At 40.2% G+C, this 222782-nt stretch overlaps 9 protein-coding genes and 1 long non-coding RNA gene across 35 annotated transcripts; 3 read left to right on the top strand and 7 right to left on the bottom strand.

Moving 5' to 3' along the window:
- Positions 1-5470: 5470 nt before the first annotated feature.
- Positions 5471-19837, bottom strand: LOC109625353 (leucine-rich repeat-containing protein 24-like). Of its 2 annotated transcripts, none has more exons than XM_069522586.1 (8): positions 18439-19837; positions 14166-14350; positions 13884-13970; positions 13593-13784; positions 13259-13427; positions 11686-11948; positions 10878-11444; positions 5471-8489 (listed from the first exon to the last, which is right to left on the bottom strand). In XM_069522586.1, the coding sequence occupies exons 2-8, from the start codon at positions 14331-14333 to the stop codon at positions 8070-8072; spliced, it is 1866 nt and encodes a 621-aa protein (XP_069378687.1). In that variant the 5' UTR covers positions 14334-14350; positions 18439-19837; the 3' UTR covers positions 5471-8069. The 2 variants fall into 2 exon arrangements, with proteins under 2 accessions (XP_069378687.1, XP_069378688.1); XM_069522587.1 differs by having other exon boundaries at positions 14166-14346; positions 18440-19837.
- Positions 19838-19947: 110 nt separating this feature from the next.
- On the bottom strand, positions 19948-38281 carry lonp1 (lon peptidase 1, mitochondrial). Its single transcript, XM_069522585.1, has 21 exons — positions 35817-38281; positions 34858-34946; positions 34515-34634; positions 33579-33744; positions 32104-32217; positions 31897-31958; positions 30588-30717; positions 29771-29854; positions 29610-29678; positions 28540-28691; positions 27892-28030; positions 27623-27801; positions 26598-26685; positions 25077-25199; positions 24865-24981; positions 24486-24626; positions 23889-24054; positions 23388-23474; positions 23145-23272; positions 21808-21972; positions 19948-20653 (listed from the first exon to the last, which is right to left on the bottom strand). The coding sequence occupies exons 1-21, from the start codon at positions 36342-36344 to the stop codon at positions 20498-20500; spliced, it is 3003 nt and encodes a 1000-aa protein (XP_069378686.1). The 5' UTR covers positions 36345-38281; the 3' UTR covers positions 19948-20497.
- A 420-nt stretch (positions 38282-38701) lies between these two features.
- Positions 38702-44631, bottom strand: rsph4a (radial spoke head component 4A). Its single transcript, XM_020080796.2, has 7 exons — positions 44410-44631; positions 43066-43288; positions 41451-41741; positions 40647-41096; positions 40409-40550; positions 39437-39554; positions 38702-39329 (listed from the first exon to the last, which is right to left on the bottom strand). The coding sequence occupies exons 1-7, from the start codon at positions 44511-44513 to the stop codon at positions 39101-39103; spliced, it is 1557 nt and encodes a 518-aa protein (XP_019936355.1). The 5' UTR covers positions 44514-44631; the 3' UTR covers positions 38702-39100.
- A 3312-nt stretch (positions 44632-47943) lies between these two features.
- On the bottom strand, positions 47944-53434 carry dohh (deoxyhypusine hydroxylase/monooxygenase). 2 transcript variants are annotated; one of them, XM_020081440.2, is made up of 6 exons: positions 53276-53434; positions 52697-52806; positions 51760-51927; positions 50955-51031; positions 49544-49799; positions 47944-48590 (listed from the first exon to the last, which is right to left on the bottom strand). In XM_020081440.2, exons 2-6 carry the CDS (start codon positions 52800-52802, stop codon positions 48280-48282), a joined length of 918 nt encoding a protein of 305 aa, XP_019936999.2. In that variant the 5' UTR covers positions 52803-52806; positions 53276-53434; the 3' UTR covers positions 47944-48279. The 2 variants fall into 2 exon arrangements, with proteins under 2 accessions (XP_019936999.2, XP_019937000.2); XM_020081441.2 differs by having other exon boundaries at positions 52697-52848; positions 53276-53420.
- Positions 53435-58203: 4769 nt separating this feature from the next.
- Positions 58204-67727, top strand: LOC138407262 (dual specificity tyrosine-phosphorylation-regulated kinase mbk-1-like). 9 transcript variants are annotated; one of them, XM_069522584.1, is made up of 10 exons: positions 58204-59452; positions 60429-60470; positions 60681-60715; positions 60898-62415; positions 62864-63055; positions 63167-64112; positions 64262-64366; positions 64516-64599; positions 64764-64894; positions 65063-67727. In XM_069522584.1, the coding sequence occupies exons 6-10, from the start codon at positions 64035-64037 to the stop codon at positions 66279-66281; spliced, it is 1617 nt and encodes a 538-aa protein (XP_069378685.1). In that variant the 5' UTR covers positions 58204-59452; positions 60429-60470; positions 60681-60715; positions 60898-62415; positions 62864-63055; positions 63167-64034; the 3' UTR covers positions 66282-67727. The 9 variants fall into 9 exon arrangements, with proteins under 9 accessions (XP_069378685.1, XP_069378684.1, XP_069378682.1 ...); XM_069522583.1 differs by having other exon boundaries at positions 60808-62415; XM_069522581.1 differs by having other exon boundaries at positions 60681-62415.
- A 4965-nt stretch (positions 67728-72692) lies between these two features.
- slc5a9 (solute carrier family 5 member 9) lies at positions 72693-83516 on the top strand. Its single transcript, XM_020080720.2, has 14 exons — positions 72693-72848; positions 73839-73957; positions 74374-74445; positions 75661-75765; positions 76190-76354; positions 76462-76567; positions 76811-76891; positions 77003-77208; positions 77534-77669; positions 78755-78862; positions 79720-79870; positions 80921-81089; positions 81331-81546; positions 82197-83516. The coding sequence occupies exons 1-14, from the start codon at positions 72827-72829 to the stop codon at positions 82497-82499; spliced, it is 1959 nt and encodes a 652-aa protein (XP_019936279.2). The 5' UTR covers positions 72693-72826; the 3' UTR covers positions 82500-83516.
- rfc4 (replication factor C (activator 1) 4) lies at positions 83396-90743 on the bottom strand. Its single transcript, XM_020080479.2, has 11 exons — positions 90557-90743; positions 89522-89649; positions 88652-88730; positions 88200-88279; positions 87935-88054; positions 87616-87759; positions 87413-87533; positions 86620-86745; positions 86422-86502; positions 85339-85452; positions 83396-83834 (listed from the first exon to the last, which is right to left on the bottom strand). The coding sequence occupies exons 2-11, from the start codon at positions 89635-89637 to the stop codon at positions 83739-83741; spliced, it is 1077 nt and encodes a 358-aa protein (XP_019936038.2). The 5' UTR covers positions 89638-89649; positions 90557-90743; the 3' UTR covers positions 83396-83738.
- A 1890-nt stretch (positions 90744-92633) lies between these two features.
- mcf2l2 (MCF.2 cell line derived transforming sequence-like 2) lies at positions 92634-215151 on the top strand. Of its 15 annotated transcripts, none has more exons than XM_020081330.2 (35): positions 92634-92850; positions 127337-127420; positions 133024-133138; positions 133656-133746; positions 134559-134672; positions 135898-136014; positions 136145-136294; positions 137853-137977; positions 138168-138282; positions 138811-138930; positions 139615-139806; positions 140607-140798; positions 140894-141080; positions 141336-141439; positions 146884-146972; positions 162394-162460; positions 163939-164054; positions 167299-167368; positions 170127-170219; positions 170640-170732; positions 173824-173946; positions 176291-176371; positions 176829-176969; positions 180174-180266; positions 181529-181607; positions 186710-186746; positions 186960-187057; positions 192490-192585; positions 195442-195540; positions 199020-199091; positions 199698-199808; positions 203907-204016; positions 205915-206030; positions 211423-211496; positions 214010-214238. In XM_020081330.2, exons 1-35 carry the CDS (start codon positions 92772-92774, stop codon positions 214099-214101), a joined length of 3735 nt encoding a protein of 1244 aa, XP_019936889.2. In that variant the 5' UTR covers positions 92634-92771; the 3' UTR covers positions 214102-214238. The 15 variants fall into 15 exon arrangements, with proteins under 15 accessions (XP_019936889.2, XP_069378664.1, XP_069378675.1 ...); XM_069522563.1 differs by having other exon boundaries at positions 186957-187057; XM_069522565.1 differs by lacking the exon at positions 92634-92850 and adding an exon at positions 104899-105130 and having other exon boundaries at positions 186957-187057.
- Positions 149381-157579, bottom strand: b3gnt5a (UDP-GlcNAc:betaGal beta-1,3-N-acetylglucosaminyltransferase 5a). 2 transcript variants are annotated; one of them, XM_020081327.2, is made up of 2 exons: positions 157215-157579; positions 149381-151259 (listed from the first exon to the last, which is right to left on the bottom strand). In XM_020081327.2, the coding sequence occupies exon 2, from the start codon at positions 150718-150720 to the stop codon at positions 149536-149538; it is 1185 nt and encodes a 394-aa protein (XP_019936886.1). In that variant the 5' UTR covers positions 150721-151259; positions 157215-157579; the 3' UTR covers positions 149381-149535. The 2 variants fall into 2 exon arrangements, with proteins under 2 accessions (XP_019936886.1, XP_019936887.1); XM_020081328.2 differs by lacking the exon at positions 157215-157579 and adding an exon at positions 155781-156033.
- LOC138407261 (uncharacterized) lies at positions 162928-163238 on the bottom strand. Its single transcript, XR_011240693.1, has 2 exons — positions 163097-163238; positions 162928-162960 (listed from the first exon to the last, which is right to left on the bottom strand). It is a non-coding gene; the product is annotated as an uncharacterized lncRNA (long non-coding RNA).
- Positions 215152-222782: the final 7631 nt, after the last annotated feature.

Below are 222782 nucleotides of genomic sequence, written 5' to 3'. Positions count from 1 at the left end.
AAGACAAGCCTGGACCAGTTCTAACTATAAGCTTTATCAGAAAGGAAGGTTTTAAGCCTACTTTTAAGCCCCCTAAATGTAGGGAGGGTGTCTGCCTCTTGAACTGAAACTGGGAGATGATTCCACAGGAGAGGAACTTGATATCTGAAAGCTCTGGCTCCTACTCTACTTTTAGGGACGACATGTAAGCCTGAATTCTAGGAGCACAGTGCTCTAGTAGGGTGATAGGGTACTATGAGCTCTTTAAAGTATGATGATGCCATATTATTAAGGGCCTATATAGAATTTAGAATTTGATGATCAATAGTGTTGAATGCTGCACTAAGATCTAACAGGACAAGGACAGATACAAACCCTTCATCTGAAGCTAATAGAAGGTCATTAATGACTTTTGCCAAGGCTGTCTCTGTGCTGTGATGAGCTCCTAATCCTGACTGAAAGTATTCATATACATTACTTTCCTGGAGAAACTCACACAGCTGATTGGCTACAACCTTCTTGAGGATTTTAGAGAGGAAAGGGAAGTTGAATATTTCTCTGTAATTGGCTAAAACCTCCGGGTCCAGGGTGGGTTTTTTGAGAAGGGGTTTGATCTTAAAGGACTTTGGTAAATACCTTGAAGATAATGATAGATTGATTATATTCAGTAAAGTAATATTAATTAGGGGAAGATACAAGTTGTGGGTTTAGAGGATGAAATTGTTGTGGTCAGCTGGGTAATCAGAGAGAAGCTTGTAGATTGTAGATTTTATTTCTAATAGTTAGAATTGTATCATCAAAGAAGATCATAAAGACATTGCTATTCGGGGAAGGAGGGATACTGGGTTGAATGGAGGTGTGACTCTCTGTCAGCCTGGCTACAGTGCTGAAGAGAAACCTGGGGTTGTTTTTATTTTCCTCTATCAATGTGGAGTAGTAAGCAGCTCTTGCTTTGTGGAGGGACTTATTACACTATCTTTCCAGGCTAGATGATTTTCAACGCACTTGTTGGAGCGCCACTTCTTTTATAGTTTTCTTGATGCTTGTTTTAATTCATGTGTGTTGGAATTACGACAGGGAGCTAATTTACTTTGTTTTACACGCTTCTTTTTTAAAGGCATTATGGAGTCTCATGTTAGTCGTAATGAGTTTACAGAGCTATCGACAAAATGGTCAATTTCAGTGGAGCTTGGGTTTTTAAAGAATTTGTTGGTTACATCGCCGGATAATACGGGGTTAAATGTAATTGGAATTATTTCCTTAAATTTAGCTACAGCACTATCACGCAGACATCTAGAAAATTTGGGTTTTATTAATGGCATGTAGCCTGATAATGAAAAATCAAAGCTTATTAAGTTATGGTCTGATAGAATCGGATTATTTATTAACTGACCTGGCTACAAATAATTTTAAAGCCAGTATGAAAAACACTGAAGATTGCACAGAATACGTGTTAGTCATTACAACATAATGTCAAGGTTAGGAGTTGTACCAGGGGACTGATAAATAAATATGCACAGTGAGTCAGCAATATGGTGATATAAGAGTCAGGCTCCCACATTTAATAATTATCCAGGAATCGACCAGACGTCAGGACTGGACAGACATGATTCAGTCTTGGCTTACAAATATCCTCATCTACAGAATGTTCACACTGTATGTATACCTGAGCAGTACAAATATCACAAAAGACACAAACTATTGCTTTTGTACAATCAAATGAATACAGACAAACCCGTCAGGCAGATATTTTTGGCTTCATGTAAATCATCTATTCATTCATTCCTCTGTAAATGAGAAGCAGCTGTCCCCATATATATTCCCTCTGCCTGCTCCTTCTAACTTCTTATGATTCTTCCTCAGTCTGCATTTTTAGATCTGTGCCTGCCTTTGACCCTTTGGTATTTTGCCTCGTCTGCCTGTTAACAAACCTTGCTCCAGTCATTGACCCAGAAACATTTGCTTTTTCACTTACCTGCCAAGCCAGAGTTGTGCCAGAGTCTAAATCAACAGGCAAGCCAAGTGATAGATTGATTTAATTTCTGTTGGGAGGGAAGCTCAAAACAGAGCTGGAAAAAAAATGGGACCTTTTAAAGTTGTAAATGCAAGAATGTTACAAAAAACCATACAAATGTCCTTGAACATGCATGGAAGAAGCAAGTTCCATCCTTTACCGAGAGTAATAACCCACTAATTCAAAGGAATTCAAAGTACTTTCCAGAGACATGGAAATACATGAAATATAAGGCTCTAGGAAGACAATCCAACTGCATGTAAAAGACAATAAAAACAAGGCGGTTCAAATGTCGTAGAATAATTAATGAGTAGAATAATTAAAAACATGAAGAAAAATATCAACTAAAACAAACAAAAGCAAACACATGCCAATAAATAGTTAAAGATTAACATGTGATACGATTATAAGTATGATATGTACCTCAATCGAAGGCACACAATAGTGTGTTTAAGCCCTGATGTAAATGAACTGATCAGACCTCAGGTGTTCTGGAAACTTGTTCCACAGATGAGGAGCAAAGAAACTAAAAGCTGCCTCACTTTGATTGGTTTTGATTTTGTGACTAAATCTGTCCCAGATGGTCTGAAGGGTCTGGATTGTTCGTAACATACAAGTAGATCAGAGATGGATTTGCTTTGTCACACAGGAAGCCAGTGCAGTTGAGGAACTTAAAGGATGAGTTATTGTGTTTTACTGAAACCTGTAAAGACGCATTACCATTTACCTGCTGAAAATATCCACATTTACCAATTTCTGTGGGCATTTGTTTGGTGTAGCTATTAATGGTGTAGAAGAACAAACTGCAACACACAGGTTCTCACCATTTTGCACTCAACAGAGGGAAGCAACTCAATCAATATAAATGAAATCAGTGAGCAGCAATGAGCAAAATTGTGTACAAAGACCAGTCACACACACTTGAGTTGCTGAAGTAAGTACTTCATCATAGTGTTGTGCGTAGCATTTCATTCATCGTGCGCGCAGAGTTCCGTCATTTGTCTTCGCTTCATTAGATGTGAAGGAAAGTCTGTGTATGTGTTCAGGAGGGAACACAAGATGTCGTTGGTGAGTTCTATCACAGTTGCTCAAAAGCGTCTGAGTTATGATCAAATATGTGATAGGTCCTATGTGATAGCATGCCCAACTTGATATTGATCACTGGCTTTTCTAGAAAACATATTTGTGTCAGTCCGTCTCATTCCTGTGAATGCCACATCTCAAGAATACCATGAGTTAGTGTCTTCAAATTTGATTAAAAACAGTCACTCAGATTCAAACATGAACAAATTATATTTTGGTGGTCAAAGGTCAAAAGGTCAAGGTCATATGACCGTGTGTTGTTTTGAACACAATATATAAGGGATAGCCAAAGAGATTATCATTACATGTTGCATAAATATTCACTTAGACTCAATGATGACCTGAAAAGAATTTGGAGGTCAAAGAACAAGGTCACTGTGACCTCACAAAGCATGTTTTGGGGTATTTGTTGAACCCCCTGCAGCTTTAAAGTGCTTTCAAAAGTCTATTCCCCACTGAGATTTGTATCTCCGACCCACAAGAGTGCTTTCCAAGGTTGGTCATATACTCTGAAGTCATGTTCCAAGCACAAATGATCTTGCATTTTACACTCAATTAAGACACGTCCTGCAAAGGCTCACCAGAGAATTGGGTCTGGACTTTCTCTACAATTTTCCTTTCACACATTCACTACGCAGCTCATGGTTCTCTGCTCAGACGTGTTCACGACAGCAACAAATTCTCCACAGGATTCAGGTGAGGGGCTCTTATCACCAAAAACTCTTTTGACATCTTTGTGGGTGTATGGCTTCGCTTTTTTACCCAGAGATATTTACGTTTCCTTCAGTTTTCATTTTTGTTTCTGTCACGTGTTGGAAGTGGCATTTCAAAGATGAGAGGTTACAATATGTCCTCTGAGCAGCGCTGAGTCTTCATGACAGACTGGACTTGTGATGAGGTGGTAATCATGGACTATGATTAGACTGCTTAATATACAATACGCCTACTCACATAGTCTACCATTACTGATAATAACTCCTCCATTTCAATTGTCATTGCTTCTCCCTTCATCTCTATCAGACATTTTCTTATGTATAAAAACTTTAAACATTGACACACTCTCCATTATGTTTAAATAGATGTACTAAAATGTTGTGGATATAGTAATTTTGTTGATGTGTTCAGTTATGCGTGGTTTTTTACCCTGTTTATAAAAGTTTTTGGGTAAATTTTCTTCACTCTTGCAATTGTGATTTGTGAATATAGGCTATTTAAATAAAATATGATTGATTGCTTGACTCTACTGTGATGCGCTGTTGTAAAATGAGAAGATGGGCTGGAGGCTGCTGGTTGGCAGATCAAGAAGAATAGAACAAGAAGCAGTTACAGTTGCTTCCCATTACTGGAGACAGCTCTCTCCTACAGGTACTAATGCTAGCGTTGGCTAAATAGCAACAAAAGTTGAGATGGTGACATCTCACAAATATCTGGGTGTTCACTTGAACAATAAAATGGACTGGACTCATGACACACACACACTCTACAAGAAGGGTCAGAGCAGGCTGTACCTGCTGAGGAGGCTGAGGTCTTTTAGAGTACAGGGGCCACTCCTCATGACCTTCTACAACACAGTGGTGGCATCAGTCATTTTCCAGGGACTGGTCTGCTGGAACAGCAGCATTTCAGCTGCGGACAGGAAGAGACTGAATAAACTGATCAGAAGGGTCAGTTCTGTCCTGGGGAGCTCTCTGGAACCAGTGGAGGTGGTGGGAGACTGGGGGATGTTGGTCAAACTGTCCTCCATGATGGAGATGGTCTCCCACCCCATGCACAACTTTTTAACAACACCGAGCAGCTCCTTCAGTGACAGAGTCCTTCACCCAGACTCAGATTCAGGAAGTCCTTCCCTCCTGCTGCTGTCAGACTGTACAACAAGCACTGCACCCAGTAGACCACCATACACACTCTCTCTCTCTCTCTCTCACTTACACACACGCACACACACACACACAGAACCTCGTCATGTTCAACCAATGTCAGAAGTCTAAGTACAATTTTTATATAGTAATTTATCTTGTTTAACTTATCTTTACTTTATATTCTTCATTTTTCATGCTTGTTGATTATCTTGCTGTTGCGATGCTGTTAATTTCCAAATCTTGGGACAATAAAGGAATTCTGATTCTGATTCTGATAGCAAAACACATTTAGCGCTTTTAAGAGAGGGAAATATTTTCAAGGAGAAATGGTAAAATAATTCTAACAGTATCCTACAGGAGGAGCCTTTCTCACAGGAATATAGTTTTGGGCCACTGTATTAGGTGATAACACAATATAAAAAGAGAGGTGTACAATCTTGTGCATGGATCATCTCTAATTTCATTGTTGACACAAAAACATTGTGACAACAACCAAACAAGAGAAGGACTGAACATAGGGCTGATGGGAAGAAAAAAACCACAAAACCCTCTTTAATTATTTTGAAGACATTTAGATGGACAAAGAGTTTATTTGTGAGGCTGAAAAGAAATGGACTGACTCCAACCAGACTTTAGACAGTTTGTTTGTGCTGTCTGTTCAATTTCCCCTAAATGTGATTTGGGAAAAACAAATGAGCTCCTTGGCTTTAGTGATTCATGCTGGCGAGTGATTTGCTGAACCTGGTTAAACAGTAACTGCTCATAGGGACGCTGACAGAAGAAAAGCAAATGCACCCACGGTGTGGACAGTGATGATACCGGATCACTGGACAACATTGTGGTATTCTTTTAGTTGGGGGATTTTTAATGCGATAATTTCCCCAAAACTCAAGAGCGAGAGCAGAAATCTGAGAGCAGATGTTTCGTGAGTGCACAGAAGCAGCCTGAGACTGAGGGTGAAGCACAGGACATTTATGCAAACAACAGTGTATCTGAGTACAAATGGTTCTGAGCAGAAGCAGAGCTAATTTGCGTATGAGCTTGGGCTGTTTGAGAGAGAGGCGTTATGAAGGAAAACTTTACAGAAACTGAATGTGAAACGAAGTGATTCTCTCAAAATGAAAGACCACACCATTGAATAAAGATCAGAGATGATTTCATATTCATATAAAACCCTATATACATCAACATAGAAAGAACTGTGTGAGAGATACACCCCTTTAAACACATAGCGCCCAAAGTTTGGTGGATAAAAGTAATTGGACAGACACACTGAGTGTCCTTCAGCTCTTCACCTTGTTGTGAGGTCCCTCTGTCTTTGGTTGCTTTGGCTGTATGTTCCAGATTGTTGCTGCTGGATGATGACACACTTGATACTGAGAAAGCTCCTGTAAACCTCTGCATTCATCCTGTTGTTTGTGTCAGCAGTAAAACCATCAATACAAACCACTTTGCCGGTTCCGTTGGAGTCGTACACACGAGCAGAACCACATTGGACAGACGAGGTTGTGGTTTTGTGGTCACTCGTTTATTCATTCATTTTGATAGAAGTAGATTTTAGTGTCATCAGTCCATAAAACTTCTTTCCACAACTCTTTAAGTATGAGTCTTTGGACTGCAGCCGGATCTGTTTGTTGAAAGATCAGGTTGATGTAGCAGTGGTTCACGACCATCATCTTTGTCCTTTTCTAGCTTTCATGTTCACTCTTGTCTTTTAAGAGTGCACCCAACTGTTAAATTAACTTTAATATCTCTATCTTAGTTGTTTTCTTCCCTCTTTGAGCCTCGTTATTGTCTTCTTTACAAAAACGTTCACCTCTTTACTCCTAGTTGACAGATGACACAATCTAAACTCTGTTTTTCATACAGGAACGTATGTTAAAGTGTCTATGCAATAAAAAGGTTATATCGCACACAGTTCTTTCAATATCAACATCTAAACCTACTCAAATTAAAGCTGAGGTTTGGCACTTTATTCTAAAATCAAGGATTTTAGCTCTGAAGAGAATATGAACATTTTACCTTTTAGTCTTTTGCATAAAACATAAGGCTTTTAATTGGAAAAACACATCCACAAACCTTTTAAGAACAGATTTTCTGTTCCTCGAGCCTGTATTCATGCAGACCACCTGTGGATTGTTTGTCTGACTCTTTTGAAGTGAATTTCTTACTAGTTTGTTAAACCTGTGAAACTAGAATACATATCATGTTGCTGACCATTTATTAATCTAATTCTATTGGACACATTTTTAACATTAAAATGCTATTTTGTTTTATAGCATCTTACTCTACTGTATTTTTGTTGTTTGATTACTGGATATTCTGTATTGGTTACATAGCTGAAAAGCCTTATTTCCCCACTGTATGAACAGATTCATGTTATCTCATATTAAATACTCAGATGTTGAACTGTTGATGTTGCACACGATTGGCTTAGTAACCTGCTTCATGACACAAATACCCAGAATTACCAATGTTGGGATCAGGACCAGCTAACCCGCTGAGAGACAGAGTAGCATGGATGGAGGGATGAAGTCACTTTGTGATACAGACGATTAAAAAGTGATATGATATTTAGAAATAAATAGTAACAAAATTCAGCTGTTACAGTCCCACTATCACTATAATGTTTTCAAAATAAATTAAGACATTAATAACAGTTACAAAATAAATAAGGGTTCCCACATGCTCATGTACTGAAAGATTTCATGGCTTCCCCCTTTATCACCCTGCAAATAACTAATGAGCTTTGTGTGATGTCTTGAGGGGACAAAGGTCAACTCCTGAACAACAATGACGGTGAAGGTTTCTGCGATGAAAGGAGCTCTGATATATGCTTCCAGATGTTCATGTACAGGACAGTTCAGTTCAGTGATGTGCAGCTCAGTATATACCTGGGTCCACTTCACTTTGTCTACAGCACAGGGCCTTTGACTGGCCATTACCACTGATGTTTTGGCATGCAAGTTCACACAAAGTCCACTGGAAAGCCTCAGTACTATTGATTTAAACCAGATTGTGAGCTCTGCCGTGTCTGTAAACCTTCTCCAATGAGAGTCCATAACTGTGAATGAGTCTTGAAGAAGGTAAATCCTTCCAGAAACCTCTGTGTTGCAGTGGGTTCTGTCCCCCCTTCAGCAGTGAATCTCGTACGCGATCTGAGAGTCCATGAACAGGCCTGTGTGGTTAAGAAACATCCCTTCAGCCTCTGATGTAATCACAGGCTCAGCCTCCCCTCCCTCCCCCGCCATTCTCCTCATGGTCCGTATGTCACCCTCTGGCTGCAGCTGCTGCTGCTGCTGCTGTTTGTTGGGGGCAAGAGTTGGAGTCACGGTCTGGCCAGGCCCTGAGGAGAGGGTGTGGCTGGAGGTGTCCGATGGAGCGGGGCAACCCAGGTTAGTGGTGGAGACAGCAGTGGGTGGAGCAGGAGGCAGCACTGGTTTGGCCCGGTTGAGGACGTACATCTCATGGCCGCGCTCATCACGGTACTCCTCCAGCTGGGCGAAGGTGGTGGGCCCGTCAGAGTAGTCGTTCACATACAGGATGCTCTCCTCCTGCAGGGTAAAATTCACTTTTGTTACTTTTGGGGTATAAGAATATATATGGTTACACATGCGACAAAGTGTGTGAGTGCACATTTCATGTTTTTGCATTCATGAAAGAAAATGTTTGTGCCGCTCCAGCACAAGTAGGCAACTTTTCTTTTTCTCAAAAAGTCGCCCTCTGCCTCCACTACCATCATCAGTGCCCTTGAAAAATATGCATCTTTCAACCACTTGACCCGCAAACCCCCTATAGCATTAGAGACTTGAACAGCAATATAAAGTGGAGACCAAACTCCCAACACATAATAATAAGTAAAATCATAGAGTAATCTATAGTTTCTATGCTTTGCTTTGATTTGGTAACATTTTAGTTTTCTCATTGCGATATGTTAGAAGTTGACGTACAGTATTGTAGTATTTTGTCAGCCACTGCTCCTGGCACAGAAACTCAATAGTCTGATTTAAATATTACAGACATATAAAACTAGGGTATGCATATTATAAGATATAAACTATGAATATCAGGATGTACAAAAAGAAAAAAAGACCAAACCATAGAAAAGTCTGGAGGTTTTCATATCTTACAGCTGTACTGAATGAGTGAGGGTATGATGTTGCAAAAAATATTGTCAAGACAGATAAGAAAATGCTAATCCATGAAGAGTGTTGTATGTAATAAGTTTAATAGGTACTTTAAGCGACATATCTTGTCTACCCATGACTTATTCCTTATTTTTGTAACCCTTGACACAGTTTACAAAAACAAACTGACCTGGATTTAGACATCTATCTTGTTGTATTGGACCATTTATCTAAATCACCACTTATTTAATAATAGATGTTTACTCATCTTTGCTGAGGTTTGTTTAAGCATTTGAAAAGTTGTCTTCCTCTTTATCAAATGGTAACTTTAGATGCATTGAGAGAAGAGAAAGAAATTGGATTGGCTCTGGTCATTTATATGCTGAAGATGCGCAGCATGTGTTTGTGTTACACTTTCAAATTTGGCTATTAAGAGCACAACGAGTGGCTTTCTCATGTTTCCTTCACGATGAGATTTTTTATGATTTTCTGTATCAGCACCAACACTTATTTTTGTCACAGTTTGGCTGTGAGCTGCTGATCCTGTATAAGTCCATCAGACCTCTCAGGCCTTTAAAGCAGGGGCTCCTAGTGTTGCCTCACTCAAAGTCTTGTGGTTCTTGTTGCCTGTTTTTATAACAGATGCATTTGTACCTCTGGTTTTGGTAGTGCTGAATAAAGCTCTACTTACTGCATACGCATCTTTCAGACCCCATTTTGTGCGGACGCTACTTCTAACGCAAACATTGGGATCTAGAAAAGCAAACTTGAAGGGAGAATGTGCCCACTTTTACGCAAACTCAAACCCATGTGTATGATCATTTTGGAGACAGGAAAGTAGTGATGCTGACGTGAGGAGGTGATTTGAAGCCAGATTATAGATCCACGTCATAATTAACAGCGTTATTTATGCCCGCACAACATAACTGTTCCATAACAACATTCAATTGTAAAAGAACAATGAAAGCAAATGATGGTGAAATAGCAAAAAAGAACAGTTACATAACCCAGTGATTAATAGTTTTTAATAATATTGTCTGATAACACTGCGCCTGTATCACCAAGTACAATTTAAGTTTTTATAAAGTGAGTGTGTGTGTAAAATCGCTGCAGAGTGACTGTGCTGTCAGGCGCACACAGAGTGCACACAGAGCAGACTGGAGACTAATAACAAGAAATAAAAAAACCGTGTTCACCTTTAAACTTTAATTTCCGAATGATCCCAGAGTAGAGGTTAGGATCCCACTGATGTGTTCTGACACTGTCCTCTTTGTCGTATTCACTCTCGCTCGCTGCATTAACACCATCAGCAACACGTTATCACTCAGTGCATTTTCTTTTCATGAGGGATAGCACTGCTGTGGCCACCACACAATCTGTCTTTCCTCACCTCCACCTCACTAACAAAAACCTTGATGACCATTCATGGTTCAATGTGGGTGTGTAGAGGTTTTGAGGTAGATCCACGTACCCATGTTTACAGAGGGAGTGTGATTTAGGAAGGGAACATGGCCTTCAGGTGTGGGTGTGCACGGTTTTATAAATCTGAATCTTTTTGGCCTTTGTGCACATGTACACTTTTAGTATGAATCCTACTCACTGTTTTATAAATGAGGCCCCTGGTCTGTAAGGTAGACATTTGAATCCAGTCATACTTTCTTTTGATCTTAGTCTATTGTCAGAGATAAATATTACATGAAATGTTAACAAGACTTTGCAGACTGAGCTTCCTCAAAGTAATGTGTCAGCAGTACAACATATTTTTGTCAAGCCAAAATCAGTTCCTCTAATTTATCAGTTTGGACGAACACACACCTTCTCAGCTCCATCAGCCTCCTTATCGCGTTGGTGATGTCGGCTGTAGATCATGGCGACCAGCAGCAGAGCGGTCAGAGCCAGCAGGGAGATGCCCACAGCGATGGCAGTCTGAGTGGCAGCTCCCAGAGCACTGAAGGCCATGCTGCCCAGAGCGTAAAGGGGTTCCCGACTCACATCTGAGCCCAAAGCCGAGCCGTGGTTCCTCAGCCGGGGCCAGACAGGGGAGTATGGCGAGGACACTTGGGACCAAGACGCCCAGATGGAGGAGGAGGAGGAAGTGGATGAGTTAATGGCGAGCTGAAAGGTCACCCTGGCCACGCCCCCTGCATTCCAGGCTTCACATTCGTAGAAACCTGCGTGAGCCACAGTCACATTACTGAGAAACAGCATGCCACTGCCGGTGTCAGGGTCAAAGCGCTCGCCTTCAGTCTTCTGCAGACTGACCCTGCCTTCCTCTGAGGGCTCCTCTGCCCCGCCTACTCCCCCTCCTCCAGCACCCAGCTCCTGAACCAGGCCTCGGGGAGAGAGCACAACTTTACCCTGGGATGCTTTCCTCCAGGTCACCTGCAAGAACATTCAGAGTTTACTGATCAGTCATGTCTTCTTTCACCTGTTTTCGAAAGCATTACACTTTAAAAAAAGATTTGGAAACAATGAGACCATTCACACACTACATCCTAAAATTCAGAGAGAGTCATCTTAAGGTGATGACATGCAAACTGCTGATGGAGTACTTTGAATGCTGAAACAAACCAGCACTGTGCTGTGCTGCTGGAAGTTACTTATTTACTTGATGTGTCCCTACCTGTGGCCGAGGATAACCAGAGGCATGGCAGGACACCCTAAGGCTCTCCCCCAGGCGCACAGCTAGCCTCCTGGGCTCCAGCTGCACCAGTGGAGGGATGCATACCAGGCTGTTGAGCGGAACCTCCACCAGACTGAGGTGGGAGAGACGTGGCGGTTCGATGCAGACCAGCCGACGCTCTGCAGAGCTGAGCAGCCGCTGCCCTGCCTCATCAATCCAGCTCCTCAACCAGTGGAGAGCACAGTCACAACGCCATGGGTTATCTACAGCAAAGCAGAGGATGAGAGGTTAGGTTGGAATGTCTCTATGGTGAAACAGAGGTCCTAGTTACTGGCTGTGGTTGAAGGACAACAGACAGATGTTTAGCGATGAGGGTTTATAGTGATTTGTATTCAACAGAAAATGTATGAATGGTTTTAAACTGACCCAAGGTAAACAATGAACTTGCATTGAATGGATTGGAAATTTAGAAATAAGAATAGAAAGAAAAAAATGCATTGACTGAACAAGGAGTATCTGCAGGACGAGTGTCACATAAACTAATCTGTGTCTAACCTTTACCAAGTGGACTAAACAGGAGGATTAGTTAGGTTTTAGTTGTTCACAGCAAATAATTAAGGAAAATGAGCCAAAGAAAAAGTGTAGTGAGTGAGTCTAAAGCTCAGTAGAAGTTAGGTGATGCAGCAGGACAGTCATGGCCTCTGCCCCTTCCCTCTGTGTCTGAAATCACTCACTAATCACCATATACTCCACTGTTTGATGAGTTTGCCCTTTTAGTAGCGCGGTCCGAATATTTAGTGACATTTTTTATACCCTATATAGTGCACCCATTGTGTACTGATGGTCACTAACCGCGCAATAATTATGCAGTGGAGAGTGCAGCAGCAACAGCCAGACCTGTTGTACAAATGTAAATAAGAGCGGATCACCGCACGAAGTGAAACATCATCATTCAACATGTTTTGTTTTTTCACCTAAATGCATTAATACTAAGTGGACAATAAACATTTACAATTTACTGTGGGATTTTCCACCAGCCAACTTCAAAATCCTGCCACAATCACCCTTATTATCAAGTACAATGACCAAAAACACTGAAGTATACATAATTACAAAATTAAAAGCATTAGAGGCCAATGACATCCCTGCATATGCACTTAAATAAACCTCAACCAGGCCTTTTTAAAAATGCCAGTTAGTAATGTTATTCCATTCGCTGAAGCACATTGTGATGAGGATGAGATCACATTGCAGTTAATGCATAAAACCAGGTTATTCCAAAGATGTTACACTGTATACTGTTCCCAAAAGTCAAAAACTAACTTCAATGCTTTAAAGAAACTTGTTTATGTTCTGGAATAACCACTGTTCTGTCTTTATGAAAAACCTGGCTTTAGTTTAACACCTAAATTGTGATGGCATGGTGCTTAGCGTAGTTAAAGAAGTAGCTCTATTAACTCTATTAATGATACTGTGCAAAAACATCAATTTGCAATTTTAAGAAAAGTAAAAAGACCAACACGTTTCCTGCGGACCATCCTTCATCTTTGTACAATAACATGTCCGGTCTCACCTGTGATGCGCAGCACCTGCAGGCTGACAAGAGGTCGCAGGGATGCAGGGCCGATGGTATGAAGATTGTTTCTGCTCAGATCCAGCAGAGCCAGAGAAGTCAAGCCAGCAAGAGCCTGGTCTGCTAACATGTCTATACTGTTGTGCTGCAAATGGAGCTCCTGCAGACGCTGCAACAGGGACAGAATGCTACATGATTTTCAGAACTTCGTATACAGTATGCTGAGCAGGACACTGAGAATACATCTTGCATAGCTATGCATTGAGTTTGTCATTTCAATTCATGGAAGTGAAACACAACAGCCATTATAGACATCTGCTTAAATGTGTCCTACCTGTAATCCACGGAAGGTGTAGTCCAGTAGGCGTGTGATGTCATTTCCTGCCAGGTACAGAATGCGGAGATGCTCCAGTCCCTTAAACATGTCAGCCGTCACCAGGTGGATCCTGTTCCCATTCAGAGCTAGCTCCAACAACTGACCCTGGTTCCGGAAAGAGCCAGGCTCCACTGCTGAGATGGTGTTGTTCTGGAGCAGGAGGAACGATAGAGGGTGACCACACAAAAACCTTGGCTGCTGGTTATTACTCAGGAACTACTGCTGATGCTGCTTTTGTAAGCGTGTTACCTGCAGATACAAGTAGTGCAGGTGCCTTAACGGAAGCAGGTCCTGTCGACGGATCTGACCAATCACATTGTCCTGGAGGAAGATGGTCTGGATGAAGAAAAGATGAGATGAAGAGAGATGATGGGAGATTTCTGTTCAGCTGTAGTGAATGTAACAAAGAGCTACAACATATGATATGGATGTCACGATTCCAAATGCATGACTTCTGATTGGGTATGAAAATATCTCAAATGATTTAATACTAATGTCACTGAATGTCCTCTTTCAGTGCAGTGAACCCACCTGTGTGGATGGGGGGACGTGTTTGGGGATGTCTCTGAGGCCGGTGGAGCCACACTCCACCGTGAGGCTGTAGCAGCGACAGCTCACAGGGCAGGAAGGAGAGGCATTAATCGGAGTGTGGGTGGACAGGAGCAGTGTGGAGAGTAGAAGCATCAACATCACAGCCATCACACCGACAGACAGGACTAGAGATTTGGAGAGAACAGTCAACACAAGGGTCATGATCAATGCTCTGCATTAACAAATGAACAGATTGACCAAGGAGAAAAGGCATGTAAACAAGTTCTGGTGCAGCGCTAGGGGAATTGTTTGGATAAGCACTTGAAGATTCATTTAAGATCTCACATATTGAATTAGTCATGGTTGTATTAGGTTGGAACCCTCAGGCATGTGTTAAAAAACAGGATATTCAGTATTACCCTCACCTGAGGGCAGCAGGTAGCTAATGTTTATAAGAAGAGAGATGCTGCTCCGTGTCTCCAAGGCTCACTAAGGCTCGGGGTATATGAAAAAGATGCTCCTTTATGTTTTGAGGTGATTAAGAATTTGACTTTATTCTACTTATACATTCAAACAATATTAGTTTTCAACAATTCTAGTTGTTAAATGTTGGTAAAAGTTGGTTACTACTGAATGAAGTGCTGTCCAGAGTTTAAATAAACTGTACTTTTACTTTTCTGTCGTGTCCCCAACCCAACTACAATTATTCATGTAAGCTTATGAAGATTTGACTAATACATGTAAAATAAGGATCTGCAGGATCTCAGGACAAAAACTGTACATGTGTGATTTTAGAATAAATGGGATAGAGCAACTGCACAGGAAATCCCAGAGCAGTACACTCATTGCTACATCCTGGGCATTTTCCCAACTCTTTGAGATATGCATCACAGTCTGTGAATCACTGTCACCGTCAGAAACATCCACTTCTTGAAGAACAGGAGCCATTTTCAGGCTTTTTCTGTCTTTCTTTAGGAGCTGGACGCTGGCAAAGCATCATTCACTGACGGCTACTGCTGCTGTTTGCCCAGAAAACCTTTCTCTGGGGATAGTTGTTTTGATTACTTGATCAAAGTACGTACTTAAACCAACAGCATCATTTAGGCATGCCAGTGAGGTTTTATTCATTTGGTAATTCAAAATTCCAAAACAACATGAAACTGGTTAAGTAAATAGGATGTGACATAAAGTCCCATCATAACTGCCAGCAGTAAAACATCCCTTATTCACAACAATGGCAGAGGAATGGTATCAAGTAAAAACATATATGAGTAAGAACAGTTAGAGGACGATGTAGTTTGTAATCCTCAAGAAAATACAATACAAGAATTACAATACAAAACTTGTCTTGCAGTGAATACACCTTCACCAACCAGTCGAGTTGCGGTTTATGTGTGTGTCCAGAATATAAACAGAATCCTCCAAATTTTGAAGGAATTTCATAACAAATGTATTAATTGATTTGTTATATATGAGTAGCAGGGATGTAGATTATTTTTTTTTACAGTTTACAAGTTTTACATGTGCAAAGACATAGCCGGTGTCTGTCCTCCCAAGAACTGCATGCCTGCAGCTTTGTTTGATTTTTGACCCAATCTAATCAAAATGTACACACTATACCAGTAAGTAGACTGTTGCATGTATACTACTGACTCAAGTATTGAATTTGAGACACATGTTTCCTGGCAAGGTGATGGATTTAGTTAATTACACATACTGTCTCCTTTTCTTACACTGTTATACAACACTATAATTACGTTACAATCAATGCCTGCTATCTTGCACAAAGCTATTATTCCAGTTAAACCAAAGCCTGCAGATGCTTAATCTCCATCCTCTCAGTTTGTTTCAAAATGAATACAAGTTGTTTTCTAAGATACTTGATTCAAGCGTAAGATGGTAAAAGTCCAGTGAGTCTTTGGCAATACTTGAGACCTCTTCATGTAATGCTCATAACTGCTTTGGGCCATCTTTTAGGATATGAAGTGAATGGGACCGAGAGCAAAGTGATCCCTCTGAATAACATCACTTTTCCAGCTCATTTATCCGCAACTCCCACAGTGTGGAGACAACAGGTCATGTAGTACCCTGGGATTAATGTAATATCTCCTGTTGATAAGATATTTGACTGGAAATGACCCTGAACTGTTGAAAAAGATCAGAGATTATCCTAACAGAGGGAGAACACTGCCTTTATCTCTATAGTGAAGAACAGAAGTGTTCTTTACTATGCTGCGACCTATTCCACTGAGATTCCCTCTGTAAAGATTTGAGAAAATAAATAAACTGATGTTCTAAAGATAAAAACAAAACAGACAAAATTTTTAAAACATAGAAACAGCAGGGCCATGGGAGTCCTGGATGTTATTACTTCTTACTTGCATGTTTCTCATATAATGTGACAAGAGCAATGTAAAATGTATGGACTGGTTTTACCCTCATGTACTCACTGCATGTAAAATGTGGCAGCAATAAAGTGTTACCTTGGGCCAGACTGTTAATTAATGGGACACGTTAATGTGTCAATGAGCTAAAACCAAATTTTAGTTGTGAAGATTGTAAAGCAGCAGAACACTGTACTGAAGAAATAAGTTGTAATGGATGTTGTATTTGGTTCCGAATATGACAGCGAAGGACACTGTCTCTGAATTTAAAAACCGTAAAAGCTCCTTGAAGAAAATATATCTCCTTCCAAAGCACAATGGGACTCCGTAATGCAACATTCATCTTATTCATCACATTGTGGCACTTTACTGATGAAGAGGTAGTTTAAAACATATCCATCTCCACAGTTAAACAATTAAAGATCATAAGTCATGAAGTGTGTCCTGAGGCATTATGGTCTTATTGATGTGTCTATATTGAATGTAAAGATCCCATTATGTCCAGCTGTATGTCTGTTGGGGAGCAGGGGGTTTGAACATTTCATTGCTCTGGATTTCTTTCAAGTGAGCGTAATATACTAATGAACTAGGAGAGAGAAAATATGTTGTATGTTGTATGAAAGTCTATTTAGACCTGATGATGATGGAGGATGCAGCCTCAGCTTACATAGTGGAGTTAAAGGTAAATGTTGGTGCATGTCCTGTAGGTTCTATGAAATAAAAAAATATATCAATGGTATAAACAATAGCTGAACATTACAAATGTATTACAGGTTCAACTTATTGTGCTGAATTAGAAAAGACAACATGTTTACCTTATGAAGTTGCCACCTCATATACCCATGTATATACCATAGTGTATGGTATGTTCTACCGTATATAATATAACATGTACTGAATGTTATTAATGCTGCGATCATCTGCTCTCTCTCTCTCTCCTCTCCCCCTCCATCTTATGAATTCCTCATCAATACATGTTACTGACTTGACTTCTTTCCTAGAGTCCTTGAGCTATATCTTTGCGGATCCAGGATAGAAACTGCAGTCACGCAGTGTCCAGGCTGATTGTGGATTATGATCACAACTACAATGATAGAAATACAACATGCCTACTCACATATACTACCATTGTTGGCAGTACTTCTATCATTACAGTTGAAATTTCTGCTCCCTTTATCTCTTTTAGACCCTTTCTATTGTGTAAACATTGCAACACCTCTCCATTAATGTTGTTAAAGGTTCAGTGTGTAAGATTTAGGTGAAAGGGATCTATTATCATAGTGATGTTTTCACTAGTGTGCTCCATCTAAATTGTATGACTTGTTATTTTTCCTTTATATTTAAATACTTTATATTTACATCAGAAGCGAGCCCTCTCTGTGGAGGCCGCCATGTTTTTTTTACAGTAGCCCAAACTGGATAATCACAGCTTTAAGTGTCAAGGCAAACAAAACTGTAGTGGTAAAAAAAAACCCTCACTTTTATTCTAAAACATTTTCAAAATAATCAGTATAAAAATTCAACTCGAGCCTCATCAATAATGAATAATCAAGAAGCACGTTCCATCTTGAGTGACTGAAGTTTAGCATTAAAATGTGACTCCACCATCAGACGCTCACATCTGTGTGGGTGTCCCGGGTGTGCTGGGGCCCTTTACAGGCCAGATGCAGCCCCGCAGGTGTGACCACGTTCCCTGCCATCCCTCCCACTGACCAATGTGACCATGCAGCACAATGAAGCCATGTGTCAGTAGGACCGCGGTGCGTGTGACGCTGAGGTGCTGCAGGGCTGAGGCCACAGCACGGTGAACCCAGGCTGCTCCCCGCACCGTGCGCGGAGCAGCCCGCAGAAAATGCACGGCGGAGCAGCAGCCTCCCTCCCACACGTACCTGTTCTGACCGATGAGGAGAAATGATCCCGACGACGTTTCCCTTGCGGCCTCACGGCTTCATGTCTGAGGTGTCTGCCCGGCACGATCGCAATTATTCCGCTCTACGTTCGGTGTCGGAGGAGAGAGCGGAGCAGCGGCTGATGGATGTTGGCACGGGGAGCGGAGCACCGCGGGCCCGTCGCATCCTCCCAAGACAACACGGGGCTGAAAACAGGAGGAGGAGCGGGCGTCGAGAGCGGCAGAGCACCGGGTCAAAGAGCCGCTGGTTTGGGACGATGGTCGGTTCAGCAGCACCGAGCGTGAAGCGGTGAGAGGCAGCCCCGGCGTCTTTGTTCCAGCTCCTACATCCAGCTGTTCCCTGACTCCTCTCATCCAGTCTGCCTGCGTCAAGTCACACCAAGTCACCCACAGCAACAAGACACACACTTCCGCTCCGGGTTATTCACAATAAACCCATTAGCACAGAAAATAGATTCGGGGCTAAACTGGCTGCAGCTCACATCGCGTGAACACCCCCACACTGAATTAAACAGGATTTACACTGATGCTCGTCCCAATGTGTGGACACAAATGGAATTCATTTCGGTTTGTTTGCATGGCGCATTATCTGAAGGCAGTAAAGACCATACAGAGGCCAGATACTTCCCACTGCACTGAGCATGCAGACAGACAAACATCAACCCTGAACAGGAAGAGACATCCAGGAGCACATCTGTCTTGACAGGTTCGGGTGAGTGGAGAGAAATTTGGTCGAGAGGAGAGGTGGGTGGAAAAGAGGGGGGAGACAATCCTGGATTAAACCACAAATACCATTCAAGTTAACTCTGACAACGCCGAGCAATAATCCATTCAATTTGATTTTCTCTGGTCTTACTTTTTCATCTTTGATTTACTTTCCCAAATTCCCATTTGTCAACATTTGATTATAGCAGAACCAAAAATGTGACTGAATTTAAATGTTATCTGGATTTACAAAAAGAAACATAATTATGAAACATTTATTGGTTTATTTTTCTTACAAATGCACGTGTCATTATTCTGTTGCTTTGATGATTAAATATTATTGTAATTATTATTTTGTTAATGAGGCATCTATTAGTCCCTCACAAGTCTCTGAGGTCTCTATAGTTTTTCCCGTTAAAAGGGTTTTTTGGTAGTTTGTCCTCCCTCTTGTTGAGGGTTAAGGACAGAGGATGTTGCACCTTGTTAAGTCCTGTTAGGCAAATTGTAATTTGTGAATATAGGCTATATTAATTTGATTGATTGAAATATTGTTAAAATGTACTCATCTTCTTTTAAATGTTCAGAGCTGAGATTCTATTTTCATGTTATCAAAATCATTTTTGACATGATCTACACTGTAAACTAACAGTCAGCTGAAATTAAAGGTTGGGTTTTCTTTCAGTGTTTGTGCATTTTTAAAGAGATAGATTTGCCTGATAAAGGTCTAGTACAGAAACATCTCATAATAAATCTCTGATTCCAAAGTAGGCATAACAACAGTCAGTTTTGTTTATTATTTAATTTATTCCATCATCACATGAGGTCTGTAATAATATAAAATACTAAAAGTAATCTATGAAAGAATCTCCTACAGGCCTCAACAGTGAGAGCTGTGGGTGTAGAGGCTGCCTGGCAGCAGAGTCACCACCCTGTGATGTCAGCTCAGTGTTCATCGTCTCCACCATCACCAGCACTGTACTGTGTATGTCAGTCTTTGGCACAGTCGTCTGCATAATTTCAGTTCAGTGATGTTGTCTTCTGTCACATGACATTCCTCCTACATCCAGGGATCCTGAGGTGACTTTAATGGAATCATATACGAAATCAACAAGCCAGCAGCTCCTCTGGATGAACAAACAGTGTATGCCAATCCTCCACAGCAGGACAAAATCCAAACTGCATATACAAAATTGTATTAAATGGATTTTCACTATTTACAGCCAGAATGACAATCAGTGTTGGTGTGGCGATAAACATGTACTGGTCTCTGCAGTGCCATGAAGAGACGTCCTGGTACATCTCTGCTTGGTTCCATCGCTGGGGTTGACAGTTGGTTATGAGGGGTTCTGTGGAAACACAATAGGGTAGATTTGGCTGTAGTGATCAACAAAGTGGACCTCCAGGCCATCGGTGATGTAGTCCGGCAGGTCAGAGAAGTCCTTCCTGTTCTCCGCTGGCAGGACGATGCAGGTCACACCAGCACGACGTGCCTGACAAAGACAAGAAGGTCCAGGTCAAATTTTGAAGAATGATATGCACATTCATTAGATATTTATCTGAGTTTGTTTGATTCTAAGAAGGATTATTGAAAAACCTGCTGGTCGGATCACCACATGACTTGGTGGAAGGATGTGGTATGGGTTGGGAAAGAACTTGGGGCAGTTCCAGAATTTATTATTTATTAGTGAATTTAAATGTGGGTTCTTAAGGGGACTGTTGGGCCTTGCTGGAGGTGTGTGACATTCTAGTTTCACAATGAGCTTGCCCGGACAGCATCAGGGTAATTTTGTCAGTTCATCCAACACACAGCGTGTTCTGAGCAACACACTTATATCAAACAGAAAAAACTTCTGCTGCTACTACGGACTGTCACAACTCATTGTATATCACCATATTATATTACATCATAAAACTTTGCTGTTACCTCATACATTTGCACTAAGAACTGTCATTTTTATTTATTGTCTACTTTAATGTTAGGATATGTCTGTCTTTATTTGTTGTGCCTGTGCACTTTACTCTTACTTTTGTTAGAAAATGTCTTGTCTTGTCTTGACTGTGGGATAGTTAGGAACGTAATTTCGATTCCTTTGTATGTCTGGTATATGTGAAGAAATTGACAATAAAGCTGACTTTGACTTATATGGACAAGTCAAAGAGCCAAAAATAAATAAATAAAATAAATAAAAATAAAAATCATTTCACTCTTGTGTTTCCTTTCTGTCAATTTATGTTATGAACTAATTTAGTTCCAGAGGAAGCTTCATGAAGTCTGTCCTCAGGTGATGCCACTCAAGTCAGCATTGGTTGCGGCGGATTTGGAGAGAACTTGCATCCTCTCTGTTACACTTACACACCAGATCAAGGCTACATTGACAACTACCATAACATGAATCTTTAATTGGTGCATTGTGGGTAATGTAGCTGCCAGGTTTTTCAAAAGAACAGTACATAAATTAAAAAAGACCCTGACCCTCTGAATTCTTTATTTAAGTGCCATGCTACATCAGTGGAGCACTTATTAAAACACAGCATATATTGAGATTGAAACCAGGTATTTACATGAAATGTGATAGATGCAAAAACATGTTTTGGCTGTGTGTGTGTGTGTGTGTGTGTGTGTGTGTGTGTGTGTTATACTTACAGCTATAGTCTTCTCTTTGATTCCTCCAACTGGCAGTATTTTGCCAGTCAGGGACACCTCACCAGTCATGGCTACATTCTGACGCACTGGCTGCTTGGTTGCAAGGGACAACAGTGCAGTGACAATGGTGCAGCCGGCACTTGGTCCGTCCTTCGGAGTCGCCCCCTAGATACAAGGGCACACATGTTATAGAGCGTAACAGCAACCGCCCACTTTTAGAATGGCTCTGGTCCTGGAAATAAATGTGATGTATAATGTTCTCCATTAACATTTCGGGAAATCCTTATAAAGAGTTAAAAGTTTGGAACCAGTCCGACCAGCTACGAGATGAACCGTGAGCATAACACATCTGATTCAGAGCAAAACACATTGGAAAAAAAGGGAAAAGGGAAAGGTCTGTGTACATAATCATTTTAAGAATGATGGAACAACATATCCCATAAACCATAGCACATGAGCCCTTCCCGATGACTCCCAGCATGCTTCTTGAATTTCAACTTGTTGTTAATGTTATGGAATTTTCATAGACACTGTCTCTTGTCCTCTCTGGGGCATAGTGCAACAGGCTGTTGTGTTTGGGAAGTGCGAGAGCTTGGCGAAGGTCAAAGCCTTCACTCCCTAGACATCACAGATATGAGACTGCGTAAGCAGGCAATACTGTCTCCACAACTAGAAAATACATTAGATTGTTTAGGAACAAGCAGACCCATAGATTAAATGATCTATTGGGGTTCTGTTGGGCAGGAAAGCAGATGTGTGGATGAATTCTGATTTTCTCCTCGGCCAAGCTTCAATAAATATTTCAGCATAAGACGTCAAAGGGCTCCTGACGCTTTCTTCATTGATGAGTTGACCATTGATCAGCAGATTTTCCACAACAGTTAATATAGTGTTGCAATACATTGTAGTCTTGTATGTATGCATAGAACGTTTCACAGATATGTAGAGACCTAGTGTTAAGCTAGCTGTGGGTAATGCTTTACTTCTCCTTGATGTCGCGAATTAAACAGACTTGTGGTTGTCTACAGGAGCATCTAACACTGTTTCACATCTCGTGGTAATTCTACTTTGGATGGTTACGACGTAATGGCTGATAATGAAAATCTCTATTCACAAAATGAATTGGATCTTTGCTTTCAAAAACCGCACTGTTGAGCTCTATTGACCAACACGTAGGACAAGAATGAGCACTGCTGGCAGCCATCAAACAGTATGTGTTTGATCCTTTAGGCACTTCTCATAGGAACATATCTAATAAACAAAATGTATTTAGTAGCTAGTACAGAGTAATACAAAGCAGCAACCATTTATGTACAGTAAAGTATCACAATAGTTACCTCAGGGACATGCAGGTGCAGGTGGGAGTTGACCAGAAAGTGGTTTTCTGGTTCCTGGGTCATCAGAAAGGCTCTGGCAAAGGTTGAGGCAATCTTTGCACTTTCTTTCATAACATCTCCCAGTTGACCTGCAGAGAAGCACCCACACCTTTAAAATGCAGCGTCAACATCTGGTAATGACATCAGACAGGTACAGCCAGCAGTGGGACTCAGTGTGTGACTGTCTTGACTGTCTTGACTGACCTGTAACCTCCAGTGACCCCTCCCCTTTAGGGTCGTCTGGTCCAGTGGGACGGCGCAGTGAAGTCTCAATGAACAGCGTCGATCCCCCTGCACAGAGGACAGAGGTCAGACAGATCCTCAGTATGTATCATTGTCTATTGGTTTGAGTGTGTTTGTGTGTTAAGGTCACATTTATTTATATAGGACATTTAAAAACAACTGGAGTTGAGCCAAAGTGCCTTATAATCACAGCAAAGGAGAAGTAATAAAAGTATAGATAGAGAGAAACAGTAGTGCTGCGAATCTTAAGTCATATAGGGATGAAAGGTGTAAGACAAACAGATTTTCTTTCTGCCCACATGAGACGTGGACATGCAGGAATTTTTGGCAAACTAGCTCACACATTGATATCATATAAGCAGTTTGAGAAATGATTGAGTGTTGTGTGTGTGTGTATGTGTGTGTGTGTGTGTGTGTGTGTGTGTGTGTGTGTGTGTGTGTGTGTGTGTGTGTGTGTCTCACCCATTGCAGTCCATGCCAGCCCCATAACAACTCCTGGTGGTGTGACATCATACATTCGATCCACTGTGAAAATAGGTTTACCCACATAATCCTGCAGGTTGTCAGGAGTAACTGTCACTGCGGCTTGTTCACCGCTGACTATAGAGAACGCCACTTTACGGAAAACCTGTCAGACGGATGGAAAAGGCATTATTCTCTCACAAACACACGGGAGAGTGATTGGCAAGAGAGAAACGTGTCTCTGTGAAAGTAACGATCAGGTGCTAAACCAGCAGAATGTTTTATTTTGTACATTTTTTTCAGAAGTACTATTTTCCCAATGAACACCATTGACTGTAAGAGTCACAGAGCAGGTGATTTTCTGTACCAGCCTCCTCCATCGTCTCACCCACTGCAAAAACCTGCGCTCCCTACTGTTCCTATTACAGGAGGACTTTGCAAACTAGGATTAAGTTTTTGTTGCTGACTGGGATCAAAATCTTTGTTCTGAGTAGCCCAGTGTTGTGTGAGCTATGATTTTCACACTATTTCATTGTATGCCCTTGCAATGACAATAAAGTCTTTTGAATTTGAATCTGAATTTTCACACTATTTGACCTTTTCCACTTGTTTCTGCAGGTTCCTGACTCCAGACTCTCGGCAGTACTGCCGGATGAGCAGACTGAGTGCATCGGATGAGATGGACGTCTTCTTGTCAGTCAGACCACACAGAGAACGGAGCTGAGGGACCAGGTATCGCTAAACACACAGAGAAACAGAAATTAAAAGCAGAATGTACTAGCAAGGTATATAAAACTTTGTGACTGACGACTGTGAAAAACCTTATTATAAAGAATATACAATAAAAATATTAAACAGCCAATGTAATGCAAAACAATATGATGACACATTCAAATTGTGCACATTTAAATTCAAAGTGTTTTTCATCATAGTCTTTCATTCACAGTCCCAGTGCAGAGGTAGAAGTTGGTGTTACCTCAGCGATAACCAGTTTCTCCTGGGCCACATATCCAGACACATTAATCATCTCCATCCTGTCTCTGAGAGGCTCTGGGATGGTGTCTGTCACATTGGCCGTGCAGATGAACAACACCTTCATTGAGCCAACAGAAATGTGCAAGGTTAAATGTTGATTGTCTGACATTTACTAGGATTGTGGCACTGCAAATAAAGCGAGCACACTCTTACCTTTGACAGATCCACAGGAACGTCCAGGTAGTGGTCGAGGAAGTTAGCGTTCTGCTCAGGGTCAAGGAGTTCGAGCAGTGCGGAGGATGGATCGCCCTGGTAACCACGACCCATTTTATCAACCTGGCAATGACAGGCAAGAAAAAACACATCATCATTATTATTATTAACATCATCAAACTGCTTAATCTCTCAGCAAAAATCCCTGAAACTCTGAGAGACAAGCCCATAGCAACAAGCTGCAGACTATTCTCCATTCTTCACAGTACCCAACACGTAAGGCAGAAGAACTGGGTAGTTGATGATTGTCCTCTGTGGTTTCATTAGGCGGTTTTCCCTCCACAGTTGCCAAAGTTTGCCCAACAGTTCCCACAACTGTTGGGTTTCTCTATAGTTTTGTAAAGTGTATGTAATGTGCTTTGGCATAACATACGTATGTTGGGATTCTGTGTTTCACAAATAATATTTAGTTCACTAAATATTGATATATAGATATTTATTGATACCATATTGCTGGACAATATGTCCCACTGACTTTGGTGAAACCCTGACATTTCCTCCAGCCAGATTGGGCCAATCAAAGCCATTTATCTCAAATAGACTGGGTCTGATTACAATGGCTGACAGAAAAATGCAGCCATTTTTAGTTAACAACCAAGATGCTGAAAGGGATAGTTCACAGAAAAATATAAATTAACTGATCATGCGATGTCATTTACACCGTGTTTTTAGCCTAATGTCCTCCTTGAAATATCTCAGTAACTATTGGAAAATGTATTGTTGGCCCCGTGTTGTTTATCCAGTACTTTGCCAAAATACCTGAAAAAATGCTGCATATCCAAACAGTCTCTGCTGTGCTTTGTGTTAAATGCTAAATAGCAAATGTTAAAATGCTACATTGGACTCAACATGCTAGAAGAATCATTTTGGACAACACTGTTACTCTGATAAGTTTATTCTCAACAACTGGAAATGAAAATAGCACAAAGTGGGGACCTTGCTGAGTTATGAACATAACTTCCCAGCTAACTAAAGGGTGGTTCACACATTGATGGTGGTTCCTCCCCCTACAGGGAATGTTTGGGGTTCAGTGTCTTGTCCAAGGACACTCTGACATGCGGACTGGGATAACCAGGAATTGAACTGACCTTCCAATTAATGGACAACCCACTCTACTTGCTGAGCCACAACTGCTGAGAATATACAATATCTAGATAGTATAATACAGTGATGGTAGGTTTTAGTCAGTGGTTAAATAATTTATGTTATATGGGCATTACTGTAAGTTATTTTCATACAAATTCACTCAGTGTCTCCCGCAGTACTTCAAAAAGATTTGAAACTCCATCCCCTGGTTCTGCAGACCAGCTCCTCTACTGGTATCTAGAGCCAAATCTGATCCTGTTCATTGCAGACAGTAAATACTGTACCACATCAGTGCAGTCCCAGTGGTCATCTTCAGGTGGATTTGATATAGAGCTTCTTTAAACTCAACACATACTACAGCTCCACCATACTGACCTCATCGATTAAAACCAGAGGGTTCTCTGTCTTGGTTTTCTTCAGGCACTGGATAACCTTTCCTGGCATCGCTCCAACATAAGTCCTCCTGGAAGAAAACACAAAAATACATTTAAAAAAAAAAAAAAAAGGGGTTGATGTACTCGGATATCGTTTTGTCCCAATAATAAACTCTTATGATTCAGAGCCTTGTCTGCAACAGTAGTGCCACTTAAGGGCAGAGAGAATGAATCTTCAGTTTATTTTCTACTCAAATCATGGCAAATGGCTAAGGTAAACATTTCTTTTATGCAATACATTTATCCACACAAAATATAATATGCTGAATTCTCTCTAGCAGCTGCATCTGTCCAACAGTGAGTCTCCTCACGTCAGCCGCAGAGGAGAAAATGAATGATTGATTGGTTTATTGTAAAAGACCTGCAGCCAAGTCTGAGGGCTTTAGGTAACAATCCAGCAGTCCAACAGTCTGTCATGTTATTCTGAAGGTTTTTGTAGCTGATACATGTTTGTTAATGAGGAGTCTCTTTGTAATAGGGTTTTTACTAACAGGTTCACAGTAATTAAATGTAGCCTTTACGGCTCTGAGCCCAAAAGCTTTTCTGGACTTTTACATCCTGTGACACTTTTACTTACTGTTAGCTCATATTTCACTGCACCTTTATGGGAACATTAGTGTCTCATTGACACTAATGTCTATTCATGTCATTGAGTAGTATAACAAAGGTTTTGTCCTGTTAATTTTTTACAGGATCTGGTTGGTCAAATGGTCTATTTTTGGTGACATTTTAAATCACACAAATCAAATAAAGTGATATTGATTATTTATCACACTTTTAGCTTGAAATTTGGCACACATAAAATGTTCTGACCCTTCTATAAAAATTGCTGTTCTGGTAAAAATGATAGTCTAAAAGTATAACCATGTATTGCATCTGCCTAATACCGTTTTCTGTACATGAGACATTGACAATGTGTGCTGCCATAAGGCCCCTCAGTTATGATGGAAGAATAGACTTGCAGACCTGTGTCCTTTAATCTCAGCCACGTCGGTCATTCCTCCCACGCTGAACCTGAAGTACTGTCTGTTGAGAGCTCTGGCTATGGAGCGAGCGATGGAGGTCTTTCCTACACCTGGGGGACCATAGAAACACAGGATCTTCCCCTGGGTGGAGCCACGCAGCTGACTCACTGCGATGAACTCCTGCACAGAAACAGAGAGGAAGCCAGGTTCATTTCACATGACAAACCTGCGGATAGATGTATCTGTGTGTGTGTGTGTGTGTGCACTAACCAATATGCGTTTTTTAACATCGTCCATCCCGTAATGATCTTCTTCTAGAACCTCTTTAGCTCTCTCCAAAGCTAAGTTCTCATCACTGTTGGTACCCCAGGGCATGCTGGTCAGCCAGTCCAGGTAGTTTCGCGTCACACTGAATGAAACAAACAAACATCACAGCGGAATCATCACTAAACACAGAATGTACAACCTTCAGTTCCAGCATATTTTCTTTTTTCTTTCAAAGAGATTACTTGGGCAGCCTCAGTGCAAAATGTGTCTATTATATCTACAAGGTTTTACATACAGAGGACAGAAAGAGATCATCACTCAAGCATCCCTGTTCTATTTGCTGTTTTCTGTTCTGTTTCCAATGAGTGGACGTTATGGCACAAAGTGATTTTTTAAAATCTGAACTCCATTTTGCATTTGTATAGTACAAAATCACAATAAACAATTACAACCCAACAGTGGTTTGAAAGCTAGTGCATTCAAAATGTGACAAAATCCATGTGCGTCCTCAACAAATTTTGCATTTTTGGAAATAAGTGAGGCGAGTGGGTCATTATAAATCCTGTTCCATCATGGTTACATTACAAAGTAAAGTCATTAATGAAAGGTCTTTGCAGACGAGTAAGACCAAAAAAAATCCACAAGACCCACTTGAACTCTGATGAGTGGTTGTCCAACAGTCCCAGCTTGTTGAGTTCTTCGTTGATGACGTCCATGATGTGCTGAGGGACAGTCCTGTCTTTTAATCTCTCACGAAACTTCTCCTCAATGGCTTCTTTGTCCTCTTTTTCCAGACCTAGCTCCTGAAAATAGCCACACACTTTGTCTTAGACCTGCTAGTGCAGGTAGTGACATTATTAACTGTTCTGTCTCTCATGATTCTCTATAGTGATTGTCTTTTGTGAATGATCTGATTCTTTTCAATGGAACCGATTGTAGACTACTTGAGCCATTCCTAATAATTGTGCCTAAATTTCGCTGCCCTAAATCCATGTCACTGTCTTTCACATAAACAGTCAGACCACACGATTTCCATCTCTGAGAAAGTCAAGGGTGGTGGAGGGGCTTCTCTCTGTTCGTCTAACGGTTACCTATTGTTATGGTTTCACCTTGTGTAATCGATCTATTAATTGATTCTAAAATCATATGTCACAGGTAATCACTTTCATGGCACCATTAATAGAATCACTCCCTCTTTAGCAACTAGTCTACAAAGAAAAAAGCACAACAATAATTTTATTGCTGCAATGCATTATATCGAGATGAATTAGAGCTTTTATTTTGAAAAGTTGTGATCTTGGCTCTTAAGATTGTGTTGATTGTTAACCTGACCTCTGAAATAGGCAACATGCAATATATGAAACCAGTTTAGTAAATCATTCAAACTTATATGAGCCACACACATGAACACCAATAAAGCAAATTCTGTTGGAATTTATGAAAAACATAATTATGTACAGCCTAATTGCAGATAAACCAGGTCGGATGACCGCAAAGTTTTCTAACTTCACTCTGCACCATAGACAGTTTATGAAAAGCTCTCCAGAAAACATCCAGCATGGAGACACTTACAACTGACAGTATATAGTAGAACTGTTTGAGGAGGACTCCCTAATGGCATGGAATTAAAAAAATAGACAAAGGTAGAGGGGGCTTCATTCTTGAATTACAATATACATGTGTTATTCACAATATGGAAAGGAGGAGACAGACAGCTTTACCTTCTTAATGATCTTGAGCTGCTCCTGTAGCAGGTACTTCCTGTGGGTCTGCTTGATCTTTTCCTCCACCTGTGAGCAGAGCAGCGACACAATTCAGTGACTGACGAGTGGGGCAGTGGCTGATTAATGTTTAGGGTACATGTTTGGGGATGAACTCTGACCTCTCGGCCTAGTCGCTGCTGCAGTTTACTCAGCTCATACTCCTTCTTTAGCAAAGAGAGAGCCTTGTAGAGACGCTTTGGGATCTGGAAACAACAACACGTCAGAGATTTCACAGCTAAAAAGGAAGAACGTCGATAAATAAAGATACATGAGCATGTTAATTTTTTTTAAAGGAAGCAGCCAGAGAATTCCAAAAGAACTGGCTGTTGGCCCGATGGCTGAACATTAAACAAATTCCAGCCAACTACCTTCATTGAAACTTAACCTTTAACTGGATGAACTTCTGGATCTTAAAATGTAGTCATCCTGTAGTTTTTGTGTAACGCTGCTGACAGACACAAACAAACAGTTGGAGTAGGTGGAGGTAATTTCACCTACCTTCCACTGGCACAACTTTGTATTTTATTATAGACTTATTGTGGCCATTATGGTTGTGGAGGTTTAAAAACAACATCACCATTATGAATTTGGTTCATTACACCCATAGTTACTGTGGGTGTTTGCTTCATCTGTATCTGGGCATTGATAACCTCATTCTTTCCTTTTTTTTTTAAATCACGAAAGGTGAAGAAGATACTGCTCTCAAAAAAACCTCAAAAACAAACTTGGGCAGAAAAAAAGTTCATTTGACTTCACAGCTGGGTTTTCAAACTGCACATTTCAGCTAAGAAGAGAGGGGACTTGAAAGATGAGGCCCAACTGGTTGGTTTGACAAATACACTTCAGATCATGTTCCCTACTTCTGCTAAACGAGTAGCACACAGCCACTTCCCCGAGCCGTTATTACAGAGTCATGTATGCATGTAGGTTGCTCACATTGATCTCCTCCAGGACGTCCTGTAGTTCATGTGACTCCGCCCCTGTCAGAGCTGCTCCCATGTCACTGAGGTAGATGGGATTATCAACCACCCTCTGACCAGCCTGCATCATCTGTAGGACAGACTCTCTGAGAGAGACAGAGACACACACACACACTTTAGAACACTTCTAAGCCTGCTAAGCCTGCTGCAACAATGCAGTCTCATTGGGCCTCATTAACTAGTATGTGCGCAGAAATGTTCTTACGCAGCAAATTCACAAGAATTAGCAAAAGCAGAGTTATTAATACTCTGGGCAGAGCCAAAACTCTTAAATGGTTGCAACACTTTCTGCAGGCGTTTCAATATAAAAGCACTCCAGAGTTTCTGCTGACCAAATACATTCTTTTGTTTAAAGAAGGGGTTTTATTGTGAAATATTTGCAGGAGTGTTACTCAATATTGGATCACATTGTTTCTTAATGCAGTACTAGTAAGTAAGAAAGCTAACCTCATTCATCTTTTCACAGAAGAAGCTGGCAAAGGTGGAATATGGAGTGTAAAATACATATATATATATATATATATATGTATATTTGCATATATTGTTCCTTATTGTTATATGTTTTAAATCATATTTTAAAATGTCAATGTGGTGCATGTTTCAAAAATGAATGTGTTTTAACCGAACATGGCCTTTTCAAACTTTTTCCATTTATTTTAGTGATTGAGAAGAACTATCTTTACACCTTTAAGAGTTAATGGGTTTAACACTTTTTATTAACACTAGTATAGTTAACAAATGATTCCATGAGGGAGTTAATGTCTAACACTATACAAGTGTTGAGAAAAACTAACTCTGGTTAGAGTGAAGAAGTATGACATTTTAACTCCAAAAAAAGTCAATAATTACACTTAATCAATGTTACGGTGCTAACTCTCCAAAAAGAGTTAAATTAACACTTTGTGGTGTGGACCCATCAAGTGAGTTCAAATCAACTCACAGAATTAATTTGGATATGCTGATTTTGCTACGTACTCTCCGCACAACATAAGTGCATGTGCAAAACCACCACTGGATTCATGACACGTGTGCACCAGCACATTATATTCTCACCACCATGCTTATGTTTGTGAATCAGAATCATTCTAAATTGACAGGCGTGTGTCCGCTCTCTGCAATTAGCATACTGCTTATTGGAAACAACAAAAGGAAACCTGTGTTTAAGGTTCTTTTGCAGAACATATTGAAGCTGCTATGTTATTAATATTGAAGCAGGCCTGCAGGCTGTGTGTGTGCTTGGGTGTGAAGTTAAAAACAGGTCTGACCTGTACAGCGGGTTGAGTGCAATGATGTCCCTGATGGTCTTCACTATCTCTGCGGTCAGTGCCTGCAGAAACACACATCACACAGGTTGACATCTTAACACCAGCTGTTCTATGACAAATGCCACACAATCGCAAATGATCTCAGTTTAACAATAAGTGAAACACATCATCTCAATGGAACACATATTGTAATGTGCGTTTTTTTACCTTGACCTCCTCTGTGACAGTGAACTGCTCATGATGAACATTGTCCACTTCCACCATCAGGATGTCGGAGGAGGGCAGAGGCTGGAGCTCTGGACTCAGGTCTGCCTCTGAAATCTGACCAAACACAAGGGAGTTTACTTCACAGCCATCAATGTGAAAACCAAATAAACTCCAAATACTTTCACTGCTCTCTTTTACACACACAGTGGTGACAGTGGCCTAAACATTTATGATTTCAATTATGAAATGGCTGAATAGATCTATTAGCTCACCGCTGTTCGTCTCTCCAAACCAGTCAAACCACTATTTATTCATGTCTGCGTCATTTAATATACAGTATGTGATGAAATCTTTGAAGGACTTTAAAGGAGACCAATTATGCAAATTTTTGGGGTTCGGAATTTTAATTTGGGGCACTACATAGGTTTACAGGCTCCAATGTTAAGAAAATGTGTCTTAGTTTCTTCATTCTATTCATTGCTGCAGCAGCAGAGACAGAGACAGCTGGATTCAGCTCCTGAACGCTTTTGGAGTCTCAGGGGTAAACAGCGTTGCAGCCAAATCCAGTACAATTGAAGTTGGTTTTTTTTCTGTTTAAAGAAGTGAACCCCATCTTGACGTAGAGACGGAAAAGAGTTTACTGTGGGAGAGGAGCTTCCTCTGCTAAGTTCACAAGAGAAAACACTGCCTCTGATTAGCGCGGAGGCATTCAATTAGCTGACATTAGGTGTCTGAGGCCCCAGTGACTCCCACTTTGTCTGGGTCATAATCACATATTTTGTTATTTCCAAAACCCAGGTCATTAAATGTGTTTCAATTCAGGGGCCACTTCCTTCACAGGCTGCATTTGAAGACCGCTTGCGTCACAGCGACGCGATTAGACTGTCCCATTTCGAAGGCTCCTCCAAATGCTGCCGTCAAATGCATCCTCACATCTCCGAGAAACGCAGGCTCCAACAGGTGGATCCTTCCTGGCCGGATCCATTCCAGGATTCACTGTGCAACAGTGAAAAACCTTTTCTAAGAGGTAATGGGGCTGACAACTTAAAAAACCAAGGGGAATTAAAACTTTCTTGTCTTGTCCAAATGCACCTTTGTTGCTAGGTGACAGCAGTAAGCTTGTGATGCTAATCTAAGAAATCCTCTGTAGACCAGACTGTCTCATTTCGGTTTGGCTTTTGTGGTCTACGCAAGCCCAGGAAAACCGCCTCCTTCTTGGAGCCTGGCAGTCCCTGTATTGCAACAAGTTATTGTGTGCTGACTCACAACCATCTGAACCAACTGTATCAGAAACACAAGCCCAGAAAAATACATCCATAGCCACAAAGCTCAACCAGGCATTTTCCAGACAAGGTGAAGGTGTTGATGTTAAAGCTGATGGTGAAGGTGCTGATTGGCTGCATGCTCTGCTGAAGTGTTTGTCTGAGTAATGTTTGACAGTTATTCATTTTGCATGTGAGGCTCGTGTTACACACCTTGTCCTCCAGCTGCTCTGCCAGAGGCCCTGGTTGGTCCTTACGGCTGCGTTTAGTTTTGCGTCTCGGTGGAGCTTTGGAGAGGGACTCAGGCTCAGACTCTGAACACACGGGTGGCGTTGCGGCCTCGTCAGGCTCTACCTCCAGCTGTCTTGTGATCCGGATCCTGACAGGCCAGAGTGTACAGTACATATAGCTGAGGTGGTCTACACATGGTACAGGGGTGGGCAATCTGACCATTTTATATTGTGATCAACCTTGAAGACGTCCGTGATCTACTTTTTGAACAAATCGTATAGATGGTGACATTCTATGCCATTTAAACTCGCTATGTTCACAATCCAGATGAATGATGGTGTACTAGATTAATCCTGCTGATTGGCCAATATACAAAATATAACGTGTCTCTATCATAGATTCTATCATAGATTCTACGTGTAAAACACTGTAGACAGATGTCTACAGTGTTTTACACGTGTGTGATGACACTGTTTGTGTGTGTAAGTGCATGTGTCTGTGTGTCAGCGGGAGAGAGAGAAAAGTGAGCAGCGGAGTCACTGTGTGTGCGTGTGTGTGTGTGTGTGTGTGTGTGTGTGTGTGTGTGTGTGTGTGTGTGTGTGTGTGTGTGTGTGTGTGTGGGTGTGTGTGTGGGTGTGTGTGTGTGCTGTTTCCCTTTCCCTCTAATTCTGGGACTATCATACAGAAGCTACGCAATTTGGTTACAGTAATCAAGTATTTATGGTGATTAATTTACTACAATGTAGATGTTCTAACAGCATCTTTCATGCAATACTGTGTGGTGCAAATAGATTAGTCCATAGAAGTGATGTCCACGATAAAAGCGATACAACATTCACAGTCTACGGATTTTCTTTCCAAAAAATCCCCTATTTTACCCAGGACTTCTAGTCATCCAGCAGCAGTAGTGTTTCTGACCTGCGATGTCCCATGACAATCATCCTCAACTTGTCTCCCAGGTCCTGCATCTCATGAATCTGAACAAAAGTCCCTGTAGAGTAGACGGCATCAAGAGACTCCACCACATCTGACTCATTACTGCAAAAGACAGAGACACTCGTTACTACACACACACACACGTATCACAGTTTCTGACAGAATTACATATTGTGTGGACACAATTATGAAATGTAATTACTTAAATAACTAAAATATTTATATCATTTGATTTCTTGTCATAACAACTATGCAACAGTGAGGTTCTGATTATGAAATACCCTCAATACGCTCCATTATGAATGTGTCATCAGAGTCCTCTTACTTATCATCTCTCTTCAGGAAGACTCCAGCGTATGGCTGAGCCAGGCGAACCTTCCTCCTCAACAACTCCATCAATGCTTTGTTCTTGACCTGACAGGAAAAGAGCCAGAAACACATCACACACAGACTCACACTCAACAACACCTTTTCACTGCCTGAAATGCCAGCTTTACCCCTGCATATCATTTTATTATGGATTGGTTATAGGAGGGTAACTTTCAGGGCATGCCAGTGATGCTCTGTAAAAAAGACCACACACAAGAATTTCTAATGTGGAGTAAGTTTCTACAGAAGTTAATAGAATTAAGACTTTTCAGAGCTGGTATTTATATCTGTCTCAGGTAATCTTTGTTTGTCAGATCACACCTTCTATGAGGACGTGTCTCCAGTAACCAAGAAGCAAGAAGGGGCTGAGCAAATCGATCCATTTGAAATCATATTTTACGGTGAAAAACTGAGAAAATCAATATTGGCGAGCATTACAAGTGGGACAGTGGCCACAAATATCACATCAGTGTATGTAAAACACAGAAGTGAACTCATAATACTACTAATGTCAGAGGACAGCAGCTGAGTAGGCGGTCCTCCAATGTGATCCAGGACACATTCACATTCACACAGCCAGAAGAATATAGCCACATGAGTCTCAAATCAACCCTGGATGTGATCAGAGGTCAAACGCGTCCTCAACTGATGTTTCTTTCAGTCCAGATAAACAAAATAGAAACCAACAGTTGTCAAAGGACTAATACAGCATTGTTTTCTTGCACACTGAAAGTCAGGTGCACTGACTGGAGCTGCACATGATTTTGTGATAGAGTCTGATCTACAACGTTACACAAGAGAAAAACCATTGGCTGCCCTGTAACACACAGCTCAGCCTCCAGGACTGTGACCTCCGAGCGTTGCTGTGGGATTGCATCATCCCGGGTCACTGAAGGAGACCGTCTTCTTCCTCACCTCTATGATCTTGATGAAGCGGGGGAACACCGGGTTCCTGCTTACAGCGATCAGCGGCACATTGGGAAACACCTCCGGGACCATCATGGTGGTGAGAGCCGTCATCTGAGGTCCGCTGTACGGTACTCCCCCGTCTCCCCCCGACTCCTCTCCCCCGGAGCCTGCGCTCTCCCCGCCGTCCTCCCCGGAGAAGCCGGCGCCGCTGGCCCGGTTCCCGAACATCCTATCGTGAACCATGAAGGGTCGAGTTGTCGGTGTGAGAAGATCAGTTCGGCCGCGGAGCACGGCACCGGCTCGCGTCCACCGGTCGGGTCTAAGGGTGAGCCTGCAGCCAGCTGTCATTGCTGTGCTGACGGGAACGTTCGAGCAGCCCCCGGTGCTGGTGTAGAGCCGTGGCGGCTGGAGGCGGCTCAGGGCCGAAGTGTCACTGCTGGGGGTCCGGCTCCATTTGGGCCACTTCACTTTTACTACAGCCGGGTTTCTGTGTAGCTGTCTCGCAGCGCTCAGCATCTTCATGCACGCCGCCATGTTGTTCTGGAGTTTTCTGCTGCACGTGACCTTCTTCCGTCAACGTTTGATGACGTAGTATTGCTTACAAAACTTCTGACGTCAAACCTCTGATGTCATGTCTACAGTAAGTCGGATAGTTCAAAATACAACGAAGACCCTGCGACTTCATTTCTTAACTCAGTGAAGGAGATGAAATATATTAGGGAAATTGTAAAATTGTCTGTGACACTCGTCTTGGATTACAGGATGACTCAATTAGTTAATTTAAGAATAATGAATGTCCTGAACAGACAGTGTTACAAAACATTTTCAACCAGCCCTGTTTCAGTTATTTTCAGAAAAAATAGAAAATAATGCTCTTCCTCTTATTTCTCTACTTGATAATGATGATACAATTATTGCCTTGTTGTTTGCAAATAGACTCAAAGTGACACAACTATCAATGAGACTCAGGCTTTGTGAGAAATAAACATATTTCTAATAATGTTAGTCTTGGGCATACTTGATTATGATTATTATTATCTGAACTGGTATCTCAAGATTGTTTTCAGCTCTGCCTAGGCTTCTATAAGGCCTTTGAATCAGTAGAATGCCATTTCATTTTCCGCTCCATATAAAGATTATTATAGTACTTTATGTAATAAATGACTTTTCAAAGGCATCTGGTCTATGCTTGAGATAAACAACATAATGTGTCAAGGTCATACTGACGTGATGGGATGGATGTGAATGTGATAATATGACTGTCAGTAGAGAATTTCATTACATCTGGCACAATTACTGATTAAGTTTCCATGGACAAAGGTCAAAGGTGAAGGTCACAGTGAACTTATATGAATCTGGAAAAAAGTATGCACAAATACTGTATGCACAAGGAAACTGCACTGGTTGGGATAAAACTGCAGTGCAGTAATTGTAGTTTTTAGTAGGAACCCTACTGTATCTGTTATTTACTCTCATGGAACACAATTGATTTCCTAGGCATCCCAGAAAAACTCTTAAAGCTGACAGCTTATGGATATTTTGTGGCACACAGCCCATCATAGATCCCATGAGCCAGCTGTCTGTGCTTCTTGAAGCTGTAGCCATTGTCTTCGAAACTCATATTTAACACTTAATACCAATTTAAAACAATGGTCAGTCAATCAATCAAGTCACTAAGGTCTAAGTATTTTGGTTTGAAAACCTACAATTTTAATGTAACCGTTCTGTATCATCTATACACATCTGACGTAAACAAACCAAGCAGCTTGAAATCGGTTGCAGATTCAATGAGTTATGAACCTTGCACGTACCAAAGCGGCCCAAGTTAGATTCAGGATATATTTTCAGGTAAAAAAAGCAAACAAAATGCAGTTTTGTTAAATGTAAATGTTTTTTTCTATTGAGTGGTAAAATAAAGCAGTGTGTGTGAGTGTGACAAATCCTTTGTTCAAATGATGTATTGCAGAGTTGTGACTTACAGGCGGTCAGAAACCACTGAGATCGCATTGCTTTGAGATAGAGCGTGTGTGGGATGGGCAGTGATCCAAACTAATGGGGCAAATACAGCCATCCTTCTTTCTTTCTTTCAAATGATATAGCTATCTTTTCAATGTTAATGATGGGGACAACTCTCATATATTACCAGGAAAGTGTAGTCTTGTCTTCATTAGTTACAGCAGAATGAAATGACATCAGGCCTGATCATACTATGGTGCAGCCTGCATCAATAAGATTTAGAACAATACAAACTCTCAGACTTTCTCTCCTTTGTTGAAGAGTGTTCCCTGTTCCCTGCCGAGTGCATTATGTAAGTAGTTCATTCCAATATTTTGACTTTGTTTGATTAAGTATAAAAAATACATACAAATATGTTTGATTCAGAGCTGTATATTGATTTCTATCTATATGTTGGCTTTACTATAGAAAATTAAACCACAATCAATTGATTTACACAGCAATTCACCATGACAAAATAATATTAATATAATATTTAAATACTTTATATTTACATCAAGGGGGTCCTCTCTACGGAGGCCGCCATGTTTTTTACATTAGTCCAGACTGGACAAACTAAACACCTTTTGAGTTTTTATGACAACTGAAGCTACCACAGTTTTTTTTTCATGTTTGGAAGGAGAGGGTGAGGTGAGGGGTGTTCAGCTGCAACATGCAACTTCAACACTAGATATCACGAAATTCTACACACTGTACCTTTAAGGGACATTCATAGAACATTCATTCAAAATTAAATACTGATTGTACTGTGTGTTTTTTTTCTCTTATATTTTACTCATCATGGTAATGAGAGAATATCTTTAAAAATACTACATAACATACAATCAGTTATTGTTTTTGTTTACTGTTTTAGAAAACACACAAAGATTCACTCATCTTAAAACATTCAAACATTTTATTCATGTTTTTGAAAACATTTTCAAGCATTCATCTGTCCTTCCTGATTTGTTTTTACTTACATCCAACTTCATTGTGATTGCAATTTGCAATGTTTAGTACTTGCTTTAGGACAAAATGGAAATCTATTTTGGACAATAAACTTTTATAAGGCATAATTTGTATCTACATACCTAATGCTAAATACATATCTGCACAAACAAACCCCCATTATTGTGTTACATTTTACTGTGGTTCAAATTAACTGCACTTGTTGTTCAATAAAATAACAGGATCAATCATCTCCAGAAGTAACTTAAATGCCAAATTTTGGTCAAATTTAATTCCAACAATAAAATACCTGAAAGGTCAAACTTGGAAAAAATGTGTAACTTTTCTCAGTCATCATCTTCATCCTCTTCATCAGTGTCCTCCAACTCCTCCTGGGCAGCTTGCTGCTCTTCCAAAGCTTCTCTCAGCACCTGTTCCTCCTCCAGTGATGGGTCCAGTGCCTCTGTGATTTCTGGATCGCTGGGATATTCTCTCTGCGGTTGTGGTGGGACAAGTGGGCTGTACCCTTCCCCTGCATACTTCAGACCCCATCCAACATATATGTTCTCAAACTTCCTAAATTAAGAGACAGCACATGGTTGTTTGTAAATAACAATATTGCTTTCAGTATACTGAGAGAAAACAGATTCAGGAAGTCAGAATATCCACATTTTTTCACTTACTTTGCACAAGCATATGCAAACGCCCCCGGCCAGAGATTAGAACGCAGCACAGCTATTGCATGCTGAGGGGTGAGAGTGGAGGACATCCTGGAGGTCCAGGGAGGGGTGTTGAACATTTCTGAGACAAGATAAAGTTGGTGTTTGGGTCATTGTTGCAAACATAAATTTATGATATTTACATGTTTTGCTCTGCATGATAATCTTCACAAGTAGTCCCCCATGAAAAGGGGATTTACCAGGTATTTACTGATGTATTTTATGTCCTAGAATTACGACATTAACATGTCTTGAGCTTGTGTTAACCACAGACCTTATTTCAGGCATCTTAACAACAACCTTTGACTTTAGAGGGAGGGAACGGGAAGTGCAAAAATGCAGAAAACATAAATACGTGTTCACATAATGTTCCTCACAAGAACATTTCCTGAGGTTGGGTGAGAATATGGCACAACAGGCAATGTGACAGTCTAAGCCTGAATACATCCAGTTCATTTCACTCACAGGGTTGAAAATGTGTCAGAGATGTGCATTGATATTTTACAATTAAAACACCTTTCACATCATGTAACAGTTTCAAACAGCCAATCGGCTCTATTTGGCTGCATGAAGAGAACAGAGCAGGGGTTAGTGGCCTGCAGTGTATTGTAATGTTTGTTAGAGGAACAAAAGGTACTTATTTTGATTGGGCAGTAACACTGTGCTCTTTTTATGTTAATAGGCTGAACATTTGGTGATAATTGCATGTTGCCTGAAATCACCATAACAACCTTATCTATGATTCATGTTTAATTCTGCAATTTTCATGATCAGAACACAATTTATACTCTCTTGACCTCTCCCTCTTGGTCCTGCCCGGTGGACAATCAGAGGACACTTCACAGAGGGGGGGTAGGGATTTGCAATGTATTTTCAAGTATTTAAAAATGAAGCCCCTCCTAGTTTGGCAGAACAATGTTCAAAGACAAAACTGACCTTCATCTTTGGAAAGGGGAGTGAGCAGAGGGGGCCCAACTTCTGGCTCAGGTTCATCAGGCTCCTCTTCTGTCTCCTCAGCCTCTCCTTCCTCATTCAAGTCCTCTGGGTTCACAGCCATGTTCATCCAAGTACAACGGCCCTAACACAGTTCACATTCACATGTTAAATAAGCATACACATACAACAGCTGAGAGAATGGTACTTTTTCCAGAACTTGCTTTGATCAGACTTGTACCTGCGGCAGGATGTGCTGGACATGATGCACCCAGGTGGACAGAGACTCGGCCATTTCAGCAACTGGAACGCCTTCAAAATCAGAATTCACTTCATAGCTGTCTCGTGGTGCCTCATCTTCCTCATCACCTTCTTCCTCCCCAGTCTGGAAGAAGCCCTGGGGGCTGACCTGTGTGCCAGCAGAGATCCGAGCAATCTGTGCTCTCAGGTAGTTGGCTTCATTCCCAGGAAAAGGCGGGTAGCTGTTAACCGGTGCATCAAGCTTCCCTGTGAAGAATTTACGGATCTGGCGAGCAACAGTGATCTGCGCAGGACTGACTGAAGGCAGCTTTACCCAAGGAAGACCAGGCTCTTTACACACATAGTAAACAAACTTGTTAGCGCCTGTTCCTATGGGCTCCTTTGGAACCACTGGTGGAGGTTTATACGTCGACTGAGGAAGAAGATCTATCTGAAAATAAAACAATCGAAAGACCAGAGAGATTCATATCATTTCTTTATCTTTTTGTGGAAATCTGTGTAAAGACGTAAAGCAGAAAACATACTGTATGAGTAAAACTCAAAATTCCCACACTGTGTGATGCTTGGGTAAGTGTGAAGTTTAACCCTCTCTTTACACCTGATTCTGATTGGACAATGACATTCTAGCAATAATAATTTAGGTCAGACAACAGAAAGGCGTCTGACTAAAATATGAACAAATATATATTCCATGTACTCGTCCTCTCTGCACCAGAGACAGATACTCTCAGAGAATTCATGAGGATTTTCTGTCACATTGATTGGCTACGTTCCAATTCCTCACCTCATTCTCGTCACTCTCCTGAGTCTCTGCCTCTCTCTCCTCTTCCTCAGCTGCTTCGTCAGAGATCTGCTCTTCCTCCTCCTCCCTCTCTCTGCACTCAGCTTCAGCAACAATATAGTTACACTCTATTCCCAGAATCTTTCCCCATAGTCGGCAGCGCAGGAGCTCCTGCGACTCAACAAGCTGCTTGAGCGCGAGAAACACCCTCTGCATCTCCTCTCTGCCCAGACCCACTCCAGCCTGCTCCATGTAGAAGCCGATCTCATTCACATTAGGTAGAGGTGTTTCCTCCTGGTGAAGACAAATAACCACTGTCAATATATATCCATATATATATCAGTTACATTTCCAAAATATTATTTTCATATATTTTCAGGTGAAAATGCAAGTAGGCAACATTATACTGCTCATTTTTCCATGTGAAAGGTTTTTTAGGAACTCAAGTAAAAAGGCTAAAGAATATTTTTCAATAAGATACAAGACATAAAATTAACACAAAAATAACTTTCTTTGGATATGTTACTTTGGGAAATATATGTTTTCTATAAACAAAACATAAAATAAATATCTTATTTGGTTGAACTGAAGCAGCCATGGGTGGACTACATTTGTGGGCACAGACACAAGAAGTCTGAGACAAAGTTGGCCTGTACAATAATTCAGTCAAAGTTACTCATGTGTGAGTCTGACCTTATATCCAGGCTTATTATATGTGTTTTATAATACATAAGCAACAAAAGAAAACATGACCTTCAGAACATCAGGTTTTCTATAATATGTTGCAATAGTACCTGGTAATTAACAAAAAAGTATTCCAGATGTCTAATAAACACTTTTTAGTTCTATAAAAACAACTGTTTCCTCATCAGAATATATATTAATGATTTTGAGCTACATACTCATTCTTGTAAGACATACTTGCTTGTGTTGTGTATTTCTAATTAATGTTTAAGATTCACTGTGTAAGATTTAGTGATATCTTGTGGGGAAGTTGCACGTTGCAGCTGAATACCTCTCCCCTCACCCTCCCCTTTCATATTTTTCTATATTTTTCAGATTTCCTTACACTTAAATGTTGCATGTTACTTATTAGTACTTACTGATGCCAGTTTTTGACTTTTGCTGTTGTAATAGTGCAAATTCCCCCATTGTGGGACTAATAAAGGATTATCTTATCTTATTTTATCAAACATGAAGGAGAACCTGTGGTAGCTTCAGTTGTCATACAAACCCAAAAGCTGTTTGGTTTGTCCACTTTGGACTACTGTAAAAAAACATGGCAGCCTCTGTAGAGAGGGTTACAGTTTCAGTGGCAGCAGCTTAAACAAGGTAGAGGAACGTTCATTTCAGTTCCTCAAGGCCACATGGTTTAAATGAGATATACAGTCTAATATAAACCAACCAACAAAGAAAACAAAAAGCAGACATTGGTTAAAATATAATCTGCTTGGTGGAGGGAATTAGTAATTGTGTCAAGTTTCTGCCACCTGCCACCAATGAAAGTATGTAACGTGGTGTCACTGGATGTCTAAAAATGGTTACAAATTTAACTAAATGCCATTTCACCTTCAAACCAATAACACAAATGTACAATTTAGTTGCATGAAGCCAATACCAGCTCATCCTCCTGCTCAGCGTCCTCTGGCCGAGAAAACAGTGGACGTTGCTGTTCTGCCAGCAGCTCAGCAGCTGTAGTCCGTGGAAGGTCTCGCAGGGTGCTTTGCTTGTCTTCAAACAAAGCCCGCTTCACGTCATGACTTATATCCTCGATCACGTCCACCACATCCTGTGGCTGTTCATCCATCACCTTTATTAGTAACTGGGTCAGGTGGTCATAGCTGAAACATAAAGGACGACACCAGTTCCTGAGCATTGGACCATCCATTGGTCATTGCAGAGAATAAGCACAGAGAAATGTAATTCTCACATTTAAAATACCATTTACTGTTTACTCAGGAAGTGGTATTCTGTATGTTTACTGTATTTACATGACTCTCTCTGTCGTAAAACTGGGGTAAACGTTTTGATAAAACACTTATAATCAACTATACACACATATTTGTATTCAGCTTTACTGAAATGTTAGTCAAACACAGGTTTTCCCTCGTTTCCATTTCCAGTTCAGTGAGAGTGTTGCTTCAGACTGACGTCACTGTGCAGAATCGGTGGATCTGAGTTACTGCTGACAACCATCAGTTTGCGTGCAGCAGGTTTCCTGGTTTACTACAACACCTCTGCTGAGAAAAAGCTTTAACACTGCAGTACAACTAGGTAACTGGATTAATAGATAAATCAATCAATAGAAAATAATCTGCACTTCTGAAAACAGACGGACTGTTTACATTGTTCAAGCGACACATTGCAGTATTTGCTGTTGTTTCGCAAATGCTCAACAGAACGCCAGAGGAAATCATTCCTGCCTGTGGCTGTCAAATTGTACAATGGCAACCTGTAAAGTATAAAGATTAATAATGTATACTGTGTATACTTTTACTTTAACTTACTCATGCACAAATGTAAATCTATACATACCCGGTCTTTATTTCTACATATGTATATCTTTTATTTCTTTTAGCCTTACTTGATTTTTAAATTTTATATTGCTATGTTTATACCTCTTTCTCAGGGGCTCTGTAACATTTGAATTTCCCTACGGGCATTAATAAAGTACTTCTGATTCTGATCTCTGTTGTCAATGCTCAGCACAGTCATCCAGATTACAGCAGAGGAGGGAGAGGAGCCCTGCCTCTTGGAGAGGACTCTCACACGAAGCAGAACCTTTAACCCCATCAGAATTTTGAATTACACAGTTGACGATTGTTCAGGTATTGAAATATGTATTTTTTTGGGAGAAACCTCTGCAGTGTTTTCAATCCTGCTAATGTGCTGGCACGGTTGTTGACATGAAGTTCACAGGTTGTAGCAAACAGGAGCTGACGCCGTGACGCGCGGTACTCACAGGTTCAGGCCGCTCCTCGTGCTCTGTTTCAACATGACGGTCTTTAACATGGCAGCTGCCTGCAGCCTCTGCTCGCTGCTGCCGCTGCTCTGCTTTCCCTCCATCCTTCACCCACTGCGTTTGCTTCACTTGTTTCCGGAACTATTTCTCGCGTCGGCCATGAACGCTGGAGAACAGCGAGGCGGCGTGGAGACAAACCGCACGGGTTGCTATGGTTACTGTAGCGGTGGAGCGGTTGCTGGGAGCACTGCGCCCTCTGGAGGTAGTGAAGTATACAATGGGATTCACAAAGTGAACATATCCAAGCACTTGATTGTAATTCATGTACAACAACTTTGTTACCTACCATCAATAAGCAGTAATTAGGAGGTTATTATGGGAAAACTGTGAATCAATGGAGTAGTTGCAGAATAAGGTCATTAAGAATAAGGCATTAATCAGTAATTTATAATGACTAATAAAGAGCCAATATGCCTCTAATATCCATTCTAACAAGCAACTAGTCAATGGTTGATAAGTGTTCCCTAATATAAAGTGTTACCAACCTTCTGTATCTGTTATTTACCATCATTCCACAGATCTTTGAATTCCTGAACATCCTCAAAAACTCTTCCAGCTGACAGGTTTAGGATGTTCACATCAACTGCTACACTACATGGACAAAAGTATTCAGGTGTTTCATTCAGTCCCATTGCCATTGGCTAGACTAGACCCCTTAGTTCCAGTAGGGGAAATCTTAATACTGCCTACGGACAATTCTATGCTTCCAACTTTCCAGTGCACAAAACAAGGTCCATCAAGCCATGGTTGACTGAGTTTGGTGTGGAAGAACTAGACTGGCCTACACAGAGCGCTGACCTTTACTCCATCCGACACCTTCGGGGTGACCCAGCACGGAGATTGGGAGCCTGGCCCTCTCGTTCAACATCTGGGTCTGACCTCACAATAGCTCTTCTGGATGAATGGGCAAATGTTCCCACAGACACACTCCAAAATCTTGTAGAAAGCCTTCCAAGAAGAGTGGAAGCTCATACAATGACAACTCCACATTAATGCCTATGGTTTTAGAAATTGACTTCAGAAAAGCTCCTGTAGATGTAATGTGTAGGTGTCCCAATACCTTTGTCCATATAGTGTATGTGGCACACAATCCATCATAAATCTCATAAACCAGTTGTCAATACATCTAGAGGCTGCAGCCATTGGCTTTTAAACTCAATAAAAAGCAATAGAAGATGGTGAATGAATATATATCACTGATTCTTGAGACATGGGACAAACACAAGACCATCAATCCAAACTATTAGGTTTAAAAATGAAAATATCTTCAACTGTAGATGTTAGGAGGGATTAATGATAGAATGTATTCCACACAATCATCCCCTCAAATTAAATGTAATAATCATTATATCAGATCTATGACACTACATCTGAAACAGAAGGGTGCAATCCTTCATGTGCAATAAAATGGTTAGAATATTTTTTAATATTAAAAAGAGCTTGTTTCATAAAAAGAAAAACTTAGCATCTCATATCAGAGCAAAGTTGATTGTCAATGACACATGCATATTAAATAAGGTTTCAAAGTTGTGTCCCCACTTTTTGTCAACAGTCAGACATTCATTAAAATCTGTTACTCTGAAGGATCCATTTTCATATTCCACCTATGCAGAGTGCATCCATGGCAGACAGGGTCAAATAAGTATTATAGTTTTATACTATTTTAAATCCTAACGTTAATATTTCCTGTTACAACCATATGTCAAGTTTTTAAAAAGGTAAGATCGTTCCATCCTTCTGAAGTAGATTCTGTTAGCATCTACCATCAAGCTGAAAAGAAAACGGCTGCTACATGAACTATTTCTTTTGTGAACAAAATGCCTATTGCCCAACACCGTCAGATTTTCTGTCTGACAGTGGTGATGGCTGAATTACAGAGTTGACATTCAATGGGAAGGCTTCCGAGTCAAATATAGAAATAGATTATAAGTTTGTCTAATATACTAAATATGTGGCATCAGCATTTTTTTGCTTTTTTATTGCTTTTGTGAATTGATAGTCATCAACTCTATCAGGGTTTAATTGAAGGAACATGGTGCTGATGACGCACATTATAGTGATGGAACATAGGCACACTCTCTAGTACAGGAACATATGTGTGATTAGTCCAGCACAGCTAGGCAACATCTGCCACTGGAGGGATGTAGGAGGAACAGAGTATCACAAAATCACAAACAGAAGTGAAGTGAAAAAGAATTTCTAAGACAGGAGAGGCAGAGAAGAAAACAGAGAGTTAGGGAAGGAAAAATAATGCAAGTAAAGGAACAGACTGAAAGAGAACAGAGGAAAAGGAGAAGAAAAATTGGAAGCATAGCCAGTAGCGGCTGCTGAACAAAATGAAGCAATTTAGTCTGACATAGAAAATGCTGAGGCCAAAGGAATCCAAAGTCAAAATGAAACACACACTTAAATGTGAATAAAATGTTTATTAACAACCTCTTGATTTTTGGGTTTGTTTGTTTTAATGTTGTAAATTGATATATATATATATATATAGATATTTATATATCAATTTACAACAACAGGGAAAATGTGGTGGGCTTAGTTTCAGACAGCTTCCACATTTCAGTAGATTCCAGGGTTTTCTGTTCATGGAAAGATCTTGAATTACGGCAGCAGGACAATCCATCTCTCCACTGCCCACCATAGATCCACCATTATGTTCTTGTCACACTTGAGCGAACTATTGAGTCATAGAATTAAAGCAACATGTCTGACACATCATTTGTTTTTAGTTAACTATTATAGAGATGTAACACTAATTTATTCCCATGATGGGGGAGTCCGGAACCCCTCGTCTCCCTCGTGATATATATATGCCCCTGTTCAGGTCACTTCTCTCAAAGTATATGTTCATAAACATCAACTGTGACATCAACCTGCCCAGGTAAAAAAAAAAAAAAAAAAAAGCTGATCAGTTTGCAGATATATGAATGAATATCTATGGGTTAAAAAAAAGTTCAGAGAATAATTTTAATTTAAATATACACACCGGACTGTGAATAAGAGATAAAAATTAAAATTACAACCTGTGTTCCACAGTCATCTCGTAACAAAGCAACCAGAGGAGCATGAGAGACGATAACCTCTATAGCAGAATACAGTTGAGAATGAACTCTTCCTACGATGGTGGCTGCGTACTCACCAACACCCTGAGAAGCTGATTAGTCTTTTGTTTGTATTTGACTTGTCCTGATTAGTTACAGCAGAATGCACTGACATAAGGCCTGATCATACAATGGTGCAACCTAGAACTATACAAACATAAAACATACAACTCCCAGATGGAGAAAAAGCTCTTCAGATGAAAATGTCACATCGCTCTTTTAAGGCTTCAACCCTGTGGTTATATAGTTTCCACAAAACTGTAAATGATAGCAGATAAGTATATTGTGTAGAGGCAAACAATCCAAAACACTTCTCGATGAGTTGTGAAATAAAATTAAAGTTGTCAAACACAACACAAAAACACACTTGCGGTCCATAGATGATGTGCTTTACTGTCGGCCATTAGAAAAAGAACAAATGAGAAAATGCAGAAGAACCCCACGACTGCAGCATCAGAATGCAGTATCTTCGAGGGACATAGCAACACCGTCGCCACACACAAGAGCTCACTAATCATATCTGATTAGTCGGAGCTCTTGAACTTTCATTTTTTGATTTTAGATTTTATGCTGTAAAGTCTCATCTCACAGAATCCAAGAGTTTTACAGATGCAGCCATTAATCCAGGTCTCTGTTGTATATGGTTATAAATATACAGATTTGGGTGAAAGCCCCTCCAGTTGTGACACTGACCTTTAACCCTCTATCCCTGGAGCTTCACCAGTTCATCTGCGTACTGGAACTCGTTACTGTTCTCGTACTCAAGCATATCAAGCGCGACCTCACAACTCTCCTTGACTATGCGCTCTCTGTCTCTACGATAGCGCTGCAGCACAGCCAGACAGTCCTCTTTGCCGATGGAGCCAAGGGCCTCTGCCGCCTCGTGCCGGACCATGGGGTTCTCACCGGGGGACTCCAGGGCTGCGCTCAGGGCCGGTACTGCTGCCGGGTGCTGCATCTGACCCAGGACGTAACCAATCTCATGACGGAACAGAGCACTAGAGCACTGCAGGCCTGAAGACAAAGACGTCACTCAAGTTATTCTTTATGCAGCGGACGTAACAAGTCAACACAGGTTTGATCATTACAAAGCTCTTCTGAGATGCTGAGAGAGCAGAAGGCCCCTATGACATGCAGGGTTCCTACATGTCATACATTCATACAAGCATAGATCAAAAAAACATGAGGAAACCACAAAAAAAGCAGTCGATATCTATTGTCATGCACTCTCCTGGGAACATGTCACAAATCATGAATTCATCATGGCCCTGTGTTCACTCTGTTACACATCAGAGCCTCAAACCTATCACAGACTAACCCATACTGGAGTTTTGGAGCACATATACAGTTAAAAATGTCATCATCAGATATTTTTTTATCAGGATGTAAGTGGTTCTGGTGGAAAAACAAACTGTGATGGTGACACCATTTCTAAATAAGCGCAAACTTGGTTTGGCATTTCTGGGCTGCAATTTCTTTGTTATCAGCTGAAACCTATGCTGCTACCATATGTCCATCAGCTTAGATATAAACTCAATTCATAATTTGTGATGAATTGTGAACATCATCACTTCCAACACATTTTTCACAATTTCATTTAAAAACAAAATGAATGTTTATAAAGCAGATGTATTTATTTTACATTGACATGCTGAGATTTGACACTTATGACCATTTACTACTATTTAAAACCAACAACACTTGTGCAACACACACATGATCCAGGACCATAGTGTGTAGAATGATGTGAATGTCTCAAAAGCCTCTCTAAACATTGTGTAGTCTTTTCAATAAAGACGTCCTGCCTTTTCCCCCCATTTTGCATTGAATCAGTTTCACAGGTTGAAGAATGAAGCTTAAAATTGAACCATGAAAATGACCAAAAGTTAAAAAGGTCTAGTGTTACACTTGCGTTGTTTTGAATGCATGCAGTGTAAAAAACTGCAGTGTCAAGTGTTGTATCCTACCATCTCCCAGTGCCAGGACAGCCTCCTCATTGCCAAGGTTTCGCAAGGCAAACATAGCGCGGTAGCGTTCAAAGAGTGGCAGACTCTCATTCAGCAGGACAGAGCGCAGCTCTGACACACTTTTGTTCACTGATGGGGGCGCTGGGTCTACAGATAAGTAGGGGTTCTTATCGGTACTTCCATCCTCCAACTGTTTCTCTCCTCTACTCTGCAGCCACTCCAGGCGGCGAACAGCCAACTGACACGTCTCTGCAACCTGCAGGGAGGGAGGGACACGACATTGCATTTCCATTTGATGCAAAGTGAGTTTACATCCCTGAGAGCAGGATGAGTAATTGAACATTTAAAATAGGAAGAGAAAACACAGAGATTTAAATGTAAAGACACATGATGAAAACTGGGAACATGTATCTTTCATTAATGGTGTCTGTAACATGCATCTTGGTGGATCCTTGTCTAATTACACTTTCAATGACTTCACCAAAATTAACAACCCAGATTAACATGGATGCGGCCGAATCCTCCAGGTCAAAATTCACCAAAGTTGAAATACACACAAAGGCATGCTGGGGATTTGCTTTGCCACAGGAAACAAATGTTTTCTTTGCCTACTCGCTGGCACATATTGGAAATGGGCTTTAGAAGTGAACACTTTTTTTTTTGGTGTATTTACTTTAAATAAGAATCTTTTGAGTGTTTCAAGTATTAACTAGCCTGATGCCACTGATGAAGAGCAATAGATGCGAGTAGCAATAGTAAATATACAAAAGAGAAGTAACTTACAACTAAGTGGTTACCTTTAAGACAATCAACATTCTTGTTGGCTCAATTGCATAAATATCTGCCCAAACTAAACCTGTTTAGTGCATTTAAGTGCCACTTGGTTTGCTGAACATTTTATGAAATGCTAAAACAAAAAGATAAAAAAATACAATAACTTCTAATTACTTTATAACAGAAAGTGTATATAATTTAAAACTAAGAAAATAACCTTTCTTCTTCTTAGACGGTTTTGTTATAAGAGGCAAAAATGGTTGATCCAAGATCGGGTGTGTTAGAGCTGATGCAGTAGTCAGTATTACACAGAGTTCAGGAACATATCGTTGACATAACTTGTCCACTACCCCACTGTCTGTTTGATATTTTACAGAGAGAAATACCTTTGAGGCAAAGAATCTGAATCTATGATTTTTTGTAATCAAGGTTCTTGAGATACTCAGCCATGCAAGTGTTTTTGAAGCAGACATTTCCGCCCTCCCAGTAACGAGCGTGTGTGTGTATTTACCTGCTTCATGTTGAATGCATCTTTAAAAACAGCTGTCAAACATGTATGGCCTGTCTGTCCTGCATCTGTCTCAAGCGTTTTAAGTATTACTAGCCTGATGTCACTGACTAAGAGTTATGTTCTTACCTCAATGACAGGGTCCTGGCTGTACTCTTTTAGTAGGTCCAGAACCACAGGATCACCAATGGCTCCCAGAGCCTCTCCTATAAACACAGACATTCAGAGTGACAGACACAGCACTGCTGCTTCCAGTTTCCACGTAGATCCTGTTTATTATTTGTCAGCTCACAACTAAAAATGCACACCATGTATTTTTTATCATAATAGTATAAAGTCCCAGTTGAGTTCAGCCACAGAGCAGGCAGCACACACCCTACTCCTGTACACTATTATACTGTTAAAACTACTTTTCATGTCTTTTTGCATCATGTAGGAAGTGAAAACATTAGATTTCCATACAAACAGAGAAAGTAAACTAGAGACCAACTAGTGATGAGTACACACACACACACACACACACACACACACACACACACACACACACACACACACACACACACACACACACACACACCAGTGAACATGTTGATGTGCTGACCCAGGAGTACTCAGTAGTATTTACTAAATGATTATATAAGCAATCAGTAGTGTTTATATTATTACACCAGTACTCAATAGTTGTTACCACTGCTTATTACATGATTCCCCTTTAGTGAGTTATGTCTGTTTAGTGCACTAAATGCATTAAACCAATTTGATGCATTTAAGTGCCACTTGGTTTTCTGAACATTTTCTGAAATGCAAAAACAAAAAGAAAGAATCTGAATCTATGATTTTTTGTAACCAAGGTTCTTGAGATACTCAGCTATGCAAGTGTTTATCAAGCAGACATTTTGCTCTTCCCCAATAACGAGTGTTTGTGTGTATTTACCTGCTTCATGTCGAACCATTGGCTCCTGCTGTGCATCTTTAAGAACAGCTATCAAAGCAGGTATGGCATGTCTGTCCTGCATCTGTCCCAGGCAGTAGGCCAGCTCATGCTTCAGCAGGGCAGACTCATCAAAGAAGGCCTTACTGATCCAGTTTATAGCTTCAGCACCTGACATCCAGAAAATGCATATAATCAGTTCACATAGTTAAACAAAACGATACAGAGTAGGGCTGCGCGATATATCGAAAAAATTGATCGTAATTGCGATGTCAACATGTCTCAAAAGAGGGCTCAAACAGCGATGAATGGTGTTCCATGCGCCATGTATTCACTCTCTGCATGTCAATATATTTGGTCAATCAGATGGAGCCCTGCCTATATAATAAATTAAAGATATTTAGATCACTGATGGGTTTTTCCTTTAATGTATCGGAAGAAGAGGATAAGAAGCGAACAGAGAATTTGAAAACAGAGTTTTGACAGAGTGAGGCTCTTGTTGACGGTTAAGGCCAGAGGATGTCCCACCTTGTTAAGCCCTATGAGACAAATTGTGATTTGTGAATATGGGCTGTACAAATGAAATTGGATTGATTGAATATATCTTGACAGGTTGACAATAACAAAAAGCTGGCGTAAGGGTGCGAACAGCATAAACTCCCCTCCTCATACGTTATCTGTTATTATGTTGTCCTTCATACACATCATGACTGAGGTATTCACTATTTATCTGTCCAAGTGCTTGAACTGAATCGTCTCAACCAGAGAACCACATTTTTGAAATGCAAATCATTTTGATATGTTTTCAAGTCTAAAGATCACTTTGCCACCACTGAGCACTGGTTGAGTAAATTGGCTTGATGTGTCTTGTGCTGGAATCTTCTTTTATTTCATCTCTAATTTTCTCTCATGGATGTGTAGATGTTGTGTGGACGTTTACCTCCCAGGTTCCTCAGGGTGAATAAGGCTCTGAACCGCCGGGTCAGGTCCAGTCTTGGGTTCACGAGAACCTGTCCCACTGCTTCCACTTGCTCCTCACTGGCCATGGTGCTACACAGGAAGACACACAGCTGCGTCAGAGCCAGATGTGGACTGAAGACATGAACACAGACATACATCTATGTATATGTGGACACATTCCACCCATGCACACAACCCAACCTCATACTGACACTAAGAAGCACTTCATTGTTTCATACTTCAAGATAATTATATAATCATGACAGTCACTTTGTAATGTACTTAGTTTGGAGGCAATCGTTTTAAAGAATTCTACAACTAGGCTGGTTTGCATCATTTAACTGTCTGACACTGACTGTTTAACTTCTAGTTTAGAGCTTCGGTAGAGTTAATGGCTGGTGGTGTGAGTGGACGCTGCTGTGGTCACATAACACAGCGCCCAGCCTGGTATGACGGGGGACCGGCTGAGGTTACAAAACGCAGATCCGGCTGAAGCTAACTCCCTCAGTAACACCTCCACCAGGTAAACTCCGGCTACACGTGCCTCACAATTACTCACCCACACAACGTGATCCACAATCACCAGCAGGGTGGACGGAGCAGAGGTGTGCAGACCTTCAGAGGCAGCACACACAGCTCTGGAGTCTGAAAGCTGCTGCTGCTGCTGCTGCTACACGCGACTCAGACCGGCCACTTCCGCCTCTGCTTCTTCTTCTCCGACGTTTCACGGCAGCAGGCACCCTAAGCTTTGAATTACTGCCCCCTTCAGTTTTCACGCTCCTTCTTTGTGTTTAATGGAGGGTGGCACCTGAAATTCAAGGTAATTTACCGCCTCCTCCTATGCTGGAGTGTGGGTCAGAGTCAATCACTCGATCAAAAGTATTTATAAAGCACGGTGTCACAACAAACAGTAGTCTCAGGGTGCTGCACAAAAGAAGTCCAGGATCTTAAGAAACACAAAATCCAACTTGTTCCACATCGAGCCAGCATGAGCAACAGCGGGGAGGAAAATCTCCCAGGAGGAAGAAACCTCCGGAAGAACCGAGCTCGGTGTGGACGGCCTCTGCCAGGACCGGTTGGGGTGATGGAGAAAGAACAAGTGATATAGGGGAACAAAAGGAAATAAAGGGGGGGGGGGGGGGGTTGAGTCAGGTCATGAGCTTGAATCCAGCCCGGGAATCTCCACGTGGACGTTGGCATGGTCTTCCAAGGGTGCGTTGGTCCCCCCCGGGCACTCCTGCCTCCCTCGTGGTCCAACATGTGCAGCAGGTGGACCCATGGCCCCAAAGGTGAGAGGTCCTCAGGTGAGAGTGCTGGTGGTTGCGTGACCCTCCATGTCAGCCCTGCGACAGACCGGCGACCTCCACTAGGTCCATCCCTCATCAGGACCCGAGCAATGACAGGCTCCATAGTTGATCACTGATCCAATTAAAGCAATATGAATATTCCTCAAAGGCCTTCTACTGGATCCCCATTCAGACCCTTTGAGAATTCTCATTACTTTAAGAACCATTTTGAATTTTTTTTTATCTTATTCATTCCAGGTCAGCTTTGTATCAAATAAATCCCCCAGATATAAAAAACGCGTTTGCCTGTTCTAACTGTTCTAACCTGTTCTCACTCACATTTCCTTGCCACCTCACTTGCAGTGTCCAATCTAGTGCTGAAGTGCTACCTGTGTGTACATCTATCCCTCTCATTAATACATACTAAATTACTGTCGTCCAATAGCTGTTCTATTATCTCCCCATTTGTGTCTGTCTTTCTCCCTCCTCACAATGATATGATTCCTAGTCTGTCCTTGTATCTGCTTGAGTTTATTTCTGCTTGAGTTTTGATTTCTATTTTGCTGCACGGGTTACAGTAATTTATGATGTTAAACAATCCTTCATTTGTCCATATTTCTACCACAATATATTATTCTTCCCCCTTACTCACTCTGAATGGCATATTTTCCTTGATAAATGTAGTGCACCCTCCTCCTACCCCCTCTAACCTATCACACATAACTGCTATATAATTGATTACTGTAATAAAGTTTTTAAGCTGTTGTCCATTTGCCACCAAACTCCTTCCATTGTAAAATTTACACCATTTGTTATCCAACCCATGCTACCTCTGGGCTTGCCTGTTGTCACGACCCAGCTCAGAAGCCGTGACAAAAGAAAGGGAGACGCTGGTTGAAAGTCAAAGAAATAAGTCATTTTTTTAAATTTCCATTGACAGACAACGAACATAACAAAACCTAAGGAGGTAATGAGGTGTGTTCATCAGTGGGATCAGTAGTGAGCGTGCGTGGATGCATGGATGAAGTGTGTGTGTGCTGCAGGGATGGTGTTGGATGTATGAGAAACAAGCAAGACAGCATAAAAATCAGGTGAGTGAGTGATTCTTTTATAGGAACAACTTCGGGCCCAGCTACTTCAAACTGCAGCAGTGTTACTATTATTTGTATTCTTTCCATTTTTTAATTTGGTTTCTATTGTAGCATTTATGACTCCTGCTGTAAAAGTGGCTAGCTTCTGTTAATCAACCCAAGCTTTGCTCTCTTTTGGTTGACCTACTGTTAAATGTGTTGTTCGTCATTCGTGTATCTTCAATCTGTACCTCTCCTCTGGTTCTCCATCTTGACAGCATCTGCATATGTGATTTTGTTTTGTTCCCTGAACTGTTGAATCTCTACCTCCCTTTTCATTACTTCACATCATCCATATGCTACACTATGATTTCCTCCACAGTTACAACATTTTGGTTGCGTCCCTGTTCATACTCATGATCCTCAACACATCTATCGCACTTACTTTTTCCTTTGCATTTCATAGCGGTATGACCAAACCTTTACAGTTGAAGCATCTTATCAGTTTTGGAATTATTCCCTCACATGTATCCCAGCGATACTTTCTTTGTATCTCTTCCTTTCTTCAAATATACTTTTACTAACTCTCCCCACTCTGGCACATTCACAGCATAGCTGTCCCTGCCCACTGCTGTTAGATCTCCCCCTACCTTCCAGAGTGACCACTGGACCCACTGATTTACAGATGTCACCCAAAGTTTCCTGTCGGATTCATCAATTGTGTCTTTACTCACGCTCACTTGTGAACGTTTGACCATAAGTCAACTCTGTTTGGCAAACAAATCTCCATTTATTACATAGTCGCCTGTCTAGTCCAGTCTCCTTTAAAGGTCCAGTTTGAAGATTTAGGTGAAAGGGATCTATTGTCCGAAATGAAATGTATTATAATCATAGTGATGTTTTCACAAGTGTTTTTCATCTAAATTGTACAAATTGTTGTTTTCTTTACCCAAGAATGGGCCCTTTATATTTAAATACTTCATATTTACATCAGGAGCGAGTCCTCTAAGCGGAGTCCTCTGTAGTCCAAACTGGACAAACTAAACACCTTTTGAGTTTTGAAGGCTACCACAGGTTTACAACATATTGCACCATCCCTCCCCTGGTGCTTATAGTATTTTTTATATAAAATTTTGTTTCCTACTTTGCACAAATATACTACAGCAAAGTCCTTTAATGTGTAAATGGCAATAAACCCCAATTCTGAGGTTCTCTTTCAACCGGTTGCTAAGATCCCTAACTAATATCTATGAGCAGTAGACATGAAGGTTAGCGAGTCAGATTCTTCCAACACACTGGCTGCAGGACTCAGAAGAGATGAGGAACTTTTATCCTACGTTCTTACAATCAGTTTTCATCCTGTTCACTGTCCTCTTATATTCATAGACACCTTTCTTACTTTATCATTCTTGCATACTGCACTGTTTTTTAACTGTCCATGGACATTGCACTGATGTCATCATTGTTTTCTTTCTGGTTTTACATGCTCTATTTGCCTTAGAATTGCCCTCCGGCTACAAATAAAGTAGTTTTGAATTGGAATTTTTTGAAATTGGTTGTGTTTTTGTGTTACATATACTATACATTTTACAGATTTACCCTGCACACTGGCATTGTGAGGACCAGGATATTCTTTCCACCTCTGTCCGTGTGTGTGCACCTTGGTACAAACATGGATTAAGAAAAACAACAACAAAAAATGATGATGCGGTGGAGCAGCATAACAACAGCTAAAAAAGACAAGGAAAGCAAAGCAAGCAAGCAAGCCATTTATCTCAACTTTTATTCAAAAGTCCTCGAGAAAGCAAAGAGCATGCATAGCATGACAGTACTAACATTGAATACAATGAGGGGACAATAACCCAGCAGCAGCCACCACTAGTTCAGCTCTCCCGCCACCTTAAACAAGCCCATCACTCAAGAGGACATTCATAGAATAGAGATACAGAAGCTACCTGAACAATTGTTGACCTCTGGTGACTGCCTAAGGATAACAGAGATGATAGTTATTGAAGACTCAGTGACAGTAAAACCAAAAGTATGGCATCCATGTAAGGTTTATACCAAGTTACCTTTATAAAACATTCAATATGTATGTTAGGTTAGATTCAAGTAACATGACTATCTAAAAGAATGAATTGGTAACATGTGAGCAGTCCAAACATTGTAATTGCAATTGTGATTTGTGAATATGGGCTATACAAATACAATGGACTGATTGACTGATACAGCTGTGCATCTCTCAGCAGAACAAACTAGTTAGGTTGCAATTTAGTTTTTAAAGCTTGTGTCTCAATAACATATGGGATTATATTATGAGTATATCAAATCTGTAGAAATGTGTTCTCTACATCTACCAACACAAACATCCAACTCATACAAAAACATTCACAGAACACAACACAGGGGAAAGGATGTCATACCAGTTACAGGTTTGGACAAATGTTCTTTCATTCCTCAGTTTCCCACAGTTCTGCTACTCTAAATTTCTTTCATATATACTTTCATAGATACTTAAATAATTCATCATAGCTAATATTGTTGTCTGTCCACTTGATGGCACAGAAGCACCATGAAAGCTTTTGGAGGGAAAGCTTCAACGCTTCATCCACGCTTTAGTCTCGCCACATCACTAGCACCAGGGGTGAACTTCTTTTCGCTGAAGCTTTGTTTGGAGCAGAGGAAGAAGGAGTGACAGGCTGTGGAGGCCCTTCTGGTAACTTACTCACTGGACAGCTTTTTTATAAGGAGGTTAGGATGGAGAGGGAGGAGGATGGAGGAGGAGGAGGAGGAGGAGGAGGAGGAGGAGGAGGAGGATGGAGGATGATGGAGGAGGAGGAGTTTTTTTTTTTGACTGCCAGGCAAGAACTGTGCAGCCCTTCTTCTGATCTCCCAGCATGCCTTGGGGCAGTGCCATGCTTAACTTATGCTTTAAAGACGTAAATGTTACTGGGTGTGTTATTATTGTTATTTTTGATCAGACCTTTCATTGCTTATCTTTATTCATCGTGTTATTGTGGTGGTGATTGCTGCAAGAAAAAAAAATTTTTTTGCACCATGTGTGAAAACCGTGTGTCCTACAATAGGATGGTGTGCTTTGCCACAGCAGAATCATTAACTTGTACCTTCTCTCGTGAAGACTATGCAAATATTTGGCAGCTCATACACAGTCATCCATTAGTGACGGTCAGTCTGTATATGATTCATCATCAACTCTTCAAACCAGCTTTAGATATTTACAATCTATCAGTAGATTGTCTGGAAACTAATGAGTAATTGACACTAAATCCTCAAGAGCAATACTTCTCTTCCTGTAAGTATTCTTCTTCTGCACCTGCACAGCCACAGACATTGAATCTGCATTTTTGCCTTTATGTTTTGTGTTTTACCATGACGTAGCTCTCCACTTCCTCCGAAACCAAGGCAGGTTTCTCCATCCAGCTCAGCAGGCGTAGCTTTGAAAAACTTCCAAGGTCAGATTATATCTCATGTGCCAAGTGACCACAGTCAATGACTCTTATCCAGATCGGTGGTTATCTAAGTGGATATTTGTAGCTACAATACAAAAGAGTAAACAAAGAAAAAGAAAATACAGGAGCCAGTTCCCTTTTTTAGACAGTCTGAAATGTACACACTCAACTGATAATGATCTTGAAATGATAATATGGATTGATAATGATAATTTATTATATGTATTATGATTATGTTTCTGATGTCTGCTTCTGACTGTCTTCTTTGGTGCTGTAAGGCAGAACTTTTTTTTCTGTAATAAACGATTTTTTATTATCGTAGTTATAGTTAGAGGGGATCTTAATCTAATCCATGATTCATTTACAATTAATGCCCTTTCAGGTACTTGAGGTGAGTTGCACAAATATCACATTTACTCATTTTTGCAATGAACAAAGTTGAACTAATTCATAAACAATCTTGATTCAGGCCAAATCACAATCTTGAATCCAGATATAACCATTGGGTAAAAACAAGCCATCTGTTATGTTTTGAAATCAGCTTTGATATTCCTGCTGCTCCACTAATCGATCGCAGTATTATCTTTATGTCAGACTTTGAACCCTAATGTTTTTGCTGTTTCTGTTTGTCTGCCTTTCAGGAAAGTGGTGGGTGGGGCGGGAGGGTTAGGTGGTAACGGTTGAGCTTTGTTCCCAGGGTCTGAGACCGGTTTTTGCAGGTAGACGTGCTCACTCTCCTCTCACGGAGTTCATCCATATCACAACATTTTGCATGCTCACTTTTAAACACATCCTACACTGCTGTTTCTACTGACATACACACTCCCTGGATTTTTGTTTTTTGGCCATCAACATTGGTGTTGGCAACAAGTTCATTTTCTGTGGGAGGCACACCACATTGTGCAGCTAGGTAAGATCTTTTTTTAGGTTTCCAAAGAAAAGGTAAGTGTTTTCACCTGAAGCACAGTGTTTGCAGTTTTCTCTGTGAAGCTTCAGCAGTGCTGTCACTTTGGATTGCATATTTTTTTCTTTTCTTTTCTCTGACAGTGCCTTGGCAAAGTGTTCAGTGTCAAATGTCTTTTGACATATATTTTTGAAGCATGTCTACAGAGGCCCATAAGTCACAACCAGTTATATATTTTGTATCTTCAAATAAATAGTTTGCACACCATAATATCCCTGTGACGAGGTTAATATTGGCATAGTAAAGGCTTAAAGCCACATACCACTTTAGAGCAGCCACTTTATAGCAGCCACTTTATAGCAGCCAGAATTTCAATATGACATTCCAACTTCAAAATAAAAGTTGATTAGCTGAGTTCTCTCTATCACGGTGGCTGTCTGCATCTGAAATCTTTTGACTCATATCAATTTTTAGTAAAAAAAATATCACTGTTTGGGACCGGAGGGGCTCTGTGCATGTCCGTGGGAATGTGATTGCCTGCTTGCAGGTCGACTTGCAAGAAAAACCTCCATGTTTAGTGCATACAAACCTGCTGCAAGCTGCATGAAAACAAGGGGTGAGTTTAATAAGATTGACTAAGCAATCAGAGGGAAAGGGGGGACTCCTGGGGCGATTTCTGGGCTTACTTACTTAAAAGGAGTTACTTTTGTTACAGTGTGAGGTAGTGAGGAGGAGCGAGTGAGGCAGGGATATGAAATGCAGTATTGAATTGAGTATTGAAGGTTAAAATGTGATTTTCAGCAGCAAACATTTTATTTGGTTAATCAAAGCCATTCTTGTGAAAAACTTCTCGCAGATGAGGTTGTGTCTCCTTAGGAGTAGTCGAGTCAGGACAAGTTTGTTGTCTGCAGTACTTTGTGTTTGATGCCTGCGTATACTGACAGATCCTGACACATTTTGTCTCTGTTTGAACTTGTTGCAGGAGAGGGGCCGGCTGGATTCCTTGCTCCAGTGCTTATAACCGGTAAGGCCCAGGCTCCCATTCTACAATATTCTTCATCATTGCAATGTCTATTCTGTACTAAGCAGAGGCGGATCCACTGGTCTTTGCCAGATCAAGCCTGTAAACATTACACACATGAAGGGTTTGGTCCAAAGCTCCTGCAGAATAAGTTGCTATGTCCCCTCCTGTTCCATGCTTTTTTGCTCTCTTTTCCTCTCATTTTTCATCCAGGATGCAGTTGATGTGGTTGTGGCAGTAAAGACTAGGTATTGTGAAAATCCTGATGTGGGGTAAAATGTACTGATGCTCCTTGTTACTTTTGTTTTGTATCCTAACATTGTGAACTTTGGTTTGGCAGGTATCTCCTTTTGTGTGTGTGTGTGTGTGGGGGTTACGATGACCTCTGCCCTTCTTCCTGTCAACCTGCCTCTGTCTGTCTGCATTGCAGGTATCCAATTGATGGTATAGGGATCATCTTGTGCCACCTGCTAAAACCTGGGCCTGGTCTAATGTCTAAGCTCCTGGTCTTTTCAGGCTCTCTCTCGCTTTCTCTCTCTGTCTCATAATATTTTTATATTTTAGTGCTTTTCAAGAGACTTTAGATGCTCATGTGCATTTCAATTTCAGGTCTTGTATTTTGTTTCAGACACTCTTCCACACCCACAAGCAACTCGCACTCTTTTTTTTTTTTTAAACCTGTTTTAAATGTACTGATGAATATTGTGGGAGGTTTATGACTGCATTTCTCTTCTATGTAGCAGTGTTTTTGTGCTGTACTGATGTTGATGCCATACTTGTTTTGTATATTCTCAATAAAGTAAAAGATATCTTTCCCATAGTGAGTCAATAGAGTGATGGATGTCTAACATGTAATATGAAATGTTTCAACATCATTCTCTCTTCACCAAAGAGCCAATACAAATAATTGAATAAAACGTCTGAAATGCCCATTTGTTTTGTTGTTCTGCATCAGATTCCATGTTTTCATTCTTTTGCAAACTATTAAAACTGAAAAAAAAGGAATCCTGTGAATAAAAAGACACTGCAATACAGAGAAACATTGCGGCAAAGAAACCACATGACGCTTATCGGTGGAAATATAAAAAATAGAGTGACTTTTTGATCCATGTTTGCAAAGAGCAGCACAAAAGTGAATAAAGGCTGAATAGTAATTGAAGACTTGTACAAAGTTTCACACAAATGCACAAGGGATTTAAATGAAATTTGTACGAGATCTGTGGTATCTGTTTGGAAGCCCAATGAAAACATGTCAACACATTTGTAAGAGGAGAGTTCTGCTGTGCTAAGAAGGTGATGATAAAGTTTGAGTTGATCAGTGTTTCACTAACTAAAAACTGACAGAGCAGGTCTGAACAGGGCCTATAACAAGCTGTAAATAAAAAAATCCTTCTTCATGTTGTTTTATCTTTTGACTAAATGGACAATGACTAGTCTCAAGTTGTTCCCTTTATATTTATTGAAACTATTTTTAATAAAAAACTTACTGGATATGTCCAATGACATCACCTGACACACTTGGTATGTATGATGGAGGTAAGTGCTGATTGATCTCTTTTCTGACAACTTCAGGGATATTTATTTTCCTGACAGCACGTTGTAACAATGTTTGACTATTATTCTATACACTCATACTGTGTGTACTTACTACTTTTCTAACAAAAAGATATCCACATTTTCCAGATCAGTGCTTGAAGCCAGTTACCGTGTGACAGAGGTGTTATTTTGCTTGTGTTACATCACATGTGACTAAATGTTTTGATGCACTCTAGCTTCAAAGATGTCTGCCTTGCTCCCGACTGGATCCCCCAAATACCGGAGGCTGTCTTTCCTGGGGAGGGGGTCCTTCGGCTGCGTGCTGAAGTGCCAGAGTTTGGAGGATGGGAAGACCGTGGCCATCAAGATCATACAGAGAAAGGGAAATTATGAGCTGCAGGCTAAAGAAGAGGTAGGATGAGAGACTGGTTGTGCTTCTCAAAGTTGTACCATTGTTGTGATGCTGTTTTGTACTGTTTATTTTTAGAAACTAGTTCTGGTTCTAAAGCAGTCAGTTTGGAATGGGCTGATGGGAGCCTTCTTTCTGAAAGTGTATAAAGAGCCATTCACCTGTTTCTTCAACGTTTTCCGGAGCTTGACTCAGCAACCTGGAGCTGGAGAATCAATGGGTCGGAAGTTCAATCCCCAGTCTTCCCATCTGCATGCCAAAGTGTCCTTGGGCAAGATGCTGAACCCCGAATTTCCCCATAGAACAACAAAAAGTGCTACTCACAGATGCACTTAAAATATTCCAGCCACAAAGGCCAACAGACAGACTCACTGTCAAATCAGTACAAAGATATTTAGTTTGTGTGTAAAGCTGAAATAAAATCTGTCTGTGATCTGTCCTCTATCTCCAGGTGGCTGCTCTGAAGCACCTGAGATCTCTGGACCCGGACCGGTGCAACCTGGTTCGATGGTTTGAGGAATTCACAGATAAAGATCACATTTACCTGGTGTTTGAACACCTGGACATAAGTCTTTATGACTTCATGAAGAAAAGAGGTTTCCAACATCTCCAACTGATGACTATCAGACCCATTGTCCAGCAGGTACAGTATATCCCACTGCTTTTCTTTCAGCATGAATAAACTTCCTGAAAATAGACACTGGTGGAATATTGTTAAGATTGCTATTACATGATGGACTTTGATACTTTTCAGCTCGCCAACGCTCTCAATTACTTGAAGGCTGCAGGGATAATACATGCAGACATCAAGTGTGAAAATGTGATGATGCTCAGTCATCTACAGGAGTCCCCCAGGGTCAAAATTATTGACTTTGGCCTGGCTCGTAAGGTCTCAGCTGCCAGGGTAGGCTCAAAACTTCAGAGCCTTTATTACCGGTGAGTAACTGAAACAATGAATAATCTCTAAGTGGTTAATTTGTGCCTGAAAAGGTATATAAACTAAGAAAACCTCATCCATTTATATTAATTTCTTTGTGAAGAGCTTTACTCTAGCAGCAGGGGAAATCATACTGCTCCAAACTGTGAGTAATAAGTGTCGTCTATGTTAGTGTTAGATAATTGTTGAGTCAGGTTTTGTGTTTATTGTGTTGTGACGTTCTCATCTCATTTCAGGTCACATGACATCCCCTTGTTTGCCCTCCCACCTGTGTGATTGTCCTCCCTGCACTTGATTGTTTCCATCTGTGTTCTCTTCCCTCATATAGAAATATGAGTCCTTGTCTCCCTTTGTACTGTGCCAGATCGATTTGTGCCTTGTGTCAGCGTTCCAGCTTCATTTATCACAGTCAAGCAAGAGTATTTCATAGTTTCATAGGTTAGTGTTTTGTAGAGTGCTTTGATGTTCATTTGTATTGTGTATTCCTTTTTCACTTCAGTAATCTTTTGTTTCCTTCACGCTACTGAGTATTGAGTCGTGCACTTTGGCCCTGTGTTTACGAGATCGTGACAATAAGTGAGTCTTTGAAAATACTGGAAATAGTTTTCATGGCTAATGGTCTTTTTTTTCCTCTGTCAGGTCCCCAGAGATAATATTGTCACTTCCATTTACAGAGGCCATAGATATGTGGTCTCTGGGCTGCATGGCTGCCTTCATGTACCTTGGCACCCCGCTCTACCCTGGCAGAAGTGAATATGATATGGTATGTAACATAGTACTTGAGCTTACTCTATCAGAATCTGGTGTCATGTTTTATTGAAATAATTAATATGTAGCATATAATATGCTCATAATATAGAAATAATTCAGTATGCCCTCCCATTGTGACTTTAAGCTGTGTTGTATTTTCAGATCACATACATAGTGGAGACTCAGGGTCAGCCACCGGACAACATGCTAAACCATGGACTCAGAACAATAAAATTTTTCCAGAAAGACAACTCCTGGACACTCAAGGTATCTGCCCAAACCATCTAATGACATCACAGGAATCTCTGTCGTTCTTCTACTTCTGCAACGCTGTAAAATACTGGGTTGTGTCTGTTTGTTTGTCCAAGTTGGATGTTCTCAGAATATCATTACTAACTAATACATTGTCTGATCAGACCCCAGAACAGTTCTACAGAGAGACAGGGATTCAGCTGATGGACAACAGGAGGAACAAGTTCACCTCTCTGGATGACCTCCAGGTCTGTAGGTTTTTGTTTTTATCATTCAAAATAAAATTATTATAACATGAGTTTATATCTTAAGGATAATTATAATACACTCAAATATCTCCAACACAGATTTTATTCAGTCATGGATATGAGTGAAAGCGGCCCTGACTTATGCCATTGTTGTTTATCAATAGCACTTCAGTGCTGCGGGTGAAGAAACAAACAATGTGACGATGTTTGTGGTCATGTTGAAAGGAATGCTTCAGCTCGATGGCACCAAACGGATGACCCCCTGTCAGGTGCTGGATCATCAGTTCATCAACTGGTAGGAAGTCAATACTATGATTTTAAAACATTTGGAACGTTATTTTATGTTCCACTTGTACCTTTGTTGCTGGCTGCAGATGATACACTACATGACCTGTAGCAGCCATGAACATTTTATGATGATGCATGATAAACTTGGCTAATGACAGATTTCATTGTCTTACAGTGCGAGTTCCTGCAGCAAGATGATAGACATCGATCAGAACAAAAAACAGACTTTTGACAATCGGAAAACTAGGTCACTGCAGCAGCCCCCCACCAGGACTGCTAAGCCCATCCAGCTGAATCCTCATGACCTCAATAAAAGGTCAGATAACGACAGAAAGATGTTCCAGAAAACCTCTGCAGGTCCATCCACCTCAAGCTGCAGCAGCCAGACCCAGAGTTGTAGCTTCCCAAAGGTCAAGAGGAAGATGACTCATGGTAAAGACTCTGACTCTAGCCATGACAAAAGGTCAGATAATGAGAAGAAAATAGACAGAAAGTGGGATGCTGTGGAAGCCAGATCTACCTGCAGCAGCCACCGTGATTCCACCCACTCTCTTCATGTACAAGCCAATCAGAGGAGCAGCCTGGCTAAAGACCATCGCCCCAGTCCCCGTTCTTCAAGCAGCACTTGGGCTGAGAGGCAGGCTCCAATAGGACTCAAGAGAAAATCATCTGACGAGGGTGATATGCAGCCTGGAAAAAGAACCTCTGGCCCCTGGTCAGATAATGGCAGAAAAAGGTTCCAGAAAACCTCTGCAGGTCCATCCACCTCAAGCTGCAGCAGCCAGACCCAGAGTTGTAGCTTCCCAAAGGTCAAGCGGAAGATGACTCATGGTAAAGACTCTGACTCTAGCCATGACAAAAGGTCAGATAATGAGAAGAAAATAGGCAGAAAGTGGTATGCTGTGGTAGCCAATTCTACCTGCAGAAGCCACCGTGATTCCACCCACTCTCTTCATGTACAAGCCAATCAGAGGAGCAGCCTGGCTAAAGACCATCGCCCCAGTCCCCGTTCTTCAAGCAGCACTTGGGCTGAGAGGCAGGCTCCAATAGGACTCAAGAGAAAATCATCTGACGAGGGTGATGTGCAGCCTGGAAAAAGAACCTCTGGCCCCTGGTCAGATAATGGCAGAAAAAGGTTCCAAAACTCTGCCGGTCAATCCACCTCAAGCTGCAGCAGCTCATCCAAGGGGTTAGCAAAGGTTGTGTCTGCTGATCAGACTCCCTCCAAGGGAAATGGGTCATCCAGCTATCCCTGTTCAACAAACACCCCTAAGAGACCTAAGGCCCCTACCAAGCCCATACTGACATCTGACCTCAAGTTTCGGAAGAAAATACAAGCTATTATGAAAGAGAGAAAGAGGCACTGCCAGGGTAGCAAGAGACATGCTCATTGACAGAAATGAAAACATATTTTTTTTGTTGTCTTTTTATTCTTTTATATTCTCTTTTTTATGTATTTAAATAATTTGTTTTACAATGTATTGTAGTATATTACAGTATAGGCATATTATATATGTCATAATACAAATAATCTCTAATAATGTTATGTATAATCTTGTATATATGATTTCTATAATATATAATATATTTTATAAAGATCAATTAACCATATAATATAAGCACTGGTGGGAATCATTGTCACTGCACTACAGAGTCAGGTCAGGGTGGCTGTCAGAGGGGGAGATGAACTGTGAACACATGATTCACTCTCCTGGTGAAGCCCTCCTCTGGCAGATGACAGGTCATGAGCACAGTTGTGACCATGTTCGGCCTGATCTTATGTCTTTAGCACAGCATATGATTCCCCAAGAGCTATTTTTTGCTGAGGTTTTTATCAGTGGCCCTCTACCACCAGCAAGAAGAGGAGCCGAGAGATTCAGCAGATTGTTGGCACTGAACACATGGCTTTCAACTGCATGCATTGTCCATTCTGTGCCTTTTATTGACATTTTTTTTTTTCTAGGACAGCAGACATCAAGAAATTAGAACTTTTACAGAACATTTTTCTTCCTGCGTCACCGACCTGTTCCCTCTGCAAGGACAAGGGACAAGAGGAGTCAAAACAGGAGGAAGTCCAAATAAAAACAGCCGATACCATGAAGGAGAGCTACACCCCCCATCAAAAACCGCCTATGAGGACTCACCCCCAAACCCCATTCAGATCACCTTCATCATTAGGGACACGTTCCTCCTCCTCCCGACTCTTGGAGTGGGACAGCTGTGGCTGAAGTCACCAGAAGTGCAGCGGTCCAATCCCAGTCCTCCCCATCATGTCCTTGGGCAAGACACTTGCTCCTTAAAGAAAAAGTCCTGCCCATAGAGCACCGTATGATTTGTGTGTGTGGATGACAATAAACTGTACTCTAAAGCGCTTTGAGTGGTCATCAAGACTAGAAAAGCGCTATATAAATACAGACCATTTACCATTTAACACAGACCAGATAGAGTTCACCGACCACATGAAAAAGCTGGTCACTGCCTGGACACAACTTACCCAGCTCTACTGTCTTTTTCTCCTCCACGGTGGCATTAAAATTATCTCCTTTCTCCCCGCAGCTTGTATCTCCATCTGACATGTTCCAGGTCCAAGTTCCAGGGTTAATGTCACTCATGGCTTGTCCCCGTACAAGCCGGGGCCCAATGTACAGGAAGCTTCCTCAATTCCTGTAATTATAGGCAATAGAAATAGAATATCAAATTTAGCAAGAAACCTAGAAACATCAACTTATAGCCCTCATTCCTCTTCAGACACTGTCTGTCCTACAATACTGGACGGATAATGATTCACATTATATCTAGCTATCAGATCTTTGGCACACAAAACATTTTTGAATCAATGGTTTTATAACCAAGCACAACCTTGAATTTATCTTTTTATCTTTTTTAATATATTCATCCAATGCAAGAACATCTCCTATGGAAATTTTGCTTCTTTTGAATACTGTATGTGCCTCCTAATTTATATTCCTTCTCTCAAGTAACACTCTGAAATATCTATAGGCCGCTTAACTACTGTGCAACCAGGACATAAGCACTAAAGAACTGTATTGTGTTTTGATAACTATGGACTAACTCAACATGTGATGGAGCCCACACACAACAAAGGGCACACTCTGGTCTTAATCATCTGCAAGGGTTCCAATTATAGTGACTGATGTTGCTCTCTTACCATTCCTTTATTTCTTTTTCAAGTTCTATCTCAGTGCGCACAAAAATAAATATATTACCACAGTTATGCAGGTGACACACAAATTTACAGAACCATACCACCAGGGGACTATAATCCCATACAACATTGACTAAGTGCATTGAACAAATCAATGATTGTATTCAGAAGAAAGATTAAAAGTCAGTTCTCAGCCTGAAACTGTAAAGTTAAAAACCACGAACTAAGTCATACACCTTGGTGAAGTCATAGACTCAGACCTTTAGTCTATTAAAGTCTTAAAAACAACTTCCTATCAATATCACAGGAGGGCAGCACCAAAGACACAGCTACAGACCTGGCCAGAGGATGGACCTATTGACAGAACTGGAAAGCCTTTTAAAACAGATGGAGTGGAAGGATGTGCTGGACACCCTCCAGGTGGTGGTGGAGGAAATGTTGGGACACACACCCAACCCTCCACCTCCTAATGCTGTCCCTGCTGAAGAAGGATTTGACTCCCACCCTCAGACACTTGAAGGTCTGAGTGGATGTGGGGGCATGCCCTTGGGAGTGGCTCCTCTCTGCTTGGAGCGGAGAAAGGATCAACTGGATGGTCCCTTTAGCAGCCAGCATCAAAATGTCCTGCATTCAGGCTTTAGATACAGCCAGGTTCAGGTAAGAGACTTAACTATAAATTAGAGATTCATAAGAACTTTCAGAGTGGTGAACCTGACAGAAGTTTACCGTCACATGTCAGAGAATTTTACTTTTAAGTATGAAGTCATAATTCTTTCATTAAATTGAAAACATTGTACTTGATTGATTATCTCTTGAATGGCTGATTGAAGAGACAGTGATTTCAGTGATTGCTTTAAACTACAGCTTTTGCTAATAATCTAGGTGTTATCTAAATTTGATTCTCATCTGAACTTCAAAACACATGTTCATCAAATCATTAAATCCTTCTATTTCCTTTTACATTTCTAAAATCAAATTGGTTCTATCTCTATCTCTGCTAATAAATGCCTTTATTTTCTCCCACCTGGAATATTGCAACGCCCCTGTAAACATGCCTCAACCAAACGCGTTTGCAGCTTGTTCAAAACACTGCTGCTCATAGTTGAACAAAAACAAACCGTAGGGCTCATATCAGGCCATCCCTTCACTGGTTACCAATTAAATACAGGATTGATTTTAAGATTCAAATCTTCCCCATTTTTCTCACCTCACCCCAACCGGTCGAGGCAGATAGCCACCGACACTGAGTCTGGTTCTTCTAGAGGTTTCTCCCTGTTAATGAGGGATTTTTTTTCTCTCCACTGTCGCCAAAGTGCTGCTCATTGTGGGAACTGTTGAGTTTCTCTATAATCTTACGCTTTCTCACGCTAATAAGGTCTTGACCTGATTATGTTATGTTTTGGCTCTTAAATTGGACTGAACAGAATATCTTTAAGTACAATCAATTCTTCATTTTGCCAAGGACTTTTGTGTGAAGCACGTTGTTCGCAAAACGCAAAAATACCAAATACATGGGAGTCAATGTCTCCCGCCCATTTAGAGTGAGTAGTCACGGTCCAAGCGAGCAAGTATGAAAAAAACGGCTGTATTTCAGGGACTGTTTGTGTGCCAAAATTGCTCTCAAAGCCACATATGGAGCTAATCAAAATAAAATAGGGTTTGTTTCCTTCTAAGACATTTTACTATGACATCTCTCGGACCTATACTTTTGGCTGTATCATTTTTTTGAATTTTTTTTTTCCGGTTTCACCTCTTCATTGGATGCCATGTTAATTTTGAATAAAAACGTCAGAGAGGACGACATTAGTCAAAATGTTCAAATTGGTACAGTCTCTCTGTTACCAACCTGGATCATGTAATAAAAATGCAGCTCTTATACATGTTTTTCTCTCTCACTCTCTCACTCTCAGGGTCTCTCTCCTTCCTCTTCAGCTGAATGTCTCTCTGTAGAGCCAGCAGCAAGCACAAGGCACCCATTTCTCCGGGAGGAGTTTTCTAGTTATTATTATTATTATTCTTTAGACTTCCTGTGGATTTGTTCTAAGATATACTACAGATCAACCACAAAAGGTTACCGTTCTTATTAATCACATTATTGACAATATTAAGATCAGGTCAGGGATTATACAAGATCAGATAATGCAGTTTGTCTAATCTCCTGTTTTGTGTGTGTTCATGTCTCCAGTACAACAATGTGCCTGTAGTGAGTCTCCCTCAAGTCCTGCAGGAGAACTTGACTTCTGTTGGATTTCTGTAAGTAAAACACACACAAATGCAAACAAACACACAACTATGAGCCTCTGTTTGGAACTTTTTCGGTCATCTAATGAGTCGGTCTGGTTGTTTATGTAGGAATGGAGAGGTGGTTTACGGGGTTCGTCTTTTTACTCCTACCGTTCCTCCACTGGGCATTTCACAGTAAGTCAGCCTGAGAGGCCATGATTATCAACTGGAAGACAATCAAATCAGTCACCTTTTACTGTATTTGTGTTTTTACATGTATGTGTATGTATGTGTACCAGATCCCAGTTAATTGTTCTTTCATCACAGTTCAACACAGTGGCAATTCATGCTCTCATTCATTTTTCTCCCTGTTTTTCAACAGAAAGAGAACGCGTGAGAGCCAGAAGGACGACAGGCCATATGTCAAGAAGCCGCTCAATGCCTTCATGATTTTCAAGAAGGAACAGAGGCCGAATGTCGAGGCTGAGCTCAACATCACTAACAGTGCGACTGTAAACTGCATCATTGGACAGAGGGTAAGTGTCATTGCTCTGTGTGTTTGAGACTCTCAGTGTCACACAAGCGTCACTACGTTTTCTGGCGTCGTTCACGAGCAGTGTCTCAGACAACACTTAAAATCTTTTGGTTCTTGTGAATCATTTTTATTTATTAACAAGTGACCAGGGAACAAATCTAAATGTATACATTAGGATTTCCAGCATTTTATTGTGTCATAATCACTGTGGGAGGTTCCACTGACAGACCTGCACCTAATCCATCAATGTGCATCTGTGTGTATCTGTTAATATGTTTTTATGCTTGTGATTGTGCACTTGTCAGCCTGCAGTTGCATGTAGTTGTGTGTTTTTGTGTGTCCACAGTGGAGGGCGCTGTCTAGAGGTGAACAGGATAAATACTATGAAGAAGCTGAGAAGGAGAGGCAGTTCCACAATCAACTCTTCCCTGATTGGTCGGCTCGTGACAATTATGTATGTATGATACATGTTCACATGTTCACACTAAATGATGCAATGCGGTCTCTGCAGAGTTTTTATCTGCTGATATCAGATGGAGTTTTTGTTTTTTGGTGTAGGGGAAAAAGAGGAAGAGGATCAGGAAGAGGTCTCGCACAGGGGCTGAAGGTATGACAATATTTCTGTGGATCAGTGTTTTCATAATAAATTTGAGTAAAACTTTATGACAAGTGACCTCATGGGATTATACGGTGTAAGTGAATTGATTAGTGTCTCTGACTTGAACTCTCCAGGAAGTGAGCATCTTCCCCACTGAGCCATGAGAAGTCTGTGGGACAGTCAACAGGGCAGTTTGAACCCTCCTCCCCTCAGTGCACATCTTCATCATTTTTAAATGTATTTTGCTTTAATGTTGATGTATCTCATGGAATGATTGTTATGTTTTGCTAGTTAGTTTAATTCGTTGTTGTAGTGCTTGCTGTGTTACTGTCATAGATTCACAGTAGTGAAAATGGTAAAAGATTTTTAAAAGATAAAGTTTTTGTGTGGGAATTTATTTATTCTTACAAAATGTACTGTTTTGTTTTTTTTTACATGAATTGGTCAAGACTGGAGTCACATTGTCAAAACACTTCACACATTCAGTGAAACATGAGTCTAGGTGGATCAAACAAATTTCTCAAAGCTTTATATGTGTGGGCAGAATTTTACAATAAAACAATATAATAATCATTCCAAACACAGCTCATTGTAACTTCAGCTGAACGCCTGCTCAGGTGTTTCTAGTCTCATTACAAAACAGACAAAGGAGACAGTTTCAGAATGATTGAGTTTGGAAACATGGATCACAGAAGAAAGGTTGGTGGGGAAAGAAGAGTCAGGGTTGACCTGAACTCTACGTGCTCTTAGAGCTGCATACTGTAATTGTCTTTGATTTGTTTTATATTGTTTTTAATGTTAAAGAGACTTTGCATGGACCATATGATACTTTCAAGAGTTGTATTTAATTTCACTTATTGATGAGGCTTAAAATGTGGTTTTTTTTTCATTTTACTTGTAGTTTTCATGTCGTCAAATGACAAAAATGTAATCTTCTAAGATCTGTATAAGTGGGGCCATTATTGCATTGTACCTGTGTAGTTACAGTATATACATTTCAATAAAGAACTAGAGCAAGAATCATTCATGGCTGAGTGTTTCATTTCATAATGACATCTCATTATTGTCACTATTGCATCACATGTCTACGCTGCCGTTGTGCTGTTATAGCTACACCTGATGCAAAGACGCTGTTGTTATAATAACTAGATTCAAACTACCCATAGGATCAAACAGTGGAGCTGTTTTTAATGACATCATGCATGTCAGTTTTTGATTTATATCCAGGCTGTAAAGTTTGACCATCTCAGTGTCAAAGTGATTAATTATTAAGCTCAAGGTTGACTGCACAGATTCACATACCTGAATGATTGACTCAACTCTCTGACACAGAGTCGGAGGAACTCACAAACAGGAGAGACGCTAGAGGACCGAGTGTCTGTGAGAAGTCAACGCCGTCTGGAAGATTGAAATCAACATGTCTGCTGCTCTCACCACAGGTCTGAACCTTTTTAACTCTGTCTTATCACAGGCTCAACAACAAGCTTTATCTTCTAGCACGTGAAAAGCAGATTTTTATGGACAGCTATCCAGAGCACAGTGAACAGGAACAAAAGGAAAGACACAAAACATACTGATATGTATTGTGATAAAATTCACTACATTTTCACTTAGTTTGACTTTTCACTAAAAAAGTCAAACTATCCCTTTACCTTCAGCCTGGGCACAACAAAAGCATTTGCCTTGAACGCCCATTGGTCTAATGGTGTAATAAGGAAAAAGGAAACAGCAAAGAAATTAAGTGACATATCTTTCGGCCTGTAAGTAGTAAAAAAATCGATAGGGCACAGTTGTGCTATCTAAAGCACGTGTCCGTCATTTCAGTAAAGGTCATGGTCCTGAGCTAATAAAGGAAAATAATTAAATATGCGAATAAAAATGAAACAAAGAGCAGAATAAACGTAACCGAAGGCAACAGATCAGTGAGTGCACATACATCAAGTAGCATTGCTTGACTCTGTCAACCGTGTACAGTCAAATCAACCCAGAGCCTTCTAATCCAATGCAGCTCTCCTTCCTCTATACCACCAAGTGACAGTGAAGGGGTTTTCATCAATTCAAAGGAAACAATATGATTTCTGAGTCAAAAAAGAACATTTGTTGAACAGCCTCAATCTTCTTCCATCAATGGGTTTAAATCTCATTTTTTATCTTTATGTATTTGTCAACTCCAAAAGTAATGTACATGTGTCCCTGCTGCCTGTGAAGAAATGACAGAAACAATGAGTAACAACAGATGTAGATCCAGCTTTTATCTCAGAATGTTATTGGCATTGACATTCTCCCATCCTCCATGGTCTTTTTGAGTTATTGTTGGCACCTGTACCTGTACTTTGAAATTCAACTTACATTTCTTTAGTGCAAAAATGTAATTGTTGTGAAAGGTGTGTCTGTCTTCAAGACAGTGACATTCTATACTTGGTTTGCAGGGAGCAGCTCCACTGGATTCCCCACTGCAGCAACTCCCAGTCCAGGCATCAGTGTTGATGCTGCTGACATTGCTGTGGTCGTCATTTACTTTATCTTCGTCATGGTCGTAGGAATCTGGGTAAGAATACATTAGTTTCAATATTATTATATTATAAGTATCCAAAATCATGCTTATGGGGAATGTGCTGAGCTCCAAACAATACCTGACAAAGAACCAATTAGGCCTCAAAATGTTACACTTTACTTTCTGTAAAAATATGAAAGCTTTGCATGAAGTCTTTACGTGGCATACAGTACACGTTTTCCAGTTCATAACAACTTTCTTTGACCCCGGAGGCAAATTCTAAGGCAAATTCAGCATGTCAAAACACAAGTTAAAAACAAGAAAGAAAACAACAATGACATCGGACAGTTAAAGAGATTATGATGTGACTTTAGTGTGTGGTCGAGTGGGTGGGTGTCAGGAGTTGAGGAGTAGAACAGCCCTGGGAACAAAGGTGCCAATGTCCTGATCTGTCTCTGTCTCGTCTACAGTCATCAGTACGAGCCAACCGCAGCACTGTAGGGGGCTACTTCCTGGCTGGCCGTTCAATGACCTGGTGGCCTGTGAGTACTGGTTGTGCTGGTATGCAGGTTTATTCCTCAGTGCCATGATAATGTGCTTTATGCTCCATTGTTCTACTGACCACATTCATGTCAGAACACTTATTCTGAGACAGTCAGTTGTCAGCATTGTTATGTTCGAATATGGAAGTTAATTCCCGAGCTTTCTGACCAATACAAATGACAAAACAGTTATTTTACAAATAGGTGAACCAAGCTTTTGTTTAGCAATCAATCATCACACATTACAAGTACAGAGATTAAAAAGCATACAGACTTTGTCCAAGTGCTTCCAAAAACAAGATGGTTAAGTTGTGTCACTCAGCGTTGTATGTGTAAAGTCCCTATGATCACGTTTTTTGGGGTCACTTAATCAAAATAGAAAATGATGCATAAAAGTCCTCAGCAGAGCATGAATGGTAAAGACATGGCTGTAGACACAAACATTTGGCTAACGTGAAATTAAGAACAGTGGACTCTAACCCGTGGTATATCAACAATAATTTATGGCCACATCAGGCAATTATGTGGTACTTCCGCCTTATGTGGCCCGGACAAATTGGATGTGAGCCAAAACCGGCCCAGATTAAAAATAGAAAATGTGATCTGGCAAACAGGAGCAGACAGCCCGAGTGCCATCGTTCCCCGTGGTGTGTGTGCCAGATGAGAGTGCGGTTGTGTGACAGTGTGGGACAAATCAGGGCCAAAACTATTGCTATGTTAGCATTATCTGTACACACAGGAAATGTGCATGGCTTGCGCATCCAGCACAGTTTATAGCCATGTCCATTGTTATCATCACATCAAAGAAGTGGAATGAGGCTTTAAGGGACAGTTGTATCCTGGATGTGAAGCTGCTGGTGAAACCTGCTCAAAACTGTCTCTGTCTATCTGCAGTCAGAGACAAACCACATGTGAGTTGTTTGTCTCTGTGCAGCAGCACCTCTTCCTGCTGCACAGAGACAAACAACTCACATACTTCAGTTAGTTCATTTAGTATTTGTCCCTGTGGCCCCTTAGTTATTACCCCCCTTGTCTTGTTGTCCTGCATTTACATATCGATATGCTATACTCAGTAAGTATTTTGTGATTTCCAGAACAGTTTGAATAATTACATTCACTAAAAAGCTTTATCAGACAGTCAACGAATTCATTATTCTGAAATCTTCAACAAAAAAGCTTCTGCTGTCGTTGTGTATTGCCTGTGTGTGATTTCAGATCGGAGCCTCCCTGATGTCCAGTAATGTCGGCAGCGGGTTGTTTATTGGTCTCGCTGGAACAGGAGCAGCTGGAGGCATTGCAGTTGGAGGGTTTGAATGGAATGTAAGGAACACAATTATGATGTGTGGCATGAAGCCTGACAGACGAGTAGTTCTGTCATATGTCAGACCACACGGCTGTGTTGCAGCTCACCTCAGAGTCCCCCTCTGATTTCACTGACTTCACTGTCCCGCACGGTCATTGTTCAGTGTTGTGAATCCTCTCATGATCATCACTGGACTTGTTCATTTCAATCACCAATGTTTGGACCTAGTTGTAACCATAAAACAATCAATTTAAAAAATGTTGATTACACAAAAGGGATCACAATTCAATCAATGATGTGACTTCCAGTGTGTGTCTTACAGTAGATGGATCCACATCTGTGTAGAGTCAATCTTGTGTAATCCTTCGTGTACTGTATTCAGTGTATCAACTGTTCAACAGCAGATTGACTTTTGTGGGTTTCATGTGTGTGTTTGTGCAGGCAGCCTGGGTCCTGGTGGCTCTTGGTTGGATCTTTATCCCTGTCTACATCTCTGCTAGTGTTGTGACCATGCCTGAATATCTGGCCAAACGCTTTGGAGGCCAGAGGATACGCATCTACATGTCTGTCCTCTCACTCATCCTCTACATTTTCACCAAAATATCTGTAAGACATACACACATTTTTAGATACAGTATTATTTTTACCCAGCAGCAAACAAAAGCGGTACAGTCCAACACAGTAAAACATTTGTTTGTGTGTGTGTTACACAGACAGATATATTTTCAGGCGCATTGTTCATCCAGGTGTCGTTGGGCTGGGATCTCTATCTGTCAACAGTCATACTGCTGTTGGTCACCGCTGCTTACACTATAGCAGGTTAGCACACACACAGTGGTCGCACGTGCATACTGTTGCATTTTCAAGTACCAGCTTACTGAAAAACATGTTTCATACAGTTGATTGTTTGAACTTCACTTTTGTCGAACTACCAGCAGTTTATCTTCTGGAATGAAATATTTATGTATATCATGTATTTATGTAATGGGGACTAGCTTTTTGTCCCTGTATGAGAGAAAGGTTCTCGTCGTGCGACTGTAAACACATGTGTTTTGTCCATAGGTGGTTTGGCAGCAGTGATCTACACAGATGCTCTCCAGACTGTGATCATGGTTGGGGGAGCCTTTGCATTAATGTTCATTGGTAGGGTGCAGTCAAACACACACACACACACACACACACATATTTCACAGAATATAACTATTTATTAAGAATAAATAATAACAATAATAGTGTTATTTGTATATTTTCCAGCATTTGACAGAGTTGGCTGGTACGAGGGCCTCGTGGACCATTACATGTCAGCTGTTCCCTCAGTGACAGTCCCTAACACCACCTGCCATCTGCCTCGTAGTGATGCCTTCCACTTGTTCAGAAACCCAGTGACGGGGGATATTCCCTGGCCTGGTCTGGTGTTTGGGCTCACAGTACTGGCTACATGGGTGTGGTGCACAGATCAGGTGACTTTTTTCGTACACATGTTGTTTAGCTTACAAGGTACGGGGGGGGGGTATGCAGTAGCCCTTTTTCGATTGCCTCTGTGTGTCAGATTGCCTACAGACCACAAACTTCACATGTGCATGTCAATTATGCAATGTTGTGCAACAACACTATATTGAAAAAGAATCCTGGTTGCAGTGCACATGAAACATTGCATTCTGTTGCATTTGCTTCTGCTCATTTCTTAATTTTCAATCTAATTTATTTTAGATGCACTCTCTCTAAAGGTAATAGGATGACTTTTGATTTTCTCACTTTTTGTATTTTATTCGTGTGTGTGTGCAGGTTATAGTCCAGAGATCTCTGTCGGCCAAGTCTTTGTCCCATGCCAAAGCAGGCAGTGTGTTGGGAGGCTACCTCAAACTTCTGCCCATGTTCTTCATCGTCATGCCAGGCATGATCAGCCGAGCTCTGTTCCCAGGTCAGTCTGTCTGCCTCTCTCTTCTGGACTGTTATGTCTGAGGTTCTTAATGTTGAAGCACGTCATCACACCAGTCTTTCAAAGACCGTCATTCATCCAGGTATGGGTGGAGTGGTTCTGAGGGCCTTTGGTCGGAGGGATCATGGTCTTAGTGCTGACATCTTTGCGTGAAACTCAGGACAATCAGTAAATATTTCAATATAAATGATCACATAATATAGTCAAGGTCTTATACACAACTAAAATCGAATGGCTTGTGACTAAAGGTAGGCATTCAATCAAATAGGTTTTCCTGAGGACATCATTTTAAGAAGCGTAGTCATATGATTGCATTCTGTCAATCTTTGCCCTTCTCCTGTTTACTCCACTCTAATGTGTCACCAAACTACCTGTAGGCCATATCAATAAGATCATTACAACCTTACAACAGTGTTACTCCACTACTGTGGGTCAATGTTTAGCTTTCAGCAGGGTAGGTGGGGAATGACTAAATCAGGATTTTCCTGCTGAGATAATCCAGCAACACAACCCCACCTGCTGAAACATAGCTCAAAATGTTTTCATACTTCACTTCCGGTCGGATATCTGCTTAATATACAATATGTCTACTCAGATACTCTGCCATTACTGACAATAAATCCTCAATTAATTTACTCTCCATTATGTTTCCATCTGTTTATTCTTATCAATGTTGTAAATATTCAACCCTGAGTGAGGACAGAGCTTTTGCTTCGCCTTTTCAAATTCATCAGGAAACCTATAAAGAGCCTAGATTTTCAAAATAATAAATAAATAAATAATTCTTACTCTTGTTGAGGCTTTAGGGCACATGATATCACACCTTGTTACATTACATCAAAACCCCTATGAGACAAATTGTGATTTGTGAATATGGGCTATACTAATTAAATTTGATTGATCTACTGATTTATTGAAGAGTGGCCATAATTATGAAATGGAGAAGGTTTGGAATCACCAGGACTCTTCCTAGAGTCTGACCAAACTGCATAAGTGACTTAAGTAAAAGGGCCTTAACTACCATAAATGATCAAATAATGTTTCACATCTTGTCTTTGTGTTTGTAGATGAGATAGGTTGTGTGGATCCAGTGGTGTGTCAAAGTGTGTGTGGAGCTTCAGTCGGTTGCTCAAACATCGCCTACCCTAAACTAGTGGTTGAGCTAATGCCTTCAGGTGAGTTGAACACACGCACGATGCAATGTTTGTGTCATTCATGCACCTATATACGTATACTTATATATCCATATACTTATACTTATACTTATAGGCATCACTTTCACCATAAATATATATATATATGATGAAAGTGATGCCTGTAGACAGAACATCTCATAGAGGGAGAACTCAAAAACAAACAAACAAATCTTATTTGTAGTTTCACTTACTTTTTCCAGAGCACCTCACCAGCTGATAGACTTTGTTTAGTAGCCATGGAAATGGCTCAGGTGTCACCTGTTTCACTTTAAGTCAAGTCTGAAACGTGTGTTTTTTACCCTGCACTGTATTCTGCACAAAAAGTCAGGCTTCTGGAGTAACAGTGAGTCAGGAAACCCGTTTCCGTTAAAAGCTAAAGCTGTAGCAGGAATGTTGTCGAGACAAAACTGGCAGCTAATCAAAAAACACTGGGATGCCACAACTGTGTCTCCTGGCTTCTGTCTTTTCCTCGTGTCTTAACACCTTTTTCCTTTTTAAATCATGAAGAAGAGATGCAAGGAGAAGATTTGAGGAAAAGAGGAAGTGACCAAACATATTTTTTAGTGAAAAAAGGCGAGCCCAGTCAGTTTGTGATGACGTCACACAGCTGGACCAGTGTTAATGTTTTTCTGTGGCCTTCTTCTGATTTCCTCTCATATGACAAGACTGAATGCACAATATTAATCACTGCACATCGTCCCTTAAAATTAATTGCTTGACAAACTAATAACCTTCCATGGGCATTGGACATGTGCTGCATCAATATCGATACAAAGCTAAAATATCTGGTATTTCACCATGAGTGAGCCATCTGTTGGATTCTTCTCTCTGTGTAGGTCTACGTGGTCTGATGATAGCAGTGATGTTAGCAGCTCTGATGTCATCTCTGACCTCCATCTTCAACAGCAGCTCCACTCTGTTTACACTGGACCTCTACCACAGAGCCAGGCCGAAGGCTACGGAGATGGAGCTCATGATTGTTGGAAGGTATGGCTGCAAAGATCAACCAGAAAAACCCACGCAAGAGTAAAAGATCACCTGTATAAATACTCAACCAAAGAACCGACCATCCATAAAATCCTGAAAAAACCCCCCTCAAATGACTGTAACCACAGATCCCTCCTGAATGTTTTCCATGGTGTTTTCCCATGCATGCTCTGTGTGGCTACAGCCATTGTGTGTTGGTGTGTGTGTGTGTGATCTGCAGCTGGTTTCCTGGTTTTCCGCAGTCAAACACCTTCTATCAAACATTCACAACGTTCCACTACTGACACAACTGCTGTTTCCACTGTGTTACTGACATGTACAGTAAACCACATTAACAGAGGTCACCACACTCCTCAAAAGGGTGTGTGAGCTAGTTTGCAGTCTAAACAGTGCACTGTTATGTTGTCATGGGTAAATGAGACAGAATAAATAAGACAGAATAAACAAGCTGTGTGACTGTTACAATGTTTGCAGTGCACTGTTCTGACTGAATGACATTCTGAGGGTGTAATATAAGATGCTTTTCAAGTAAAACTTGACTTGACTGCTTTGGGAAAACACCCTGTTTGTCTTTTGAATCACCTTGGAGTGAGAGCTGTCCTATTTGCTCTGATCACTTTAGAAATTCTGTTACATATATTACTGAGTTTCTGAATTTCCATATGTAAGATGTCTGATAACAGTGACTCGTCTTAAAGGAATATTCCTGTGGTTTAGCACAGAAGAGCAGTAAATCCTGTGTTCTTACTGACACATCGCAATTTACATGACTTGGTTTACTTTTAGAAGCTGTCAAAAACATCTCATAATGCTTACAGTCAGTTGAACTCACACAGACTTTTTAAAGGCAAGTCTCTGCACTTGTTAGCCACCCTGACAACGTCAGACTGGGCTCCTCATAAATGAATGAAAAAGAGCCATAACTGTACTTCACAGAAAAACTCTATGTATAAAATCACCATGTGTAAGGTTTCCCAACACTCTTGTTCTTTACGGCTCGGTAACGGTGCTGTAACATTTCGCCGTTAACATTATGTCTATGTTTTTTAGGGTGTTCATCCTGGTCCTGGTGTGTGTCAGTATTCTGTGGATACCAGTCATCCAAACATCCAACAGTGGGCAGCTGTTTGATTATATCCAGTCAGTGACCAGCTTTCTAGCTCCGCCCATTACAGCTGTATTCCTCATGGCTATCTTCTGGCCACGTGCCAATGAGCAAGTAAGTCTCTCTCTCTCTCTCTCTCTCTCTCTCTCTCTCTCTTTCTTTCTCTCTCTTACGCACACACATGCACACACCACTTGTGCCATGTGTCTGCTCTCGACATACTATTCTCGAATACTGTTGTATGTAAGGTAATAATACTTTATCATCAAGATGTCATCATGATGTCATTTATACCATATGATTCCCGGGCCCTAGGCCGCTACACTGAATATTATGTGTACTTTGTGTGTCTCAGGGTGCATTCTGGGGTCTGATGGGTGGACTAGTGGTTGGACTGATCCGCATGGTTCTGGAGTTCTCCTACATTGCTCCCTCCTGTGGTCAGCCTGATAGTCGCCCTGCTATCCTGGCTGATGTCCACTACCTGTACTTTGCTCTCATCCTGCTGGCTCTCACCTGCCTTGTGATTGTTGCCGTCAGCTTGGCCACTGCCCCAATACCTAAAGAACATGTAAGGAACACGCCCTGCATTCACTTCATTTATGTTGTCATCGGTAAATGAGACAGAATAAATAAGCTGTGTGTCTGCTCCAATGTTTGCAGAGGTAAAGGATAGCTGATGGGTGTACACCACCTTTAATACCCAGCAGCACATTTCCCAACAGCCTGGGGATTTCCAGAACCTGCACTTGACAAGAATGCTTCCTTTCTTTGTGTTTAACATAAAGATCGTGATCCAGGCCCCTGCACACGTTCATGCTGCTTTCTAATCCTGTTAATCATCTTTATTTTTGTCAGACACCATCACTGTGATAGGACTATTCACCATCTACAGTACTGCCATCAGTCCCTGAAAGTATAGAATTTGAATCCTTCATAAAGTTGCTCTATTCCATGTCAATATCCAAGTCCCTGGAACATGATCTCACTTCCTGAGCAGTGCTGAAATTTAGGAGAACAGCGGAAACAAAAACAGAACTGTTGATATGGCAACATGATAAATAACTGCAGAAGAAAAGTGCTGACAAACGGAACCTTGTATCTCCTCATTTGGTTGGGAGACAGTGGCAGTTTTTGTGCTATGCAGTTAAGGACATGAGGAGAAAAAACTAAACTAAACGCAGGCTCAAATACCCCTTCTTCTCCTTCTCTCCTCCCCAGCTGCACCGGCTGACCTGGTGGTCCAGATACAGCCGAGAGCCTCGTGTTGAGCTCACAGGACCCCCGCCAACTCCAGACCCAGCAGACTCCGATCACAGCAGCAAGCCTGACCATTCCTGGTGGCAGAGAGCTGCTTTGCGGCTCTGCGGTCTGACTGGTCCCAGCACTGGCTCTGCACCTCCAGTGGCGGAAACCAATGAGCTGAACTCCCTGCAGGAGGATCCTTTCTGGAGAAGATTCTGCAACGTTAACGCTCTGCTGCTGCTGACTGTTAATGTGTTCCTCTGGGGATACATGGCTTAATGCACAGCAGTCATGAAATACTGAACACAATGTTATCACCAAGGTTAGAGTGCTGTAGTGCCATTTGGTCCTGTGTTGAACATGTTTGAAATGAAAGCCTTGGTTCAGTGGATACTGGTTCAAACGGTCAGTTGCTGTCCTGGATCTGTATTCTATGAAACAACACTGTTTATTTAGACAAGACATCAAGTAGCTAATAACTGATCATGATGGATTCTGATATAACCACTGACAAGGCCTATGACTGACTTACAGGCGCTAAAATCACTTTTTAAACACTGCCCTATATGAGTGGCACTCATACACTTATCCTCCCAGAGGTGGGGGAGCCACACTCTACTGAGTTCCACTCTAGTTATGTTTATGTTAAACTGATACATTTCAGCATCAAACCTTTGCCAAACAGATCTCTTAGAACAAACTAAACTTGTAACAAACAACAAAAAGGTTCGCAAAAAACAGATAACAGAAGCAGTTAATGTTTAGACACATTTAAAAAAAATCTTTGTCCTTAATAATGCTGCAGTCCTCATAAAGATGTAATTTGTCGATCCATGTGGCTTCCATGACAGACAGGATGTAGGCGATGTCTGAACTTTTTAAGTGGATAGGTTATTGTTTGGAGCTCCAGGTAAGTGTCTAACCAGTTCACTTTCCCTTGCAAATGGCATATCTGTGTTATGCTGACCTGTCTTTGCAGACATATTTTTGTCAATGTTTGTTAAAAACAATGATATTCTGCTTTAACAATATTTCACTTTGAAAATGATGGCTTCTACTTGTATTGAAATCTGTCAGCATTTCAAACCTATAACCATTAAATTATTTATTTTTGTGATTATTCTTGATTTAGTCACAATCATTTGCAATGACTTCAAGGAAGCAAACACTGAACAGATACTGAAAAGTATTTATTAATTTACAAAATTCAAAGTGTACAAATATATTTTGGACAGCTGCATGAATTAAGCGGAATAAAGAGACATCTGAATGGTGGTTTATCAGTAACAGCAAAGTTCATACAGTTGTTGCTTATTTATTGAAGTGTTTACTGTAGAGTGGAGGGAGACAGCAAGTGGAGTGGACGTAGCGACGGTAAACACCAACACCATCATCTGGCCTCCACTGGCTGATGTGATGTCTCAAACTGAACAAGCTGAGTTTAGTCTGTGAAGCGCTCATGTCTCAGTGAGGCTGTTGGTCCTGTTGGAAGCAGGAAACAGTGCAGTCCCTGGAGCTTTAGTTGTTCTGGGAGGACTGCTGCATGATGACTGAACAGAGACTCAACATCTGCAAGTACTCATCTGCACCATCTGACAGGCACTTACTCACAACCTGCACCAGAGAGGAAACAAACACAAACTGAGAACTTCAGGAAGAAAGGAATCAGTCCATGAAAGAAATGTAAATTCTACATGAAAGTTTAAGGTGATAAAAGATCAATAAAATGTGGAATTTTCTTTGCAAAAACTCAAGATCCTTCAACAGATGAGTGGAAGTGGCATCCTCTCCTGTTACTACTATAAAAGCCTGATCTACTAAAGATTTGCGTGTGTAAAAACATGTGCAAACGTGATTGCACCTGCAAAAAAAAATGCTAACTGATCTACTAATGGTGTGCACTGAGGATTGTGTGCAGAATAACACGTGCTGTCCATTTAGTGCGATTGCGCTGATGAATATGCAATATCGGACGTGTCTACCTGAGTGCACAAAATATTGAGAGGAGTAGAAATACTTTAATTTAGCACACGCATTGCAATTTACATAGCCTGAAAAATTGCAGTGATTGTGACTGCGTTTGTATTTAGAACGTTTGAAAGGTAGGTGCTAATCTGCACAGCATTGCGCAGAGATGGCTGCAGTCATCATGGTGAGGAGGAGACGGCATGGAAGAAGACAGAGAGAACGGGTCTTTTCAGAAAGTAAACTGCACCTGCTGCTCAATATTGGTCAGAGGCATCTCTTCCACTGGTTTCATTTGCTTTATTATGAGCTTATACCCTCCCATCTACTCAATTTCAAATGGATGTCCTTTTGTTTTACCCACAGCGTTTACTTTCTCGCAGATACTCTCCCATATAGCGTTTCTTTGAGTAATACTAATATTTCTTTGCTGTAGCTCAACAACATGTTTGTTTGCCTCTCACACTAACACCTCCAATTCCATGGCATTTAATTTTGCCTCGCACTTGCGGTCACTCTGCTCCCCATAAGGCTCCATGGCGGAAACCAGTAACACACGCAAAACATTTATTTGAATACTACTGCCTCTACCATGTTTGTTATCATTTGCGCAATTTTTTTTGTAGATCACCCGCAAAACGCCCACCAAACAGATGAGCAATCTTTTATAATGCACCTGCAATTTAGCATCTTTATTTGGGAATTAAATTACTACAGGTGGAAATGCAGCTTAAACCCAGGCATGTCTTACAAAAGTCGAATCAATCCTTCTGGAGGGGAGTCCGCATAAATGTCATGTTCCGTAGAATTGTATACAGTTAAATCACATGATAGGGAATAATAAACCCTAATGTAATTCTAAAGGATCTTTAGTCTTGTGAACTGACATTGATTCAAAATGTATCACATCTGTCGTCACACTGCAGTTAACTGATCATCTGTCACACTCATCCAAGATTCCAACTTTTCTCACTGCTTAAACATATGAATCTGTGTGAAATATAAAATCAGTTGTTAAAACAAGATGTATGTGTTTAAAGTAGTGACCAGCGTTGCTGCATTTGCTTTTTCCCAATTAAATGTGATTTCCTATTGTTCTTTCTTCCCTCCTTCTCTGTAGCATCACCAGGCAGCGCTGCATTAGCTCACTTACTGCCATCTTCTCTGTGATGGCCGACTTCTGCTTGTCGCTCAGGTCCTGCTCTATGATCGACTCGTGGAGCTGACTCAGGATCTGTGTGGCTGCGTAGCCTTCATCCACCATGTCCTGACAGAGGAGACAATAAATGTGTGAGAATGTGATGTGTGGGGGGGGTGAGGCAAACACAGCGCCTCACATGTTCACTGCATGTCAACATCAGGAACAACCACAGAGGTGTGATCCTTCCATGAGGAACATCACAGTGTGAAATGTTAAATACTAAAATTATTTAGTAGTCACATTGTCTTAATATTTTCAGTCATTGACTGAATTTTTTTTAAACAACTATTAAAAGATCTAAGGGGGAATCCAGCATTTTTCATTCTGACAAGAACACTGAGGGCAATCTTCCTTAGCATTAAGTAACTCCCACCAAAGTGCTGGTTAGTCCAGTCTTGAGGCAGCAGAGTGCCAGTTCACCCATTCTTAACAAAATTCTAAATAGCCAAACCTAATGACAAACTCCTTTACAGTCATCTGCCCAGATGTGATTGATTATGCTCCAGCAAGCACCCACTATAGATGACCTGAAGGAAAGTTTAAGTTCAGAATGCAGCAGGTCAACTGAGTTCAATACAATTTACTATGTCTACCACTGAGGATATGATTTAGTGTGTGTTTATTTGTTAGCTACGGAAAAACTATAAAACTGATATCCATGAATGCTTGTGGATGGACGGGACTTGACACAAGGAAGAAACTATTAAAGACTACTCCACACTGAATATCATTCTAGTTGTCACTAGTTTATTCATATTTTGATCATAAATGATCTATTCTGTAAAATTGCATTCTTCATATTTGTTTGTTTAGGCCCACAGTGTTCTAGTGCCCTCTGCTGTCACTGCAGAAAATAGCAGATTCATTTTCTATAAACCAAAAAATGCTATTAAAAAGGCTTGTTGTCTCATTATTAAAAGAAAATTTAAATGTAATAATTGATTTTTTTCAAAAATGTCTATGAAAATGATTGGAGACTTAAAGTTAGCACATAAACACAAGGACAAAAAATGTCCGACATGTCTGTAAACCTACCCTGACGGCAATCTCTAGTTTCTCAAATGTTCCTTTGAAGCAAATCTGGAGCAAGTTGTCGATCATCTTTGGAGGAACAACCTATAAGAGAGCACAACAGTGACATGACCTGAATGTATGATAAGATTGAACAAATTAAACAAATCGTACATCATCAGTTGCTCCAGTCTCCTATATAACACAAGAAGTGCATCTCACCCCGGCTATTTCAGTGACAGCCCTCTCTGTGATCTCTTTGTCGACGCTGAGGCGCGCAGCGCTCTGCAGGAAGGTGATGGCTTTCCGCAGGTCTCCCTCTGACACCCTCACCAATGCTGCTATACTCTAGATAAAAAGAAACAAACGTCATACACCTTCTACACGAACTGGGTTAGTAAAGCAACAGCACAAGTTTTCTGCATGTTGGACTGTTATACATGAAACAAGCTGGTTGGACTAGGGGTCGGCAACCCGCGGTTCTGGAGCCGCATGCGGCTCTTTAGCCCCTCTGCAGTGTCTCCCTGTACAGTGTTGTGCATCAATGTGTTCGTATTTTTCGATGAACTGAACGAATCAGTTTTCATACGATGAACGTCATTTTTTAAATCATCATTTGCTTTAATTAATTCTCCTGTATATAATCACCATTAAAAGTATGTTCTAACTTCTAATGGGACTGATGGTGGATGACTACAGACTATTTAGTCTGTAACAGCAGAAGCAAAAAGAAACTCTCTTGTAGTACAAAGATTGACTTTAGATGATTCCCTGTGATTGGATAAATTCAGCTGAATCCCACATGTCCCCAACAAGCAGACTCCCGATTTATAACCTGACAAGACAACAAGTCATGTAGTGTGAACTAAACAACGATCCAACGTCATGTAGTGTTAACTTGTGCCTTTTCTCTAAAGGCTGCTATACAATAATAAAACTCACCTTCATGCAAAATGTATAAGCCAATTCCACCTACTCAGCCATGACTACGTCCATAGTTTCTTTCTTTTTTTACCTGTTTGCTGTACTTGAGGTTCTCCTTGTCACAGATGGCCAGCAAGCGTTCTTCTTGTATCTGATTGGCTAAAGGTTTGAAGCGAAACTTGGAACATCTGGATGTCAAAGGTTCAATAATCCTAGAGAAGACAGACGCACAGCAAGGTCAGGATCAGTCATGCAGGGTATGTTTGTGTAATGATGATATATCGGTCAGCCGACCTGCTGATGTAATTACAGATGAGACAGAAGCGGGTGGTGCGCGATTGCTTCTCCATGGTCCGTCTGAGAGCGGCCTGAGCTGGTGCTGTCATGGAGTCTGCTTCGTCCAGGATAATTATTTTAAAAGGAGGACATGGCTTTCCACTATAAACACACAGTGAAGGAGTTTTAACATTTAAACATTCACTGACTAAAAGATATATCTAAAACTATTCACCTCAAATAAAAAAAATTTGTTTATAGGGTTATTATAGAGAAAGCATCAGGAAAATTGCTCTATCTATCTTTAAGGTACATGTGATGATCAGTGTTGACTCACTCAGAGCGAGTCCCAGCCACAGTGAGCTGAGCGAAGTTCTTCACCTTCTCTCTGACAACCTGGATGCCTCGCTCATCGGAGGCGTTGAGCTCCAACACCCTCTGTCTGTATATCTCATTACTGGAGGAGAGACAGTGGAGGAGAGACAAGATTCATCCATGAACAGAAAAAAGGTTATGATCAACTAAAGGGAATAAAAGTTAACTGACAGAAATTTGAGGAAACGCACAGAGCGGACATCTCACAGCATTAATAGTTCACTCACCCATACAGTTCTCTGGCAGCAGCTAAGATGGTGGAGGTCTTTCCTGTTCCAGGAGGACCATAGAACAGTAAGTTGGGAAGCTGCAATAAAAAAACAACGAGACGCAGTGAGACATCTCCTTCATGTCTGTGTAGGACAGCAAAGACACTATATAATTGTGTTTGTCTTTGTACCTTTTTAAGCACCAACTTAATCCCTTTGTATCTGCCTTTATATTGTTGTAATATTACTGATTCATTGTAATATTGTTATTTAATAAGTTTGATTTTTGTTAACAGGAAGTACTGAATGGAGGACAAAATGAAAAAAAGAAATGACTAAAACAATAGAAGTGTTTATGCATCAGACCAACAAACTTATTAAAGGTGAAAAATGTGACAAAGGTGCCAACCACAAGACATCATACTTTCAATTTGTGTAAATAATGTCCACTGACAGAGACTAATACTTACATCAGCTCCTTCCAGAGACTTCTTCAGCACTGCCACCACCTCATCCTGAAAGGCAACCTCATCAACAGACTTAGGCCTGCTGTGGTTTGCAAAAAGAAAGACTGTTAATACTTACTGTTAGGTTATTATGATAGTTTGCAGGATTGTTGTGGTGCCCTCTGGCTCCAGAAGACTTAAATTGACATCATCTTCATCTGGTAGTAAATTTAAACTGTCAAATTTTCAACAGGGACAGACTGAAAAAGAAGTTTGCTTGTTGGTGAGGTGATATCTATATGAGGATACTGGGGAGTGACGGAGAACTGTGCAGTGTCTGTCTCTACCTGCCTTGTAGCTGACGCTAGCAGGGAAGCACTTATCTACAACACATTTTCCACTAGTCGAAAACCCCACCACAGCTGTTAACATCTGGCTTTTGTCTGCAATGGTATTGGATTCTATCAGTATTTACTCCCAGGTCAAATGATTCTGCAGCAGACACAGGTTTTAATCAGGTCCAGGCTCCAACCGGTAGCAATGGAAACGAGACACCTTGTTCGTCTCGGTGTGCTAATTTGGTGAGACAGTCAAGGGGTGCGGACAGAAGTTTGTGGTTTGAGCAAAAATATGATGCTTCTTTTTCTTAATTTAGTCAATGATTTTAATCAGGAATCAATTTTGAATTGAATCACAAGAAAAATGATGAATCAAAGATAACCACCCTAATTAGTTTCCCCACATTTTGTAGAGAGGAAAAAAAATAATATTGTACAGTATTCTCTTGGCTAAATCACACCAGGTAAAGGTTTGCTGTAAAAGATTCTCCTGTGCCCAGTGCTTCTGATTCTGGTAGAATCAAACACACTATACACCTTTGTGCTTCATACTTACTATTTTTCAACCCATGGAATAGCCTTGGCTTTCTTCTCTGCACTGGGCCCCGCTGCTGTCTTGTCTTTCTGGGGTCTGGTAGTTTGAACAGTTGCTCCTTTCAAAAAGGCCTGCATGTCTGCTGATGTCTGATTTAGGCAAAAGAAGCAAAAACACACCAAAACAAAAATTAAGATGCAGAAAAAGACACACACATTGACAAGAGTGAGACAAAGAAACAGCTGAAGAAGAGGGCTTCCTTTATAGAGAAGATGCATCATGTCTGTAAAAGCACACACAGACGTGACACATGTCAAACTAACACCCAGACTACACGCTACAAGCCTTGCAGACTTTCAGTCATTTAACCAACACATAAAACTGGGACTACAGTTGAAATGCTAATCAACATGACCTACTGTGATACCTGCCTTATTCAGCTTTTTTGAAAACTGCACTTAAACTCTCTTAACTGTGCAATACTCATTCTCTCATATTCTCACACTGTACATATTGTTGTTTTAACACTTTATATATTATTTGCATTTATATATTTTACATGAACTTACACTTAAGTACGTATTACTTACTGATGGCTATGTTTGACTCTTGCTGCTGTAATACTGCACATTTCCTCACGGAGGGACTAGTAAAGCATTCTCTTATTGTATCTTATAAAATAATGTCCTGCAGAAAACTCGTTTGTTCAACACCACAGGACGAAACATAAAACTGTAACAGCAGGTTGACGTAGCTCGACTGGAAGATAATTTGACCATAAGATTAATTTGACAACAGATAACTGCCAGTAATGGGCTCATCGTTAGGACAACAGAGCTCTAATAAGCAGCTGATCAGAAGTCACATCGATGAAGTCTGGCACCTCTCCGCATCATCACTGAGTCTGTGGTGAAGTTTGACAAGCGGTTAATCCCACGTTGTTTGCGTCACACGGTTACAAACCCGCTAACACTACTTAGCCGGAGGTGCTGTGCTGGTAACTAATGGCCAGCTAGCAGTATTAGCTCGTTGTTCGCTGTTGATGGTGGAGCTCACCTTGTATATCACCCGCTGTGAAGACAAGCTGTGACTCAGATCTCCCACAGTGGGACTCAGTGCGTGATACGGGCTCGACACGAACTCTGATAAAGTCCACGAGGAGCCGCTTGTTGACTTGTGCAGCAGCGGCAAGATCTTCCCGCTCTGGCGGAGAACACGACTTCCGCCGACGTCATGTTGTGGCTTCGAATCAGAGGCTGCGGATGCTGGAGTCGGCCCCGCCTTTCCTGTGCTCGTTCACGCCCGCCGGTCACGGATGTTTCACGAGAGACTCTTACGTCACTGAATTAAGTTTGACTGCAAAGAACATGTGTGAGACGCTCGTGACGTCACATGTGAACAAAGAGGAGCTGTGCTTTTGTCCCGTCTGCTACTTTATGCATGTACTGCCGCCAGCCACCAGGGGGCGACGGGGAGGTTTGGTCAGCTCGTCGATCTTTGATGACAATGATGAGGCGAAGTCGAGACGCTGGTTTACAACAGCAGACAAACAGAAGTCGCGTGTATTTAATCGTCAGAAAGAAGAGCTGACCTGCAGATGATAACAGAATAAATCAAAACATTGACAGTTATTATCAATGTGACTAATTGGCACAGAGTCCAGGCCTCCTGTCTGCCTGAGACCAAACACCAGCTGCAGGAGGATTTGGTTCGTACCATAGATTGTATGTAATGAGGTTAGAAGAGTGCTGAGCCACACCCACATTACTGTGCTTTGTTTGTGCACAGTATCTCATCTTACTTTACATTTTCATTGGACTGTAAACATGTTCCTTCCTTTTAATTTAGCCTGAAACAAGAACAGAATCCAGCATGAGCCCAATATAATGCTGTGATGACTGAGCGGACATAACTTCATACACGGTCTGTCTGCAGCTGCCAATGATGCTGCATGTTTCTATTGTTTGAAAGCGTCCGGTGCAGCCTGTAATTGGCTGGAAGAGGGAGCACAGTAAGTGGCTGTGCACAGATGTCTCAGGCTAATGGTTGCCTGGCTCCCAGTCCCTGGAGCCTCTGGTGATGAGATGCTAACGCCCATGACAGGCTTTGCTTCAGGGACTAGACCTGCTATATGGTAGTATTGAAAGTACCCAGGCAGCCAAATGAGGAGTGGTGTTTTAATTGTGCTCACATGATATAATGATGGTGAAATATGAGCTGCTGCACAATAGTATTGTCTATTAGGTGATAGTGTGTTTTCCTTTCCAAATCTAATAAAGATTGGTTTCTGCAGCTCCAGTCCATGTACGAGCTCCAGGATTTCCCTCATGGACTTAGTAACCCCCTCCCCATCCATCCACCCACTCACCCACCCACCCCTCTCCCTCTGTGTCTCTCCCTCCGCCCTGCAGGTGTAGCAGCCCTCTGATTCGTTACCACCCCCCTCCTCTTCGTGACTCATCTTCTTTATGATAGCAAACAGAGAATCATCAGAGGAGCATCAGCAGTGTTTCCTACCCAGAGCCTGAGGAGTGTCTCTGTCAGGGGAGGGGACTTACGTGGGACATACATTGGAGCATCCTTTTCCTTTTTCTATGTTTGACACATGTCTTGGACTGTGAGGATTATTGTGACCTGGAGAATATTGGCAGCATCATGAAAAGGTCTGAAGAAGGGTCTCAGTAGCTGGTGTTTAGCTGAGCTATTTAAAAATCTAATTACTGGATGGTTATTTTGTTGTGTGATTTACAACCTCGCTCTTTAAAAAAAATATGTCCTCCCTTTTTAATTCAGCAACTTCCTAGTTTGCTGGTTGGCATGGTGACAAACCTAATCCCTCTTTTGTTTGATGAGTGACTTTGGTGTTTATTTTCTGGTCGACTGGCTGATAAATGAAGATGATAAATCAACAGTGACCGAAATATCATATTCCCTGACTGGCTGTCATTTCACCTGTGCCTGATTTACAAGCTGATTATTTATTCCCAGGCTTCCTGTTTTGCTGAATGTCTGGGAGAGGCATCATCATAACCATCCTCAGGATTTGTGACTGTGTGGATTTGGAGGAGCTGGAATGAAAGACGGGAGAGGTTTGATGGAAGATAAATAAAAAAAAAAAAAGAGACAACTAAAAACAAGAAGTAGCAGAGAAGAAAACTTGACTGGATTGGGGAGCAAAGGCAGGAGAGATTGTTGAGGAAGGAAGGGTGACAAGAGGAGGCGTGGCAGCGGGGAGAGAGGAGAGGAGAGTGGATGCAACACACACCCTGAGATGCTGTGCTGGCTCAGAGAAGACGAGATGTCGGTCCAGGAGCTGCTACAGAGGGTGCAGTGTGTCATCACTCATGTTGGTAAGTCTTTACATTTTTCCCTTCATCTTCCTCTGTGCAGCACACACGTTCAGATGTGTAGAAGTCAAAGAGCCTTTGTGTTTCTGCTTTGTGGAAAATGCAAAAATGTACAGGAGAGCCCTCTTCTCTTGAACTAGCCCCCGTTGAGTGTGTGTGTGTGGAAAATGTGCTGGAATATGCGGTCGTGTCTGGTGGAAATCTGTGTATTGGTTGGAAATGAGGAGAAGCAGAGCAGATGAGTGTGGAGCATGGAATCGCCATCCTCTCATCAGGACCGCTGAGTGAGGAGGGATGCAGAGGGACGCTGCGCACATGGGCAGAGGGGGATGAATGTCATCAGGATACTACAGGGCGGCCGTTGAGTTTGACTACTGTTTTTCTTTTTATCTGATCATCAACATTTCACTGCATGTGTTTATCTCTGTTTGACAGTATATACAAGTTAGTGATTAGCTTTGAGTGGTGGGAGTGGAGGTTTTCTGACTGCAGGATCTGATTCTCTGTGTTTGATATTGAAAGATTTACAAGAATTCAATGACAGCACTGATCCTGTACTTACGGTTGCTTTAGTGTGATCAAGGCTTATCAGAGTTATGAATAACAGTTATTCTGCAGGATGACCGGAGATCCAGTTTTCACTCTTTTTTTAACCAACAAAATTTACAAGGTCAGGGTTAATTGAACTTGCAATCTTGCATTTCTATTCACTACCTCAAATTCCTTACTTTTATCCTTCATCCTGTCACATATTCTCTCTACCTTGTTTGTCCTCTTTAGCCATCTTTTCCCTTTTCCCTCCTTTCCACCCACATTGCATTACCACCATTCCTCATTCCCTGCCATCCATCCTTTTCCATTCCTTCTGCCCTTTCTCTCTGCCTCCCCATCATCTCTCTTTCCTTCCCTCTCTTCGACTCATTTTCCCCTCCTCCCTCCATCTTTTCTCTTCCTCCTCCTCGTCTTCCTCCTCCTGTTCTGTGTCCGGGTTATTTCCCGGCTGGTGGGGAAGTAGGTTAATGTGCCACGCTGGAGACTGTCGCACAGCATCCTCCATCTCTGCACTTCCTGTATTGCATTGCAGCTATCTGGTGGTGGGTGGTGGTGGGGGTTGGGGTTCGTCACCATGGAAACTGAGCTAGCTTTTGCTAAGCATGAGGGCCTGAATTGATTTATTGGTTTCCTACATTTTAAACACATATGCTGTTGCTGTTTGATTTTATATGAAAATTCAGGGAGTCTTGGAGGAGTATGTCATACAGTAACCAATATGTGCAGTGAAACATATTGTTTGGAGAAACCATCTAATTATAGATGTGTGTGCTTGCACTTTAAGGACGTGTCATCCATGTTGGATATAAACAGGTGAGATAAAATGTACCACCTTACCATCCAGTAGCTGTTCTTCTTCTTATTCATTGTTCACATATGTTAAGTAGCTTTAAGTTTGAAATAAAAAGGTATCTCACACACACACTGTCTCAATTTATCAATGGCTTTTTGCCTGCACTGAATAAAATGAAAATATTGTGCACACTTTGGGCATCATCTTAGTTAAAGATATTTGTTTCTCCTTTGAAACTATCATTTAAGATCGAGTTCTCTGGATCAGAGCAGTGTTGCATGATTTGGAGAGGTGGTTATATGTAAAGGACTTGGGAAGATCAGTGTTGTTCATTGACCAGCAGAGAGCTCACTCGCTCCTGTTGAGCCACACAGCTGTTTGGAGGACCTCAGCACAGCTTCTGGCAGTGGCAGTATTGTTATATTGGATGACTACATATATGCAAGCCTTATATGTAACTTATAGGTAACCATACACTTGCTTCTTTACAGAATGTTCATAAAACAAACTAAGAGGAGTAGTTGTAATCAAATTCAATGTCAGCTTTTCCTCTTATCTCTAATTTCTCTGTTTAGTCCTTTTGTAGACGATCTGTTGTCTGATTGTCGTGTTGGTTCATCATTAGTGTCACGCAGATCCCACGGAGCCTGATCTGTGTTAGATGACTGTCACATGACAGTAGTAGTTGTTTAAATAACAGTGCTGTGAAATGAGGAAGTCTAAAGTCTGAAATTAAATAAATCCACTATAATCTATTATATGTTGACTATACTCTACCTTTAGCATGTAGTTGATATACTTCACCATATGTGTCCACATAATGTATGTAGAAGATTAGTAGTGAGAGTAGACTTGCTGTTTTACAGCATGGAGCCAACATTAGAAATGAAGCTTCCTGTAATTTCCTGGACATGCTGTACACTGTACATGATGTACATCAGGGCGTTTACAAAGTTTACGTAGTCACAAACAGTTCTCTCCACTCACGTTTGTTAATAATATTTAGAATTGTAGATTGTCCAATGAGATTGCAGGCATTACAGAAAACGTAATTATAAAATGTGAAAATATAAATATTTTGCTTAATTCATTTTGCTAGTGGGGGAATATTGGTGAAAGAGTATTTGAAGGTATGGTAAAATCTCCTTTAGAATTTAGTACTCTTATTATAAACATGAAAACATATACTACATAAAACCTGCTCTTCCTTTGGCATTATTATGAACACATAACCTTACACACATCCACACCTATACTGCTCATAGACTACTTAATAACATGACTCACAGCTAAATCCTCTATTGATGGTCAATGATGTCACAGCAGCACTGGGACGTGTAATTTCCCATCAGGCCTGTTTTCCCCCCATGCATAATTCATGGATGCGTCTGCTGCTTTATGTGTTCCCCGATCTAAAATGGCTACTCCTGTCCCACTGAAGCGTGCAGTTAGGGTGAGTATTACTGAGGCCCGCAGATAGGAGCTCGCTTCTCAGCCACAATTTAACGCTCTCCCCCGCTCTGTGAGCTGCTGGTAGAACTGGTAGTTTATTGTAGGAGGGTGTGTCAATGGGATCCTGTGAGTGACATTTCTCGTGAAAAGGTCAGGCTGCAGGGAGGGATGATGCTGAATGTTTCCATGTGTTTTTGCTCTGAGCAAATTATGGTAGAACGGAAGTTAATTTCTCTAAAGGAATCTGGAGAAAGCTCTTTATTGCAATGCAGACAGCTGATTCATACTGACATAATATCTGTCTCTTTCAGACCTAAATTTCTGGGCTATAGACTAAACTTGATGCCCATTTTTGATCTATCTATATATAGAAATATATAAAAATAAATGTAATATATAAAAATAAGCTATAAAAAATCTACACACCCCTATAACCTGTACAATTACACTGGAAAAACAAACAAAATCCCCATAACCTTTAAAATCCCTTTCAAATTTACCAGATAGTTCAAACAAACTGCAAGTTTTAACATTAATTAAAAATAAATATATGGTCCATTTGATGCAATAAGTAGGTAATGGAATTTATGTTATTTGGTCAATGTTATTATCCCTATCCCTATGTTCTCATTAAAATATTTAAAGGTGCAGTGTGTATGATTTAGGTGAAAGAGATCCATTGGAAGAAAGTTTATATAAAATAATCCTAGTGATGTTTTCACAAGTGTGTGAATGTGCCCTTTATATTTACATCAGGAGCAGGTCCTCTCTCGAGGCAGCCATGTTTTTTACAGTCGTCCAAACTGGAAAAACTAAACACCTTTTGAGTTTTTATGACGACTGAAGCTACCACAGGTTACAAGAGAAAGTTCTCTTTCATGTTTGAAAGGGGAGGGTGAGGTGAGGGGTGTTCCGCTGCAACATTCAACTTCTCCACAAGATGTCATTAAATTCTACACACTGAACCTTTAAGGTCAAACTATTTTAAAGGATTTTTCTGTCAAAGTCTTGAAGAGCACTTGCCTCCTGTGTATGTGTGGAGTAACACAATGTAATGGTGTGCTGCTGACAGTCTAGTGGGCTAAATGAAACATTGTACATACAAGTTCAGTCCAGAACAGCAGCTGTGCAGTGTTTCAGTCATCTGTTGGTAAAAGAGTAAAGAGGATTAGCATGACAGTCACAAGTAAGAGTGGATGTCATCACCACAGCAGAATCTAGCTGGGGACACTGCAAGAATAGTTGAGTACTTTGCTTTGTAATTAACTGCAGGAACACTTCACCGGAGGAGATATTTAACATCTGTGCAAAGGAGAGAGGATGCTATAAAGGGGAAGGATGATAAAAGAGCTGGATGGCACGTAAACATTTGTGTAATGGCTACAATCTTCTAACAATATTATAATGGATTTAACATAACCATTGAGTATTAAATACATTTAATACATTTGGGTAATGGCTACCATATGTTCTCTTTAAACACAACAAGTACTAAACAGCTTTTCACATGTGTTTGGAAGTTTTTGTTGGCAGAACAGAACCACAGTGTTGTCCTGTCTTGATAATGGCAGAGGACTTCTCGAGCTCTTTGGTGTACAGAGAATCACAGAGAAGGTGCAGCTGGTTTATTGTACCCAATATATTTATCTTGGTCTGTGATTTATATGTAGTGAAGGTTTACCTGCTTCTTTTGCATTATAGGGTGAGCTAAAAGGGCACATACAGCTCATTTTATATCCATGAGGAATCTGTCATATCATTCACATCATTCTCTTTTTACATATTGAACTTATAAGAATAGCTGTTACTTAGTAGTACTTTGTCCTTTCAGATTTTTAGTGGCCATACAGCAGTGTCTCTATGGTCAATTACTGTAAACAGTTAACTTTTTAACACAGAAAAAACTGTAATTTATCTTAATAAAAGGTAATAATATGTTTTTTGTGGATATAAATTGATTCAAATTACAGTTGGAGTGCTATTTTTTATTTCCCTTACTGTATATTATCAATAGACTTTAAATCTCCTACAAGGACCTTTTCATTTTCATTGATTTTGGCACTTGGACAAAAGCGGTAGAGTTTCCACTGTCACCAGTCGTTAAAAACCTCAGTCCAGACAGCATGTGCACTTGTTTTGAAAGGAGTGGAAAAAAAACACACACTTCAGTTTAGGACACACACCGAGAAAAACTGCGACACAGCAGTTCTCTTTAGATTGTTTTTACTGTAATGATACTACATGGAAGTGACTGCATCAGTTTACATCCTCTTGTCAGACCAACTGTTTCTCTCTGCTCCAAAAGCAAAATGAGAGAGCGATTCCTGGGTAAATGTTCCAAAGCACGACAAGTGGATGGGGGGGACCCATTTGTCAGTAAAGACAATCTTCTAACAATATTAGAACGGATTTTACATAACCATTGACAAAACCAAGTCACTGAATGTGTAGCTCCGTGCTTGAAGTTGGCTGGAATATCAAACCACATGATAACACACAGCTGTTTGCAAGATGCATAGTGCTGAGGTACCGTAATCATCATTGTGATCTCATCCATCTTGTTTGTAAGATATGTGGAGTTGGCAAGGAACAGACTCTGGAGCAGTGCTCTGTACAGGTTAGCCTTTAGCCTTGCCTTTGGCCTAACGTGTAGCCCGGCTCGCTTCTCCCACTTTTTGTTTATTGTCCCTAAAGATAGGCTTTTCCAGTCTAAATGCTGTAAATTGTTGCTCTGACCTTGCATGTAATCGGCTCCCGCAACAGACATTCAGAATAGCTCATAGAAAAAGCCAGTTTTCCCCCTGATTGTCTCATTAGATCCTAAAGAGGCAGTAATATTAAAATAAGACCCTTTTATAACAGTCAAGTGGGGCTTCTTTTTATTTTTAAACTCAAATCTGAGAAAAATCATCTACACAATGAATACCCTATTTTTATAATTAAAAGCAGCACTACAGTGATGTTTACATGTGTCCACCAACTGAAATCTGTCTTGATTATAGATACAGGGACACTGATTTCCCACTGGTGGAGGCTTACCGTGGTTATAGTGTGATACAACATAACAGGGAACTCCAAATTGAACACTGTCTTGCCTGAAAGTGAGAATGACAGTATGAGTGGTAAAGCTGCAGTAGCAGAGTACAAGCTCTGGGTTGACATTTACACTCATGACTACAAGACAACTTTACATTTTCAGTTCATAACAAGAGTCAGATATTAACTGCTACTGGTAAATTGCATGGACCTGTGCAGTGATGGTCAAAATCAAACTCATCAGAGGAGTGATGCATACCCTGCACATGTGAGAATCAGATCATATTCTGTTGGCTCTGACCTTCGACAAATCAGCTCTGAAAATTCAACAAGATAACCTCCCAAGTAAGATGTCTTGGTCTAGAACAAAGCAAGGTGAATAACTTCCCTATACATAGAATAGAAAAGGTCAGAGGTCACAGCTGGGACAGATGGTTTCATTTTTATTCAAAAGGTTTCTCTCCCCCTGCACACTTCCTGCTTCTCCAGTGATGGCATGTTAAGGAGTATTTGAGGCTTTAACAACAGCAGCAGACTAGTGGATAGTTGATTTCAGAGAATACATTTGATCAGCAATATTTCTCAGGGATGTTACAAGTCATTTTTCTATCACACACACACACACACACACACACACACACACACACACACACACACACACACACACACACACACACACACACACACACACACACACACAGTTTGTACATCTATCTTAGTGAGGACACTCATTGGCATAATGCATTCCCTATCCTCTAACACTAACCATCAAGACTGAATGCCTAATCCTACTCTTACCCTAATCCTAACCTGAACCCGGTTGTAACCTTAACTAGGGTCAACTCTCAAACAGGCCATTAAAAGTGGTTCAGAATGTGAGGACCAGCCAAAATGTCCTCACTTTCCCAAAATGTCCTCACTCTGCTGGTTGTAGTTGTAATGGTCCTCACAAAGATATATGTACAGCTACACACACACACACTGTGTCTTTCATGATACAGTGAGCTACATCATCCTGGCAGCTCCAAAATGGCTGACTATATAATATTGGCTTGGGCAAGGGGAGGAAAAAACATATGAAGATCTGGATCTTTAAAAGATTTTCTCACCATTAATAAGCACTACCCTCTGATGGCTGCTCTGGGTTTGTTGTATTACCCAGAGACCCCTCCCACCAGCCCCCAACCTTTGTTGTCATGACGTCAGAACTGCATTCTCTCTGCTTCCTCTTCCTGTCTCAGATATGGGGTGGGGGGGTAGTGGTGGAGGAGAGGGGTGGGTCCCCGTATCCTTTGTCTTTCTTTCGGTCAGCTGGACAGAGGCCAGCTGACCAGCCATGTTCACAACAACACAGTTGAACAACAGAATTGATCCGGTCGGCCACAAGAGAGATTTAACAATTTGGAATAATTTCTCACTGCAAAGATTGAGTCAAGGTCAAGTGAGCTGACGATTGACTAATACCTCTTTTTTGAACTGGTAGTTGTTGGCACTTTATTCAACTTTTAGTTTGTCAACCACCAATTAAGCTTAAAAGAGCAAGAATCATAAAGCAGAAGGATTGTAATTTCTGTTGCAAAGAAATCATGGCCCAGCTAGCACAACTGCTTTACTTGCTTTTTATGAATTTAAGGTCATTAAATCTTGCATTTGAAGGTTTCAGAAAGCATCTCTCTACCGCAACTGCTTTTTCACCTTTTTTCAAAATGGCAGAGAATCTCCTACGGTAGCCCCTCCCCCTTTACATTACATTACATATCATTTAGCTGACGCTGTTATCCAAAGCGACTTAAAATAAGACTTTTGGTTCAAAGTTTTGAACCAGAACTTTTGTGGGGCTATGCTAAGAACTGCTTGACTGACGAAGAAAGAAGAGTCAATATCAAACACACAGCTGTATCCCGTGTTGTGAGGCAACCTCGAGGGGATGCAGTAGATATGACAGGAACAATGGAGAAGGTCAGGTGGAGCAATATGAAAAGCAGCAAAGTCCACATTATGTATGTATGGATTGATGGATTGATGGATGGATATACAGAACTTTCACACAACTTTTGTCACCAGTTACCAGTAACAGTCGTTTATTTGAAGCATTTTCGTTTCACAATCTTTCACTCATGCAGCTCTCAGTGTGCATTATCCTTGTGCTAAAGATACGAGTAGTCTAAGATCTGGTATCATCACGGCATGGTAGGACATCTTGGATGCAGATGAGATTTGATTGATTTTCAACACATAATTTAATCAAATGTAATAATCCAATTTGCATGATGAGGACAGCATACTTTATTCAATCTTGTGTGTGTGTGTGTGTTTGTAAATGTTCTGTATTCTATTTTGCTTAAGCATACTTGGGAGAGATACTGAACCAAAAAATGACCCCTTCTCATCGAAGAAGTGCTGCACATAGATGTACTGATGAATGTGTGTGTGAATGGCATAAACTGTGCTGTGAAGAGCTTTGAGTGGTCATCAAGATTAGAAACCTGCTGTATAAACACAGACCATTTACCATTTAGCAACTCCTGGTTAGTGAACGACCCGTTTCACCTCCTTGGCCACAGCCGCCCTATGTGTGTGTTCATTTTTTCCCCCACTGTTGTCAACATGAAACCCACTGACCTTGTGCTGTTTGGCTCATGTGCTGTTTGTGTGCATGTGAGATATGTGTGACTGACCACTGTGAATCACTTCCTCAGAACTGTTGTTCTAAAATCTGTGGACTGTTCACAGTTTGACTGCAGAGCAATGAGGTTATCGAGTGAACATTGGACTTGTTCTAGCTTGTTAAGCAGGTTCAAGATAAAGGATTTGAAAAGAGATCATTAGCATCAGTGAACCAAGACAGAATGATTGAAAGGTTCAGGATTTAATATTGAAAATACTTGACTACAATGCAACTACAATGCTTACATTTAGGCGGCAGAATTAGCATGCACACCCAGAAATAGTCTACTATTTGTTCTATTGACTACATATGATAGACACTCTCCATACCAGACCGCGATAGCTAAGCTACATCTGTTTCAGTTTCATATCATTGACATGTCTTGCACTTTAAACCTGAGACATTTACTTTTAGACACACTGACAAACAATGTGCAGAATGGAGTCTGCAGTGAATCCGTACTGGTTGCTGCTGATCTCTGACTTTGAATTGACATTCTTTATTTTGGAAATGATGACTCTCTGCTGCTCTGCCTCTTAAAGTTTGTTATGTGGAACAAGTTTGTTATGTAGAACAAACAAGATGTTTTTGTACAACACATAAATATGATGTTTTCTGTGCACACACAACACAATATGTTGTTAATTAATGTATCTGGCAAGCTGCAGATACTTTGGTACTAAACACGTCACTGTTGTAGATGATTTATTTGTTTTCCAGAATATCTGATCTTGCAGTAAAACATCCACGAATAGTGATTTAAGGTTAAGGTTTGGTTGCAGCTCTATAGATAAGGTCCCTCAAATGTTCTGGTCTAGTTTCATACAGAAAAAAGTTCACAGCGAATTCAGACACAACCTTTTTCTTTCCATTGAACCCAAAGCCCCATCTTTATATAACCTTAACCAGAGTGCTTCTGATGCCTAAACCACAGACGGTGACCCCTGGTCTAAAGCGCTTTGAATTCCTACCACATACCCCAACCACCAAGTTTAAATCCAATGCTTGTTGGCCTTGGTGTTGAGTGTGGATCATAACATATGTTGTGACCTCTTGATTTTTTGAGGTCGTGTCGGTTAAATGTCGGAATTGTAGATCTAAATCACTTTCTTTATAAGACACATGTTTCGTGTGATTTGGAACAACTGGCAAATACAGACAAACCCCTTCAGTCCAAAAGTGAGATGAGAAGATAAAAAACACTCGGTCTCATGTCTGTGCGTGAAGAACATGCAATAACTGGAGTCATGATCAGTCACTGGTGAATAACCTCTCTCTCTCTCTCTCTCTCTCTCTCTCTCTCTCTCTCTCTCTGAATTTCAAACCTGCCAACACTAGTTTTAAATTAAGAAAACAAAATAAATAATGCGGAAATGTAGAAAATGCAGTTTGGCTTATTGGGGGCTAAAGTGCATATTCAACTCAAGCTCTATAAATACACATACTTAAGATGGATAAACATTTTTATAACTCACCTAAAAAAACTAAAGGCATAATACTGTCTTTCAACAAGGCAATGTTATGTGTCAAGAAAGTAATGAAACATCAGCCTTGTATCTGGAAGAGGTGTCGAGGATACAGGTCAATTCTCTGTCTTCCACATCCTCTTCTCCTCTACGAGCGTCTCTGCTGCTATTCATGGACAATCAGCCACCACTATCACTTTGAGTCAAGGCAGCCAGCAATGAGAAGATGAAATGTGATAAACATTAGTGTTCAGTGCTATGACTCAAAACTCATAATACACACTGACTGAACAACCGCTGTGTCTAGACTTATTGATTGAGCAGGCAAAACCACAGTTTTGCTTTTGACTCTGTAGTTATTGTCGGCTGTGAGTGTTCATTATGTGAGCTCTCTGCTGTTTTCTGTGTAGACAGGAATTTTGTTTTAGGTTAAGTAGCAAGCCTGAAAAAATTCCTCTCAACTGCCTCTACATGCACAACACTAAGAGGATTAAACAGAGAGGGCAACTTGCTGGAGGATCAGATAAATAACATCTTATTGCCTGTGTAAGTGTGTGTGTGTGTGTGTGTTTGCCCTGCAAGGACGCATCCTTTACACATACACTACATTCACAACAGTTCTCAAACAACAAAGCCACAGAGGCTGGTGATTTATTGAAGAAAGTACTATTTTCAACAAGCAGACCTCTGACGTATATGTTTGCTTCAGGAGTGTTGGGCCTTTCAGAGAGGCTTCGGAGGAGGAGGAAGAGGTGGAAGGAAGAGAAAGAGGCGGGGGTTAGTTTACGAGAGGTGTTACTGGGAGACAGGAGACTCTAGATGCATACATCAGCTGTGATACCACATTTAGCTTCGTGGTCTGTAGTTCCAGATGTCTCTGGCTGACATGTCCCTAATTGGTTAGTGAGATGCAGATGAAAATGGGGATTTCATCATTTAAACTGTTGATGTAGAGAAGCACACACAACAGTAGAACAGATAACAAATAGATGGCTCAAGGAAATGATAAGAAATAAATCATGCTATTATATCCCAAAAAATCCTTTGTGGCCATGATGGAGGAAACATTTCTTAAGAATATACAGGTTATGCTCATGAACACTGGGTCTACACTGTAAATGTTATGTGTATGGGCATCAAGACAAACAGTTGGTGGCACTTATTCTCCATCACCGCAGAGGAAGAGGGAACACTAGGGTAATGTAATTAAAAGAGCAGCAGTGAAACCTCACACAATGGAAAATAGAAGCCCCAAGGAGGAGCTCTGGGTTTTGAGCCATATGATTAAATTATTCTGTTCCATTTAAAACATGTAGAAATGTGAGGAAGCCCATGGATACTTTTTTAGCGGATACACCTAGTGAGCAACTTTCGTATCAGGAAAATAAGGTGGACCTATGACATAAAATTTAGCTTCACGTATTACTTTGAGGAAAAATGTTGTCTCCTCAATGATTGGAACAGATCTCATGTTTTTTTTTTGTTTTTTTTTATTGGAATAATGCATTATATACAGTATAGCATAATTAAATATCCATTGAACTACTACATTTGTATTTGATACAGTAACTCTTACATCCAGCATATAAAAACTTTTTGGGATATTTGTTTTTTTGTATTGATAAATTGAAAGTGTGCATGAAAACAGGTGCTGCTGCAGTGTTTTCAACAGTTTTACTCATCTCAAAAACTTATTTGCTATATACTTCTGATTTACAGCTAAGGAGAATGTGTATTGTACTAGCCCTGCCAGTAGACCTCAAGTGCACAGGATGCATCCTGTGTACACACTTACTGCAGCTGCTACTGTTGTGCTGCTTCCACAACATGGCCAGTGTGGACAAAGTGTAACGGGACACATGAAAAAATAGAGGGGAAGGATGCAGAGGGGAAGGGAGGGCCCCACTGCCTGAAGAGAGTATTGTTGAGAATAATTGTTTAAAACCCTGGTAAGAACTGAGCCGCTCAGCTGGTCACAAGGCTGCCAGGAGAGGCTCAGACCCCTGCTCTGACAAAAACACACAGTCACACCCACACACTCACACGTTCACATTCCCTGTCTCTCTCACTCCTTCTCTGTTTCTCCTGCTCTCTTACACAAGAAGAAGGACTTGTCCAGCAGTATTGGGGAGAGCTGACAGCCCTCAGGACTGGGCTGTGGTGTCACTGGACCTGTGTGTGTGTGGAGCTGCGTGTTATGTGTTATGCTGCTGTGGATGTCGGACTGGATGCTGATTTAGCTGCACGGCTCGGCCCCTTCCGTCTGTGTGGATTTGCTTCAGAGCAAGGGCGGCAGCAACATGGGATCGGTGATGTGTAAGTGATGAACATTTTGATTTCAGTAATTTACAGTGTCACTGGTGTGTGTGTGTGTTGTGAATGAGGTACACACTTTGTACCTAGTGAGAGTCTGATGGAGCCTAAGACTGGGAACAAGTTGAGACAGTATATGCTATCCTGACCGCTTGTTGGTACCATCATTCAACAACCAGCCGCCATGAGAGTCAGACTCAGAATCCAAAGGTGGGACTGCTTCAACTTGAGTATGGTCATTGATTAGTCTGCCAGTGGAGCTCACAGTCAGGGGGCCCTTCAGGAGGTCTATTGGTCCAAAGGAAAAGTTTAAAACAGTTTTTTAGTCTTCTAAACACCAGCAGTCATAACACTCTAAAAACTGTATGACCCAGGGCATGGACTGAAATGATGGCATCTGTATTTGGTCTGATTGTTTTTTTGAGTCACTTTTGAGTCAGAGTTTATGCACTTCAGCTGTGTTGAGAGGTTAATAGATACAGTGATATTGTGGTACAGGCTGCCACCGCTACAATTCATGTCATATATGTCATGTGATGCATAAAAGAATACACACATTTTGGCAGGTAACTGGGTTTTTAAATGTTTTTACGATTGTGGCTGATCGGCAGCAGAGACGATGTTCCCTGGATGCTTCTGCTGTCACACACACACACACACACACACACACATCTCTCTATAGTTGTGAGGACACTCTGCATTACCTAGCTCCTTACCGTAACCTTAACCATCACAAAGAAATGCCTCACCCTAAGCTACACCTAAACCTAACCCTAAAACCAAGACTTAACTATCAAACAGCAAATTTGTGGGGACCAGCCAGAATGTCCTCACAACGTCAAAATGTCCTCACAATGAAAGCATTGAACCAAAATTGGCCCTCATTACTATAGATTGACATGCGCACAAATACACACACACAGACAGGTCACAGAGGCAGGCACATGCAAATGTTCTGTAATAGGCTTTACTTTCTAATGCAGAGATTATGACAGACACACAGACAGACAGAAGCAGCTGAGAGTCACCTTGCTGGCTCTATGGGACACACGAAGAAGAGCTGCAGTAGCATTGCTTCAGGGCAAAGAAACTGTGTTTGTGTGTCTATGTGTGTGTCTTTGTAAGTGTGTGTCAGTGACAGCAGATGCATCCAGGGAATATTGTCTCTGCTGCAGAGGTGGTGGCCAGGCTTCATGGATAGATGCAGTAGAGAGGAACGCACACACTAAGAGGTGGATGTATGACTGGAGATGGATGCTGTAGACAGGCTGGGATACCAAACCCTCCCGTCTAGGTGTCCACACTGTGGTAAATATGGCCGAGCCTATTCCACCATGCGGATCTCCCTGGAAGAGATGGAGTCTTACTATCACTTCCTGGGAGTGTGTAAGGAGACTGAGTCAGCTATACTACAAAGTACGTCTGTTCCTGCCTCATGTCCATTTGCGTATTGTTTTTAGTCACCAGAGTGTAGTTTTTAGTTAGCATTTAGTTTTAGATCTAGCTTTGTAAGTGCATCACAAATGTCCTTGAACAGTGTCACAGTCGTGTTTCTGGTCAAAAGAAAACTGTGACATGGTTGACAGGTTGCCATAATTACATCTTTTGCTGGGCCTTGTCTTGTAGTTGGGCCTCACGTCTCAGGAGGTACTGACCTTACAAGGTGCAAAAAGTTATGGTTGTAAATATTTAGATTTGATCATAGTTTATTTGTTGTCACAGCCTGGTTCACCTCAGGTTGACTTCTGTCTTCACTCCGCAATAATAACAATGATAATATTGATTGAAATTGATAATATTTCAGTTACATTTGTTGGTGAACGGCCAAGTGAGCACTAATCATTAGCTCATCAACAGTGGCTCTCCAAGCCTCCGTCTATTGTCTCTGTGCTGTTAACTCCACGTTCAGCTGTGAGTTAACTTGGACTTGAAGGGTCTCGTGTGTCAGCCATGTTGCTGTGAGACTACAACTTGCAAATGTCAGCATGCTGCCATGTTCACAGTGACAATGCTAACACGCTGATGTTTAAGCAGGTTTGATGTGAACAGTGTTTACCATCTTAGTTTAGTGTGTTCCTATGAGTGTAGTTTTTCATAAACCAGAGCATTGGTGACTTGAGACTTTGAACTAATGATTATAAACACAGGTATTATATATGTATATATATAAAAAAAAATAAATAAATAAACTGAATTGGCCTTTTCTTCATAGTTTTGATGGATTGTCTTCCATCCAGGTGACTGTAATGGATATTTGACTTCACTGTTGGATAATTAATTGAAAGAAGAGGTTAGTATTAAGAAGAAGAAGAAAAACGAATAAACAAAACTTGATTTCATGTTGCCTCCGTACAGGAGAAATCGCTTATGGGGATCCTGTTTGACCAGGGCCAAAATGATGTCTATAAGCAGTTGATTACTATAAGAATTACGTAGCTTCTGTATGATAGTCCCAGAACTTGAGGGAGAGTTAACGGCACACACACACACACACACACACACCCACACACACACACACACTCCGCTGCTAATTCTCTCTCTCTCGTGCTGACATGCAGTCAACCAGACACGTACACTGTTTGGCATGTGTAAACTTTTGTAAAATAAGTAAATGTATGGAGGGCCGGAGGAGATTGCACAGCACGCTCCCTTTGTCTTAAATCGGTTGGCAGTGCGCATTTGCTTTTGTTATCAGAACTGTTATTAAACTCACAGAGCAACTCAGTAGATTTAAAATACAACAGTAACTGGGTTGTGCCGACTTGCTTCATTAATGGACAAATTCACCAGGTCCACCATAACTATACTGTCTGAAAAATAATCCATGTTCATCATCATCATCAGTCCATATCAAATTTATCAGAATCACAATAGGCCTATAGACTGTAATAAAACACATAAGAGATGACATGGGCACAGGCCATTACATTTCCCATCTAGTTTGTCCAAGTGCCCGGCTCAGTATGAATGTGGAGAATAGTTAAATACATGTAATTAGATGTGTAATCTATCATCAAATGGTAATACCAAATATCAGGAATAACATTCACGCTCACTGAATGACACAACGCATGGACGATGATTCAAACAACACGCAACTACGTGGTTTTCGGGATCGCAGAGTCCATAGCAACTCTATCCTCTAGCGAGGATAAAAACGTTACAGTTCTACAATTTTCTGGCGTGTTCCGAAAAAATATCCATGATAACTAATAAAATACAGGCCATAAGCATGAACTGGATGAAGATTGTGAAAGTAAAGGGCACAATTCTTGCTAGAAATGTTATCAAAATGCATTTTAATGCAAAAACTATGTTATAAAATGACATTTTTATCTGAAAATACAAGGAATGACGGCTAGGTTTTCGTTTTTCGCAGACGGGAACTTGAGAGTCACGTGACATGGACACAGGCCAATGCAAAACAATGGGAGACAAAAATGTGGCCAATTTGGCCTGTCAAATTTTGAGATGCCTACGTTTTGCTTAGTGGACCATCGTAGCTATTACACGCTTTGATATGAGACTGGGTTGCCGAAGACATATTCAAAGCCTATGGTGCACCAGTTTTGTTTTCTGTTGAAGTTAATAGCACAAGGCCTCTCAAAGCCACAGACTCCACATTGTACAAGTTTTAGTAAGTGTGTTGTGATCCTTTCGCGTGTCTGGAAGTGCACCCACCTCGATAATATATCATTATCCCCTGAAAAGGAATGTGAATACTGTGGCCCATTTTTTTTTTACTTCTGCACACTATTGTGTTTCACATCTGGACAGTTCACAGACTTTACAGGAACGACCCGCTCAGCATTATATTAGTTGTGTATAAACAACCAACATAATCTGCTGTTTCATCATTTCCAACCCTTTTGTTACCAATCTAACCACACCTTCACTATGAACCACTGTTTATATGTGTTCGACAGTGTGTTTGTTAGCTTTCATTAGCCAAGTTTAATTTTACTCCGTGTTTTGCAGAAATTGAACCCCAATGAGTGAAAAGCACCTCACCACATCTTTACAACAGAAATGCAACATATCATGATTAATAACAGGAAATCATCCTTACAGCTTCCATTGGGGTGTATTTGAAGTATTTTGTGTCTACTTTTACTTGAAAATATGCTTTAGCATTGACATATCAAATACCTTAAGGATCATGAATAGTTTTTAATCGCGGTCTGTATTGCAGCAACAAAAGAGCTTTAGCGTAGAGCCATTTCATTGAAGATCTTAAATTTGCTCTTGTAAACTCTTGATGCCCGACACAGTTCCACACTGTTTTGGGACAGACAGAAAAGAGGGTATTAGGAGGAGCAGCAGGCAATCTGTTCTTCACTTAAACGGACTGGGACACCAACGCTCCAGAGCAGCTGGTAGGAGCTGAGGGGGTAGAGGGGGGTAGGGGTGGGGATTCCCTCAGGGAATTGGTTATATAAATACGTTTGAAAATTGGATTAAAGCTCTATCACTGTTTGTCTGTGTGTCTTGACCAGATATATCACACAGATACATTGTTGTACAAGTACTATTAAAAACACATCACACTCCTTCCTCACAATGAACACACACGTAGATAAGTTTGACTTTCCTCGTATGGGACACTGTCTGTCCTGCTACTGGAAATACCTACCATAGCATCAAATACAGATTAATCCTAAAAATACTCCCCAGCAAATGCTGTCTTATCTTGTGTCTGAGTTACATTTGCTGAAAATGTCATATCCTAGGTCAACGTGTCTGTTCACTAATGGGAAATCCCTGCTTTTACATGCTTAGTTTTATGGTGAGAACAACAACAAAGAAGACACACACATAAGTACACACGTTCTTACACTGAGGGATAAGACATTCATCTGTGTCTGTAGTCTTTTTTTTGTTTTCAAGCCCATGTTTGTCAGGAGTATAAATGTTATGAGGTGATAATGAATAGGATTGGAATAGTGTGAGTGTGTGTGTGAGGGCCCTGTTATCAGCAGACCCTGTCATTAGATATCCTCTGATTGTCTTGTAGCTCTGACGCCTTTTTCCTGAGAACCAATAGGAAACCCCCCTTCACCAGGACCTTGAGGAACAGTCACCCAAAAATAACACAAGCTCTGTACGGTGTGTGTGCGTGTGGAAACATGTTGATGCTCTTCCTTAATGAAATTATTAGGGCAAGACAAATATGTATCTTACGGGCTAATGCTGATACATTATTTTAATATTTATACCATATATATATATATATTAAAATGTATATATGAACTTCTATGCATTGTTGTGAAACATAAAACTCTCCCAAGGCCACATTTCACACACTCTCACGCCGTTTTCAGATATGAACTCTGAAAGATGTCTGCAGAATCGGTTCTGAACTTTATCTGGAGTTTGTCTTTCACACATTAACAACGCAAAAGAAGATTCTCTGCTCCGACGTGTTCACAACACAGAAACCTCCAGAGTGTTCAGGTGAGGGGTGGTGCAGCAGGCTGAGGCAGGAAGTAATGTATTCATTCTGGAGACCGCATGAGATGATACCAGCGTCTGCCCTTATCAACAAAACTCCTTTTGATTGTGATTGTCTGCGTCCTCAATATGTATGGCTCTGCCTTTTCGTCCTGAGACATTTGTTTTCTTTTTGTAGAAAGGAGGATGTTCTGTATTAATTCTGCTGTGGAGATCCCATGTTTTTGTTTACAGCACAGGGGGTCGGCCATTATCAACAAAAGCTCTTCACCAGTGTCTTGTGCTTTTTCATGCTGAGATATTTGTTTTCTTTTCAAACCTACTGCGGACTCCACAGAACGTCTGGAGCCTCTCACTCACACATTTGCCTTCACACCTACAGTGTGCACATACTGTGCATTAATCTCTAGTAGAAGTGGTGAAAATGTTAAAAAATGCCCAACCAACAAATCATCAGGGGAGAAAACATCTTGTCAGAGGTAAATACCTCAGACAATCAGATGCAGAGTTTTTGAAACCCACTGGCGCAAGACAAAGGATGAGCCTCAGCTGGAGAGAGAGAAGAATAAGACAGACAAAGAGAGAGAAAGAGGCGGAAAGATACAGATACAGAAAGAGAGACAGAGAAAGAGAGAGAGAGCGAGAGAGCTCTAGTGAGTCATGATCTGACTCTCTCACAGAGGTTTAGAGTTTTTATGTAAAGTGGGCCGAGCATTTTCTGCACCGTTGCCTTCCTTTGGGGGGTTAGAGCTATGAACATGTGAGAGTCCGTCAGCAGAAACAGCTCTTACTGGGCAACAGATGATCTCAGTTCACACAACAAAGCCTCATTTATAATGTTAGTATAAATGCATAAACACATTTCATTTTGCACTTTCAGACCTAGGATTTCAATATAAGCAAATCCACATGAGTATTAAGTGACTGATCTGATTTTATGACTGAATGAAAAATACTTTCAGCATACATACACCTCACACCTTACAAATAAATCTCAATATGTATTACTAAACATACAGACATGTCTCCTTGTTTTAAAAAGATGAACATTTTGCACACATTTGGAGATGTCTTTCAGAACATGAAGTATCCTTGTCTTTGAGATTTAAGTTATATCCTGGTGATTACACAAATGTGTGTTTTAGTGTCTTTAGAAAAAAATCTATGTGACTGATATAGCAAGAGTACATAGTATAGTATATAGTAAATACATTCATCATTTTGTCTTGTCCTAAAACAGTAGGTAGTGTGTGTGTGTGTGTGTGTGTGTGTGTGTGTGTGTGTGTGTGTGTGTGTGTGTGTGTGTGTGTGTGTCATCATGAAGAAATATGGTCCCGGAGACAACTTTTGTAGAAACTTCTATACTAGTTATAAGAATTGAGTACTGACGGGTTGGAATGTCAACATGAGGACAGGTACTGTATCTGCTGTCATCTCATCACAACCTAGTCTGTAGGTTTTTTAAAACAATTTTACTGTATTATACAATGGGAGACTAAAACTGAATGATAAAGTTGACTTGTATTTCTCTTATACATGTATTGCACCTGCTGTGGGTACAGTCTGAGCTCCTGGCCTCCCTGCCTGCAAGTCATGAGATGTTCAGGTCCTGCTGGCTCCGGGTGCACTTGTCACATGTCTCTAACAAGAAACATTAGGTCTGCTGAAGAATGACAAGAGGCCTTTATATTTTTCACACTAACAGTCATCCTTATTATCCCTATTCCCTAATACATGCATGTGTGAACCGTATGTGTGTGTGTATGTGCATATACTGTATGCATGTAAATGACTTGGCTCTCATGGTACCATGGTAACACCACCACTCCTGGCTGAACTTCCAGGTCTCTTACAGTGACATGGAGGTTTATACCTTTCTGTCCAGGAGACATTCACATGAGAGTTTTCTTGTTTTTGTAGATTTCATTGACTTCTACAATTGCCCTTACCTGCATATCCTAATGCAGAGATGATAATTAAGATGATTGCACACTGATATCTATTTATAACCTTTCCTGCATTCCAGGAATGAAGAGCACCAGTTCTGTGTGCCAGACTCTGTCTCCTCTGCTGAAGCACATCATCTGTCTGTGTCTCTCTCATACAATAGACTTAAGTTGCCTGCTCTGCTGTCCACTGTGCAGCGTCTCTTGACCTCTGTGACTTCTCTTTCTATTCATGGATTTCAGATTTGAGAAGTGAATGTCTCATTGCTGTGAACACTCAGGTCACAGACAGAGGCATTTGATGGCATACAATTAAATAATAATAGCAATTTGATCATCACTTACTTCAACTATTTGACAATTTTTATATATTTTGCATTACATGAAATATCCATACATACCAAAAATGCCAAAATGTAAAGTGCAGTATGGATACTGTACAACACAGTATGTCTTTGTCCAGATACTGTGACATTACAAAGGTGCCTCTGTCCCAGAGCCTGAAATGTTATGTTGGAACATTTCAGTATGTTCCAACATAAATCACTTTTAATGCTACTGAATAACCCCTTTCTGAGATCGCAATACAGAAGCAAAGCATTTCATCTTCATTTTAATTTAACCCACATAACTGACAAACCATATGTCCAGCAACACAGCTGTCAAGCTGCAACTCCTCAGCAGCACAGAGACATTTTCCTCCTGGAAAAATCCCCCTGGACTTTCACATCATCTTTGGTGCTGAACTCAGTTTTCATTGGTCTCTGTTATGCCTTATGCAAACTCTTACTTATTATAAAGTTACGAGACCATGGGTCTCATTTTCTTTACCAAGCCAAATTACTGGAGGGTGGATATGTATGGGTACATATTGCTTATCTAAGACACAGGATGTATGGGAAAAGCAAACACGGCAGTGGGGTGTTCAGTTTTCAGTGGGGCAAAATGTTGGTACCAGATACTGCTGGTGTATGCAGTTTTTAATGATAGTGACTGGGAAACACAGCATATCGCTGAGGCACGTTGTCAATCACATAGTGGTTGTTTGGGTCGGTTGCCAGGGCATTAGCAGAACATGGGGGGGAAGAGCTGAGGGAGTGTGTATGCCGAAGGTTCAGTGTGGAGTGGCCTGGTTTGTTTGGCCGTGTGAATAGGAGCTGTTACAGTACAGGCTTTTCTGCAAGTTTTTCTGCCCTGTGTACTGAAGTCGTACTAGATGCACATTTCGATGTGGATGTTGGAGCCACCTTACACTGAGGTATATGGGTACACCTTTTTCATTTCACTCCTTTCTTTTATCTGTCATGTACCTATTTTAATTTTACTGTCTCTTGAAGTACTCGACTGGTGAAAGACCTTTCTAAAAATCTATATTTGCAATTCTTCTGCTGTTGATCCTGCTGATAGTCCACATGTACTCTGCAATTGATCTGCTGTGAGAGCAAACATAACCCCTCATTATTCCATTAATGTGTAACATATTAGTATAGTGCATAGCAACAACGAGTGCCGGAATTGGACCAAACAAGGTGCCAGTACCCTAATTCAGCAGTTCACAATCATTGCGTGTATCTTATATGCATATCTTGGTAATACCATGTGTTTTGTATACATTTAATTGCATACAACATAGATGTCCAGTTTGTACTCATTTGTATATTTGGTAATACATTTGTTCATGTAGCTATTGATACAAATCAAATTGAACTATAATATTGCATACAGTATATGCTACAATAAAACCTGCTGAAAATATGGTATCTGTTGGCCTACCAATAAAGAGAAGGAATACCAAAAACAAATCCCTGATGTATGAGCAAGGCTGAATTTATTTAGCTCCAATTGGTCACCACACACTCACCCCATTCAGTTTTAGTCCTTGTCCAGTGTGTACTCCCAAAGATTTTCCATCTCTGTAAATCTGACGTCAAAGCCTCTTATCTGTAACAATGAGCAGCTCGTTTGCCTTGCAGAAATATTTCCCTGGTCCCACTTGGAACTAGCTGAAACCAACATTCAGATTCAGTTTGCCCCCCGTTTTTTTCAAAGGCAATCAATAATCAAAAAAAGCATTGATGTGAAGTTGTAGGAATATTGTTTGGTATTGAACATGGCATTCTAAATGATTGTACTTAATTGCTGCTGTTGGCACCTTATGCTATACTATACCCATTATGATGTATCAACAGTGCATATGACTAGTTTTGTGTATTTTGAGTAAATACACTTAATAAAATAATTCTATTGACTCCAACTATGTCCTGTTGTCACAACAGAGAACTATGCTCTAAAGGCTGTCTATTAGTTTGTACTACATTTTCATTTTGACATGTGTTTTAAATTATGATGATATATTTCCCAAAGACATGCTATATGCTGTTTTTAGACCTAAGCCTCAAAATACCTTTTTTTATTATTTCTCAGTTTCAAATCAGCATGCAGTTGGATTAAAGTGGAATTGTGCATTTCTGTGAAATTATGTGCAAGATAAGAAATGGAAAGAAAGTGGGTGAACTGGGTCTTAAGCTCTTAAAGGTCCAGTGTGTAAGACTCAGGTGAAAGGGAACTATTGGCAGATATTTAATGTAGAATAATCCTCATGATGTTTTCACTAGTTTGTTTCATCTAAATTGTATGAATTGTAGTTTTCTTTACCCCAGAAAAGGCCCTTTATATTTAAATACTTTATATTTACATCGAGGGGACCCTCTCTACAGAGGCCGCCATGTTTTTTACATTAGTCCAGACTGAACAAACTAAACACCTTTTGAGTTTTTATGACAATTAAAGTCTACCACAAGTTCTTTTTCATGTTTGGAAGGAGAGGGTGAGGTGAGGGGTGTTCAGCTGCAACATGCAACTTCAACACTAGATATCACAAAATTCTACACGCTGTACCTTTAAGTGTATATTCTTATGTAACTTCCCCTGACAACTAAAAACATTTCAGAGAAATTCAGTGGTTTTGGTTTAATATTAAAAAGTTAATGTTGACTTTAACAACATTTAATCCAAACCACCATCTTCCCATTAACATTTACCAAGTTACACCAGCCATTCACTCTGATCCCCTTCCTACAAGGAATGCTTCATTGGAAATAGAAAATGTATTCAGTGAATTTATAGTCATCCAGTGTGAACAGATTTTTAAAGGCTAATCTGTTATCCCCAGAGTTTCCTGTAGTTGAATTAAAGGAATTTATGGGCACAAAATCTGATACATTCTCTGTTTTTCACTTCTGTTATGGCTCTGAGTCACACTTCCTTCGCTCAAAGTTGTTGATTTTGAAAACTTTTGTGCTGGGCAGAGGGATGAACACACGCACGATACAGTACAGTACACAGTAATGTAGAATGAGAATACAGTCGTGTTTATGCCCTTGTGGGAAGTAGTTCTCAAAACACATGAGATGACTGCATAGCCATTGTACTGAAAACAATGTGTGTGGTTGTCTGTGTGTCAGTATGTATGTGTTTGTGTCCAGCAGGTCTGCGTTTGTATGTATGTATGTTTGCTCACACATGTAACTATATGTACATGTATTTTTAAGTTACATTTTCTCATCCTCTGCCTCTGTTTTCCTATACTAATGTATGCATAATGCATAATAATGGATCAGGAGGGAGTTTACAGAAGGTGCACATGTGTGATAACATTAATCTGATGCCTCTTGTGTAGGTGGTTCATGTCTCTGAACACCTGCCTTTTGTAAACAAGCAGTTTGGGTTTTACTCGCGTGTTTAGGTTTTACAATATGATGAGGCATTTCTTTGTTGCCAAGGTAGAGCTAGTGATCCACGCTGATAAGACTATTGTTAATGTAGAGAAACAGTGTAAGCTGATGGGGTTTTGTCTTTCTGATATGTAGGGGCATAGAGTCTGTAGGCCTGTGGTTGAGCAAAGGTATCAATGTTGCACTGTAATTGTTCTTTCCTTTTATTTTTTAGTAAAAAGCTGAATAAAGTTTCATGTAAAAAAAAACATTTTTTCTCTGTGGACTCAGGATGTCTCTGGGAGGCTGTAAACCTGTGACCTGCTGCAATTTTTTTGCTCAGCATGTCTCTCTAAGAACTTAAGATCCAGATGTTTGACAGCTAAAATCCTCCATCCATTTAAAATATGTCATTTAAAACCACCTAGTTCTAAAAAGTTAAAAGATAGAAACATCACTCAAAACATATAAATATAAAAGTAATTTATATATGTTTCAGAGTAAAAACTCTGGAGAATGTCCGAATGAGCTCATGTGAGAACACAGCATGGGATCCGACACCTGTGTTGATCTGATGTAAACAAAAACACGTGATCTCCACAACAGAATTGATATATTACTTCCTGCTGCACCACCCCTCACCTGAATGCTCCAGAGATTTGTGTGTTTTTGTGAAAGGCGTCTAAGCAGAGAATCTCCTGCTGTGTTCTTCATGTGTGCAAAGCAAGCTCCGCAGAAAGTCCAGACCCAACTGTGTGGACATTCTGAGGTGTTCTTATCTGAAAACAGCTATACAACCTTTACTGAAGGGATCACCACTGACGGAGACGGAATCAAACAGATGATTACATTGATTAAAATGACAGATTTCTTTACGTTTGAAAATTGCTAGTGACATTTTGTTTAAATGAGCAAAAAGTATTGTAGCTTTAAAGGTCCAGTGTGTAAGATTTAGGTGAAAGGGATAAATTGGCAGAAATTGAATGTAGAATAATCCTCATGATGTTTTCACTAGTTTGTTTCATCTAAATTGTATGAATTGTAGTTTTCTTTACCCCAGAAAAGGTCCTTTATATTCAAATACTTTATATTTACATGGAGGGGGCCGTCTCTACGGAGGCCGCCATGTCTTTTACATTAGTCCAGACTGAACAAACTAAACACCTTTTGAGTTTTTATGAAAACTAAAGTCTACCGCAGGTTCTTTTTCATGTTTGGAAGGAGAGGGTGAGGTGAGGGGTGTTCAGCTGCAACATGAAATTTCAACATTAAATATCCCAAAATTCTACACACTGTACCTTTAAGTTGCTCTTCAGGGAACCATCTGGTCTATAAAGTTACCTCTACAGACTGTTCACATTTGGCAGTTCAACAAGGACCTCATCAAAGCAATACAAACACATAGACATAACAGACACTATGACACACACACACAGACACACACACAGCCCGGCTCTGTAGTTCTCTCTCTCTCTCCCTCCCTCCCTCCCCTCCATCTCTTCCTTCACATGCATGCACACCCTGCCCTTTCTCATAGGCTGTTTTCTGGGCTGTTTCACTGCAGCTGGAAAAACTGACCACAGATCCATGTAACAACTATAACACACAGAGAGTGGGGCTCTGCTTCAGCTGTTTGAGTCCTCTTGTGTGTGAAATGCAAGAAAAGATAGAGAGAAAAACAGACAACAACAAAAGCAACAAGCTTAAGCTTCAGAAACCGCCCGACTTGATGAGGAGATTGTTGATGGGGATGAAGAAGAAGCAGCCGTCAGTACTGCGTTGCCCTCGCTGGATTCCTACACCATGAGATTACTGTCATTTAACTGGATTACTGCTTTTTCTGGAGGGATTTACATTGACGCCTGTGTGTGTGTGTTCGAGCCAGAGAGGTGTTACGATGATGCGTGCCAAACACGTTATAGGTAACGTTCTCTCACACTTTAAAGCTTCACAGACAAGTGAAGATGTTTGGTTTTACTTTGTCACATACTCTAACTTTGTTTATTTGCTATCTCATCTGTTACACTCCTCAAAACCAGTTGAGGAGTTATAACTGCAGATTTACAGTGTAAACAATCATTGTGGCTATACACACACACACACTGTGTATGAGCTGCATGTGCTTAGACAGCAGACTGTCGGTCAGGAGTACACAGCCACACACACACACACACACACACACACACACACACACACACACACACACACACACACACACACACACACACACACACACACACACACACGTCTGCTGCCAGCCACACTTCTCTCCGTGAGCCTGGTGCCATTTTTCCATTTTAACAGACTTTTCCGTCACAGCCTGCTGGTTAAGGGATTAAATTTACTTAAGATTTAAGATTTTACTTTATATGGCTACTTTAGTCTGTTCATTGTTATGTGGAGCCTTTTCCGAGAGACAATTGTTCTTTCAAATGTATCTTTATTTTTTTGTGTAAATTCATCCTTAAAGTTTTTCTTTAAATCATAGTCATAATACTTAATTGCCATAACAACAAAAGTAATTACCTTTTGTTTTGGAGTGCTAACCTAAACATATAGAAAAAAACACACAAAAAATGCATCATGGGGTATGAAACGTACAAATAAAATCAACACCCTTACCAAAAATAGAGTAATATATAAATAAATAAAAACGAATCACATAAACAACACACTAGCATCTGTAGGGTGATGTTTTGCAGCAGCAGCGATGCTCTAGATAATGTGGATTAGAGTGGCTGCAGATATTATGTTTCAGTTATTTAAAGTATGCACTTTATATATACTTATTTAAATATATGGGAGGGGGCTGTGTTTGTTGTATCCTGTAACTGATATTTAGCTTAGGAGGTAGAATGTTATCTTTCAGTGTGTTGAGCTCATAGTACCAAGTTGTCAAATGTGGAAATGTTGCTGTATTTACTCAAATCAGGCAAAGGTACGTTTTTTATAATGTAATAAAAGCCATTTCATTATGTCATCATGACATAATTTATACATATGATGAAGAATGATCGGTCAATCTGATTAAAATGTAGATTTTGTCAGAATGTGCATTCCTATCTACGCTATATGATTTGTAATTTTTCTGATTTCAAAGTGACATAATTTAAGTCATATCTAGAGTCATATATGATAGAGTTACCTTGGAAAATGCATTTTTGACATCCCATGACATCATTTTCTGACTTCATAGTGACGTCATGATGACATCATTTCTACCGTTTGTTCCTGAAATGCTTTTTGATCAATGTGAGCTTTAGGTCGTGTCTATACGTCTTTACGACACAGAGATACCTGGAAAAAAGCATTTTTGAATAATGCACAACAATATTTTCTGACCTCATTATGACTTCTCCACTTATTATATGACATCCTTTGATAGGGAATCATTTTCTGATAAATGGAAGATTTAGATTGTCTCCTTATAGATATCTTGAAAAAACAGTCTTATCGGAAACTATATTTCTTGACTTTGACCTTAGATCTTTGACCTATTAGAATCAATAGTTTATTGCCTGGAGACACTTTCCCTTTCTATTGGTTGACTGTTTATGCTGAGTGAACATCATTACACTGTGCTATGGCTATCATATTTAGTTTTTCTAGGTTATGCTTAAGGCCTTCTCCTTCTCTGACTGTGTGCTCCTCAGCTGATCCCTTATGAAACCCATTGTGGCTTGTTACTCCATGTTACCTACTTTTACCACATTGCCATTCATTTCAGATGCAGTTGGAAGTCAGTATTGTGTGGCTGAGACAGCGCCCACTCGGAGAATACAATACAGATTTATTTTTGCAGTACATTTAATTTCGTATAGGCCTACATTTATATACCTAAATGCATTAAAAGTAAAAACTGTCACCATATTAAAATGTCCAGTGTGTAAGATTTAGGTGAAAGGGATCTATTGGCAGAAATTGAATATAAATGATCCTAGCAATGTTCTAACTTTAGTCTGTTTCATCTGATTGTACAAATTGTTGTTTCTTTACCCCTTTATATTTAAATCCTTTATATTTACATCAGGAGCGGGTCCTCTCTACGGAGGCCGCCATGTTTTTTACAGTCGTCCAGACTGGACAAACTAAACACCTTTTGAGTTTTCATAAAAAATTGAAGGCTTCCACAGGTTTTTTTGATGTAACATGCAAATTCACCACTAAATTCTACACACTGAACCTTTAACATTCAATGATTTTGGACTCCACTGTAAATGCTGCAGTGTTTTTGATGAGGTGAATTCCCACATGTTGAGTGTTTGAACATCAGCAACGACAGCGTGTGAGAGCCTGCTGCTAATGCCCTTTAAATTTAGAGCTGAAAGATGAAGAAAAGTGTTAACCAAGGTGTGTGTGTTGTATTAACGTGTATGTGTGTGTAGACAGGGGGTGTGGTGTTGACACCATCACTCTGTTGCCATGGAGTTTAGACCCCCTGACAACTTGAGAGAGAATCAGTTCAGACAGCAGTCATCAGAAACTGTGATCTGGTATTTCAGTGGTTCTGCTACTTCTTTTTGGAACATGCATGCACATCTCGTGCTTGTGTTATTACCAGACTTAGTAGAAACACGCACACATCTTCTTACATGACCATGAGGTTGTAGTTGGCCTCATTTGGTCCGAACCAAGGTGGAAAAATGATACGGTATTAGTCTTAATCTGCACAGAGGATACCATGTCTCTGTCAAGCTTTTTTCCACAACTCTAAGATTTGTTCATAAGAAAGTGTGTAATTGTACTGGCGAGCATTTGCGTTGCTTTATGGTTGACTGACCCACCAAATCCCACCCAGGGTCACACCCTCACTCCTCACTCACTGTATACAGAGGTGACATTAATTGACTTGAACATTTTTTTTTTTTACAGTCCACAACTTCCACAGCAAAGTAGCTGCTGTCTCTAAAAGATTGTATAACTGAGTGAAGTCACGAGCAAGTATCTGTGTTATACTGTATATTGTCAGGTAGTGGGTATTTACTGCTACTCTGTTTGTATCGCATTACATTGTAGTCTGTATTTTACACCTTCACACTCTGTAACCACAGGGTAATAGAGAGCTGTAGAGAGAAGGGAGGAGATTTTACTTTGAACAGGACACTGCAGCAGAAAAGAGACATATTTAATTTCTTCCTTTATTTGATCTGTTCTGTAATAAGACACCCCCCCCCCCCCCCCCCCTTACACACACTCACACATATATAAATACTGACTACTTTCTGCTGGAAGAATACAAAGCTCCACAACATTATCCTGCTAAATGATTCAGAGCAGCAGCATTTTGTCTTCTGCCTACTGGTGTTTGTGCTGGTCGCACTGGGAGCTGTGGTCCTGAACTCCTCCTCCTTTTTGTTCCTGCTGCCAGTAACTCTGCAGTGTTGTTCCTTTGTGTCTCAAACCCACTGTGCTAGTGAGCTGATAACCTCAGGGTGAATTTGAGTTACTGGCCCTGTACGTCAGAGTTCTGGTAAACATCCCTGGCCCATGCAAGTGAGACGTGCTGTTTTACTGGAGTATTTCAATCCTTTTTATATAAGAATCATTTATTATATTTCATGGTTGTAAAGTATGTACATACGTATGTAGACTTAAAGTGCACTTGTTGGTGAAGGCAAGAGTGGTAATCAAGGAAATTAACTTTAATTCAGTTTTATATTCTGTGTAAAATCTTTGACTAAAGGAAGTCTATGTAATATAAGCATCAGCTGACCTCATCTGCTGACTGAGCTCCCAGGTTTAAAATCACACAGGGTTCTCACATGTGGTCACTGCATGAAAAAAGAGCTGTTCACTTAAAGCTGCTGCAGGCTCACAGCTGGTCCATCTGGATATCTGAGTCAGACAGAATATCAAGTTCATAAATAGTTAACATTAGACTGTCACTGTCCACCTCTGCACAGAAGTCAGTGATACATCTGAGTAGGGATGTCGCGATTAACCGATTTTACCGATAACCGCGGTTTGATAACGTCACGATTTTATAACGTCAAGATTTTATAACTGTAAGAATCGTAAAAACTACGATATCTAACTATGGTGTCCTGCCTCTCGCAAGTCACATCATTTGTCCCGTTTTGTCTGTGCGAGCCACTGAAAAACTTTGCCCCATAAACAGAACAACTTCCATCAGTGACCCTTCACAATAAAAGTCACATGCAGCTAGACTGCTTATGAAGACAGGGATCACAAATTCACTGACCAACCTTCCATTATAAGGCAGCTAAATAAAATAGCTTACATAAATTACTTTTAAATAGCCAAACATTACACTATATAAACTAGCTGGATATTATTGATAATAATAATACATATTTTAGTTCATTAGTTATATTATTCGCTATATATTGTGTGTTGTGTGTATTTTTCCTTCTATAGTATAAATAATTGTGAAAACATTGAAACCGTGATATTTCCTCTGACAATAATCGTGGCACCGAAATTGTATATTGTGAGTAAAACTGTCACTGCTATGAAGAAAATCAACATGCAGAGGTGATCATAGTAGAAATTTCTCAAACAGTTCCCACATTCAACCTGAGTTTGGTCTTCATCTTACAGTAAAAGTGAAAAGCAGATTTGATGGAGCTCAGGACTCATGTAACAAGCGGCTTTATTCCAAAAGATGTGATTGGATAAACTTTGAATCTCTATGTTACAGTGCATCTGCTAAATAATGAAATTACTGCATATCTGACGACAGGACAAACAAATGCCAAGTATTCATTTAGACAGGTGTTAAAAAACAGACATAAGTAAGCAGAATTTTCAGTGACATGCAAACATCATTAGTAAAATCTGTGTCAAAACTGGGAAATGATTAAGTGAGAGAACCTCTGGAGTTTCTGCAGACTTCGCCCGCCTGGCCCCCTTGTATAAAGTCCACAGAAAGACTGGAAGAGCCGATCTGAGAACAGGGGAGAAGTTGTCGACATTTCCTAACACGCAACAGACGCAGGCATGAAAATGTTAAAATAAATAGGAAACAAATATCTCTGGATGAAAAAGTGGAGCCACACACGTAGAAGACATCAACGGAATTTGTCAAGAGAGTTTGTGGTGAAAAGAGCCAACGCCTGTGTTGATGGGCTGTAAATAAGAACATGTGATCTCCGCAGAAGAATTAATATGTTACTTCCTGCCTACCCTGCTGCACCACCCATCACCTGAGGTTGTTCACTTGTTCATCTAGTTATTTTTGCTGTTGTGAGCACGTTTGTGCAAAGAATCTCCCACTGCATTGTGTGTGTGAAAAGAAAACTGTGGAGAAAGTCAGAACCCGATTCTCTGGAGTTCTTCTGGAGGACATTGAAAACGACTAAAGTTTCTGTCTCACAAAGTCAATAATAATCTATGTGCATGGATATCTAAATAAGTACAAGTTGTCAAACCAAGAGCACAAATTCTCATTCAAGAAGAGGAATGAAAATGAAGAGCAATTTGCAATTTGAGAGCAGAAAGTCTTTATACTCCATCACTTTAAGAGCAGAAAGCTCTCAAAGTGATGGAGTTTCTGAAGTGAGACTCCATCACTTCAGATATTTTTTGGAATGTGTTGATATATTTAGAGGGCTAGATCCGATATGAGCTATCAACACAACATGACACTAAAACATCTTGGCACAATGACTTGAGTATGTGTTTCCTGTTTTGTTAGCAGTTTATGCACACCTCTCTTTATCTTTCGTTAGCATGCGCACTGTCGTGCAGGGATGCGACATGTGGCTTCTGTCAAGTCACAAGAGGTGCCCTTTTGTTTCGTGAAAATGATATAAAATGTTGTCTTTTTTGAAAAGTTGTTGTGTTTTGACCCTCAGGAAAGAAAGCAGGGGATTGATGTTTATTAAAAACTGATCTAGAGAATTTAAATGTGGTTTCACAAAGACTTTAGTGGAATTAAATGGACTGTTGGGCCTTGGAAGAAGTATACAGACTTGAAAGACAGACATGAGGAATGTCTGTCTTTCAAGTCTTCCTTCAGGATTTCCAGCTTTCCACATGGAACTATCATTACAGTCACATTTAAGAGGAGCTTCTGGCCATATTTAGACAGAAAAGACAGCTGACTAGCTGGCAACTAAATGTAGTGATCCAAAGTGTATACAGAAACTCTGACACGCCATAATGCTCATCTCTAAACCCAATCTATATTAAGTGTCCTATCGGTCCATTGAACGTTTCTGCTGCCCGTGTAATGCAACCGGACATCGGCTTGCACGGGTGCTTCCTGCACTTACCCTCCGCCTCGTCAGTCCTCCGTTAGTTTCTAAAAAAAACTTGAAGTGGTCATACATCACGTTTGGCTCCACCACTCCCGTCTACTTTGATGTTCCAACAATGCAGAATATCCTCTCCGCTCAAGTGCATGGCTCTGGTTGCATAACCCAGCTGTCTCATAGGTAAATGGACAGTGGATATCTCTCCCCCATCACTGTTTCTGTATCCAGTGAGTAGTTAATGTTTTACCCAATTTGCTTACTCTTTAATTCATTTCTTTTTTTTTTTACAACTTGTGCTTACAATCTATGACTGGCTGTATTCTTCAGCAGTTTATTTTGCTTTCATTGGAGGGGTAATGAATGGTCCTAGCTGGGATTTGATAAAACAATGGAAAAAGGAAATACTTTGTTTAGGATCACGTAGAGATGATTTCAATAGATAATACACTTTGAACAGAATCCCCCTCCTCCTTAAAACTGATTCTGATTAAAATAATTTATCGTTGATGGCAAAGACCTTAATACAGCCAGTGGTGAAATGAATCCTATGCTCCAGCTGATTATTGTATGTACATTGTGAAACGGGAACTCCCAGTAGCCACAGCCACATTGATTTTCCGAGATACATTGCAAAACTGCTAGAGAAGTGGTGTGTTTAAGTTCAATCAAGGACATTATAATACATTTTCAGCTACATTCTTCTTAAATTAATATAGATCTTGGCATGAAACCGAAATGCAAGTTTCCCTCTAATCAAATTCTTTGTCATATATAACACTATTAAACCCATTTTGCAGAAAATGCTCTGGTAACGCAAATTTGCTGAAATTTGATCTTATGGGGAACTCAGAGGAGAGTGTATGGGTAAATATCATTCTGCTAGGGACAATTCAGCAACACTTTAACATTGGTTGTGACATGTCCCCACTGTCCATAGTCGTTTTACTGTATATATTTTTTAACTAAACTTAGAGACATTTAGCTGAGAAAACTGTTTAACACAACGAAACAGTCTTGATAGCAACAATATTTGATTCAAACAAGTACTATAATGAAATATGACAGCTGTAGTGGTAAACTGTTGGTGTTTGAGACAGTTTGTGCCATTTCAGTTTACCAGAGTGTAGACAAAGTGTGTGTGTGCGTGTGTGTGTGTGTGTGTGATCTTCAGCGAGTGAATCAGCAATACTTTGTCAGTGGAAAAGTCTGTAATGGAAGCTCTTTTATTAATACTCTCGGTAGGTCAGCAGACTCAGATACTAAGAACAGAGGTGCATTGATATAGTCCAGGCTCACTACCAGCCATTGTGCTCTCACTCTCTTTCTGTCTGCCACAAACTACCCAAGCATGTTTTGGAGTTATAAAGCAGAGTCAGTGTTAATGCATGTCTTTATTCTCTGTGACAGAGTACTGTCTGTTCACCATACACTGCACTTAGAGCTTCAGGCTGCAGAGGGCCCCAGCACAACCATGAACCCAGAGCAGGGCACGGTCTAATTCATGGACACATATGCAGACTCTTAAAGACTTGTCTGAGAATGCTTTGATCTGGTTTGCTCTTTATATTTCTATATGAATGCCGGTCAGAAATAGGTTGTTATGTAATAGGCTACAGTATATGACCAAAGAGCAGCTAGAAAACCGCTCTTTCATTATGTGATCATTTCATTTTCTAAACTCAACTAAAAAAAGAAAAGAAAATGTTTTTTCAGGGTGTTTCTGTTCAAAAGTGAAACAAAATAATGAATTTCAGTATGTGCATTTGTTCTGTGAGTAGTGAGGTGTGGGGATGGCCATCATCTTTCACTGCACTTTAAAACACAGAGCCTCAAAGCGCAGGGGTCACAGATCCTGATGCCAAACTCAAGCAGAGGGATTCCATTTTTTATTTAATTTTGTGTTTTTTGTAAGTGTAACTTGAGTGAATGATTCTGGAACTTTTTTCCTGTCATGGAAATGACTCATCTGGATCTGTGTTTCAGTGCAGCAAACTCTCATTTTATTACAGTTTAGACCAATCAGTAGAATTGTGATGACACAGTGATGAGGTCCATTCCCCCAGCTGCCATAACACTCTAACAAAGAAATCAGGACAAGTGTCTACATAACTGAAGCCCGCACTCATACTTTGTAATGTCGATATTTACTTTTAGGGACAAATCTAATCAGGAAAAACATGCAATATTTCCAGTTGATGCAGAAAGTGAAATAGTTCTTGTTGTCACCGTGGTTTCTGTGTTGTATATGCATTGTGATATTTTTTATGCTTTCTTGATCAGTTTACAATATTATAATACAGACTTGTCACCATTATTTTCCTGGTCATGCACCAGCAGGATCACAATGCTCTTGACAGGAGAAAAGGCAGAACTATTTGAATCGCTGAAAACCTGAGCTGTGAAAGGTGCTAAAGAGAGATGTGTTGTTGACTCTATCATGAAACAGCAGTTTTACAATCCCACTCATTTCTTTATAATTCAAGGCACTGGATTGGAGCATTTGTGCATGAGGACCAAACAGATGAAATGAGAAGAAATGTCACCATTCTGTGTGTGCTGTGTCTATATTTGCTCTCTGATCGGCTACAGTTTGATTAAATAACTTATCTTATGATTTGATGTTTAGCTTTCGAGCAGCTTAGTCACCAGTCTTTCAGTTTCCTTACTCCATGTCTCTAATTATGTCTCTTTGTCTTTATTTATACCACAGCTATACTGGATGTGTTTGATGGACTGCATATGTGATAGTGTTGTTTCTTTTCTGGTTAGATTCTTTAGTACAGGGAGGACAAATCTTATTGTGTGTGTTTTGTATTCACTGACTGTGTAGGATTCATGGATGTATCAGGCTGTATCTGATCAGTGTGTCTCTCCCTACAGATGAGATCATGCAGCAGGAGATCAGGCCCCTGCTGGCCATGGACATCATAGAGCAGCTCCATCGCCAGTTTGCCTTGCTCTCAGGTATGTAACAGGACGCTACTGTCCCACTACCCATTGTCCCTTTATCACACTGTCCCACTGTCCCATTGTCTCCCTGCCCTGTTGTGTTGCTGTCCACACCTGGGATTTCCAACCCCGTTTTGACCTTGTGAAAGTAAATTGACAGAGAAACTAATAGACTGAAAACCAATAATAATCAAATGTCTATCATAATAGAAAGTTGTTATAGCAAAAACTCCAAAAATGTAAAGGTAAAGTGAAAGAGCGGTCAGTTGTGTGGGACATTAAATCACAATTTGAATTTTCAAAAAAGGGAAGGACTAAAACCAGATTTCAAAAGATTTAATTTCCACTGAACATGCTAACTCAGAGTTAACTCAATTTTTTCTTTAAAGACCAGTAATCTGCTTCCTGTTCGTGCTTTCCTAATATTTTCTTTGGAAAGTAATGGAAACTCCAAATTAAGTTTTGAATCACGTTACTGATGGTTCAGAAGGAAATCTTTCAAAACAGACCACAGATACACACTGACACATACTGCTTTTATTTAACTGGCTAGACTCTGTGTGCTGAACGTAATATGTGGAAATCTTTAATCAGACCACATTGAATGGATGTGACTATAAAATACATGCTGTGGCTATTTTCCTCTTTTGAAATTGCTGTGATTTTGTTTTGTCAAAATCAGCAAAAAGTGAGATTTAAAGTATTGCAGCAATGAAAAATAACATTGCACATCCATAAAATTGGGAAATTCACATTATCTGCAAAAGCATAGAGGCACACATCCCATAAAACAAAAACCAATAAATATAGAGTAGACGAACAAAAATCGAGGTTCCCACACTGAAGCTGCCTTCAGTGCCGTTCGAATGAGCTGTCCATCAGGGACACTGATCTCCATGCAGTCCTTCAGATGAGTGAAAATCAGCTAGAAGTGGCATTTTACATGGGACAGTTAGTAAAGATCAGAAGCAGCAGTGGTTGACATTCAGGAGTTGTATTCCCATGTGAGTGTATAAAACAGTAGCTATTCCCATTATGTAACCAACAACACCAAAGACCAATTTACCCAGAGGACATCATCTGGGTTATTTTCTAAGACTTGTCAAAGCTCCAACAGAGACACAGAGGACATCATTCAACTTTGTCCCCACACACTGAATAAAAACTTTTAAACGCTTTCTGCATCAACCACCAATCCCACTTCTCTAGTTTGTGGAGTAATGACCATACGGAATTATTTTTCAGTCTGTGCTGCATGTTGCAGAATTCATTGTCTCACTTGTCTCTTTTCATCCCCCTTCCCTCCATCATCGGAAAAATCTTTTGCCTGCCCTCTATTACCTGCCCTTACACTACATCTATCCATCACAACATACCAGGTATCTGCAGTATTAAGTTTGGTGTATCAGCCATTTCTATTTTTTTACCTTACATCGTAGAAAGCACAATAACCAGTTTTATCATAATCGGCTATTTTATTTTTGATACATATATTTAAATGCAGGAAAATACAAAGGTCCCAACTTCTGAAAGTAAACACGAATGAATGAGCTACTTCTGAAAAGTTACCCCGCAGTGTTGGTAGTCTCTGTCTGTCAGTACCATTAGTATTTTCATAAGCACACATTTGGAGTTCTTGGAAATTTTACAGATCAAGTTCCATGATTATATGAATAGACAACTAAAGATGTGTGTTGGAGATGTCGGAGCTGAGATTTGAAGAGAAACCTACAAAGTAATATAAAGCACCTGTCCCCTCCACTACAATATTCATGTATTGAGGCAGCTTTCAGTCTGAGACCTTTCTCAAGCACCATAATAAAAAAAATGAGCTCAACAATATTAAGGTATAAGTACTGTTGATTACTCGAGTTCTGTTACAAAACACTGGTACCACTGGATATGTGACCATGCTAGAAGTCACTGGGAACAATCATCTACAATTGATTTTCAGTGCATCCTTTGGAATATTAAATGAGTTCACACATAGATCACAATAGTTTCTCTAATGAACTGACTGGATCTGCTTCTTTAAATGAGTCATCTATGTCAGGTGGAGGTGATGATGAGGCTCCTACTACCATCAGATGAGTTTTTGCAGGTTTGGGTCAGTCTTTAGCAAAGTGAGTGTTTGCTAGAGTCAGTTTTGAAAAGAACTGTTAAGAGATGAAGATGCATGTCTCCTCACAAAATCAACAGGACGCACAGTTTAGAGAAGTGGACCAGAGGGAGGTGATGTACCTGCAGCCTTGAGCTCCTTGTTGCTTTGCAGCTCAATGATTTCATGTTGATAAGAAAAACCAGTTGGTTCACATTAAACATCGTAGAGAATACATTCCTTTTGTTTACTTTTCATTTCCTGATACCTCTCGCCAAGCGCCCGAGGGAGTTTTGCAAACTCAGCAGTGAATTCAAATGTCATAATTGGCTTTTGTTTTTGCAGAGTAGGAAAATGCAATATTTACACACAATACATCATTTCACTGAGCTAGCAGCTCTGCAGTCAGCACAAGGCTCGGTCACAAACTCTCCCTCTGAATGTGGTTTTAGCCCTGGTCTGGTTGTCTGTCTCTGTCAGAATGTGTCTTTCCATTCATTTTATTCACATATCGTTTGTTCAGTTCTCTTTCAAAGGTTGACAATCTGCTTTACTTTTCTTTTCTTTACAGTGGCCATAACTCTTTTCAGACACGTGACCACAATGTGTATATTTGATTCACCCTGACCATGACCTGACTGGCATACAGCCAGTAAGGACCACGCTTTAAGACATCTCAGTCCACGGTTTTATGTTGTTTAGACCTACTTCTATTACAAAAGAAAATGAACATCGGAATCAGTTTTTATTGCTGAGTGGTTTTTTTGAAGTTTGAGTCCAGAGGCTAGAGGTTCCCACCCCTGTATTGAACAAAAGACATACAATGTGTTACATATTAAGCTTTACATGTGCTGAGGAATTTTATTTCCTTTGGACAGAGCCAGACATGTTGTTTCCCCATTTCCAGTCTTTGTGCTTAGCCTACAGACATGAAAGTGATTTCTTCTCATTGAACACCACGTGAAAGCTAAAACGCTAACTAACCAAAATATGAGCCCCTTTTTCTGTGCGGTAAGGAGTCAAACTTTTGTAATGACTCATCTTCACATGGAAGCCATGAAGGCAAATCTTTTTTGCTGCAGGATAATTTATTGTTCTTCATTGGTAAATACAGGTGATTTACTTTTATATACATACTAAGTTTTATTTTCAGTTCTTTCTTTATCTTTTGCCAACAAATTTAATAATAAGAAAAAAATAAATCAGTCAAATCCCTGTCAGCTGGATGAAACTCCTCTGTTTGATCCATTCATCCACTACAACCAGCTTCACATGCCTTGTTTCACAGCACACATTGTGACATGTCACAGGAATTACAGATCACATTAGCAATGGCTCTGTTCAGTTCATGTGTCCCAGTAAGACATGACAGTGTGACAGTGAGAGTATCTGAACTGTTTTCTGCCTCGAGTTGTTGTAGGAAAAGCAGGTCCATTATTTTGTCATCTTCTGTATGGATTACAGTTTTGATATGATATCTCCTGCAGATGTTCAATGTGGCCACAGAATTCATTCTACTCGCTTTAGTGATCCCCTGACTTTCTGTAGTGCCACCATGCTGCTGACATTTTCAATAAGGAATGTCAATAAATGTAATGACATTCACATTTGCTTCTGCAGTACTTTGTTTCACTCCTGTGCCTCAGTTATTCATTTAAACTTTGTACAGCAGCACCAAGATGATACATCAGACTGAAATATAATCAATATTACACTCTGTGTGTAGTGATGTAATGAACTGTAGTAGTGTTAAAGCATTTGTTGAATGGATGCTTATGTCAGTGTGGCATGATTGGCCTAATGAATGGTTGATTTGATCCACTGTAATGCAGCTGGTGGAAAGTTGCTTGCCAGCCCCTGTCCTCAGACTTTCCAGATGTGCTGCTACCGCGGTGACACAGCAGCCTGTGTGGTTTTTCAGGGATTCTTGTCATTCCATTTCTCAGTCTCACGTCTCACAACAAACCAAAATAACAACTGTTCCCAAAAGAACCTTTCTCAGCATCACTTGCTTCTCAAGTTCTATCACTTCAACACACCACTTCAACACACCCGTTTTATGGCCTTTGCCTAGTGTGTGTCTGTTTGTGTAGGATGTGGATTGGTATTGACACCATCCTCTAGTTTGATATTTTGGTATTTTTCTAGATAAACTATTTTGTGAAGTAATACCCCTCTCTTCACTTTCAGGGGTAAAGTGAATTCTCCTGTATGAATGACCTGATTACTGCACACACAGCTGCAAAATGGGAAATCAATAACAACTACTTCAAGCTGAGATTTAGTTCATAGGAAAGGGCAGAGGACTCTTTTTGGCCTCTTGGGGGCATTGCGATAAGCTGAAAATGTGTCCATTGACACATGGAAACAGAGCAACACTGGCATTCATAAGGAGTCTGTGCCACCTGATTAATTAAAGTCCGTTATTGGCTTCCAGATCTTTCTCATCAGACACAGTCATTTGACCCATGTTTTGACCCAAAGTTATTGATTAATGCAGCTTTAAATATTTGTTAAACAAATGGCTTAACTGAATTGCCAGCAGGCATTTCACTCCAGGGAGGCTTTTAATGCTATTAAGGCCATTGCAGTGGTTCAGTGGTTGATGCTGTGACCTAGTGCAGTGAAAACTGCAACTCTGCACAGATTAAGCAAGCACTGATTATAGTAGTTTATGATTAATGAGGTCGGTTAAACAGTTGACCCAATCTTCTAACCCAAGTTCACAGCCTTTCAAAATAAAAAATATGTGATTCAGCTCAATATAAACATCAGTATCGAATGTATCTCATTCAATAAGCCAATTAGATGATCGTTTGTGTGTTCCACATATAGACAGACAGATAGACAGACAGACAGGCAGACAGTTGTGAACACACTGTAGCATGTCAGGGCCACACTTTCTATCTTCACTGAGTGACATGGATCTGTGTGTTTGAAAGATGACTGGTGAGAGATTAGGTGACAGCAGAGAGCATGGCACACACACACACACACACACACACACACACACACACTTACAGAGTCCAAATATATAGGTAGTTGGGGTGTCGGTGGATTTCTAGCTCAACATTGCCCCCTTGTGACATTTTGTGGAAAAGGTTTTAGATAGAGATATTGGTGAACTTTTTTCAGGATGTTCAGTGAAACGTCTGGGTCTTAATTTGCTCCTTCTTGTTGGCTTTATAAGAAGTTAACATTTTGTTATCTTTGCATCTGTACTGAAAACAGTGAAAAAACCCCAAAAGACATTATCTACATGCACAATATATTTTACTAATGTTCTCTGAGTTTAAGAGATAAATGGTCAAATTTGTTAGAAGAAACAATACCATGGACTAAGCCAAGGTTTGTACAACATTTGCATTACAAATAATACAGTATACAGATAATGCAATAACAAACATACAGTAAAACATCATACAGCTTCATTGAAGAGCTAGAAGGTTATATAGACAGTGTCAGACTAAAGGAAGAAGAAAGGATTGAAAATGATGTGTGTGGTGGTTTTGTGTTGCAGGAGGGCGAGGGAAAGATGGTGCCCCCATCATCACCTTCCCAGAATACTCAGGCTTCAGTGAAGTGCCAGAGGAAGACTTCCATAATGTAGTTACTTACCTGACCAGCATCCCCAGGTACACATCTGCTAATGTAAGATAGATTTGTAATCAATATGCATTATGTTTGCTGTCACTAAAGACAAAAGTCCTATGGTCTCTTGATATAACTGTTTTCATTGAACCTTCAAGCATGTGGCAAATACCATCAGTCAGCAAACAGTGACAAAATATGAATTAAATTAAAGCTTAACTGTTAGCCAAAGTACATTTGTATGTTCAAGTTCCCATCACTGATGGTAACATGCAGTAGTTTGTGTTGAATACATTTTTAAATCATCTTTAGGGTTTGTCTCTGATTTTGCTGCAGGGCTAAACTTGGCTGATCACTATGTCACTTCCTCTAGTTTGCTGCAGTGGCTCAACATAAATATATAAACAAATGATCAAGATGCTTTTGCTCTTCTACTGAGATCCTTTTACAGAAGCTGTAAACATCCAAGTTTTGGGGAATTATATAGTAATGGCTTACAGGCACGATGCATTAGTCTAAAGTAGCAGTGCAGTTTACATCCTTTCTACCTCCTATCTCCAGTTTGGATGCTGCCAGTATCGGCTTCATCATCATCATCGACCGGCGGAAGGACAAATGGAGCTCAGTAAAGGCCTCTCTGTCAAGGATCGCTGTAAGTTCTCTAAGACATCCTCTGAATAACCATATAATAACACATACACATGAACGGTGAACTGTATATATTGTTAAATATATTTCTTTATAATATATAAATATATTAATTAATATTATAAACAATTATAGAAACTATATTTAATGCAGTGGGAGCTATAAATACAACACATTTAAGGAACTTGGATGTTAAAAAACAAGTAATCTACAAAAACCTTATTTTAATAATTATGTTCTAATATTTATGTAGAATTTATTTATTGCACAAGTGTACACCTTTAGTGGAGAACATGGATCATAAGGAAATGGTAAAGTGCAATTTACAGAAGTGTAAAACCTGCAAATGGAAAAGAACAAAACATAATTTGGCCGCCTGGACCAGCTTTTTGGGTTTCTAAGATCGACACGTTGAACATGTTGACCTGATGTTAGCTCTGAATGAACGGAGAGTGGTACACTACATTCTCCTGTGTTGGTATTAATGGGCTTGTAATGTCTGAGACCAGGTTTCTCTAATAATAGAAGTCATGATTAGATACTGCAGCTGTCAATAAAATGACGAGAGATGTTTTTTAAAAGGGAGTCACTGTGGTTCTGTCTATGTATTGACAGTTTTAACAGCTACACAGTGATAGTTCATCCAGTGACTCTCATTCCAATTGCTTTTTGAATAAGAATTGACACACAGGAGGATTATACAGTAAATGTTTCCTCCGAGGCAGCAGTGTCAAGCCGTGAAACTCAGCTGACTGAATGAAGGGATGGGATGGCTTAGAGATGTGCCGTAAGTTTACATGCTGTTGTGTTATTTAGGGAGCATTTCCAGGAAACCTGCAGCTGGTGCTGGTGCTGCGACCCTCCAGGTTCTTCCAAAGGGCCATAGCAGACATCGGGATCAAGCTGCACAAGGATGACTTTAAAATGAAGGTACTGAGTGACACCATTCAGTTCACCGCCACTAACCTCCGCTGCAGTCACATGAGAAGACATATGACTTATTCTCCCAAAAATGTGCTTAATTAAGGATGTGAGGTTTTTAAATGAAGGCACAACCCACTCATGTTGCGGAGGGGTCAAGATCGTCCCCAGCAATCATTCAGACATTAACACACAACATAACAGACACTGAAAACCAAAGTGATCCCTACGATCAGTTACATCAACATGTACCCATTCAGTTATTTACAATGTTTTTACTCCAAACTTATCACATATCAGTCTCTCATGCAAATGTTTCACTTAATTTTTCCTTCTTCTTCTACTTTTTCTTTTAATTGTTTGTCACTTTTCAGTAAAGTACATTTGGGACAATATAGAAAAAAGTAAAAGTGAAAACACCCCATAAAAGAATTAAATATAAATTAATATGAATTTAATTGTATCAGAAGATTTAGTCAGTTAGTCAGCAGATTTAACAAGGTGTATTTTTGATGAAGCTAATACAGAGTTACTGTAGCTGCATGGATTGTGAGTGGTAACTGATTCCACTGTCAATCACTCCTTTTTTATAAAGTCTGGACTTTGGAACTGAGAGAAGAAGAAGAAGCACTTTTTTCACACCTACGAGTACGTTTTTATTCTATTGAGCATGGTCAGTCTAAAACCAGCTGAGAAAATACATACAGTGTTTCTTAATGATTTTGAGCTCCCAGACGATTACTAAAACCCACAAATTACAAAAGAGGACCTGATGTGAGTTTCCTCTGGGATTTTAACAATCACCTGTTGTTCATGGCGTGAGGACCATCCTCTGTTTTTAGATTTCTGAACAAACTCTGCCTCTGAATTTCAACCAATCCAGTGTAGAGGTCATATTTTCTGCAACCTTATCTTGACCCAAAACCCCTGTGAAGAAAAACAAATTTTTAAAAAGTTTTCCAGCAGCAGCAGTAGACTTAAAGCAGCATCATGTTGTAATCACAACCTTTGGATTTCATGTTAGTTAAGTTACTCCTCCAGTCCTCGGATTTTTCACAATGAACTGGATTTAATGATGTAATATTACTGAATTTTAACATGGAACACAAATGATTTGGTATCTTACTGTAAAAGACATTCGTTTTTTTTAACCACACACAAAAGAACACTTAAGATGATGATACTCACATAACATGAGTGTTGATCTAATGTATTGTATTGAATGTGTTTGCAGATTATGATGCTGAACTCTCTGTCGGACCTACAAGGTTATGTGGATAAAGGCCAGCTGACCCGGGAGCTCGGAGGAAGCCTGGAGTACTGTCACAGTCAGTGGATACATCACCGAACTGTGAGTTACCATGCAGCCTAAATACTGTTGAGCTTAACTTTAATGTGACATCCCAGATGTGATATTGCTTAGAATGGTCACTTATGTTCAATGACTCTGAACAGTCACATGTGGATCATTTTCCCTATAGGCCATAGAGAACTTTGCAATGACAGTGAAAACCACAGCCCAGATTTTACAGAGGTTTGGGACAGACCTGGCAGAAACGGAGCTGCCCAACGACGTCCAGTGCACCAAAGATCTGCTCACAGCACACACGGATAAACACGGCAACCTCAAGGTGAGAACATTTCATACACCAAATCATACTACCACAGACAGCCCCATTGGTGCAGGACAAGGAAAAATCACTTAATCACATAAGTGCGGAGCTCCAGTAGCCAACAATTTAAAAACAATTGCACTGGTTCTGGAATGCAACTGTTTTCTGATAAATAAATTAGTTGTCAAAATCGACAGTTGGATTTGTGCTTGTTCAGAGCAGGAAGTGGAGATATATGTGTGAAATTGGAGGTGGTAGAGGCTTGATGACCTTGGGGTGGGCTTCAGTAATGACATTGACTACTGCTAGCTTTCGATTTTTTCTTATTTGGCAAAGTATAGTTGAGTTATATAAAGTTAAATAGAATCTCTGAGCTATTATAATACCTTCTTCATATTGTGGACTCTCTCTCGTTCCCTCTGAGGTCAGCTCAGACCATTTGATCAGTCGAACATCATCGGTCATCTGTGTAAGTTTACATCACCTCTGCAAGCAAGAAATGAAATGTTGCTGCTGTAAACTCTGCTCTGGTCAGACCCATAATTTAAGGACAGGAGTGCGACACATATGTACCTCAGTGCAACACCTCAACAATTCCAACATTGAAGAGAAAGGTTCAAAAAGCCTCTGGTGCTATAAAGCCGTCCCTCAAACAGCCACAGACAAGGCCTCATTTCCATCATCCCATCATCAAGTTTCTTTCTCCTGCCAATGTAATATAAGCCCACAAACATAATACAAATCTGCAGTCATAATGTAATGATCTTACAAACGTAATAGCAGTTGCCTACTACAAACATAATACGTAATGTCCTGCAAATGTAATAGCTATTTGCAGGGATTTGTTATGTTTGTGGGAAGGTGAAAATCTTTTCCAAATGTGGGTTTGAGTCATCTCATTGGACAATACCACAGGTTGGTCACAGCAGGTCAAAACGTGTCAAAGCAGTGCTATTAATACATATATATATATATATATATATATATATATATATAAAATATATATATTAATATACTATTAATAGTTATAAATAACTTCAACATCGCGCACAATAAACTCTCTACCCTCTCTTCCACCTTTTTGTCATTCTCTCTCTCTCTCTCTCAAATGCTCACGCAGCTTTATCATTCCTTGTCAGTTCACAGAGTTGTTGTGTGGCATGTTAAGCTGTCTAGGAATAGCTATTACATTTGCAGGGAATTGTGTATTATGTTTAGTAGTCAACCGCTGTTACGTTTATGGGATTATTACATTAAAAGCTGCAGATTTGGATAACGTTTGTGGGCTGTTATTACGTTGGCGGGTGACGTACAGACATACAGCATCAAAAATAAAAAAAAAGTTTCAGACAGAAAACACAGTAAAGAACAAAAGGAATTAACTGAAAACCAAACAGAGGGAACTTACACGTTTGGGTTTCTTAACAGTGGCAAACTTTTTTTAAATTTTGGATTTAGAAGCATTAAAGTGTATTATATATTACCCTACACTCATTTACAAAAAGATTGAAACATCATCAGAGCTTCACGCAATGATAATACAATGTTGTTTCCAATGTTTCTGTGTCTCTACCAGGATGAACTGAAGCTTGCTTTGAAGCAGGGCACCACCTTGTTAGGTTGCATCAAGGAACAGGCAGCAAAGTCAGAGAATCACAAATTGAACCCAGACGAGATGGAGAACCAGACCACTGTTGAGAGGTGAGAGTTGTCAACAAAGCCTTTGTTTCTTAGTTTCTCTTTCTGAATGAACAGGTGTTACCACACACAGTTACCAGACATAGTGTTTCTCAGTGTTTAGAATGTCCATGTAGTTGTGTGGAATCTCTCAATGTGTGTGTGTGTGTGTGAGTGTGAGTGTGTGTAATGAACTTCCTATTGTGTGCCTCAGGCTCCTTGCCCAGCTGGATGAGACGGAGAATGCCTTTGAACAGTTCTGGTGTAAACACCATCTAAAACTGGAGCAGTGCCTGCAGCTGCGCCACTTTGAACAGGACTTCAGAGAGGTATATGTGTAGATATGTCTGTCTCTCTGCAACCTCTCACATGTTTCTTCACTTCATACAGCTTTAAAGGCCTGCAGCTTTAACATCACACTTTGAAAAAAATGACTTCATAAAACACTTCCCGACTGAGTCTGTTTGTAAGTTGTAAATTTAGTGACTTTATGTTATGAAATCACTGAAGAGTTCTCGTTGAAATATGTTTCGGTCGGTGTATCTTCCATATTTCCAATATGATCATTTGACATGTTCTAAGAATTCAGCTCTCTCTAGATCATTAAATCCAAGAGCTGACTAAAACAGCTTTAATCTGATAGGTTGTTTTATTTATAAAGTGTTTATAAGAAAAGGTCACACTGCCCCAAACTAAACTGACAGACAACCCTACTGCTAATGAGATCCTGTAAAATAATCAGTGATGATCTGAAGAAAAGTTGAACATGGATATGAGGAAAAATACATTGTGAATTAGATCATGATGTCATCAGTCTCCGCTCAGTATCTGTCTCTGTCACCCATTTTCTTCTCCAGGTCAAAGTGTCTCTGGACAGTTTGAGGGACAGTTTGACCAGCCTGTCAGTTATTGAGGATTGTCTGGCCAGAGTTGAACACCTGCTAAAAGAATTGAAATCATTGGAGGAGAAGGCTCAGGTGAGTCTCACACACACGCACACACGCACGCACACACACACACACACACACACACACACACACACACACACACACACACACACACACACACACCTCTGTTGCCAGCCACACTTCTCTCCGTCTGCCTGGTGCCATTTTTCCATTTCAACAGACTATCCATCACAGCCTGCCGGTTAAGGGATTCAGTTTAATTAAGATTTAATGTTTTACTTTATATGGCTACTTTAGTCTGCTCACTGTTATGCCGAGCTTGCCCAGAGACAGTTGTCACCCATTAAACACGTCTCACTCAATCAGACCAGATCTTCCAGAGAAGGAGAGGGAGAAAAATGGCCTCTGTAGTCAACAATTTGACACCACCTCCTCAGTTTTTTTTTAAATTGCCCACAAATTCCACAATAATAATTAAATTGCTGAAATCAGGCGTCATAACAACCCTATTATCTTAAATTTTGTGTTCACATTTATAATTGCAACCTCTCTGCAGCCTCTCTTATACTGAGTGTAGACGAGACATTGCTCCATGGTAAACTGACACAGACAAAGCTGTTCCATAAAAACACTGTTCTTTACATACAAAACAGCACTTACAAATTTGTATTCCATGAGGAGAACACCACAAAGATTTTATTTGCACAAATGAAACTGCCATAATGTATCCTGATTTGCTCTGAATTGCTCCAGCCGACACTAGAAAAGGCCCAGCTCCATGCGCTGCACGGTGACCAGCTGATCCAGAGCAACCACTACGCCGTGGACTCCATTCGACCCAAATGTGTAGAGCTGCGGCGGGTCTGCGATGACTTCAGCAATGAAGCCAAGAAAAAGACGGATGTGTTGTCCAAAAGCTTGCAGATACACATGGGCATTGAAAAGGTGAGAATATGGTCCGACTTCAACATCTACAAATATGACATCAAGAAATGTAAGTTTGATTTCGTGCACTTGGAGCATCCATCATTATATGTGTAGATGAGAAGGTCCAAACTATACAAACACTGCCCCCTGCTGCTGCTGTGTCAGTATTGCTGCCAGTTAACTCAGCCCTTCCACCACCCTAGCATCCACCTGTAGGCTCCGACAAGGGGGTGATTTGCTCATCACTCCCATTATATTTATGTACTCTTACCTGGGGGAGTGATGAAGTCCGAGCCTAAATGCCACTACTACTACACTAACTATTTTTTGCTGCTGCAATGAACATTTCAAACGTGACTTGTCTGACTAATATACCTTTCTCATCATAACTCCCCGGAAATGATGAGAGAAAATACACTCTGTAACATTTTCTTTTATATTTTGCCCCTGTTGAAATGTATAATATAACCCATAGTTGAGTTACAGTAGACAAATTAGATTTTAGACACATTTAGACATGACTCAGTGATATCTGAGGACTTAATTATCCAGAGAAGTCATGTCATGTGAACTGAATACTTTATCTTTACTCAGCAGTATTTTTCCACTCTCCTGTTTACATACTGATTTGTACTACGCACTCAAGATAATTCTCTCGTATTATTCATGTAGATTTTTCCTCCTGTGATCAGATTACACCAAAAAGCATGAAGATTAAGTGATGATATGTCTTTGCAGTTCCCAATGGACTCTTGTGGCGCCCAACATACAAATCCTGCCCAGTTTGAACCTGTTTTTGAACTTTCTGCTGTAAACAGGTAAACCAGTGGTGTGAGTCGGGCATCTACCTGCTAGCCTCCCAGGCTGTGGATAAGTGTCAGTCACAGGATGGGGCAGAGTCAGCGCTGACCGACATCGAAGGCTTCCTGCTGTCAGCGGAAAAGAACCAGCTGACTGAACTGAGGAACCTCCATAACCAGTATGAGGTTGTGCTGTCTGAGGATATCAAGGTACGGTGCAAAAAAATGTGTGTTTACAGGACGACTGCGTGTTCTGTCGAAAATATAATGAGGACGAGGAGTGACAGTGAGCTCTCTGCCTGCAGACCAGTGTCCTGAAAGCACTGAAGCGTCTGGAGGATGTCCAAGAAATGTTTGAGAAGCGGCAAATAAGCCTGAAGAGACTGTCGGCTAAACAGACGAGGCCCGTCCAGCCCGTGGCCCCGCGGCCTGAGTCATCTCCCAAACGGCCCTCAATGAAGAACCCCACCAGGCCTACAGGGAACCAGCAGCGTGAGTTGGATGTTGCTCTATCCATTTAATGCAACAGATGGTGAAACCTGATGCAACAGTTTCAAACTGTTTTAAAAGTCGTAATGCTTGTGATAAGATTGACACCCTGAGCAGCAAACTTGCTAAAGTCTCATACAAACTTTTTTTTTGAGGGATAATCTGAACTCATCTTTAGACATGCATGTTATGCAACACAGGCTCTGATGAGAGAAATGATTGAAGTTATTTATTCTGTGTCATCTCAATTCATTTCAGCCCTGGCTCGCAGAGCTTCTGATAACTCCAACAGTGGCAAGCAGCCAGCCGAAGCTGATCCGAACAAGAAGAAGAACATACGCAGGGCCAAGGGGGGCATCAAGGTACTGTCCTCTGATCCCACTTTGAAATCTTCCATTTATCTGGGCCTCAAACTTTAAGATGTGTGTCTTAAAAAGCTCAACAGTCACTTACTTTACGTTCGCTCACATTTTGTCTTGTTTACAACACTTAAGTTTGGATAAGTAGTATTAAATAACAATCTCGGGAGCTGACATCTCAATCATATTACATTTCAATAGTCAGCCCTGTATGACAAAAGACAATTCAAAGTTTCATGCAAATTAGCTAGAATGAATTCACCCTGCGGAGTTAATGCACTCTGTGATAGCTGCCCCCTGACCTCCACTGTGAGGCTGTCTTATTTACACCTCTGCATTATTACAACCTGTGTCAGACTGCATTACTTACAACTGTAATTATTGGACTAAAAGAGAAACAATAATCCCCAGTTTTGAGGAAAAAGAGTTCACTCTGCTAAATGTGTGTTCATGGCTTTTAAATTAATAAGTCAATGCTTTGTCAGGCTCTGTGTTTGACATGCATTCAGAGGTTAAACCATGACACAGGGTCAGACTGATGGTTTTGGATGAAACATTTACCCTGATATGCCAACGGTGATCTGGGGGAGGACTTTCAAAAAATGATGAAAGTTAAGTTAAGTTCTTTTCCAATTCCTGACAATGCCCACATAAGCTTTATTCGACATTGTGGAGATCGGTTTTCTACCCAGCTTATGCACGTAAATCTGTAATTGCTTGTAAAAAGTAAACCTTCAAAATAAGACTTTCACGACAGTAGATGTTAGCTCTCAAGGCTTGGGACTTGACCGACCCTCTTGTGTTTCATGACCATGAGGGCAATTACCTTTTTCGCTTGATCACGCTGGAGATGTTCTTTGCTTTGTAGCATTGTTCCTTTGTTCACATCTTATCTTCATTCTGTCACTGACTGGGTGAGATTTGAAATGCTGATACCAGAGGAATGCAATTGCCTCCATTTTTTCTTCTCTGGTTTTCTTCTTCTCTACCCTCACCAAACACTATTAGTGACACTACATTAATACTGGGAATTTCCTCATGTTGCTCTGAAAGCAGCTTCAGGTCGTATTGTGATTGAATCCACAAGATAATGGGAACTCTCCTCTGAGATTCATAATTTCTGCAGATTTGTCTGCTGCACATTCATGCTGCCAATCTCCTGTTCTACCACATTGCAGAGGTCCTGCTCGATTCACTTCTGGTTACTGTGGAGGTCACTGGAGTTCACTGAACTTACTGACTGATCTTCATGAATCCAGTTTGAGACTTTTACTTTGTGATATATTGCATTATCTTGCAGGAAGTACAGAAGATGATAAACTGTGGCCGTAAAGGAATGAGCATGGTGATAAATAAGACTCAGATAGACTTTGACATTAAACCGTGGTCAATTGGTATTAAGGCCCAGAGTGTGACGAGAAAACATTCCCCACAACATCACACCAGCAGCAGCAGTAGCAGTCTGGACTGTTGACAAAAGGCAGGTTGGCTCCATGGATTTATGCTGTTGAGTCTAGATGCTGAGTCCATCAGCAGCCTCAGCAGAGATTCATATTCATCAGTCCTGGCCACGTTTTTCAGTCTTCTTCTGTCCAGTGTTGGTGAGTCTCTGTAACTGCAGCCTCACATTTCTGTTATTGGCTGACAGGAGTGGATCCTGATGTTTCTCTGTGGAACCATCCACCTAAAGGTTGGGTGTGTGGTTCATTCTGAGATGCTTTCTTGCTCATCGCAGTTGTAAAGAGTGATTGCCTGAGTTACAACAGCCTTTCTGTCAGCTCGAAACAGTCTGACCATCCTCCTCTGACCTCTCTCATCAACAAGAACTTGTGCTCACTGGATATTTGTAGGTTTTGGCCTCATTCTCAGTAAAAACAAACTTGAGTGCTGGGAGTGAAAATCTCAGGTGATCAGCAGCAACTGCATGTATGTGAATTAACACACAAAATATCTCAGGTATACCAAACCATCAGTGATATTATCTACATTATAACTAACTATTAGCTTAGTGCAGCATGAACCGTGTCACATCAAGTAAACACCATCACACAATATGTCCACATATTCACACTGAACAGCTTCTTTAACGTCTTGAATCAGTTCTTCAGATTTGTGGTGAAAGCCGCAGACACCTCTGCACCAATTACGGTAGACATGTTGATTAATGTCTAACTTCCTGTGTTAACAGAAGCAGTAGATTCCTGTTTTCACAGCCTGAAATAACCCTGCTATAAAAGATTAACTTGTAACTCCAATTTGTAATAATTGAGCTTTAGAGGATCATTTAGTTATTTCTGGACAGAGCCAAACTGCTTCCTCCTGTTGCCAGTCTAAACTGAGTTTACCGGCTGTTAGTTGTACATTCTTACTGCAGAGATGTTGGATTGTTTTTATTCATCAACCATGTTAATCTGACAGCCTGTGGTGGAACATCATTATAGAATAATGTGCAAACAATATTTTCTTTCAATTTTAATCAGTTCATCAAGTCATCTTCAAAAAATATTTCACTACTTGCAGCTATTTAAACATGCTAAATGAAATGAGGATTGATGACTTTTGGCCTTTGCCTGATGAAGCACCGTTGGCCACCACCAGATGTTTGCGGGTGAGCTCTCCTGGGTGAGGTTTGGTCCAGGAATTTGCTCAGTTCCTCTTTCCAGGCATGCCACTGTACCTCTGTGTCCACTGATTCATTACTGTCTGGTCCATTTTCTTGGGACAATTTGCCTTGAAAGACTCTACCAGGGGCCATTGTCCCCTGTCAGCAGAGTTACACAGCAGGGACACACAAGAATCGCCACCACTAAGCTGGTGGTGATTCTTCAGGGGGAAGCACAGTGAAGTGGTCAACTCATTACTTTCACTCAACAGTTGTAAGCCTGTAAAACTTCACCTTTTCTATGTTTTAGCTCTAATAATTATTCGCTGAACATGAGCACGTTGACTGGTTTTCAGTCTTTTTTTCAGCGGGTGTTATGATGGTTTTAACAAAATCCCTCTGGTGTTGAGAGGGTCTCAATAATCATGATGCCACCCTGCTGCCTTTTGCAGCTAAGCAGCGATTTTGCTCTGATCTCATTAATTGGTTTACAGTGTGGATAATTTGAAAGCAAGCCCTAAGGTTATTTTGTGCTGCTGACAAACAGGGCCTGTCTGTGTAGTGATAGTGTTGGTGTGTTAGACCACGAACCCTTCTCCATAATTGATGAGAGCAAACACTATGAGTTGGAAATGTGCCTGTCGAATAACTTGTTTCACTGCCCTCTCTCTCCTGTGTGAACCCAGAGCCAAAATCAGAAGCTTGCCACATAGTTTCCTTCCTGTCATTAGTTGCATCAAGCTCCATTAACTTGAACATGTTTAACCACTTGTTCCTGACTTTTCTTAAGTTCTTCAACAGCTACTCTATTGAGATGCCTGTGAAAGTTGCATGAGTCATATCGTAGTAAAGTGGCACAAGGCATGTTTAGTCTATGCTAGTTTCCAAAGCATTTTTCATTTTCCCACATATATACCCAATTCACTTGCAGTCATCTGAGTACCCATGGCCGTGTTGGTCTTAAAATGATACAGTCTATGGGTGAGGTTTCGTTGTTGGTACCTTGATGCAGCGAATGGCTGATTGCTTTTTGTTCATAGCTTTTAAACCTTTGGTCAATAATCAATTGTGCATTTCACTGTTTTTTAATAGTGCATTATTCTGCTTATTCTGTGAAGTTTATTGAAAAACACTATTATCAGAAGCACATCTGAAAATGATTATTTACCCTGCTTTAGTTATTGCTTTCTGCCTTAATGGGGCAGTGCAGGTACAAGCTACTATATCTACCTGGACATGTGATGTTTACACATTTAAATTAGAGTGGACATTTTAAACAAGTTTTTGGTTTCATTTCAAGCCTAGCACAGAGCTTAGTGTTACAAAAACACACACAGCTGCAACTGTCACAATATTTTTCTTGCACAGATTTAGCCAGACTTAACACACTCACAACTAATTAAACCTTAGTTGATAAAAAGTTAATGCTACATATGCGAGCGACTCTGTCAGTGTAGATACTTAAACAAAGAAATAATATATGTATTAAAAATTAAAAGACAACTTTAAAAGACAACCTTTACAATACATTCGGTAGACCTGTTTTTTTTTACTTCTTGTCTATAACTATTACTGGTGACATTACAAATATTATATCATGATAAGACATTTAGTAGTTCTTTCTCACAGATACATTTATACAGGCTGTGTATGACATCACTGTCTCTAATTCTACATGTACTTAAACTTTTCTCCATTGATGCTGTGTCTGTTCTAAGCCTGCATGTTTGGAATGGCCTGTGCTAATGCTTTTGAGCTACTTCTGAATTATTCCCTGTCATTATATACAGTCTATGGTCCAGACTGAAGTTACAATACTTTGTGTTCATCTTACCTGGTTCATCTGCAATGAACATTTGAAAGTCAATATTTTCCATAAAATGAAACTGCATTTGCTTTATTACTCATTACACATTTTTGTGGGTTATATATAACTTGATTTGCTGAATCTGTTATTTTTTTCATACATTGCAAAGCAAACAGCACAATGTTCAAACCCACAACTTTTTAAAATAAAAGCTCTGTCATTCTGTTTATGTAAAGCATTGCAACAACCAAATTAACATTGTGCTTTTACTTTGAAGACAAACCGCCAGACAGGACGTGATTCTGTTAATGTTGTTGATGAAGGAGAACATTACTGTGGTTCAGTCCGTCTGTGTCAGAGTCAGTTCTAATCTTAAGCAGGATGTAGAAGAGGATGTAGAAGAGGATGTTCCAGAGAAATATTTTCCATGGACAGACATTTGTGGAATTTGTAGATTCCACTGAAATAAACAGAGCTTGAGAGGCTCTGCCATAAAGAATGGAATTCATTGCCTACATCTGGGTGTTTAAACCTTGTAGATACTTTCCCACAATGACTGGAAATTATAAATGATGCCACAGTAGTGAATAAATGGTGTGAATATTTTTCTAAATGAGATGTTTCAGTTTTAGATTTGCAAAACCTTTGCAACACTTAAAATATATAAAATACAGTGATACATGCACATTATTCCTTTCATGTCTTTAGTGATGAAAGTCTCCACTGGTTCAGACCAACTCATTGGCAGAGGTTCACACTCAAATATTTCAAAAAGGGCTTATTACCAGCAGCTAGCACACTGCAGATATACCTTCATTTGTTATTTAAATGTTTTCACACAGCACACAAGTGACCTCAGGGTTATTTAACACACATTTCCAACCCTCATGTTGTACTTCTTTGATGATACACAGATTGCTTAGGCACTGAACAGTTTACATTGTAGTTCCATCTGCATCTGCTTTTTAGACGAATACAAAACACACATCCTAAATATTACATGTATACTGAATTTGTGTCTGTGTTTGTGTGTCACAGATTGAGGTGATGCATGAGGAAAGCCAAGGAGGTTCCACCCATGTCGTTTTAACAAATGAGACAGAGGAGAGTTTGTCCAACAGACGCAGGTAAGAATGTCCAACAGTGGTAATGCTTGTGTCTGATTATTTTCATCCAGGTGTTCCTGCGAACAGGAGCAAAATCTGGCACCAATGTGTCAGGGGAAGCCCCATCTGAAATTTAATTTCTGAGAAATAAATATAGGTGATTAGACTAACAAGGTTATAAATAGGAATAAAAATCAACCCAGTAATTTACATCATGTGGTGACTATATGATCCTCCCCCAGAGGTAAAAAAAAAGAATCCTTATAAGGTCATAGTGATGATGCTGACCCTGCATGGCTGTGGTGATTCAGCCTGTATCAGCATTATTTTATAAAGATACCACTGTTAACAGGATGCAGAAGTGGTGAGAGAAACATATATTCATAAAACTTAATGCAAAGTAAAGCAATTATCATCGTCGGGGTTTCCAATTTGCTGAGCGTTTTTTAGTTTATTTTTCAGATTTAAGACTTTTACTGCCATATTTGGTAAAGGAGCTTATACATTTCAGTTATTAGTCACTGCCTCGAGTCTTTATGCAGCTCAGTGTGTGGTATGTGTTCAAACACGTGACAGTGAAACATCACTGACTCACATCCTCGTCACAGCCTTACATATTAGTCATAGACTAGCTGCTTTGCTGTAGTAAGATCTTTGTTTTGCATCATTTCACATGTTCAAGGATTAACTGATTCGATTTCAGTGGTCATAGGACTGATCACAGTGATCTTATATAAATCTGGAAAACAAATGTATGTTGACAGAAACTACACTGGTTGACAGAGGCATAGAACCGCGTGCAGTAGTTCTGGTTGTTTGCTAACTTCTTTCAGCAGGACTTTCCCACAGGTAGACCTATTGTCATATGGCAATTTTAGCGCTGTTAAATATGCCAATGATCAAATCCCAGGTTTTATTCATCAGCCTAAAGTAAGAAAAAAAGTAAAAGAAAGTAAGTAAAAGATAATTTTAGAACAAGAATATGAAAATGTTCTTGCATGATGCCCTGTGTTTTGTGTTACAGCTTCAGTTTCACTCTTGCTGCTCCCATAAGCATTTAAGTAGTCAGACATTATTTAGGACTGCTTTGAACCTGAGAATTTAGCAGCTAAGGAAACAAAAAGACAATGATCTGTGCCTGACAAAGAATTGTGTTACTTGAACCAGATTTATACATTCATTTTGGGCAAATCAGTCATTTTATTTCATATAACCTATCAAGCAATGAGTTTTGAACCTTCATGTTATATAGTAAACAGATCATGTTATCCCTCTGAGCTAATGACTAGCAAATATTTTTTTCCCCCAATATAATTTACCACTTAACACAGGATTAAGCAATGACTTATTTTGATCCTCTGCTTCATTTTACTGACCGTAAGAAGTAAAACTATAATTTCATGCAGAAAATAGAGTGTCGGATAAATGTTTTTGTTTTTCTTACAACTTTCCTATCAAGACGGTCTCCTTGCTTCCATCCTAGTTGTTCTTGCAAATCCTAGTGTGAGAACCACCATCTAATCTTTTACCAATTACCAAGTTTTCTTACAAAGAGGTTTGATGTAAGGACAAGTAGGTACATTAACTACCCTGGAACCCTGGGATTTCCCCTAATTATTTGTACTTTTTGTAAAACCTTTGTAAGTACCTTAGCAGGTAAATTTATTAATCCAACACTTTTTACAAGTTGCTGAGAGTCTGGCTGTATGTGACATTTTTCTTCTGACTGATTGCCTCAATAGTAAAATCCTGATGCATTTTATCCGCCTGATGGGAGTAGGTCATTCAGCAGGACTAAAAACAAATGCAAAGGTCAATGGTGCAAGAATGGACAGGATTAAGAGTTGCAAGTTAATTGTTTTACATCTGAAATAAGCAATGATTACAAATGACAATCACCCGTTAAAAAGCACCTCATTTTGTTGTTTATCTGCAAATTATTCTCTCTTGTTGATAAATCTTTTTAGCCTATGACATGCCCAAGGTGATTTGTTTGAAAGTCTTTTGTCTGACCAACTGTCCAAAATCCAAAGATATTAATAATGGAACAGAGAAAACCAGAAATTTCCAACATTGGATAGGCTTTAACTAGCATTTTTTTGGTGTAGCAATCATACATTTTGTGTACCATTATTTGAAGACATTTATATTAATCATTTATAGCCTTTTAATGATTTATTTGTCTCAGTTGCATAATAATTACTAGAATTTAACAGCTAGTTTAGAAATGATGTCAGACTTTCCAGACAGAACTAAACCTCAGAGGTTGGCAGGTGAATAACAATGTGAAGCACTGTGGATGTGTGTTCACAGAGACAAAAGGTCCTCATGGAAACAGAACCTGGGGGTGGCTTTAACCTCTTTTCTCTCTGAACTTAAATAAAGAGAAACCCGATTCTGTTAATGATTGAATAACTACTTGGTTTATGTTTGTTTAACAGAACAGCTTTGATCTTTATTACAAAAGAGCACACACATAGTACAACCAGCAATCAGTGAAAAAACGAGGGGGGAGGGAGGGGTGTTTGCATGAGGTACCCGCATTTGTTTCTTTAGCACATTTAGCATTCAGCTTCAAGACCACTTACGTAAAAGCAGCCATACAGGAGTATGTGTTCTGGTAATATGGCAGACACAGCAGCATCGCTCTCACTGCTGTGCAGTACAGATTACCCATAAATCCTCTACTGTTCACCTTAGCATCTGCTGCTGCTTGCCATAGTGAGCGCACATCTGTAGCATGACCGTGTGATGTGATCATGTGATCATAGATGCAGGAGTGGTTCGGAGCCTTGCCCTCTCCTGAAAAGTGCACATGCTCCTTCGGAGAAACCCCCATTGCCTTGGCACAAATCCCCATGTAAACATCGTCAATGTACATGGAGGAGTTCAAAACCAGAGTTGCATGGTAGATCTTAGCGGCCACATCCCCTGAAACCACATAACCTGCTCCAGCAGTGTAGTCTGGATAAGAAGGCCAGGGGTACAGATCATAGGGAACATAATACTTGCTGTCTTTACGTCGGTTTGGAGGGGATCCTCTATGTACATGCCCCACCCATAAATGTGTAGCCCCTGACTGACTACTCAGGAGCTGCCTCAAGTACTTAACCAAATTCGGCATGTGAATAAAGATGTCATCGTCCGCAGACATGAAGAAGCGTGCTTGAGGACAGTACTCATGGCCCCACTGGAACTGCAGAATCAGTTTGGCAGTCAGGTTGTGGAAAGTGTCCACAAAGTTCTGTTGAATCAGGTCTCCATAGGCTTGGTCTTCTTGCTGCAGTGCAATCTGAACCCTGGATCTCCGCTTGACATTCGGGTGCATGCCGAGGGCAAACACCACCTTCACGTTTGCGCTCAGTTCTGACAAAAGGAAACTCTCATTTCCCCATGTGTTCCTGATAGCCTGACGCTGCTCAAAGTTCTCTGGTGATGATTTCACAAACAGAAGCAAGAGGACATCCTCCCAGCTTTTTCCATCACCTTTACATTTACCTGGGTGGTTGATGAGGTATGGATACCTCCCTAATCTCCCATCAACACTGTCAGTACCATTCTGTCCATGGTGATGTTTGGAAGCGATGTTGAAAGATGAATTGAGAAAGTCGTAGCTGTTGACCAGATAGCGGTACGTATAGGATCTCACGTGGCTGACCACATGGTGGTCCAGCTCCTCCCAGGAGACCATCACCATACACAGTACCAAGGCTGTGGTCAGCAGCTGTATGCACTGGACCTTGTGGATACGACGGAAATTCATGAACATCGCGACTCCTGCTTATCTCTTTGTCAACAGTGACTGCCTGCCCAGACTTTTACTCTCTGAGATCTGTGTTTTCTGATTGTAGAGTATGTTATTTCATCTCTGCCTCCTTTCACTCTCAAGCTTGACCTCTCAATTCTCACCTTCAGTCTCTTGGGCTCCTTTCATCAGTCTAATTGATTGTCTAATTGTCTTCCTTCTCATCTTTTGCTTTATCTTACATCGTCTGTCTCAACTCACACATATCCTCTTTCCCTCCTCCTGCTCCTGACCTACCAGTTGGATTATCTTTGTGATGCTGTCAAGTCCAGTAGGCCTTTGTCAGGCTTTGTCTGGGTGCCCCTTTACTAAACTTTCTCTGCTGCGTGAAGCAAAAGCTTTGTTCCCACATGATGATCAGACGCTTCACATCACATCATCATCTTTCTTCCTTATGTTCTGAGAATTCCTGATGAGTTTGACCCCTCTTCTTCACTTACTTATCCCTCCTTCTCCTCTCTGGTTACTTTAACATCAGCAGGGCATATACAAGTATGTGTCACCTGAAAAGGAAAAGAAAAACAATTAACAGTTCTGCACATGCTTGATGAGTTTTTGGTTTATCAAAATTAATATATTAAATTAAGAAAGGTTAGCAGCTAACATAAGCACATCCAGATTGTTTGATTACTGCCAAAGCATAATTAGCAATGCTAAGACTGCTAACCTTGTCTTACCTTGGCCACCTTTTCAAGTTTACAAAAATCTTGAGTAACACCAGATGAATTAAAAACAAGCAGAAAATGACTATTTCACAATCTATTTGTACCTCCAACCATTTCCGTCTGCTTTTGGTCTAATAGCAAATAAGGCACAAGGCATTTGGCGCATTACTTTTGTAATACACAGAATAGTAAATTAATTAGTGATGGGCTGCTTCACTGGATAATGCAATGCAATGGTTTGTTGCCGCACATACTGCTGTTCCTTTGCTTAAAAATCAAAGGAAGTCGTCAGCTCTTATCACCACAAATTCTCTTTAAAAATTAAAATATTTGTCCGTCTGTCGTGTGGCACTGCTTTTTCAGCGGGATATATTAGTTTTTTATTTTTGCGTCTGTCATGTGTCATCAACCCCCACACTCACTCACAGAGAATGGGGGATCTCCTGCTGTGTTCTCACATCGAAATTAACCTTACATTGTATGGACTTTATACAAGGAGGCCAGGCTGAGAAAGTCCGCAGGTAATCGGGAGCCTCTCATTTGGACAAATTGCGCTCACACATGCACCAACTCTGGAGAAAATATGGAGGATTTGTGGAGGTCAGTGCATGTCTGAAAGCAGCTATGGAGATGAGAGCAAGATGGAGAAAGATGGACGTGGCTGTGTGATCATATGTGACCTATGTTCTATGTGATCATTTGTGATCAGTCACATTTGCCCCCCTCACCAGCCAACTACTTTTGGTCCAGCCACGTGACCTTGCCCACCCGCTTGCTTCAGCCCCCAACACAAAAATGACCACTGTATACTGTAAACAACCCCTAAACTGTCTGTTCACCATGTTAACTGACTGCCTTTAACTCTGCAGAGGATACTGTGAATGTAAGTGCTGACTGAGCACAAAGAACTATAATAGAGGGCTTTAGCCAAACAGAGCCCCTGAGCAGAGAAGCTGCCGACGTCTGTGCAATGTTGCCACATAATAGAATGAACACATTTCCACAGCAGCATATTTAGACTGGACGCTGGGGTCTGCCAACAATAGAAGGCTCTGACAACACATGGTCTTGTGACTCAACATACAATGAGAGGATCCACTGTCTAGGCTTTGTACATGATAACCCCTCTACATTTTCATACGTGTATCACACAGTAGTAGTCTTCAGTATATAGACAAATCAAGAGACACTTTTTTTTTCTTGCATTTGTAAAGTTGAACCTTAGTCAGTTATGTTTCACTTTTTTAACATTATAAACATGTGTTTATATGGTCTAACTTTCTCTGCAAACAACTTTCCATTGTCACCTTCTGAAGTGTGACCTTAGATTGTGTTCTTGCTCTGAGTGAAATATGAGCTAGATAAATGGCGATAAAGCATCTGACCCACTTGGTGTAGCTGTGGAGTGTTCCACATGCTTGTGTGGGCTGGAAGCAAAAATGGTTTGTTATTGATACACAGTAATTGGAATGCTTCCACACTTATATGGATAAAGGAGTATTTCATACATTAGAAGAAGTGTCACAAAATTAGGAAAATGAAGTAAAAAAAACATTTTTTCAAACATACAAAACAACAGAACATTTTCAGATCTACCAATCAGCTGCGCACCTCTGTGACCCATAGTTACCCACAACACCCTTCTCTGCATTCATTTACAAAGACATTTACATGTATCACTTGTGAATTTCTTTGAAATCCAGTTTTGCATAGTATGTGTACACGAAAGATATGTTGTAAAATATATTTTGCCTCACAAAACATGCAAATTTGTCCCAGAAAACCTGAGGACCATAAGGCCTGGATACGTCTTACACACGTAGCTTCGGGCTATTATGATTATTTTAGATTTTATAAAATCATGTTTTGTAGTGTTGCCTTGTGACTATGCATTTACCAGCTCATCAACATGGTTTTTATTTATTTATTAGCCTCTGCAGATGGCTGTATGGAGGTAGTCTTTGGAAGCAGAAAAAAACAAAAACTTGGCCACATCAAAATCATATCTACCAATATACACTATATTGCCAAAAGTATTGGGTCATCTGCCTTGACTCGCATATGAACTTAAGTGACATCCGATTTTTAATCCCTAGGCTTTAATATGATGTCAGTCCACCCTTTGCAGCTATAACAGCTTCAACTCTTCTGGGAAGGCTTTCCACGAGGTTTAGGAGTGTGCTTATGTGAATTTTTGCCCATTCTTCCAGAAGCGTATTTGTGAGGTCACACACTGATGTTGGACGAGAAGGCCTGGCTCTCAGTCTCTGCTCTAATTCATCCCAAAAGGTGTTCTATTGGGTTGAGGTCAGGACTCTGTGCAGGCCAGTCAAGTTCATCCACACCAAACTCTCTCATCCATGTCTTTATGGACCTTGCTTTGTGCACTGGTGCACAGTCATGTTGGAACAGGAAGGGGCCATCGTCATAAACACACTCCTAAACCTTGTGGAAAGCCTTCCCAAAAGGGTGGACCGACGTCATATTAAACCCTAGGGATTAAGAATGGGATGTCATTTAAGTTCATATGCGAGTCAAGGCAGGCGACATATAGCTTCATCTTCCAATTAAAAAATAATGTCAGACAAAAATCTCTTATCATTTGTATATATCAAACAAACAAACAAAAAAAACTGAATACCAAACTCAACTTACTGGTTCCTTTTCAAGTGTATTCTGAGCGGTTTGATACATCTTACTCTCAGATGACCAGGAGAGAACAATAGCAGGTGAACTCATGCAGTAATAATAATTTAAGTATAGAGCTTGTTTAAGTTTCAAACTCTTTGTCAGTAAGTGAAACTTGATCCATTGGAGCGAGAACCATCATGTCAAAGGACTCAATGCTCAGGTGGCGATGCCTGACGCCAGGCAGGTCTGAATGCTTGAAGAGCCCAGGTTGCAGCCAACTTGTGTTCTTCCTACATTACGATACACAATGCATACAAACTCAAACACACTACCTTTGAATAATAAGAGGTAAATACTGGCTATTTACCATAGGCTCTAAGTCAGAAGTCTTGGTGTCATTTGTTTGAAGCACCTCATTTTGCTTGTAAATGAGCAGTTTTTAATGTAAGCAAATGTCCCACTGTGGTTGGGAGCAGAGCAACCAGGTTACATGTGCTGTGTAACTGGCAGTGTAATGGATTTAGTTTATTAAAAGTGTGGGTTCTCTATATAGTGAGAGGCATTATTCTTTAGGGTGAGTTGAATAGAATAATCTGATAACCTTGTAGTTGTTTTTGATAGTCAAGGAACATGAACTGTCAGGCAGTCAGATAAGATGCAAACACTTCAACAGTTTGTCCAGAACATCTGAAGTATAACGTGTTGGCAAAACATCCAGGGCCTGAAATGGCAGTTTTAATCCCTCATTGTAGAGGAGACCACTGCAGGACCATAGTGAAAACTAAGTCCTACTGCATCCGTCTTTGTCGAACCAAGAAGTGGTTCTTTAAATGATTTTTCCATTCAGCCTCATCCTCTCTACACATTTCATGAACTGTCCGAGGTTGGTGTAGCAAATTTCATAATTTCTAAAGTTAAAATGAATGAGTAAAAACTACAGAAATCAAGCCCATATTGCAGTTAGCCGATTCATCCAACGATTGTCACAGTGGATCAGACTGAACTTAAACATACAGCTTCTGTCAGGATTGATTAATTGAAGTGAGCATTCTCCTTTTCCTTAATGGTCTCGCATGAAAGCAGAAGTGCATTCACAACAGGATCCAACATCACTTAATGAGACAGCGCAGTGGATGAGGCATGAACAGACAATGTCACAGGGCCAGGAGGATATGATGAAGATACACGTGATCAGTGAATCACACTTCACACAATGACCCATACAAACAGACACACACACTCAGACTCCATTGTGCCATGAAGTAAGCTTTTTACTTTTACCATCCACTGCATACATGGAATGGAATGTACAAGTGTTTAGACACTGGCCATTCCTAAAATGTAAAAATAAAATAGGTCTCACCTACTAACTTCCTCCTTTTGAAAAACATCCCTTTAATTTATTGGTTTACAAAGAAAAGAGGTGTATGGGTAACAGAATGTAACAGTTATTTCCATTGAGCTACTTCGTAATGAAGAGAAAATACATGCAGGCTGTAGTCTGCCTTATAAATATCATAATTAAGAATTGCTGGAGAGAAGTGTGTACATTATACTGTGTATAGTTGGTTATTTATGCAAGTGATAGTTTTAATTTAGAACTGGTTTAGAGAGATGGGCTGATTTCATGACAGATCTGTTTGCAGATTAAAATCCAGTTATATGATGTGACAGTAGCTTTAGCAAACAGAGAGAGAAACAAGAAGACAAGAGAAGTGAAAAACTCACATGATCATCCGATGCACTCCTTCACAACAAAAACTGTGTGTTTCCAGAATCCTGCACGGGTCTATTCAGTATGACTGTTTAAAAGTCCAGCCGAGAGGAGCTTGAAACATGTTCTCTTATTTCCCTGAAGGTCTGAGCCTCTGAGAGTGTGTGAGAGAGACTCTGTGCTGGAGTGGGTGGGTGCAGGTAGTGAAGGGGGGAGGAACAACTGGGCAGTGGGGGAAGACCTCTTCACTTCCCCTCAGTTTTATCCCTCCTACCTCTGTCTTGTGCCTCCAATGAATGTGTCTGCATTTTTGTGTGGAAGTACAGGCCGGGGAGTTTCAGTTTTGGATAAGTGATTGTCGGTAGCTTCAACACAGAAAGAAACATCACACATCATCTGACACACAGTCCAATATATGAGCCCCCAGATCAAACCATGTACAATCTAACCATCCTGCACAATCTGTTTAAGGCGCTTTACTTCATTGGTTCAGTTGATGTTACATTATCCCATTATAAGGGATTCAAAGTGTAACCAGTTGGTTGTTTGCTTCAAAGTTAAATTGTGTCTCAGTCAGGCTGGTTCTTACACTAAATTTATATTATTAACGTCTTTTTCATGAAAGTGAATTGCTGAGTGTAGAGCTGAGAAATGTTTGCAGGAGAAGACAAGAGATGTGATCGTGAAAGACTGCTACACAAACAAAAACTGAGTTTCCAGAATCCTGCACAAGTCTCCTTTTTCATTTAAACCGTATTCTGACTATTGTTTTCACCAGTGAGACGTAGTTATTGGCTCTGACCTACAGTGACAGCACTGTATCACAGAGTGGAAAGCTGGCTGTATCACAGTTAAGGTGCCAGGTTTCACCATAAAACACCCAAACCATCCTGTGCTGCATGTGCTTCAAAAAAAAAAATCCTGTCAGTACATATCTCTAGAAAACCAAGCTATTGCTTGACACTTGATTGCTCATCAAAAATACTTGATGATACTTGCATTTTATGGATGATAATCTTTTTGTTCAAATTTTTATCAAATGAAAAATCGCATTACTTAAAAAAAAAAGTATTACTAGTAAACGTTGCCTAAACAATATGTCAAAAACAAAAAAAACCCTGTAAAACTAAGCCTTGACTAGAAACAAAGTTGATCAGAACAACAACATGACAGTAACACTTTATAATGAGTATGAGGTGAAAGCGCACCATTTCAAGTTTACTCTGAGGTTTGCAGGCTTGTGTTTTGTGGAGAATTAAGAATTTGACAAGATTACTTTGATTTGACTTTCTGTGCTTTGAGCTCTTATGTGTTTGTTGGCTTTTAAAACGTATGTGTTGTGTCTGGCTGCTTACTGCTCAGTCTGGGTATAACCCTTAAAGGGTCATTTGACTCCATTTAGAGTGACGTCCTTCAGCACACACACATAAACTGTGTTACTGACTTACCGAGTGGTTCAAGTCCAATGGATGTGTGAATTAAAGTAGAGAAAAATCCTCCTCTTCTCTGCCCAGCTTCTGTAAACTCTCTCTCTCTTTGCAACACACACACACGCTTTCCAACTGCTCCTTTTTTCCTTCCCCCTCCTCTGCCTCGTGCCACTTAGTCAGATTTTCCTGCACATTTTTCCCACGCCAGATGTAGTAGTCCAGCCGAGGGGAGCTTGAAATATGTTCTCTTATTTCCCTGAAGGTCTGAGCGTCTGAGAGTGTGTGAGAGACTCTGTGCTGGAGTGGGTGGGTGCAGGTAGTAAAAGGGGGAGGAACAACCGGTTAGTGGGGGAAGACCTCTTCACCTCCCCTCAGTTTTATCCCTCCTACTTCTGTCTTGTGCCTCCAATGAATGTGTCTGCATTTTTGTGTGGAAGTATAGTTTAGTTTAGTTTGTCCAGTCTGGACTAACGTAAAAAACATGGCAGTCTCCGTAGAGAGGGTCCCCTCAATGTAAATATAAAGTATTTAAATATAAAGGACCTTTTCTGGTGTAAAGAAAACTACAATTCATACAATTTAGATGAAACGAACTAGTGAAAACATCATGAGGATTATTCTACATTAAATTTCTGCCAATAGTTCCCTTTCACCTAAATCTTACACACTGGACCTTTAAATTGTGTCTCAGTCAGGCTGGTTCTTACACTAATTTACATTATCAACGTCTTTTTCATGAAAGTGAATACTGAGCGTAGAGCTGAGAAATGTTTGCTACGCTTTCGGACACTTCTCTGTGCATTTTCTCCGCGCCTGTTATGATTTTGATATAGTTCATATATTTAATAGTTTTAGGTAAAAAAGCACATTGAATGACCATGTTTCAATGTAGAAATACACGTATTTGCTGCAGTTTGTGAGCACTGCTAGATCTTATTACAAATTCTAGAGTCACAACTCAGATTTGTCTCGCTCAGGGCCATAAACAAAATACATCACCAGAAAGTTATTCATTACTTTTCACTGTGACATACAATGCGTCCACTATATAAGGAATACATAATTTCACTGACAGCTCTACAAAATGACGAATTCACTGTAAAGGGTGAGTGATTTCTGGCACAGCTAAAGTGTGGGTCATAGTGTGGGTCATGAGCGATGGATGATGCAATGCTGTACAGAGTGTACATGCAGTGGTTGGGCTGCTGGACTGTCTACATGAGAGCATGTGTGTTCCAGGACTGGACCCACTGGTGGTCACAAGTTATACCAAGTTAATTAACCATTCCAAGTTAATTAATGCAAGACATGTAGTCCCTGATCCTTGGAGTGAGTGTGGGGTCCTACAGACAGACAGAAGACACTGAGACAGACTGAATCCACAGAACAAATGTGGTTCTCCAATATGCTTGGAACAACCAGTTCCTGAAAAACTGTGCAAATGTGTACTGATCTGCTGCTGTTGATTTAGTTTTTTATCACAGCACTTTGTATGAACTAATAAAGAACTCTATTCATAGCATTATTTTTGATATCGTTCTCATTCAAAGTGACATTTACATAGTCAATCCAGCACTGTACTGCACTGTTAGTGGATATGTAAATATTTATTTTGAATATCTCTTCACAGAGAATATTTATTTAACATTCAGTATTATTCAGCAAAATGCAGCCTTGTCCTCAGAGTTACATCAGCTGATGCATATACCATGTGTGTTAAATCAAATTGTGGCTGCTCATCATCTGCAGGATAAGTATCTGTCTGTGTGCATGGGAGTGTGTGAAATCAAAGAAGTCAGAGCCAGCACTCATAGGGTAGCTTTTTGTAAGATAGCAACCATGCACCATGAAGTAATAATCACACAAGAGAGCTCTGTGTGTCCCTGTACGTATGCTCATTTGTAGTTGTAATGAGGTTGGAGAGCGGCCCTTCAGTTACAGCCTGGGTCTTGCTGAGAGCTGTCCACTTACAGCACAGATATATGCGTCAGCAACAAAGGAAGAATGTAGTAGCTGAAAGCTCAAGCCTTTGCACACTGAGGAAAATGGCTTCCTTTTCCTCAGTGTGTGTGTGTTTAAAATGACAGATGGGAGCATTCATGTAATTGCTTTTGCCTGTGACATGATTGTGTTCATTAGTCATTTTACATCCAACGAAAATGACCATCGTCGCCTGTAAATATATGTTTGTACAAGTTGATTTTGTTTGGTGTGTATGATTAAGACTTTTGTATGAGTAAGTTGTATGTAAGTCTCAACTCATCTCCTATACAGGCTTTCTTATGAGCTTTCAACTGCATGTTTCTCGAGGATGGATTCCATGTGGTTGAAAGCTCTGGAAAAAGATAATAAATGGACCTTGAGTTGACCAAGATGGTGCAGGGACAGGTTGTTGCTTTTTTAAAACAGTTTTGATCTGTTTCATCATCACAACAATCACACAACTTTCATTCATTTCTAAATGATCTGTGGATGACAGAAGCAATAATGACTCTTTCCCCCTTTTGTGCCACTCGACTTTATGAGGACAGACAGTGTAGCCCTGGTAGAGAGACACTGTCTCTTGAGGCAACCCTTCCTTCAGTTATCCTTGCCAAAATTATTTCACTCTGCAACAAACTTGACGAGTGTATAACAAGGTATGTCCTCTTGCTTTAAAGGAAACATGGCTCAAAAGCAAGACTCTCATTTTGATTTGTAAACTAATGGTTTCAGGGTACTATGGTATGGGTCTGCTACACCAAAGTCTCTCTCTTTATGTCATCAAAAACTGGTGCAACAGGTTGGTTGTTAGGGAGATAGAAAGCACACCCAACATTAACTCTTATCTGTGCCCCGATGACCCTTTTATTTACCTAGGGAATTCCCACAGCTATTTGTTAAGCTTGTGTATATTCACCTCAAGGTGGATGTTGACATGGTAACTCCATGCAACCAGGAATGTCTTTGTGTAATTTGTGCCAGTATGAGACTTGGACTGCTCCAATTAATCTGTCAAGGGAGCTTCCTTGATAGAGATTCACAAAATCTGAACTACGTTGTGTGTTTGGTACAATCCCAGAAACCTGCCATGAAGGTAAACAAGTCTGAACAATGATTTGTTATCAGTACTGATAATTCATGCAATGCATAGATGGATGTGAGGGTACACAATAAATGAGAACCAGTCCAAGAGAGAAAGAATGTGAAAATCCTTTTAAAAACCAGACTTCAGAAATGTTGTTCATGAGTAGAAGATAAACAGACAGATAAGAGCGAGGAGCTGAAACCTTCCACGATGGCCATATCGGGGGATATTTTCATAAAAATTGTAGATATGTCTTTCTTATCTTGCTCCACCTCCTCATTTTCTTTTGAAGAATTCCATCATTATGCTGATGCCAAAAAACTATGCTTCAGATTGAATCATGACTCCAAGCCTGTGGCGCTGCATCAATGAAATCACTTGAGTGGACTGTGAAGGTATGAATTCTTTTCTGTGCAGGACCTGCTGCAGCTTGCTTATAGGTCAGGCATTGGGTCTTGACAAGAACCCTATTAAACATTGTTCTGATACACCTACAGGGTGAAAAGACTTATGTGCAAATAGTCTTTATTGATTTCTCCTTAGATTTTGACTGGATCCAACCTCACATTTTATTGGAAAAGCTTGAGAGCATCCACACCCCTGATCCTGACCTGATATGTTGGCTGATAAGATTTCTTAAGTTTGTTGTTTATCATGTGTTCCTCATCACTCCAAAGGTGCCTTACCTCTCCTCTTTTATTTGCTTCGCACACTTTTGCGTACACTTTCGCACACTTGCAAGAGATTTGATTAGGTGATGTGATCTTTGATGATGGTCACCCTGATCATGGCCTTGTTATCGCAGAATTCACAGACTGTGCGAATCATTCTTCATGGAAATCAAATTCAAGAAATGTTTTTAGAAAACTCCTAGTGGTGACCTTTGATTTCTCGAGATTGAACTTTGATAAGAAACTTAAACCCAGAGGTGCAGTAGAGCATTTAGGCAGCTATTATTACAACAACCATGTTACAGTTATCTATGTAGTATTCTGTGGTGTTTATGAAAATGCAAATAATGTTTTATTATCCGGCTTGAATGGTGAAGTGTGTTAATCAGTGTTGGAGGATCCTGAAAGTTGCAGGGCCTACTCTTTTAGATTGAGAATATAGGACGAAATGGTGAATATCCCAGACATATATATATAATATCCATCTAACCCTTATCTACATAGGGTTCCAGGGGAGCTGAAGCACATTCTAGCTAACATTAGGTGTGAGGCGGGGTAAATCTTGGACAGGTCTCCAGCTATTAGGGCCAATATTTAGACAGAAACAACCACTCACTCACATTCACACTTCAAAACATCTTATCCCCAGTCTGCATTTCTATGGACTGTGGGAGAAAGCCAGAGTATCTGGAGAATGTAAGATGGATAACTTGATCCTGGACAATAATATATTGAAAAGACTTCTTTGGGGTGGATAATGCTAACAGCACTGGTTCAGTAACTCATGAAATTTGCTAAATTACCATATCCTGAAGACTCAACAACAAACCTTTTGATTGAACATAACGGCAAGGATGCAAGCGCCAATGTAGAGGAAATAATACAGTATATTGGAGGCAGTGGTGAATATGAGTGACTGAGCATTTCTCTCAGGAGAGTCGTGGCTTTTCTTTTTAGCATGCTTTTGGTCGTAATTTTGCTAAATGGTTAAAAGCCTAAATGTATCCAAGGTAAAATGTTTAGAGGATGACTGCTTCTGCTCTTTTCACACTTGAGTAAAAGTTTCCCTTGTTCTATTGCAGAACGCTGCCACTTTTGTCATCTTGGAGTCAATGCCTGATAAAGTCTGATCTCACCACACATCCAAAACACCCACAAACCACTCCACTCATAACCACTAAGCCATGAAATGCTATTATTGTGTTTTCAATTGTTGTCATTAGCTAAGTAGAGGATCCAAATGGACCACAACACTGGTCAGATTTCAAAATGCTGGCCCTAATGTGACCAAAGAGCACTTAACTGACATATTTACTGCTGGTAACTGATTTATTCGTTTGTTTGTAAGCATGAGAGAAACATTGGATGCATCTGGGGTAAAATTCTGCTCTAATGGTTCCACAAAAAAAAATACATTTTATGTTACAAATGACCGAAATTCGTTTCTCTTTTTCTGCAGACACATCATGACGGAGCTGATTGAAACAGAGAGGCTATATGTGGAGGAACTGCAAAGCATCATGGAGGTACAATATGTTTACTAATCTATTACCTTCATTTGTTATTATTAATTTAAATTGCTGAAAAAAATCAGATGCAATATTTTTTTTCTCAATAGAAAAATCTTGCATTCTCTCGCAGATAATACAAAACTGACAAAAGGTTTGTCTTTAATTAGTCTTTGCATTGGATTTACCTCATTAACTTAACATCACAGCCCTGTTAGAGTATTGACTTCTTATAATCTCCAGGGAATCTGGAACACAATGATCCCGCATCGGAACTTCTTTTGTCACAAACGCACCTGAGCAGACACACTTCAACACTGCACAGTCCAAAACAAGATGTGCAATTCTGCACTTAGAGCTCTGAAGAGGTGCTCTATATGCCTTGCTTCATTTACATTAAGACATTTGTCACACCTAAGGTATATATATATGTAGCGGCTTTGTACTCCTCCGTTGCGTTGTGTATTTCACAGAAGAAGACCGTCAACTTTGGCAAACATGTCTTTTATTCTTAACATCTGGCAGAAGGATCGCACACAGTTAGTCCGGGTTTCCTCACACACACACACATACAATTGATCATCAGATAAACAGCAAGGTCCAACTGCTCTAATATTAAAATGAACATAACAGAGCTAACACAGCGTAATGTACCTGGCAGAAGGATCGCACACAGTTAGTCCGGGTTTCCTCACACACACACACATACAATTGATCATCTGAAAAATGTAAAATGTAAAGGAAGTGCGGGTTAGCTAACACATGCCACACTAGCCATTTTATAAACAAAGAAAAACAAAACAAGGATCGGCTCAACTGTTTAGGAAGTGTATGTTAATGCAGTGCAACTTAAACCATGTTTTAGTATTAAGTTACAGTTAGTAATATAAAACATTAGCGGAGCTCATATTCGTGCACCTACCAGATAAACAGCAAGGTCCAACTGCTGCTATCTCCAGGGGGGCACACCCTAATCTACAGGGGGGGGGCACGACCCTAATCTACAGGGGTGCACGACCCTAATCTACAGGGGTGCTGCATTTAAGAACCCCAGGATATTTAAGTGTCAGTGTTGTGAGATGAGTTTGTATGGCAAGTGGAATCATACTACACTTTAACTCCGTTACATATATATACTAAATGATACAAATATAATATTTTGAAGGGCTTTCTTTAACATTCCACGACGTTAAGTCACATCAGAATCCTTTTTGCCTTTTGAACATCCCATTTTCAAGATTTGATCTGATGCAATAGCTTCAAATTAGATTGCACCCGGACAACTGCCCCTGGGCTGAAAACCACAGTATAGTCATAAAATGAAGCATATTGTGGTAGTGTATAGTAGTCTAATTCATGACTCATGAGTGTTAATCTGTGGACTGAGCTGGTGTGCTGATGGGCTGTGGTTTCTGTTTGAAATGAGCTGTGTTGTTTTCACTGATTTGCCTGATGTTCTCTTCTTCGCCGTCTCATCAGTCTTTGCTTCTCCCCAGGGTTATTTTGCAGAGCTGGATAACTCCGAGCTCAGCCATCTCACCCCCCCCTCCCTGGAGAACAAAAGAGATGTGCTGTTTGGCAACCTGCCAGAGATATATGAATTTCACAACAGGTAAATGAAATGCCATTTATACTTCGCTTTGCCACATTTGCTACTGTATCATGGAAACAATGGCATCAGTGTTATAAAAACAGGAAATCTAATATTTACACAATATACAAATTAGAGGAACAGTAAGCCAAGTCCAATAGTAGCTCAGTGTTTGCTCCTCACTAACTTTTTTTTCCGCTTTGTTTACGGAGTTGGGTTGTAGTAATATTAACCATTGTTGATTTGAAAAATACAACATAGATTAGATCAACATCAAATTCCCAATAATACTGTAAGTAGAAGATTTTTGAAGAGCCTCTCATTTCTAAACAGACAATTTGTCGGTTTATACAACATATGCAAAGTATAATTGTTTGTGGAACAGTTTGTTTTTGTAGTTATTGACAGAAATAAATGCAATGAGCTTCTCACATACAACTTTAAACTACACTGACTTACAGCAAACATGGCATATATCATCTCCCATTCAAGCCACAGTTTAAAACTTTTGAAAAAAAATAAGAGCATGTAACTGGATTTCCTTGACATGCATGTCTTGTATTTTGTGCATCTAGGTATGCACTCTGAGCATGAATGGGTCACTCAAAGGGCCTACTGTGCACAGGCCTTACGACCCAAGGGTCAGGGGCCCCCTAGAGCCTATTTGTGAAGTAAACTATCTTTAAAAAAAAAGACACATAATTTAGGACATGGTATATTTGAGGCTTCAGTATCAGTAATTTAAATAAGAACAGCAGATCTGCTCTGGTTTAGTTATAATCAGGTATAAAATCTGCTCAGCGGGCTGTCAGTACATATCTGCAGTAACAGGAAGCTTTACTTTCTCTCCATTTTGTGACAACTAAATACAAATGTAGTAAATTCAACAGCAGCACTGAAGACTGTTTGAAGCCATTTTCATCTCTTAGTGACATTTGGCAGAAATCTCAGGAGCTGCTGTTGGATGGAAATCTACAACTGAACTTTTCTTATTATCTGTGTACACACAGTAAGCAGCCAAGCTTACATTCAGCTGTGTCTGACAGGATAAACAAATAGAAATTATAAAATGTGACTATTTTCCTCTATAAATTGGATTGTCTCAGTATGCATTAGTGTAAGTTAAAATAATGACTATTCAAAACATCCCAAAGAAAACAAAGTTTGATAACTGTGTCAAAAAAATTCGAAAAAAGTTCTACAAATTTGAAGTTTGCAGGTCGTCTGCATTTAAAGCTTGAATTATAGGTATACATCATATTGACTCCATCTGTGTTTCAATAGTTTCAAAATAACTTGACAACTGCCAAATATCCACTATTTTCCAAGCATTCTGTTTATTTTTGAAATATCAAAATATAAAAGTAAAGCAGTGGGTTACACAGACTTTTATCATCTGCTCTTGTGGCTCTTGTCTTCACACTCACTCCCACAAATCCCATCTGTCTGCATTCCTGTTTCTTTGTTTGCTGACGGCAGCCACACACAGACACACACACACAGTAAACACAATAATGTTTACATTGACGTTGAAGTGCTCTAAAAAAAAAACTAAGTGCAAATAAAAAAATATACAAAACACGAAGCTAATTAATACAATGTAATTGAAATTTGGTAAAAGCACACACACACAAGTTAAAATGCTTGCATTGGTTGAGTAGCTTGTTTAATTTAGCCATATAATTAAGAATTATCCCAAAATTAGTTGGACTAATATGTCATTACTTTAATAGCAGGACATTGATTTGTGCAATGATCTGGATAATGAGTTCGGCCGGCTCCACGTAATCCCCCACGGGAGCCGCACAGCTCTGTTTGATACTCGAGGCTCAGTGAGGCCTCAGTCTCTGGGTCTTTCTCAGGAGGAACAGTAAACTCATGGGGGATTCATCTCTGTGACTCAGAAGCTGACCACATTGTTAATGACACAACATGTTTCCATTGTCAGCTGTTGCTGATGTGCCGCTTATATGTGTCTGCCGGTTCAATATCTGCCCTCTTCACATTGTAGAGTGAGTGACATGTTCAGTTCAGAGTGTTCAGTCAGGATGTAGCAGTTTTTTTTTTAAAACAAATGCGTATCTTTATTGGAATGACATTAGTCATAGTATGTTACTCGCCTTTGCTCTGTGTGTCCTGACTGCGGAGCGATCAGTTCAGATTCATTTTGTTTTGCTTGTGTTTAACCAGGAGGGTGGAGGGAGGCCCCTGTAACAAAAAAAAAATAATGTTGCTTGGCAGCCATTCAGATCAAATGAAATTCCACTCACCTTCATTGGGTGTGCATGAGACAATTTCCTGTCCCACCTGGTGGTAGATTAACCACCCACAATGTATAGTAAACAAACAGTCTTGAATTCATGCAGAAGTAAACTGTTTCTGCCCAGGATCTGTTTTGCTGGATGCAATGATGAGTGAACTGACATTTTAATAATTCAAGCTTCATAGTAAAAAAAATCATTTAACCCTTGACACATAGGCTTCATCCATACTACTTTTTCAAACTAAAACAGGCTATGAACAGCTTTTATTCTCTGGAAGAGGGAATACAGCCAGACGAATCAGTGAAGGCTACATTCTGACCTAAAAGACCCGAGCAGTTGTGTGTTTGTGGAACAACATCGCTTCCAAATACCTCTGTTGCTGCCCATCCAGACTACAACACTGTGCTGGAGTTTTCCAACTCAAATTGGGCCAGCAGTGTTTCCAAGCTTCCCCTTTTTAGTGGCTCTTAAAGTCTGCAGTAGCCTGGCACATCCACAGCAGAGTTTATGCATTTCCAAACAAAATGTATGTAATACTCTCTGGAGGATTGAAGCAGTGACTTGTTTTCTCTTTTCCTCTTTAATTCATCTTCTCTTTCTTCCACTTCCTCCTCCCTCTTGCTTGTTTCCTGTTTTGTCCTTCCCCCTATATATTTCCCTGTCTGCTTCAGCACACCCTCTGATCTCTCTGTGCAGTAACTGATAAAAGTGTGAGGTGGACCAAATGTTACTGCATCGGATTCTTTCCACTTCTTTCATCTCCTTTCAAAAAAACGTGGCCAAGACCCAAATTGTTCTGGGCCCACTACTGTAACATTGGAGGTGGAGGAGGTTAAATAACCCATGAAGATCCAAATGAAATAGACTGTGGGAACATCTGAACTGTTGAAGCTAAAAATTACTAACACGTGTTGGTTTAATGACATTAAGTCACTTAAGGCATTTGGGTAATTTAGCATCCAGCATGTTCTTATTCCTGTTTGTCCATGGATTCCCTGCAGGACATTTCTGAAAGAGCTGGAGAACAGCATAGAGAAACCAGAGCTGGTGGGAACTTGCTTTCTGAAAAGGGTGAGTAGCTTTGAAAGTCTGCCAAAGTACTGCACGTACACTGTACATTGGCTATTCCCAGTTTGTCAGTTTACACTTTACTATAATTCAGAGTGAAATGTTCTCCTGTATAATAAATACTTTATTTTTTTCATATAAAAGAACTGAATACTTCACCACATCTTAGAGACTAAATGAATAAGTTACTCATTGTTTACTCTACTATCGTAAGACTAAACGGCAGCTGTGGCTGAGGGGTCATCCTCAAACCAGAAGGTCAGCAGTTCAATCCCAGTCTTCCTCATCTGCATGCCGAAATGTTCTTGGGCAAGATTCTGAATCCCGGATTGCCCATCCTAGAAAAAAAAAGTGCTGCACATAGATGCATTGTGTGAATGTGTGTGTGTGAATGGCAAACTGTACTGTAAAGCACTTTGCGTGGTCATCAAGACCAATTAATAATTCATTTAGTACATCTGGAAATTCTACTCCATTCAGCTCACCCATAAAGATAATGTTGAGTTTCCAGAATATTTGAATGTTTCAATAATTCTGTTACCTCCTTTTATAAACATGTGGGAAACTAATATACTGCAGTCTATTGCAAACCACATTCTCAGGAATAAACTGAATGAATACGCGCTCTATCTGTGTCACCCAGAACTGACCTGCGTCAAGTTTGTGAAGATACTATTTATGGCTGAGCTGAGCTAGATTTGACAGGTTTACCTAATGACATTACCAGGGTAAGAATAGACAGCCCTTCACCTATCAGTACAATCACATAGATCCAATCTGTCTTTAAGGAAATATAATTTCACTCGAAGGTTGTTTTAATTTTAATTTAAGCAGTTTTATATTTTCCTTTTTTCCCCCTTTTTCTTTAATAATTTCTGCAATTCACAATCAGATATAGATCTGTTGCCGATCAGGTGTCAAAGTCCTGTGGGTTTTTTTTTTTATGATTCAAAATTCATTGTAGTCGACTATACATATTCAAAGCATACATATGTGATCATAGAATATAAGGAGGTTCTCACAAAATTGTTGTTGCTGTAAACTATCGTAATCAGTTGTTATCGAGGGACCCCTTTCATCTCTGAGCCCCAGGCAATTGCCTGTTTTTGTTGAGACGAGCCTGGTTATGAAAGGTTTCCTCTGACAGATACGCTTATTTCTCATCCCTGAGTCTGAGATTAGGCTTGCAAACTCAATACCGTTCTTTAAATCACTGCTCAAAACTTATTTTTACTGGGAAGCATTTCTAACATGCGACCTGTAATTACTTTCACCACAATAATGACACTTATGGAGTTCACATATGATGTTCTTGAAGTCCCTCTCTCCTCCCCTGACCCCACCACCCCATCTCTCTCTCTATTCTATTCCCTCATCTCCCCCCACCTCCTCTTTCCCCATTTGCCCACACTGAGTCTGGTTCTGCCCAAGGTTTCTAAAGAGTTTTTCATCTTCACAGTCCCCAAAGGGCTTGCTCATTGTGGGAACTAAACAGTTCCCACAATTTTTGCTTTTGACAGCTTCTGACCCTGCTTCCTATATGAGGGTAGGTATTTAGTTAAATCTAGTTTAAAAACAAATAAATAAATAAATAGAATCAAAAAAGGCACAGAGGTAATGACATGGCTTTCATAGCACTGCCATACATACATTCTTCTTCTAGCCATGGATTTTGTTATTTTTCCTGTGAAGCACTTTGTAACTTTGTTTAGATAAGTGCTATCCAAAAGCAAATATTATTATTATTTGATTAGTAATTAATCATTTATAGGCTTGCTTTTGTGGGAAAGAGGGTTAGTATATACTTTTTGTCTCAGCTAATGGTACTGAAAGAGGAGATGTCTAGCAATCAGGGCCGAACTGTCTTTTCAGACTTTGTGTGTTCTTAAGTGCAATCTGATCGAATCAACTACAACTACAGTGCAGTGTATGTAGGATCACATTTAAACACATGTTAATACAGGGACCAGTCACAAGTGTGACTGTTGCAAACAGGGGGAAGCTATGTATAACATGTGCTCTGCTGCTTTATGGGAAGAACTACAGAAAGTGAGAATGTAGAAGTTCATTTGACTTCCTGTTTCTCAGGAGAGCAAGAAGGAGGTCTGTTTTCCCCTTTACAAGCTCTCAACCCTCTGCATCCAGCTGCTTTAAGCTCATCAAGCTAGATTTTCCTCTGTACCTGCAGCATACATTGGCAGCTTGATTAGAGCGGTGGAGAACACGTCAACAGAGATGATTAACTAAGAGTCCTGTTATATCTGGCAGTGGATGCCTCAAGTTATTTTAATTTTTGCATCTGCCCCACCCCCAGTCCCTCGCAGTGAATTTAGCGGGAGATCCCCTTACAGCAACCTCTACAGACTTTCTGTAAACTTTATGCTAGGGGGCCAGGCAGATAACGTCCGCAGAAACTCTGGAGGCTCTCACTCGGGCATTTGCAGTCACCTCCAGAGAACTACAGAAGATCTCTGGAGTTGTTGGAAAGCAGCTTAAGTTCCCTGAACCACAAATGAGCCATAATGGTGGGCTGCGTAGAGAAAGTGCTGCACATAGATGCACTGTATGAATGTGTATGCAAATGGATGAATGGCAAAACTGTAAAATTTAAAGACTAGAATAGAACTTTATAAACACAAACCCTTAACCATTTAACAGACTTGACAAACTTCATATTCCAGCTGCAGGTGAAAAAGACCCAGAGCTGATGAGAGATGATAGAAGGATCTAACTTCTGTCACATGTGTCTTTGTTTTGTCAGAAAGAGGAGCTCCAGGTGTATCAGAAGTACTGTCAGAACAAACCCCGCTCTGAAGTCCTCTGGAGACAGTGTGGAGACAGTCTATTCTTTCAGGTTACCCAAACACACACACACACAAACACACGCACACACACACTAGGACAAAACAACTCAGGCTAAATAAACTAATTTTCTTTATGTGAGGCCTCATATAGCAGTAACTTAGTGTAACGTGACTCCCCTAAGATTGAGTTAGTGAATTCTTTTTTGGGTGAGTAGTTGATAAGTTTAGTCATTAAGCACTGGTGCTACTGTCTAAGACAGACTGCAGTCTTTGTTACAGTACATCCTTTATATCGGAAACCTATCAGAAGCAAGAATTAAACTCACTTGATGGTAAATCTACAAATAGCTGCTGTTGTAGCCAATGTAGCTGGCGTGTTTTGCCGACTGCAGTTTTAACGCTAAGTTAAGTCTGTCTGTCGTGTCTGTCGTCCCTTCCTGATGAAGAATGTTTGGTGTTTCTCACAACAGGAATGCCAAAAGAAACTGGACCACAAACTCTCCCTGGATGCCTACCTGCTGAAGCCTGTCCAGAGGATCACCAAATACCAACTCATGCTCAAGGTAGCCATACACACACACACACACACACACACACACACACAATAAAATGCTCGCGTTAGTTGAGTAGCTTGTGTAATTTAGCCATACAATTAAAAATTATCCAAATTTAGTAGGACTAATATGTCCGTACGTTAATGACGGGATATTGATTTGGAATGATCTGGATAATGTTAAGCCTGCTCCACGTAATCTCCCACAAGAGCCACCCAGAGCTGTGTTTGAGTCTGGAGTCACAGTGAGGCTTCAGTCTTTCACTACAGAACTAAGAGTAAGAAACATGTATACATCTTGTCTGTGTTCTGTAATGTGTAAATCTGCAAGCTTCAGTCTCAACAAGTTAAAACATATTTGATAAATATGCATTTGATCTCTTATTATGATACAGATTGTTCCATTAACCATTTATAATTTAGCCTGATAACATGTTCATACTATTGCGATTACAGATGCATTATGATGCTTTAAAATACAATAAATAAAATATACAATTACATATAACACATACATACGACTGTGGAAAAATTGGGACTCATTGGCCCGATCCCATTTCATCCCTTGGCCTTACCTTCCCCTTTGTTTTGCACGACAAAATAATATAACTTGTTCACGTGTAGGGGTAGGCTGTCCCAATACCTGCCGAGACGAAAGGTTAAGGCCAAGTTATTGGGCTTTTGTAGCCCTCGAAACAGAGTGCCTTGCGAATCACCGGCAAGCTGGGAGAGAGACCCACAAATGTAATATTTTCTCCGTTAATAAGGATTTTATAATTACGATTGTTTATCACGAAATTATAATGATTATACTATCTTAGTTTAATATCATTTCAATGAATTATGTTCACAACAACCTTAAAAAAAACCTAACCTGTACTTTCACATAATTTCATCCAACACACCCCCCTCCTTGAAGACACACGATGTACTTGATTGAACAAGCAGATAGACGCAATGTTACTGAACTTAACTGCTCCTCTAATAACAAAGCATCCTGGCAGGGTAGTATAGTACAGCTGTGTGCTTTTGATTCATACGTGAAATAATGCAGAGCATCCGGGCTTTTCAATTTCAAATATCATTGATTCACCTGCATTAACATAGATGTTATTTGAATATTAGATGTTTGTCACTTTAGTAACAGCAAACAATAGCAGTGGTTTATTTAAGATCTCAACAATGTTATTACGACATACTGGCAAAACTTTGTCTCGTCTGTTTACATCGATGACTACTGATAACATGTCAGGTTTTCATGACGACTACTGATGATGTAACAGCTTCTTGAAGGGCTGTCCCAATTCGTAGGGGAAGGTTTCAACCCCTACCCCTTGTGACTCTGTTTCAAGGTGCAAATAACCCTCAAAAACAAGGGGTAGGACCAAGGGGTGACTGGGCCATCATCTGGTCTTTTCTTCTGACATTACAAACTCATTACAAAAATCATTTAAATGTCAATATACTGCCTTTTTTATGAATACTACTTATACGACAGGTGGCTTTGGCTCAGGAGTAGAGTGGGTTGCCTCCAACCAGAATATCAGTGATACGGCTGTTCCGACAGTGAATGGATGAACGGCAAAGCTGTTCTGTAAAATGCTTTGAGTGGCCATCAAGACTAGAAAAGCTCTATGTAAATATAGACTTTGACTGTGAAAATCAAGATGTTAAAAATGTGAGTTTACTTAAAGTGTGTAGAATTTAGTGATATCTAGTGTTGAAGTTGATTGTTGCAGCTGAACACCCCTCACCTCACCCTCTCCTTCCAAACATGAAAAAGAACCCGTGGTAACCTTCAGTTGTTATAAAAACTCAAAAGGTGTTTAGTTTGTCCAGTCTGGACTAATGTAAAAAAACATGACGGCCTCCGTAGAGAGGGTCCCCTCTATGTAAATATAAAGTATTTAAATATAAAGGACCTTTTCTGGGGTAAAGAAAACTACAATTCTTACAACTTAGATGAAACAAACTAGTGAAAACATCATGCGGATTATTCTACATTTCAGCCAATAGTTCCTTTTCACCTAAATCTTACACACTGGACCTTTAACGCAGATATGAATGTGGTCAACTAATGCAGTGTCTCTATTCCATTTTATTTATTTAGTGCCAAATCATAAATAAGCACTTTACATAGAAGACTCTTTATACAGAAAACCCAACAGTTCCCACAATGAGCAGCACTTTGGTGACTGTGGAGAGAAACACTCCCTCATTAACTGGAAGAAACCTCGAGCAGAATGTTTTGAAACTGTAAAACTGAACTGAACTTGAAAACTGTCAATAAACAAATTGAGTCAACTTAATAATTTACATAAGTATGAAGTCGTCTCTGCTATTTAATTACATTGACACCCCAAGAATACTTTGCTTTCTATTTACATCTCTCGCAGTTTGATGTGTCAGTGGCAACATGCTGCAGTGACTCTTACATTATCATTGTATGGGAGCTGGGCCAGAATAGCATTTGTTTTATCATCATGAAAAAAAACAACCATGACTTAGTTGAACATGAAGTACTAATATTCTAGTTGTTTTTCTTTAAAATGTTGATTAAATTAGTTCAACTGTCAGCATGGATGCCTGTGGCTTGGGAGGTAGAGCAGTTTGTCCTTTAACCAGAAGGCTGGTGGTTTGATCCCTCTTTCTGCATGCTGAGGTGTCCTTGGACATGATACTGAGCCCCAAATTGTGTCTGCCAGCAGAGTAAGAACGATGTGTGACAAAGTGCTTTACATATGCACTGTATGAATGTGTGTGTAAATGGCAAACATACTGTAAAATGTCTGAGTGGTCATCAAGACTACAAAAGTGCTTTTTAAATACAGAGCATTTACCATTTCATCAAAGTCAAAATGAATCGATTGATTGCAGTAGATTTCTTTTTGTTGTTTACAGTGTAAAGCAGCTAATATCTCTAAAAAAGTCTTAAATCCCCTCCCTCCCTCCCTCCCGCTTCCCTCCCATGGGCCAGGGCTGTTAAGAGGATAAAAGAAATACCACATCATGATCGTCCTCATGAGCCTCACAAGTGTTTTCTTCTTGTATCTTTCCTTGTTCAATCTCTCGATCCCGCTTGCCCTTTTCCTGTCTCCCAGGAGATGTTAAAATGCAGTAAAAGTGAGGGCATGGCTGAGCTGGAGGAGGCTTTAGCGACCATGCTGGACATCATCAAGTCTGTCAACGACTCCATGCACCAGATAGCCATCACGGGTTTTGAGGTCAGTATAAATAATGAATTCATCATCATCTTGAACACAATGAAAATAAAGACAAAATAATATAACTTGAAATATAAGGAAACAAGCAGCTAAGTCACGTTAATCAACTTTAGTTAGGTAGACTGCACTTTGTAGAAGCATGCACAGCAGTTGACTTGTGGTCTCCCAAAGTATGCAGAGTAGGCTTTTGGATGATGTGATTGGTTCAGTGGAAAAAGTGATGAGAAGACCCTATACCCAGCACAATTTCGGGTGCAGGTGTGGACTGCAGGACTGATGATCAGAGGAAACGGGTAGAGGTGATGTCAGGTGGCAAAGTTGGGTCTTGTCTGGATGTAGAGGAGGATACTGGAACCCACAGGAGGTGCGACAGGAGACCTGAAGTGGCTGACAGGTGAAGACGAGAACCAGAAACAATTGAGGCTGGCACTTGGAGCTTCTGGCAAAAAATGGATGACCTGTCTCAGAAATCAGTGAGAATATCATCTTTATTGCCACGCGCTCTGTATCTGAATCTAATTGGTCATTTTGGGTGTCAATATAACGTTATGTTATCGAAACAAGATATAAGGTTACTTGGGGGGGGTTCCGTCTCGGACTGAAAGGTACTGTACTTCTGGTACATCACAGGGGGATGGAACTTCACAGCATATGCCGTATGTACTATGCCCTGAAATTCATCAGAGCGTTTTCCTTCTTCTAAATCTAAATGGTACAGTGCTTCTACAGCACAGGGAGACAGAACCTCACAGCCCATGCTACATGAGAGTCTGTACCTCAGGGACCCACCTCAGGGGCTTTCAGCGTGTCTCAGAGCTTTTAACCAAGCCAATACTGCATTTAAATCACATAGCAGTCTACAGAGAAATGCATTTTCAGAAGTTAGGTAACCATTGTGTTTTCAGGACCCAGAGTAAAAATGAAATAATTGAGCCCCTCAGGGCTTTATTATACATAATGACTGAAAAGAAAAATTAGTATATAGTGGTATACAGCAAAAAGGCAGTGAATAATGAGACAAAGTGAACACCAAAATGACAAAAATGTAGATTAAAGGTGTGTCAGTCCATGGTGGAACAACAGTCTCTGGACTTTGTGAAAATAAAGTTAAAACTTCATCTAACAGAAATATTGCAGCAGGTGATCAGGCTCAAATTTCATGATCTGCTTCTGGTCACATTTAATATGTAGAAAAAGTAAACACACTGCCTTCATTTTTGGACGTTTATTTTAAGGTGACCACAGGTGGGTACATGTTGTATCACAGTGACAAAGCAGATGTTTTTACTATTTCTTTTTTTAACAGTTTGAGAAGCAAATTTAAACACAGTTATGGTGCGTCAGTGTTGTTTCTTACAACATAAGAAAAGAATCACGAGGGAGCAGTTGAAAACTCTGACCGAGTCTGTCCACACAGCGTAAACTCCAGATAATTCATTAACCAACCAATCTTAAGAACCACCTGTCTTTGTTCAGAGGGACAGGGAGTCGAAACCATACTTGGTTAAAGAATCGTTGGAGGGTGAAGGGAAGCTGAAGAAGTTGTTCTAATTCTTTGGATGTTCTGTTTCATGTCTAAGAGAAGAAACATTTCTGGTATTTCACATCACTCCTTGGTGTTGCCAGCCAATGTTTTCAATCTGTTAGAAAGCTCAGTCGAAAAATGACTCTGTTCTATGATGTGACCATGTTTTAGTTATCTTTGTCGAGGTATAGGGAAACTCTGTAGTCATGGCTTGACTGTCAATGTGTGAATCTGAGGACATCAGTGAAGACTGTTGTGGAACATCAGTATACCAGTTCACATATGCATGACATCATTGGATATTTTTTGCATTCTGCCTAGTGTCAGATGGTTTCAGACCTTTATTGCACAAATCGGCTCAGTCAGATATTAAAAAGACTTCGTACTATGGAGCTGGAAGAGTAAGGTCCATTGTCGCTCTATCAAAACAATTTCTTCCTGCTTCGTTCCCTTTGTAATTATTCATAAATATTACACCTATGGCATTCACAATGAATTTGCAGCTCAAGACAAGAGGAATAGTGAAAAGATCTATGAATTCATGATGATGAAATTTCAATGGTACAGATTATGCAAGTGCATAGAAATGCAAAGACTGCTGGAATAAATAGTCAATGAATAATATGTCATTCTTCAAGTGGAAGTGTTTTACTGTCATACAATAATATCTGTAGGATATTTTGCTTTTGTTTTCCTTCATGAATATTTTTTTTGATTTCTTCTTAACTGTTGATCTGTGACACTGTGAAAGAGCCAAAGTGGGATCATTCACATAGAGAGATGCTCTAAATATCTAACTGTGTGTGTTTGTGTTGACAGGGAAACCTGAGTGAGTTGGGGAAGCTGCTGATGCAGGGATCTTTTAATGTGTGGACTGACCACAAGAAAGGCCACAGCAAGGTACAACCTCACTTGCCATTAGATAGTATCACTGTCCCTTCATCATCAGCGATGCTGCGTATAAACATTATAATGCTGTGCCTTTTAAATCATACATATGTGTACATTTGTATCCCAATATCTTGAGTCGCATGGTGCACATTTTTAGATTTCTAACTTTTCCATTTTCCCAAGTAATTATGTGCACAAATGACTAATTTGAGCTCTAAAAGTATTCATTTGTAAGACTTAACAATAACAAGAGCATAGTGTTTGATATGAGGCTCCACAAGTGTTAGAGCACCCAGAGAGGGTTTTTGCAGAGTACAGTTTTAGAGGAGAATCACAGTTGCTGACAACACCAAAATAATTAAACAGATGTTATACTAACAAGTTACCACACTTTAACACTAGTAGTTGGACTGTGGAGTGAGCTGAACAAGGATACATACAAAATGACTGACTGGCCTGATTTCAGGTGAAGGACCTGGCCAGGTTTAAGCCCATGCAGAGGCACCTCTTCCTGTATGACAAGATGCTGCTGTTTTGTAAGAAGCGAGAGGAGACCACCGATGGACACGAGAAGACCCCATCCTACAGCTTCAAACACAAACTTAAGGTCAGATGGGTGGGTCACACATCAGTGGGTTCACGGTCTCCCATGGACCTACAGCTGGTGGTAACACACCGAGATAGCAGCAATCTTCATTTGTAGCCAGCGAAACCACACAATCCAGACTAACTATCTGAGTAAAAATGTGTTATGATGCATGTGTACGTTGCCCATACACGTGTTTTGTATCAATCTATGAGACAGTTCAATTTGTCCTGTGGTCTCAGCTCACCCCTGTGTGTGTTTAACTGCTACAAGCTTTACTGTCTGAAATTTGGTGTTGGGCAGTTAGCTTATTGGCCGAATAAGAAAATATACAATACTCTGAAGCGATTAAAAATAACTGCAATACATTTCCAACTCACCTTCAGCTCCAGCTCCAAAATGATTTAATTCGATGCAAAAGAGAACACACAATGTCGGTCCTCTTCCATGTTTGATTTCCTTCTGAAGTCACATTTAATCACGCAGAAACTCCAAATTCCAGTTCAGAATGTGGCGGTAATGCAACTAAATTCCGGTTGCCAACCGCCATAAAAAGACTGAAGAAGCTATTCCGGGTTTCTGTGGGATTTTAAGTCTCTGGAATCGGCTCTGTGAAATAGTTTCCTCATGGCGAGTGTGTGCATTCTGAGGATTATAAGATAAAAAATCTGTTAAATCTGTCTCTGATCTCTTTTCAAAAAGTAAAACAAAATAAAATAGAAAAAAATAAGAAAACATATGGGTCATATTTACAGTAATTCAAGGAGAGGGTGACAGAGCTCAAATGCACCATCACCTTTTCCCTACAGCCTCGACCAAGAACAGCCAGTAGCTGCTGGTCAGAGGACATGAGGGATCTGGGAGTACTCAGAGAAGCATCAGGGCAGCAGGTCATTTAACACTTTAAGGACGAATAAAATAACCTTACAAATATTCAGTATGAAAATCAAATTACCAGATTCTCATATTTGACCTGTTTTTTCATAATTTAACTTTCAGAGCCGAGAAGGTCATGTATTCATCAAATTCAGGCTTTCATCAGTTTAAAGCTAAGACTGAGCCCAACAACTTGAAAGAACATCATAGGAAATTAATTGGACAGTGTCTCTCCAAGGACATGATGCCTTTGTGTTCATGAATGTTATTCACAGCACTAATTTTTATGAGGAAGGTGAATATTCAATTTAGCTGGCAAAACTCTCTTCCTTTGTTCAACAGGGAAGAAAGATAAGGCGATGCTTTGGCAAGATGTTTAAATCCAGATTAGACTATGATGCTGCATTTACCAGGTTTAGGATTGAAGTGACACGTGACATGTATAAGGAAATAACATTGGGTTGCATCTGAATTATCAAAGAATGAAAAGGTTTTTCAAAGAGGACTTGGAAGAATCTGAAAAAGAGACATGGATAAATAATAAATCTGAAGAATATTTAACTTGATCTCAAACTATTCTCAGTGACAGTGTGATGACAGAGGTCTTCAATATTCATTCTGTAAAAACTCCTTCATACAGCACTTAAATAAAATGTTCAGTGGAACCTAGTAATGCTACTTTACCTATAAAGATGAGTCGGACTCCAAAGTTGGAAGGATCATCTACTCTATGAAAAGCGCCAGAGCTGAGGGAAACATAGTTGATTCACAGCTTTCTTTTTATAAAGCAGCTAAAACAAGACCAGGTCAAAACAAAATACACTATAAGTCTGGGCATTGTTTGGTCAATGTGCAAAATTGGAGACTGGTGTGGAACCGCAATTTGCATATCCATGACATCATGGCATCATATTTGCATTTTGCATGGTGTCAGCTCCTCACGTGTGCAGTATTTTAATACTCATTTACATCTGTGTTTTCAGGCAACACAACAAGAAATAATGAAATAGTGACTGAATTAGGAGCGTTTCGACAACATGTGCACCAGCAGTCACTTCTAAGACATTTCCAAGCTGCTGCTCTGTGCAGATAAAATCAGATACATTTACATGCAGGGTGCTCACTCAGAGAGAAAGATAGACGTTTTCTTATTGCATCTGTCACACATCCAAAATAAATTCACAATGGAAGCTTGGGAGATTTGCAACAGTTCAAAAAGAGTTTGGAACTTGAGTTTGGCTTCAGTTTTAGTTCTGAGCATAAGACCGGAGCAGATATATACACTGCAGGAGCTGATTAGTGGCTGGGTCACAGTTGTGCAGCTGAACTGGCAGCAGGAGGGATGACACACACACACACACACACACACACACACACACACACACACACACACACACACACACACACACACACACACACACACACACACACAGACTGAGACACTAACAAGAAGCACAAGGCAGAGAGGTGGGACAGAAATACTATAGGAGTGGAAGAAACCAGAGCAGCTACGTGTTATTACATGTGAACAAATGTTTTGTTTTACCAGCAGTGGTTTGCTGACTTCATGATGCTCTATTATATCTATTATTAATATACTATATCTATTGTTCTTCTCAATAATGGGAGAAAAAGTCATAAATGGTCCAGCTTGATCAACAAGTGGGCAAAGTGGGCAACTGTCCAAGAGCCCTACGAGCCCCAACTTCATGTGACCTTATCTCTTATAAAAATCTTGTCTGGTATGTTTTTTTTGCTGGAAGTGTGTGTGTGTGTGTGTGTGTGTGTGTGTGTGTGTGTGTGTGTGTGTGTGTAGCAAAGAATGAACATGTCAGCCAGCATAATATTGATGTGCTTATAATTGTTTCTGGACAACAATGAAGCTCTTTAGATCAGAACTATCCAGCTTTGGCTACACGCACAATATCAAACCTCAATTCATTGTTGGATTTGGTCTGTTCATGAGAATTTCTGTGTTAGAAATATTTAGAATATGTAAAGCCTTATCCCTTAATTGTTTTAGATTACAAAGCAAAAAAAAAAAGAAGCAAACTTACAGACTGCAACTCCAGGGCTAAGGAGCACTATGTTATAGTTGGATCCTTGCTTCGTGGTAAAATGATCATTTTGAATCTTCTATGGGCACTTTACTTTATTTTGGAAACTTTCAGGGTATGATACTGACACACTGTTCAGAGAGAATGAGCTGTGGAGTCAGGTTTCCTTTAGTGTTTGGCTAATTTTATCTGGTGTTCTGACAGTACATGCTGATGTCAAGGATTTTACATCTCAACTTAAGCCTCAGTGCCTGCTGCATCTCACAGCATCTCTGTCCCACTGTCTGTCCAGATGAGCGCTGTGGGCATCACAGAGAACGTCAAAGGAGACAGCAAGAAGTTTGAGGTGTGGTACAACGGCAGAGAGGAGGTTTACATCATCCAGGTATGATATATATACAGTTTATATTTAACCAATACCTTCCAAACTTCACTTTTTATAACTTTTCAACTTTTGTACCTGAAGTTTCTTTCCATTGCAAGTGTCTGTTAAGCCCAGTCACAGATCGGACTCCAGCACGAGAACTTTGATGTTTGCATGTATCTGGATCGTATTTGTACATGTCAAAGTTATTTAATACTACATATTAAACCAGCAAACCATCAAACATTTCACCTTCAGAATTCTCAAACTGATTCATTTAAGTAACTGTTTGAGGCTAAAAGAGGTATTTCACAGTACAACAGTCCAAAACATGAAAAGTGATTGCATTGTATTGCAGAACTTTGTTCTACTTCTCGACCTAAGTAATCAGATGTCTGGAATCCTAGGAGGTCGATATAAACTAGCGCCACATCGACCTGCTACACCTGCTTACACAGTGATGGATCAATAACAACAATCTAATAAAGCCATATATAATAATGTCCTAATGTTTGATAACTTAAAGGTCCAGTGTGTAAGATTTAGGTCAAAGGGATCTATTGGCAGAAATTTAATGTAGAATAATCCTCATGATGTTTTCAATAGTTGTTCTTTTGTTACCCTTATATTTTTTAAATACTTTATATTTAGAGGTGGTCCTCTCTACGGAGGCCACCATGTTTTTTACATTAGTCCAGACTGGTCAACACCTTTTGAGTTTTTATGACAACTGAAGCTACCACAGGTTCTTTTTCATGTTTGGAAGGAGAGGGTGAGATGAGGGGTGTTCAGCTGCAACATGCAACTTCAACACTAGATATCACTAAATTCGACACACTGTACCTTTTAGTTCATTTCACTGATGTTGTCTCATGTTGTGTCTGTGTAAGAAAAGATTTATTTTACAGAAATAGATACACCTGAAAAAAACTTAATTTAACACTGGGTGATACACTAATGATAAATTAAGATTAATATTTGAGTGAAAGTTTTTTTTTTCCAGTGAATTCATATTTTGATGGCTAAGAACCACTGAATTGTTTCATTAATGTTAAATTCTGTTCATAAATGATTGTTAGGAGGCTTCAAGTGTTGTTTTCCATGATCCTCCTCTTGGGGACAGTGTTGCACCTCACACATTTCCCCACTAAAAAGTTTCTCACTCAAAATAACACAGGGGTGCTTTTGTTATGCAAGATACTTGATTTGTGTGTGTTTGTGTGTATGTGTGTGTGTGTGTGTGTGTGTGTGTTCTTTTGCATGGTATGTATATTATTCCCCAGGCTCCTTCCATGGATGTTAAAAATATGTGGGTGTCAGAGATTCGCAAAGTTCTCACAGGCCAGCTGGAGGCATGCAGAGGTATGTACGCACGCACACACACACACACACACACACACACACACACACACACACACACACACACACACACGCACACACACAGCATACACACAGGCTTTTTCACAACACTGTCTGTGAACTGCAGACAGAAAAGATGGTTTTTTTAGCATTTTTATTGTCACAGAGACTAAAATCCATCAATCTTCAATTAAGAAGATTCAGGGCCCTTTTATTATTGAAGAAAATAAATATCTCTGATTTTACTTCTTTTTTTAAAATTTGGATTTAGGGATCGATCACTCACTTTATTAGTTTGACAGAACAATCAAGTCACTTCAGAATTGCAAGTTTAGGGTAAAGACTAATCAATTTTGTGGACATTTCTTTCTGTTTCAAATGAGTTGCATGTAAATGTAATTTCTAGCCGACAGTGCTTGAGATGACCTGTGTAGTGGTCTATTGGTTTTGGGTCACAGAGGACTATGTTGCCTACAAATAAACTGTGAATGGACTAATTGAAATCAGTACATTACTAAAACCTTCAACTAATATTCTGCTAGAAAAAGTAGTTTTTCCAGCATATCTGCAATTTAACTGTTTTTTTTACAATGAAAGGTTCCCAATGGTTCAGGTTTTATAGCTCCTTTAAATCTGTGCTGTAAAATGATTTAATTTCAAGTACATTCAGTATTGCTTCAATTCAAACAAGAGACAGATTAACAAAAGATCGCTCAAGATGATATCCATATTGTCAGTCACGCCTCAAAAGCACATGAAAACACTTTTTTCAAACTGGATGAAATCACCATGAGAAACTTTAGAACACTCCTCCAGAGCCACACAGGACATATTGCTTTAATATACTTTGTTATGTTACATATATGTTTTTCTAAGGCTCCGGACTAAAAATTGATAAACACATGTAAAATCAGTGGAGTGCTCCTTACCATGATAATCATTAAGTTATCAATTGTTCAAGTCATTTATTAAGAAATAGTGCATTCAATGTTCTGCAGTTCCCAGACGTGAAGATCATCGACGGTTTTCTGTTTGATATCAATTCAAACATATGTCTGGGTTTTCTTCTGCTAGACAACAGAGACAAACAGAGACAAACAGGAACAAACAGGGACAAACAGAGACAAACAGGAACAAACAGGGACAAACAGGGACAAACAGGGACAAACAGGGACAAACAGGGACAAACAGAGACAAACAGGGACAAACAGGGACAAACAGGGACAAACAGAGACAAACAGGGACAGTATTTTCTGACATTTTGTAGATGACAATAACAATAATAAATCAATGGTGAAGATAAGTGTTAATAATAGTGAAAGCACAAATACAGTAATGTAAAAATATACTGTACATCCACTTTCAGACACATCAACTCACTCCCGGGTCTCTCTGTGTGTCCACTGCTCTTCTGTAACCCTCTCTCTCCGTGTGTCTTTTTGGTCCTCTTTCTGCCTTTCGTCCACAGTTCCACTCTGTGGTCCTGACTGACACAAACCCCCCCCTCTGCGTGCCACACACTCACCCCGACTGACAGCTCGCCTGTGTGTGTGTGTGTGTGTGTGTGTGTGTGTGTGTGTGTGTGTGTGTGTGTGTGTGTGTGCGCGTTTGAAGGTGTGAACAGACTGATAACACAGCAGTCATGTCGTGAAGCCTGGAGAGCAGAGACTGTGTAAGCTCTGATGGTCCTCTGTGTGTGTGTGTGTGTGTGTGTGTGGGTGTACAACTGTGACTCCATGTAAGGAATGTAGAGAGAATGAAATTGGACTGGGAAAAGAAAGGGAGTGGAACCTGATGGGAAGAGAGGAGAAGAGAGCGGTGAAATGATGGCACAGGGACAAAGAGACTGACAGAGAAAGAGAGAGAGATTTCCAGGGTGGAGATGGGGGCTGAGAGGCAGTGCAGCAGGGAATGAAGAGTTGAACACGAGAAGGGAAGGGTGAGGGTGAGAAAAAATCAGGATGGAGAAAGGGCTAAAAAGGAGCAGAGCAGTTGTTTCAGCTGGGTGTGCTAAAAAAGATTGAGAGAAGCAGAGCCATAGTAACAATGTGATGATGAGACAGAGAAAAGAGTTGGAGCGTCTGATAATGTGTGGTTCCTGTCGCTTTGGGTATTTAGACAAAATCATTTTAAGGTGTTAATTCTGTGTCAAAGAATTAACACACTCATCTCCATGACAACCCAGCAAACTGTAGTGAAGACCATGAGATGTTGAAAAAGTGAAGGATTATGCTTGATCTAAGGTTGAGAACTGGCCACCATATCTATCAGTGGAAATACTGGTGTACTCACCAAAGATAAGCTGAGATATTTGGTGACATCACTACAAAGAAAGGTGGAATCTGATGATCAGCAGCTGAACTGTAACAACGGACACAGACTAGAAAGTGATGCTGGGTACAGCAGGTAATGGATGTTTAGGTTGGTGAGAAAATGACTGACTGCTTGAGATTCTTGGTTGACGGATAAGCTTTATTGCTAAGTTTGTGAGAAGGAGTGGAGCCTGGACCAATTTAATAACACAAAGTTTAAGGAAAACAGGCACAAACCAGATACAGAACAACACCAGCGCATTCTGTGAAAGAGACAGCCCATGATAAGTTCACCAACATAAATCGTTCTGTGGTATAGCTGTGATTTGTATGCTACTCCATAGCAAACTCATGTCTGTGCTAACAATGACTTCCAGATAACAGCCTGTCTCATATGAATATTTTCATTGTGCTGGAGTAGAATCACACATCCCAGAGGCAGACGTCTCAGAATCTGAAGACACATACACACGTTTCTAACCCTAACCTAATTCTAACCATAAACCTTAAACCAAGTCCTAATCCTCTGATAGCCCACTGAAAAAATTAGGCTTAGAGTACAGGAACACACATACATTGTGGTTAGATTCCTCTGTGTTTTGGAGAGTTGTAAACATACCAACATTGTGTATTCTGTTGTGAACAATTGATGATGGATGAATTAACAATAAACACAAGGTTTATTTTGACATTGATCAATGTGTCATACTATGCACGGCCTGTACTTGGTAACCTTGTGTGATGAAGAAATACTAGATAAATAAATCCTGAAGTTACAATCTTCCACTCGATCAAGATCCCATTTTCCTTTCTCTATTATGATGAGCCACCAGTGGCTCGTCATGACAACAGGCGGAACCGACAGGAGGCTGAGCTGAAACAAGATAGTGACACACACTAGGAACATCAATTACAATTTCAAGACAAAATACCCCATTTACTTTAACTCTTCAAGTTTAGGCTTTGTTCATCCAACTTATAGTTTTTAGTTATGTTCACTTTTTATGTTTTACTAACAATGATAACATTCAGCATTTATACTTGCTCCTCATTTGACAATGCTCTGGCAATTTTCAGTTTATAAAGGAGCTTTTTATATGTTTCTTTTTCGTCACGTATTGCGTCAAGTCTTATTTTTTACTTTCACAACAGTTTTCGTTGTATTGCTAGGCTTCTCTTTGTCATTATGCAAAAATATAATTATAACTCCCCGTTTGGTAATATTCCAGGTTCTGATTCGTTGATACAGGTGGGCCCCCGCAGCACAGATGAAGCTGTGCGCTCTTTGCTGTAGTGAACGTGGGTAACACATCACTGCACACACCTCGGTGTGGCCAGCCTTTATAAATAAAACATTGCTAGCCCCATGATGAAACAATATATCCCTTCTGCTGAATACAATATTTGGAGCATATTGAATGGCTCCACGCTGACTCTGCATTTCTGCAGAGGTTTCATTGGTCGCTTGGAACAGGAGTTGTCAAGCCAGATCATTCACACAGCTTGGTATTTCACTTATGTGAGCTATGCATTTGGGCAAGGCAATGCCTCACTGTCTGCATTTATGTTACTAGATTCTTCTCCAGAGATTTCCTGTCACACAGCACAATCCTGTGGCAGGCCACATTTGTTAACGTTGCATTTATGAAGCCTTTTGTTTAGATATGGGTTGGTTTCTGGAGCTGTATCCCCGGTGGCTTTGCTGCTCTGGTGTTTTGTACTTTCTTTATAGAGCCGCAAAGTGATTTCTATCAGGCCAATAAAAGCAGCTTCCAGGGTTGACACTGCAGTTTGGGAGATTTTAAGCAGTGGAAATAACTTGTCATCCTCTAACACACTGCACTAACACACAACTATCTTGTATCCTTCAAGTTGAACACAATACAGATTCAACAGGACTAGACACTAATGAAATAGACAGACACTTAAAAAGCTCAAACACAACCTCTTGTTTAGTTTAGTTGTGTTATGGAGCTGTTTTTTTATGAGTAGGTCCCCATTTTATTCATCTCTCACACACACGTGCATGCACATTCAGCCACTAGTTTCACTGTTCCAAGATGCACAGCAATGCAAACAAAGGCAGGAAAGAAGAAGACTACTAAGTAATAACATTGGATGTGCACAATGGAGGTTTCAAACATTTGAGAAAAAGCAGCTTTGCACATTTTGTGTAAGGAAGGAAATGCTGTCTTCGTGTTTGTTTTTCAGGAAGGACATTCAATTGAAAGTGGTCTCAGAATTCTGATTGCCACTCATGTGTAAGAATACATGTATATATATATATATATATATAGTGGACAATATGCCCTCTTTTAAGGGACAGAATGTGTCAGTGTTAATCTGTATGTGGTCAGTACGTGTCTCCTGTTATGGGAACTGGTTTGTTTTTGTGTGAGTCACTGTGACTGTCGATTATGGATATGTTACATTGTTTATACTTCTAATAACGTACATGATGTTGTACAGTCTGCAGATGCTCTAAGTTATTTACCAGACTACTTTTATCTATCTATCTATCTATCTATCTATCTATCTATCTATCTATCTATCTATCTATGTTCCTTGTCACATCTCATCTTAACTTTGGTTCTTTTAACAATGACTCTGATCTTCCCTTAGCTCTAAGCAAGATATATTCACAGCTTGAACTTCAACCAAGCCTAATCACTGAAGCGGCAGATCATATGAATAACGTCTGTAACAGTCGTGTGGATCATTGTGGAAGTTGCTGAAGAAACATTGTTGTCATTTGATGAACAGTAAAACATAATGTCTCCGTTGTGTTTACAGAGGCCAGCCAGCTCAACATCTATGGAGCCCCCATGAGGTGAGCCGCCAATCTCATTTCACTTACAAACTACAAAATGACATGACGTCTCTCCTCAGCATGCACATTTAATACAGCAGAGAAATTAGAGCAAAAAGTGAAATCACTTACCAAACTGCAGATTTTTGCACATGGTCTGAAAACTAGCACCCTGCTGTCAGATGGTGGGAAATTAAGTTCTCGACATTCTGCCTCATTTGCCCACACCAGTAGGAATGTGCGGAAGCTGGCGCTGAGACAGTCTGATTCATCGAGTCCAGAGTCAGGCTTCAGGAGGAGCAACCCCAGCCCCAACATGAGACAGAAGAGAGGTGAGAGCTCACACACCCATTCTTTTGTCCTGCAAAAGCAAACATCTCATCTCTGATAAAGATTTCAGAGTAAGTTATATTAAGTATACATGGGAAATGCTGTGTGAAGTGTGGGCGGCTGTGGCCCAGGAGGTAGAGCGGGTCATCCACTTACCAGAAGGTTAGTGGAAAGCCAGGTGAGTCAGCACACACACAAACGCACGCAGGCCCACATGCAAACAAATACACAATCACACACACACACACACACACACACACTGGGGAAATAGAGTCACTTGGAGGTCAGACAGCAAGAGGTACCAGTCAGACGTTACATCATCACTGATTTAGAGGGAGAGAGAAGGGAGCTGCATAGAAATTGAGTAAAAGAGCGCAATTAACTGAAGAAGCAAACAGCCAGTATGCTTCCTACCTGCTATATTCATAGTAGAACAGAGGATATGGCTTATTATTGTATTTAGAAACATCTCTCTCACATAGACCTTTGCAAATAAATTCTCATTACATCATACCAGCACCAGAGACATCACACGATTCTAGACTCAACATCGTTAGCAATGAGAGGAAAGTAAAAATATCAAGTAAAAATAGTCTCTGTTATTAACTCAGCTGCAGGGTTTGACCCAAGTAGTGGATTCACTCACATGGTCAAATAAATCCATTTTCTTAAACGTTGGTGAACTGTGAGCATTTCCCCTCATGAACCAGCAGCAGGCTGTGAGGAGAATGCTGAGGTCTGAGGTAACTGAGAGCTGCTGTTTCCAGAGCAGTGGACAATAGAGGTTTACTAGTGAATGTGTTGTGAAACTAAGACTGAGTCGAGGCGACAGCAGTTGTCCTCCACACTTATTATCTCCAGGGATCCACCTGTCTCCTCCATCTTTTTTTTTGTCTTTCCTCATTCTTGCTGGGGTGTCTCTCCAGACAGAGTGTGTCATATGCTGTACAGATTGTAAAACCAATTGAGCCAATAATTTGTCATATTGAGAAGATGGAAATAGAATTTGATGTGACTTTAGATACCCTCGGTGAAATCTGAGAGCCCTTTGTTAAACTCACTGAAGATGTAGTTGATAAAACCTCAGCCACAGAGACATCAGGCGGCTACTCCTCAGTCAGGATCAACAGTTTTAGGGGGTGGGGCTGGATTATATTTGCTTTTACTTAAAAGTCACAGTTGAGAGAAGTTATGCAGGAAATGAGGACTAAAGAGATGAGGAACGGTAAGGTCAAAGGTCAGATATGAACTGGCTTCCACAATCAGAATCACTAGTCTGCCGAACCATGTTGATGTGTGTGAACTGGTCCTCTGATTTAGTCTGACCTGTAAGTCTGGGCCGAGTTAATGTGTCCTGTAAGAACTATCAGACACCACTAGAGGTCCCTGTGGCTAAAGTTTAACCTCACACTGGTTGACGCTTGAATTTCTCTACAGCTCAGATCATGTTTCATTTTATTCCTAACAGTCCAGTCTTTCAGCATATTTGAAGTCATCACTGTTTATGCAACACACTGCAAATAAGAGGTTCATTTATTGCAACCGTACTTTCATCAGTGCAGCAGCATTAGTGGAATCCTGCCTGTGTCGACATCGACACACAGCATATAAACACCTGGATGTTTTTCTTTCCACATGACAAACATCAGCTAACATCAGCAGGCTCTTCCAAGCTGCCGTGCTGCGGTGATAAAATCCTGATTTTACAATGGCAACATCATCTGATGAAGTAAATGAGAACAGCCGGATGTTTGCTGTACTCTTCTACTTTATGCTGCTATACATTTATAACGGGCAGAGAAAGTTAGAAGCAACGGAGAACGCTTATTTATTTATTTATTTATGATGTTATATTCGCACAGCCGTCAATTCTCACTGGTCGATGTATTCCCCAAACACACTCAAACATCAGGCTGGCATTTTACAGCTGGCACACTCTGGAGCTCTGTTTTAGAGCGAGAGAAACTTTCATGGATCTATTTGTCAAAATATATGTGGATCTGTTTCGGTTTGACTGAGTGAAGTTGAAAAACACTGAAGGTGTGGACTGACCTTTAGTCTTTGACTTTGTGTGTTGTTCAAAATAGCTGTAAGTGCCGCAGAACAAACAAAGTGCCTCTATTCTCCTTTTCGTCTCCACTCCATCCCTGCTCAGAAATGGCTTTATACAGTGCACACACACAAACACTTCTCTTCCAATCTCCACGGCTAGTAAAAAGCTCAGGGTTAAGTACGGCTGTTGTTTTTGGTCTCTCCTCTTTAAATGGGTGCATGGCCACTGTTATAAAACCAGCGGTCAAAAGCCATACCTGTCTCCTCGCATCCATTCACACCTCCCACTCTTTTCTCCGTCTGTCGTCCTCTTCTGTCTCTTTCACTTGTAATCTGTTCACCCCTCCTTCAGTCAACCTTCCTGACACCTTGTTTTCATCCACCTGCACGTGTGGTCTCTCTTCTATCAAGCATATAAGAAAAAGTCCCAGAAAACTTTGATATACCAAAAGATGTATCACCAAGGCGATGATTAGTGTTTAAAAGGAGTCAGGGTTGTGCTATGATGTAGCCAGATTAATCTCCTTTTTCCTTCCTCCTGCTTTTTCACCGTCAAGTGATAATGATGATGTCAGTAAAAAGAGCGGTTAGACAGCTGATCCTACTTTGCATGGGCAGAGGACGAACGCTGTCCACAAACCGAAACACACATCTTATAAAGAAATAGTATAAAGACAAAATAATACATATGTGATGTATTACAGCATTGCACTGTTGGTTCATTATGCTCTGTATATACTGAATACAACATATCCTCACTGTCTTCCCTCTGACCCTATACCCTCAGTAGTAGCAGGCTATGGTCTCACTGCTCATTGTGTTTAGACTTGTACACACGTGAATTGTGTTTGTAAGGAAAATTAAGTTACCTAGTAACATATCTGTCTATGGATGTGTCAAGGAAACAAAGTGTGTGTTGGTGCCTTTGGCCAAGGACAAGAAAAAAATCATCTGATAAAAGTTTATCATGCAAACTTGCTTGAATAGGCTGAATATTCTCTCTCAGCGAGGTCACTGTGCTCTTTAGCTCCGACAGACACACACATACAGGAAGCAGTCAGACACACTTTATGTTGTTGTGTAATAGACGTAATTTTAAATGGGTTAAAGTGACGTTTTTCTTCCCATCAGTGTACAACCCATCATGACAAAAGTGGAAAGTGTTTTTGGATTAGGCTGAGCTGCTCAAGGACAGTCAGACACTTGTCCTGAAGACACTCCAGTCTTGTCTTAGCTGTTTGCTGTTAGTGATTGTCGTACTGAAAGGTGAACTGTCGCCCCAGTCTCAGGTTGTCTCATGTTGTCTCAGGTTGTCTCATGTGGTCTCAGGTTGTCTCATGTGGTCTCAGGTTGTCTCATGTGGTCTCAGGTTGTCTCAGGTCACTTGCAGTCTGGAGCAGGTTTTCTCTGTATTGCCTGCCATTCACCCCCCACCCCCCACCCCCTCACCTCAGAAGAACAGTTCACCACCATAGCAAGCTTGACCTTAGCAATGGTTTTATACAGCAGTAGTATATTTATAACACTACGTCTTGTTTACAGTACTGTGGATATTTTTTTGACCAGATGTTTTCCCCTCATTTTAAAACTCTGTCCACATGACTTTCATTTTACAAAATATCTCCATCCAGAGGAGAGCACCAAAACAACTAAAAATGCTCCAACAAGCTTGCGAGGCCAGTCGGTGGCAAAAGTCAAAAATAGGAATGTTGTGGTCGATGTAATATAGGGTGAGGCAGATATCTGTGCATTCCGGTAAGGTGGTGCAGTGTTGCTAAATTTGGCTAAACTTGTAATTGGACCCAGCAGTGCTAACCGAACGTAGAGAATCCGGTAGCTGCCATTGTTGTTGTTTTATCTGGCACATGCTCATTACACATAACAAAGTAAGCTGTGACGTCATTGACTCTCAAACACTCCATTTCACATGTACACACAGATACACATGGAGTTTTTGAAAATCTCCTCATTGGAAGGCGTTGAAAATGAAATCAGCATAAATGCCCAAATGCATAAGGAAACCTTTTGCACATTAAACAATAAACACTATTTAAGTAAACAAGAAGCACCTGAACACAGTTTGCAGCCCCAGCAAAGGGTCTGTATAATATCTATAAAAACAGATCCAGTAAAACAACTTTAATCCAACAATCCATGATGCTGTTATTATTCAAAAAGATCTGACTTGTATCCATTTGAACCTTAACCTTCAACACAAAGTGTGCAGAGAGTGAGGGTTTCTGAAAACGTCTGAGGCCACAGCAGATGGGTGTATAGTTCAAAATAGTGTATTCCTTTGGGTGAGGCTGTGGCTGTAGCTCATCACCCTCTATTCTGAAGGGTAGGGGTTCTGTTCTGTTCTGATGAAATGCCCTTGAGCAAGATACTGAACCCCAGCTTGCTTAAGATGGTTATTTTGTCAGTGGGGTGTGGTACAGGGTATGTGATCTGTGAGTGATGGAGTAGTGCTGTGTGAATGTTTGTGTGAATGGGTCAATGTGACGCGTACATGTGTTATATAAATGCAGTCGGTACTGTATTCCACCTATATTAGATACATTCAAGCATGAGCAGGTTTAAATGGATGAGTTCTTTGTATTGTTTGTTCTGTGCTACTGGCTTCTTCTACTGACAGGCTGCTACTTCTACTTCTCTACTCGTATATTCTTATGTTTATATCTGTTCTTTTTTCACTGAAGCCAAGGTTCTTTCTCTCTGACATTTCTAAACAATCAGCCATTGCTGAAAGTTAGTATTAGCACCTTTAATCAAGATCTTTTGAAAACGACCAGAAATATATTTTTACAGCTTCATTTTACTTGAGGGCTGGGCATCGAACCTCAATACTTTTATAATACTAACTTAGTATCAAAATATTTGATGTTGTGTTAAATTCCTTTTTCTTTTCAGACATTGATCTAAATTCAGAAACAATTCTAAAGACTGGGATTTTATAGGGATGGACAATATAAACAGTTTGAACACAGATTACATTTGAAATGTGTCAGTGCACACAGTCAGAAACTATGCTTAGTAGCAGTAAACATTTCAGTGTGGTATTTATTAAGATTTTAATATTTATTATATTGACCGATGAGAAAGAAACATTATTGTGATGAAATGATTTGTCTTAACGCCTTGCCCTTTTTATTTATTACTCATCCACTGAGCATTCAAATTGAATATTGTGCTGAAACATCGACAAACCAACAACAAACCAATCACCGGTATTTAAATCTTTATATTCCAGAAAACATTTTTGAAGTTGTTGCTGAGGCTCAGTTATCAAGTTGCCATTAACAGTCCACGCTCTCTGTCGTCTAATATTAATCTTATTTACCCTGCTCTACTAACAACAGCTCCCTCTTGCTTTCCCACTCAGTTGATGCTTCCGCCAGCCAATCAGGCAACTCGGTTGCTAACGCTAGGAAACGCTTCACATTGCAGGGACTTTCCAACAGGAGGTCTCTCCCATCAGGTAACAGTATGACATCAGCATGTCGGCTTCTCGCTAGTGTCTTTGTGAACACCAACATCCTCTTTGTCTGTTTGTCATAATCATAATGACAATCTTCATCATCATCATCTTGATCAGAGCTGCAGCTTCTCTCCTGTCTCAGTCCTTTCAGATTCAGTCTCCACTCTCCTGTCTCACAACTGATGTTGTCCTTTCCTTTCCTTTTCCCCCCTAAGATGTTATATAGCTTTCTGTGTCAGTGTGTATCTCGTTGTCGAAGGGCAGATCTCTTCACGCGTCCTAGCGCCCGCGGTGTCTCAGCATAATAAAGGCCACATCTCCCAGTGCTCCCCCTCCTCAGCTTTTATCTGTTCACGTCAGTATCATCTGCATCTGCCTGCACTACAGCAAGGAAAGTAGTAAAGAGAGGGATGGGTTCCAGCTGAAGTGACATGGTTTGAAGACAGGGAGACAGCAGGTGATAAACAGACAGACAGGCGAGGCTAAATTCTTTGGGGCAGTGCTGCACTAAACACCACCCTTTAATATTCGAGCCCCATCAACATTTGGAGGCATATTAACATTTTTGAAGGAGGATGAACCTTTCAGGTTCTGCTCTCCATGTCCTGTCTTCAAGCCACACATGCCTCTGATGAGACTGATAAGTGAGGCTGGGAGTCAGTTGACTATTCAAGTAAAGACAAACCAGAAAACACGATGATCCAACATCCTGAACAAAGACTACAAATACTAAAGTTAAAAAAGAAATGATTTGTGGCAATGTGGCGAGTGAGAATCTGTCTTTCCAGATTTCAATTTGCCTGAGACTATAGAGTTTTGGACCAATCAGTGTCCTGTAGGGGAGGAACTAGAATGCTGGGATATAGCAACTGTGATTAAACAGATGGTTCATCAGATCACCTGCCAAGTACTTTTTAAAAGTGCCTGTCCTTTTCTATCTACAACAAAGCGCTTCCAGATGGTTCTGTGAAACAAACAATGTCAGGTTCGACTAGGGCCTCTGGAACCTCGTTCATAGACACTCGGTAGTTTGCCCAGTGGTGAACGGTGAATTGAGATTTCATACACTTACTTGTCATTATTATTTGGCTTTACCCAGTCTTGTTAGCATATGACCAAGGCCCAACAATCAATGGGAGCAAATCCATGCAGCCTGGTTCCAAGGTCGGGTAGAAACCTAGGAGAGTGGAGGCTGTTAAAGCAGCAGATTTAATGCTCTTTTTTGTTTGAAATGTTGAATTGATTTCTCTTTTGTTTTTGCACAATTAAAATGTCACTAAAATCTATCGGTGTTTTCATGCTTTGACAGTCAATAAGCAGCAGATACAGAACTGTGTAATGTTCTGGCCCAAACTTTCAGTGTGACCTCATCCCTTGCAAAAATGACTCACATTTGATCTGCATACAACAGAACAAAACAACACACAAATAATATACAACAGCCACACACACACACACACACAGCTGTACTATAGAAGTACACACAGCCCTGAGCTCTACTCTGAGTGATGAATGTGCAGCTCTGCAGTATGAGATGGAAATCAATGGTAAATCGATGGCAGGTGTCCTCCTGTTGAATAGACCCACCATTAACAGGAGTGCTCCCTGCAGCCTCCCGTGCTTCACCGCTTCGTTCACCGCTCAATAAGTCCTGCGTGTTATATCACTGGAGAATGGAGTGAAACCACGGGCCACTCTGTCTGCTGCGTCCTGTGACTTGCAAGCGCTCTGACATTCACACTGCGTCTTGGCCGGTTTATCACAGTTTATCACCGCGTTGGAGCTCAGCAATGGGAGAGAGCTGGATTTCAACCTGCAGTTAACCTCAGTGGCGTCAAGGCATGAGGAAAAATCGAGCGGGAGCAGTTCCTCTGACGTGTTGCAGCAAAATGAGATGCCCGTGCTGAAAGGAGGGATTCATTCAAGTTGCGGTGGCTGTGACTGACTCCTTCTCTTTCATTGAAGTGCAAATTTAAAGTAAAACCTGTGAACAAGACATTCACAGTTTGCGCATGAGGCTCATCTTTCTTGAATCGTCACTGAGGAGTCATCTGCTTGATCTATTTTTAATCGACTGACGCTTGTTTAGCTGAAATTAAAACTGTACTGCTATCCACAAGCGTAAAAGACAACATCACAGAATGACTTGTTGAAGTGTGTAGTTCAAACCCATGGTCTGACACCCATGTTGATCTTGTGCTGACGTTGTGGCAAAGGTTTGCTGTTAAATTAGAACATTTCTGGCCCCACATCCTTACTCATCACATGTGGCATCTGGACACACTGAGGTTTTGAAGTGTCCATCCCTTCATGCTGCAGCTTTATGTCACATCTGTCTCAAACCTCTGGTCTCCCCACCATAAGACCTCCTGCTGCCATGTGAACCCATATTCATACTCATGACGAAGACCATAACGTGTAGTTGTAAGCTCTGATAATCGTAGTGAGTGGACATGGATATGTTAAGATTTGCTTTTGTCAGTTTTGTTCTTGTGGTTTTGTTTTGATTTACATCATATTGTATTATATTTCAGTATTTCATGCATTGGTGGCTTCTTCTTTCCATTTTTCATCAGATAGATTATTATCTGATAGATTATTATTAGAAGTAATGAATGTGATACTTTCACCTCTTATATTTAGTAGTAGTATCATTTTGTTTTATGTCAATAAACTGGCTGTGTAACTAATTTCCCTTCTTATCTGTCACCTTGTTTTGTCCTTATTTTTCTATGTAACATTCTATCCCTCCTCTGCTTCATTTATATCTCTCTTACTTGATTACGCTTATTCCGTCTCTCCCTGCTTGGCTCTCTCCCTGACTCCTCCTGTGTCCTGACCCCTCTCCGGCTGTAGACCCTGCTGTTAAAGAGGCGGAGGTCCCCCGCCGCTTCTCTCTCACCTCCTCTCTTGCCTCCTCCACTTCCTCCTCCTTCGCCACGCGACGCACAAAAGGTACCTGAATTAGCTGTCCAAAGCCTTCCTGCCTCCACATATTGCTCTTTCACCCTCTTCTATGATGAGTAATTATTATACTGCATCACATGATAGACTTAGTCATTAAGATATATTAAGATCTACAGTTAGATTCTAATAAAACAAAGAAAGGTCCAACACAATCAAAGTTATTCTATGATGTTACCATACCATGATTGCATGTTTCTGCGGTTGTGCAGAATGTTTTTGTATTTTTTCTTATTGTATTATATTTTTTCTTATTGTATTTAAATGCAAACTGTCAAACATTCAAATACCCACTGCAGCACACCCAGAATCCATTCTGCAATTCCAATTAACCCACAGTTCACAATAAAGACATGGATTGACCCACAGGTGACTGCTGTTGGATCCAACAAGAGGCGAGTGTTAAAACTGCATCTGAGTACAGTAGCAGTCCCTTCAGGATTTTAATGGCTGTTTTTTGAGCTTGTTATTGCACAAAATACCTGATTTGATGGCAGCTTTTATAAAAAAAACTGCAGGAGCAAGTGAACATTACAAGTCTTGATCGTGTGCTTATCTAATCTGTCTCCCTTTGATTGTTTGAACCCTTCATTTTCATTTTTCGGTGAACTATCCCTTTGATAGTAAAAGTAATCAATCAATCAATCAAATTCTATTTGTATAGCCAATATTCACAAATCACAATTTGTCTCATAGGGCTTTAACAAGGTGTGACATCCTCTTCCCCTAACCCTCAACAAGAGAAAGGAGTAAAGAGTAAAGTAGAAAAGTATTTGCACATCAATGATGCACATTTGTCATCACAAACAGAAACAGTGAACTTGGTGGTGTGCATGTGTGTGGGCTCAATGTTTTACGCTTGATTGGGCAACATTGCAAGGTCACACAGAATTCACAGCAATTAGTTAAATTTGCTTTCATGGTTGTCATGGTGATATGGTGCTTGGATCGAAGGCAAGGCCATTTTATTTGTAAAGCACGTTTCATACACAGAGGTAGATTCAAGGAGCATTCAAAAAAACACAGAGACACAAGTAAAGGAAAAATATTTCAAAGGTGAAATACTTACAGGTAATTTGCAAGTGAAAACATTTGTACAATAGACTACGGACACTGATTCAGAGAGTCAGCAACACAAAAAGATCCACAGACAGCCACAGACAGCTTTTCAGCTCTCTTGCTCATGTCTCCCTTCAGCTACAGGGATGGACATTGTTAGGTGCGACAAAACAAGCATCTACTGGAGACAAGTGTACTGCAAATGTTAGTTTTCAAACTGAATAGCTGATCAGCTGATTGGCTGTAACCTGGTCATCATCTTTACTGCAAACGTCAGTGTGGGCCAGTTTAGATGCAAAATCAGGTGTTCCTTCTTCTTCAGCCCCACTGGTAATAAAATGCTGTGTTTGTTCACATTATGTTGTATGTCAGAAAGATACATGGACCCACGCAGTCAGACATTTCTGATACAACAACACAGACCCTGTTATCGCAATAAAAGAAAATGAGATTTAAAAATGGATAGGATTTTTGACTGCAAAATGTGTAATTATGATTTCAGTACATATTTAAAGAAATACATTTGTAAAGTTAATGCAATACATCGCATTAGCATGATGAGTTAGCAATGTGTTGCCACAGAACATTATTAAAAGTTGAGAAAACCATGTCTAAGTGGGTTTGCCCTTCACTCACAAACCTTCCAGGTTACCATCATTTTTTTCAACATTGTGCAATTCTATTTATTGTCAGGTCAGTCATGATCATAGCACAGACTCAATTGAATCTGTAGTGATAGAACTGTGTGTATGTGTGCACATATGTAGAGTAGGAGGGGGAAAAAAGCCATTTTCTTATTACCTTCTCTCCATTTACTGATCCGCTTGAAATTTATGAGATGCATAGAGAAAGTCAAGCTTTTCCTGGGAATCAAAACAATGTTAAAGGGAAAAAAGGCCACAAATGAGAAGACATACATATTTTTTTTTAAAAGCATCAGGAAATAAGAATTTTGATAAGCTGACATTTGGAACGCAGGGTGACATTCAAAGTGGCGGAAGAAGTGCAATTTACCGTAGGAATACAGATGAGAAGTTCATCTTCAACCAGGCAGAGGCATGACAGGAATTAAAAACATAGAGCTATGGAAGTTTTCCCTTGAACAATTTTCCACTCAGTTTGTTCTTTTGTCCTTTAGTTCCTATTTCTCTCCCTCACATGCAGTCCAGACTGTTTCAATAAAGGTTGGCCCCTGTAAACAATGCTGCGGGTCATACTGGTCCGAGGGAGCTCAGTGGAGTTCACATTTAGGCCTCTACACTCTAAATCTTCTTTAATGAGATAGTAATAGAAACACACACTTGCTATACTGTATACAGCATGCCACAATGTAAATTAGTGATTGATGGCTAGGCCTATAGGTGATTGTAGTTGCATTGACTTTCCTTGTCTTAGGCCCGTTAGTGAAGTATAGGATAATTGTTATTTTTTCCTATGGGTCTTATTTTTGTAGATTTAGCCTTTAGACCCAACACTAATTTAATATATTTTAACGCAGTGGACTTCAGTGACATATGCGAATAAAACCAATCGAAAAATATAAAATATATTTTTGCTGAATTCCATTTCGTGTTTTTGTTAAGACACAAAAAATATTTCCATGTTCTGTGTCCAACCTGCCAAACTTAATGTAAGTGTGTGCTAATACATGCATGATTAATTTTTAACACTCCAAGGTGTGCTCAGTTTTAGTTTTACCATCAAATACAGAAGTTTAAGTAATTTGGCTGACCTGCCTGCTGTTGACATATTTTTAGATCTTAGTGAGTACAGTGTTACCGTAACTACTATTACAAATGGCCAAAATGTAAAACAATTTCATGGGTTCATCATTTAACATCATCAAGAATCCCTTAAATGTTATTTATAACAAGACCAGAATGTCCCATGGATGTGGTGGTTTAAGCCATGCATAGTGAAACCTATTTTAACATGATGGTCTCACATTTCAATAAACCTTTGCGTGCAACATTGCTCCTTTAATAATGGTGTAAATTAGACTACAACAAACATTTACATAATTGACACCTAGGTGATTCTGAGCCCAGTGTGATAAATTACATGTCTTCACAAAGGTTTTTGGCTCTAGCACTCATCAAGATTGTGTTAAGAGGCATGCAGCATAATTTTGTAATACATAAAGTGCTACATTTATTTATTCCAAATGTATCTGCACAACTTTATATCGTACTGCAAGATTAGATTATGTGGGGGGGGGGGAAATAAAACAAATGTATAAATGATAAGATATCCTCATTATGTTAATCTGGTTGTATTTCTTGAAGAATATGTTTGCTGTTGCAGGTTAGTTGTATAAGAAACATTCTTTTTAGGAGGCAGTGGTTACTTTTACTTTTTAAAATGTTGGTGTCTAATGAAGTGTCTGGTTGCCTGTTATTTCCCCTGACCAGGTCCCCTCTCCTCTAGCTTAAAGAGCAAGAGACACGAGATAAGGAGCGATCCCACTCCATTTGGTTATGAAGGTACATGAACGTGCCAAGATATGTCGTGCACAGTTACTTCAGAAAATAACAAAACCACTTCAGCCTTTTTACTTTATTGGTTGTTTGAATCTCTTAAATGAAATCTACAGCACAATAAAGTAGAAAAGGTGAAGGGGTCTTCATAGTGTCTGAAGTCACTCTATGTGATGTGCAGGGTCTGAGCATGCTGGGCATTTTAGTCTGTTGTTTGGTTTAATAAAGCAACTTTTTACTTTATTTCTGAGTGATGTGGTGTATGTGCGTGCACTTTTTTGTGTTTGTTCCTTTTCTGTGTTTCTATTTGTTGCCTGCTGTGTTGACTTGCATTGTGATTTGTGGCACGACCATTCAAAGGGCATGATAATTACATAAAAGGTGTATCAGATCAAATATTTAGTTGTGTGTGTTTGTGAGTTTGTTGGTGTTAAGGCCTGTTGACTCGATTTCTGCATGCGTAGAGCTTCACTGCTCTCTTGATGAGATGGACTGAGTTTAATTTCATGTCAACACCATCTTATTTTAAATTTTGGTTCGGGTTCGGATATTGTGCGGTTTTTGAGTGATCATGATGAAAAGCACGGCATAAAGCATTTGGCTTTCCTCCAGATACTTTGCGTGGTGCAATGGCTGCAGCCAGGAAACGTCAGAGCATGACTAGCAACACTGCCCCGGCTGCTGGCACCACCTCAGCTGTCCCTAGATCCACCTCCCAACCAGGTAACTGCAGAGGACGACTCACGTGACTTGTATCGTGTCTTCTCGGTTGAATTAACTTCAGTTTTGTGTGTTGATAAGTTCGTTTTGGGTGATTATTTGCTCTGACCAGACTTTAATTTGGTGGGTTTGGTGGGTTTAATTTAACACAAGCTTCTGTGTAAATGTATTTACTTTCACTCGAACATTCATTTCTAAAGAAATATTTCCAGCTCACTTCTGCCTTGTCCTAAAAGCTCCAAACTACCTGAGCAACACAGTCCAATGGCCCTATCTTACACCCTGTGCAAAGCAAAGTGTTTTTGCATGGTTCAGACCATAACAGTTGTCATTTTCTCATCTGTTACTCCTCTAGTTAAGTATGACTAAGCTTCCTTTATCCATAATGGGAGAAATACAGACAGGTACTCTCTTTAGTGGACTCTTGAATGCCAAGTCAGCCGGTCACATCTGAAACCCACTGTTCTATTGTTTTTACACCCATTTACTTGGATTAGATAGAGGAGGTGTAATGGGGACAGTACTGTTGAATCACTGTGTATTACATGGCTGAGACAGCAGCTGTTAGGAAATGGGTTGAAAAAAATATTAATTTTCCACCTCATTTCGTACATTACTTCACTTGAAGTACAGGCGTGGCTAACAGTGTTGGTGGCCTTACACCTCATTGACGCAATGCTCTGTTCTTGAAGAAAAGTGCTTTTGATTTCCATGGAATAGAACAATGATGCTGTAAAAAGAGCTCAATCCGTCATTATTCTATGATGATTTTCTGAAATGGCTGGGACAAAAAGATTAGTTACTCATACAAGTGGTGACAAATAAAATGACTGTAGTCTAGCTGATATTAGTATCAAAAATGAATAGTCCTCAAATAGTCCTCTTTCTGGTGTTTGATATCATAGTGTTCATACACTGAACGTGGACAAGAGGAAAGGAAAGTCAATGAGAAAGAAAACAATTGCCAAACATGTCAGAGTTTTATGCACCATGGGACTGAAGCCAGCGTTGACCCCAGATTGAATTTAAGGAGAGTTGACATGGTGGAGAGGGAAACAATGAAAACTTGAAACAAATGCAAGCTGACCACAATGATATGGTTGCACCCAGTGGTGGATTTAGCATATAGGGGCCCAAGGCCAACACAGGCATGGGGCCCTCCGCATATGTTGTTCTCCACCTTTTTCAATCCTTATTTATCTAAGAAAGTCCTATTTGTAATTTCTTCCCAACCCAACATAACATATTAACAGTTTAACAAATGCACTCACAGTAAAATCTTATTTTCATAAACAACATGATCTCTGTACATTAAGGGGGGAGAGGTGCCAGTTCACCTCCTGGGCACTGCCGAGGTGCCCTTGAGCAAGGCACCGAAGCCCCCAATTGCTCCCCGGGCGCCTTCATGGCTGCCCACTGTTCCGTGTGGTCACTGTGTGTATTGTGTTCCATGTGTGCTGTGTTCACATGGATGGGTTAAATGCAGAGGTCAAATTTCCCCATGTTGCATGTAGTGCTGTGTGCGTGATTGTGGGACAATAAAAAGGAATCTTAATCTTAAGAATGAACCGTATTGTCCATTCACATGGAAGATCTGTCATCTATAACCATGGTTTTCAGCAGATTAAGTTGATGATAGGCCTCTGTCTTATATCTTGTTTTAATTAAGTGAGAAGATAACACCCAAGGAAATAGGATTTCAATTATAGTGTTAGAAATAATAACAAAATGTACTTTTAAAAATGGGTTAGGGTTAGAATTACTATTTCTCTTTGTCCCTGTCTTTTTCTTCCTCTCCCTTGAATGTTTTTATTTTCATGACTTTCTCCTAAATGCGCTCACGTTTTTTTAATCATCATCGTAAAGGCCATCATGTGAGATACCAGGAGCTAGTGAAAATGGGTTTGTGTGTGTGTGTGTGTGTGTGTTTGTGTGCGCGCACAAACAGAGGCTCCAGGGCCCCGCCCCTGCTCACTCACTCAGAGAGACACATGCAGTGAGATCAGAGGTCGTTCATGAAGCAGCAGGTCAGAGACTTTGTTGAAGAACAGTGGAAACAGTGAAAACACAGAGTCTCTCTGGTCACAGCTGCTTCATGATCAGAGCAGAAGCTGCAGTTGGTTTGTATCGAGCTGGAGTTTGTGTTTCCTCCTCCACTCTGAGCTGCTCTCACTGTAACTAATAAACACTCAGCACTAGTTATCAGGACCTGATCAGGATATGAAGTAACTCAGTGTCTGTTTGATTCCGGAGTTCATGAGGCTGCATTGAAAAATAAGTCATCCACATAATGTGTCAGCACAACATGAGAGGTGACACACACAGGACTCAGTGTTTAAGTGACTGGAGTGACACAGATTCATGATCCGACACCATCGATTAATAACTAAACACATGATCATCATCTAAATCATCCCAATAAAAAACAGAACAAATGAACGTGAACTACTTCATTTTCATCTGTATGAACTGAACTAGTGTGAACTGGCTCAACACTTCTTGTCAGTCTGTGTTTACACCCTGAATCAATTCCATGGACGCGCTCATGGAATAGTCCATTGTGAAGGAGGGTTGCAGAGACACTAGTTACTTGTGAATTATAACCATTCTGATGCTGTTTTAACGTATGGATTTTTAGAAAGAAATGATCAACGAAAAAGTAAAAAATCCAAAATCGTATCCATAAGTTTTAAAGGTTCTTTATGGGGCTCCTGGTAATTCGGGGCCCAAGGCAATTGCCTACCTTTGCACCAATGGTTAAGTCCGCCTCTGGTTGCACCATATTTTGCTTTCTGAAGTGGGCTCTGAAGAGCGAGGCAGACCCCTCTTTTGAATTAGAAACATAAAAACAGTGCCCGGAATTAACTCAAATGCTTGTTGACATGAGAAACCACAATGCAGGTCAGGTTCCCTCTAACAGGGTATCTGGAGTATTTTCAGGTGGGGGTACAAGGGGGAACAGCAGTTAATCTGGGGGGGATCATTATCTACTCACTACCATGCCGATGGAGGGATGAGTGAAGTGTTTTAGTCCACAAAATACTTTTGGAGTTTCAAGGGTAAACAGCGTTGCAGCTAAATCCAATACAATTGAAGTAGATGGTGACCGATTCTTCAAACATAAAAAAACAACATAAAATGCTTCCATTCTGCTCCTGTGGTGTCATCCAAGTGTCCGTAAGTCCTGACTTTCAACTTTGACTTGAAACAAGGTCATTTACGCCATCTTTTTTGCATGCGTTGCTCCTAATATGGTTTCTTCTGGTTTGAGAAAAAAGATAAGATGGCGCTGGACAAAATCTCAAACTCAAAGCTTCAAAACAGCTTCCCACAAACCAATGGGCCACAGTGTAAAAAGCAAAGAAGAAAAGGAAAGTAAAAACGAAATGAAAAAAATTTATATTGTTTTTATATTATTTCAAATTGGAAGCAGAGGATGTTTCAGAACATGAGCATCCTTCTAGTGCATGTTCATCCTTCGAGTCAAGTTCATCCCTCAAATAGATGCTTTCTACATCTCTTCATTATCCTTACATTCTAAAACCTGCTCTTTCACCTGTCTCTTCCAATGCGCTCTGAGCAGATAATCTAATAATCTAAAATAATTTGCTCATAGCTATTGCTAATGTAGGATTGTAGATGAAGTGACCTATGCATTAACATCAACACCTATATTTACTTCCGGTCTTTGATTCAAATCCAAGAGAAAATGAATTCACGATATTCGTTCAATAAAGTAAACATCATTGGAGACATTGATTTCGTTAAAATATTTCTGAGATAATATAAGCATAAATCATACAATCTAAGTCTTTGTGGATATTTGACGTAAACTCATGAAAAACAATCATAAGATCATAATATGTTATCTATATTGTTTGGAGATGGGATAAAGCCATAGAAGTTTTTTTAAATGTTTTTTACATGTTTATTTTCTTCATTGCTTTTAAACCCCCAATAATGCCTTGGGTCAATTTGTTCCATTTCAGCATTAAGTCTTCCTACAAAGTTATTAGTAACATTACGTGTTTCTATAAATACTCACGCATGGCAGTGTGGAAATGATTCTATGGGCTAATAATGTGCATGAATTCTCCTCAGGCTGGACACAGCGGCGTCTCCCTTCCATGGACACAGAGGACTTTGAGACGATCCCCTCAAGTGCAGAGGAATCCTCCAACTCTTCAGAAGAGGATGGCAACCATAAAAATGTAAGCAACGTTCAAGATCTCAGCTCATGTTGGCTAGAAAATGTTTAACCTGGATGTCGCCTGGAGCATTATTGGGCTGAAATTCTAAAAAAATATGTTTTAATAGTAAAACTGGACAAAACCCGAAGTTGCAAATAATTGAATTGCAAGACATGGTTTCAGTACCACTCAACATTGTCACACTCGGGTTGTTATAAATTTAGGTCGATGCAACCCATGCTGGTCCCGCTCGGTCACATCATCTTTTGATATAAATCTCTGCGTTCCCTGATCATTACTCACCTTCCCTTGACAGTTTTCCACTCATCCTTCATTTCCTCTCCACTCATTCTTCCTCTCTTTTCTACTAAATCCCCATCCAGACCCCCTTAAAGAGGATCCGTCCACTGTTTAATTATTGCCCATGGATATGTCTTGTTAGCAGCGGGCACTGGCGACTTGACATTTAAGAAATGTGGGAGGAGAAACAAAAGGGGGGTGGATTTATTTGCACAGGTCGACTCAGTATGACAGGCTTTCCAGATTCATTATAATCTTTGTACAGTAGGACGCCATGCAAGCAACACACAGAATATTAGTGGTGCAAACATGGAGTCGATATTTGATATATTCTGCTTCTGCCACAGTAGTAGCAGGAGGCATCATGTTTTTGGGTTCTCTATCCATCCATTTGTCGATCCCACTCTTGTGAATGGTGGGATAATTTCTTAAAATTTGGGACAATCACTCACTCTGCCTCAAGGAGAAATTGGTTAGAATTTCAATAGTCGATTAGACTTTGAGGGAATTGATTCGATTCAGTAGAAACATTCTCATGGTTGAACTTAAGGTTGTAATGTAAAGGTCTCTTGTCACTTTTTTACCTCACGTACCAAATGGCCTGGAGTCAATTTCTTCAAATTAGTCTCAAACGTTCACTTGGACATTGAAATAAACTGATTTGATTTTGGTGATCAGAAGGTCACGATCACCATGAATGCTCACAGCACAATTTGGCCTTACCTCAAAAATGAAATGATAACAAAATTATACACAAATGTCTTGTATGATAAAATGATGTAATGCTGTAACCAAAACGTCAAAGGTCAACTTGGCATAATGTTCTGCAAAAACACTTTTCTGTGCCACAACCAAGGAAGAGAAGGACGGATTGTGACCATGTATCCTTCCAACCTGACTGGTTGACAGAGGCAAGCAAGTGCAAGGAGCTAGTTGTGCTATATCATAGATGGCAATATAAAGTCTTTCAGTTTGTCAGCAAGAAAAAGGTGTGATTCCCAGCTGAGGCTGCAACAAAGAAGAAGTGAAACTTTCTGCGTTGTTAGGCTGTACAATACTACAGTAAAGGTTAACAGCAAATTCCAATGAGAATCTGCAACATTACTGTCCCTATGTAGCTGTAGAGTGAGCACTCCTCGCTTTCATGATGCTCTGTGGGGTAAAACTATTCCAATGTCGCCCTGTCCACATACTGAACTTTTGTTTGTTCTCCTTTATTTGCAAAAACTTTTGTTGTACAATTCTAAATCATTGTCATAGAACTCTGCCAGTTGGGTTAAATTATAGGCAAAACGGAACAAATTGTGGAGTGTTAGTACTGGGCAGCCAAATGGCAACGTTCTTTGTTATGTACAGTGCTGAGTAATGGCAAATTATGTTTAACAAGTTTTGCTCCAACTTCTGAGGCAGTTACTCAATTATGCTCAATTAGTGCCAGTCCATATAAACTGTCACTGCAGACATTTGTCATTTTAACCAGCACCTAACCTGTGAATTGATGGTCAGTTAAATTTGAAGAGCTGTTTCGAAAAAAATCCACATTTATACGAGCTTGGAGCCATATGGAAGAAATGGAACAGGCTAAATTCAGAATTTGACTGAGTCATTTCTTTCTGCAGAGTGACAGCAGTCGTTTGCGGGTGCAGTTGACTTATGAGTCTAATGAAGCACGGGACGTTCCTCTGGAGACCGCTGACCTGGTCCAGTTTCTGGAGGAAGCGGAGAACGGACACTGGTGAGTTCCTTAAGTTGCCACCGTAGGATGTGGAAAATCAGTCAGCACATTCCTGCCGGCTCATTGTTTCCGTGGTTTGGTTGCCACTCTTCCCAACTTAGCACCTTGTTTGAAATATCTGGCTAAGTGGGTACCCATCTGCCACTTCAAGCATGTTATGTCTCCAAATAAAGGTGCGAGAACACAATCTTCTCAGTCTGTTCCAAGTGCAAGAGTGAGAATCTCGCAAAAAAGGCCAAAATAAACTCACGCTGGATTATACTTTATTTAGGGCACTCATGTGGAGCATCTCATTCACTCTGCGTGCCCTCAATAAACTGTAATTGCAGTGCAAGTCTCTTGTCTCCACTTTCATTTGTGGAATGTTTTTTTTTCTTCATTCTTCTAAGGAGTTTATATTTGGCCTCAGCATTCTTTGCAGAAGATTTCTTTTATTGAAGCACATTCTCCAGAGCAGAAAGGAACCTAATACTGAGTCCTTATTTTGTTTTCTGCCCACTTTAAAGATTTGTTCATAAATCCTTGTATGCTCATCATTTGGTTCTGAAAAACTTTGCCCTGTAGTCGATCTATAATTGATTCTAATTTTTTTCTTTCGCTTGAATATGGAGTAAGCAGCCAAAGAGAACAGTTGTGAGCAACTGACAAACAGTTTTCAAGTAACACATCGTATCCTTACATTTCCTAGCATTGTTCAGTTGTGGACATGGCAGCCAAGAAAATATCAACAATAACAGGAGTGGACTAATGTTTGTATTGAAGCACTAATGGAATATAAAACAGGCCACCCCTCACCTAAGTAGTCTTTTTACATTAACAAGTTTGTTCAGTCAGTTGCAAGCAGCTAATTTAAAACCTTTATTTGTTTGCTTATTTCAAATACAGAGTGGCTGTAACTCTGGAAGAGTTTTTTCAACATACAACTTTTTCACCTGCCACAACTTCTGTTGAGTTTTCAAGTTCGGTTACTTAGTTATTTAACTAAATAATGTTAAATAAGTAAATAATGTTAGTAATAGTAGTAATTGTTATAAATAAGTAACTAATAGATGTCATGGTTGTAATTAGTGTAAGACTTCACAAAATGAATGCAAGCCAATATACAGCCCAGCCCCAAGGATGACTTATGGCTCTCTGTGTGTGTGTGTGTGTGTGTGTGTGTGTGTGTGTGTGTGTGTGTGTGTGTGTGTGTGTGTGTTTGTCTGAGTGTATGTTTAGTTAAGTGAGTTTCTCCTGTTAAGTAAGATTGACTGAGGCCCAATGTTTCGATTGTACAAACCTGTGTACTTTTAAAGATGAAGTTTTAGTTCAGTCAGGCCAATTAAAGTGATCCATTTTGACTGATGATTCAGATAAATAATGTTGCATAAAGCGCTTGTCAGAATCTAGAATCTAAATGTGCAAAACATCCAGGCACAGTACCAACCACTCAACCACCAAAACATATTTTAAAAGATGACATCAGTATGTATATTTAAAAAAAAAAATTGCTGTCCCATGGGGCTCTGCATGGACTGTCAGCAGCAGATGATTCAACTCATCAAGTACAGCACAGTAACGCTAATTATCACTTTGAGCACTGACAGGACAGGAACTGAAAGTTGAACTAATTCATCTGCACTGTTTGTGTTGACAAGTCTGATATGTACAAACAGCTGTTAGTGGGTGTTAACCACCTGACGAGGATAATATCCACAGTCTGTTCAGGCGACTTCCACAGCTTCACATCTCGTAGCCAGAAACAATATCCACGAGTTCAGATCAGTGTGCAGCATCTTTTTTTCAGTCAATCATAGTCCATAGTCAGCTAACCATGCTGTGTCATGAAAGTCTCTATGATGACCTCAGCAAAGACTCAAATATCTCCTCTACTCTTGGATTTGTTTGATTCTGTCAAAATAACCCAAATAATAGAATTCTAGAAGTAGTGATAGCAAATGTTAAAGCTCCACAGAAGCAGCCTGAGTGTGAGAAGAAGAGCTGAAGCTGTCCAAGCAACAAAATATCTGAGTGCAAGGGCAGAGTGTGAGCATAGAGCAAACCTAAGCACAAGCAGCGGCTGTTTGAGTGAAAGCCCAGAGTTTTGAGTGAGATCATCACAAACAAACTGAAGGACGTTGCTGCTTTTAACAATGTGATAATCATCAATTTGTCAGCTCAGTGAAAAACTGTGTCATGGTTTATCTGTGCAGTACTTGGCCCATCGTAAAAACCTCACAGTTTATATTGAAAATATCATAATGACACTGAAGGATTACAAACAATTGAACATGAGCACTACAACATCAATATATGCCAGTGATATATGGTTTATATACTGTTACACACTGACACTCCTGCCTTTAGCTGAATGCATGCCAGGCCCCAGCCTTCCTGACCCTGAGGAGCATAAATGGATATAGAAAGTGCATAGTCTTGAGATAATGCAACATCACAACAACACCATTAACTTCAGCCTTAAACATTGATTCTCTGACATAGTCTCTAAAATATTGACCATTATGCTTCAGAATTGCACAGCATTCATTTTGAATTGTCTGAGATTGAAATCACTGTTGATGATATTATGTAGTTTTGTATTAGGAAAGGCTTTCATCCTCTTCTGTTGGGATCTGTAATCAGTACGCTCACCATTTCATCTCTGGGTAGAAATCTACATTGAGTTTAGTCCGAGACTAGCGAAACAGCTGCTCCTCTGCTGCCCTGCTTTCTCGTTACATCAATTAAAGGCTCAGTGCGGCTGATTTGCATTTCAATTTAGCTTCACTGTAACATCACCCCGATTAAGCTGTGGTAGACAACAAAACGTCTGACTAATGGTGTATTGTGAAATCAAGACGTCTGAAAACACAATGGCTTCAGATGAATAATGAATCACCATTCCATTTCCCACACCACTGCAATCTATCCTTTTAGCTTTCCAGGAAAACAGTGGCTATACCGTCTTCATAGAGAAACGGCCTCATGGAGTCCAAAGCAAAGATAGTGTTGTCGTCTCACGCGAGCCCGCTGCTCTCGGAAGTGACTAATACTCTGTTAGATAAAAGCTTGACTTGCTTTGAATATTCTCATTTATGCATCAGCTCATGCATATTTCAGCCTCTTAAAAAATTCTCCTGTCAACTGCATCTGTGGGTTTTTGCAGCTAAAAAGTCTCACTTGTCTCTGCTCTTCGCTTGAGGAAAATGAAGAATTTATAAGTCCACTCACTTTTTCTTTGGATCAAAGTTAATGTGCAACCGTACAGAGGATGACTGAATGTGACTGATGAACTGCGTGCTGCTGGATGCATGTGCTCATGCAATTGTGTTTGTCTATGTGTGTACAGATCAACTTCTGGAACAAATATAAATATGTGTGTGTGTGTGTGTGTGTGTGTGTGTGTGTGTGTGTGTGTTCATTTTGTTTCCTCTTCAGGACCTTTTCCAGCATCAACACTGACTTTGTCAGGACCAGTGCACCAAAGATTTGGTCCCAATGAGCAAAACTGTGTTGTGCGTGTGTGCGTGCGTGTGTGTGTGTGTGTTTGTGTCTGTCTTGGCCTGATGCATTTCAACTTTTTCCAGTTATCCCTGCCACCTTTGTGTGGTTTAGTTCGTGTGCTCCCAGTCCTCTCTGGGCTCTCTTCATGCTCCTGTTTGTTTCCCCTGTTGATACCTTGTGCTCAGTGTTTTTAACTTTGAATTTTCTGTTTGCCAAACTACCTGCCTGCTATACAGAAACCTGGAAGCATGTTCATATTAAATATTCTTCACTGCACCTTTATTCAGAGTCAGTATTTTGGGTCCTGAGAAACTTTGAGCAGCCTCACAATGCACAGAGCACTGCAGGAGCAACAGTTAGGCAGTTTGTCGTCTTTTAATGTCTGCACCACAACACTAACAGTGAGAGAAGAGCAGAACATCGGACAGTACAGCTGGTTTCTGAACCTCCGTGCTCTGGTGGCCAGGAGACAGCAGAGACACTCTGTGCAACGTTAGCATTTCATAACTGATCCCTTAACAAGACTCAAGCTTTATGTCTGTGAAAGTCTGATGTTTGCACATCCTTGATGGTGAACCAGGATCAGAGTATTTATGTAAAACATGAGTCATGTACAGGAAAACGGTGTGGGGGGGTGTGACTCTGAATGTAGGGGGTTGAACTATATACAGTATTTATGTAGTTGTACAGCAGCTCATAAGCTACACACTATTCAACTCTTTGAGTGTGTGTGTGTTTGTGTGAGTGTGTTGTGGCTCTTGTTGGGTTGACTTTTCTCCCTGAAGTTGAGTTACTCTTTTATAAAAGTAGAAATGAGTAGATTTGAGTTTATAATTTTAACATTCTAAGAATATTTTGTCAATGTGGGTCCTCGACGTCGACAAACTTGCATATTTAGAAGGTCGGCAGCTCGATCCCTAGTCTTCCCATCTGCATGCCAAAGTGTCCTTGGGCAAGATGCTGAACCCCGAATTGCCCCATAGAACAAAATAAGTGCTGCCAATAGATGCACTGTATGAATGTGTGTGTGAATGGGTGAATGGCAAACTGTGCTGTAAAGCGCTTTGAGCGGTCATCAGGACTAGAAAGGCTTTTAATAAATAGAAACCAAACCATTTACCATCAAAGCCACTCACAACATCCAACTTAGCAACCACTCACATGGAGGCTCATTTAAGATTCAGTCACAAATTCACTTCACTTTCTTTTCTCACATATATATTTTACTATTTGTGCCATAAGTGGTTATTCTGTCAACCTCTGCAGAAAGAAATTCATTCTCAGTTTCAGCGTGTTCTTGGGCAAACCTTCAAGGTTTTTCTTGGTTAACTGGTTCTAAACCAGCTGAAACAGCTGTCAGTGAACCCAACAATGGACCTACACTATTTGATTGACTGAACAAATGTGAAGTGTGTAACCAAGCTGCTGAATATCTCTAAGTGGAAAACATGATGGAGAATCTGTCAAACCGATGTTGATATAGATTAATTTGTCGGAAGCTGTCTCTGTTGTTCTGGTGGTTTACAACCACTCGAATGACTTGTGTAATGTCCTACCCTTTACTATACTGTGAAATCTGTCATCTGTCATCAGCCCTAACTCCATCATACTCACTGTATTTACTGTTGTTGCAAACTTAATGTCCAAATCTTACAGTGAGTAAAAATCAGATGATTGAAAACATTGTCTCTTATCAGACTCGCAGTTTGTGAGGATTCAGTGTGATTCATTGTTTGGATTATGTTAAATAAAAACTTTGCATTACTTGTGTTATTAAAAAACAGTCACTGTGCGACAGCAGTTCCCTTGTAGGAAATGAACAACGTATGGGAGCTGTAAGATCAAGTGTTCCTGTTTTTCCTTTTGTCCTGTGAGCGTGTGAAGACCCTCCCCTGTACTGTGTTTCTAGGCTAGTGAAGAACCTTTTAACAGAGGAGACAGTGCTGGCTCCATCCAGTACACTGCACACAGCACCTGAACGAGGTCACTCATGAAGTAACAACACTTGAGACTTCTGACTAACCGCCTTGCTGTAACACACTCACTTGCCCAGCCACTCCACCCATCCATTACTTTACTCCAACTTGGTCATTTGCTCCCTCGCTCTCTCACTCGGCAGTTGGGCCCCATGCCCAGGGATTGGGTGGGCTGGGGCGAGCCACTGCTCTGGGAGAGGGAGGGACGGTTGGATAGGGTTCAAGTTGGATGGAAAGATGGAGCGGATGGGGATGGAAGAGCTTTGGCTTGTTGAGTTGAATAATCAGCATGATGTCACTGATTGAAGCAAATTCCCCTTATTACACTTTGCCCATGAATGCTTTCTCTCTCTCTCTCTCTCTCTCTCTCTCTCTCTCTCTCGACCTGGGAGTGGACTCAGAATAACAAAATATACTTTGAGACTTTTTGTAAGACTGTACACGACATGCATTGTTTCCACATTTTAGAATAAAAACGTGTGCTCTGTCATATCAGGGTTTGTTATTTGGGAAATCGAGGGCTTCGTGATCTTCATTTTCAGAATAAACAACTTTAGGTGACTGAAGGTTAGATTGAAGACTTGACTTATGAATGGTCTTCTGGTTGAATCATCAGTACAACAGATATGTAGCTACATTATACAGGACAACTCGTACCACAACCTCCAGGGGGGTCGTAAGAAACATCCAGTTGCCGAACATAGAGCTCTGTTGCCTTTGTTGAGTGAGCTGAGGGTTAACATTGTGTTTTGAAGAAAACTGAGAAAAAAAACATCAGGATAAATGTGCATGTTAATCATGTTTCTGCCAAAATCTATTGAATCATAGTTTATAACAGTGTCGTAGTAGACGTAAAACAGCAACAGCAAAACATGGTATTTTTTACATATACATGATACATTGGGTGCAGGTTTCTCAACTTTTCACCCTTACAATTACAGGTTACTATGTGAGGACGTCATTAAAGACAACCGTCAACTTGGTATTTACAGTCAGTAACTCCATATACAAAAACCTTTTATATCACTGAGGAGGATAAGCACAGAGTCAGTACCCAGTTGATGAGTTCACTACTTCATGCTGGACAGCCACTCCTAGGCTCAGTGCTCTCTCTGCCTCTCCCTTCTCCCGACTTCATTGTCCCCTCTGTTCTCTTCTCCATCCGTCTCTTCGCCATTTACCCCCTCTCATGCCGGCTTGAAGGCTGGTCCTTGAAGTGTTTGTCATGGCCTCGCTTGTTTTGTTGCGGAACTCTCTCTCTACTCCAGCCTCTTTGAATCAACTATCCCCTCCGCTCTCCTCACCTGATCACCTTTTTCTCTTCCTTTAGCCTCCTTCTTATTCTCTGTCTGTTTTGTTTTGTTTTGTTCTGGCTTTTTTTATTGTGATGAGGACAGAATTACATGCTCTAGCAGTTACCCTCCAGTATTTTAGTTAAGTGGAGCCCGTTTACTACAAGACCTCTTCACCTGTCTGTAGTGATTGCCAATGTCTGCCTTCCCTATAATTCTTGGAGCACTTTACTGGCTGACAGAAACTGAATGCCTCACTTTTACAGTATACAAGAAAACTGAGTACATCCCGGGTTAATATCACTAACATGTAACTTAAACATGTAATTACAAATCCTATTTATTTGGAAAACAAATGTTTGGACTCCTTAAACTTTGATGACAGGTTCATATCTAAGAACCAACCAAATTCAGGGCATATTCCATTAGTAAGATCCTGTTCTTTTGTTTTTTAGTTGTTCTTATGTCCACCTTTATTTCAGAAGGCAAATTCTATTCTCCAATGGAGGTCACCATTCTCACGAGTAGACTGTATTTATAAATCCATGCATACTTCAGAGGTTTTCTATTGTATTCAAGTCAGGAGACTTTTTTCTGTCTTACAAACTCTTATTTGAGTTTTGCATTATTCAGGATCATGTCATTTTGAGACATTCCTGTCATGCTTGGACTCAGGGCTCTCTTGTCCATTACTCCTGTTACTCTCCATCTGCCCACTACTTGTCCTCAGACTTTAGTTCCTGTCCCGGTTACCCAATTGCCAGATCCACCTGCTCACCTGTTTCTTGTTCATCATCACCTCACTGTCGCCCACTTGCACGCTACATCTCAGTTTTGAAACAATAAAAAAATCATATTTAAAACATTCATTACAAAAGACAGTGTCTAACATAAATGGAGAGGCTTATCAATGTCAATTTTGAAATAATACAATTATTATAAGATGACACTTTTAACTGATTTAACAATTAAGTGATATTGCACAGGGGTGTACTCAGTTTTATTGTATGTTGTATGTGTGTCATATACTGTATGCTTCATTGTTTGGTTTGTTTTATTGGCTCATGAGTGCAGGCTGTGCATCCTTGTCTGAACGCCACAGTTTGTCCATACATTCCTTTTCCATTTTTCCCTGCATATTTATATCTTGTATAATAAGATACAAGATCATAAGATACAAGATTGTATTTGAAGTTGAAGCTGACATGAATGTCTCTTGTTTTTTCAGATATCTTCAGTGAACTGTGTACAGCAGCTCTCTCCGAGTCAGACGAAAATGAAGCCAGTGAATGGGGAAGTGTGTCTCAGGACAGCAGCTAAACATGGCTGACTATGTTGTTCATTACACTGGATGACAAGCATTTTGTTGTATCGCAAACATGACTGATAACTCTATTACTATAGTTTTTAAACTGTAATTTCTTAAGCTGGACTTGAAATATCAATGACTATGAGTTTTTTTTTTACATGTAGTTCTAATAATCTACAAATATGGCCTGTTGTTGTTTTTAAACCAACATTTTTCAAGCTTCTAAGTGAAGTCTTCAAAAAGCTGGAACCTTAACAGGCCTGAATGTGACCACGGGGAAGCCATACAAGTATTTGAACTCAACCAGCTGTCGTTCCTGGGGCCTAAAGACTGACGGACGTGGACAGTGACATTTACATCCAAGTGTGGATGAATTCAGATTAAATACTGTAGAAAATGCAGTGGCTGGGCTGGATACCTGAAGTGTCAGATCCCATTTTTGACTTTTATGACCACAGGAAAACATGATCACCTCCATGTGCTGATTGTGAGCAGGCCTTGGCATGATGCCCTGTTTTGCTGCTACACTGCGCTGATGCAAATCTCTTAGAGACCAGGTTCTGCCTCTGCTGCCTCGCTTTATCTGCTTCATCTGCTCCAGGTTGAAATTACAGACCCTCCACAGCAGCTGCAGTCTCCAGAAGAAACTACACGTTGTCCTGCTTGCCTTTCTTCACCCTAGTAGACAATGCCATTAAATGACATCAGATGATGTATATTATCTCTGCGCTATCAGAAGTTGAAAGATATCACCATTTTATATAGGCATTTACAACCCAGATATTCTTCTTGGTTAACTATGTCTGGACAAAACCTGTATTATATCCTGTTAGTTTATTTTTAGACATTCTTGGTCAAAAACTGTCTTATAATGTTGACAATGCTACCATGTTAGCATGTACTTTACTGTAAGGCATCAAGCAGATATGGGGTTACATTGGAAATCAGTTGGTTCTGGCAACCTGACAAATGTAAGTCACATGTTAACTTTCTTGCTGTGTTTTAGTCTATACACAGCTGTTGAAAAATAAAACTGTATGCATTTTCTGTGTAGAGCTATAGACTAGTCCCTAACTTTGTTTATCTGCCTTCTGGTGCCAAGCAAGGTACTGTGATGCTTGTGGACAGCTTGCCCAAAGCATTAAGAGACAAGGTTGGCGAGAGCGGAAGCACCAAAACAACCAAAACAATGAGCTAAAATAGGCTATAATCATACACAGTCATTTAACTCAGTGTTAAGTCAAATGTATTGATTGGTGCAGCTTGATACAGTTTGTCAAAGGTGCATCAATTGAAAAGAATGAGAGCTAAATTACTCTGTAGCAGAAATAAATCAGTCATAATGCGTTTTCCAGTTTATCTTTACACAAATATGGTGAATCACAGACGGAAGACGCCAAATGGCTTTTGATGAATCAATCGTTACTTAAGCACATAAATTCCACAGATAGATGGGGTGCTGTTTAAATCATGTGTCAGGAAACAGATTTATTTCTGACATGTTATTCTGCTTGGACTCATCTGCACATAATGGGCTTTTCACTTGCAAGGTATTTTAGGACATACTCTGCTGTATGTTGTGAGAAACACCTGGAAATGTTCGGCTCTTGCCTCCGAGTGATTTTTCAGGGAAAGCAGATGAAAATAGCACTGCACACTGAACGCCAGGAGGGTATTATAGTAAATGTGTAAATATCAATTTGTACAACTGCTGTATCACTCTCAGAGGCTTTACAATATTGTATTTCTACTGACAGACAGAATTCTGTGGACTATTCACTGAGAAATCTAAAAACAGCACCACTGTATTCACAAACAGATGAAGCCCGACATGAAGGGTCCTGAAGGTTTCATATGTGTAAATGTGTAAATGGCATCTTTGATGTGTAAGTTATTAGAAAAAAAAGAAAGAACAAACTGAAAGGATGTAAAAAAGGGTAAATATTCACCTAGTGATTGAATACATGTCAGAATGTAAGACTAAGTTACTATGGAAGAAAGTTAGAGTAAAGTATTTTAAGACAAGTCTGAGTTTAATTACCCTGACCATTACAAGCATTAAAGATGGATGGATGGATGGATTTGTAGATGGATGAATGGATGCATCGATGTTGCAACTGCTGAGTGGGTTTATGGATTGATGGTTGGGTGGATCAACAGAAAGACGGAAATGTAAAGATGTTAAAATTCACTGGTTACCAGAGGGCAGAAGTCTTTTCATACACATTAATATTAGTCTGGTTGTAAAGTCACACTCTCTTGAAAATGCTGTATATTATCCTCATCCTGCATTTATTAAAAAAATGTTGTATCTTTGTAAAGAAAATATTTCAGTTGAACTGCATCCTGCAATTTAATTGCCATTTAACAAAACTATAGAATGTATCAAATCTGTATATTGTATCTGTCATTGTAATGTACATATTGCTTCATTGTGATAATATGCATTGACAATATGAAGTTTGTCACTGTGTTTTTTGTGTGTATAAACTCCTTATATTCTCCCAAGCTTATACATTTAAGAATTGATACAGAAGTGCTCGGTGTAGCACCTAAAATTGAGACCACTATTCTACATTGGAAAGGAAAGTTCCTGTCACAGACAGACCACCTACAATCAGATACCATCCTTTGCCTCACTATCCAATAGTCAGACGAGCAAATAATTAACAAAAACAAAGGTAGGTTTCAGATCATGAAAAGAGAAACATCACAAAAGTACTGTGTGAAAGCGTTTTCCTTTTCATAATCTTCAAACATTTCTGCTGTTATTTCTCTGCTTGCACTGGAGGAACAGCACCCCTCTCAATAACAGTGCCATATAGAAATGATAAAAGTTTGACCTGGTCTTTTGGATTTACTAACACCAGCCCAGGCTGCTCTCAGTGATTGCTTTGTTTGTTTGTGGACTCAAAGCACCTTATATAGCTTATCCAGACCCCAGCAGGTATCATGGATAAACACGTTAATATTGTGTGGAATATCTGAATCATGCAGACATTTTATGTCACAATCACAAGCACAAGAACAAAGAGAACATAAACCACCGTTAAACATATTTAATCGATGTTAAAGATGACAGTTTTGTTCAAAACCCTAAGTATGTTGATGACTGTATTATACCCAAGCAGTTCATACACACTTTTTAGCATTGCATTGAAGTAACTGGTTACAGCTACTAAGTACTGCAGTAGCTTAGCGACTACATAAAGAGTGTTGAGGGAACATGGACAAATGGAATAAAAGCAATACACTAACAGTGCTGAAGAAAAACTGCTGTTTTATTTTGAATGTTTGAACGTCAGTACCATGACAAGGGCAACATCCCTACAGTACACACAAGACTGTACAAATCACTCCACAGTTGCTGTTGTTGCAAGTACTAGAGATCATTGGGGGAAAAGAAAATCTTGAAATAAACTGACTCTTGCAAAAGGTGTTAGTTTAAACCTTTTTGGTCATCTAGTTGTGTTTCCAGCTTCTGTACACAATTTATTAAACACTGTCAATCACTTCACAGGTAATTTGATGAGTACAAACTCATGTTTTCAGGAATCTTTCAGGGATAATTAGAGTTTGCAGATTACTATCATATTCAGAGCTAAGCCTCTAGGCTCTGCACGTCCTAATGACAATGTGGTACAACTGGATCCTCAAGATCGCCGTTTAACAGGGATACACTGAAGTTTCTCAAGATCAGTGTTGGGAACTGTTGCAAGGACTTGCACCATTATTCTGGTGTACCTGCTGGAATACTGTTTTTTGTTACCAGTCCCAACAATGTCCATTTGCTGCTTCAGAATAATAATAAAAAAACATTGACGAGAATCCAACTTCAGTAACTTTAAAAGTCAGAACAGTGAACAAGTCAGGTTCATCACTTTATTGTAGTGCATTGAGCTCTCTCAGCACCCATAAGCACTCGATCTTAAAACAAGCATGAGCAAGAAGAAAACAAGCTTTTCACTTATGTTGTAACTGCATATAACAAGCACAGACCCTGAGACTAAGAGCTAATGAAGCACAGTGCGAACAGAGGAGATGAGATACTCTTCCAACACCTTGCTGTGTTCTCTAACCCACACACAAGACTCGTGGGTGATGGGTGTTCAAACGAGATGTTATTTCAGTGGGTGTTAGGTGGTGAACACACGCTGTCAGAGAGGAATCACAACATTTTATTTCGAGTGTATTGCACTTTTCTATACAAATCAAAAATATGTACTTTACAACAAATAATATGAAGTTCAAAGATTAAAACAGTTATGCTAATGATACAGATAATAAAAGTATAGACATAATGCAATAAAAGCTGTTTTTCTAATTAAGATGTGTCTTTAGAAGAGAGATAAAACCGGTAATTTCTGCTAGTCTGTCTCTTCTGGGTTAGCAGGCAGAGGCAGATTGTGGCCGGCACAGTGAAGCATGCACACACACACACACACACACACACACACACACACACACACACACACACACACACACACACAGGAGGGGGAGACACAAGAAAAGACAGAAAAACCCATTGTGACACGCTGCACCTAATTAAGTGTGGAGTTCAATGCGTCTTAATTTTTTTAATCTGTTGACAGTATTAAGATTAGAAAAATGCAAAACCCAACACATGTTGGACACAAATATTTTTTGCCAAGAACTGTCAAGTTCAACTATTCCTACTTTCCTTTTCTATTCTATTCTATTATAGCCTTCCGCTGTGTTTTTATAAACTGCAGACTCCACTCCAGTGCAGTATTGGAGAGCATCAGCAGTGTTTGCCCGAAGCACCATGAATATTTACCCTTTTGCCGACAGCCCACACACCTCACCACACTGAGGAGATCACAGTTCACTGCATGTAGCAGGTTGGAGCCTTAAAGCCCCACTGTACCATCACAGCATCACAGAGGCCACTAGCATTGCTGTTGACTCTTTAGGCTCTATTTTAAAAATCTATGCTCACAGTGAGGGGGCGCGGGGTGCAGTGATTCAAATTGTTGCCTCACAGCATGAATGTTACTGGTGGGTACCTTCCTCCCACAGTCCTAAGAAATGCACAATGGGCTTGGAATAATTAGACACTCTAAATTGACCGCAGTTGTGAATATGAGTGTGAATAGTTGTTTTCCTATGTTGGCCCAGTAGTACAATGGCCTGAAGAGAGTGGATCCTGCCTCTCGCCCAATGTCAGCTCAGATTGGGTTCAACCCCTCCTGCAACCCTCAAACGATAAATGTAAGGTACTGGATTGAGCACATAGCACAGGGAGTAAATCTTCTGTCTTATTTTTAATGAGGGGATACCATGGGGTTAAAGGAAGACTTGAAAATAATGTGACTCATTGTTTTTTAAATGATTTGACTAAAAATCAATCCTTTGTATTTCAGAGGCTTCAACTCAATCAGTCAATCAAATTTTATTTGAATAGCCCATATTCACAAATCACAATGTGTCTCCCTGGCTTTAACTGCTGTCATTCAGTTTATCCTTTTTAGGAGAGGAATATTTTACCTGGTTGTTATTTACATTTTCAGAGAAACGTTGCCAGTCACTGTTTTCAAAGTAAAGATTTGTTTTTCAGCAGGAAGGCAAATCTAAAACATGACATCTACTGTTGATAATACATGTTTTGAGCGATTCTGAATTCTCAATCGGAACACTGAACCACAGAATTTCTGCTGCCGATCAAATATGCTAAAAATAACAGAAATTCAGTGCAAGGAACAAACAAGATACTTTTTTGCGGTAAAGGGGTTGAAGCCGAAAGCACAAACATCCTCCGATGTCAAGCCAGGAAAACAAGGTGCATAAAGGTTCTGAGTAACGTGAACACGATGTGAGCAAAACAACAAACTGTTACAGCTAACATAAAACCACACCAAACGAGCCTGGTCTCACGTTAAAAAGGAAAGTTTTATATTTGATCTGTTTCTTGCATTGGTCATTAAGCTGTGGCACCTGAACAAGATGCAGCTCTTTAGCCTCCTCTAGTAACTCCATAGCTTTGTCACAAAAACAATTTGCTATTGTTGTTTACCTAAAGGCATCCTTACCTAAGTGTTTACATTTTCAGGCAGTTTATACATTCGATTTAAAAACTAAAATGTGTCATCGTGGCATGGTGCCTCTTTGGTGAACTCCATAGCTGGGCCTTTGGTCTGTGTTTCCACAGATGCTATGGACTCAAAACCTGCATAAAGAAAAATTTTGGAGGAGAACAGAGAATTTGTCACCACCTCAAAAGCAAAACTCATTAATTAATATCAAGACCTTTTAGTATTTTCCTCATGCTAATTTTTGCTTTTTAATTTTTTCTACCCCCTTTTTTTTACCTTCCTGATCATATTGACAGCTAACTAGCTAGCTACTTTGTGTTAGGTATCACCTGATTAAGCTTTACGAAAAATAACTTAATTCCAAAAAAGAAATTATGACTTTTATGAATCTGTCCTCTACGATAGCCGAACTAATATGTAGGGATACACAAATTAAAAAAAACCCACCTTGTAACTTTTGTATTTTAATTGAACTCCATTATCATGACTTGATGGAGATTTAACAGTTTTATCATGAAAGTTAGTATTTGTTTTTGTATTTTGTGAATCACTTTTCTCAGAGGTCTACACCATAAAGACTTCGCCAAACATGAATCGTCGTTATTCAGTAGAAAAAGAGTTGGTGAAAGAATTTTCCCTGGTTGATTTTGTAACTTTGTGGTGGCCTGTTTACATCTCAAGAGTGCGTGGTCTCCCACTACCTTTGTGTCTATTCATATCTGTGTGTGTTTGGTGACTGAGCATCAAAGAGCAGAGAGCACTGAGCTAGGAATATAAAGATTTGAGGAAGTATAGAGAGGACAAACCTGGACAGAAGGGAGATATGGTCTTGACAAAGCTTTGTTCCACACAGTGAAGCTCCTGAGGGCTGAATACAGAAAGACAGACAGAGATTATGTGTGTGTGTGTGTCAGTATGTATGACTGGGGGAGGAATATGATGAGCATACGAAGGATTTAACAACAAAAGTTACCACAGAGGAAGAAAAACAAAGGAATAGCTTGTGTTCACCATCCTCCAGACCGCATGCTGCTTCCCAAAGGGCAGCTGTTTGTGTGTGTCTGTAATGTGTATACCTGCTTTTGTGTGTGTTTGAATGTGTGATGAGACAGATTGTTGTATTACTTTATGTGAAGCCAACTACTTGACAAGCACAGAAAGATGAGGTAAATTCTCCAAATTGCAGCCAGTTGCTGCATCATCATGCAGCAACTGTAAGTTAGGACTCGAGTTTGGCCTGAGTTTTGTGAGTACAGTATTCTGTTGCTATATATGTATGTGACTGTGTATTTAATAGGCATTTTTAGTCGATATAAATCATTTTCCTAATCCAGTCACTGGGTAACAACCATGTAGATTTCAAGAATAACATATTGGTGGTTTGGAAATAGTTATAATAATAATAATAATAAATTCATCATTAGACCTGGAATTGAAAATTGTTATCGTCATCTTCATCTGCTCTCATTGGGGTGAATCTCAGTATGCATATGAGGAGGTTGCGGCTGGCATCAAATACAATGTCTCAGGTTACAGGAGGATGTGTCTGATATTCTTGCGGGACCACAGAGGTAGAACACTTATGCCACAATGCTATATGCTTTGACAAATGGACAGTTCTAAGTATGTCAGTTCACAACCGACTTTAGAATTCATATGCACATTCACCTCGAATGACCCCATTTGAATGGATCTCACATTCTCATACAGTTTTATGTGTAAATAAACAGTCACAAAGACCAAACCTGATGTTGTTTTTGATGGCAGAAGTCAACAATGCATGTCCCATGAATAGACTGCAACAAATTATAAGACTAGGGAAACATTTTAAAAACAATACAGACAATGCAGTCTATTCCTTGCCAAATCAAATTGATGTTTGACACACATGGGCTTTTGGTAAATGCTCTGTACTTGCATAGCGCTTTTCTTATCTTGATCATGCAAAATGCTTTTCAGTACAGTATCTATCTAAGTAAATGGATCTTAATGCATTGTTGTGGGTGTGTTCAAACCTGTACTCATCTGAGACCTTAAACACAGATCTGAACAGGGTCTGTCTTTAAGTCATATGTTTACATGTTTACAAAAACATCTTGTTGCACCTTATTTACAACTGGACCTAATGATAATGAGCAAAGCGGTTTCTGCCAATGTAAATGTGCTTATTGCAGTGTTAAGCCATGCCCTATTAGAATAGGTTGCACATTGGACAACAAACACACCCTGGAATATGAACAAAATCAGCATGAAATTAAGAAGTGATCTGGATCTGCAGAGGAAAAGCCAGGATACATTTTTGGAAAGCAGTGATTTAAATTGACTTTTATTTTAAAGAACCTGTCCTTTGACAATGTTTAAAGTAAAAATATCCAAATCCTTGCGCACTTTACTTCACTAAGTAAAGTCAGGTCAGCTGTTTTTGTCAGGGAAAATAGACCCATAAACATTTTTGGTAAATGTTGCATCAACATTTTGTGGATAATAAATAGACAGCAGCAGAATAGAAAGCAGTATTTTCTTTAAATTAATTCAATAATGATAGAATAATAGAAACCTGTTAGTTGCATTGTACATGAAGTCATGAAGCTAGAAAATATCATTAATTTTATATCCGTGGACTTGTCGTTGAATTATTT

The sequence above is a fragment of the Paralichthys olivaceus genome, chromosome 3 (assembly GCF_024713975.1).
Source record: "Paralichthys olivaceus isolate ysfri-2021 chromosome 3, ASM2471397v2, whole genome shotgun sequence".
NCBI lineage: Eukaryota > Metazoa > Chordata > Actinopteri > Pleuronectiformes > Paralichthyidae > Paralichthys > Paralichthys olivaceus.
This window is presented reverse-complemented; position numbering and strand designations above follow the sequence as displayed.

What these genes read in the sequence shown, in the direction of transcription:
- LOC109625353 (XM_069522586.1), bottom strand. Translation starts at nt 14,333, where the DNA reads ATGGCTGTGATGTTGATGCTTCTACTCTCCACACTGCTCCTGTCCACC. An exon ending in TGCACTACTTGTATCTGCAG is followed by an intron (nt 13,785 to 13,883) that starts GTAACACGCTTA and finishes CTCCTGCTCCAG; the next exon opens with AACAACACCATCTCAGCAGT. An exon ending in AGGCTGATGGAGCTGAGAAG is followed by an intron (nt 8,490 to 10,877) that starts GTGTGTGTTCGT and finishes TTTACCCTGCAG; the next exon opens with GAGGAGAGCATCCTGTATGT.
- lonp1 (XM_069522585.1), bottom strand. Translation starts at nt 36,344, where the DNA reads ATGGCGGCGTGCATGAAGATGCTGAGCGCTGCGAGACAGCTACACAGA. An exon ending in AGCAGCGACTAGGCCGAGAG is followed by an intron (nt 29,679 to 29,770) that starts GTCAGAGTTCAT and finishes CTCTGCTCACAG; the next exon opens with GTGGAGGAAAAGATCAAGCA. An exon ending in GGGGTCACTGGAGGTTACAG is followed by an intron (nt 23,273 to 23,387) that starts GTCAGTCAAGAC and finishes GCTTCTCTGCAG; the next exon opens with GTCAACTGGGAGATGTTATG.
- rsph4a (XM_020080796.2), bottom strand. Translation starts at nt 44,513, where the DNA reads ATGGAGGGAAAGCAGAGCAGCGGCAGCAGCGAGCAGAGGCTGCAGGCA. An exon ending in TCCAGCACATCCTGCCGCAG is followed by an intron (nt 40,551 to 40,646) that starts GTACAAGTCTGA and finishes GAACTGTGTTAG; the next exon opens with GGCCGTTGTACTTGGATGAA. An exon ending in TCCCCTTTCCAAAGATGAAG is followed by an intron (nt 39,555 to 40,408) that starts GTCAGTTTTGTC and finishes ATCTTGTCTCAG; the next exon opens with AAATGTTCAACACCCCTCCC.
- dohh (XM_020081440.2), bottom strand. Translation starts at nt 52,802, where the DNA reads ATGGCCAGTGAGGAGCAAGTGGAAGCAGTGGGACAGGTTCTCGTGAAC. An exon ending in CACCCTGAGGAACCTGGGAG is followed by an intron (nt 51,928 to 52,696) that starts GTAAACGTCCAC and finishes TCTGGATGTCAG; the next exon opens with GTGCTGAAGCTATAAACTGG. An exon ending in TGTCCTGGCACTGGGAGATG is followed by an intron (nt 48,591 to 49,543) that starts GTAGGATACAAC and finishes CTTTGTCTTCAG; the next exon opens with GCCTGCAGTGCTCTAGTGCT.
- LOC138407262 (XM_069522575.1), top strand. Translation starts at nt 64,035, where the DNA reads ATGTGGTCTCTGGGCTGCATGGCTGCCTTCATGTACCTTGGCACCCCG. An exon ending in GCAGAAGTGAATATGATATG is followed by an intron (nt 64,113 to 64,261) that starts GTATGTAACATA and finishes TTGTATTTTCAG; the next exon opens with ATCACATACATAGTGGAGAC. An exon ending in CCTCTCTGGATGACCTCCAG is followed by an intron (nt 64,600 to 64,763) that starts GTCTGTAGGTTT and finishes GTTTATCAATAG; the next exon opens with CACTTCAGTGCTGCGGGTGA.
- slc5a9 (XM_020080720.2), top strand. Translation starts at nt 72,827, where the DNA reads ATGTCTGCTGCTCTCACCACAG. An exon ending in GTCTGCTGCTCTCACCACAG is followed by an intron (nt 72,849 to 73,838) that starts GTCTGAACCTTT and finishes CTTGGTTTGCAG; the next exon opens with GGAGCAGCTCCACTGGATTC. An exon ending in CAGCCGAGCTCTGTTCCCAG is followed by an intron (nt 77,670 to 78,754) that starts GTCAGTCTGTCT and finishes TTGTGTTTGTAG; the next exon opens with ATGAGATAGGTTGTGTGGAT.
- rfc4 (XM_020080479.2), bottom strand. Translation starts at nt 89,637, where the DNA reads ATGCAGGCCTTTTTGAAAGGAGCAACTGTTCAAACTACCAGACCCCAG. An exon ending in ATCTGTAATTACATCAGCAG is followed by an intron (nt 87,534 to 87,615) that starts GTCGGCTGACCG and finishes TGTCTTCTCTAG; the next exon opens with GATTATTGAACCTTTGACAT. An exon ending in CTGTCACTGAAATAGCCGGG is followed by an intron (nt 86,503 to 86,619) that starts GTGAGATGCACT and finishes GCTCTCTTATAG; the next exon opens with GTTGTTCCTCCAAAGATGAT.
- mcf2l2 (XM_069522561.1), top strand. Translation starts at nt 106,378, where the DNA reads ATGGATGCTGTAGACAGGCTGGGATACCAAACCCTCCCGTCTAGGTGT. An exon ending in AATACCAACTCATGCTCAAG is followed by an intron (nt 170,733 to 173,823) that starts GTAGCCATACAC and finishes CCTGTCTCCCAG; the next exon opens with GAGATGTTAAAATGCAGTAA. An exon ending in TAGATCCACCTCCCAACCAG is followed by an intron (nt 199,809 to 203,906) that starts GTAACTGCAGAG and finishes AATTCTCCTCAG; the next exon opens with GCTGGACACAGCGGCGTCTC.
- b3gnt5a (XM_020081327.2), bottom strand. Translation starts at nt 150,720, where the DNA reads ATGTTCATGAATTTCCGTCGTATCCACAAGGTCCAGTGCATACAGCTG.